The 234,806-nt window shown below is 49.2% G+C and overlaps 1 protein-coding gene across 1 annotated transcript; it reads left to right on the forward strand.

The window, feature by feature from the left end:
- Positions 1–63,133: 63,133 nt before the first annotated feature.
- HTRA2 (HtrA serine peptidase 2) lies at positions 63,134–199,925 on the forward strand. Its single transcript, XM_085642973.1, has 9 exons — positions 63,134–63,686; positions 126,518–126,722; positions 137,319–137,513; positions 138,307–138,339; positions 150,214–150,322; positions 188,734–188,800; positions 190,054–190,149; positions 195,098–198,305; positions 199,065–199,925. Exons 1-8 carry the CDS (start codon positions 63,202–63,204, stop codon positions 195,261–195,263), a joined length of 1,356 nt encoding a protein of 451 aa, XP_085499099.1. The 5' UTR covers positions 63,134–63,201; the 3' UTR covers positions 195,264–198,305; positions 199,065–199,925.
- Positions 199,926–234,806: the final 34,881 nt, after the last annotated feature.

Genomic DNA, 234,806 nt, shown 5'->3' on the forward strand with positions numbered 1-234,806 from the left:
CGACTTCCTTACTACCCTAGACCTCAAGGATGTCTATTTCCACATTCCCATTCACAGCTCTCACAGAAAATATCTCAGATTCGTAGTGGACGGTCAGCACTATCAATTCAAAGTACTCCCATTCGGAGTCACCACAGCACCAATAGTGTTTACCAAGTGCCTAGCGGTGGTGGCAGCAGCACATCTAAGAAGACAGCACATCCACGTCTTCCCATATCCAGACGACTGGCTCATAAGTCAGCTCATACAATCAGTGTGTACAACACACTCACGCCACTATTCAACAACTTCACGACCTGGGGTTCACAATAAACCACGCCAAGTCCCAGCTGCAACCGTCCCACACACAACAATACCTTGGTGCCACAATAGGCCCCTCAAGAGCGCTGGCCTATCCCAGTCCCACCAGGATAGCAAGCCTACAAGCTCTTCTCATCAAATTCCAACCGCAACACACTCTTCCAGCTCGAGTGTTCATGCAACTCATAAGGATGATGGCCTCTTGCATAGTTATAGTGCCTCACGCAAGACTCCAGATGCGTCCTCTCCAAGAGTGCTTAGCACGCCAATGGAACTAGGCTCAAGGTCAGCTAACAGATCTGGTGTTGGTAGACGGTCGTACCCATCGCTCTCTGCAGTGGTGGAACACCAAGAACCTTTCCAAAGGGCGACCGTTCCTACAGCCGATTCCTCAAATAGTTCTGACGACGGATGCATCGCTCTCCAGCTGGGGAGCTCACCTACTACATCACCATGCAGGGCAGGTGGACACCTCAACAAAAGTTACTCCACATCAACCACCTGGAGTTACTGGCCATATTCCTAGCCTTAAAAGCATTTCAAAAACACATATCAGGCAAAGCTGTCTTAGTCCGCACCGGCAGCATGAGAGCCATGTATTATATACAAAAACAAGGCGGGACACACTCTCTGCAGCTCTCTCAGCTCGCACAGAGCATATGGAGGTGGGCTATACCTCAGAACATCTTTCTCCTAGCCCAACATGTCCCAAGAGTCCAAAACACAATAGCCAATCTGTTGAGCCGTCAAACACAACAAATCCACAAGTGGGAACTTCATCCGCAAGTTCTTCAACTGTTGTTTCAGATGTGGGGGCATCCACAGATAGACCTCTTTGCCACCCAAGAAAACTCCAAATGCCCAAGCTTCGCCGCCAGCTATCCTCACCCATTGTCCAAAGGCAATGCGATATGGATGAACTGGTCAGGCAGATTTGCATACGCTTTTCTGCCTCTACCACTCATTCCACTAGTGGTGCGCAAACTACAGCAACACTCCTTAAAGCTCATTCTAGTTGCTCCAACTTGGGCCAGACAACCGTGGTACACCACACTGCTGGAACTCTCGGTAGTTCAGCACCAAAAATTACACCTCTCTCCACGCCTCTTAACAGAGAACCTTGGAAAGATCCAACACCCAGACCAGCTCAACCTAGCGATCTGGCTCCTGAAGTCCTAGAATTTGGGTACCTTAACCTTCCTCCTGTATGAACGTCATTAAAGAAGCTAGACGCCTACCACTAGAGCATGATATGCAGCCAAGTGGAAACTATTTGTAGTATACTGTCATAACAACACTGATCCCCTAGATGTGTCTATCCAACACATCATAGGGTACTTACTACACCTCCAAAGATGCAACTTAGCCACCACGTCTATCAGACTGCATCTTGCTGCCATAGCAGCAGATCTACAAAATAGACAACATCTCTCACTTTTCAGAGTACCTGCCATAATGGAGGGACTCAAAAGAATAATTCCCCCCAGAGTACCACCTTAGCCTGTGTGGAATTTAAACAACGTTCTCACAAGACTAATGGGGCCTCCATTTGAACCGCTACATAAATGTGAGCTACAATTCTTAACATGGAAAACTGGTTTCCTAGTAGCCATTACTTCTCTACGAAGAGTTAGTGAACTACAAGCACTAACCATTCAAGAACGCTTTCTGCAGATACATCTTAATAAAGTTGTTCTCCGCACTAATCCTAAATTCCTGCCTAAAGTCATTTCTCCCTTCCACACTCAATCGATCTGTGGAGCTGCCTGTATTCTTCTTGCAGCCACAAACAGTTGCAGAAAGAGCTCTTCACACCTTAGATGTCAAAAGAGCACTGCTGTACTACATAGAGAGAACACAACCTTTTCGTAAGACCAAACAACTATTCGTGTCTTTCTCACCACCACACAAGGGCAAACCCATATTAAAATCTTGGATAGCTAGGTGGATTGTCAAATGCATACAAATTTGCTATCACTAAGCAAAACGTACATTATCTGTTCCTCCTAAAGCCCACTCTACACGAAAGATAGGGGCTTCAATGGCATTTTTAGGGAACATTCCCTTAGACGATATCTGCAGAACAGCTACATGGTCTACACCGCACACATTCACAAAACACTATTGTGTCGATATGCAAACTAAACAACAAGCTAGTGTGGGCCAGGCTGTACTCAAAACACTATTTCAAACTACTGCAACAGATACTGGTGGTCGCCGCTAGGAGGGGATACTGCTGTACAATCTATGTATAGTGTGTAATCTGCAGCTCCTATGCCTCGAACGGAATATGCTACTTACCAGAATGCATCTGTTCTTGGCATGTAGAGCTGCTGATCTGCACACGTCGACCCGCCTCCCCGGCTACCTTTATCTGTTCCAGTATTATCTTACTTAGATACAGCATACATGGGCATCTTTCCTACACAGCTCCATCATTTACCTGCTGGCGAAAAACAATCTGAGGATTGAGCCGATGCCCATGCGCACTATGATCCAAAGGAGGAATCACATACCTCGTGACTTCCAAAGACTTTCCAAGACAAAAACAAGTGCAAACATTCGGGCCCAACACCAGATGGCGATCTATGCATAGTGTGTAGATCTGCAGCTCTACATGCCAAGAACAGATGCATACTGGTAAGTAGCATATTCCTTATTTCAATAGTTTCATCCTGTTGCTGAGCACATCTAATATAACCACGCAGAAAATCATTAAAACAGCACAAATGCATGTTGCAAACAATGAGAATAAAGTGAACATTTCTACCATAGTTCAAATGTCATCTAACAACCTAACACTGTGGGCTATGCAAGGAGTAGCATAACTTGCATCTAGAGTTACTTCGGGAGAACCCGCGCGCTGAATACCTGTTCGCAGCAAAAGGCTGTCGTTTTCAGAAGTTGGGGAAAAGAGAACTCAAGTCGCATCGGCTCCTCTTCTCCCGGACTTGGCTCGGTATCCGCATAGAGAGTGATGCAGCAGCATCTGTGGAGGTCGAGATCTTCTCTGGCAGTAACTTGACTCATAATCTGTGTCAAAGGACCTCTCCTGGCAAGTGGCAGCCCTTTTATAATGTATCTGATCAGAGATGGTAATGTCTGCGATAAGCTTTGTGAATCGAGATATTAGTCTCAGACGCATTCTTACAAACAAATATGGTAATGTTTCAGAGTGGTATTTCTCTGGAAAAAGCTTCCTTAGATCCAGTCATCGGCGTAGCGTTACTTCCAGGTGAGCCTCATCATTTGTGTGGGCTCTGGCCATGTGTCAGTGGATCTTTAACATATGTTCGAGCCATGTCTCCCCAGTATTCTGCAATCTAGGGTGTAATGCTAGGCGGTCGAGGGAGAAAATATCCAGTCATTCAGTACCACTGTTTAAGCTGCCTGTAGTGTTTACAAATATCCGTAAGTCCTATGTCCCTTTCATAAACCCCTTTCTAAAGATTTGTTAAGGAAATCCTGGGAGTTTTCTCATCCAACAATAGCGACCTTAATAGCTGACCTATCTAGAGGAACAGTCTGACATATGTAACAAAGCCTTGGAAGTGTCCACATTTTATACATGGCATCTCTGCAGAGCAGAGACAACAGGAGCTTCCACCAGTGTGTTAAATCTGCCCTGAATCATTCTACTGTCCCATGTATTTTGTGGTTGTGTTGTTCACTTTGATCTCTTGTAATGCACGTTCCAAAGTATTGGAAACCCTCCTTACTAATCTTTAATGGGCTTTGAACGGTGGATCCGGATATTCACAAAGTTAAAGTGAAGAGGATCGTTTTTACCACTTATCCTGAACGCCGAATATTCCCATACATGCAAAAGATGTCTGTTTCCATATTGTGGTGGTGGTACGGATCAAAAAGGCCTTTACATAGGTCCAGGTCATTGGGATTGTGACTGAATCGGTCTTTTCTTTTTTGAACACCTTGAGGGATGCCCATCTTGTGCCCGTGTGGTCACCTTGTCAGAATCTAAGGAGGAGTGAGAGTCTGCATGATCATGGTCCTGATCTGACCAAGACATCCCGGAAGGAGTGTCGTCTGAAGGGAGGAGGCCACTAGGACCCCCAACCCACATGGGAAAGGTCCACTTTGGTAGTTTATAGGAGATGGCACAATTTCTCGATTGACTCTGCAAAGGTTTTAGAGGGTTGGAAACCCTGGGCCCGAATTGGGGCCTCACCTGCACCCAGGTGGTGCGTCTGATACAAAGCACATTTAGAACCCTTAGGGTCTTTGGCAGAGGTGCCTTGCAATTTCTTCAGGGTCAACGCCATTGCATTATCCACAGACTTGAAAACTGCAAGGTCCATCAGTTCTGCCAACTAGAGGTCAATTGCCCCTAATTGCTCCTGCTGCCCACACACATGGTCATCTGCCATCCTTAAATAGAAAAATCTAACACTACGCCCCAACAAGTGATCAGAGTTAAGGATGAGTGAGCTGCTCCTTCCCCACCTCTTGCGGTTGAGCGGAATTACTTCGCACACCAGGATAAGTGATTGGCCATCACCAGTTGTTCCTGGGGGGCTTCAAGACCACACCTCACACAGGCAACGGCTCCATTTACTTGGTATGCCTCCCTAATACGGCCATGTCAGGGTTGCGCCCCCCCCCCCCCCTCATCAATATTACTGATTTCAGCCTTGCTTCACATGGCTTCTTCTTATCACGCCAACTGCCCCATCATGGCAGAACACAGTGAGGCTTCGGAAATCCCCTATGCCCCGGATGAGGAGTTCAGACTGGCGGACAGCTTTGTGAAAGCTTTGGACACTTCAGTAACTCAGTCAGTCAATAAAGCCTTTGCGGCAGCACTCTGTTTCACCCACCACCTTATGCTATATCCATGCCACCATTGGGCCCAGCCCCCATCATGACGCCAACAAGTCATGGTCCCATATAAGTCAGATGACTGGCCCCACACAGCAGCAATGACTCGCATGTCACATGCCCTACCTCATGACCACGCTTACGCTGCCGCTGAATCACCTACTAGAGTTCTACAATCCCTGCACGCCCCCAGATGATGACCCAGACAACTCCATTATGCCCGCCTCTGATGACACTGACACCCAACGTCGCAATTGACTTCACTGAGATTCTCTTGACCAGCCCGCTTCGTCAACCTCCTGCCCCCTTCTGGCCCAGGCATTTCCCTGAACTTTGACCGTGATACTATTGTCCACTGCCACTCTTCTGACTGGGCCCCCCCTCCCTGCAGTGGCTGATATGGTCCACAACTGTCTCAGGAAGAGCTATGACAGGGATGTCTGTAACCGACTCCGCTCAGAGTGCTCCACGCCAGACATCCCTGCAGTCTTCTCAGGCTCCAGTAAATTGCCTTACACAATCCTGGCGCTGTTCTCATGCTGGTAACCAGCATAAGAGAAGAGCCAGGATTGGAAGGAGGTGCCTGTCTCCGCGCTCTCAAGAGCACTGGAGGTCTGTGCTTTGTCTTAAGACAGCTGGGTTAGAGAATTTTAAAATGCGCATGTCTGGCTGGCCATCGTAAGACAGCCAGCTAAAAAGGCATACGCACTTTAAACTGAAGTGCACAGCTCTCTGTTGCCACTCAGCAGCAATGCCTCTGCCCTGACCTGACACTCGCTTCAGGACAGGAGGATGAGAATTAAAGTTGTAATAAATTAACTTTATTACCATTTTATTTTTTATCTTTTAGGGACATTTTGGGAAGTGGGGCGACGCTAATGGAGTAGCCGCTCCTAAAGGTAGCGGAGCTCCCTGAATTGGGCCACCTTTCTAAAACGCTCCATCAAAGACCCCAAGAAAAGGATTGACCGGTCCTGAAAGGCATGTAAGGTTATGATGTTAGACCTGACTGGCCCCCTGTTCAAAATCCATCAAATAGAAGTGCTCGTCAAATAGACAGTCCCACCAGTGAACCCTGACGTCCTGGCAGGATGGGGACAACGGGTGTTGTGCCTGCTGGGTGATGCTAATTGTGCACTGTTAGTGGACCCCTGACAGTCGGTGTTGATCCGCATCAACCCTAAACTGGCAGAGCTTGCTACATCAGAGGTGGGACCGATGGCCAACGGCATGCTATTTGGGGACAAATTTGTGAAAGGCCTAGGCAAGTTCATCCACACCTTTACAGCACTCGACAAAGGCCAGTCCTCCATACACATGGTTTTCCATCAGAGCCTTTTAGCCCAGGCTGTCCGTTATAAAAATCGACTGGCCTGCCGAGCCAACGCACAAAGCCCCCACTATGCCATTCCATCTACAGGCCTTGGCTATTCCTTCCAGCCCAGAGACACCTTTTACATCATCAGAGCGTGAGGAGGTCATTGCCGCTACAGGAGAGGCTGCTTCAGTACCTAGGGCACCTACAACGCTGGAATAAAATTCCCATGGTAAGGTTGATTCACCCTTCCTCAGTGGTATTGGGGAGCAGGATTCAGTATTTTCTTCCGAATTGATCTTCTCTAAAATGCGACCCATGGGTCCTGAAAACAGTCACCGTTTACAGGATCGAGTTCTATGGGGCACCTCTCCAACCCATCCATTTTTCCTAAGGCGAGCAGACCTTTATACAGGCAGATATAACTCAACAGCTGCAAAAGGATGCTATTTGCCCTTTCAACCCGATCCGTCATGCTTTTGTAGCAAAATCTTTGGAGTGACCAAAAAAGAAGGGGGTTTAAAAGAATTCAACTGATCCTTTACTGCCATTTCAAAATGGAGGTAATTCGCCTTCTAAGAGTTCTTCTCAGAGAAGAGGACTGGAAGGTGCGTCTCGACTTAAAAGATGTGTATCTCCATCCCGATTTTCCCCCTGTATCGGAAGTTCCTCCAGTTTGTCCAGGACGCCCATTGGTATAAGTTCAAGGTGCTCCCCTTCAGACTCTCTTCCGCTCCTTTGTGCTTTACCAAGGTTATGGGCCCAGAAGTCAAACATCTTTGTTCCAGGGGTGTTCGTCTGATTATCTATCTTGGCGTCATTCTCCTGATGGTCTAGGACATACCCTTGCTAATACAGCATTTGAACTGGGCAATCAAGCTGCTCCACGATCTTTGTTTGCTTGTGAACAAGAAAAAACCCATCCTTGTTCCCTCCCAACACATAGAATTTCCGAGGCTTCAGTTCGACTCCCAAACAGCCCAATTGTCTCTTCCTCTACAGAAACCGAAGACAGTTCAAAAAGAAATTCACTCCACCTATACAAAAACAAGGTATCCTTGTGAGTCCTGGCCAGAAAAGTGGGCCTTCTGGCTCCCTCCATTCAGGCAATCTTCTCACCGCTCCATTACGGAGCCCTTCAATGACTAAAAATACATCATCTTCAAAGGGGGATCACTTATTCAGAGTTAATGAATTTAACCCCAGAGACCAAAACGGAGTTACGATTGTGGTTTGACCACATGACTGCGTGGAACGGCAGAACCATATTTAGCTTCCGACTAGACGTTATAATAGAGTCCGTCGCCAGCTTGTGTTTGGGGAGGTGGGAGAGCAGATGTGGCGATACTTCCACCGGAGGTCAATGGTCTGTACAGGAAGAAAGCCTCCACATAAATTGATTGGAGCTATTAGTGGGATCCTTCACGATAACTGTTGCATTCTGCTGGGAATGGACATCTCAGCAGTCTGCTAGATAAACAAACAGCTGGGGTGTGGGGCGCGAGGATCCAAGTGCTGCCAGAGATTGAGAAAAAATGTTGGCACTACTGCCTCCAACACTTTATTTCAGTGATGGCAGGGTATCTTCCCAGCCAAAATAATGTTGTAGCGGACTGGAACTCAAGATACCTTCGAGAATCCAGCGAGTTGAAACTACAACAGTATTTCACTCTACAGGATTGCTGGGGTCCATGCCACACAGGTGTTTTTGCATCCTGTCTATTTTTTCTCATGAAGACCGGATCTGATGGCTCTCCCCACGGACGCCTGCCTCCAGGTTTGGAAAGGTCCCCTACATGATGCCTTTCCTCCATTCCTCATGATTCTGAGTGTCTGCCCACTCCTGCAACCTACAGGCAAAGTGGATTCTGGTCACCCCCTTATGGAAAGCGCAACCTTTGTTTCCAGTCCTATTAGAGATGTTGTGTGACTTCCCAGTCCAACTTCCTCGTGTTCCCGGTCCTCCTACTGGATCCAGCTACTTCTCACATGCCGTCTGTATCTCATGGCCTGGCACATTTTAGGAAATGTTGGTTCCTGCCAGGACTTTTGAGCCAATTTGTCTAACTCCAATCCAGCACCTGTTCAGAGTCCATCTACAAATGATGCACCTCTGCATGGTAGAGATGGTTGGATTGGTGCAATGAACTGAATTTGGTCTCCATCACTTGTGTCATTTTTTCTTAGCGGAAATGGCTTCCTCCGGATTAACATTTTTCTTTGAACAACTATTGGTTGGCAATCTCAGCAGGCCATTCTCTTGTAGAGGGGAAACTGATAGGCGAACAATTCTGGTGAGCAGGGTCATGAGAGGTATTTGTTTATCAAATCCTTCTCATTCAAAATGTTCTGTCCTTTGGGACATTAATATCATTTTACAATTTCTACAAAGATGGCTGGCCAATTCAGATCTATCCAGGAAACAACTTTCGACAAAACCGACAATCCTTTAATGTGCAGTCTCTTGCAGAAGAGTATTGGATGTTAAAGCCCGAGATTTGACAGGTAGAATTTTTTCTCCCGACGGGGTATCCTTTACATTGACCAGGAGAACAAAGACATCTCAAAACAGATTACATACCCTAGTTTTCCTGATCACCCAAAATTCTGCATACTGCAGTGTCTGAGGGGGGACAAACGTCGTACTAGGGAGTTGTGGCAGTCTAATGGGGCTCAGCTCTTAATTGCCCTTTGAAACCCTTTCATCTGGTGTGATCAGCGACAATGGCATGTTGGGTTAAATAGATTCAGTCTGAAGCTGGTACTGACCTCTCCAAATTCAGAGTCCAGTCAGTGAAGAGAGCCATGGCATCAAAATCATATGCCTCGGCTTGACACCTGCAAGACAAAATGAGAGCCGCGGACTAGCCTGCTGATTCGACTTTCAAAACCTTTTACTGGAAGCCAATATTAGATGTAGACTCAAGAGTCGTACTCCGCTTTGAAGAGGCATAATCCGAAGCTTCTTGCCCTGGCATAGAATAAAATAAATGCTAGCTAACGCATCAAGAATTTTCAGTTCTGTTAAGGATTTGGAGGCGAGGATTATCTCACACTAATTTGTTTCATGATGATGTCTCATAAACTTAAATGCACCCATATGATTTGTTATATCCCACCCTTATGCATTATTGTATTCTTAGAGTCCAACTGTATAGATTGGATTATATTTACACCCTTGCGTTTGGAAACGTTTTTTTTAATATAAATTAACCCTCACCCACCAAAATTTCCCTTGGTGGCATGCTTCATCATTGTGTTCTTCCCGTCCCGCTGCGGAACAGGGCGTGCTGCAACCAAAGGGAGATGTGGGAGCACTTTTTTCCAATACTATGTAGAGATGGTAGGTATAAGAGTGGGAGGGTCTTATCTAAAGTTAAAAATACCTGCTAAGGAACAAAATGTTTTATTCTGACCTGCTGGTATGGTTAACAAGCATTTGCAATGCAATAGGTCTTGCATTTACATGAGTTTAAGCTATTGGCATTGTAAATGACTGCCTTTTATTTATGTTTATAAAAACGAAAACAAAAATAAAAGGCATTGTCATTTGCAATGTCAATAGCTCAAACTCGCATAAATGTGAGACCTATTGCATTGCAAGTGCTTGTTGTAACTCAGGAGCAGCAACATTGTCGTGGTGTCACCAGGGGTTTAAGTGGAAGCTTTTTCAATATTATACACAAGCTGCTTATTTATCTTATGCAACTAACAACCATTGACAAAGCCAATAGTCCTGACTTTTCGGTATGATGTTACTTGTTGTAGCATATATCTGGATGCAGTGACAGAAACAGAAAAAATCTAGTTGGGTGGCACGCTATGTTCACCACAGATTTTTAGCGTACATGTTTTTAAGCCACGCCTTTAATTACATCGGCTACGCCCCTTTGAGAGACCCCCCTGCATTCATGTATAAGTTAGTCGTGCTGATAACTGTAAAATGCACGCAAGGCATATGTGCCAGTCGCACCCATGGAATGCTTACTTTTACTGTGGCTTCCACTGGGGGATTTGTTATGATTTTGGTCATGAAACTAACGCAGCTCCCTCTGGTCTCAGCAGCGGGCTTTGTCCTCCTGTTGCAGTCTATGCCTGAGGGAAGCCCCGCCCCTCGTGTCTGCCAAAGAAAAGGCTGTGGTGAAGCACTACAGGGGGTGGGGGGTGGTGCTAAATAGAGAAGCACCGTTTTATAGCTTTGACCTGAAATAAAACTCCAAAAGTGTTCCTGGAAGCACCCCTTGAGCTCAAAGGGAGCCCCCTCGGTCCCCAGACCAGCTGAGAAATCAGAAAAGAAAAGACCCCTCTCCCACCCCGCCTCTCCCCACTGCCACCCCTTTCACTCTATCAGAGAGAAGCCCCTCAAAGAAACCGCCATTTCATTTTATTCTGAAAGGATGGCATAATGGTAGAGAAGGCCTTTTGTCCGCGTCCTCTGCGTCTCTGCTTTGTGGGGGGGGGATTAGCATACTACAGGGGTCTGTGTGTGAGACTGGGCACACCAGAGACAGCAGACAACCCCCTCGAGTTACACATTTATTTTACAATCTCCAAGCTGGCTAGACATTAAAGTCCTGGCTTTGGAGGTCTCTGTTCATGGCAGGGTCTGAAAAGGGACCCCAATAACGAGAAAATACTGTGGCATCCTGTGGTGCTGAACATGGTTGCCAAGGTTCTTAGAATGTTATGATGCAAAGGTGCTTCACGGAATGTTAGGATTTAATGTAGGAGAAACTTCAGTTAGACTGGAGAGTTTGTTTGTAGCTTCTCATCTGTGGATGGGGTTCTATTTCTTGGAATAAACTTCTTCAATTACCTAGCCTGTGCTTCCTGGATTCCTACATTTGGCGACAGAGGATGGGATAAAGCACGGCTTTCTAAGAAGGAAGATTGAGGAGGACCCCAACACCGTCGAAATCATCATTTCCCAAGGAGGTGATTTCTTCCCTAAACAATACAGATAAGGTACTGTCTTTATCTTATTTTTTTTTTTAAAGAAGAGAAGCTCCGATAATCTCCTGCTTTTGCGAGGCAGTGGAGGTTCTACATGGATTGTGCTTGATTTGAACAACCATCTCCAATCGAAATTTAGTACGCTATTTTTTGTGAAAAATAGTGCATACGCGCGTTTGATGGCACTTGTCTGACAGACTCAGAGTGAAATACATCAAGCTTTGCTAATTGCCGTATGTGCGCTGACCGCCATCGCATTGATACTTCTACGTTGGTGTTGTGAGGTGCTGAATTTGAGCGATCTCGAGTTGGTGCTTCTACGAAAAGTTGGGCACTTGCATGTCGAACTTGAACCATTGTGGATCATCAGCATTTTTTTAATACATTCAACTTACATCGATGCTTACCGCGTGTCCGTTACCTAGCAGCGTGTCCCGGGCTGAACACAGCGAGTGTTATCGAGGTGCTTAAGGCATTCTTGCGTATCACATCCGTGATACGCACACGTCACTTGGGGGAGAAGTCTGTTTGCGTTCCACGTTCTCCGTGATACGCACACGTCAACTTTCTGCTTGCGTTTTACGTCTGCCGTGATACGCACACGTCAACTTAGATTCAAGGCTTCAAGGTGTTGCCAGGCAACGTTACCAAGCTTGTCTATGGCTCTCTCTCATCCGTGATACGCACACGTCATCGAGCAACGTAACCAAGCTTTCAAGCTTACCTCTGCGTATTTCTCACCCGTGATACGCACACGTCATCCTTGAAACGTCTCGTCCTCCCGTTTAAAGAGACACACGTTGAATTTATTAAGCACCTAAACGTTTTATTGATTTTTCAGATACGCACATGTCATCTTTGAAGCGTCTCGTCCTCCCGTTTAAAGAGACACACGTTGAATTTATTAAGCACCTAAGCGTTTTATTGATTTTTCAGCAACACACAAGTGTTATCCAGGGAGGCAAACAGCTGTTAATCAATTTCTTATTGTTCTCTTTGTACAACAGTCTGCATTTTCTATTGGTTACACTACAGTTATACTGGAATTTGTGAGTTATCTACTTTACTTTCTGTTATCACATTTAACTTAAGTTATTATAATTATTTATATCATATGACACTAATTTCAAGAATGTGTTCCAGTTCATCGTAACAACTTTATTGGGTTAGTACTTAATAATGACCTCTTTTGTGCTCACCATCAGACAATAAGATAGGGAATTGAACTTGTTTCGTTGTATTCTTTAAAAAAAAATAAGGGGCTAAAAATATGCAGAATGTAACGGCACCTCCGTTTTTTCTATCAACACCTGGTGATCCACCAATTAAATGGCAGAAAGTTTTCGAAAGATATGCCAAGGTGTGTGGATCTAATTTAAGTGCTGAGCGGAGGACGGCGTTGTTGTTACATTGCTTGGGGGCTGAAGGCCAAGAAGTCTTTGACCGTCTACCTGACTTTCATGATAGGAGTCTCAATGAATATGAGATATGTATAGCTAAGCTGGATCTGCATTACCTACCAAAAGTTAGTACTATCCTTGAAAGGTACCATTTTGGGCGTAGGTCTCAGTCAGTAGATGAAACTATTGAGAATTACATTACATCCCTTAGAAAACTGGCGTCATCATGCAAGTTTGGTCCAACCCTAGAAGAAAGAATTAGAGATCAATTCATGTTGGGTTGTAGGATTGAGCGGGTAAGGGAAGAGCTGTGGCAAAAAGATGAACCTACTCTGGATGAGGTGTTGGTTATTGCGAAAAGGATAGAGCATACTATTAAGTGTGTGGAAGTCATTAAGAAAGATTCTGAGAAGAAAGAAAAAGATTCAGTACAGATGGTCAAATATAATACAAAAGAAAGTGAGGGACAGAAAGTAATTAAAAGAAAAGATATGCTGCCTGATGACAATAGTAAATTTAATTCATCTCAAGCTAAATGTTTCCGTTGTGGCAAGACGGGACATCTGGCAAATGACAAACGATGTCCAGGATGGAAGGCAACCTGTAGCAAATGTAACAAGCATTTACAATGCAATGGTCTCGGCATTATTAAAGTTAGAGCTATTGGCATTGCTCATGACATTCTTTTTGTTTGTTTTTGCCTTTAAAACATTTAAAGAAACGGCATTGTTATTTACAATGTCAATAGCTTAGTCAATGCTGTTTATCCGTTGGTGATTGGCACCTCATGGACACTCTTCTTGGGGCTCTTGCCTACAATTGCCCTGCTTTGCTGCATGACAGTGCCAGTCCAGTCTTACCGAGACTTCCTGCAAATTCGCCACTGCTAGTCCAATGCTGCAAGACCACCACTCTTCAATGCCTTGACAAAATGGGGTATCTAGAATAACGACGCCACCACAGAAAACTATAACTATATACCGCTAAGGACAATCTTAAATATTCTGCTACACATCAGATAAACACAAAAGAAAAGCCAAATTATGTCTGCATTGCTTCCTTCACCACTTTCATGCTTGTCAATTTCCCGCATCCCACTACAGCGTGAACCTTCTACGGATCGTATTCCATTAAATGGTGTCATCACATACCAACACAGCAGGAAGCTGTGCATGAAGGCTCCATCATTTTGTGTATCGCCGCCCCTGCTAGAATCAAGCACGCAGTGTGTGTTTACTGTTCGCCCTTGCCAAACCTAAACGAGCCCTTACGCCGACAGTCTGGTGCGTTTCATTGAAATGCCCCTCAAGAAGCGTTGGCATGACCCACTCTCTCAGTACCTGCCTGGCAGCAGCGCCGTCTCTCGAGCACGTGCGCCATATGTTGCGGGGACCTAAGCCCGCGTCCGCTCCAGCAGCTAACAAAGCGCCGTGAACTCTTAAGCGGATGCCTGCTGCGCAGACTGATTACCAGCTTGCAGCCATCCAGAGTTTAAAGTCTGAATTCCCCGAGGCCTTCGAGTGTTAATAGTGAGGCACGGCTTGCGTTAAGAGAACAATCTTCTAATAACACGTGTAATCTGCGCTCTATGGTAACAGCCCGCAGTTCTTTTAGCAGCCGAGCCGAACGCGCTCGTGGCGATGTGAGAAATGTGGGGAGCTCTTTAAAATAGGTACCTGCTTCTGAAGGTCCTTTCAAAGCCTGCGGATAGAAATGTAGAGCACAGCTGGCTGCTTCTGATACTGTGGTCTGTTAGTCAAATGTTATGTCTGGGATTGTTGATCAATGAAGGGAGTGGCCTCAGATTTAAATGGCAGGAGCCGAGAGCAGGTGGAGAGGACAAGCACACCACTGCCTTTCTCCGAGGCGAAGCAGAAATGCCTCGGAGAAAGGCAGCGGTGGTTTCGAATTCGGGGGTGTGTTTTGCTTTTCTCTCCTCTTGCCATTGGCTGGAGGAGATAATTAGAAAAGTTGCAAAAAACACGCCCCCGAATCCGAAAAGGACGGGGCCTGTTCGGAGTGACGAACCTCTTCTCCAATGGCTGGCCAGCATTCAAGAGGCCAGCCAATGGAGAAGAGGGGAGTAGAGGGGCGGGTTCAAGCCCCTCTTCTCCAAGTCATTATCTCTCGCGAGCGAGACTGCGCAAGCGCAGCCTTCGCTAGCCGAGACCTAAAAAGAAGGGGCATTTCACTGTGGCGTGCAAAGCCGGAACATATAAAGGGAAGGTTAATGAAATATTTTGGGATGCAAATGATATGCATGAAGCATTAGAGGGAGTAGACTGTGGTCAAGTTCAAGTACAATCTATTTACAATGCAGAAAGCAGAAATTGCCCAACTGATGAAATTAGGGTAGAAGGGAGAAGCACGAATGTTCTTTTTGATTCGGGTGCAAAAATAACTATAGTTTCTAAGGAATTCTATTTAAATGAGGTGAAAGCGAAAGTAAAGGTTTCTCCACCAGACATTAGATCTTTTGCATATGGAGGTGAACCAATCAAGCTCTTTGGATTTTTCTGGGGTTTAATTGAGTATAAGCAAAGGCTTACTAATGCGAAGATATATATTTCACAGAAAGGGGACAGCATTCTGAGCTGGTTTCACCAGAGGGATCTTGGGGTAATTTTAGACCCCAATTCCACACCCCCCATTTTACTTAAACAGAATTTTAATTCTGGTACTATTGCAAGTGTAGACAGTGACTCCACTAAGATTTTCACAAAAATGTTAACAGAAAGATTTTCAAGGGTTTTGTGTGAAACTTTAGGGTGCTTAAGGAATTACGTTCATCACATTCGTTTGGTTGAGGATGCAAAACCAGTTTCCAGTAAGGTAAGGGGTATACCCATTGCTGTTAAGGAACAAGTACAGATGGAGTTAGAACGGTTGAAACAGGAAGGCATCGTTGAGGAGGTTGAGGCCACACAATGGCTTGCTCCCGTTGTAGCCGCAAAAAAGGCTGATGGTTCTCTTCGGCTCTGTGTGGACCTTCGAGAATTAAATAAGAACGTGGTGGTAGATCGGTATCCTCTTCCTAAGATTACGGACATGTTAATGCTGTTAAAGGGTGCTAAGGTGTTTAGTACAATCGATTTGTATAAAGCCAATATATCTTGCTTATTCCTTACGGAGACTTGGCTGAGTGATTGTTCAACACCTGATCTTGCTAACGCCATCCCTCCAGAATATAACATCTTTAGAAGGGATAGAACATCTGGTAGAGGGGGAGGAGTAGCTCTTGTGGTTAATAAAAACATCTCCTGTGTAACTTTTCCAGTGGAGAACATTCAGGGCTGTGAAGCCTTAGGCTTCACCCTTCAGCTTTCCTCCCTCCAGGCTTGTACCGGGATTCTCTTGTATAGAGCCCCTGGGCCGACTGGGTCGTTTTTTGATGCACTACAAGTTGCTCTCTCTGTCCCCTGTCTCAGATCTGAGCACTGCATGCTTCTTGGGGACCTCAATATCCATATGGATATTGTAGTGGACCCTGATGCAATGAAATTGAGTGATATTACTAATACCTTAGGTCTGTCCCCGTTTCTTCTTAAGCCAACGCATAATAAAGGCCATACTTTGGACCAGATTTTCTCTACTAAAACTATTGTGATAGAGGCCTTACAACCGGTACTCTGGTCTGACCATTTTTTGGTTTCTTTTTCGGTTCCCGTCGCAGCTTCCATCCGGGTGAGAGAATCCATACAGACTTCGCGCTCCTCGCGCCCTTTCCATCTTCTTTCGGCCGAGATGCTATCTGAGGCTCTTAATATCTTTCCTTGTCCTCTTTTGGGTACGTTGGAAGAAAATCTTTATCTCTTTCAGAGTTGGTTGACAGCAAGACTTCAGATTCTAGTTCCCGAAAAGAAGCAGAATAGTGGCGAACGCAGAATGTCTGCTCCGTGGTTCACCCCCCAGTTAAGGGAGCAGCGCCAAGGCTGTAAAAAGGCAGAGAGAGTCTGGCGACGGGCCTATGACCCGACTGAGAAAGCTAAATTTCGAGGATTGACTAAAGCCTATCATCAGTCAATTTGGAAGGAAAAAAAATCATACTTTGAGCGTCGAATTGATGAGGCTGAAAATGGTTGTAAGGAAATCTTTAAAGTTGTTTTGGATTTTATGTCCCCTGCTGTTTGCACTCCATCTCATATCCACTCTGAGGAATGGTTAAAACAGCTTGCAACTTTTTTTACGACTAAAATTACTACTATTCAAGCCTCTCTTCTCGACCCTGGCTCATATATGGCTGCAGGCTTCTCGTCTCCCCCTGTTTTTAGGGAGAGTCTAGGCCCTTCTCTCACACTTTTTCCTCATCTTTGTCTTGACACCTCCCTGGAGCTTCTGTCTGGTTTGAAGTCCGGTTCTCCACTTGACCCGTGCCCAGCTAAACATTTGGGGAGGGTAGCACCTGTTTTAAATGAGCTACTGAATCCTCTCCTGAATTCTTCATTGAGCTCAGGAGCGGTCCCACAAGCATGGAAACATGCCTTGATCCTGCCACTGATCAAGAAGCCTGCCCTGGACCCCCTCATCCATGCCAACTATAGACCTATCTCCCTTCTCCCTGCTTTGGCAAAGGTGGCCGAGAAATTTGTCCATCGTACGATTTCCAATTTTATTGAGGAACACGACCTGTTGCACGATACGCAATCTGGATTTCGTGCAAATTTCAGCACAGAGTCGGCCCTCTTAGAGGTCACGGATGCCATCAGGGAAGTTCTTGACTCGGGAGGAAGGGCTATGCTGATAATGTTAGATCTATCGGCGGCATTCGACACCGTTCCCCATGATCGCCTCCTTAAAAGACTCTGGGAGTGCGGCATTCAGGGAACGGTGTGGAGTTGGCTTAAATCTTTTCTAGCCGGCCGCCGACAAACGATCTGGGCGCCTCCTTTTTCCGCGGAAATGTCTCCGCTAGAGGTAGGGGTACCGCAGGGTTCCATTCTTAGCCCCACGCTATTTAATATCTTTATGGCCCCTCTGGCGGCAGTCGCGGAATCCTTTGGTGCCCAGGTCATATCTTACGCCGATGATACCCAGCTCCTGTTCACTTGTGGCAGGGGCGGTACTTTTGATGGCGTACAGATCAAGGATTGCTTGGGGGCGGTCTTCGAGTGGTTCAGGTGCAATGGGCTTAAGTGCAATCCCGACAAGTCGGAGCTGCTCTTTTTTGGTTGCACCTGTGAACCAGACTGGAAAGCCTGGTGGCCTCAAAATCTATTTCCTCCTAACAGCGTGTCACTTAAAGCAAAAAACCTAGGAGTAATTGTGGACAATGAGCTGTCTTTTGGGCCACACATCTCGTGTCTCTCAGGTAAATGCTTCGGCATTTTACGTATGCTGAGAAAGTTCCTTCCTCTTTTGTCTGTCCAACATAAGAAGACTATTGTTCAGGCCTTGGTTGGATCGCGTCTTGACTACGCAAACGCCCTTTTTTTGGGCCTTCCAAAATATCTGTTGACCCGTTTGCAAGTGGTCCAGAATTCGGCAGCCCGTGCTATTTACGGGCTCCCTAGAAGAGCCGGTGCTTCGGCTCTTTTGAGAGACTTACATTGGCTGCCGATCACTAAAAGAATTCGTTTTAAGTGCCTGACTTTTGCCTTTAAGGCTTTACATGGCCCTTGCCCCAAGTACATGAGGAAACGTCTGTCCCGATATGTACCAGGCAGGGCCCTGAGATCATCTCTGTTATTTAAAATGACAGTCCCGGCCATTAAGCGTGCTAGGATGGGTGGCAGATCTTTCCGCTACCTAGTCCCGAAGGAGTGGAATGAACTACCACTCTCTCTCAAACAGGCCCCGAGTCTCCTTGCTTTTAGGAAGGAGCTTAAAACGTGGCTCTTTTCTAATTAAGTACTTTCGGATAACCTGTGTCTTTCGCTCTATCTTTCTTTGGCAGTCGCTATGTGTTGTTTCTATCTGTTATCTTTCTTCAGCAAAGCGCCGGGATGCTCCTTGGAGTAGCCGTGCGCTATAGAAGAAATAAATTAACATAACATAACATAACATACCACCAGATTAGTTTGGATGAGGAGTCGAAGGATTTAACAGCTTTTGTTACTCCATTTGGTACGTTTCGTTTTGCGAGGTTACCTTTCGGTTTGGTATCAGCGGCCTCTGTTTTCCAGAGGGCGTTGGAAAGGGTATTGAAAGGGCTTTCTGGGGTAAGAATATATCAAGATGACATTCTAATCTTTGGTAATTGTAACACAGAACATGACAAACGATTGTTTGATGTTTTAAGCAAACTGGAAGTAGCAAATTTGACCATAAAAATGGAGAAATGCAAGTTCAGGAGGGAGTCTATTGATTATTTAGGGCATACTATCTCGGAAGGTGGTGTTTCACCCCAAAAAAATCTGGTCAGCACTATACAAGACATGCCTTCTCCTACCAACAAAGAAGAATTGATGAGTTTTTTGGGAATGGCAGAATATTATAGTAAATTCATTAAAGGGTTTGCTTCTCTGTGTAACTGTATGAGATCTCTGCTATGTAAAGGATGTGAATTTGTTTGGGATGGAAAGTGTGAAAAGGAGTTCAAAGTTATCAAGGAAAAATTAAGCTTGGCTCCTAGATTGTGTAGTTTTGACCCAGAGAAGAAAACTATTTTAACAACTGATGCGAGTTGGAAAGGTTTGGGTGCGGTTTTTCTACAAAGTGTCAATGGGTGTGACCAAGTGATACTCTTTCTTTCTAGAAGTTTGAGGGGACCTGAAACACGGTACTCAGTCATCGAAAGAGAAGCCCTGGCTGTGTATTGGTCCATAAAAAAAATTAAAAAATTTATTGTGGGGATCTGAATTTGAGGTCAGAACTGATCATAAACCACTGTGTGAAATTTTCAAGAAAGGGGGTATTGATGCTGTCTCTAGCAGAATCACGAAATGGGTTATTGCGCTACAAGATTATGACTTTAATATGAAATACTTACCTGGTGTAGAGAATAAGGTAGCTGATGCTTTATCCTGTCTAGTTATTCAGGATGATTGTAGCTCAGAAATGGATGATGAACAGGACCATGAAATGGTATGTGCTATTGAGGGAAATATAATTGGAAAAGAAAAATGGGTAGAAGCGTTAGAAGGTGACAGTGTCTTATTAAAAGTTCTGGAGTGTGTTAATAAAGGCTGGGAATCTAAAGAGAAAAAAGATGATAGTTTAGACAAATATTGGCATGTCCGAGACCAATTATCTGAACAGAACGGTTTACTTGTTAGAGGATTAAGACTCGTACCCCCCAGCTCTCTTAGAGAGGAACTTATTGGGTTAGCACACGTTACTCATCAAGGTGTATCCAAAACTAAACAGACATTGAGATTATCATACTGGTGGCCAGGCATGGATCTACAAGTAGAACGGAAAATTAGGGATTGTATGCAGTGTGCTATGAGTGAGCGAGTAGCAAAACCAAGAGTACAGCCAATGATTATAAGGGACCGCCCAGATGGTCCGTGGAAGGAGATTGGTTTGGATATTGTTGGGCCTATTCGCTCTTCAGGCACGGAGTGGTATTTCCTTGTCCTAGTAGATTTTTTTTCAAGGTGGCCAGAAATAGCATTAACGAGAGGAATTGAAACTAAACACATTATAACCTTTCTGGGGAAGCTTATTGCTAGAGAGGGGATACCTAATGTCATCCTTACTGACAATGGTGTGCAACTGGTTTCAAAGGAAATGGAGGATTTCTTATCAAGACAAGGTATTAAACACAAGAAGTCTTCACTATACCACCCGGAGACAAATGGTTTAGTGGAAAGGTTCAATCGTGTAATCAAGGAAACCATAGAAATGGCTAGAGCGGCAAATTTAGATTGGCGTACTGAGATTTTTAAGAAAGTGGAGGTCTACAGGTTGTCTCCTCATGCTATTACAAAGAAAACCCCTTTTGAATTATTTAGAGGCAGACGTGCAAACACCTTGGTTAGTCCTACATGGGTCAACAACATGCAGTCAGGTTGCGGTCACAAGAAGGACAATGAGGAATGGAGGTTAGCTGAATCTAAGAGAATTGAGGACAGGAAAGAATTGTATGGTAAGAGGAGGTGTGTGAAGAAAACGGTGGTGAAAGTAGGTGACTGGGTGTTGATAAAAAATCCTTGTAAAAGTAAGTCTTCGGATGCTTTTCTGAAACCTATTCAGGTTATTAAGATTTTCAATAATGCCATTAAGACCTCAGATCACCGCATTTGGAATTTGAATAGGGTGGTGGTGGTTCGAAAGGACTTTGTTCATCGTTCTGGAGTTACAGATCGCATCTCTAGTGGATTTCCTCAAACCCGGAAGTCTTCAAGGATTTCATCTCCTCCGACCTATTTGAAAGACTTTGTGAAATAGGCATGTGAAATCATTTGAAATTGTGTATAATGATTTTATGTATTTTATAGTAGTATCCTTTTTCTTGTATTTTTCTTAGGATAAGTTAATGTTGGTTGTTGTAAAGAAGGGAGATGTGTGGCATCCTGTGGTGCTGAACATGGTTGCCAAGGTTCTTAGAATGTTATGATGCAAAGGTGCTTCACGGAATGTTAGGATGTAATGTAGGAGAAACTTCAGTTAGACTGGAGAGTTTGTTTGTAGCTTCTCATCTGTGGATGGGGTTCTATTTCTTGGAATAAACTTCTTCAGTTACCTAGCCTGTGCTTCCTGGATTCCTACAAATACCTTCAAAACAATGGTATTAACGTGTACTTTCTGTAGGGGCTGCAGCCTTCGTTGCACTGAAAAATAAACGCATGCTATCTGACGAGGCGTCGAAGCGCTTTTCGGCTCGCAGCACGCTACTCCGGAACCCAAAGAGGATTTAGTGGTGAATTGGTGTATCAGTCATAGAGATCAAAGACTGCCGGCTCTGGTGGGCTTTTAGCCTTTCCATTACAGGTTACAACCACAGAGCTAGGGGGCACCCCTTGGCACTCTCAGTGATTTATGGTCGCAATAAAACATCCTTCTTGAACCGTACAGCATGGGACAGGTCTTCAGAGTGCAGGGGCAGTTTGCTCCCACCGGTCTTCTTGCACGCAGCCTTCCATCACACGGTATCTGTGACAGTTTGGGGAGCAAATAAAAGCAGATCTTATATTTTTAGATTGTTTTGTAGCTCAGATGTAAACTGTTACCATGTTTTACATAGAAACACAAACTACAAGATAAAATTTAAGGTTTCAGTGGTGCATGCACAAGGTTATTGTTTACATGTATGTAACATTTTGGGAAAGTTAAAACAGATAAGGGTGGCAGGCGATAAATGGTTCCTTGTTCAAGGTGCGAGTGGGTGGGTTTCGGCTGTGCAACAAGCTAAATGAATGCATAGTCGGTGTAGAGATTGCCACGCGAGCTTACAAGATACACCAGGGTGTGATCAGCCGTTTCAGGAGTAGGACGGATCACTAACTGGTGGGCTTCATTCCAATATTAAGACACTGCCGCTCCCCTTGTACTGCATCTACATCACCTGTTCAAAGACCCAAACTTCAAATTCAACAAGCGCGGTGTGCGCCCACTGCAAGGAATGTGAGGTATGCAGCTGGCACCCGGCCGCGCTGGTGCTCGCTCCCGAGCTCCCTAGGCCAGGGGAGAGAGAGGGCGGGACATGCACACGCCTTTGGCCAATTGCATGCTGTCTTTCTTAGAAAGACGCACGCAAAGGCCAATAGCGTGTGAGCAAAAAAAAGCACACTCACAAGAATGTGGTCTGAGTTGAAAGTCCTTACTAGAAGCCTCGCGGAGCAGCGCATGTGCGCTGGCTCAGGCAAGACCTAATAAGGGGGAAAAATTGAGTGGCATACGTCAATGTGTATGTATCTCACGGTCTACATGTTTCAAGCCTTTACCCCACGGCTTTTCGTCAGGACCACCAAGATTATGCCTATTACCACTCCTAATTGTGAAACACTTGAAATCTGGTCTCCTTAGTAGATCTCAAAACAGAAACGTATAATCCAATACCCATTCTGTAGTGTTTTCAGATCTTGAAAGATATGTAAAAAAAAGGTTATTCTGTCCAAGAATGGTGCTATTCTCTTTGTGGATAATCCAATAAACACATCACCGTAAGTGGAAAATCGTGATATATTTTTCTCTTACAGTATTGGCATTCTCATTCAGCTATGCTGAATTTGAAAGGGCTGTGTCTTTGATACCCAAAATTAGGTTTGTGCAAAAAGACAGGAGAGCACGCAACGTTTAAAACAAAACACACTCAGTCGTTTCGGAAACAGCAGGAATGTGACGTTGTGCAGTTTAGCATGGACAATAAAGAATTTAGAAAAAACTTGCAACCTTATGGCTCAAAAAAATGATCTGTGTCAGATTAAGTTATAACCGGTATAAATAGTTATTCAAGCCTGCACTGCTGGCTGTCATAGAGTTAACCACATTGTAACATGAAAAAGGCTCTGTGTATTGAAAATGTTAAACCTACATGTCTTATGCCATAATCTGGTCTAATGAGCTCAACACGGGAAGGGACGCTTGTAGTCAAACCCTGTAAAAATGGGAGCAGGAAAATTGGAAGAAAAGACCCTTGTTTGCACTCGAGGGTATCCCGGCCAAGCTGTACTTTCATCATCAAAGCTACTCCCTTTCAATGAAAAGTAGCATGCCCTCGAGTCCGACGTTCTCAGTGGAGTGCGGAAAACTATCTATTTTTGACAGGGGGATGGCACGTTGCACAGGCGTTCTCGTGTTGGGGAAAAAGCTACAACGTTAGTCTTCGTTTGGTTGCAACACGCCCGGTCTGCAGCGGGACGGGAAAACCCGATGATTAAGCATGCCACCAAGAGAAATCTTGGTGGGTTGAGGTTATTTAAAAAAAAAAGTTTGTTTAAAAACATAAGGGTGGAAAGATAATCCAATCAATACAGTAGGACTCTTTTTGTTTGATATAGGGGCCCGAGCCCTCTGTTCCCTGACATCTTTCTCCCCTCTCTTGATGTGTATTACAGATAGCGTATAGCTGTGGGAGCTTTAATTAACATTTGATTAACTAAAAAAATAAAGGGGGGGGGGGAGTTCCTTATGTGTTCCTTTTCTCTTCACTTGAAATTGTCAGATGAAGGACCCTCACACTGGCATTTACAAACATGACAGAAATCACTGGCCTCACTTTCTCAACTGAGGAGGTAGAAAGGATCCTAGCAACCATCTCCCCTTTCGAAGGCTTGAGCAATCAAGAACCAAATACGCATAAAACAGACTGGAATAAATTAAACACACTGGGGTGAACCCAGATTAAAAGTGCATTACATGGGGAACTGAAGACAGAATATCTGAGGGCTAATGCAGCCCCACAGGGACTCTGTGAAAAATGAACCATTCATTTTTCGACATGACAAAATATTTTAAAAAGATTGATCCTCAATTTCGTGGTATTGCACCAGAGATTGGCTTATTCTGATAATAAAGACAGCAACACGTCTCTCCCAAGAACTGAAAACTGAAATCCAAACCATTTGAGTACGCTTGAAAAGCTACCAGCCGGTCAGTTCCCTCAAAAAAGGACTGCAAGAACTGAACCAGACACTAAACGATTTTGACACATCATTCAAACACAGTAAATTCACCAAACTGAAAAAGACACAAGCAGATTCAGCCACAAACGGGTATACCCCTATATCTGAGAATATTACGTTCCATCAGGCTGAAAACCAGGGTACAACACAGATGGTGATAGATCTGTTACAGGTTTGAATAGCTCCAGGTCTAGCATGAACAGCGGGTCCAACCATGAAGTCAAAAGGAGTTTCAGAAGAACAAATTATAGAGGCCCCAGAAACTGGGGGCCACACCAAGGCCCCCATGTGTCTGATGCCTTTCTACTATGGACCCCTACAGCACAGGCCCCCCATTGTTGCAGGGATTCTGCTGATACACAGAACTATGCGAAGAACCCCAGGACCTCAGTGAATTGTGGTGTACCAGAAACTCACCTCAGAACCCAGAACCCAGTATCCGGCTAGCATAAGTGTCCCATTCGTTATCCGAGATTTAGCTCGGCGGTCCCAATGTGTAGACAACCCAGAACAAGCGACTCAGTACATACTCAGGAATGGTGGGAATCGGAAATACCTGTTCGTATATTATTCTCACATCAGTCCACAACAATAATCAACAGAGACACGTTGTAAATAAAAAGAGGTTTATTTTTATAGACCACGTGTCCTAAGATGCAGTACTTTGGCTAATACAAGCAGACAAATGATTAATATCAAAACCAGCAACATAGTTACAATACCATAGAATATAAAAGGGGTGATCATATTATAATGACAGTGGATACTACCACCTTCCCTTTACTAAGAAGCTAATATTATTATTATGCTAATAGAAGGTCTCTTAGGCTTGAATAGGGGACCCCATACCTCAAAGATCAGCTTAGTGAAATCACATCACAGGAGCATCAGGAGTCTTCTCGCAGGAAGGCTCGTCTTCGGTCTGAATAATAAACATGATGTCTGTGATACTAAAAGCACTAATTTTCAGGCATTTGCAGCTGCGCGTGTGTTATGGCTAAATAGTGGGCCGATCAACCTAGAGTGAAAAACATGCATTGTGTAATAACCCAGACTGTTTGTCACACCATGTACAGACCAAGGTCGCTGCGCAGAGCTTGGGATAGTAACAACAGATCGCGCTTGTGTGAAGCAAGTCTCGAGTCAACAGTTTGTTTTAAGAAATAACATGTAAACGCAGTGCCGTGTGCAAAAGCAAAAAGATGGCTTTCTAACATCTAACGTGGTTATGCTAACTTAACAATGCCTGTACGTATTCAGAGAGAACTCACTACACGCCCCCTTGATCGAAGCACTATTTAGTAGGCAAGAAAAGAGAGAACGCAGAGTTCAGTTTCGTCAGAGCAGAACAAGGCGTAACCAATCCAAAGGTTCAGAATGAGTTAAAGTCTGAAACGAAAAAAATTGAAAAGCAAAAGGGGAAACTGTGGTGTCCGGAAAAAAAATATAATCAATAAAAAAAAACTCAAAACAACCATCAGGGAGAGAGCAAAAAGAAAAATATAAATGCCTCGGCAGGGCGCTGTCCAGGAGCGACAGGCGCCAAGGACGATAGTGCAGTCAATCCATGAATGTATAGGCAGCATATGTGGCAACCGCTTCCAACAAAAAATCATTCGCAGGGCCAGCGAAAGTCTCAGCCATCCAATCCATCAACGAGAAGGAACACACGTGTTCGTCAAACAGCGGAGCTTCCAGCACGACCAGAGGGCATCCGGAAAGTTCCTCCAAATAGCTCATAGACAAGAAGTTGTAGGCAGCTGTAGAGATGTCCCAATTACCCAGGATCCCATGTGCCGCTCCGCAAGCCATTATCCGGACACCAGAACAGGTCAACTCGTGAGACACTAAGGGCCTCATTAGTCGATCGAAATCCGGCACCGGAGACACCAGGCTGGTCAAGCACAAATCCAAAGGCCATTCAAAGGGACAATCCAGGCAGTGAAGCACAGGCTGCACGCAGGTGAAGTAGCAATACCGGAAGGATAATCCATATGCCAGGCTTAAGGTCGCCAACGGCAGAGTTCCATAAAAGTCAAGCATCCTATCCCGAAGAAGATGCAGGCGGGACAGGTGCACGTGTTGCACAGAAGGAGCAGCCATTCCGTAGTATGAAAAGGAAAAGCAGCACACCCGCCACTAGTGCCAGAAGCAGCGGAACACCTCCAAAGATGCTCGAGAAAAGTGAATGAAAAAAGCCCGGAACCACACCAAAAATAGTTTGGAAAGAGGTCACGAGACCCGAGCCCACAAGTTTAAAAAAATGAGCCAGGCCGGTCGTGGACGAGGCATTGAAAATAGTTTGGATCAAAGAGCCGAAATGCAGGGGGAGGTCAGTATTCAGAAGCGCCTGTACCTCTGTGCGCGTATTAGCAACGTGAAGGTCGAATGTTTCACGAGAGGAAGTCAAAGACACCTCTTTTTGGGACAATAAGGCTCTTATTCTGCTCAACTTGTTGAACTCTGCTTTCAAGGTTGGAATCGAAGGCCAGATGGAAGCATCCAGCCGCCCATGCGGGGGTGGAAAGAGAACATTATTGCAGCAGACCACTTTCTGCGAGACAGTTACAATATACGGGATTCCCACTAACATCCCACAGCAAGCTTCACTATTCAAAATCAAATAACTACCGTTAGCAAGCAGTGTGAAAGAAGGCGTAATCACAGGCACTGGGACACCCCGTAGGACGCATGCTAAATTCGGTGCTTGTACATTGCATGCGCCGTGTAATTGAATGTGCCTACATACCAAGGAATGGTCAGGTGACGTGGTACATTCCTCGCCTTTCAAATAAACCTCAGTCCCGTCCCTAGTACATCTATACGTAAAGGGGAGGGACCAAACCTCATGTATGAAAGCGGTGCCCAGCGGTTCATATCTACCCAAAGCATAATGTTTCATACAAGAAGTGAACTTAAAAAGCGCAAAAGGGAGAGTTATCAATCCGTGGACTAACCACGTAGCTGAATTGATCTCCGCTACAGAAAAAGGCAATGGTTCTAATTTTTCAATATGTAACAATGAATATGTAGCATCCTTCATGGACATAAATCGCTGCTTGTCAGTAAGGTTAAAGGGAAGAAATAACGATGTAGTGTTAAGATAGTCCCAAGGGACTCTCCCCGCCTTTAACGTCTGCAATGTCCATGCAAACTGCATAACAGAACGCAACTGGTTTTGACCATGATATAACACAGACATATCATCATGCACAATATCAACCACAGAAGAAACAATATTATCTAATGTATAAATCCTAGAAGAGAGAGTGCTAATGCTATTATCGATAACAGCTAAAACCTTCTCCATGTTTGCTTGGTCAATAGCTCTCAACCTGGAAGCTGCCTCAATCTGCGACAACTTCCAGACTTCGTTGTAAATAGCATACGCCCACCTTTTTGTTCTGCCACCCACAGGACCCTTAACAAAATCATTCAAATCTATTTTGTCATGTAATTGTGATAAATGATCTTTGACAGATGCCAAAGTGGAATGTCGCAGCCAAGATTGACATAACTTTCCCACAGAGTATGTAGTTACAGTATGTGACGACTCAAACCGAGGGTCTACGCGTTCCTGAGTATACCCCGGTTTCAGTCCCAGAAAACGTCGTTGACAGATATCTGAACTGCTTTGCCAAATTAACCAACCCTCACTATTAACTTTCGAAATATTGAAAGATGTATTTGAAACTAAGGATTGCAAAGCAGCAAGGGACAGATCTGTGTGGTTATCCCAATTGGGATAAGCGCCCAGATCTGGCACAGAAGGTGACTTTAATTGTTTAGAAGTAGCCAATCCAAAACAGGTGGTTTGGAAGATGGATGAATTTAAAAATAAAATATGATTTGGTATAAGACAGGCACGATGTAAAGCCTCTGTACCCTGTACCTGCCACGGCTTGGAACCCCAAACCGACTTTAGATCAATAGTAGCCTTCCATACATCATAACCTTTGATTGACAACTCGTCCATAAAGGACTTAGAATAAAGTAGCTTCGTGTGTGTCAGTCTAACCTTTGCGGCAGACTCAGGCAGCACCTTAAAATAAAACGCTGCAGGGTTGGAAACACTGAAATCGGTAAAATATGAATACTTGTTAATTAGTGTTTGTGAACTTCCGAATTCGGGAGTAGGACAGTGTTCCCATTGGGTATAATTTACAAAATTTCTAAATGTATTAGCTTTATGCAGGAAATGATTGCCATAATGTTGAAAACAATACTGTTCCGCATAATTAGCCGCATTTTCGTATAAATCTTCAGCATCAAAAGCGGCATAATATTTCAAATCAGAAAACAGTGATTCAATGGCGTGTACATCCCAATCATCAGAACGTATGTTCTGCCTAACCACATCACCCATAGAAACACGAAATACATTAGGTACATTAATGACCTCTGTAGGCCCATGAATTTGGAATTTAACAGCATCCCATGCGATTCCATCCAAGACGGGCCAGGCAGTAATATTCACAAAAGTCTGGTCCCTCTTCATGATGTGGGACGAGGAGTGGGGGGCCAAAGTTCCATTGATAAGTCTAATTGTCGATCTCTCACTCAGATAGTGGCCATCCACAAGACGGAAAAAAACTATCACAAATCCAATGGACATAAATAAAAAAACACTGAAAAGCAACAGCCAAATGTATGTCCAAGGGGCAATCAAAAAATGTCTCTTAAACCAGCTGAAAAAAACTGCAATGTTCGATGGGGGGCTTGAGGGCAATGAGTTAGTGTCAAAGGAGAAACGGGACTGGCCAAGTGCTGTAGATTGTAAAATAGGTGAGGGACCACGTGTAGGATAAGCATACTCAGTCTCTTCGGGCAAACCACCAGCCGATGGTATCAACAAGGGATCAGTAACAGATTGCATCTCGATGGCAACCTCAGGCAAGGTGTTAGAAGCAAGAGTTAACATTGAATTTCTTTGCACCGTCTGGCATGAAACTGCTGGAGTCACACTAAGAAGTATCGGCCACTCGCTGAAGTTTGACATTGTCAATAGAGATGTACCTGTTTTCTTTGCGACCAGGTAGTGGAGGTAAAATGACTGTTCTTGTACCCTGCACTCCAAGCACTGGAACTGGTGCACGATAAGAGGGGCCGAACTCCTTCTTGTTCTCCACCTTCTCACGGACCAGATCTCCAACTCGGGGTAGCCAGCCGACTACCGGAACCTGAACTTCAACTTCAGATGCGGAGGGTATGTGTTCCTTCGATAGAGTGTCTCTGGCTTCTTGTAGAGTCTGTAAAACAGCACAGTGATCATCTACGTCAAAGGGTGCGGTCGACGCCGCCATGTCTAGACCATCAAGGTCCGGTACAAACATTCTGATTCCGAAGAGCATCATGTACGGGGTCCGCCCACCCAGAGACCTTCTAGGGAGATTATTAAGTGCACGTTGAACGTTATACAAATGGGCCAGCCAGTTCCGGCCTGTGCCTAAAACACGGGCTGTCAATGATTGCTTTAAGTCACGGTTCATTCGCTCCACCACACTATTACCCTCAGGTCGGTAGGGGGACGAAAATTTGACTAGGACCCCCAAATTTCTCATAGCCTCCTTGTAAGCCTTAGAGGCAAACGCAGGGCCCTGATCAGAATGGAAGGTACCACACGCAAAAGTTCCCACAAAGACACGCAAATCTCTGATGACAGTCCGCGAGTCAGCACTCCTTTGTGGCCATACCCACAGAAAACGTGTGCACGAATCCACTGCAACCAAGATGTACTTGTACGCAGTATCAGAAGAAAAAGGACCGCAGTGATCCAAATAAACACAACCAAATGGTTTATTGGATATGTACAACTGCGTTTGTGATGGGCGCGCAACAGTAGAAGGTTTAATCTGTTGGCAAATGTCACAATCAAGAACATAAGCGCGCGCTTGTTTATATAAACCAAACCACCAGTAACGTTGTTGTAGCAGAGATATAGTGGCTGACACTCCGGCGTGGGCTGACGCCAACCCCTCATGAGCAGCCAGAATCAGTGCGGGTCTGCAGTCCGCGTTGGGAATAATTCTGTCACCAACGTCGTTAATCCTCACTAATGGGACATTATCAGGACTTAAATGGTAAATGTAACGAGAAGGAAAACCCTTCGGGTAATCGCCTCCCTTTTCTGTAGCAGCAATAGCTGCCAAGATGTCATCATCAATCTTACTCTTTGATCTGGTAACTGCTGCCACTAAGTACGTAGCCACTGCTGTTTTCGCTGCCTCGTCAGCCAAGCTATTGCCGACAGCATGGACACCAAGTCGTTGGTGACCAAGAGTGTGAATAACACTCACGAGAGGGAGACGTTCTTTAAAGTCCGCCACTCGAACCCAAAGCGTTTTATGCTTAATTGTGCCACCTTTCGTGTCTCGATAATCATTCTGAGACCAGAAGTGTAAATTGTCATTGTAGGACTGGACACAGTAGAAAGAATCACTCACTATAAGTGTAGTGACCCGGGGATCAGCAAACTCCAGTGCAAGCACCAGAGCCCGAAGCTCCGCCAATTGCGCGGTACAATCACCCAATGACTGCGTATGCACTGCATCAGATTGGAATTCACCATTTACGAATGTACCTACGACAATTGCGCAAGCCGCTGAGTAGGCGTGCTTTGATCCAATTGCGGGCTGCGCAGACCCGTCAGTGTATATGACACAATGGTATTCTTCGAGCGGGCGCAAAGACAGAGGAGCCGGATGAACGAATTCATACTGCAAGAACTCTTGAGTCTGTAATGAGGCATCAAAGATGTAGGTGACGTCTGGCGACGTCAGTGTTGTGGCCCATTGTATCCACCGGGGATGCAAAGCTTTAGAATTTGGTACACTTGCCTTTGTCACCGCTTCTAAGGCGGGATAGGGTGTTACAACCAGAATCTGTTTCCCATGTGACAGTGCGCGTTCCTTAAGGATCGCCATCTGTACAGCAGTCAGAACTTTTTCGACCGCGGAAAAACGTAATTCAGCAGAGGTGTACAAGTGGGATTTGTACGCAATGGGGACTGTATCGCCCTCATTAAACGTCAAATACGTGAAACCCACGGCGCCTGGCACTATTCTTATTACCAGGTTGGTGCGGTTATCACGTGTCAGCAAATATTGTGAAGCAAGAAGGTCAGCCTGTAAAGACTGTAAAATTTTAGAATGTTCCAGCTGCCAGCTAGACTTCGAAAATGTGGGTTGTACCAAGGCGTAAAGCGGCTTGATACGCTGGGCATAATCAGGAATGTAGGTACGGCCGAAATTCAGAAAGCCCAGCAGAGATTGTAATTTCTTTAGTGTCGTTGGCGCACTCAAGCATGCGCACTTCTCCAGAAAGTGGGGTGCTAACCCCTTTCCTTCATTATTGAGCTCGTAGCCCAAAAACAACACTGTATATTCCGCGATGTGAGACTTCGCAAAATTGAATTTGTAGCCATAGTCAGCAAAACTCACTACAATATTGTCGACTCGAGACAGATGCGGCAACAGCTCGTCATCCGTGAGGTAGATATCGTCAACATAGGAGTATGCCTCGGGGTCTATTCTTTCTAAGAGAGAAACCACGCGAGCGGAAAAGACGCCAGGGCTATTTTTGTAGCCCATGGCTAATCTCGTAAACTGTTTTTGTTTACCGCCCGAAGTAAACGCTGTCCACTGGCTACTCAGTGTGGACAGGTTATGGCTAAAAAAGCCATTGGAAATGTCAAGTGTCGTTTTAAACCGTTTACGCACGAGACTGTCGACTAGAGCCGAGCTATGTGTATTTTGTACCGCGCAGGTCCGGCAATGGGAGTTTAGGTGCCGGTAATCCAAAACTAAACGGTACGAGCCGTCAGGCTTCGTCACAGTGAATAAAGGGTTATTCATAGGGGACACACATGTTTCAATTACACCCTGATATTCCAATTGTTCAAGGATCGCCGCGACGTGAGGTCTAGCTTCACGACGCATGGGATATTGGGGCTGTGGCTGGGGCATAGACCGCAATGGAATCTCATGGCAGGGGGACAACCGGTCCCAACCCACCTGAGTACGATACACCGCTGGCGCAAGTGCCAGCGCCCACTCACCAGCGTACATTTCAGCTTGGTCCTTAGGCACCGTGTGCGCAAAGGACGGGAGGATTTTCTCCTCCCCTCTAGGAGCTTCCAAAATGAAGGCCGGGGGCCAATCTGCCTCCGCTAGGAGGATATCATAGGTGGTGGTCAGATTATCCCAAAAAATCCCTTTTATAGTACGTTGTATGTCACCCTCTATTAATAAGACTATTTCAAAAAGTCTATCAGGGGGAGCCACTCTGGTGTCAGCTGTTTCAACAGTAACCAATACATCAGTTGCTGTCGCCGCCAGAAATGGACGCAGAGCTTGACGGACTATGGTAATTTCCGCCGCGCTGTCTAGTAGCGTCAGCGCCCATGTCCGGTTCTGAAGCTGTGTCCGCACTATCTGAGGCATATTTTGCCGTCAGAGCCGCCACTTTCTTCTTCTGAAACGGGGGTCTTTGTCGAGCAAACTCGTCCTGCTTGCCTTTACCCTCAGTCTGTCGGGGTTGGTCACGCTGTTGTGGAGCACCCCGACCTTTGCCACCGCCTCCGCCACCAGACTGTGTAGCCGATGTGTCCTGTGAAGAACGAGGAGAGCGTGGTTCAGAAACCTGAAATCTATCAGGAGACTTAATAGTAGCACGATCTCGCAGATCATAAGTGCGTTCACTACTTGACTGTACGGGAGAGGCAGGCCGAGAGCCCTGTTTCTGCTGCTGCTTGCCCTGTTGTTTAAACGGCCACTTTTGTTTTGGAAAAAAGGGTCGTTCATCCTTACCAGAAGTTCCTGCCTTACCCTGCTGCTTAGAATCGGGATTCTTGATCACAGGCTTAACTCCTAAAGAGCTACGACCCAAATCACGATATGCTTCTGCAATTATTTTAGCAAATTCCTGCGGCTTGTCCTCTTCAGCAACTTTCTTCAGTTCATTACGAACCTGAAAGTGCAACGCATCACCCTTAAGGTTTCCCATTATCATGGTAGCCACCAGGCCAAAATCTCCGAGGAGCCGCATCCCCAATTCTATCGCAGACTCCGCTCCATGGTCCTCTTGGACCTGTTTAATGATGGAGGGCAGCTGTAACATAGACGGAGTGCCGAAGCACTGCGCGTACGTCGCAGCAAAAATCTTACCCCAGGATACACAGTCATCTATATGGGGAACTAAGTCTTTAGGCAAACTAATGGTGAGGATCCTGTGTTTTTCCACAGGAGTTGTATGCGGATAAACCGCCTCTATTTGGTCAAATTTTTCAGCAAGCCAAAAAGGATAATCATCCCTTGTGAGGGGGCGCTTGCCCACAACAGAATTGACCATAACAGGACTAATGACCACCGCGTGACGATCACTAGGTTGTCCCGCACTAACAGGCGCCCCCGCCTGTACAGTGCGCGACACATACTGCACTAACGCCCTATATACTGTTATAAGGGCAGTGTGTAGTACACGCAATTCATCCACCGTCACCGTGAGGTAACGGGGATGAGGCGTAAATCCGGCTAGTACCGGCCAAGTGGCCCCCGCAATTGATAAAGGGCTCATTCTCGGCGGTATAACCACATGGGGGAGGGCGCCATTAAACCAAATCTGATGTTGCCAAGCAGATATTGGTATCTCCTGTGTCCGATAAGGCGCATAGGCGGCAGGCACGGCAGTGGCAGTGTAAGAATGAAATGTATTATCATTACCACTGACTGCCGGAATCGTCACCCAAGAGTAGAACAACTCAAAGGGGTGAGCCGCATCGGCTCCCACAACAAAGATGACGTCCATGCCCGCGTCCGGCACCCCATACTGCGTCAAGTGACGTTTCAGGGCCGCACGGCTATGCGCCGCAATATTAATTGCCATAAGGACAAGCTACACTTCAAGTATTCAGTAGCACAAGGGTTCAATAACCTTTTTAATAATCAAGCTTGAAGGAACCTATATCAATAGAACTAGGTAGGTTTAAAATCCGTCAGACTTGTTATCCGGAAACAAGAATGAGGGTGCTGTGGACTAAATGTAAGCACTACTAAGGCGTTTCAACTCATAGACCAAACGTTAGGTGCGCCATGTTGCAGGGATTCTGCTGATACACAGAACTATGCGAAGAACCCCAGGACCTCAGTGAATTGTGGTGTACCAGAAACTCACCTCAGAACCCAGAACCCAGTATCCGGCTAGCATAAGTGTCCCATTCGTTATCCGAGATTTAGCTCGGCGGTCCCAATGAAAAGACAACCCAGAACAAGCGACTCAGTACATACTCAGGAATGGTGGGAATCGGAAATACCTGTTCGTATATTATTCTCACATCAGTCCACAACAATAATCAACAGAGACACGTTGTAAATAAAAAGAGGTTTATTTTTATAGACCACGTGTCCTAAGATGCAGTACTTTGGCTAATACAAGCAGACAAATGATTAATATCAAAACCAGCAACATAGTTACAATACCATAGAATATAAAAGGGGTGATCATATTATAATGACAGTGGATACTACCACCTTCCCTTTACTAAGAAGCTAATATTATTATTATGCTAATAGAAGGTCTCTTAGGCTTGAATAGGGGACCCCATACCTCAAAGATCAGCTTAGTGAAATCACATCACAGGAGCATCAGGAGTCTTCTCGCAGGAAGGCTCGTCTTCGGTCTGAATAATAAACATGATGTCTGTGATACTAAAAGCACTAATTTTCAGGCATTTGCAGCTGCGCGTGTGTTATGGCTAAATAGTGGGCCGATCAACCTAGAGTGGAAAACATGCATTGTGTAATAACCCAGACTGTTTGTCACACCATGTACAGACCAAGGTCGCTGCGCAGAGCTTGGGATAGTAACAACAGATCGCGCTTGTGTGAAGCAAGTCTCGAGTCAACAGTTTGTTTTAAGAAATAACATGTAAACGCAGTGCCGTGTGCAAAAGCAAAAAGATGGCTTTCTAACATCTAACGTGGTTATGCTAACTTAACAATGCCTGTACGTATTCAGAGAGAACTCACTACACCATTACCTTCTAACTCCTGGGACACAGCTCCCACCCCCTGTGGAATACCCTTACAACCCATTTAGTCCTTTTTTAGGGACACACCAAGGACTCTGAAGGGAACCCAGGTGCGCTGGGCCTCAGTCCAAGAACAGAGCAGAGTATCAACCAGAAGCATGACTAATGCACACAGCGATCAACCAGGAACAAGCAGACGACCAGTCTAGTGGTAAACCTCACAAAATATACTCTCACACCCCCGCAGAAAGAGATTTTGGAAAAAGGACTCTGCTTTGTTCCAACGGAAAAACTAGACCAGTTCAGACTACACTGCAAGATCAACGAATTTATCAGAAAACGTAAAGCCTTTTTTTGTCAACAAATCGACAGAAATGGATCTCAAGGATGATACTGGATTGAGAGTGAAATCCACTATCTCCCCACCAAATACATCTATACCAGTGGAACTTTCAGCTTTGAAAAAGCTGTCATTAAAGACATTGATGAAATGGACCAGCTCAGCATAAAAGTATATCACAACACAACCAAAGAACAGAAACTGGCGATAAAGAACCCTGCAGACAACAAGAACCTGGTTATAAAACCAGCGGACAAAGGTGGAGCCATAGTGATGCAAACTACGATATTTCTAATGTAAATAGTCTGCATCACTTTAGAATGTATTAGTTCTTGACGCATTCCACATCTAAAATACACTTCTTCAGCACAACCCTTAGGCTGCCTCAATTTAAAAATAATTGCCTATTCTCTTGCATTCAACGTTTACATATGCCGATCTACCGATCAGTATAATTTCTGGTGCATTGGCTCGCTTGAAACGCTGTATCTTTAGATTTAGTCTATTTGCTCGTGTTTTCAGATGTATCTCCTCTCTGACATCCGTCTCTCTTTTTCCCTCCTATCACTTCATAGCATGTTGGGATATATGAGGTTACAATTTTTCTTCCCAATTACTCTACTGGTCTTAATTGACATGATCCATGCTTTCCCAGAGTTCGTGGTCTAGTGTTTGTCCACGTGCCTCACGTGCGGTCCTATTTCTAGTTCCGGGTTCATTTCCCTGCGGTAGAACGTCCTACCGAAGATAGACGGAGCGGCTGCCCGTCTTTGTGTCCGACTGACTAAGCAGTACTACATAAGTAAGTCCTCTGTAGCTCAACGCCCACCCCTAATTTGTAACTGATTGTTCTCAATTTTCCCTTAGTTGCAATTTTGTAACACCGACTTCGCTGTGTGTGAAACATAGACTTAGCGGTGGGGGAATCGCTAATTACCCAGGGTTTTGACTTCCCTCCTACCCATTATACCTTCCAATACCATGTGTCTCCTGCCTTCTCAAGCATTCTGGCTCCCAGAGACCCTAGAACACATCATTGTAATTCCTTATTAATATTCCCAGTAAGTGCCCTTCGACAAACTTGCTCGTGGTGAAAATATATGCACTTCTTTTTTCCAGGTTAAATAATCTGCACCTTTAATTTCCTTGTCAGGACTTGCCCCTCTTAGGCCTTGACTTATTCCATTACTGCGCCCGACCAGAAATAGATTCGCCACCTACGGATTTGCTAAGTGAGTTTTTCGCATTCCACAGGCATTCCCACTTGAGACCCTGCCCAGCTGCCCGAGCAAGACTCACCCACGCTCTCTTACTTGTGATCGCCTTGGTGCTACCGCCTCCACTCTTTAGGCACTTAGCACCCTCAGGCATTCGTCTCTCCCCATCGCCTTCTCTTGTGTGAGTCACGCTCTCTAAATATAATTTTAATATACTTTAAATAATTAGCATTTTCCTCCTCTGTCCTTCTGCATCATTTATTCTGCCTAGCTGCTATTTTATTTTCCGACTGAGGAAATGAGAATGTTGTCCTACATGGTTAGTTAACTTAAATTTTGGAAGCACTTCGTGAATTTAACCTTGCATTGGCTTTACCTTATAGATACAACATGCTCACAACTCTCTCCTGATGAAGATCTCAAAGTACTGAGATCGAAACGTCGTTGGCCTCTTTTACAACTAAACTCCTTTCTTTGCAAAAAGCTGTACCAAGTAGTTTTGTTTATGTTGTCAATGCGATGTATATTTTCAAATATTTCCTTCACTCGCCAAATCACATTCCTTTTCACTTTTTGTGAGCACTGGATCTATAACCAACTATGAAAATAATATTGTTAAATAACTGAACCGCCTTTCAATGTCCACTTGTGTCCCTTCCTGCATTTATCTAGTAAAGTGCCTTATGCCAGAGGCTAATTGATTAAAACTTTCTTTAGATAATAGATCATTTTTAGGACCTATTGGCCTTGTATGAACCATTGTCTTTTTGCATAATTATTTATCACCCTAGGTTCAAATATTGGGGTCCCCTTGTTTTGCAATATATACGACTACTTCTCAACACCAGAAATTACGAGCGCCTCAGCCAGAACCCTACAGAGTCCCTGAGAGTTCATATCACCAGTAGGACAGTAGAAGCACTTACCCACAATTGGATTTCACGGAAAGAAGTAGATTTTCTCATCAAGTCCCCTAAAATTCCATATTTGTATACAATTCCAAAAATACATAAGAATATAACAACCCCCCGGACGACCCATTGTATCAGGAATCGGCTCGATAACGGAACCACTGTCTAAATTTGCAAATGCTTTCCTAAGCCCGATTATTCAAAACATGGCTACTTACCTAAAAGATACAATAGATGTACTAAGACTCTTACAAGAAAAAAATCATTCAACCCAGACATGGAACTGCTAATGGGTTTGGACATTGAAAGTCTATACACAAACCTCCCATACAGTGAAACCGTAAACATCACTTATTCGAATTAGACTGAGAATACCAAACCCCACGCAATGTATTGATGGAATGCTGCAAGTGGGCATTGACTGAAAACTTTTTCCAGTTTGAGGACACTCTCTACCTCCAGAAGCACCGGACCAGCATGAGAAGCACCTTTGCTCCGAGTGTGGCAGGACTCTTTGTCCACCATGTGAATAAACATAAGATCCTCAACCCAACAAATCCATGACTGCCCCACCCAAAAATGTGGAAGCCGTACATTGATGATATTCTCATTATCTGGCAAGGTAATGAAGAAACAGCACAGCTTTTTCTGACCTGGCTCAACAGACAAAACAATATCCTCAAATTCACACATTCCCTGTCAAACAAGGAAATACTGTTCTTAGATCTGAACATTATCTCAGACAATGGCAAGTTAAAACAAGCATTGGCATAGCCAATAGGTCTCGCCTTTGGGACCTTATAAGTGTTTAGCCATGCAACAGTTGATGTTGCATAACTAAATACTTATAAGGTCCCAAAGGCGCGACCTATTGGATATGCCAATGCTTTTTTTAATGTTACACCTGAGATTGCAATCCATGTACGATGGATTTTACATTTATCCAATGTGCCTCCTGGGCAAAGTGAACAAGCAGGATGCAGAAGGCCAATAGGTCCAGAAGCCTCAGATTTGCTCTCTCCAAGATCCAGGCCTGAGGCTGAAGCATTTGAATTATAGTCTGAATGTTCTAGACTTGGTGCAAAGCCCAGAAGTGCACCAAACTCCTATAAACAAGTCTCTGCGAAGGAGTCATGCGTGACTTTGACTTGTTGATTGGGAAACCAAACGATGTTCGGAGGTTCACCATTGTCTGGAGGTATTCTATACCAACTGTGGTGAGCCTGCCTGTAACAGTCAGTCATCGAGGTAGGGCAAACATCGCATTCCTAACCTCGACCACGCTATGTGATCATCTGAGGGGCGCTGGTAAGGCTGAAGGGGAGCACAGCAAACTGATAATGCTCCTGGCCAACCTTGAGCTGCAGGAAAACAGCAGTGAGACTACAGGACAGGCACTTGAAAGTATGCACCCTGCAGGTCCAAGGCACCCATACAGTTGCCCAAATCCAGGGTAGCCAGAATTTGGAGCAAAGTTAGCATTCTGAATTTTTCCTTCCATAGGAAGGCACTCAGAGGGTGAAAATCCAAAATAGGACAGAGTTAGTATTTTTTCATCAACAAATTCTAGTCCACTGTGTGAGTTTAATATCTCCTCCGTTCTAGCACACTGCAGTAAGTGCAGCAAAACTTTTAAGGACTATGGCTTCTTAGCAAATGTACATGAAAACTGTGCTGTAAATGCACCATTTCACTTATTTTTTCCAGTAATTTCTTGTGGAAAAAATCCCCCACACCTCTTCACAAACCAGCATGAGGACAGCTCGCTGGTTATATCCCTGCAGCTGAGGTTCAGTATTGCAGACCTTAGTTCATCAGGGTGCTTTTATCCTTTTGGTTATTTGTACTCCACTACGCAAGATTGTTATCTGTTTTGTTCACAAGCAACATACAAAATTCCAAGCTAGAAATGACTGTGCCCCTCAATACGCTGGACTCTCCTGCTCCCAACCAAGCAATTTACTGGAGAGGCAGAGCGAGAGCACAAGGGTTTCATCAGATTTCATGCAGGCGGCCATCGGAATCTGTGGTATAAGTGAGTGGCAGCTTCGATAGAAAAACATTGGGCAGCACCACTTATATTAATCATTTTTTACAGACTAACAATTATTGGTTGGGAGATATGGAGGCAAGAGAATATGAGAGGTTGAGGTAAAAACAAACACTGGTGCGAGATGCTGACATGAAATTTGGGGATTTGGAAGCAAGAGGAAAACTAAGAGAAATAAGATTGCGACTTATCCAGATAGAGGTGAGAACATGAGAGGTAGAGAGGAGAGACAAACTGGAGACAGCATTTGAGAGGAAACTTAAGAAGATAGAGGTGAAAGAATAAGTTGTTGAGATGGTGATGAATGGAAAATAGGCAAGATGGAAACCGAATGAGAGTGGTGGGGGGGAAATGGAAAATGTTTCAGTCTGAACGAAACCTGGAGAGGAGTGGAAAAAATTAAGAAATTAAGGGGAGAACTGAAACCTGGACTTATGGAACTGGGAAAAAGAGAGGTATGGACAAAGCGGAAATTGAAACTTGGATATGTGTAGTTCAGAGGAAAGATTTAAGAGACACAAAATGTAGTCTAGTGCTGTTAGAAGTCAAAGAATGCAAAAAGCAGTGGGGAAAAGGAGACAAGAGTAAGCAAGTAAGTAAACATGCCTTAGCCCGTGTGAATTTCTCGGGATAGTTTTTGTTAGGGTTCCATCTGCCTTTAAAGGGAACCCTTAAACTGTTTGCACCCCATTATGACCTCCCATGAGAACTTGTGATGGTAATTTCACCATAGCCCACGTGTGTGCCTTGAGTGCCAGCTGGATAGCCAGCAGTTCCAAGTAGGTGATATGGAAGCCCCGTTGGTGGGACGGCATGCCTTCGATGGTGGTATGCCGAAGATGCGTCCCCCCCCCCCCCCCCCAGCCTTTAAGCAATGCGTCCGCAGTGATGGTCACCTGCGGAACTGGGTCAAGCAAGAGCGGGCGCTGCAACAGGTTGCTGCTATTTCACCCCTGCAGAGAGCGATGGGTGCTGATCCAAATCAATGCTAGAGCATCCCATTAACCCCCCACTTGTGACCATTATGCCGCCAGGCACTCTTGTGGCGGATGCATGGGGGACTAAGGCAATAAGAGCGGCCATCATGGCAAGAAGGTGCATCACTCCTCTGACCATCAAGTGGCGATGTGGCACAAAAACGAGGCAGTAGTATAGTTAGCTCAAGCAACTAGCTGCTGAATGTCACTGGTTTAGGTCCCAGGGTAGCAGCTCTCGTTCCGTGCCCTGGGGCTGGCTATACACTTCCTCCGCCCCCAGCTGCCCTGGAGGGTGATTCTTCGCCACTGTGCTTGCCTGATCATGTCACTTTGGGATTTGGAGGCTACTACTTCTACGGTATTTTTTCCAGTGCCCCCTGTTTGTGGTATCTGGGCGCTCAAAATGCATTTCATGTGAAAAAGCAAACACGCCCCTTTAACGAAGAGCTCACTTCACGGTAAGAAAACAATCCATTCCGGTATTGACACAGGAGCAGGTTAAACTTAAATAACCTGTTCACGTAATACAGCCGTCTGGTTACCAAAATTAGCCCTGGTACTGCGGCCGACTCCTTCCCAGCCTTTGCAACAAAGGGGCGGCTCGGGTTTTATGTACTCTCGGCTCGACTGTTACATAATAGGCTGTCTACTCGCGACCGTAGACCATGCTAATCCGGGCACTGCCGCGCGCACTTCGGTGTGGTGCTGTGCCCTCCAGGGGGCCATATACAATCCGGACCGTGTCAAGCAAGACTCAAAACCATGTACGAAGAATGCGCGAGACGGTCTCATTACACTGGTTTTACAAGTCAAGCTTCCATGCCGGTGCGTGGGAAACTGCAGCCAAGTAGAAGAAAGTGCCCTAAAACGAGCTAACGTTGTTATGTTTCGAGCCCAAAAATGAATTCTGGCCCTAGCGACAAGGAACTGGCATGCCAGCTAAGTAAACTGACGGGCAGTGAGCGCTCTTTTCTACTGCAATATCTGAACTAGCCTTCTGGTTTCACTCACGAAACAATTTACTAATTATTCTGGAATAATCGCAATACTGGCCACTGACTCCACGAAATGCTTTGGCAAGTCATAATCCAGATTTACAAAGGCGCTGTGATGGCATGCTCACACCAGAGCGTGCGCGGTGCAGGTGGAAATGAACAATAACAATAAAAGACATGATCTGCAGTCTCTCCACAGCACCCCGATGCCTCTCATGCCGCACGGCCATGATCGATGCTAAGTGGAGGTCAATGGCTCTTTAACCCATTTTCGGAAGCCCGGTGCCAGGTCAGAAGAAAAGGGAGCGCGGAGAGATGGGGGTGATGAAGCGAGGGGGGGGAGAGGGGACACCGAGCAGGACAAAGGGAAGAGGAAGGCTAAGAAAGCAAGCTGGGTCAAGGGGAAACTGAAAGTGACCCACTAGGAGTAAACATTTCCCAACCAAGGAACCTGACACAAAACAGATGGCCCCTGCGCGCCGCTGCTGACACAAAACAGATGGCCCCTGCGCGCCGCTGCTGGCTGCCGAGAGCAAAACACTCTGGGAGTTAACCTTTCAAAAGAAGCTGGGACATCCACACGCCTTTGGTCAATTGCGTACTGAAGCCAGACGCAAAGGCCAATAGCGTGTGAGCACAACAAGCACGCGCTATGAAGAAAGCTGAAGTGATTCCAAGAGGTCGATTTCCTATGCAGCGCATGCGCTCTGCCATAGGCTCGACCTAAACAACCACACACATTAAACCTACATCTAAGAACTGCCTTTTGGTTTTTGACAGTTTTCACCCTAGACACCTGAGGGAGAATCTCCAGTTTGGACAGTTCCTCAGACTTAAGACGGAATTGCTCTGAAATAGAAGACCACAGTAATCAAGCAATGGTCTGTTCTCAAAATTGCAGGAAGGCAACTACCCTTCGAAAATGATTTCCCGAGTGTTGGACTTGGCCCTTTTTGCAGGGTCATCCCTAAACTTTTTGCCTTCCTCCGGTATTTTTTCTGACCTGTTGTTGGCTGTTTTATGACTCTGGGCACCTTACCACTGCTGATCAGTGCTAAGGTGCATATGCTCTCCCTATGGTAAAATGTATACATTGATTGGTGTCCATATTTGGCTTATTTGGTTTACTATCAGCCCCTAGTAAAGTGCACCAGGAGTGCCAGGGCTTGTAAATACAAATGCTGCTGGTGGGCTTGCAGCACTGGTTGTGCCACCCACAGAAGCGGCCTAGTAAAATGTGTCTAAGGTCTGCCACTGCAGAACCTGCGTGCAGTCTGGTACTGTCTCACTGACTGCGCAAGTGCACCCACTTGCCAGTCCCTAAACCTTCCCTTAACTACATATTGGTCACCCCTCTGGTAGGCCCAAGGGCAGGGTGCATTGTAGGCATAAGGTAGGACATGCCCTGATGTGTGTGGCATGTCTTAATAGTGAATTACAGCCATTTTCGTTTTTCACTATTGAAGGCTACCTGCTCTCCATAGGCCAGAATGGGCTGCTGGAATTACTACACGCTGTAATCCCAGTGAACTCGGAGAGCATGGTAGAAAGTCAAGTTTAGTATGCCTGAACTCAGAATATTAAAATACTTCTTTTAGTAAAGTTTATTTTAATATCCTGTGTTTGTAAATACTACTTTTAGAAAGTTAGTATTTACTGACCTGGCCATTTCAGTCCGCCTCTGCGGTGTGTGTGTGTTCTGCCTAGTAACAGTAAAGGAGCAGGGCTGGGGAATTCCAGGAGACAGGCTGGCTGCCAGGTGGTGGGTAGAGAAATTACACCAGGATGGGTGGGAGGAGTACACCTTTGACTCTGAATAGACCTGTGCTCTGCCTCCACAATGCCGGCTCCGCCCCCTGTGGAGCGGCTGATGTCTCTGCCCTGCTGCTGAAAGGAAAGAGCAGAGTCACCACAACAAAGTGCTCCAGAACTGGACTCAGCCAGGCCCAGCCCCCTGGCGACAAAGAACAAAAGAATTGTGATATAAAAGAAGGAGCCCTGCTCCTAAGAAATCAGATCCTGTTTGCGCCAAGAAGAAACTCTGCCTGAAGAGAAGGACCTGGGAAAGCTGCATGGAGGACTACTGTCTCTGACCTGTGAGACTGGCCTGTGGTGGATGCCTTGCTGCAAGAAGGAGATGAAGACTAAAGGAAAAGACTTGTGCTTTGAACAATCTCCAAGGGCTTGCTTGTGAACTTGCCCCCTGAACTGCGCCCCAGGAACAGCCTTTCCCCAAGAAGAGGAGAAGCTGCTGGAGGCGATCCTGTGACGCTGACCCCTGAGGACCTGTGTGCCCCTCATCTGAGCACCGCGACATCTGCCACCATGGCTACTGCGAGTCTACTTGGTCCAAGCACCGCAAGCATCTGCCCCCCCGAGCCGTAGCTCGCACCGCAAAGAAGAGACTGGTTAGGCTCTGAGCGCTGAGCCTCTGCGACCCCCCTGGCCGTAGAAGCTCCTGTGAAGACCTGCGACGCACCGTGTGTCCCCTACGTGAAGCTGACAGCGCGACGCGCTGAAGAGATTGCCCCCGAGCTGCCCCTCCTGCTTCTGCCCGTGATCGTGTGGCCAAGACCGTCCTGAAGCACCCCACGAAGCACCACCGCCCACTATCACAGAGGGAGGACAACACGACGTGGGACGCTCCTGCAGGGACCCCTGAAGCTGCTGCGATCGTCCTGGTACAAGAATTAAGGTACTGTGTGAGAGCGTGCTGGACTGCGACCCGTCCGTGGCTTTGTTCGCACCGTACTGACTTTGGAGACCCGCTACGCTGTTCACACGTGAGGCGGGAGCTTTGGCATCCATCGTACCAGCTGGCCGAAGCGCTCCGGAAAAGTACGAGCCATATTGCATTGAAAGTATAGCACGTTGCTCACGTGGGAAGCGTGAGGTTTGGCAAGAGGCGTACCGGACGTGTACGACGCGTACCAACGAAGGTACGGTCCACGTCCCGAGTACGCGTGCTCACGCGAGAAGCGTGAGAAACGGCAAGTGACGTCCAAAACCTTGTACGAAGCGTACGCAAGGCGCTACGAAGCGCACAGAACCTCTGAAGAAGCTATTTTAAGTAGAATTGTGCCATTTTAAGAACTGTGGACTGCCTGAAAGCATTTAAAAGTAACTGGAACATTATTGAAGCAAGAGAACTGTATTTTGACAACCTGCCTAAAGAAATCTTTTATATAAAGAACTTTATTTTGATATAAATACAGCCTTGTGTCTTTGTGTGGTGGGGAGGTGATTATTGTGTGGGACATCTTGAATGCTTAACCTAATGCCCTCTGGAAACTAGCCTGACTGCTCGCGCCACGTTACCTAGAGGGTGAACAGGGGTTATTTTTAAAGAGGTAATCCTACGCCCTGACTTAGATGAAAAGGGTCCCTGCTTGTCGCAAGTGCATACCTGCGCCAACCAGAGACCCCGGATTCTAACACCAAGCAATGAAAAGGGCTAGAAACAACAATAGAGAAGGTCTCCTTGCATTAAAAGAAACCATACCCCGTGAGGATAGACCAATGTGTTTCACCACCTAGAGTGTAGTATCTAACAAAATAAGCAAAATAGTCAACAAACACTGGCACATTCTAAATAGTGGATCTTTGAATTTTCCCAAACCAATGTTTTCACATAAACGTGGGAGGAGCTTGAGACATGATAGTCCACATGAGACCACGCATTAGGGAAACCTCAGTCATAACCCAGAGATTCATCTCCCCCCACAGGCCACCACTCATGCGTGGACCGAAGTGTTTGTCACCTGACAAAGAAAAACAATCAATTGTCTTTCAACAACAACACAACTTGGGAACAAAGACAATTCACCAACTGTAACTCAAAAGGTGTTGTATACATGATCACTTGCCCTTGTCAACTCCACTACATTGGTATGACAAAACGATCTATCAAGACAAGAATCTGTGAATATTGCAGCAATTTGAGATGTGACCGGGCGACTACGAAAATGCCGGTACACTATGGAGAAAAACCATTAAGTATAAGAATTCCACTGGAAAGTCCTTGAACAAATACGTACGGACTCTCACCTGTACGAAACAGAACAACATTGGGTGTTCAGATTGCAAACCCATTCCAAGGGGCTGAATGACAATATACCCTGGAGTCATTTTATTTAATTTTCCCAATTTTCCCTGCTACCTTTAATAGATTCTTACCCCATATACAACCTATTTTTAAATTTTTCTGTTTGGTCCCCCAACCTAGAATTTCGATAGAAGTTATCCACCTGTTTGCCTATTTCTAACAATCAGAAGTTTTTTTTACCTCAAACATTACATAGGCGGTAAACTCACCACTCCCTTTCAACATTTTACTGCGAGTTGTGAGATTGTAAATGTTTCTGGATAATGACAGAACAATATAACAAATTAAATCTTTCCTAACTATTTATATAATAAATCACCTTTTATGCACTGTTAGACCTGGCATATCTTGGTGTGATTACCCCTGACTTTGCCTCTACCTCCTCTATTTTTGATGCTGTGATGGATTGCGTTTTACTCGCTTAGATGCTTTGGGCACTTTGCCACTGCTGATCAGTGTCAAAGTGCAAGTGCTCCCTGTATAAAGTGTAATGGTAATTGGTTGTCCATGATTGGTATGTTTGCCTTACTAGTAAAGACCCTAATAGAGTGCACTATGTGTGCCAGGGCTGGTAATGCAAATGCTACTTGTGGGCCTGCAGCCCCAATTGTGCCAACCACACAAGTAGCCCTAAAGAGAGAACTCAGGCCTGCCACTGCAGTGCCTGCGCGTAGTTTGTTAAACTGCCTTGTTGTCCTGACAAGTGCACCCACTTGCCAGGCCTTACCCTTCCCTTTTTATGCACATCAGACACCCTTATGGTAGGCCCAGGGTACCCACCCTGGGCAGGGTGCAGTATGTGAAAGGTAGGACATGTACTGAGGAGTGTACCATGTCCTGACAGTGAAATACTCTCCATTTCGTTTTTCACTGTTGCAAGGCAATCTTGCCCATAGGACAGAATGGGGAAGGCTGTGTAATATGTTTCCAGCCTATCTTCCCATAGGCTTAAGATGGAGGGGTGAAGTTTAGTGTGCCTGAACTCACATCTTTTTGTGAAGGTGGTTTTTGAATTGTGTGTTTAGAAACCGCGCTTTTAGAAGTGGCTGGTTTCTTTGTTCTAACAATTCTGTGTGTCTCTGCCTGGTTGTGGATTGACTGTCTGGATTTGAATGTGATAGGATCTGGGGAATGTCTTGACCCAGGAGATGGAGGTGAGACAGTAACAGGCCGACCTGCATCTGGAGTGTAGGGGGAGGACTAGCCCCTGGAGGTGAAGAGGCCTGGGCTGCTGCCATAAAACAATGGCTCCATCTCCTGCTGAGTGATTGAGGATCCAGACCCCACTATCAAAGGAAGAAGGTGTCACTGGCAGGGAGACACCCAGAACTGGTTTGGACGGGGGTCAGTGCCCCCCTGAACACAAAGACTTCAAAGACATTTAGGGGTATAACTATGAGAGCTGAACCTCCTGAACGTTGGACTGATGAAGACTGAAAAGGATTGAAACTACTTTGTGGTCAAGAGGAACCTCTGCCAAGGAAGAAATAGCTGAAGAGACTGAAGGAAAGGACTGACCTTTGCTGTGTCTTCTGTGTCCCCCTGCTTGAAAGGACTTTGCTGTGTCCTGAAGTAATGTGTCCCGAAGGGCCCAAGGAGGGCTGGCTCCCTGTTGTGGAAACTCAGGAACATTAAAGTTTCCAAGAGTGTCTCAGCGATGCTGTGTGCTTTTTGCAGCCTGAGACCTTCGTAAGAACTGCCCCGTGATCGTGTGCACCTGGAGTCCAAGTGAGTCTCAGCAACGCTGTGTGCGTGTGCTTCGTGCAGCCTGAGAACTTCATGAGGACTGTCCTGTGATCGTGTGCACCCATAGTCCAAGTGAGTCTCAGCAATGCTGTGTGCGTGTGCTTCGTGCAGCCTGAGACCTTTGTGAGGATTGCCCTGTGATCGTGTGCACCCGAGTCCAAGTGAGTCTCAGCGACGCTGAGTGCGTGTGCTTCTTGCAGCCGGAGACCTTCATGAGTATTGCCCTGTGACCGTGCACACCTGGAGCTCAAGTGAGTCTCAGCGACGCTGTGTGCGTGTGCCCTGTTGCAGCCTGAGACCTTCGTCGGAAATTGCCCTGTGACTGTGTGTCCCGGAGCAGTCTTGTTCTCTGCGTCGATCGACAGCGTGACCAGAAGCGTTGCGATAGTCATTGCCATCGGCCCGGACCGGCATCCCCAGAGGAGCTGTGAGAATTCACCGCCGCCAGCCCAGGCCTGCCTTAGCCAAGGAGAGACCTCGAACTATCACCATCGGGGGTCCGAGTTCCACTGCCCAAGATCAACAAAGTTGCATCGGAGGCCCAAGCCACGAGGAGAGGAGAGTGAGATCGTACCCCCAGGTAACGCTCAGCGAGCGTGCATGTGTCGCCGCCCGGGGCGGGGTGCAGGCTATGACAGAAACTCTCTCGGCCTTTCCCATCTTTGTGGCGCGAGCCTCCACTCAAGTTCGTATTGCGGCCCGTACTTGCTGAGGAGTGGCAGTACCGGGGCCGGAGTGTGGACCTGCACTTTGTTTTCCATCATGACCGCGAGCCAGTAAGAGTGGCATAACTAACTGCCTGATTGTTACATTACGAATTGCATTATTTTTGCATTATGAACTGCTGCCTGATTGTTGTAATAAGCGTTGCATTATTTTTGCATTGCGAACCGCCAGATTGTTGCATTACGCATTGCATTATTTTTACATTACGAACTGCCTGATTGTTGCATTACGAATTGCATTATTTTTGCATAACGAACTGCCTGATTGTTGCATTACGAACTGCATTATTTTTACATTACGAACTGCCTGATTTTTGCATTACGAATTGCATTATTTTTGCATAACGAACTGCCTGATTGTTGCATTACGAACTGCATTATTTTTACATTACGAACTGCCTGATTTTTGCATTACGAACTGCATAGCATTGCATTAGGACTGCATTGGATCATCGAGAACTGCTCATTAATACTGCAAGAACCTACACAGGCTTGCTGGCCTAATAACCGGCAAGGTGAAATATTACAAATGCACATATGTTGGATTTTTATTGTGTGGTCTCTTCGTATGTCTTGTTTTTATAACCATATAATTGTTTTTTTATGAAACTCGTGTGGAGTCAATTTGCGGTGTTATCACTGGGTTACTGAGAGCGTGGTTGCAAATACTTAACACATTTGCCTTAGAGATAAGCCTGGCTACTCGTGCCAAGCTACCGAGGGGGTGAACAGGGGCTATCTGAGAAGGTGTCCTTCCTTTCCCTGACTTAGAAGCAAGGGTCCCTATTTGGGCTAAGGTACCTACCTCAGCCAACTAGAGACCCCCAGTTCTAACATGCACCCTCTCTGAAAATATTTCAATGATATCTATTCGGAGTATGTCTATGGAGAGAGATATTTCAAAGAGAATCCTCGTTTCTCTTTTATTTTTTTTATTACATTTTTTAATGAACATTCCTATATTGGAAATTGTCACTCTTTTGCCTGCGATAAGTAAATAAGGTATGACCCGAGGATCCAGGAAGTAGTTCCCTTACCAGCTGCCATTTTGTAAAGTAGTGTTCTAGCTTTTTCCCAACACGAGGACGCCTATGCAGCGTCCTATCCCCCTGTCAAAAATAGACAGTTTCCCGCACTCCACTGAGAATGTCAGAGACGCAGGCAGGCTACTTTTCATTGAAAGGGAGTAGCTTTGATGATGCAAGTATGGCTTAGCCGAGATACCCTCGAGTGCAATTGTGGTTCTTTTCTTCCTATTTTCCTGCTAACATCAGCCTCTCTCCCATTTTTACAGGGTTTGACTACAAGCGTCCCTTCCCCCATTGAGCTCAGTAGACCTGATTATGGCATAAAACATGTAGGTTTAATATTTTCAATACACAGAGCCTTTTTCATTTAACAATGTGGTTATCTCAGAGCAGGCAGTGCAGGCCTGAATATTTATACCAGTGATCACGTAAACTGACACCAATCGTTTTTTTTAAGCCATAAGGTTGTGAGTTTTTTCGGAAATCTTTATCGACCACGCCGAACTGTACAACGGCATGGTCCTGCATTTTCCGAAACGACTTAGTGTGTTTTATGTTAAATGTTGTGTAGTGTCCTGTTTTGTCTTTTTGCACGAACCTAATTTTGGGTATCACAGACACTGCCCTTTCAAATTTAACAGAGCTGAATGAGAATGCCAATACTGCAAGAGAAACACATATATCACACTGTTCCACTTATGATGTGTTTATTGGGTTATCCACAAAGTGAATAGAAATATTCCTGGACAGAATAGCCTTTTTTCATATCTTTCAAGATCTAAAAAGAAAAGAAACACTACCGATTTGGCATTGTATTATACATTTCTGTTTTGATATCTATGAAGGAGACCAGATTTCGAGTCAATCACAATAAGGAGTGAAAATAGGGATCATCTTGGTGGCCCTGATGAAATGTTGTGGGGTAAAGGCTTGAAACATGTTAGACCGTGGGATACATATACATTATTAGCACATTGGAATGTTGGGAGCCCCATCGAAGACAATGGAGTGCTCCCTGCTTCTATGGGCCGGTAAAAGCCCGCAGAGGAACATTCCAATGTTTTACAAAGGCCTCTCGTAGCTCGAGGGGATTTAAATCCCCTCGAGCTTCAAGAAGCTTTTACGTTAGAACATTCTGCCCTCTAGTGGCAGAATGTTCTAATAGCCTGATAGCCCTTCGTAGCAGGGCTATACTGGCCATTTAAGTCCTGTCCTTTGTTAAAGTCCCTCGCCTTCGGCTCGGGCCTTTTAACGCGGGAGCCGGCCTTATGGCGGGCTAGAAGGCTATAACGTATGCCTCTCAATTTTTCTGTCTTTTTAACCATACCAGCAACAGGTCAGAATAAAACTTTTTGTTCCTACTTAGCCAGGTATTTTTAACTTCAGATAAAACCCTCCCACTCTTATATCTACGATCTCTACATAGTATTGAAAAAGTGTGCTCCTGCGTCTCTCTTTGGTTGCAGCATGCCCCGTTCCGCAGCGGGACGGAAGTACGCGGCGATGAAGCATGCCACGAAGGAAAATCTTGGTGGGTGAGGGTTATTTTAAAAAAACTTTCCGTTTCCAAACGTAAGGGTGGAAAGATAATCCACTCTATACAGTTGGACTCTTTTTGTAAAGGAGGCCGAGTCCTCTGTTCCCGGACCTCAATCTCTCTGACGTGTTATTGTATTCTTAGTCATGAGTTTTACTCTAGATGGCATGGGTGGTTCACTGACCGAATAAAGAGACCAAAAATATTGCGACACAGAAATATTGTCAAAAATATTGATCACAAAAATATTGTTGGCCTTTACATCTAACGGAGTACAAAAATATAAAAACAAAAATATTGTTTTACACTAATACAGAAAAAATATGTACAATCATTTTTTAAATATATATAGTTAAATATTTTAACATATGACATTAATATAATGTAAACTAAATGTTTCAGTGATATGGAAACATATATACAAATACAAATGTATTTAAACACACATATATGACTGTGTGTATATTTATGTACACATATATAATATACTATTTTAAAAAATATTAAATATGATGTATATTTTGATTTTCTGTTTATTAAATATACCTATGTACCAACTATATATATATTAATAAATATAACAAACTACAAAAACTGTACAATATTTCTAATTTAATTATACATTAGTTAATCTATCAAAATATGTAGGGAAAGCGTTGGGACTCAGGAGGGGTTAAAATGTACTATTCACACTTCACTGTGCACAACAGTAGGGAAAGCGTAAGACTCATAAGGGGTTTAATTTACTCTTCCCACAAACGGTGTACAACAGTAGAGAAAGTGTTGGGCACAGGAGGGGGTTCATTTACTATTTCCAATACACTGTGTGCAACCGTAGAGAAAGCGTTGGACTCAGGAGGGTTTGAGTTTACTATTCCCACTCCAGTAGAGTAGGTGCAAAAGTAATTAAAATACCACACTATACATAACAGCCAACAATTAAAAAGTAATCAAAAAAAGCACAGCATATAAAATAATAAAAACTTTTCCAAAAAATTGAATACATTTGTATATTTATAATTTCTTAAATAACCCCCCCCCCATTATTCTACAAACTAAACATACACCAAAAATATAACTTAACCAATATAAGTTCACAATTAACAAAATTATCAAATAATTAATAATTACGTAATTTATTTTTTTTGTTTGTAGAGTTTTACATAGCGCTAACTCAACCTGAGGGCATCAGAGCGCTTCACGGTGTATACCTTGTAACAAATATGTGGTTTACATAAAACATATTAGGGTAGACATACAGGCAAAAAGGTAGTACATAGACAATATATAAGAAGGTGCAGGATCAGCAGTAAAACCTTTCTGAGGACGACACAGTTTATGACTATATAATTTGTTTAAGAAGTACATATTAGCTGTACCTATTGGGGTAGGCATAAAAACATCATGGCAGTACGTATTGTATAGTAATTGCATTTATATAGCGCTTACTACCCCTGATGAGGCGTTGAATCGCTTTTTCTGCAATTAGCACGCTACTCCGGAACCCATAAAGGATTAGTGTTGAATTAGTATAGTGGAATATGAAAGTAATTTAAGTGGTGGATAGGTTAGTCTGTTATTTGGATTCCGAAGGATAGCGGAAGGATAGAAGAGGGGAAAAAAGGTTTGAATTTACATAGTGCTTGTTACCCCTGATGAGGTGCTGAAGCGCTTTTTTAGCAAGTTACTCCGGAAACCCATAAAGGATTAGTGGTGACTTAGTAGGCAAAATGTTTAGGCATTCCTGAGGTACAAACGGTATATGAAATTGTTTTAATAGCATATAGTATCAGTACTTATTTGGTTAGACATAACGACATATTGGCAGTACTTAAGCGGAATAAATTATTTCATTAACTTCTCACCCTGTAACCCTAAAAACAACAACCCGAACCAACATATTAAAAAAATGCCTTAATGACTAAATTTACATAATTATCAATTAAATAATTATTTTAAATTAGTAATTAAAATATATTTAGTTTCCAACCTGTATCCCTACAAACCCCATATCACGCACCTAAAACATAACTTAAAAAATAAATTAATTACATAATTTACTTAATTATCAATTAGGAAAATCAAAACTTACTTTTTTAATTAAAATTAAATTACCTCCTACCCTATACCTCTAGAAACCCCACAACCTGCACCTAAAACATAACTTAACAAGCATTGGCATAGCCAATAGGTCTCGCCTTTGGGACCTTATAAGTGTTTAGCCATGCAACAGTTGCATAACTAAATACTTATGAGGTCCCAAAAGCGAGATCTATTGGCTATGCCAAGCGGCCGCGAAAGTGATCGCGATCAAACATAAAGTGAAAGTAATCGCGGCAAAGCGTGGCGCGCGCGCCCATGCACTGTAGCTCTAGGCTGGCCTGGTAGCACTTTTTGGAGCCCTCTCAATAAGTCTCGCCAGACCAGCGCAACATAATTATCAATTAAATCATTACAAACTTCATTAATTAATAATTAAATTACTTACCAACCCATACAAACCCCACAACTCGCAGCTAAAACTGAACTAAAAAAATAAAATTACCCAATTTACATAATTATTAATTTAATATTCAATAATAATTAAAAAGTAATTATTAAATAATTCTATATAATTAAGTTACTTCCCAACCTATACCTCTACAAAACCCACAACCTGCTACGACACTAAAAATTACAACAAATAAATTTAATTAAAAAGCAACAAAAAAATGTACACAGTATATTACGAAATATTAACAATAATTATACTATTTAAAACATACAATTGAAATATACTAAAATACATAAAATTACAAATCTATATTATTAAAAACATATTTTATTTTTTTTATTTTTTTTATTAAAACGTCTGTTTATTGAAAGTTAACAACTTTGTCATGATTACATACTTCCGTTTCAAAGGATATACTATTACACAGGGTTTAAAGGCTGGCACACAGTTTCTAAGCTTGTTCCGGAGTCTTCCCTGGTCAGGTTATGATGGTTATATCATACAGTGGTCTTCAGGCGTGGGACATTTTTCTAAATGATATTAACAACATATATATTTTTGTAAATGGTATTACTTACCTTCTAAAATGTATATTCTTGTCTACGCTAATCCTGCATCATGATTAAGGCTCCCTGTTTTCAGTTTTTACGGGTTGTTACAGATAGACAGAAAACAATGTGTTTTCTGTCTGCATTTATCTTTAAAAGTTGATAAATACAGAAATATGTGCTGCCTTTTAGTGACTCTCCCTGCTGTCTTTTATGCATTATAGCCCAACAGCTGAGCAGATGGACAGCAAGGGAAATTGCAAAACAGAAGGAAATGTCTTTAAATACCAGCATGTGTCAATACACATTTGTGGTATAATGATGGTATTTACCAGTGGATGTATGGTTATGAAATATTTGGCAGCTTAAGTAGCTAAAAAAACAACAGACATCAAAGTATGAGTGTGCGTCTATCAGCTAGATATGGAAATGTAAAGTTTTACACCTTCATTTGTACGCAAAACACAAAATAAATATGGATAAATACAGATAAAATGGCCCAAAAATAAATATGGATAAATACAGACAGAAATGTTAAAAAAATAAAGAACATAAAACCGGGAGCCCTAATCATGATATTGGTCAATCATGATATTGGTCAATCACGATATTAAAAACTCTACTTTTGCATCTTGATATATTTTTCGATATTTTGTCCGAACACCGGCATGGGTGTTAAACGTGTTTCAGTGTCTTTCTCTGGATGCTGACCAGAAGCATGATTAGGCCACTACCGAAGTGTTTCCAGGTTTACTGTTCTTCAATGCCCAATTGGTTCCATGGATGACTCCACTTCTAAAGGCTCAACACGCAACGTTCTATTGTTCTTACGACCAGCTGCTCACGTGGTGGATTCCAGTTTTGACGAACAACAACATTTTGTGGTTATGATGAGTAAGTTATATCCAGTTGCGGACTGCTGACTCTCGAGATATGTTCAGCCGATAAGGCAAAGAAAGAGGGTATCAAGTGGAGACGACTTGTTTTATACGAACAGTGACGTGATGATTGGTGCATGATATGTGAGGCCATGATGAGATAGATGGCAAATGTAGTTTATGCAATGTTCATTTTGATTGTCTAGTATCAAAAATGCATTAACACACAGCAAAGAAAGAGAAGCATAATCCTTGCCTCAAAGTTCTTAATAGAATTGAAATTTTATAAAAAATGAGTGCCTGGGCCGATGCAAAATGGCTGATGCGACTAGTCAGGGGAAAGCCACTTGAGTGCACCCAATCAATCATTTGTAGAGCGTTACACATCACCGTGAAGGTCTTGAGGCGCTATAGCTGTTTGCTGTGGCGTGGGGATGATTAATTAAAAAACAATGTCTTATATCTCTTTTAAATTGCTGGAGTGAAGGTGCGGTTCTGAGGTGTAGGGAAGGTTGTTCTTAGCCTAGGCTGCCAGGGGCAAGAATGAGGGTCCTCTGCTGTTGGCTCGCCTGATCCGTGGGGTGTTTGCGATAGAGAGGGAGGCTGAAATGAGGTGTTTAGGTGGTTGGTCAAAGACTAGGTGTTTGTTTATGTATGCTGTCCTTCGTTGTGCAGGGCCTTGTAGGCCTGGGTCAGCAACATGAACTGGCATCTCTTCTGAATCGAGAGCCAGTGTAGTTTCTTGATAAGCGGTGTGGGTTCCTCTGGAGAGATCGAAAAGGAGTCTTTTTGTTGAGTTTTATACTGTCTGGAGTCTCTTCAGGAGGTGTGCAGTGATTCCTACGTAGAGTGTGTCTCTAGTGCAGTCAGCTGGTGACGAGGGTCTGTGTGACGATCCTTCTGGTGATGAGTGGGAGCAACCTGAAGATGTAGTGGAGCATGCGAAGGGTGTGGAAAAGCAGGCAGAGGAAACTGTGTTGACTTGTTTCTGTATGGATAGTGTGTTGTTGAGGATGACGCCGAGATTGTGGGTGTGGTCTGTTGGGTCGGGTGGAGGGTGTACCAGCTCCACGCGCTACCATGAGTTGTTCCATGGTGTAGTGTTATTTCCAAAGATGAGGACTTCCGTTTTTTCCGTGCTAAGTTTAAGACAGTTGTCCTTCGTACAGTCTGTGACGTTCCTCATGCATCTGTGGAAGTTCGTTTTAGTGGTGTAGGGATCTTTGGCCAGAGAGAGGATGAGTTATGGGTCATCGGCGTAGGAGATGATGTTGTGAGGAACAGCCTAGGGTGGGTGCGCCGAAGATAAAAGGATAAGGAGAGGAATAAAGATCCTTCTCCCCATCCCGCCTTAATGCCCCTCAGCTGTCGTCACTAATCCGATGATGGGTGGCAGACGTGACTCCCTCAGCAAGACAAATGGTGGCAAGTGGTGCTCCTACCAAAAGGCTTGAGACACTCAAAAACACGCTTATAAGAGTAGTAAAAATTAATAATGCTTTTAGTGCAGTACAAGAAGAAGCACTTGTCTGATGCTGCTGTGAGCAGCAAAGGAAGAGGACCAGTGGAAGACGAGGCAGCAACATTTACTGTTGTTAACATTGATTGTTGTATCACACTTATGACTGCTTAAAGCTCACTGTCATGGTTTACACTCTTCTCATTGGATGTGTACTTTTTGTATTTTAGCGCTCTGTGAGAAAGTAAAGGAAGTCGTGCCACAAAAGAGAACATTTTAGAAGCGTGCGTTAGAATATGTTTCATCATTCCTGCCAGATGGCTGTTCTTCACGCCTGGACTCTCCGGCGCCTGGTCCGGTCATCATCCTGCAGCCTCCAGGGTCCTGCGGCCCTCTCCCTGCATTCTCCAGGGTCCTGGCCCTCTCCCTGCAGCCTCCAGAGTCCTGCGGCCCTCAGCCTCCAGAGTCCTGCGGCCCTCAGCCTGCAGCCTCAGAGTCCTGCGGCCCTCTCCCTGCGGCCTCCAGGGTCCTGGCCCCTCTCCCTGCGGCCTCCAGGGTCATGGCCCCTCTCCCTGCGGCCTCCAGGGTCCTGGCCCCTCTCCCTGCGGCCTCCAGGGTCCTGGCCCCTCTCCCTGCGGCCTCCAGAGTCCTGTGGCCCTCACCCTGCGGCCTACAGAGTCCTGCGGCCCTCACCCTGTGGCCTACAGAGTCCTGCGGCCCTCACCCTGCAGTCTCCAGGGTCCTGGCCCTCTCCCTGCGGCCTCCAGGGTCCTGGCCCCTCTCCCTGCGGCCTCCAGGGACCTGGCCCCCTCTCCCTGCAGCCTCCAGGAACCTGGCCACTCTCCCTGCGGCCTCCAGGGAGCCCCTCTCCCTGCGGTCTCCAGGGTCCTGGCCCCTCTCCCTGCGGCCTCCAGGGTCCTGGCCCCTCTCCCTGCGGCCTCCAGGGTCCTGGCCCCCTCTCCCTGCGGCCTCCAGGGTCCTGGCCCCCTCTCCCTGCAGCCTCCAGGGTCCTGGCCCCTCTCCCTGCAGCCTCCAGGGTCCTGGCCCCTCTCCCTGCGGCCTCCAGGGTCCTGGCATCCTCTCCCTGCGGCCTCCAGGGTCCTGGCCCCTCTCCCTGCGGCCTCCAGGGTCCTGGCCCCTCTCCCTGCAGCCTCCAGGGTCATGGCCCCTCTCCCTGCGGCCTCCAGGGTCCTGGCCCCTCTCCCTGCGGTCTCCAGGGTCCTGGGCCCTCTCCCTGTGGTCTCCAGGGTCCTGGCCCCTCTCCCTGCGGCCTCCAGGGTCCTGGCCCCCTCTTCCTGCGGCCTCCAGGGTCCTGGCCCCCTCTCCCTGCGGCCTCCAGGGTCCTGACCCCTCTCCCTGCCCCCTCTCCCTGCGGCCTCCAGGGTCCTGGCCCCCTCTCCCTGCGGCCTCCAGGGTCCTGGCCCCCTCTCCCTGCCCCCTCTCCCTGCGGCCTCCAGGGACCTGGCCCCTCTCCCTGCGGCCTCCAGGGTCCTGGCCCCTCTCCCTGTGGCCTCCAGGGTCCTGGCCCCTCTCCCTGCAGCCTCCTCGCTCGTACTGCTCCTCTCCCGTAGCTGAGGCAGCTCTCCTCACCCTGCAGCCTCCCTCTCCTCACCCTGCAGCCTCCCCGCCGGCCCTGGTCCTCTCCTGTGGCTGAGGCGGCCCGGCCATCGCGGCGCCTCACCCTGCGGCCCCCAGGGCTCTGGCCCCCTCTCCCTGCGGCCTCCAGGGCTCTGGCCCCCTCTCCCTGCGGCCTCCAGGGTCCTGGCCCCCTCTCCCTGCGGCCTCCAGGGCTCTGGCCCCCTCTCCCTGCGGCCTCCAGGGTCCTGGCCCCCTCTCCCTGCGGCCACCAGGGTCCTGGCCCCCTCTCTCTGCGGCCTCCAGGGACCTGGCCCCACTCCTTGCGGCCTCCAGGGACCTGGCCCCTCTCTCTGCGGCCTCAAGGGAGCCCCTCTCCCTGTGGCCTCCAGGGTCTTGGCCCCCACTCCCTGCAGGCCCCAGGGCTCTGGCCCCCTCTCCCTGCGGCCTCCAGGGTCCTGGCCCCCTGTCCCTGCGGCCTCCAGGGCTCTGGCCCCCTCACCCTGCGGCCTCCAGGGTCCTGGCCCCCTCTCCCTGTGGCCTCCAGGGACCTGGCCCCTCTCCCTGCGGCCTCCAGGGTCCTGGCCCCTCTCCCTGCGGTCGCCAGGGTCCTGGGCCCTCTCCCTGCGGCCTCCAGGGTCCTGGGCCCTCTCCCTGCCGCCTCCAGGGTCCTGGCCCCTCTCCCTGCGGCCTCCAGGGTCCTGGCCCCTCTCCCTGCGGTCTCCAGGGTCCTGGCCCCTCTCCCTGCTGTCTCCAGGGTCCTGGGCTCTCTCCCTGCGGCCTCCAGGGTCCTGGGCCCTCTCCCTGCGGCCTCCAGGGTCCTGGCCCCTTCTCGCTGCGGCCTCCAGGGTCCTGGCCCCTTCTCCCTGCGGCCTCCAGGGTCCTGGCCCCCTCTCCCTGCGGCCTCCAGGGTCCTGGCCCCCTCTCCCTGCGGCCTCCAGGGTCCTGGCCCCCTCTCCCTGCGGCCTCCAGGGTCCTGGCCCCTCTCCCTGCGGCCTCCAGGGTCCTGGCCCCCTCTCCCTGCGGCCTCCAGGGCTCTGGCCCCCTCTCCCTGCGGCCTCCAGGGTCCTGGCCCCCTGTCCCTGCGGCCTCCAGGGCTCTGGCCCCCTCACCCTGCGGCCTCCAGGGTCCTGGCCCCCTCTCCCTGTGGCCTCCAGGGACCTGGCCCCTCTCCCTGTGGCCTCCAGGGAGCCCCTCTCCCTGCGGTCTCCAGGGTCCTGGCCCCTCTCCCTGCGGTCTCCAGGGTCCTGGGCCCTCTCCCTGCGGCCTCCAGGGTCCTGGGCCCTCTCCCTGCGGCCGCCACGGTCCTGGCCCCTCTCCCTGCGGCCTCCAGGGTCCTGGCCCCTCTCCCTGCGGTCTCCAGGGTCCTGGCCCCTCTCCCTGCGGTCTCCAGGGTCCTGGGCCCTCTCCCTGCGGCCTCCAGGTTCCTGGGCCCTCTCCCTGCGGCCTCCAGGGTCCTGGCCCCTTCTCCCTGCGGCCTCCAGGGTCCTGGCCCCTTCTCCCTGCGGCCTCCAGGGTCCTGGCCCCCTCTCCCTGCGGCCTCCAGGGTCCTGGCCCCCTCTCCCTGCGGCCTCCAGGGTCCTGGCCCCCTCTCCCTGCGGCCTCCAGGGTCCTGGCCCCCTCTCCCTGCGGCCTCCAGGGTCCTGGCCCCCTCTCCCTGCGGCCTCCAGGGTCCTGGCCCCTCTCCCTGCGGCCTCCAGGGTCCTGGCCCCCTCTCCCTGCAGCCTCCAGGGACCTGGCCCCCTCTCCCTGCGGCCTCCAGGAACCTGGCCCCTCTCCCTGCGGCCTCCAGGGAGCTCCTCTCCCTGCGGTCTCCAGGGTCCTGGGCCCTCTCCCTGCGGCCTCCAGGGTCATGGCCCTTTCCCTGCGACCTCCTCACTGGTCCTTCTCCTCTCCCGTAGCTGAGGCAGCTCTCCTCACCCTGCAGCCTGCCCCTCCTCACCCTGCAGCCTCACCCTGCAGCCTCCCCCGCCAACCCTGGACCTTGTCATTTCTAAAGCAGGCTTGCTGACCATCGCTACCCCTATTCATGTAGACTGGTCTGACCACCTCCTCATCCCATTCTCTCTTCAGCTATCACACTCTATAACTCTCGGCCAGCCTAAGAGGGCTACATCCTGGTTCCGTGACACTAAAAACATTGACCTCAGTACCCTCTGTGATTCTGCTTTGCTACCACTTCCAAGGCTAGACCCGGACCTAGATGTTAACGAACTCACCTCCCAATGCCTCACAGTCCTTGCAGTCGAAATCAATAATGTCGCTCCTCTCCAAAGCAAAAAGAAAAGGCCCACTCCCTCAGCACCTTGGTTCAACAAATCCCTCTATGAAGAAAGGAAGTACCTAAGAGTCCTTGAGAAACAATGGAGACAAGCGCCCTCCACCGAAAATCTGGCCACGCTTCGTTCAGCAAGATCCAAGTACCACAAGCACATCTTCCTTGGAAAAGCGTCGCACTTCAAATCCCTCCTTGACTCAGCCAAAAATAGACCCAAAAAACTATTCGACCTCATCAAGAACCCAAACAGCTCTCACCCAACCTCCAAATTGAAGGATTCCACAAAGAAAACAGCGGAATTCGCTATTTTCTTTGATGAAAAGGTGAAATCACTTGTAGATCAGGTCATTCATCCTACCACTACAGAGGAGCGCAAATCCTTAACCATTTGGCAAAACTTTGACCCCATCTCTGATGATGCCCTCCTTAAATGCATCCTCGATACAAAGCCCTCTAACCATTCTCTTGACCCCATCCCTAGTGCCATTGCCATTGACTTCTATACCCATTCTCTCTCCTATTGGACCACTCTGGTCAACCTCTCCCTCAGTCAAGGCTCCCTTCCTGTTTCCTTCAAAACTGGGCAGGTCACCCCTCTGCTTAAAAAACCCACCGCTGATGCAAACGACCCTAACAACTACCGTCCCATCACTAACCTACCCTTTCTTGCGAAAATCACAGAAAAATGTGTAGCGAAACAACTCTCTCGTCATATCAAGGACAATGATCTTCTTGACAACTTCCAGTCCGGCTTCATTCAAAACTGCAGCACTGAAACAGCCCTGCTGCTAGTGATTGATGACGCACTGCGGATACTCGATTCAGGGGAGTCTTGTCTTCTAATTCTTCTTGACCTTTCTGCAGCCTTTGACACTGTCAATCACAATACTCTCCTTAACACTCTGCAACAGAGAATGGGCATGGAGGGCACTGTGCTCAAATGGTTTGCCTCCTTCCTCTCTGATAGATCCCAAATGATCAAAATAGCGATCAGTCTTTCATCTCCTTTAGCGGTCGGTCAAGGTGTCCCTCAAGGCTCTATACTTGCACCCACACTGTTCAATCTCTATTTAGAACCGTTGGGAAATCTCCTGAGTAAATCCGGGATCCACTATCATCTATATGCGGACGACACTCAAATCTACCTCAAGGTGGCCTCCACTCACGATCTCTCCCTCCTAAGCTCTACTCTCGACTCCATTCAAAACTGGATGTTAACTCATCAACTGGTCCTGAATCCCTCCAAAACTGAATTCCTCCTCCTCTCCTCCTCACTCTTTCCTCCCCCAGTGCAATCATGGATGGATCAGATTAATCTACTGAACAATAAACCGATCATTGTCGAGAGCGCAAAATCCCTTTGCGTCATACTCGACAAAAAACTCAATCTACTCTCCCACATCGATTCCATTGCAAAGTCTGCTCGATACCAACTGCGCCTTCTTTGGGGGATTCGTCGCTTCTTCCCGGAGCACGACCTTAACACCCTGGTCCAATTGCTGGTTCTCTCCAGATTGGACTACTGCAATCTCTTCTTACTGGCCTCCCCAAATCCCACCTGTCCCCCCTGAAGTCTGTTCTCCATTCAGCAGCTCGCTTCATATATGAGGCCAAAAGAAGCGACCACATCACACCCATTTTATCCACCCTCCGTTGGCTTCCCATAGAGGCAAGATCTATCTACAAGACTGCCTGTATCACCCACAAAGCCTTGCACTCATCCTCCCCTCGCTACCTGGCGGATAAACTGAAACTCTCTGGTGGCTCCAGACCATCACGGAATGCAGAAAATGTATTGCTTGAACCTCCCACTTTCAAGAAGGAAAGATCGATGGCCCAATCCTTTTCAGGCAAAGTGGTGAGAATTTGGAACTCACTTCCGCCTCAGCTCCGGACCACCACCTCTTCCCAGGCCTTCAAAACTGACCTCAAATCTCTCTTCCTTCAAAGACACTTCCAAATTTAATTCACGCCCTATATTTTCTGAAGGAAGTCCTTCCATTATAGGAAATTCTGTTCTCCCTGCCTATAGAAGTGCCTTCTCAGTGTGTTTTGTGTTTTGAGTGTCTGCCATATATTGCAGTATTATACTTTTACTTGTATTTTGATCGCTTTTGTAACTTGCACACATGTCACTTTCTCCTTTTGTAACGTATCGTATGCTACCTCTTGTATTTTGTTTGCTTTTGATACATGCACTACGGCCACCACTGCCTCATGTAACGTAACTTCTGTTTTAGTGTTCTGAGTGTCGGCCATTTATTGCAATTTTTTTTCTTTTTACCTCTACGTGTACTTTGTATGCTCTTGTAACCTGCACACGGCACTTTTTCCGTTTGTAACGTATCGTTTGCTACCTCTTGTATTTTGTGTGCTCTTGATACTTGCACAATTGTCACTATTGCCTCATGTAACGTACTGTTTGATTTTGTAACATGCTCACTTGTATTTTTGCTCCATATGTATCATTACTGCTGCTATTGTGAAGCGCTCCGACACCTTCGGGTAAAGTCCGCGCTATATAAAAACGCATTAAATAAATGAAAAAATAAATAAATAAATAAATAAATAAACCCTGGTCCTCTCCTCGCGGCGCCTCACCCTGCGGTCCCTGGTCCTCTCCTGCGCCCCGCCCTCCTCACCCTGCGGCCTCCCCGTGCCCCGCGCGGCCGTCATCTTGCGACGGGGTCGTATCACCGCAGCTACCCCAGGAATGGGGGACAACGGTGAAAATACAAGGTTTTTGTGGAGATGATTAAAGAACAAACCACAGTTTTTTTTTTAAACATTCTATTTAGATGTACTGCTTTATCCTACTGTATGTAAAGACTAACGTTTGAAAATGTTCAGTAGTGTTCCGTTGCAGGTGTAACTTGTATAGAATGAGTTCTAAAAGGCCCGTCCGCCTCCTCCACGCCCCCGCTGGCGCCTGCACGCTCCCAGCGCCCTCGCCGGCGCCTGCCGGCTCCTGGCCCCGGTCCGCCTGCACCACTCCAAGATGGCGGCGCCGCTGCGGGTCCTCGGCCGGGCCTGTCCGTCTTCAGTGTCTCTCCCGGTGCCTGCTGTCAGTGCTGTGCGGATGGCGGTGTCCGTGCCTCGGGCGGCGCTCCGGTGCCGGCTGCTCCTGCGGGGGGCGAGGGGCTTTGGTAGCGGGGGGAGGGCTGTGGTGGGGTCGGGTGACAGCGGAGGAGCCGGTGACAGCGGAGGGGGTGGGGCCCGGACCGGGCTCTGGCCCTCCGTCCTGGGGGGCGCAGCGGGGCTGGGGCTCCTGCTGCTGGGGGGAGAGCGAAGGCCGGACCCGCGGACTGGAGCGGGCCTCCCGCGGTTCCTGCTCCCCGAGGTCAGCGCGGCCAAGCCCATCCCCGCCGAGACCCCCTCCCCCGGGCCCTCCAACGTCCCCGGGCCCCGGCACAAGTACAACTTCATCGCAGACGTGGTGGAAAGGTCTGCGCCGGCGGTGGTGTACATCGAGATCCTGGGCAGGTACGGGCATCCCTTCTGCCCCCTCCTTGCAGCCCTTCTGCCACTTCTTACATCCTTTCTGCCCCCTCCTTGCAGCCCTTCTGGTCCCCACTGCATCCCTTCTGGTCCCCACTGCATCCCTTCTGGTCCCCCACTGCATCCCTTCTGGTCCCCCACTGCATCCCTTCTGGTCCCCCACTGCATCCCTTCTGGTCCCCCACTGCATCCCTTCTGGTCCCTCCCTGCATCCCTTCTGGTCCCTCCCTGCATCCCTTCTGCTCCCTCCCTGCATTCCTTCTGCTCCCTCCCTGCATTCCTTCTGCTCCCTCCCTGCATTCCTTCTGCTCCCTCCCTGCATTCCTTCTGCCCCCTCCTTGCATCCCTTCTGCACCCTCCACGCACCCCTTCTGCCCTTTCCACGCATCCCTTCTGCCCCCTCCTTGCATGCTGTCTGCCCCCTCCTTGCATGCTGTCTGCCCCCTCCTTGCATGCTGTCTGCCCCCTCCTTGCATGCTGTCTGCCCCCTCCTTGCATGCTGTCTGCCCCCTCCTTGCATGCTGTCTGCCCCCTCCGTGCATGCTGTCTGCCCCCTCCGTGCATCCCCTCTGCCCCCTCCGTGCATCCCCTCTGCCCCCTCCGTGCATCCCCTCTGCCCCCTCCGTGCATCCCCTCTGCCCCCTCCGTGCATCCCCTCTGCCCCCTCCGTGCCCCCTCCGTGCATCCCCTCTGCCGCCTCCGTGCATCCTTTCTGCCCCCTCCGTGCATCCCTCCTCCTTGCATCCCTCCTCCTTGCATCCCTCCTCCTTGCATCCCTCCTCCTTGCATCCCTCCTCCTTGCATCCCTCCTCCTTGCATCCCTCCTCCTTGCATCCCTCCTCCTTGCATCCCTCCTCCTTGCATCCCTCCTCCTTGCATCCCTCCTCCTTGCATCCCTCCTCCCTGCAACCCTCCTCACCGCTCCTTTCTTCTCTTCTGCTCCCTCCTTGCTTCTCTTCTGCCCCCTCCTTGCTTCTCTTCTGCCCCCTCCTTGCATCTGTCTCCTTGCACCCCTTCTACAGTCTCCTTCATCCCTATTGCCGCCGCCTTGCATCCCTTCTGCCGCCGCCTTGCATCCCTCTTCTGCCGCCGCCTTGCATCCCTTCTGCTGCCGCCGCCTTGCATCCCTTCTGCTGCCGCCGCCTTGCATCCCTTCTGCTGCCGCCGCCTTGCATCCCGTCTGCCGCCGCCGCCTTGCATCCCGTCTGCCGCCTCCGCCTTGCATCCCGTCTGCCGCCTTGCATCCCGTCTGCCGCCTTGCATCCCGCCTGCCGCCTTGCATCCCGCCTGCCGCCTTGCATCCCGCCTGCCGCCTTGCATCCCGCCTGCCGCCTTGCATCCCGCCTGCCGCCTTGCATCCCGCCTGCCGCCTTGCATCCCGCCTGCCGCCTTGCATCCCGCCTGCCGCCTTGCATCCCGCCTGCCGCTGCCGCCTTGCATCCCGCCTGCCGCCGCCTCGCATCCCGCCTGCCGCCGCCGCCGCCTCGCATGCCGCCGCCGCCTCGCATCCCGCCTGCCGCCGCCGCCTCGCATCCCGCCTGCCGCCGCCGCCTCGCATCCCGCCTGCCGCCGCCTCGCATCCCGCCTGCCGCCTCCTTGCATCCCTTCTGCCGCCTCCTCGCATCCCTCCTCCCCGCATCCCTCCTCCCCGCTCCTTGCTTCTCTTCTGCCACCTCCTTGCATCTGTCTCCTTGCATCCCTATTGCCGCCGCCTTGCATCCTTATTGCCGCCGCCTTGCATCCTTATTGCCGCCGCCTTGCATCCCTATTGCCGCCGCCTTGCATCCCTTCTGCCGCCACCTCGCATCCCTTCTGCCGCCGCCTCGCATCCCGTCTGCCGCCGCCTCGCATCCCGTCTGCCGCCGCCTCGCATCCCGTCTGCCGCCTCCTCGCATCCCTTCTGCCGCCTCCTCGCATCCCTTCTGCCGCCTCCTCGCATCCCTTCTGCCGCCTCCTTGCATCCCTCCTCCCCGCTCCTTGCTTCTCTTCTGCCACCTCCTTGCATCTGTCTCCTTGCATCCCTATTGCCGCCGCCTTGCATCCCTATTGCCGCCGCCTCGCATCCCTTCTGCTGCCACCTCGCATCCCTTCTGCTGCCACCTCGCATCCCTTCTGCTGCCACCTCGCATCCCTATTGCCGCCACCTCGCATCCCTTCTGCCGCCGCCTCGCATCCCTTCTGCCGCCGCCTCGCATCCCTTCTGCCGCCCCCTTGCTTTCGGTCTCCTTGGATCTCTTCTGCCGTCTCCTTGCACTTCTTCTGCCCCCAACTTTGCAGCCCTTCTACCCCCACCTTTGCATCCCCACCTTTGCATCCCTTCTACCCCCGCCTTTGCATCCCTTCTACCCCCGCCTTTGCATCCCTTCTGCTCCCGCCTTTGCATCCCTTCTGCCCCCGCCTTTGCATCCCTTCTGCCGCCTCCTTGCTTGTTGTCTCCTTGCAGCCCTTCTGCCGTCACCTTGCAGCCCTTCTGCCGTCTCCTTGCACTTTTTCTGCCCCCACCTTTGCATCCCTTCTACCCCCACCTTTGCATCCCCACCTTTGCATCCCTTCTGCCCACGCCTTTGCATCTCTTCTGCCGACGCCTTTGCATCTCTTCTGCCGTCTCCTTTGGATCTCTTCTGCCGCATCCTTGCATCCCTTCTGCCACCTTCTTGCTTCCTGTCTCCTTACATCCCTTCTGCCGTCTCCTTACATCCCTTCTGCCGTCTTTTTGCATCCCTTCTGCTGCCTCTTTGCATCCCTTCTGCCGCCTCTTTGCATCCCTTCTGCCGCCTCTTTGCATCCCTTCTGCCGCCTCTTTGCATCCCTTCTGCCACCTCTTTGCATCCCTTCTGCCGCCTCTTTGCATCCCTTCTGCCGCCTCTTTGCATCCCTTCTGCCGCCTCTTTGCATCCCTTCTGCCGCCTCTTTGCATCCCTTCTGCCGCCTCTTTGCATCCCTTCTGCCGCCTCTTTGCATCCCTTCTGCCGCATCCTTGCATCCCTTCTGCCGTCTCCTTGCTTCCTGTCACCTCCTTGCTTCCTGTCTCCTTCTTGCTTCCTGTCTCCTTGCAGCCCTTCTGCCGTCTCCTTGCACTTCTTCTGCCCCCAACTTTGCAGCCCTTCTACCCCCACCTTTGCATCCCCACCTTTGCATCCCTTCTGCCCCCGCCTTTGCATCCCTTCTGCCCCCGCCTTTGCATCCCTTCTGCCACCGCCTTTGCATCCCTTCTGCCGCCTCCTTGCTTGTCTCCTTGCAGCCCTTCTGCCGTCTCCTTGCACTTTTTCTGCCCCCACCTTTGCATCCCTTCTACCCCCACCTTTGCATCCCCACCTTTGCATCCCTTCTGCCCCCGCCTTTGCATCTCTTCTGCCGTCTCCTTTGGATCTCTTCTGCCGCATCCTTGCATCCCTTCTGCCACCTTCTTGCTTCCTGTCTCCTTACATCCCTTCTGCCGTCTTTTTGCAGCCCTTCTGCCGCCTCTTTGCATCCCTTCTGCCGCCTCTTTGCATCCCTTCTGCCGCCTCTTTGCATCCCTTCGGCCACCTTCTTGCTTCCTGTCTCCTTGCACCCCTTCTGCCGTCTCCTTGCACTTCTGCTGTCCCCAACTTTGCAGCCCTTCTACCCCCACCTTTGCATCCCCACATTTGAATCCCTTCTGCCACCACCTTTGCATCCCTTCAACCCCCACCTCTGCATCCCCACCTTTGAATACCTTCAGCCCCCACCTTTGAATCCCTTCTGCCCCCTCCTCTGCACCCCTTCTGCCCCCTCCTCTGCATCCCTTCTGCCCCCTCCTCTGCATCCCTTCTGCCCCCTCCTCTGCATCCCTTCTGCCCCCTCCTCTGCATCCCTTCTGCCCCCTCCTCTGCATCCCTTCTGCCCCCTCCTCTGCATCCCTTCTGCCCCCTCCTCTGCATCCCTTCTGCCCCCTCCTCTGCATCCCTTCTGCCCCCTCCTCTGCACCCCTTCTGCCCCCTCCTCTGCACCCCTTCCGTTCCCTCTTCTGCACCCCTTCCGTTCCCTCTTCTGCACCCCTTCCGTTCCCTCTTCTGCACCCCTTCCCTCTTCTGCACCCCTTCTGCCCCCTTCTCTGCACCCCTCTGCTCCCTCCTCTGCACCCCTTCTGCACCCCGTCCGTTCCCTCTTCTGCACCGCGTCTGCTCCCTCTTCTGCACCTCGTCCGCTCCCTCTTCTGCACCTCGTCCGCTCCCTCTTCTGCACCCCGTCCGCTCCCTCTTCTGCACCCATTCCTCCCCCTCCTCTGCACCCCTTCCTCCCCCTCCTCTGCAGCCCTTCCGCCCCCTCCTCTGCTCCCTCCTCTGCACCCCATCTGCACCCCTTCTGCCCCCTCCTTTGCATCACTTCTGCCCTATCCCCTCGCATCCCTTCTGCCCTATCCCTCCAGGCACCGTTATTACTTCCTATCTGCCCCTCCTTGTGACTTTTCTTCCTCCCCTGCCTTGTACTCCTTCTTCCTTTCTCATTAATCAATTCTGCTCACTCCTTGCTTCTCATAAATCCCCTTGTATCCCATCTGCCCACTCTTTGTGGTTCTTCTCTGTGTACCCCCAGTTCCTCCCTCATTTATCCATGCTGTTGACTTTTTACCTTTTTTATAAGTCCCTTTAAATCCCTCATGCCCCCTCTATGTTCCCCTTCTGTACTCTCCATTTATTCCCTTCGGCCTCCTTTGTCCAGTCTCCTCAGCTCTGTGCTCACCAATCCCGTCCTACCACCTCTGTACTCCCCTCCTATGTCTGTCTCCTTCTAACCCGACAATTACACATTTACTCTACTTCATGCTTTACCTGAGATTAAGAAGGTACCAAACAATGTAACCAATCAGCATCACTCCCTTACCCCCCCCCCCCAAACAAGTCCAAATAGAGCCGGCACCATTACTGCCACTTTCTTTGCAGCAATAGCTGTGGTCTTAGCTGAATTCTGCCACATTAATTGTGCTGTATTGCAGTTGTCTCACCCTTCTAAATCCCCTTCAGAACATGACCTATAATCTTGTTTCTGTTCAGTTCCCCTTGTCTTTCCAATTCCCCATTAATTCTGTTTCTGTTCAGCTTCTACAAACAAGAACATAAAATGCTAGTTTACATAAAAAACATTTATCAAAATATCAATACAGGGATAAGAATAAGTTATCCAAAAAACCCCACAACATATAATTGCCTTCAGTTGACATTGATAAATAACCGTATCACATGTATCCTACTACTTGCTCAAAAGCCAGGGTGGAATAATTCTTGCCTCCTTGTCCTTAATAGAATTCAGCAGCAATAGCTTCCCTTGCAGAATGTGCAGCAAAAAAATCAAATCTATATCCACTTCTCCTATAAGCCATTGTTACTTGAACATGAAATAACTTGAAAAAGCAAGAGACAAGGCATTTGGCAAAACAGGAACAGTTGGTTTAATTAAACAGTGCGGACAGGAGATCAGTTACAGGCATGGGGTCTGTTTACAATTGATCTAAAATAGGTTTTTATACAATTCATTGAATGCCATAAAATAGTTCCGGTGATCCTTTTTTTGGTAAGAAATGTGAACCGCTGTCTTCGGAGTCATTAAATAATTAATGTATTCTATGTGGAATCTAGGTGGGCCTCTACCTTGCGTGGACACAATGCGGCCGGAGGGTAACGTGTCTAGATGTCCGGCATGGGGACTGCGTGATCAATGTGTGTTCTGTGCCCTGATTGGCTATGTGAACCTAACGAGAAAGCCATCAACAGCCAAGTCGCCACATTCATCTAAGAGCACAACATCCTCGACTCCTCCCATTCCGACTTCAGAAAAAAACACAGCACGGAAACCGCCCTCCTCGCCGCAACAAACGACATCCGCACCCTTCTGGACAAAGGAGAAACAGCAGCCCTCAACCTCGTCGACCCCTCAGCGGTGTTCGACACACTCTCACCGCACCCTAATACGCAGACTCCACGACGCAGGGATTCTAGACCAGGCCCTCGACTGGATCCGCTCCTTCCTCTCCGGCGGAACGCAGCGGGTCAGATTCCCCCCTTTCCTCTCGGGCCCTACACCAACCACCTGCGGAGTCCCCAGGGGTCATCCCTCAGCCCTACGCTCTTCAACGTCCACATGGCTCCGCTCGCCCCCATCGTCAGACCCTACGGACTCAATATTGTGTCATACGCAGACGACGCCCAACTCATCTCCCTATCCAACAAGCCGAACACTGCGAGACACCATGTTCGAGAAGGCATGGAAGCCGTCGCAAAATGGATGAAAAACAGCTGCCTTCAACTGAACACCAACAAAACAGAAGTACTCATCATGGGCCCACACCCTGACTTCTGGAACAACGCTTGGTGGCTCCCCGCCCTCGGAAGTCCACCCACCCCCATGGACCACGCACGCAACCTGGGAATCATCCTGGAGTCTGAGCTCAAAATGGACCGCCAGATCAACGCCGTTTCGTCCTCCTGCTTCCACGCCCTCTGCCTCCTACGCAAGACCTTCAAATGGATCCCCCTCGAACACAGAAAGAACGCCACTCACGACCTGGTCACCAGCAGACTCGACCACGGCAATGCACTTTATGCTGGGATAAACAAAAACCTCACACGCAAGCTACAGAACATCCAGAACGCCGCCACAAGACTGGTCCTCAACCTGCCAAGACACTGCCCCATCTCCCAGCACCTGCGCACACTCCTCTGGCTCCCCATTGAAGCTAGAGTCACCTCCAAAATATCACCCACGCTCACAAGGCCCTCCACGACACCGGACCAGCATACTTGAACAGCCAACTCAAATTCCACGAACCCCAAAGGACCCTCCGATCAGCCCAGCTCTCCTACGCCGTGGTCCCCCGCACCAGAAAGACCAGATCAGGCGGCCGCTCCTTCCTCGCGGCCAGAGCCAGGAATGCCCTCCCTCTACACCCCAGACAGACATCTCTCCCCATCTTCACAAGAAACCTCAAAACCTGGCTCTTCAACAGACCCCCTCCTTGATGGACTGGAACCTGCGAAATCCCCCTCCCCCAGCGCCTTGAGACCCTCACAGGTGAGTAGTAGCGCTTAACACATGCGTTATTGATTGATTGATTGAACTTTATGGTGTTTTGGGAATGCTCGTACTACTCTGGCCATCTGTGCTTTATTGGGGCAAATCTCCCTGGACCATTGTGTTGCTGCGCCTATCTTTGGGATTGATCTGGGGTTTCCTGTTCACGCGTTGTCTGCCTGCTACTATCCACCTGTCAATCAGTGACCTTGGGCATGTGTCTCAGTGCCTGCCTGAATGCGTATTTCTGATTCGAGGTTGACGTGGAGTTCATAACGGGCAAATTTATCAATAAAGATGCAACTTTGTTTTTAAACATGAATGTATTGTTGTTCACATTGATATCGACTTTCTCAATATTAACATTCCCCCCCCCCCCCCGTTGAATTTTCAACTACACTATCTAACCCATACTTCATGACAGTTACTTTATAGGGGGCCTGTTGTTCTTCCGTTTTGACAATTACTTGTTACTTGCTTTCTACCCAATTTGAAAACTACTTTTTACAGCCAAAAATCCCCAATTGCACAGAACCACATCAAAACTGGCAACAACGATGATCATAGACCGCAAAGCCAACAGAGGAGCCTGGAGAAGTTTGCAAACTACTACTGCTCAGGGGCACCTCCCTCCTCAAGCATGCCTCTTTGTAAACTGTGCAGTGCTTAGATGGCAGGAGTCTGTGTCCCATTATCCAGGTAATTCCCTGGGATAAACATGCAGCTGGACTCAAATCTTGGCACAGACCCCTCCCTCCATCTCGGTAATTGCGCTTAACACATACCGATACTGCATCACCATGAGGCGGATTGCTCTCAGTTCCTTCTTGTTTGAATTGAAGCTGAGCTCAGTACTGTTCATTTTAAGAATTTCCCACCTAGTTATCTGTAGCCAGTGGGCATTAGTTTTTACGTCTGCACGGTGAAGAAGGGTATGGACTCTCCCGCCAATACTTGTGTGTTTGAGAACAGTCTGATTTCTTCTGAAATGTCCTTGTACTGAGCCCAGCCAATGTAATCTACAGTTCTTTTTTTCATGTGCCTAATGTAGCAAGGTTTTCTTTTTCCTTAGCGGGTGGGGTACACATCCGATAGTTCTTCTCTGGGAAGGACCAGGGTCGAGGTGTGTATGGTGACCAAGGAATAGAGTCAGCGCTATCCTAGGACGAGCTGGGTGTAGGCAAATTCGCCGCACTGCCAGTATAATATCCATCAGTGTGGAGGTGCCCCATTGCATATCTTTAATGTGCAGCATTGTGGCGCAGTTTTCATTTGTGCCCAGTGGAAGCCTTCCTTTACCTCTGAATTACAAGGAATGCAGTAAGTTTCCATACAATTAGGGGTTGCACCTTCCCTTCTAGCCAAGTGTATCCGCCCACCTCGGTATCTCAGATTTCCGGACAAGGGGCGTCTATGCTTTTGTTCAACCCTCCCTTATGAGACCTATTTCCCTTCTTATCGAGCTGGACAGTCCTACACAGAAACTCCATGTCTGGGGTCTTTTTGTTGTTAAAGAAGACTCCCCCAGATATGCTAAGTGCCACCCTTGGACCACAAATGGAGGCAGGAGCGGAGCTATTTGTGCATTAGGTTGGGAGTTTCACTACCTCCAATAATCTCTTTTCTGGAAGTCTCGGGGCCAAACAGTATAGTACCGTATGGTGCCCTTCCTGCACATTCTGTCTAGGTCAGTTTGAATATCGTTTGACTTGGTGTAAAGGTATAGAGCCATTAGGTTGGTCTCGTATCGGGTCCGATTCACTACCACTCTGTGGGGGTCTACCTTGTTGGGTTGGATTTTGGCTCTTACTTACATAGCTGTAAATGGAGAAGGCATTTTGCTTTTTCAGGGGCCACCTCTTGGTGGCTCTCTGTTTGCGCCTACTAGGGTATTTGTGAACAGATTCAATCAATCAATCATGGCATTTATAGAGCGCACAACATATCCGCGAGGGTCTCAAGGCGCTGGGGGGGGAGGGGGTCTGCTACTGTTCGAAGAGCCAGGTCTTGAGAAGTCTTCTGAAGGTCAGAAGGTCTTCGGTCTGCCGCAGGCGGATGGGGAGGGTGTTCCATGCCTTGGCGGCGAGGTGGGAGAATGATCTGCTGCCGGCGTTCACTCTTCGGATGCGGTGGACGGTGGCAAGGGTGCGGTCTGCGGAGCGGAGCTGGCGGGTGGTGGTGTAGAGGCTGAGTCAGCTGTTGAGGTACGTCGGTCCGGTGTTGTGGAGTGCCTTGTGTGCGTGGGTGAGGAGTTTGAAGGTTATCCTCTTGTTGACAGGGAGCCACTGTAGGTCTCTCAGGTGGGGTGTGATGTGGCTGCGGCGAGGGATGTCGAGGATCAGGCATGCGGAGGCGTTCTGGATGCGTTGGAGCCGTTTCAGGAGTTTGGCCGGGGCTCCTGCATAGAGTGCGTTTCCGTTGTCCAGTCTACTGCTGACGAGGGCCTGGGTGACCGTCCTTCTTGTTTCGGTGGGGAGCTACTTGAAGATCCTGCGAAGCATGCGGAGGGTGTTGAAGCAGGAAGGGGAGACAGCGTTGACCTGCTTCGTCATGGAGAGAACTGTGCTCGTGGTGCGGTGGGTCTGTAGATGAGGGTTCCTCTGAGGATCGTGTTGGGATCGGTGTGGATCTGGAAGTGCAGGTGTTCGGCGGTTCTGAGGGTGTCGTCTGTGTTGGTTGAGACTCTGAGAGAGTTCCTGTGGGCGATGGCGATTCCTCCTCCTCCTACTCCAGTGGTGCGGTCCCTGCGGGTGATCTTATAGCCTTCTGGGATGGCTATGACAATGTCGGGTGCCGAGGAGGGGTTCAGCCAGGTCTCCGTCAGGAAGGCGACGTCTGGGGTGTTGGAGTCCAGTAGGTCCCAGAGTTCCATGGCATGTTTGCGTGCGGAGCCGGTGTTGAGAAGGATGCATCTGAGGTGGTTGGGTTCTTTGCTAGGTGGGTTGGCGGGACGGATGCTGGTGAAGCTGCAGTTCCGGCAGGAGAAGGGTCCTTGGGTGCGCTTCGGGGCGGCCAAGCAGCAGGTGCGTGATAGTCCGGCGTTGAGTGCGTGGAGGGTGCTGGAATTGTAGCGGAGACAGGCGTCGTGGCGTTTGCGGGGGCCAGGGGTCCTGGCGCTGGGCGCGGTCCAGGCGCGGACGGGCGCAGACAGGCTTGCCTTAGGCCGCGGCTGCCATATATGGGGCTGCCATATATGGGGAGGAGGAGGCGGGAGGTAGGGGCAGCGAATGGACAGTCAGGGGGGGCGGGGATGCAGCGGTGGGAAGGGGAGCGGTGGACGGCACAGAGGGAAAGGGCACAGATCACGAGGGTCACAACTGAGATAACTGGCACAGATCACGGGGGTCACAAAAGATAAAACGGGCACAGATCACGGGGTTACAACAGAGATATGGGTACAGATCACGGGGGTCATGACGGAGACAACGGGTACAGATCACAGAACTTACCTCAGCAGCGGCAGCTGGGGCAGGGACAGGACGCACAGGCGGTGCTGTGCGGAGGGGGAGCGACCTACCTAACAAGGTCAAGGGTCTCTAGCCTCACCGCGCAGCGGCCGCCATATATGGGGATGAGGGAGGGAGGGAGGAGCAGCTGGGAGGCGGGAGGTAGGGGCAGCGAATGTACAGTCAGGGGGGCGGGGACGCGGCGGCGTAAACGGGATCGGTGGACGGCACGGAGAGAAAGGGCACAGATCACGGGGGTCACAACGGAGATAACGGGCACAGATCACGGGGGTCACAAAAGGTAAAACGGGCACAGATCACAGGGGTCACAACAGAGATAACGGGCACAGATCACGGGGGTCACAAAAGGTAAAACGGGCACGGATCACAGGGGTCACAAAAGATAAAACGGGCACAGATCACGGGGTTCACAACGGAGATACGGGCACAGATCACGGGGTTCACAACGGAGATACGGGCACAAATCACGGGGTCACGACGGAGACAACGGGCACAGATCACAGAAGTGCAATAATACATAACTTGTTATTGAAAATTGTAGGTCTTGGTATGGATCGAAGGGTAGGTGCCTGTGGTCCTCCGGTGATTGGGTTTTCTCGTTGAAACAGTTCAATCAAAAAGTTTTTTGTTTTAAAAAAAAAAAAATTAAATTACATTTCCACAAAAGTTATACAATACAAAGCAAACGACATATCATTACAGTGGTGTGAAACAGCCATATACATAGCGGAAATGCGAAACATATGCACTTTGTCAAATTACCTACATAATGATATACGAGCTGCCCAGTGTTAGCAAGGAGACCACAACTAATGTGTTTCGACTTTTATGCCGGTGCTACTAGTCCAAACCAGCACTCCGGGAGGGCGCCTCTCCCACATGCAATCATTATCTACCCCGAACCCCAGTAAGGCCTTACAGTTACATAACTCAGTCAGGGGGATTTCCATGCACCATGACGACCTCGGCGCCCACGACTGGGATAGAATCAGTAGATTGCGCCCGGGACCAGTCCAGAAACGGCTCCCAAATATCACTGGGCCTCGATGCAGGCGGCATAAGCTCCCAGTACACCGCCAATTGGGATTGGCCATATGTGACTTCCCTCAGCCATTCTTTTATAGTGGGTTTCCTACGCTTCCCCCAACCAATAGCTATCTGTCTTTTAGCAAATAACGAAAGCAGTGCGTGTAGCTTACGCTTTTTAATGTGCGTGTGACAAATCCCAACAAGCCCATTACCGGAGATGGGGGCACCTGGATGTCCAGGATCTGATTAATGGTTTCGAAAACATTTGTCCAGTACACAGCTATGTCCGGACATTCCCAAGCCATGTGGAGGAACGAGGCCGCAGGCGCCCCGCAGCGCCAGCAGCAGTCAGTGTCCCTTAATCCCATCCTCTGTAAGCTAATGGGTGTCCTATAGTATCGGTGTAAAAACTTTAAATGAATTAGTCAGAGTTTGTAGTTGGGTGAGAACTCAGTCATTTGGGCGCAGCAGTAGGCCCATTCAATGTCCGACAAGGGTGTGGGTAGTTCGGCGTCCCATTTAGGGCGAGCTCCAGAGGTAGCCGCGGGGGCATCTGTCTGCATGCGTGTGCACAGCCGGGTGATCAATTTGCGTGGTGATGGCGTAGTCAGCAGATTCTCCAGGGCATTTAACATTGGTGGCTGGGATGGGAAGCTTGCGTGCAGTTCACGGTATGCCGCTCGAAGTTTGTGATGGAAAAATATTTCCCCGAAGGGTACCCTCTCACCTTCCACAGCTTTTGGGTAGTCCCTGAATACCCCCCCTGGGTATAGGTCTGCAAAGGTATGGAGTTTCATTGCGTGTGCAATTTTATTATTGATCTCGTCCCGCATGTTAGGCAGGAGTGGGTTCTGCGCAACTGGGATCGAGGGAGCGTACAGTATTGGTATGTTTGCTCTTCTACGCAGTCCCTCCCATGCCCATCTGAGCGTTTCGGTAGTATCCAACCCATCTATGGGGCGTTTGTATCTCTGATATACTGCCACACGCAACGGCACCGGTGCAGCCGCATCCTCTTCGACTGCAACATGCGGCTGAAAAGGTGTCTGGTGGACCCAATATTGTAATAATTGCGCTTGCATACAACTTCATATCTGGGGCACCAAGCCCACCCTGCCCAGTTGATAATGTCAACAAGTCCCACGACACCCTAGCCTGACTTCCCGCCCACACCAACGAGATCAACAACTACCGCAGCGTATGGAAGAATGACTGAGTGAGTATAAGTGGCAAGTTCATGAGTAGATATAAAAATTTAGGCAGGATAACCATTTTGGTCAGTGCAACCCTGCCAGCCAGCGACAATGGGAGCCCTCTCCACAACGCTACTTTGTCTTCCAACCAATTCACAGCCCTGCCAAAGTTTAGGTTCCAAAGCTCTTGCATATCTCGGCTAATCCAGATACCTAAATATTTCACTGTGTCATTCTCCCACTGCAACGGAAATTCCGAGGTGACCGCCTTGGTGTTGTCTGTGAGGGGAAAAATCACCGACTTATTCCAGTTAATAGATAATCCGGACAGGCCACCAAATTTGATAAACTCCCTCAGTACCACATCCAGGTTTCGTTCCGGGTTCGAGATGTACAGTGAGACGTCGTCTGCGTAAAGCGATATTAGCAGACTGCGAGCGCTAAAGCCGATCCCCTTATTAGTGTGATGTTGTCTAATCCGCGCAGCCAGAGGCTCCATCGCTATTGCGAATAATAATGGGGACAGCGGGCACCCCTGTCATGTGCCTCGTGTAATTGGAAGAGGGTCTGAAATAAGATCATTTACACGCACCCGGGCCGATGGTCTAGTGTACAACAGCTTTATCCACCGGAGGAACAGCGGGCCAAAGCCCATCCTTTCCAGGATTCTAAATAAGTAAGGCCATTCGAGCGTGTCGAACGCCTTAGTGGCATCCAAAAAAACCATCGCCGCCTGCACATCCGGATGGAGGTAGTGTATCACTGAAAATACCGTACGAAGGTTGTGGGAGGTGGATCTGCCGGGAATAAACCCCGATTGATCCGGCAAAGTAATCATGGGAAGCATAGGCTGCAGCCTATTAGCTATCAATTTAGCCAGTATTTTAACATCTACATTTATAAGTAATAATGGCCTGTATGAGTCCAGCTCATTATCGGGTTCGCCCGGCTTCAATAAAGTGATTATAATGGCTGCACGCATAGATGGAGGCAGTATCCCTGTCTCGTGTGCTTCCTCATAAACTGCCAGGAGTCTGGGAGCAAGTTCCTCCACATATGCTTTGTAGAATGCTGCGGTTAGCCCGTCCGAACCCGGTGCCTTGTCCAGGGGCAAGCTCGTAATAACACTAGTCACGTCTTCTATTGTAAATGGAAAGTGCATGTATTCCCTGTGTCGGTCATTAAACCACGTCAGGGCCACGGAATCTAGGAATTCCTGCATGCCCTCCGGGCATTCTACGAGCTTAGCTTTATATATATAACTGCGTATAGAGCGAGGAGAACGCCTCCAAGATGGCAGGGGAACATCTTATCTTGCTGCCATCTGCGTTGGTAAGTTCGGGAATAAAGGCCGTGGCCCGCCGGGTTCTAAGCAAGCCTGCGAGCGTGCGCCCTTGTCTGTCCCCCTCGCCATATCTGCATGCTTCAGCATATTTCCCTAAGAATTTTATTCCCCTGTGAGCTTCCTCTTCGTATTCTAACAGTTTACTTTTTAGATCCGCAAGCAGGGCAACGTCTCCCCCATTTTGTATGCGGGTCTCCAACTCTTATCTGGGACTCAATATTGCCCAAGGTGGTTCTTATAGCTTTTAAGACTCCCGCCTGTCTGGAGATACATTTTCCCCTGATAACCACTTTAAAAGCCTCCCATAGGACAGCTTCCGTGCCCACAGACCCAGCGTTCAACGCAAAATATTCAGCTATATCTGTGCGTATTTCTTTCTTAAATGACTCGTCCAGGAGCGCCCTTGGGGGAAGCCTCCAGGTGAATTCCCCTCATGTAGTATTGGGAAGGGATCGCGTCAGAAGGCAAGGGGAGTGGTCTGAGACTGTTCTCGACAGGTGCCTGACCCAGATTACCCAACTGGCCATATCTCTTGACAATAACCAATAGTCTAGTCGAGACCAAGCGCGGCGGTGCTCCGAGAAGCATGTACCCTCCCTAAGCAAAGGATTCCGTAATCGCCAAATGTCCACCATGTCACCATCCTCTAGCAGGGCATTTAGGACCATACTGGCCGCAGTGTGGTGCGTCCTACCCGCGCCTTGTCTATCCAGATCATCACGAAGTATGGCATTGAAATCCCCGCCCCAGAGTATTGTGGCGCAACCCGTGGCCCTGACTTTTGCTCAAACTTCCTGGAAGAACTCTGGCGAATCGACATTTGGTCCATACAGCACCACCAATGTGAGTATCGTACCTCCCAAGTATCCCATGAGTATAATGTATCGACCATCAGCGCCCTTGTAGACCTCACGCTCCCTCCAGTCTAACCCACGTTTGAAAAGAACTGCCACCCCTCTAGCGTAGTTAGAGTATACTGAGGCGTATGAGGACCCCCACCTTTTGTGTCTGAGTTTCGCAGATGTTGGGGTACTGAGATGAGTCTCCTGCAGTAGGCATGTGTCAATGTTGTTTCTTGCAAGATAGGCATGTACCGTGCGGGACTTCCTACCGTCATTAAGGCCACGTATGTTCCAGGTCAGACAATTAATGGTAGTCTCGTGCATTGTATGTCAGTCAAATATGTTTCATCAAGGCATCCCCTCGTAAAATGGAGTGTTTCGCAATTTCGTGCGTCAAACCCACCGTGACGAGGCCACACACCACCAATACAAATGAAAATAAACCCCACCCACCCACCCACCCACATCAGCTCCCCAACTAGGTTGAAGCAAACCCCCCCCTTGAAAAACATCCAATAGAAAACACACGGGAAACTTCCCATGGGGACGAGTGAGTGCCAAGCGGTAACCCCTACCTTCGAAGGGTGGCCAAGAGACTGCAAGGGGTGGACTTTGCATTGTGACTCAGCAGGAACATCCCAATAGCTCAAATATAATTATCTCATCCCACCTTCACTTGCGGTTACAATCAAAGACATCCCTCCTATAATCTGCAGTGCGACCAGAGTATGTGTGCGATGCTATAACCAAGTCACATTCAATCAAACCCAAAGATTATCCCTTCAATGAGCTCTAAACGGACTGTATAGAATAAAATTAGAAAACCAACAATGTTCAAGGCAATCCAGAGTCTACGTGTCGTTCCCCATCTCTCAAGCCAACAACAAACCCCCCCCCAGCAAGGACACAGCCTAGACAGGAGAGCCATGGGTGAGTTAGATCACGTATTTCAGTCATTGTTCAGTTAGCTGGTTTTCAGTAGCACCGCTGGGTCGAGGGCTGGATTTTTTCGAATTTCCTCCCACATGCTTGGCAAACTTCAGAGCAGACTTGGCGTTGGTAAAAAAGTGAACAGAGCCATCATGAGACACTTTCAGTTTGGCAGGGTAGAGTAGGGAATAGGGGATCTGTGATTTCATGAAAGCTGCTGTGCCGGCAAAAATTCCCGTCTGGCCGAAATCCGGGTAGAATGCCACTTGGTTCCCATGATATTGTATGGACCCTATTTCGCGAGCCTGGCGCAGTATAACAGCCCGATCCTGGTAATTTAAGATCCTTACCAACATGGGTCGCGGCGGCGCCCCCACTGGTGGCCAAGGCCCTAGAGTGCGGTGTGCCCTTTCCACCGCAAACTGAGGTGATAAGTGCGTAGCAAACAAGTCCCGCAAAAGGTCAGAGATGTACACTTCCATCTTCGTGATCGCTGTGGTCTCCGGAACCCCCGTGACGCCTATGTTTTCGCGCCGATCTGGCCTCCAAATCCTCGTTCTTTGCCCTGATCACCCCTAGAAGTCTGTCCATTTGCGACAACTGGTCTTTGGTCTCTACCTGAAAGTCATGGAAGTCGGACTGTTTATTTTCAAGAACATCCAACCGGTGCTCGTGTACTCCCACCTGGGTCGTCACAGATTCCATCTGGGACGTCAGGTTGTTCAGCTTCGCGTCTATAGTGCGCAGGCTAGAGCGCATTTCTAGCATGAGGGATCGCATGTCTTCACCGTGCTCTTCCTGCCGTCCCTCCGTTGCTTCCCCGGAAGCCGTTTCCGCATCTGATTCCAGTTGTCTAGTCGACTTGCGCTGCTCAAAGGTGAGCCTGGGCTGCTTGGCGTCCTGCTTGCCCATGGCGCTCGGCGGCTCAGGTGTCCTCAGGCAGCAGCAAGGTTATGGCTCCCCCCTCTGCACCACAGATTCCGCAATATATGCTTGGGCTGCTCTACCTTCTGTGAAGTTTGGCAGGAAGAAGGATCAAGCCAACTCGGTGGGCCCGTGACGTCCACGTTTGACCCCACCACACGCTCCAAAGAGATCTAGCGATAGAGTCCAGACAGGTAAGTACAAGGTGCCGCTATTTACCACCAAGATTGTGCAGGCGATAGCCAGTAGCCGGAGGAGCCGTGGATCCCTTCCGCGTGCATCAGTGGGAATCCTCCATGCCGCCCCCGATGAGGAGAGATCCAGCCTGCCATGACATGTATGCTCCCACGGCTGGACCGCCACCTCCTAAAGTGCCCGGCAGGCCGCAACTCAGGGGCAGTGACGCCTCGCACCGGAGCCCCCCACAGCAGCTCACCTTGTGGTTGTGGATCACCGCTCCCCTGCCTCAGCCAATTTGTCACCCTCGCGCCCGCTGCTCAAGACAACGTCTGTGCCGGTGAAATTGGCGGTAGTCCTCGGCAGCAGGTTTCCAGGCCGCCGACGTGCACCCGGGCCAGGAAGGCCACCCCTCTGTACGTCCGCGCTGCTTCCGCCCTCAGGCCCGAGCACAGACCCCGGCCTCAGGTGCTCGCGGCGTCCGCGTCTCAGCTCCACAGCGCACCACACGCGTGCCGCCTACCACTTCACGGGGCTAGTTTGTCTGCTCTGGAGCGTCGATCTTGCCAAATCCTCCACCGCTGCAGGCCTCAGGTGTTCCGACGTCAGAAGATCAGCTGGAACGTAAGTCCATTTCCATTTTATGCACGGATCACTGAACGGATTCTGTCTCGGCCGGCGGAGCTTGCTAAAGGAGCAGCCATTCCGCAGCCCGGCCAGCCACGCCCCCCAGTTCAATCAAAAAGTTCACGGTGCAGCTCGTATTTTTGATTTGCACACGTGAGATCCGCGTTGGGATGTTGATGTGGCACATGAAAAGGTAGTGCACTCGGTGGTTCGATTGTAGAACTGGTGGATAAGAGCTTGGTTCATTTGTTAATTCAGAAAAACATTGCATGTGCACCGTCGTTAATGATTTTTTTGGGGGTTACTGTAATTCCCTTTAGGGGTATGTTCTCCACACTCCAATTACGCCATTTTTAGTGGGGCACCGGAAGGTAGCCCCCAAACGAGGTATCTTTTGTGGTAGTTAATACTTAAAGATGGCTTATTCTTATTCAGGTGCGTTAATCTATTTTAAGAGACGTTGCGCCCCACCCCACTGCATTTTTCTTAGTAACTTACAGGATGTTTGGATTAATGCGAAATGTTTATGGATTGGTCTTGTGATCATAGGGATGGATTGTATAGTTTTCAGGTTTCGCCTGACCCAGCGCATGCGCTGGTCTGGCGAGACTTTTTGTGAGGGCTCAAAGTGCTACCACTGTAGCCTAGAGCTACAGTGCATGTGCGCGGGCGCGCGCGCCTCACTTTCGCGGCCGCACGGCCGCTTTGATGTGCTCCGTGAGCCAGTTTTTTTATTTTCCTGTTTATTAAGTCTGTGTAGTAATGGTGGCACCCGTGTGCCGCCATTACTACAGAGCAGTAATAAACAGAAACAAGCATTGGCATAGTCAATAGGTCTCGCTTTTGGGACCTTATAAGTATTTAGTTATGCAAATGTTGCATGGCTAAACTCTTATAATGTCCCAAAAGCGAGACCTATTGGCTATGCCAATGCTTGTTTATCTGGGGTTTCATGGATGCAACCAGATTTTAGATACCTTGTCTCTCCTGGTGTGTGTATGGGGGTGACATTTATGCGGGTTGCTTTCAACCTACACGTGTGCAGTACTGTGTGAGGCGAGGTTGTCGCTTTTAAGTGTTGTTGATGGTTCCAATGTGCCAGGAGGTCAATTGTGTGCTCCTCTCCATTCTCGACATGCGGAGTGCAGTGTGCACCTCCCCTGTGGTGCCAGATACCTCGACAATACCTTTCTCTAGAGTCTTCCTTTTGGGCTAACTTTGGGTTCTTTTTGTTAGTTTTTGGGCTCTTCCCTAGATACCGTGTGATCTGCTATCCCACTTATCATGAGATTGAGGGCTTTGGAAAGTTGCTCTGTTGCACCCACCTACCGCTGATCATGCTGTCTAGTGGTGTCCGAGGTCGGGGCTTACTGCTTTCTCCGGATGGTGTATGTAAGGCCTGGTGCGTTGGCTAATCGCTAGGTCTGATATGGAGGTAAGCGCATTCCGCGTCATACTCTCGCCTGAAGCTGTGATGGACTTTGCGGACTGCCTTCTCCCAGGCACACCCCTCCTCTCCCTCAGACCACATTTTTTCAGTGTTTTCATGTAAGCAGTTCCTGGCGTTTGGCTAGGTACTTCTAACTAGCAGGCATGCTCCTGTTGCTATTTTGGAGGGGTATGGCAATGCGACCAGACTTTGAACATTTGAAAAACCAGAAGGAAGAAAAAGAGAACACAGCAAGGATCATAAGATCCTGGGGAGCCCGGGACAAATCAAAGAACCCTTGCCAAACTTTGCCTAAGAATGATGATTGGACCGGGACTGCTATGCAGTTCTGGGACATCTGGCAAACCTCTGGAGCTGAACTAACGCTGTGAGGGCACTTCACAACTTATTGGTTCTTGTGCGTGTGCTGTGGAGTTTGAGATCTTCAGAACCCCAGGCTTATGGGAATCCTGGCTCCCGTCACTTGAAGACAGCTGTGTTTTAGAACTGAAAGAGGGCCTCCGTTTGACCAGAGGCTTCTGATTTTTGGGGGGTGCTGTTGTGGTTTTAAGCCACAAAGGAACATTTGATCCTGGGCCGGATGCCCCAGAATAGGGACCTTTCGATTTTGTGATTGGAACTGGTCCCCATTGAATTTAGAAGCAGGGACCTGGGTGCCTATTTCTTAATTACTTTGTCTGGGAGCCGCTCACCCCCTAGTCAGACTGTCTTCCCCCTAGGTTGTAGCTAGCCAGCCATCCCACCCTGGGGGATCAGCAGCCCAGTGCGGCTTGGCTCCCTTAATGGAAAACTTTAGTGAGGATACCCAATCAATTGAACACATATACAGCATCCCTGAGTAAAAGTTTGTATTACCAACATTGTCACGTTAGTCCTTCTTTTGCTTTTTTTTTTTTAACAAAAGATTTTATTGGTTTTCAAGGTACCATATGGGCAAGCGCAGCGAGCATCAAGCATGTAAGAAAACAATATACATTTTCAAGGCACCATTTATCGCCCCCAATTCAGTCTGCGAAACAGCAGACCCTAATCCCCCTCCCCTTCCCCAACCACGCACCATACATCATTATTACATTATCATGTAATAGTATTGCAATCTTGCCCCTTTTTATCTCTACACAACACCATTGTGTTATATCTGTGAATTGCTCACAACCAACCTGTCTATTGGATCACGGCCCATCTTGCCCAGATCTTTTTGTGTTTTTGCGGACATCCCCTGGCCGGAAATACTGCAACTTCAGCGGACAGGCACCTATCCATTGCTTTCTTCCAGGTGCCAATACTGGGTGGGTGTGTTGCCTTCCAGTGTTGTGCAATGTCGCGTTTCGCTAGTGTAAGCCCTAGGAACAATAAATGCCTTTTTATATTTGTCCCCCGATGTCTTCGGTACTGTGTAGGAGTATCAAACGGGGTTCTGCAGGAATGCTCCATGCCAGCACCCGCCCAAGCAGAATCTTATGCCCGACCAGAAGTGTCGCAGAGCCACATAGGTCCACACCGTGTGGAGAAACAACCCTTCCTCAGAATCACAACGTAGGCACATAGGGGACTGAACAGCCCCCATCTTGTAAAGAAGTAAACGTGTATAGTAGACCCTGTGGAGATATTTGAACTGGATCAGACGGTAGTGGGCAGAGACCGCAGAGTATCTGGGGCTAGCCAGTGCCCGGCCCAGTCATTGTCCGTCAGTATAGGCACATCCGCCTCCCACACCGCCCGGGTCCGGTATAAAGTGGTCTTGGAGTGTGTAGTCAACGTTTGATAAATTTGACGGATCTTGTGGGCTCCCAATTCCCCCATGAGCAGCCGGCCCTCCAGCGGGTGGAACTCCGGGAGATTTGTGATGTTCCGTATCAAAGGGGATATAGCGTGTCGAAGTTGCAAATATCTGTGAAATTGCGTTTTGTGGAGGTCGAAATCGGCCTGTAGTTGCTGAAAGGATTGAAGTATGGATCCCCGCATAATGTCCCCTAACACAGAAATCCCAATGTCATCACACCTGCGAAAACCCGCCAAAGCTGCGACTGGCCGGAGGTGTGTGCCGCGCCACAGAGGCGTAGCCTCGGTGAGCTTGCCACACCATTCCATCTGTCGGACCACTCGCCGCCAAATCTGAATGGCCATCCTACAGGCCGGAGGGAGTTCTGTCAGAGGCGAGGAACTATACAAAAAGTGAAGTAACGGGGTTTCGGCCATGAAGAGGCATTCCACAGCGTAAGCTGGGTCTGATTGCGAGCTGTACCACCAGTCATTTATCACCAGGAGATGCGAAGCCTGGTAATACGCCTGCACATCTGCCGCTGCTATCCCCCGCAGTAGGTAGATTGAATACAGGTCGAAAGTGCCACCCGGACCGCTCCACCTCCCCAGAGAAACCTATTGAGTAGAGCATTAATTTGACGAAACCAGGACGGGGTGATTGGAAAGGGATAGTTTTGCAGCCTATATAGCAGGCGAGGCAAAGATACCATTTTTAAAATTGCCGATCTGCCATACAACGAGAGAGGGAGTTGGGAATACACCGTTGTCTCATCCCGAACCGTAGGCAGTAACGGTGAAATGTTCCGCGACAAAGCCTCGAGGGGGCATCGTGTAATAACTACCCAGAGGTACCGGGAGACGGACTCCGCAACCACCAGCCGCGAGGCCCACGCCTGAGACCGCTGGTCCCCGCAAATCGGAAACAAAATGGATTTGGAAGGGTTAGCACAGACCCATGGATCCGACATGAAAAACAAGGCATCATCAGCGTAAAGCGCTATCCTATCTGAGCACTCCGGAGACCAGTACAAACCCCGTAAGCCAGAGTCCAGGCGGACCCACGCTGCCAGGGGCTCAATAGCCAGTGCGAATAGCAATGGGGAAAGCAGACAACCATGCCGTGTGCCCCTCCTAATGGGGAAGGGGGCTGAGCAATGGCTAGCCACTCGGACTGATGCAGTGAGATCCGTACAAAGCCATTGCACGTAGGCCCGGTATTGGGGGCCCAAGTTGACCGCCTCCAAAAGATTAAAAAGGTACGTCCAACTTAATGAATCGAACGCCTTGTCGATATGGCCAGCAGAACAGCTGTAGGACGTTCCAGACGGTGAGCCTCCACCACCGTGTTATGGACTCGTCTGATATTATGTCTGGTGGAGCGCTGTGACATGAAGCCCAGCTGGTCTGGGTGTACCAACTCCTGTATACAGGTATGGAGGCGGTCCGTCAGGATTTTCCCCAACAGTTTGGGCTCGAAATTTAGCATAGAAATGGGGCGATAGGATCCCGGGTTGTCCGGTGGGCGGCCTGGTTTTAGAAACACTACAACTTCTGCGTGTCTCAAATCCGGAGGGAGAATACGCTGCTCCGAGGCGTCGTGAATCACCTAAAGTAAATGAGGCCCCACAATCTCTAGATGAGGCTGCAGAAAATCACATGGGAACCCGTTCGGGCCCGGCGCACGGCCAGGGTGGACGCTGGAGAGAGCCGACCGCAGTTTCTCCAACGAAATAGTCTCCTCCAGTGCCTCGTGCTGTTCGTCCGATAAGTGGCGGGGAGGGATATCCACTAGAAAGGCATCTACGAGGGGTTCGGAAATAACCTCCCGTGCTTCATATAATGCTGCGTAAAAATCAGCAAAGGCCTGAACAACCTCCTCGGGGGGGATGTACATGTAACCCCTGCGGGGGACTGCAAAAGGGGTACCTGCGTCTGCGCCACCCTAGCCTGGCAGAGCCTATGGAGCATTTGGCTAGACTTATCACCCCATTGCTAAATCCTATGCTGGGTGGCCAGCCAGGCCTCCTTGGCACAGTATGTGTGGGCTTGATGGAGCATTTGTTGCACATGCAAAAGATTCCTACGGGCCGTAGGGTCTGAGCCGCCCACCATAAGGGATTGGAGTTCTTCCTGTCTGGCCTCCAAGTCGCATACCTGGGCCAAGCGGCGACGCTTTTCGCCGGTGCGGTAGCTTATGTCTGCACCCCGAATCGAGGGCTTAAACGCTTCCCACAAAACAACTGGGGACTGGCATTACCCAGCATTGTATTGGAAGTAATCGGTAATCGCCTGACTCAGCATCTCTCTGTATGCCTCGTCCCGGAGCAGCCAGGGGGAAATGCGCCACCTATAGGGGGCCCTGTTAGTGGACAGACGCAATCTAAGTTGGATCGGCGAATGGACCGACAGGCCTTGGGGCTGAATGGATGTATGTGCCACCCTGTGCATATAACTATGTGGAAGGAATAAGTAATCCAGTCGAAAAAGAGGGGTGAGCCGAAGACTCATATGAAAACCCAGCGTCTGTCGGGTGTAAGGCAAGCCACGTGTCCACCCATCCCAGAGTATGTGCAAGTATATTCAGTTTGGATGTAACAGGGGGTGTATCAAGTTGTCGGGCTCGCCACCTATCTAGTGGACCCATAGTATCATTCCAATCACCCCCAATACCACAAGGCCACCCGGGAGATCCCCTCACAGCTGCGTTAGTTTATCTATAAACGTCTGACCAAGAGGCGGAGGGGCGTACACGCTACCCAGTGTAATCTGTTCACCGGCCAAAGTACCCGAGACCAGTGTATCGACCCCCTGGGTCTAGCCAATGACTTGTGATTTGGAGAGGCACCCTACGATGGATGAGAATGGCAGTACCCCTTGCACCCCGTGTAAAGCCAGAATGATATAACGTGGAGTATCCGTATCGGGCGAGGCAAGGGGCCTTCGTGCCCAGGAGATGCGTTTCCTGGAACAATAATACGTCAGCTGCATACCACTTCGCCTGGTGAAGCACTGCCCCTCGTTTGATTTTACTAAGCAAGCCCTGCACATTCCCGGCGAGAATGTTGAGTTCCCCTGTAGGTATGTTACCTGTCGAGTGAGCCATCCCTAGGCAGCCAACAAAACAACAGCAACTGATGCGTGTAGGGTGTAGCAATGTGATGTGTGCATGGTGCGGAAACATTCAATAAAAAACAAACCAACTGATGCTGTTCCCCGTCCCCCCTCCACCCCTAACCCCCATGCTGCCTGCAACACGGAGTATCTGTCGCGGTGGAAACCCATCCCAGGCTCCCAACAGGATAATCCAAGCGGTCCCTCCAATGGATCCCCCCACCCAACTTAACCAACGTAACCCCAAATGTCCAGGGCGAGCCTCGTTCCAATCCCTCCAAGGCCTGCAATAAAGACCCCCCTTTTTAGAGCCCAATCAAGATAGTTTTTGACCACCGCCTCTAGACATTTCCCACCCCAAGGAGGAAACCTAAAGAAAACAAAATACTGTGTCCCGATGCAGTTCAGCTTCCGGAACCTGTCGGCTCCGGGGCGCACCAATTGGAGCAGGAACGGTTTCGCCGGGAAGTCGCAGCTTTGCCCTGCCATCCACTCCGATGCGAGCTCTGGGAAGAATCAGAGTCCACCGGAGGTGGCGAGTGAGGTTTCAGTATATGTCTCATCAGTCCACACAAAGACTTCCTCCGGGGTATTAAAGAAATATGTCTTTTCATTGAATATCACCTTCATGCGGGCCGGAAACAACAATGCATAGTTTAGATTCAGTTCCCGTAGTCGTCTCTTGGCAGCCACAAAAGACTGCCGCTGTTGCTGCACCAACTTAGTGTAATCGGGAAAGACCATGATGGAGTGGGAGTCAAAGACCATTTTATCCTCATGAAGGCGGGCATATCGAAGTACAGCGTCCCGGTCAGCGTAATTAAGGAGTCGGGCTATCACCGGTCTCGGACGTTCCCCAGGTGGCGGCTTCTAGCCAGAGCACGATGGACCCTCTCAACCATGAAACAGGAGGACATGTCTTCCGGGGGCAGCAGCACCCGCAGCCAGTCTGATATGAACTTGTCCATGGAGGTCCCCTCGCAGCCCTCCGGAAAACCCACCAGGCGCAGATTATTGCGGCGGGCCCGCCCCTCTGCATCTTTGACCCGTGCCGCTACGATTGCTTGGTCGTTTGTCCACCTTCTGCTGCAGTCCAGTGACGGAGTCCTCGACGGTTGAGACCCTGGTCTCCTCTTCTGTAATGCGGTCGACCGCCTTCCGCAGATCCTGGCAAAGGAAAGACACCTCTGTGCCCACGACCCCGATCTGGGCCTCGAGGGCCGTCCGTGATTGTGTGATTGCTTCCATCAATTTTGCCGCATCCGATGATAGGCCTTCAGCGGACTGCCCCCCCCTCCACCCCCCCAGGAGGGTTAGTAGTAGTGGTAAAGCGGTCCATAGTATGCTGCTTGGGGGCCGCCGCACCCTGCTTATCCCTGCCCATGGGCACCGGAAGGCGACCAGGTGGCTGATGCAGCAAGCAACAGTAGATGACAGCAGGTACAGACAAGGGCAGCCTGAGCCAGACTCCAGCACAGGACAGCACCACAGCCCAAGACACGCACTGTAGACTTTCGCGCTGGGACCCACCTGCACCAGCGGTCACTGTGTGGAGGACGTTTCGCAGAAGCAGCTTCTTTTGCTTTTAGTACATTTAATTTCAGGGATGTGGGTGAATGGGTGAAATTTACTGTAGGGGTTTATCTTACTGCACATTTGGACTCTGTTTGTGCCAAGGCATTACCTCCCTGCCAAGGCTGTGGCGCTGATCCCTTTTGGGCTGAGTTACCTGTTTATGGTTGCTGTTGCCACGCGTTAGTCAGACTCCCTAATCCCTGTTGCGGTGGCTGAATAGTTCCCTGCGTCTGAATGTGAGGTGCACTCGGGTTTCCCTGGGCTTGGTTACGTGGATGAGGGTTGTATGGCGGCTGGCCCTTCAATCTCTGCTTATAGTATGCTGTCTGCCAGGTGGCGCATCCTGTGGCAATAGTGACATTTCCTATGATCTGGTTGCTTCCAACCTCCCCGGCCTCTTCTCCTATGGCTAGGTTGAAACCATCTGCAGGCGTGTGGAATTTAATAAAATATCTACTTGTCCACTGGGCATATTGCTTCATAAATCTACTTGTCCTAAACAAAATCCACTTGTCCCTTTGGTGCCATGTAGTGCGGCGACAAATGATGGCAGCAAACTCATCGTATAAGAGCTCTGATCTAGCCTCTCTGATCATGCCTGGGCTCTGTCAAGACTTCAGGCTTGCAGAGAAGCTAGGATCCACGGGGGCGGAGATGTACCTCTACTCTCCTCTAAGGTCGAGCCAGACCGAGTATTGTTTATCACTAGTATCAACTACGACCTTCTGGGAGAGAAGAGACCAGAAATGGACCACGAGGGGATGACAGTTAGTGGGATAGGGTTGTGCACAGTAATGCTACACAATACTTTCCCCTCAGCACTGCATAAACAGAAAATAATAAAAAAAAAAAAAGAAAATTAACCAGCATTAATTAAATAGTATCAGAAAATGTATTTTAGCGCTCAGTAAATTATTGATTAAATATCTGATGCTTAGGTTATGCACCACCACATACTCACATATTTAGCTGATAGTTGTGACCGTGAAGATTCAGGCTAGCAGCAGTAATAATGTCTTTAATTCTCAAAAAAATAGAAGTCTATTCTGGTAATGTTGAAGTTTTGAGTATGAGCAACTCTCTGCGTGAAAAGTAAATCCATAGGCATCCGTCTGCCTGTTTAGGCAAAAATAGCTTTGAGGTTCTATCACCCTGCATCACTGACAGGCGTGTGGTAGAGAGAGTGTGACTCATTTAAAAGTCAATGCTTTGTTTAGGCTCATAATTTTATCACAAACAAAGAAGCAGCGGTAGGCATCCTTGATCTGCAGCATTACACTATGCTGTAATCATAGCAGAGGCACCCCCACGTAGTCGCCCCACACGAATCCCAATAAATTTAGACCACACCAAATTTGTGTTTTATGGAAGAATTGAGGCCGCAGTTTATTATGCATTTTCAACTTACAAGCAATCCTTTACACACCATTAACTTATCAGTCGAGTCTGTGTCTTTAACCCATAAGCTCTGCACTGTGCCTTACATTCAGTGCAGCTCCCTTTGCCCTGGTGACCTATCACCTGGGGATGCAACCCTTCCCTTTCACTCGCGCAAGCTTCTGGTTCCAGCCCGAGCGGGTAACCTTTTACTTCCGGTTGCCACACACTCCCTTGGGTAAGCGTCTGCTTCCAACCCAACCGGGTGACCTTTCACTTCCGGTGTCCACCGATTTCCTTCCGGATAAGCGTTCGTTCCCACCCGAGCAGGTGACTATTCACTTCTGGTGTGTCTAAACGTTTTGTTACCTGGGCAAGTCTACGTGCTTCCTGCCCGCCAGACCCTGGTTGACTGTTCCCCCACCCATCTCTGCGAAGGTGACCCGGTAACCGGTACCCAACTTCTTCCATGCCACAGGCTCTGCCCTTAGTTGTGTAATTAATTGTTTGCTTCCGGTTCACGTGAACAAAGGCCCTTGGGGAGCTTGCTAGTACCCCCTGGGTCCTGACTGTCCCGTTTGCTATCTGTACCCCTCTTCCCAACCAGGTTTATTCCTGTTGGATCGCTTTGTAAGTACCGCCATGCCTCGCTAGGAGCTATCGCTGCCAGTGAGGCCCCCCCCCCCCCGCCATACCTGCGTCCCTAATTCTTTAGAACTACCAACAGCCCCTTGCATTCAATGCTGCTAGCATATTCTGTAGCAGGACATCTGTTCCAGTATCCAATAGGTACATCCCATCTGCACTGTAATAGTGCGGCTGCCGCAAGTTAATCAGGGTGTGCCTCATGCCGCCTAAACCTGCCCCCATAGAAATTTGGCCATGAGGCTGTTTAGCCTCCTCCTTGACAACTCTATGCCCGTTTGGGAGCGTGCACCAGCCCATACCCTTCTGGGAATGATCTCGGACCATACAACTTCCGTGTTATCCATGCTCCTGGCTAAAGTGGTGAGATCCTTCTTTAACATGTGAAGTAGCTTACCCCGCCCTATCACTGGAAGGTAATTTCCCCATAGATGAATTACTAAAACGTCTGGGTCCTTTGTGTAGGTGCGGAACTCTTCAATGACGCTCCCCAATTCTCTCCAGTGCAACCCTGGCTTTCCAAACCATCGCACCCTTGCATATTGAAACGGGAACGCCGCATTCCACCTAATGTTGCGGGCTCTGTTAGCAGCCATGGACACATAAGAGTGCCCGATGACCCTCACGGTTTTGCACTCTGTGGAGTAGAGCAGAACCACAGAAAGGTTGAGTATGAGTCTTCAATCAGCCTTTTATTATACATGTAACTTGTTGTACATAAGTGTAATAATGACCCCTACAACAAAATACCCGCCACACCTGTCCCTTAATCATTTATCTGTTGAGTGTTTGGGCGAATGTAAACCCGAAACCTGTTGGATTGCCATCTTCCTATTAGTTTTATTGCGTTTGCTGACATCCCCTCCTGGAAGGCTGTGGTGGCTGCCCCAATGGGAAAGGAATGTGTAGTATATTGATGTACCCTGCCAGCAGCTTAACTGGGCAATACGGGCTGTGCCCCTCCATCTTATTCAGTGTAATGCACTGCCCCCTTCCCCCTTGATCCGTCTGCGAGCGTCTCACCCGTAAGTATACATTGTGTGTGCGCCTAAGCATATGTCCCTAACCAACAGGGCCCTGCTGCTTTTATCCCCTTTTGCTCTGGCTACTAGTTCGCTAATGCGAAAAGCCCCAAAAAAGGCCAGTGAAAAGGTTACCCGAAACAGCGTACTTTCGAATTCAGAGTGGCAAACCAAAGGGAGGTGGTCCATTAGAATGTTTAGTGTGTTAAAATCGATCGGGGACCTTGTGATCCTGTTTTTTTGCTTTCCCCTTTGGCCCAACCTTTCAAGGCTTTATTGAAAGTGGGATCCTCAAAACCCTTAGCTTTGAATGATACGCTATCGCTGATAGGTGCTCCAGAATCCATGACCTAGATTTACCGGCTCCCCTGGCCCACACCACAAACTGTTTGACCCGCATCACCAGTTGCTGAAAATTGTCTGCAAGCTCGGAAACATCAGCTGTAAAGTTCCGAAACGTGTCCACACAACGCCGATACCGCTGTCTTGTTCCCACCGCTAGATCCTCTTCAGCCATACGCTGTAGTTGACCTTCTAATGCATTAGTTTCCAGTATTCCTCTTTGAAGGGCGTCATTTCCTGCTGCGCCTCTGGCCATTCCGCCCGGAACCTTTCCCACTGCAAGCGAGAGAGAGTATCAGCCGCCTTGTTCTGAACCCCTTGCACATGCTTCGCTGTTATCTGGATATTATACTGGAGACACCTGCTCACCAGATGCCGTAATAAGCCTAATACTACGGGATATGACGCCGCCTGATTATCAATTGCATGGACAGCTGCCATATTGTCTGACCGGATGACCAATTTCTTGTTAGCCAAGGTATCCGACCAGAGTGACAATGCCATTAGAATGGGAAAGAGTTCTAATGCTGTGATATTGTTTGTGAGGCCACATTGTCGGCAAGCAGGTGGCCACTGTTTGGCACACCACGCGCAACCCAATATTGCCCCAAAACCCCCTTCCTAGAGACATCTGTGTAAAGTGCGACCTCTCATTTGCTGTCCATAGCGATGGCCATATTCTAACTCCATTGAAACCTTTTAGAAAAGACAACCACATCTGCAAGTCTTGTTTCAGCCCCCTATTCAACCTTACAAAGTGATGTTTCTGAGTAATGCCCGCTGTAGTCCCTGCCAGCCTTCTTGAAAAAATTCGCCCCACCTGAATGACCCTGGATGCAAAATTGAGCTTACCCATTAACTCTTGGATATCCTTTAATGTTGCCTTCTGTTTTGCCAATACCTTTTCAATAGCTGCTGCAAAGTCCTGTACCTTTTCCACTGGGAGGCGTGACACTCCTTCCATGGAATCCAATTCTATTCACCAAAAAGTTAGCTTAGTTGTGAGGCCTTCCGTTTTTTCTGCTGCCAATGGTACTCCCAAGCCCTGCGACGTGACCGTGAAGGCTGCCAATGCCTGGGCACACTCGGATGAGTTTGCCTTGCCTACAAACAAGAAGTCATCCAGATAATGGAGCTTGCCACCTACCGGCTGGACCTTGTTTGTTGCCCACACTAAAAAGGAACTAAATGCCTCAAAATATGCACATGAAACTGAACTTCCCATGGGCATGCATCTGTCGTAGTACAGCTTTCCTCTGAACTGGAACCCCAGCAAATGAAAGCTGTCAGGATGCACTGGTAACAGCCTGAAAGCTGATTCAACATGTGCTTTCGCCATGAGGGCTCCCGTTCCCGCCTCCCTGACTAACTCGATGGCTTCATAAAATGTAGCATAGGAGACCAAACACATATCCTGGCTCAGTTGCCTTTGGGATAAGAGAAGTGGTAGATCATTCGGTATTTACGTGCTTCCTTTTAGGAACAATACCTAGTGGCGAGATTATAACATTGTTTAGGGGGTGGTGTCCAATGGGCCTGCTATTCTTCCTAGCGGCTGCTCTTTTTTGTATCTTTTCTGCCACTGTTTCCGGCAGTTCCTCCGCGGAGCGAAGGTTTCTGGATGACCTGCCTGCTAACGGGCCACTGTAAGGTATTTTAAACCCTTCTTTGAAACCCCAAAAGTAGTTCCCTCTCCTCTTCCTTTGGGTAATGATTCAAAAGTGTTGCCAACAATTCAAAGTTTATTGGGGATAGGCCTTTTGTTACCAGGCCCAGACTATGGCTGACCCATGAAAGCGGCGCCTGGTGTAATTCTAGCGTGGGCTTTGCATGAAAAAAACGGGATGGTCTCCACTGCACCGTGAGCACCCATGCCGAAATTTGCATTGCACCCCCCAGGTGCAGTTGCCTGCATTGAACAGGCGTCAGGTATTCTACCTCGGTTTACGCTGCAGCAGCTGCTTGAATCCGTCTGCCCCCTTCGGTGCTCGAAATGCCTGCGGCTGCGCCTGGAGCGGCTGCTGGGGACTCCCCATGATCCATCCTTGGCCTGGAACTGATCCTGGGGTAGTTTGGGTGGTCACCATGCCACCCTGACCTTGCTCCCCTTGCCACCCTTATGTAATCTGCACCAAGCCAGCTGGGAACCCCACTGCCGTCAAGGGATGATGACCCCTGCCCCCGCTGAATTGTGAACTCGATTGCCCGTTGCTGCCCTATAGTAGCTGCCCCCAACCTGCATGGCGGAAATTGGAAAACCAATGCCTGACGGCTGGCTAGCCCCCCCCTGTGTGAACTGTGGAATGCCGCTGCCCGCGTCCCAAGCAGTGGGACATCAGCAGGGCAGCATGTTAGTGGCCGCCCGTCGGAGCCTTCCCCTTTGCTGCCTCGCGCGCGAGGCTACGCCCACTAAGGTAATACTCCCTTTAGTTGGAGCGGGAGGCGGGCCTTTGGGGGGCGGGGGGCGCGGCTTGCCCCCCCTACTTAGGAGGCCCCCTCGCCCAGTTCCTCCTCTGTTTCCTGCCGCTCCAGCCTGGACACGCGATTTCGCCGCCGCCAGGGTCGTCGTCGGGATCGTCGTCGTCGTCGCCAGTCATTACGGTATGTCCATGCTCTTGCCTCCCCCCCGGCCCCGTCCCTGGGTTAAGCCCGGGTAGTACAGGGGCCTTGTGGTCGGATACCACGGGGGGGGGCGGAGATGGTCGTGTGTGGTCGGAAGCGGCAGGGTGGCGGTCCGTTGCGGGACAGGGGCAGATGTAGCGACGCAGCAGGGTTAGGGGCGGGTTACGAACGCCTTAGGACGGTCGCCTATCCTGGCGTCGGGTTTGTCAGGAGCCCGTTGTTGTCGGCTAAAACTTGGTGGGAGCGTGAGCCGCTGTGTGGAGCAGCTAACGGCACCTATCTGCAGCCCGCCCCCCTGATCTCAGCAGACCCCACACACCGAAGGCATGCGCGAGGCCATGAAGAGCACATATCATCATGTCAGCGTGTGCAGGTTCACTTCGGGACGATCGATACTCTTCTCCGATATCTCTTGCCCGATACAGGTTAGAACATTATGAATAGTTACTCTCCTTTGCAAGCAAGAAAACAGGTCCAGGAGCACAATTTTCATGACTCTGCTTGCCAGCGGCAGGGCCCCCTTTGGGAATAGGAGTTGGCCTAACAGCTAGGGCGCTCAACTGCGAACCTGGGGAACTAGGTTTCGAGTCTTGGCAATGACTCCGAACAGCCTGTGATTCTCGGCAAATCACTTAACCTCCCCGCTCCTCTTCCTGATTGCCAGATGAAAGGGGGAGTGCTCGGAAGAAGTCGATCAGCATAGATAGTGCGTAAAAAGCATTCCGCCTCCATGTCGAGCAATTTTCCACCCCCATTTATCAAGGAGCAGTGAGGAGCCGGGCAGCGTCCGAATACCTCATCCTAGGCGGGGGGGGGAGGGGGGGGTGGAGACTGGAAACGCACGGAACAGACATCATTATTCCCGGTGAAAGTGAGCAGTTGATAGGGAAAAGCACCAAGGAACTTGCCCCCTTTGTTTAAAAGGTTTCGCTATGCGGGTGTTCGGAGCTCAAGTATTCCGTTAGCTTTGGAAAAAGCTCTCTATGGCGCACAGTGGGTTAGATGGCGTTCGAATGTCCTGTCCGACTGATGCCGGTCGCTCCTCCTGGTCTTGCGTCGGGTTTCGAGTACCGGTGGACGGAGCTCTGGGAGAGCTCAGGCTTTGCATGTATGAAGGCCCCGGGTCGGCTCTCGGCATCTCCAGATTTCTGCTTGCTTGGTTTGGTTGGGATGTGGACCCGTTTCATTTGTCGGGCGTAGTTATGGACTTTGCCCGATTACTGGTGGGCCCCTGGTGGTGCGGGGGAAATGGCGCGAATGGGTTGTGTACGTCTGCTGGCCCAAGTACCTGAGTATGTAATGTAGATACGGGCCATGTACAGAGCCCCGTGGCCGAGCCCACACCCGGTGTTTCTGGGCAAATCACTTAAACCCCCCGTGCCGCAATGCGTAATGTAAATACGATGCTATGTACAGCACCCCTGGATCTGCGTGACGAGATCCCGTGGGCGGTGTGGTCCGCTGGCTGCACCGCCGACCCGGTGCAGGGAACCAGGGTTCGAGCCTCGTTGCCCAGTCAGCTTGGAGCCTTTTCCTTCCGCAGCATCGGCTTCCGGTCTCCGGGTTTTTGTTTTCCACGAGAGAGCGAGAGAGAAGGACTGTCCCAGGACAGGGACAGAGAAGACCGCTCTCGGAACAGAGAGACTGCAAAGACACGATAAAAGCGTTTTGCGAAAGTTAGGCAAGCTATGGAAGAGCACCAAACAGGACCTTTTAGATGCTGGTCTAGTCTCAGAAATACGGCAGGAATCTTGAGAAGGTGTGAGGGTCTGTTACACCGCTGTAGCTCGCAGTTCAGAGTCTGAGGCCCACAGCAGCCCCAGAGAATGTCTCAATACAGCGCAGGTTACTTGGAGTTTGGAAATCGCTCCACTGTATTTGTTTCACAAAGTGGGCGTAATTAGTCATTTTATGACACGTTTTCAAATATCCATCGGTTTTGGACACAGTTCTGAAACGAAGGGGCATATTTACAAGCAACTTCTAATGAGTTCATAGTGTCGCGCTAATGACAAAAGGCCCTGCGAAATTTTATTGTCACAGTATAATTCGGGTAATTAAGCGTTAGGCGTGTTCGCTGCAAAATCAGAGTGCAGGGCCCAGGACACAACACGAGCTGCCAGAATTCAAGCAGCTGTTGTGTGCAGTTGGCAGCTGTTAGACCGCGTAATCCAACCGGAGCTCCTCTGCAGACCCTCTTGGTGGGCACGCATCCTCAAGTTTAAAAATCAAACTTCGACACAGGAGAATCCATCGCTGCGACAAGGCGCCGTGACGCGGTCCAACACAGGACTGGCGCGACGATGTCCAGCTGCCCATGTGCTTGAGCTGCAGCAATGCACTTCGCGGTCACTGTGCCCCAATAACTGTGTTTTGAGAGGACCAAGGCACTGGAAGCTAAGGCGAAGTGTCTAGGAGCACACAATTGGGTAACACCTGGGATTGGAACTCGCGCCCCTGGGTTCCAAATTAAGCTTTTCACCCACCGGGTCACACAGGCAATCTCGACCCACTTCTCCATTTTCAATACTTTTATCGCCCACACGTCCCGTGCAGGAGGGGCTTCTGCACAGTCGTTGCACCTCCCTGGCACTGAATAAATCGGCAGCGCCCAGCTTTGTCCTTCCCTGCACCCGGGGAGCGCTAACCTTCCCCGGGCCGCTCCCAGCTCTACAACAGCCCGCCAGGCGCACCCCGGGACCAGGAAGTCATTTTCAGTTGGCCACTGCATAGTCTGAAAGGTGGAATTCGGGGTCCTTCGTATACTCGGTGCTCCCTGCCTCCTAGAACAAAGTGTGCATCACTGTGTACTTTGTTTCAGTCATGGCACCGGATGCTGCATTTCTTTCCACGGCAATTCCAGGCCGCACATAAATGTCAAGATAACTCGTGTGATTCGTTATCTTCCTGGAGATAGGTCAAGAATTTGTATAGTGGCGGTTTTGACTTCGGTGTGGTTAGTGCAGAGGGTTAAAAATGCCCGCTGCAAAGAGCGTGTGCCAAGTAGATTCCAGAGTGCGTATGATGTAAATAGGTCAGCAGGTTACTGTTTCAAAGGAGGCATCCTTTTGTTACTTGCAATGTATGTCTTAAAGCCCTTAATGGTCAACAGTGAGCTACGAACGCTCATCCTAGAGCTGCATTCACACCACTAAGCATACATTATTACAATTTTGATTAGTGTTGCAAAGAGGGTTAATTTGGCCAGAGATCGACTACGCTTGTGCTTCTCCACACTAAGCAACCTTAAACTATCTGCCTGCCAGTAGGGATGACATGAGTCTCCTACGCATTGAGTCCTTTGGCTCAGGTAACCTTTCCTATACACTGATTCATATGCATATGATTGATTGGCTAGGCGGTATTTGTGTGAGATGCAAAGTTCTCGGACACCCTACACTGGTAGGAGTGGCGCTATATATAACTAATTAAATGCATCTGAGAGTGTGGTTATGGAAACTTGGTCAACTGTTGAAGGGGGCTAGTGAGGGAATCTGTGGTGGGGGCGGCATTGGGGGGGCGCCAACAACATTCTTGCACAGGGCACCACCATCGCCAAGGCATCGCTGTTTACCGCGAGAGTGCGTGAGTTCTACAACACTTTTAGTGGCGTGCTATGTTACATTAATCATAACCAGCATAGCGCAGGATACAAACCAAATTAATTCCGGCAACTAAGAATAATTTTTAGGGATACCCAATGAAACTTGTTTATCGGGCAGTAAATCACAGATTTCAAACTTTACCTACTGAAACTTATGCTTCCCTGCACAACTAGCTAGTGCTTGGCCCATTGCTATATGCTGGAGAGAACCAGGCCCGAAGTCTCAGCGCCTTACTTATTAGCATTGCAGTGATTCGGGGAGAATCACTTATTCTCCCCGTGCCCAATAAGAAAAGAGTGTGTCCCTGGTGTAGCGTCATTTGGTGCGCAGGTAAAGCGCACTAACACTGATACCTTTCTGGTCGTGCAGCACTACCATAAACTGACAATTTAACTTGCAGGCTGTTTCATTCCCGAAAGCAGCAAACTGGATGCCACCAGCACTATTCACACTATCGCCCCCAAGCTTTCCTTCCATACCTGGCTTCATGTTGACCATGCATGGCTTTGATATTTCTAACGTACCCTTTGCCAGCCACTCGCGATTTTAATAAGGAAGTAGGCCTGGCTGATGGTGATTAAAATAGTCACATGAGAAAATATTGGTTAAATGTTTGAATTCGGAATACTGATTTATTATTGTGTAGTTCCACGCTTAGGTCAAGTGATGCTGCTGCCTTTCATCTTTGGGCTTGCTATTCGGAAGCAGCTGGTGTAATTTTTGTCATCAACTCACACTCACAGTGGCAGCTTAGTCCATACAGACAAGTCAGCAGCCTGAGCTGTTTTGGGACAAGCTGAAGGCCGGGGTCTGGGTGTCTGATATAACACCTTGAAGGTAGTTATTAGTACTAGTTCCTCGCTTACGTGAAGAGATGTGGCTGCCTTTCCTATTTAGCCTTGCTAGTCGGAAACAGCTGGTGTAAGGTTTTCTGCAACCCAGTCATAGTGGCAGCTTAGTCTATACAGGACGTAAGTGCATGGTGTGCTGGGAAACTAAGGAGCGGGTCCATTTAGTAAGCACAAGGAGCACAGGGGGCGTTTCGCGCTCCAAAAGGACAGCTGAAACAACCAAGTTAGTTCAGTGCTAGGCTACATTCGGTAGGCCAATTCCAGGCGTAAAGCATTAAGCCAGACAGCCCGGGGAATTCGGCAGGCGTACGATTAGCTAGGAATTTGTTCAGACTGAGGGAGAGTATATCGACCACAATTAATTGTGGAACAAAAAAAAAACAAAAAAAAAAAAAAAAAAAAACTTTAAAAAGCAATGCTGTAGATTTACGGAGAAGGCTGTGGGGATAGGCTTCAGTGATAAGGCCATGACTTTTCTGGACGTGGCATTCTTCTTCGACTGTGTCGAACTGGGAAAGGAAGTAAGGCGGGCTTTAGACCTCTTTCTTCTACCTGCGTTGGCACGTCGTGTTAGGAGTGATTGTCAAAGGTTTTGCCTTCAGCCAGTCTAGGTTATCACCCATCCACTCCAAGCTAAAGTGTTCCTGGTGATATTGGGGCCGCATTTACACAGCTCAGTATTTGGCCCCTGGGGTTGTCAGTGTCGTGAATTACTAAATTTCACTGAACGGGAGGTGTGGCCGGGTTTTAGACTAGCAGAAGTTTGGGAGTGCAAGCCTCCACCTAGGGGTGGCTGGCTGAATTTGATGAACTACTTCAAACGTTTCACAGCACTGCACGTGGGAGAGTGTCAATGACCTGTGCATGCTTCAACCAGACACCCCAGAATGAGTGTTAACTACCTGAGCATACTTCAACCAGACACCCGTGAATGGCATGCCCTCGTCTGCATGGTAATAATTAAGAGAGCTGCTCTCCACAGACATTTGACAGGTTAATGGGCAAGGCTAGCGGAAAAGCCAGGTGTATTGTCATCATTTAAGGCGGACGTGACCCAGGTATTGGCAAAATAGTGACACTGCCAACTATGAAGATATGAACGAAATCATAACTGGGGCCCACAACAGATCATTTGATGAAATAAGAAGTTTCATCTTCAAGCCACGATGTCTGTGCATCGAATTACCTATAGCACAGCAACACCGGTATAACAAGGACCGTAGGCAAACTTATTAACCCCTTTCAGCAGCAGTAAAGTCCAAAAGCTAGCAAGAGTAGAATGCTGAAAACGAGGAGATTTTGCTGAGATATGGATCATTTGTAGTAAACAATGGGATAATAAGATGTGAAAGGAAGGGAATTGAGATACCCGCGATGTCAGCTTGTGTTTATATACATGGGTAAAGTGGTTAACTCACACGTACCTTCACCCTGCTTATTGTGCTGTAGCTCTTGGGAACACAATTTCAAGCCAGGAAGGCACCTAATATGGCCAATTGAGCCAGGGAGGAACGAAATCATAACTGGGGCTCACAACAAATTAATTTATAGCAATGAGTAGTTTCCTTTTCAAGCCATGATGTCGGTGCCACGACTTACCTACAACACTGCAACACCGGTGTAACACGGACTGTAGGCAAAGATATTAACTCCTTTCAGCAGCAATAGAGTCCAAGCTAGCTGCTATCCAACAAGCAAGGAATTGGATACGCTGTCCCAGTGGAGAGTAAGAAAAGAGTGGGAGAACAGCGGGACTAGTATAAGACTCCAGCGTCCAATTTAAGGTACCTTAATTTGCAAGTAGAGAGGCCAAAACCGGGAGATGTTGCTAAGATATGGGCCGGTTTGTAGTTAACAATAGACTAATACGATGTGAAAGGAAGCAAATTTAGGTAACAGTGATGTCAGCTTGTGTTTATATATGTAGGTGAAGTGGTTAACTCACACGTTACCTTCACCCTGCTTATGGTGCTGTAGCTGTTGGGAACATAGTTGGCCAATTAAAAAAAAAAAAAAAAAAAAAATCTTAAGGGGATGGCAGGTCCATAAGCGCCTATTTCACCAATGCCTTGCACCGATGCCATATTTCCAGCCCGAAAATCAGATTTAGGTGTTAACCTTCTCGCCCAGCCTTTCCTTGGAGCCAGGGAGGGGGGGAAACGTTCACAAATTTGGGTCCTCGAGCTGAGCGTTGTACCTTCGGCAGCTCAGTCAGCTATATCGGCTTTATCCGGAGTCATGAAAGAAGAATACGTCCATTTAGCAGTTACATAGAAATCTTCTGTCCTGCTAAAGATATCATGCAATCCCCCGCAGCAGCAGCTGCTTTTCAGGTACCATGACGCTATCTATACATCACCTTTGTAGACAAAGCGGAAATCAACACCGTAGTGCTAGGATATGAAGGGAAGCGATGGATTGACGAATTCAGCTATGGTTTAGTTCTGACTCCATATGTAGGTGCTAGATCTTCCCATAATTACGATAGGAAGATCTGCAGTGGCATCGCTTATAAGGCTAGTAACTCCAGTCACGCCTAAGCTGAGCGGCATTGGGGCCAAGAGTCATTCGTGGTTAGTCTGCCCTGGGCTTCTGAGTAATGTTGCAACTTAATGCCGTATATTTACGGTTTCAGAACAGGACCCATTATTTAGCCCGCTACAAGCTGGCTCGCAGGGGTGGGTAACTATAAACAGCGAAGGGAGGAAGGGGGGCTCTGGCAGCGACGGTAGCCTCCCCAGAGCTGTGGCGGAGTTACAGGGCGATCTGGATGCAGACAGGTACAGTAAGGGTACCTCTGCGACAGGCGGTACAGTAAGGGTACCCCTGTCCGGCACAGTAAGGGTGCCCGAGCCAAGGTCCAGGAGCCGAAGGGGGTTCTGGGAAGACCGCGACGGCGCCCCGTTAGTCCTTCGGGCGGTTGGGGGGCCTGACCAACCGGGGGTGTGCCACAACACGCTCCGCCCCTGTCAGAAGGGGCGGGAGTAGGAGACAGATCACGTGACCCAGTGGATGATCTGTAAATAATTATGTGCCACACTGCCGGGCATCGACCCACCGTGTGTGCTGGCTCACCAGGCGGGCGGAGCAGCAAGGGGCTGCCTGCCCTGGATCGCCCGTAAGATAACCCAATTTTATTATCATACTATGTTGTATGAAATAAACCTGCAGCAGTTCTTCACCCACAAATAAAGTGTCAGTGTAATCATTGGGTGACGTCTGTGTATGCGTGTTGACTGAAGCGGATGACGGTGTGGTCACTATGCCGCTGCCCACGTCCCAAGCAGTGGGACATCAGCAGGGCAGCATGTTAGTGGCCGCCCGTCGGAGCCTTCCCCTTTGCTGCCTCGCGCGCGAGGCTACGCCCACTAAGGTAATACTCCCTTTAGTTGGAGCGGGAGGCGGGCCTTTGGGGGGCGGGGGGCGCGGCTTGCCCCCCCTACTTAGGAGGCCCCCTCGCCCAGTTCCTCCTCTGTTTCCTGCCGCTCCAGCCTGGACACGCGATTTCCCACCCTTTCCACTTACCCCACGTGTCAGGCACAGCGCGTTATTTGGAATGTTTTTAATGTTTTCTTTTTGCGTTGCAGGCGGAGTTACAGGGCGATCTGGATGCAGACGGGTACAGTAAGGGTACCTCTGCGACAGGCGGTACAGTAAGGGTACCCCTGTCCGGCACAGTAAGGGTGCCCGAGCCAAGGTCCAGGAGCCGAAGGGGGTTCTGGGAAGACCGCGACGGCGCCCCGTTAGTCCTTCGGGCGGTTGGGGGGCCTGACCAACCGGGGGTGTGCCACAACACGCTCCGCCCCTGTCAGAAGGGGCGGGAGTAGGAGACAGATCACGTGACCCAGTGGATGATCTGTAAATAATTATGTGCCACACTGCCGGGCATCGACCCACCGTGTGTGCTGGCTCACCAGGCGGGCGGAGCAGCAAGGGGCTGCCTGCCCTGGATCGCCCGTAAGATAACCCAATTTTATTATCATACTATGTTGTATGAAATAAACCTGCAGCAGTTCTTCACCCACAAATAAAGTGTCAGTGTAATCATTGGGTGACGTCTGTGTATGCGTGTTGACTGAAGCGGATGACGGTGTGGTCACTAAGAGAAAGAGAGCCCTGTGCCAGACGCCCACCCTTAAATACCCGCCCCCTCCCTGCCCAATTCCTAAACCTAGATTTACGGCTGAGTTGGCCCCGCAGTAATATCTGCTGGTCCAGCTCCTTCCCCGTCTCCCTTCCCTTATCTGCACCCAATCGTGTACATTGGCACTCGGCTCTGCTCCCCGGGGGTGGCCTCCACTAAGACCCCCGGTCCAGCCACTATCCCCCTCCCCCTGGGGAGTGGGGGGCCGAACCAAGGGGCAGAGAACAGCTGCTCCGGGGTTTGTTAAAATGAACAAGGAGGGGCAGGAAGCCTCCGCATTCCGCGCATTTGTCTCAAATCAAGAAGGAATCTGGGTTTAAACCGCTCGGAGCGGCCCGCGCTCATGAGCTGGGGCTGGGCGCGATGAACCTCCGTGAAAGGGAGGCGTTTCACATGACTCCGGCAATCTGGCTCTGTGAGCTGAAGTGATCCAGACCAAGGTCACTCAGAAACACGTGTGTGGTTTTACAAAGGTTGCACAAGTCTTAGAAACGTCGTTCCTCCAAAGGCTTTCACAGTGAGGCCGGAAGTGAAAATGATGAAATCCAGGTCAGGGGGCGCGGCCCAAGGCGGATAACGAGTCAGCCAAGCACTGGAAATAGAGAAGCCCTTCTTTGATCTCAAGCCAGTCACAGGATGATAATATTTAGGTGTGGTTTTGTGGCAGCACATAAACAAGGTCACTGGATTACTTAAAAAGGGTGCATTGTGGGAGTTGTAGTTGGAAGTGTTCTTACCCAATTTAGGGCTCAGGAAGCTTGATGTCTAACAGGCTCATACCATAGTAGTGTTTGCAGATGTACATACTGGGGCTGAAGGTAGCGACACACAATAGCTTCAGGGTTAGAATGCCCTACTAACTTGCACGTTTGAGGGTTTTTAACAACTATTCTCTAATCTTGTCCCATACTGAGAAATGTTGGAAGTTTACCCCAGACGCAAACCTTCTTCCAGAGTTGGGAAAAAAGTGGTTTGAGGGAAAGTGAACTTGCAAACACTCAGATTTTCGCATGAGCAAATCTACACATGCACATTTGCTCAAAGGCAGTTCCCAAATATTTTCTAGGAATACTATTTCTTGTGTTACTTCTGTAAATTCTTGGGAATTCACAAAAGCTGTACAGCTGCACTTAATGCAAGGACATATACCATGTGCACTTATGAGACTTTCTTTAATAATTGGGTCCCTAATTTGGTCTAGCGTTGACCACGGCCTATTGCGTTTATTACAATTCTGTCTCTCTCCCTGGATCGGCTGGCTTCACTGTGACTGACAGCATTCTGCTCTTTCACAAGTAGCATATCGGCACACTAAGTCGTTTTGTTCAGTGCCAGTCCCTACTGTGGCAGTGTGTGCTTTTTGAGACCAAAAACTATTTTTGCATCTTCCCATGTTTATTATAATGGTGAGGGGCCGGCAGCTCCCACACCAATAAGGTTTTACAAAAACCATGTCAAAACAATTCACACATTGACAAAACTAAAAAGCTGACCGCAAATTTCAGACCTACTGGTTTTCCCAATGCTTATTTAGTTTTGTTTCCCATAATCTTATTGAACCCTGTTACACTGATTTCCATTATGAATATTCTTTGGAAACACTTGCATGCATCAACACATGTTACTAAATGATGCTGCAAAAGACATGGTACCTGAACTTTTACAGTATTTAAGCAAAATGTTTTTTTTCCTGCTTTCATTTTTTGTGAACATTTTATTTCAAAAGCAAAAAATCATCAATCTTGCTTTTAAACTTCTGCAAATATTTGCATCAAATCAGAGCATTCTGGGAGCACTATACATAGCCTCATATTGCTAAACTTTGAAAACATGTTTACACATTTTGATACTGGAACCACCGTCAGTAGTGGAGTCGGAGCTTACAACATTTACTCTGAGTGCTCATCCTAATAATAAAGGCTTTCAATTAATGAACCATAAATACAAGTTTGAACAGCATTAACACATGGACACAAATATTACCTTAACTGCTGCCCGTGCCCTTCCCTGATCCATAATGTGGTGCTGTAAACTAGCAGCCAACGGGTGCTGCAGGGGAACCGGCCTACTTGTCCCTAGGACAAAAACACGAGAACTTGTTGCCCTTGACCCCAGACAATATGTCCTGGGCATCGGGGCTATAGAAATTCCACATCCCTGCACCTGACGTTTTGCTGTGGAGCTGCCTCCAAGGCTGGTGCCATTTTCACACTTGTGGCCAATGTGGTCTCCTTGAGGGTGGTCTTTCAATTTGTGTTGGACCAATTCAGGAGTGCCTCTCTGGGCTTGCACCTGTTTGGGGATTGTCCTTACGGGTCACTGAGTGGGTGTGTGTGTGTGTGTCTGCCCATCTTCTACTCCGCTTTTCACCCCATGCAGTTGGTGGGGACATTTCCTTGCAGTGGTTTTCTGTCTCCTTTACATGCTGCTGTTTTAGGTCTCGCCTGAGCCAGCGCATGCGCTGCTCTGGCGAGACATTTAGTAAGCGGCTTCTCGAAGTGCTACCAAAGCGGCCACCAGCTTGCGCACAAGCGCGCCTGCCACGCTCCGCCTCTCCAATAACTGCTGCGTGCGCATCCCTTGCGTGCTTTGCACAGAGCGCGTCATCATGATCACTTTCGCATTCACCGTGATCGCGATGACTTTTGCTTTCACAGACGCGCGGCGTTACTTTTACGGCCGCGCGGCCAATGCTTGTTCCCCATTTCCCACGTGTCTCTGGGCACTTTCATTTCCCTCCTCTCCCAGTTTTGTTCTCTTGTCTCCTATACCGCTACTCCCTTCCCTGCAGTTTCTGCTCTTTCATGCTTCGCCCATTGCCATCCTCTTTTTCCCTCCCCTCTCGTCTCTGCTCCTATCGTTACTTCCCTGGTGTCCAGTCTTCTCTACTCTCCTCCCTTTCAATTTCCAGCGACCTCGTCTTCTACCCTTCTTATTTCTCCTACCTCTTTGAGTCCCCTTAGTATATGTTCACACACGCCTGCCATTTATAAACGTCGTACCATCTTTCTCTGCTCCCACTGTTTCCCTAAACTCGTACTTTATATTGTCTCCACAGCCTCCCTGTATCTGTTCCCCTCCCTTTCACTTCCCCTTACCTCCGTTCACCTATCTTGCCCTCCTCTGACACTCCCGTTTGCCTTCTCATATTGCTTCTTCCCCAAATGTCTTTGCTCCACGCTCTTAATTCATGTGTTTTTGTTTTCTCTCCCCCCTGTCTTGCTCCCAATCACTACCGTCTCTACTCTTCGTTGTGGCGAGGGCCCTTGCTCACAGGGGCCCATGCATTAGGACTGGCCCACTGACAAACACCAAGCGTGCTTTCTGCTTTCTACCGTACTCTGACCTAGAGCGAGCCAAGGCTCTTTATTTATCACGTCGGGCTGCGTGCTATGTCATCTGGACGTCATGTGGCCAGGTGGCTCACTACACCCGTCTTTTCTCCCACCTCTTTACCCCGCCTGTCTGTTCTCCTTGCACTCCTCTCTTCCATCTCGGCTTCCAGCCTGCTCTACCCTCCCCGATGACGGCTCCTCCTGTTCGCTCCATCCTGCCTGCGCTCATCTCCCTGCTGCCATTATTCCTCCATACTCTTGGCACCTCTCCTCTTCCTCCGCCTGTCTGCTTCTGCTTCCCGCTCTTCCTCCCTCTATTTCACTTCCTCGCGGGCTCCCCCCTTCCAGCTGGGAGCCCTTTGGTACAATTTGCTGTCTCCTCGGGAGACATATGCTGTTGTACTTCCACAGAGGGACAGCTTGTTGGAAGCTGCAGGGAGCTCTCAACATGGGAGGGAGGTGCGATTGCCTGCTTTCTTCTTTTTGGCTTCTTAATTTTACTTAGAATCTCCCGTTCCCTTGCCTCGGGGTTAGAACTTGAAAGGCACAGATGTAGAAAGGAAGCCGTGCAATTTTTGCACTTTGTCAAATATTTTCTCTCTTGTTTTCTGGAAGAAAAAAAAAGTCTGTTGACTTTCCAACATTAATTTTCAAATGAAATGTAGGCTAAAAGGCTCACAAGCAATTTAATGATGTAGAACTGAAGCTAGAGACGTGTCCCATGCCTGTTCATGTCTGCTAGTACCACCTCCGCACTGGTAGTCTTCCAGCTACAAAGACAACTTTACCAACTTCTTAACAACGCTGAAAGGCCACATTATTGGCAAATGCTACGCAGTACAAAACCGCATAAGATAACACAGTGTGTCACTGTGTAGGGGTGTCTAAATTAAGCATCCCCGTTAGGGTTCTTTCATTAGTCAATATAAATGTCTTCTAAACCACCTTCTTCTGCTCTTAATGAAACCTAAGCCCATCTCCTTATGCTAGTGCGTCTATTGGGACCAATACAAACTGCAATCGTCCTTCCCAACCCTCTCACTCATACGCCACAAAGATTAGATACTATTGTGAATTCCTGTAGTAACATTTTGGACATAGCACACCCTAGTCTGGTATTATTGCAATATTCATATAGTAATATAAGTGATGGGTCATGCTATGATACAGAAACACTGCTGCAGTTGCATCATAGTTGAATTTAGGTAACAATTCACACTCCCGACAAGGCAACGAAGCACATATGCAAACCGCACACTACCCCATGAGGGAGTTCACTTGGGAAAGTCTTGAAATTGTCTGTGTGGGAAGCATTTTGGTGTGATGGTGCTCGTATCTTGTGTTAGGTTGCTGTATCTACGGATGTAATCGGAGGAGGAGGTGTTGATACCGCTGGTCTTTGTAGATCCACCTGTAAACAAGACTTGTCCATAAACTGTGCTATTGCTTGAAATCATGAACTCCACTTCCGACGCCCTTCGAAACAACTGCAACAATTTTTGGGGAATCTATATGAGCATCCATACTCCCACTGGAATATGCAAGCGCAAGTCGAAGCCATCCCCACCCTAGTGCTCGAACGACCTTGATAACAACAAACAATCCATCTGCAAACAGGAAAGAAAATGGAGGAAAAACAGAACTGTAAGTCCCTCCGTGTAACATGCAGACGCCCCGTCACACCAGCCACTGCCGTTCTATACCAACAATATCGATGAAGGCTCCAACTGAAGCAGAACACCTGATAGGCCTGCCTATTCCTCACTCCACAGATAGATAAGATAGAAACGTTATTGTTTCAAGTTATTTAAAACCATCACAAGATAAAGAAGCATTGGCATAGCCAATAGGTCTCGCTTTTGGGACCCTATAAGTATTTAGTTATGCAGCACAATATCCTTGGTGCAACAACATCAACTGTTGCATGGCTAAAAACTTATACGGTCCCAAAAGGAAGACCTATTGGCTATGCCCATGCTTGTTTAATGATAGCTATGCGTGTGAGTATTGTATTTGACAGCGGAATGGGGCCCTTGGGCATGGTGAGTGCACCACATAGCACTAGTCGGCCTCGTTTTCACCTCTTCCATGTGCGCAGAGGTGCCATGGTGGTGGCAAAGGCTGAGCGCAGTGTTTCAAAAGGCATCGGGGATCCTGCTATTACGGCCATTGCCGCCACATGCCTTGCCCTCATTTCTTGTTCTGTCCCGGGGACCCGGCTGGCGTGTATGTAGTGTAATCACGACTCTCTAACTCCTCGCATATCCTATTGGCTATAAAGATTTTTTTCTGTCTTTTTAGCTGTCTCAACCAGGAGGCAGCGCATGCAGTGTGCCCACTGTTGAACAAGTTCACACATATCCAAGAATGTTCTCATGTATTCCAAGACCGCTTCAGTGAAGGTGTTCTGGTTGGTCAGGAGTGTCTTCGCTTGCATGCTTGTGATGTGGGGGTGTTTTGGTGCCAGGGGTCCCAAGGTGGCAGCTCCTGGGGAGGAGCAGCCCATTGTCCCGTCATCGGAAACCTGGATGGTCGTTTTAAGTTTGGTCTGCAAATCCTGTCCTAATAGATTACTTGGGATTGAAGGAGAATATAATAATTGTCCTCTCACGCGAGTCCCTCTTCCCTCTAGTTAGAGGGGTTTCGTGCAGGGGATCCTTGACACCGTTCCTGAGAACCTTTGAATGACGGTAGTGTCTTTCGATAAAGGGACCATCCCTTCCCTGAGTAGATCTTTCCACCCCTGTGTCTATTACAAAGTTGTATGGTGCATTGTTCATGACTATCATGACTACTGGTTCTTCCTTTGCTTGGCCCGTGGTTGACTATACTAGGCATGTGTAGTTATGTGCTGCTTCTGCCTCGAGCATCGGCTCCTGTCTTCCTCTTTTGGTTCTGTAGGCTAAACCTTCTGTTGCAAGCAGAGGCAATACATTTACGACCTTAAACACATTGCCCTCCTGGATCCGCTTCCTGTTCAGGACACCAACTTATCCATAGAATACAAAGGATATCTTTTATGTGTAGCACTGAATGAGTCTGTCTGAAGAATGCAGCTTATTTCGGAAGTCCTAACATTTACCAGCGACCACGGAAATTCTTCATACTGTAAGGTGAAGTTGATCAGTTTCCACTAATGGATGGAGACAGTCAAGGGAATGTCTCAGAATCTCAAAGAGTTAAATTAGAATTGTCGGACTCCATGACATTGCTAGGGGAACTGGAAGCCAAGGCTGTGCTTTCTAAACTGGAGTCACCACCAGCAAATCTGCCAGCTGCAATGTCACTCTCAATAATCATGAACCAAGGGAAAGCATATTACTGGTTTCTGCTCTAATCCTCCTGAAAGACATCGGGTGCCCGTGCTTCTGTGCCAGGCCTCCACCTAAAGAATGTAGGGAGATGTCTGTTCAGACAAGATGCAGGCAGGTCTGTCTCGCCTTAAACTCGCATCCTCATTACTGATCTGAACATTCAACGTCCAGCCGCCGGCATCTCTCGGGTATCCGTAATTCCAGTCTTTTTCCACAGTCGTCTGGGACATATTGCATTCTGTCAGCAACAATGGATTCTGGAAGCAGAATGCCAGAAATCTTTTGCAATCACTGTCAGCATCCGGGACCTCATGACACCCAGCTTGTTTATACACTGGAGATCTGCAAATTTGTCCATTCTCGAAAAGAGACAACTTTCCAGCTTCTGCAGCGACAGAGACTTGATTGCGGAGAAGGCAGCCATGAGTTCCAGAGAAGTGATGTGGAATTCTGGCTCTTCTCACGAAAAGCATTGCTCTCCTGTAGAAAGGGACCTGCATCAGGCGCCCCATCTGCTGGCATCTGATTTAGTGAATGCCTCCGGCTGTGACCAGACGGTGGTTCTCCCATTCCAAGCCTCCACGCTCTACAGCCACTGAAGCTTTTTACTTATGGCTTGCTTGGGTTAGGCAATCACATCTGAGTAGATTAGACCCATGCAAGGTGATGAATTTTTTATCTGTGAAGTGTTTTAGTAAAGCGTATCTTGAAATATCGCCTGGATTGAAAATGGTTTTAGTCCCAGGTTTCAAACCAAGAGACGCAGAGAATTCCTCTTAGGACGGCCTTCTGTTCCCTCTTGATGACTTTTAACTTTGTTGTTGCTAGTCAAAGACAGGTCTATCCGAGTCAGGTTGAGTTATGATTTTTCTTGATTGATTATGAATCCTAATTCTTGTTAGAGGCAGACTCCACCGTAAACGAGTTCTCAGTTCCTTATGGTCTTGTTACATGCGAATCATGCAGTCCACAAAGTGGTGCAGGGCTCGAAAAATCATAAAACTTTTACTAGAACTGCAGGTCTAGTAACTTGAATAATCTACTCTGCCTAACTGTAATGCACTTGACCTGTAAACTGGTCTTTAGTTGTGTGATCCTAGGCAAATATTTTGTCTTATGCAGCTGCCTTTTTCTACATTATCACTTAAGAGAGCCCCTTTCCAGTATGCAAGTTCAATATTTCTGATGTACAAAAAAAACTCTTTTTATTTCCTCGACTAAACTTTTACTCCTTGTATAATCAGTATCAAGCTCACATATAGGGTACACATGATCCCGGGCTTGCCTTTTCGTTAATAGCATTGTCATCTGGGCAGGAGCTGGTATGTTTCCCAGTTCATGTTTAAAAACTCACTTTTCATAAACCTATTATTAAACCATAATTTGGTAGTGCACTATCATTTACAAATGGCACATTTTCCATTGAAATGGCCATAAAACTTTCTCACTAACATAGTTTTACTGATAAAACTATATAGTGCATAAACAATATTTGGAAATCGGGTTTCAGCAAAAACATTTGATTTGCCATCATTAAATAAAGTGTTCTTATTTGTTTTGCTACTATAAAAATCTTTTTTTCACCACTGAATTAAAAAAAGTCTTCATACCTAGTAAAATATATTTGGAATGTTTGAACAGTTCACTTGTTAGCTATTTCAGTGTTGTGTTAGAAAAAAGCCTGAAATCTTCCAACCTTTCATTTCATATGCCTTGTGGAGCAAGATTGTAACAGTTCACTTTATAAAATCCTCTACCTTCAGTCCAGAAACAATGGTAAATGTAGGAAGGCAAACTGACTTTTGACCTCCGCCTCTGAAGGCAGAGCAAACGTGACACGATAACAGGATTTAAAGGCATCTTTATTGCTCGTACAAATTGTGCGCAAGCAGAAGACCTGTTGCCAGTGCTCCAGAACAGGCGAGCAGGCCCTAAAAATAGCTCGTCATGATTACATCTGGCTCCCCATTGCAAGTGGATTTTTTGAGTCCTGTGATGGACACGCCTTTGGTCCTAAGTAACTCCACCACTGCTTTTATTATCTTGGTGAAGCACCAAGGATCTGAGAACGATTGGTGAAACCTTGGATTTGATGGGAAAATGTAAATGGACAAATATCCATCTTTGAGGTCCATATGAATGTTCGAGTCTCTCCATTTCAGGCAGTCTTTCCAAAGATCCAGGCCTTCCATCTTGAAATGACCAGAAAGGTGTTGCTGTGGAGCATGGCTGGAGGGTATGTAGAACCTTCGCACGGTAGCTCCTTTACCTCTCTGTCTCTAATTGTTTGTTTTTGTCGGGGAGAAAAAACGGATCTTGGAGTGGCAGATTGTCCTGGAGTTCAAAAGTATTCCAAATGAACACACTTGTACAGGTTCCAGATATCCCAGATCCTAGGACCGAGTGCACCACTTGTGAACAAACTTAGTCTGCCCCTAACTTTATATGTGAAAAAGTGGTTGTGGTTACTTGTAAGTCCATATGCTGTATGGAAATTCCAAGTGTTTCTAACATCACTTCTGCCATATCTAGTGCTTCCACCTCTAGTCCTAGACTAGAAGAAGGTGTTTGCTTGTAGCTGGTTTAGCCAGCTCCGCCTTTTGTGCTCCTTCGATACTCTTTCAGAAGACTTGAACATATTCTCAGCCTCAACGAGTGCCCCTGGCCTTGCTCAGCCCTTCCAAAAAGACTACACTTAAATACCTTTCTCAGTGACCAGTGTGATTTATTTAGTGCAGTGGATGTACTGACAAATGTGCCCAAGTATTTAATGAGTGGTTCTCTAAGGAGAAGTCCTTCCACCACCGGACCTGCTTCAACAGGGGCATATTCAGCTAATTTAGGCTAGCTTGAGAGCTGTATGGAGCCGGTCTGTTCTTGTGATATGGCACGGTTTGCATTGCAGAGGCGGCATGTGGTCCATTGTGCCCAACCAGCCAGTGTGTATGGGTCAAATGCTGTGCCCTCATCTTTCACTTAGTAAAGAGCTGTCTGGTTTCGAAAGGCTTCTTGAGGACATATTGAACATTTCTTTAGGAATGCCTTCTGCCCATTACTTACCATCGGCTTTGTGGTTTGTAACTCATATTTACTTGGTTTCTGTCTTCTGGCTTTTGTGTTTTTTCGACTGTCTTGCCTGCCTTTGTCCCTCCTGTGAAGCATGGCCCTTTACCACCTCTTTGACTGGTCCTTGTATTCTTACACGAGGGTTCTCATTGTGGGAACTTCTTTCCTCCCTTTCTCGTGAGGCACTCCAGTAAATTTCATGCGTTTTCAGTTGTCTCCTGTGTGCGAACTCACAGCAGGATTTCTTTAAATTTGTACCTGCCTCCAGTCTTTCTGCTTGACTGATTTTACTTATCGTTGCCGCTACCATATGCCGGTGAGGAACAATGCTCCGTCTACAATCTTGTTTCTTGTGGTCCATGCTCTTTACTAATAGCATAACTTAAACAATCCATCCTCTTCCTCAATTGTGTGCCCATGTCATAGGCACAGGGAGGGAAGGGGGTGCAGAAACACCCCCCAAAAAAACATGCTGGAGTTCAGAAGTGAATGAGCAATAAGCAGGCCTTTAATCTGGCCACATTTGCTGTGCATTTAAAGATGGAGGTCGAATGTCAGGCTCTGTCTCCCAGGAAGCTTGGGGTTTACCTTCTCTGACTGCAAAGTGAAAGGATTCATGTGATCATATTGCTGGTTATGGGATTGTAAAAAGGCAGCAGGATGTTGTTTTTCTAGCTCATAACAGAACCTAAATGCCTGTAAATCAATTGTATAAATATTTCATAATCTATCAGAATTTGGAAGGCAGAAATGAAGCACATTTGTGGTAATTCTGAAGTATGGTAGAAACACATATTTCAATTTCATTTGATATTTGTAAAGCTCAAACGTTTGCCGAAAGGCGTCGAGGCGCTGCCTAAGACTGGAAGTATGACAAAGCTGCAAATTTAGGAGAAAAATAGTCAAATACAGGGGAAAAAACCCAGGACTTTAAACCCTTCCTAAAATTGAGAAGGGCGGTAGTCATGGTCAATTTCAGAGGTAGACGATTCCAGTTTAAGGCCGAACAATGGACCAGGCTCCTTCCTCCCTCAGGTGATGCCACTTCCACATATTGTTTTTGTGCTATATAGCTGTTTCAGTAAAACGGTAAGGCTGTGCAAATGTAATGGTCATTTCTATAGAAAATGTGTTTGCTGTAATAGCAGTGCGCTAACACACACTGCATATTTCACTCTGCGTCACTTAACTTCTCTCTACACCACGCCACTCCACTCTACGACACTCTATGGCATGAGACTCTATGCCACTTCACTTTACACCACCCTACTGCATTTCACTTTACGCCACTCTGTTCTACTTCACTCTACACCACTCTACTCCACTCTATGCCACGCCACTTTACAACACGCTCTCCACTCTACGACACACAACTCCACTCTACGACACGCACCTCCACTCTATGCCACTGCACTTTGTTTACAACATTGCTAAGCTAGACCTATTGGCTTTGACCATGCTCGTTAAACTTTCAGTAATGTGGCCCAACAGGTCAAGTAATTTATCTTGACAGGCTTTTCAAGACCTATCAATGCCTTTCTTCTGATCTTTGGTGAATTTTACCACGAGTCATCATGTTCAGGTCGACATCTGGGATCAGCACCTCATTCCCTTGCAGAGAGGGCCTTGGGCGTCCTACTCGGAGTCTGTTTCAGGCTTTCTTTAGGAAAAGCTTTGTGAAGGCCGGATTGGACATAGGTGCCAATGCCAGCATCCAAGGCCGCTCATCGGGAGAAAGGCTGAGCAAGTCAGACTGAGCCTTTCTCAAAAGCGGAGTCTGTTGACTACAGCCTTCTGCACTTTGAAGTCTCCTGTGTTTACCACCCCTGGTACGTGGGTGCCCGGACCTCCTGGAAATCTGACATCCTGGAAGTATCCAGGTCTGTCCCTGAATCCTTTCCAGCCCAGAAATTCTCTGATTGAGGCTCTGTGGAGCATTATTTATGGTTGCGAGGAAGTCCAATTTTAACTTGTCTGTGTCATCGAAATGTCCACCTTGTTCAGACTTGCGTTTCATATTCTGGAACCCTCCCTCCTGAAAGGTCACTTTGGGTGTCATTTCTGTCTTTTTGGGGCATATACCCCTTTAGTTGCCTAGTAAAGGGTTTGAAGGCTGAGGATAATGTATTAAGGATAACTTGCGCAACTGTGTTACCTTTGGCCTTGGTGAGGCCGTCCTCAAAATACATATCCACTGGAAACGGTCTATTAGGTGCCATGATCATTCACTTGATGTTGGTAATTTGTGATGTAACTAACAGACCCCCTTTAAGTATATGTGGGGTTCGCTCACTGTGGTAATATGCAGAAGTTACGCAGGTCATGCAATCTAAATAAGGTAGAGGGAAGGGGCAAGCTCCTACGGGGAGTACCTGTGTTTACAATAATGGCAACCCCACCTATCTCTGAGGACTGGAGCATCAGGGGAGGAAAGCCTCAAATAAATGTTTGAAATTTCCCCAAAACTTTGGAAAAATCCTGATTTCTCTTAATTGTTGCTGCTACTCGAGTGCTCGGGCACTAGAGTAGCTGGTTGACTGGTCTCTGCCAGTGAATGTACAACAGTGCCCATGGAATGGTATAAGAGGTCAGTTGGCGTGTCAGCTCCCCTGAGGTGCTTGGCGTATCGTCTGGTTTGGGGTCCGCCAAACGTAGGGGGACAGTGCAAGATCTGAGACGCCAACAGGAGAGGGGTGCCTATGTTAGCGTCAGAGATCGCTAACCACTTGAGGTTGGGCCACAACAACGGAAGTTGAAATGCAAATGAGTTAAACGGCAGCAATAGTCAAGATATACATCTGCAGAAAATAAACACAAATTGCTGTAGCATTTGAGTCTCAGTTACAGCAAATAGAGCAAGCACTTTTCATCCTTGCGTAGGCAGGTCAGATGGTGGCAGCACTAGCTGATATTTCAACAGTTGTGTAGGCCTCCTTCACACAATTTCACATCGTATGTTAATTACAATTGGCACATATGTGACCTTTGCTCTGGGCGCTCTACAGAAAGATCAGGGGTTGGATGAGCAGGTAGTCTGAAGTCCTTAATGTCCCAATGTTTATCTTCTGTGGCCCGTGATTTTGATCCTCAATCCACTATTCAACGACAGAAGCCCTTTGTGTCTGAAGCTCCCAAATCGACCACTTTTATCAGACTTAATTTAAGGATAACTAAAAAATGTACGTTGAATTAGGGAAGCATTTGGGCTCATCATTTCTTCTAAGTCCTGGTAATTTGCTTTTTGTACTGGTTTTCCGCATCAGTAATTTTGAATACATTTTCTTTTAAAACGTAAGCTGTGCATTGAAATTATTTTGCCATTTATCATATCTTTGTGGTTATGCAAATACTACCTTCCCACTTAAGTAGTAACAAGCCATCTTGAAATAGTCAAAGAGCCTTACAAAAGGAGTGCTGAAAACATACTGTGAATCTGCTGTGTGATCCAATATCTTCAATTATTCGCAGAGGTTCTATTGTGCATCCTTAATAGTTTGTACACATCAGTTTATAATTTCTGTATGATCCTCTCTGCTGATTCAATGAACGTGGGCCAGTTAATTCTTGAATTAAGTTTCACAAAGTGGAGAAAAGAGAGTACAAAAGTAGTATCCTGGATGTTTGAACGTATCCACAAATTCACTATTATGTAAATGTGTCTGCAAACCCTTGCACACTTAGCACTGGTGGGCAACTCCAGTATCACATCTCTAGTGACACCTGCTGCCAAATTCAAAATCGCAAATGGGGAATCGCTGCGCGCGGGAAAGGAGGAGCCAGCCCTTTTTCTTTGTATGTGGGACAACTAGAGTGGCCTTGATCTATTGTGTGCGATGACTCTCTCAGATGTACTGACTTTGTGACGTCATGGGGTGTAGTACTCTACGAGCAAACAGAGAATTGTGGAAGCAAAATCTGGAACGTATGGATGAAACCTAATTTGGGCACCGCTCACAATACTCTGCCAACCTAAGGTCATTCAACCCTTTGAAACATAATGAAATCATTCCTAGGTTTGAGTATAGAGTCTTGTGCAGTGATATGTCAGTGAGACTGCACTGCATACATTTTAAGTTTAGCCACTTAATACATAGTATGTAATTCGGACATGCACAACTTCTAGCTTAAAGTATACGTTAATCCTTTGTATCTCAATGACCTTGTATGTTTATTAAAGATATCTTAGCCGTCAGCTAATGGCCTCTCTGATGATAGAAGTTAATCCTCTGTACCCCAAAAAACCTTGTTGCCTGTGTATTAAACATGCCCTAGCAGATGGCTAATGGTGCCTCTGATACTATAAGCTTTTCCTCTGTATCCCAGTGAACCTCATTGCATGTGTATTAGAGCAGTATGGAGCCCTAGCAGATGACTAATGGTCCCTCTGATGATAGAAGTTAATCCTGTGTGTCTCAATGAACCTCTTTGCATGTGTATGGCTAATGGTGCCTCTGATGATATACGTTAATCCTCTGTATCCCAGTGAACCTCTTTGCATGTGTATGGCTAATGGCCCCTGTTGGAAGGCGGACCCCGAGGAGTCGGTGAGACCACCAAGGGGGGGCCCTCTCACTGCACGAAGTAGCCGAGCGCTGCCGAGAAGTCTCCTGAGAGATCCTTCTCCTATCCCGTACTAGCACAGTAACACCACCACACCGGACTCAAGGAGGTTGTCTCAAGACAAGCAATTCTTTATCATCAATAAAAAGGTTACGAGTTCAATATTTACACGAAGGGATCGAGGGATCCACCAAAAGTCTCAATGTCTCTTTGGAAGGGTAGGGGTAGCGGGTCAGTCTTTGGCAGGAGTGCGGTACGAGGGTACCTGGGGCCCAGTTCTTATCCTCAAGCTGGAGGACCTCCGATCTCGGAGGGGTCGAGCCGCGACGGCGTCAGCAGGGCTCTGGCGTACAGTTCGTGGAGAGCCGCGATTCAATCAGCAGGGCTCTCAAGATGGTTTCTGCTCAGCTCGAGCCGCGACGTCGTCAGCAGGGCTCCGAGGAAGGTTTCAGCGAGGTTGGGCCGCGACAGCGTCAGCAGGGCTCCGATGTTGTTCAGAAAGGGTTCACAAGAAGGAGCCGCGACGCAGTCAGCAGGGCTCGTGATGGTTCCGACAAGAGTTCTTCTCCGTAGGGTCAGCCGCGATTCAATCAGCAGGGCTCTCGACTCCGGGATACAACTGCCGAGCTGTGGTGGGGTCGCCCCAGATATAGGTCTGGAGCCCTTTGATGTCCGGACCTATGCGCCCGAGGGGGCGGAGTGGCCGGGTGGAGGGGGCCAGACGCCCAGCAGGAGAGGCGCCAGGCCCATGGGAGTTTGCAGGGTGATCACACCTCGAGAGGGGAGGACAGTTGGGGGTCCCATCGATACTGTCCTCCGCCGGGGCGATGAATGGTTCCTGCGGCACCCCCTGGTCAGTTCGTGGTGCCTCGATGTCGGGGCTTCGCTGGGGTCGAGGCTGGGTTGAGCGGGGTCGCGCCGGCTGGGGCACGGTGTGACGTGGATGCCAACAAGATGGCGGAGCCACGAGGAGTATGCGACCACGTGCAGCTCCGGGTGAAGGGCCTTGGTGCAGTCCAGACGGGTGGCCCGTGACGGCCGGGGCGGGGAACGGCCACAATCCAGGGGGTTAAGGACCACGCCACGAGGCCAGGTCCAACAGGCGTCCCCCCCAGCCGAAGGCATGGAGAGTCACCCATCTCCTTGGGGATTCTCCTCGTCAAGGCGGAAGAAGCGGGACAGGCCGTCGGCGTTGGCGTGGTCATTGCCGGGCCGGTGTTCGACGTCAAAGTCCATCCCTTGTAGCGAGATGGACCATCGCAGCAGCTTGGGGTTCTCGCCCCGCATTCGCATTAACCATTGCAAGGGCCGGTGGTCGGTCTGGACCCGGAAGTGGGCGCCAAAGAGGTAGGGCCGGAGCTTCTTGAGGGCCCACACCACAGCGAAGGCCTCGCGCTCAATAGTGCTCCAGCGTTGCTCCCGCGGCAGTAGTCGCCGGCTGATGAAGGCCACTGGTCTGTCGAGCCCCCTTTCGTCAGTTTGGGAGAGGACGGCCCCGATCCCATACTCGGAGGCGTCCGTCTGTACCACGAACTCCTTCTGGTAGTCCAGGGCTTGCAGCACCGGAGCAGTACACATGGCCGTTTTGAGGGTGTCGAAGGCTGTTTGGCAGCGGGGTGTCCAGTGTACCTTCTTGGGCTGTTTTTTGGACGTTAACTCTGTGAGGGGGCCAACAATGCTCCCATAGTCCCGGATAAACCGCCGGTAGTATCCGGTGAGGCCCAGGAAGGCCCGGACAGCGGTCTGGGTAGTGGGGGGTTCCCAGGTCTGGATGGCATCTATCTTCGCTTGGAGGGGGGCCACCTGCCCGCTCCCCACTTGATGGCCCAGGTAGGTCACGGATCCGTGGCCGATTTGGCATTTGCTGGCCTTGATTGTGAGCCCGGCCCGCTGGAGGGCGGCCAGGACGGCCTCCAGGTGGAGGAGGTGCTCGGCCCAGTGGTTGCTGTACACGGCAATGTCATCTAAGTAGGCCGCGCTGAAGGCCTCAAGCCCGGCCAAAACCTTGTTCACCAGTCTTTGGAAGGTGGCCGGGGCGTTCTTCATTCCGAAGGGCATCACCCGAAAGTGGTAATGCCCATCCGGAGTCGAAAAGGCGGATCTTTCTTGGGCGCCGGGGGTGAGCTGGATTTGCCAGTACCCGGCGGTGAGGTCCAGCGTGCTCAAGTAGCGAGCGGCCCCTAGGCGGTCGATCAGTTCGTCGGCCCGGGGTATCGGGTGTGCGTCCGTCTTGGTTACTACATTCAGGGCTCGGTAGTCCACGCAGAATCGCAACTCCGGGGGGTGACCGGGAGCTGCGGCCTTGGGCACCAGGACGACAGGGCTGGCCCACGGGCTGTCGGAAGGCTCGATGACCCCCAGGGCCAGCATCTTTGCTACTTCGGCCTGGATGCAGGCCCGCACTCGGTCAGGCACCCGGTAGGCTCTGTGTCGTATGGGGGGGTTCTCCCCGGTGTCGACGTCGTGGACGCACCAGTGGGTCACCCCCGGGGAGAGAGAGAAGAGGGCTGCGTAGTCCCGCAGTAATCGCTGGCAGTCGTTGCGCTGCTCCGGGGTCAGGGACGAGGCGAGTTGGACCCCTTCGATCGATCCATCGTGAATGTCGGATTGCAAGAGGTCGGGCAAGGGCTCGGAGTCGTCCTCGCCCCCCTCGTCGGTCGCCAGCAGCAGGCTCAGTTCGGTCCGGGCGAAGTGGGGTTTTAGCCTGTTCCCATGTAGGACCCGGAGGGGGTTCCGGGGTGACTCCAGATCGACCAGGTAGGTGACGGGACTTTTCTTCTCCACCACCTTGAAGGGCCCGGTCCATTTGTCCTGGAGGGCGCCGGGTTCGACCGGGGCCATGACCCATACTTTCTGACCTGGCTCGAATTCTACCGTAGAAGTGTTGCGATCGTACCACCGCTTCATGTCCTCCTGGCTGGCCTCGAGGTTGGCTTTGGCTATGGCTCGGAACTTGCGGGTCTGGTTTCGGAGGGTCAGGAGGTATCGGTAGACGTCAGGAGGGGCGCCTCGGGGCTTCATCTCCCAGCCCTCCTTGACCAGGCTGAGTGGTCCGCGGACCGGGTGTCCATACAATAGTTCAAACGGGCTGAACCCCAGGGACTTCTGCGGGACCTCCCGATAGGCAAACAGGAGGCAGGGCAGCAGGACATCCCATTTCCGCCTGAGGGGTTCTTCCAGGCCCTGGATCATCCCTTTCAATGTTCGGTTGAACCGCTCAACCAGTCCGTTCCCCTGAGGGTGATATGGGGTCGTGAACTTGTATGTGACCCCGCATTGTTGCCACAGGGACCGCATGTACCTGGAGATAAAGTTCGTGCCACGGTCGCTCACCACTTCGCTGGGGAATCCCACTCGGGAGAAGATCCCCATCAAGGCCCGGCCTACCACAGGGGCCGTTATAGTTCTGAGCGGGACCGCCTCCGGGTACCTGGTGGCGTGGTCCACGAGGACCAGGATGAAGCGGTGGCCCAGGGCGGTTTGGGGGTCCAGGGGTCCCACAATGTCGATTCCGACTCGTTCAAACGGGGTGCTGACGGCGGGAAAGGGCTGGAGGGGGGCCTTGACCCGACCCCCCGTCTTTCCGCTGGCTTGGCAGGTCTGGCAGGACCGGCAGTGGTTGTCCACATCTCTCCGCATCCGGGGCCAGTAGAAGTGGGTCACCAGACGACTGTACGTTTTGTCTTGCCCCAAGTGTCCGGCGAGGGGCACATCATGGGCCAGGTTGAGAAGGAACTCCCGGAAGCGGAGGGGGACCACCAACACGCGGCCGGCCCCGAGTTCTGCCACTTTCTGTTCACTGTACAACAGGCCCTCGGCCCAGTAGATCCAGTGGGTGCCGGTCTGGTCACCGTTGGCTTGCGCGGTCGCCTGCTGTCGGACCCCTTCGAGAGAGGGACAGGACTGTTGCTCTTGCTGGAACTGCTCTCGGGTGGGGCCCCCTTCATGTTGCCATTGCGTCAGTTCTGGTAGGGCGTTCGGAGAAGCCATCTCTTCGGGGGAGGATTCGCTGGGCCCGGGGTCGGTGTCCGCCTCCTCCTCGCTGCTGGCGGGAGGGGGTGTGAGCCCCTCGGGTCGGGCAGTCCCGGAGGTCGAGGATGAGCGGGGGGCCTGGGCGGTCATGGACCGGGTGATGGCGCAGGCCCAATCAGCCAGTCCCAACATTCGGAGGTGCTCTCGTCGTTCTACTTGAGCCCAGGGGGAACTCTCCAAGTCGTTCCCCAGGAGGCAGTCGACCGGGGCGTCGTCGCGCACTGTCACCTTCAGCAGGCCCGTCACCCCTCCCCACTCGAAGGGGACCAGGGCCATCTGGCATAGGCTTTCACTGTTGTCGGCCGTCCGCACAGGGCACAGCACATTCGGTAGAATCTGTTCAGGGGTCACCAGGTGGCAGCGGACAGCGGTGATACTGGCGCCGGTGTCGCGAAGGGCTTCGGCCCGTTGTCCGTTGACCGTGACCTGCTGCCGGTACTTCTGGGTGTTGGTTGGGATGGGGGTGCAGGGTACCATCTCTCGGCTACCCAGGCAGACCAGGGACATGGCTGCCGGCTCCCACTCAGTGTTTTCTCGGTCGAGGGCCTCTTCTTTCTCCTCTCCCCCCAAGGCGGCGGCTGTCAGCTGCCGGGGCGGGGGCCCGCCGGCCCCGTTTCTTCGGTTCAGGGGGCAGGCCGGGTCGCTGGCAAAGTGTCCGGTTTGTTGGCAGCCATAGCAGGTCACTGGTGGCCGTGGTCCGGGTCGGGCCGGGCCCACCCTTTGCGCTAGGCTCGGGGAGAGATGTGGCTGCGGTGGCCCTCGAGGGGGGCTCCTGGGGGCCCCAGCGGGAGGGTCTCGGTTCCTGTTCGGCCCTCCCCCCCCACCGCGCTGGCGTGGGGGTCCGTTGGGGTTCCTCTGGTACTCCCCCATTGAGCTCCGGGGGACCCGGGAGTTGACCCATCGATCGGCCTCGACGGCAAGTTTTCGCGGGTCGGTCATTTTGCTGTCGAGGAGGTGCTGTCTCAGTTCCACGAAGCAATTGTTGGAAAGATGTTCCCAGACGATGAGGTCGACCAGTTGCCCGTAGGTGGTTACTTTGCTGCCTTTGATCCACCCTTCTAGGGCCCGACTGAAAAAGTCCACATATTCCACCCATGTGGTACCCGGGATTTTCTTGCAGTCTCGGAACCGCTGGCGGTACATCTCCGCTGTTAGCCCGTAGCGGGTGAGCAGGGCCTCCTTCATGTGATCGTAGGAGGTCATCACCTCCTCCGGTAGCTGGAGCAGCGTGTCCCGCCCTTCACTCAGGAATCGCCCCCACAGGCCTGCGCCCCAGTCTTTTCGGGGCACTCGATGGGAGGTCATGGCCACCTCGTAGGCCTTGAACCATTGTTGGATATCGTCATTCTTGTAATACTCCTTGACGACCTCCTTCGGGATATGCACCTTGGCCTCGGGGGGCGGTAGAGTGTCTCTAGTACTGGGGGTGTTGGTCCCTCCGTTCTTGGCCTTGATCTCGAGCTCCTTGAGACTGCGCTCGTGCTCAAGAGTTAGTTTCTTTTCCTCCAACTCCCGGTGTCGTCTCTTCTCTTCTATTTCTTCTTGAAGGCGTAGCTGCTCGAGGGCCAGTTTCTTTTCTGCCAGCTGGAGTTTGCCGTCCAGTCGCAGTCGGGCGAGCTCTAGCTCGTGGCTCCGGACCTTTTCCCGCTCTCGTATTTCTTCCTCGGAGAAGCCGGTTTCTAGGCTCTTTCTTCCTCCGGTTGCCGGGGTCAGTGCGGTTGCTGTGGTCTCCGTCAGGGGCAAGGGCCCTTCTTCCTGGGAGGGGCCTGCCCCAGCCTCCAACCATGCCCTCAGAGCTTTCTGCATCTCTTCCTTGGTACCGAGGCTGGTGGTTGCAATGCCTTTGTCTCTGCAGAACTGTTTTAATTCTTTGTGCGTATATTCTTCCAGCCGTTCGGGCTGGAACTCCATTGTCGCGTTGTTTTCCTGGCTGCTCATGATGCTAATCGTTTGGATGGGTAGCTAGTGGGTACTGGCTGGTACGTACTGCGTTCGGCTCGGATCCCGTCGCTGGCCACCAAATGTTGGAAGGCGGACCCCGAGGAGTCGGTGAGACCACCAAGGGGGGGCCCTCTCACTGCACGAAGTAGCCGAGCGCTGCCGAGAAGTCTCCTGAGAGATCCTTCTCCTATCCCGTACTAGCACAGTAACACCACCACACCGGACTCAAGGAGGTTGTCTCAAGACAAGCAATTCTTTATCATCAATAAAAAGGTTACGAGTTCAATATTTACACGAAGGGATCGAGGGATCCACCAAAAGTCTCAATGTCTCTTTGGAAGGGTAGGGGTAGCGGGTCAGTCTTTGGCAGGAGTGCGGTACGAGGGTACCTGGGGCCCAGTTCTTATCCTCAAGCTGGAGGACCTCCGATCTCGGAGGGGTCGAGCCGCGACGGCGTCAGCAGGGCTCTGGCGTACAGTTCGTGGAGAGCCGCGATTCAATCAGCAGGGCTCTCAAGATGGTTTCTGCTCAGCTCGAGCCGCGACGTCGTCAGCAGGGCTCCGAGGAAGGTTTCAGCGAGGTTGGGCCGCGACAGCGTCAGCAGGGCTCCGATGTTCCAGGTGGTTCAGAAAGGGTTCACAAGAAGGAGCCGCGACGCAGTCAGCAGGGCTCGTGATGGTTCCGACAAGAGTTCTTCTCCGTAGGGTCAGCCGCGATTCAATCAGCAGGGCTCTCGACTCCGGGATACAACTGCCGAGCTGTGGTGGGGTCGCCCCAGATATAGGTCTGGAGCCCTTTGATGTCCGGACCTATGCGCCCGAGGGGGCGGAGTGGCCGGGTGGAGGGGGCCAGACGCCCAGCAGGAGAGGCGCCAGGCCCATGGGAGTTTGCAGGGTGATCACACCTCGAGAGGGGAGGACAGTTGGGGGTCCCATCGATACTGTCCTCCGCCGGGGCGATGAATGGTTCCTGCGGCACCCCCTGGCCAGTTCGTGGTGCCTCGATGTCGGGGCTTCGCTGGGGTCGAGGCTGGGTTGAGCGGGGTCGCGCCGGCTGGGGCACGGTGTGACGTGGATGCCAACAAGATGGCGGAGCCACGAGGAGTATGCGACCACGTGCAGCTCCGGGTGAAGGGCCTTGGTGCAGTCCAGACGGGTGGCCCGTGACGGCCGGGGCGGGGAACGGCCACAATCCAGGGGGTTAAGGACCACGCCACGAGGCCAGGTCCAACAGCCCCTCTGATGATATACGTTAATCCTCTGTATCCCAGTGAACCTCTTTGCATGTGTTTGGCTAATGGCGCCTCTGATGATATACGTTAATCCTCTGTATCTCAATGAACCTCTTTGCATGTGTATGGCTAATGGTGCCTCTGATGATATACGTTAATCCTGTGTATCTCAATGAACCTCTTTGCATGTGTATGGCTAATGGTGCCTCTGATGATATACGTTGATCCGCTGTATCTCAATGAACCTCCTTGCATGTGTATGGCTAATGGCCCCTCTGATGATATATGTTAATCCTCTGTATCCCAGTGAACCTCTTTGCATGTGTTTGGCTAATGGCCCCTCTGATGATATACGTTAATCCTCTGTATCCCAGTGAACCTCTTTGCATGTGTATGCTAATGGCGCCTCTGATGATATACGTTAACCCTCTGTATCTCAATGAACCTCTTTGCATGTGTATGCTAATGGCCCCTCTGATGATATACGTTAATCCTCTGTATCTCAATAAACCTCTTTGCATGTGTATGGCAAATGGCCCCTCTGATGATATACGTTAATCCTCTGTATCCCAGTGAACCTCTTTGCATGTGTTTGGCTAATGGCCCCTCTGATGATATACGTTAATCCTCTGTATCCCAGTGAACCTCTTTGCATGTGTTTGGCTAATGGCGCCTCTGATGATATACGTTAATCCTCTGTATCTCAATGAACCTCTTTGCATGTGTATGGCTAATGGCGCCTCTGATGATATACGTTAATCCTCTGTATCTCAATGAACCTCTTTGCATGTGTATGGCTAATGGTGCCTCTGATGATATACGTTAATCCTCTGTATCTCAATGAACCTCTTTGCATGTGTATGGCTAATGGGCCCTCTGATGATATACGTTAATCCTCTGTATCTCAATGAACCTCTTTGCATGTGTTTGGCTAATGGGCCCTCTGATGATATACGTTAATCCTCTGTATCTCAATGAACCTCTTTGCATTTGTATGGCTAATGGTCTCTCTGATGATATACATTAATCCTCTGTATCTCAATGAACCTCTTTGCATGTGTATGGCTAATGGTCCCTCTGATGATATACGTTACTCCTCTGTATCTCAATGAACCTCGTTGCACGTGTATTAAAGATGTCCGAGCCAACAGCTAATGGAGCCTCTGATAGCTGCGTGTGGCATCCAAGCGAGCAGGGAAAGTAATGATGGCGGTGAGAGTTGATGTGTGGCCTTTAACTCATTCAGTTGTCTCCACTTTGTGACAGGCACCCATTTTCTGGACGTGAAGTACCCCTCTCCAATGGTTCTGGATTTTTGGTCTCCAAGGATGGACTCATTGTGACCAACGCACATGTGGTGGCCAACAAAAGAAGAGTGCGTGTGAAGCTGGCCAATGGGGAGATGTACGATGCTGTTGTACGCGATGTGGACCAGGTGGCAGACATAGCTACCATTAAAATCAATGCCAAGGTAAGCAAGAGCTGGCGTTATTGACTCTGCGTTTACTCACCAAAGTTATATGTAAGAACATTATTGGTGCTCAACTGACCCTTTTGTTCCCCCCCCCCCCTCACGGCCCCACAAAAAAGGGACCCCTCTCTCCATGCAAAGTGTTGGTGGAAGGAGTTTAGTTTTATATATACGTAATGTATGAGATGGGTGTGAGAAGAAAACCAATTCAGAAACTAGGTTTATTCGTTTATTATTGGATTATTGCATTTTACAAAGCATAGTCTGCAATAGCACAGCAGGTGTTCCATTTTAGCTAACATAAAAAGTAGAATGCAGTCATATACAAGGAAAAAGCAACAAAAATGAACACTAACCCACAAACCCCTCTTCGTATTCAGGCGTGCTACTACCTCACCTGTTGGTAAGTTGCTTATACCATCTATATTAAGTACAGTGCGGATTATAGTGGTCTGTGGGTTGACCGTTCACACATTAAAGCAGTAGGACCCTCCGATCCTTGGGGATTCGCAGCCTCAATAGATAACGTTGGCAGCATGACGAGCGAATCGAGGGCGCAGCAGTGATGCCATTTTCATTAGTTGTCCAGCTCAGGGGCCACCTCCCTCAGGCTCCCCTGTTTCTTTTCCAATCAGATATTGCTGGTATAATCCCCAGAAGCCCTTGGGGCGACACTGTGGTGGATGTAGCTCACTATATCCGTCAGAGTGTGTATTACAATAAAGCATATCTGCATTCCATTCTATCCGCATTCCATTCTATCCGCATTCCATTCTATCCGCATTCCATACATTCCATTCCGTGATGAGTGGTATTGGACCCTTCGCCCAGCGCAGCCACTCTACACCTGGCAAGCAACAATCCCATCGCTACCAGCTTCCTGCGGTCTCCCGGTCATAGCCAAACCGTGCGCCCAGTGGGTTGGGCACCAAGAGCTGTCCTGTGATCTCGCTCAGTACCGAAAAGACCTTCTCCCAAAAAGCCAGAACACCAGGACACAGCCAGGCTACTTGAAAGAACCCAGCCTCTTGCTCCGCACACCTGTCGCAGTGTCTCGTTGCCCATACCGATGCAGTCTATTAGGAGTGTAGTACACCTTCTAAAATCTCCTGAGGCGGAAGCCGGGAGACGTCCACTTTTAAAAATTGTATTTTCACTTGTGTGTCACCCTTTAGTCCTGTATTTTAACTGGGCACTTACCCGGCTGTTAGCTCCTTCAGCGGGTCAGAGACGCGCCTGAACAGCGACTCCTTCGCTGCACCGACCCAACGCTAGAAAATACAACATCGGCGAGGAAGTGAGGCAACGCCCACATTGAGGCCACGCCCACCCGCCACAGTACTTAAGCGCTGGCATCAGCGCCAACTAACCAGAACTGCTAAAATCTCCTGAGGCGGAAGCCGGGAGACGTCCACTTTTAAAAATTGTATTTTCACTTGTGTGTCACCCTTTAGTCCTGTATTTTAACTGGGCACTTACCCGGCTGTTAGCTCCTTCAGCGGGTCAGAGACGCGCCTGAACAGCGACTCCTTCGCTGCACCGACCTAACGCTAGAAAATACAACATCGGCGAGGAAGTGAGGCAACGCCCACATTGAGGCCACGCCCACCCGCCACAGTACTTAAGCGCTGGCATCAGCGCCAACTAACCAGAACTGCTAAAATCTCCTGAGGCGGAAGCCGGGAGACGTCCACTTTTAAAAATTGTATTTTCACTTGTGTGTCACCCTTTAGTCCTGTATTTTAACTGGGCACTTACCCGGCTGTTAGCTCCTTCAGCGGGTCAGAGACGCGCCTGAACAGCGACTCCTTCGCTGCACCGACCTAACGCTAGAAAATACAACATCGGCGAGGAAGTGAGGCAACGCCCACATTGAGGCCACGCCCACCCGCCACAGTACTTAAGCGCTGGCATCAGCGCCAACTAACCAGAACTGCTAAAATCTCCTGAGGCGGAAGCCGGGAGACGTCCACTTTTAAAAATTGTATTTTCACTTGTGTGTCACCCTTTAGTCCTGTATTTTAACTGGGCACTTACCCGGCTGTTAGCTCCTTCAGCGGGTCAGAGACGCGCCTGAACAGCGACTCCTTCGCTGCACCGACCTAACGCTAGAAAATACAACATCGGCGAGGAAGTGAGGCAACGCCCACATTGAGGCCACGCCCCTTTTCCTACCCATTAAAATGTGCAACCACAGGACGCGCAGCGGACGAGCGCAGCGGACGAGCGCAGCGGGAGCGCCGTTTGCGCGCCGAAGGCGCGCCTAAGGCAAGCCCGTCTGCGCCCGTCCGCGCACGACCGGGCCTAGGGCCAGACTCCATGCCGGTCCCTCCAACTACAAAGTTGAGTTACTCCCGCAAGGAGCTACTCAGCCTCAGACCCCGAAAAACTAGCGCATGCCACGTCCTGCAAGATCCTAATACCCCCTACGTCAGCTGCACCATTTGCAAACCGACGAAGCTACACCTCCCTAAATCCCCGATCCCACCGCCGGTCATCAAAATGGCGACAATTAATTGCAGATCGCTTCCGAAGCATGCTCTGCATATAAATCACCTGATTGACGATCTAGACCTGGACATACTCTTCTTGACAGAAACGTGGATCACGGGGGATTCCAATTCCGATATGGTATTGGCTCTCCCCCCCGGCTTTCTCATCTTGTCCCAACCACGCCCTTTAGGAAGAGGAGGTGGAATTGCTATCATTTTCAGGGACCACCTAGCCGGCCGTATTAACACTATGACAACCCCGGACTCAGAGAGCTGTCTCTTCACCTTTCAGCTTACTCCGACCAGTTCCCTCTCAGGTCTTCTGGTGTACCGGCCTCCCGGCCACTTCGCCCCCTTCGCAGCTTCCCTTTTGGAAATTGTTTCCTCTTCAGCCCACCTCTCATCAAACTTTCTACTAACAGGCGACCTCAACATTCACTTTGACGACCCGTTGGACACAGGCGCCGCTGATCTTATCTGCGACCTGGCTTCCCATGGCCTTCTTCTTGCCAACTCAGGCCCAACACATGTCAAAGGACACCTCCTTGACCCAGTGTTTTCAAACATCCCCTCCCTCCAATTTACCAACTCCCAACCTCTCCCATGGACGGACCATTTTGTTATCACCTTCAACATTCCTGGGGCTATCAAGAATCCCCAGAAAGCCCCCACCTTCTCCAAGGACAGATCGTGGGCCAAACTCTCAACAGGGGACTGGGCTACAGCTCTGGACTCTTCTACCCCGAGCCTTTCGGCTGACCCGTCCGAGGCTGACACCCAAGTAAGAGGCTGGCTCTCCTCCTCCCTTGATAGCCTCATTCCCCTAAAAAATCGGGAGATCAAAAACAGGTCAATAGGTCATGCCCCGTGGTACACCCCGGAACTCCGTGACCTCCGCAAAGAATGTAAAAAAGCGGAAAGATTGTGGAGAAAAGACTGGCTACATAGTAATAAAGACATCTATAATATAGCAGTAAGACGCTATAAATCGGCCATCAAACTAGCCAAGTCGACCTTTTACGACAATAGAATTAAAAACGCGGCCAATTCCACTAAGGAATCCTTCCTGATAGTTAAGGAACTACTTAACATTCCCTCAGCTCCCGCAGCCTCTCCCCCCCCCGCCGGGCAGATGTAAGGACTTAGCCTCATTTTTTGACTCCAAAATCACGCGGATCTTGGAATCCCTCCCCCTAATCAGCCCCCCCACCCCGGTGGAGTTAGACGCCCACTCTACCAGCCCGAGGCTGTCCTCCTTTAGAGAAATCTCCCTCGATGAGGTCACTACCACGCTGGCTAAAATGAGAAGTGGATCCCCCCTGGACCCAGCACCCGTCAGATTCTTAAAAACTGTTTCTCCCAGCATCTCACCTACCATTAGGGATCTGATAAGCACATCTCGGGCCCAAGGCATAGTGCCCTCCTCCTGGAAGGGCGCAGTCGTCAAGGCCCTGCTGAAAAAATCCAACCTAAACCCGGACGATTTGGCCAACTATAGACCCATTTCGCTCCTTCCCTGTTTCAGCAAGGTGGTGGAGAAATTGGTCAATGTGCAACTCTCCCAATTCCTCGAGACGAATAAAATACTACGTCAGTCACAAACCAGATTTCGGCCAGGCCACGGCACAGACACCGCACTCCTCTCCGTCATCGAGGAGACTAGGTGTATCCTGGACTCAGGAGGATCAGTGGCAGTGATCCTCCTGGACCTCAGTGCCGCATTCGACACAGTGGACCACCGTGTCCTCCTCCACCGCCTGGCCAAGGCAGGAATTGTGGGAGCAGCACATGCCTGGATCCAATCCTTCCTCACGGGACGTTCATTTCAGGTGTGGGACGCTAACTCCCGATCAGACCCCCTCCCGCTCACGCGGGGTGTGCCCCAGGGGTCCTCGCTCAGTCCCACCCTGTTTAATGTCTACATGGCCCCGCTGGAGGATGTGGTTACCCGCTATGGGATAAAAATAGTCAACTATGCCGACGACACACAACTCGTCGTCTCCCTGTCCCAGTTGGACAAGAACCCTGAAATCCTACTCAACTGCCTGCAAGACATACATATCTGGATGTGCGAATCCTCACTGAAGCTGAACGGGGCAAAAACGGAAATCATGCTGCTGGGCAACAAATGGTCTTCTGTCCCTCCCTCAGCCTGGCCAGACTCCTTCGGTGACATCCCCACGCCCAAGACAGAAATTAAAACACTGGGCTTCTGGTTGGAGCAGGACCTTTCCATGAAGACCCAGGCAGTCAAGACCGCAGGGACATGCTTTGGTCTTCTCCGCTCAATTCGGAAGATCCTCCCCCTCCTGCCCCCCCTGTCCAGGAAACTTCTGGTGCAGGGGCTCATATTAGCACGCTTGGACTACGGCAACGCCGCATTCCTCGGGGCTCCTGAAACCACCCTGACCAAACTTCAGCGTGTACAAAATGCCGCGGCGAGACTCATTCTCAACCTTCCCCCCAGAGCCCACACCACACCGGCCCTCAAATCTCTTCACTGGCTTCCGGTCCGCCAGCGAGTGGAGTTTAAGGCCATGTGCATCACGCACAAACTCATCAATGGGGTGGGACCCGCCACCCTCAAAGATATGATTACACCCTATAAAGCCCACAGAAACCTCCGCTCGGACAGCGAACATCTGGCCACAGTCCCAAGATTCAAGAAGTCGCGCACTGGTGGACGCCGCTTCTCGGTTAAGGCCTCCTCCACGTGGAACGCACTTCCTCGTCTGCTGCGTCTGGAACCCAGCCACACACTTTTCCGCAAAAAACTCAAAACCCTCCTCTTCCCCAAATAGTTCCGGGTTTTCGCCCGTCCTGGATTTTACAGTACTATAGCGCGGGGATGCCTTCGGGTCACCAGGCGCTCTACAAATCTCAAAATAAATAAATAAATAAATATACTTAAAATGCATTAAACAATGTCTGCCATTCAGGGACACCCGCCTCGCAGCAGAATGACCAGCACTTATCGGGGTCAATCAGGCCGGGGATAGGGCATAGGGGCATTTATGTGACTGTGCCCTAAAAGAGCATGTCTGCCTGAAAGCTTTCGGCAGGGCCTGCTCTGGTTTTAGAAACCAGGGCATAGGGGCATTTATGTGACTGTGCCCTAAGAGAGCATGCCTGCCTGGAAGCTTTCGGCATGGCCTGCTCGGGGTTCAGAAACCAGGGCATAGGGGCATTTATGTGACTGTGCCCTAAGAGAGCATACCTGCCCCGAAGCTTTCGGCAGGGCCTGCTCGGGGTTCAGAAACCAGGGCATAGGGGCATTTATGTGACTGTCCCCTAAGAGAGCATGCCTGCCCCGAAGCTTTCGGCAGGGCCTGCTCGGGGTTCAGAAACCAGGGCATAGGGGCATTTATGTGACTGTGCCCTAAGAGAGCATGCCTGCCCCGAAGCTTTCGGCAGGGCCTGCTCGGGGTTCAGAAACCAGGGCACAGGGGCATTTATGTGACTGTGCCCTAAGAGAGCATGCCTTCCCGGAAGCTTTTGGCAGGGCCTGCTTGGGTTTTAGAAACCAGGGCATAGGGGCATTTATGTGACTGTGCCCTAAGAGAGCATGCCTGCCCCGAAGCTTTCGGCAGGGCCTGCTCGGGGTTCAGAAACCAGGGCATAGGGGCATTTATGTGACTGTGCCCTAAGAGAGCATGCCTGCCTGGAAGCTTTCAGCAGGACCTGCTCTGGTTTTAGAAACCAGGGCATAGGGGCATTTATGTGACTGTGCCCTAAGAGAGCATGCCTGCCTGGAAGCTTTCGGCAGGACCTGCTCGGGGTTCAGAAACCATGCCATAGGGGCATTTATGTGACTGTGCCTAAGAAAGCATGCCTGCCTGGAAGCTATCGGCAGGGCCTGCACGGGTTTCAGAAACCAGGGCATAGGGGCATTTATGTGACTGTGCCCTAAAAGAGCATGTCTGCCTGGAAGGTATCGGCAGGGGCTGCTTGGGTTTCAGAAACCAGGGCATAGGGGCATTTATGTGACTGTGCCCAAGACAACATGCCTGCCTGGAAGCTTTCGGCAGGGCCTCCTCGGGTTTCAGAAACTAGGTTATAGGGGTATTTATGTGACTGTACCCAGAAGAGCATGCCTGTTTGGAAGCTTTCAGCAGGACTTGCTCTGGTTGTAGAAACCAGTAGGGGTGGGCGGAATTTGCGTAATTGCGTTACGCAAATCTCCGCGAAACGGTAAAAAATCTCTGCGAACACGGAGAAATTCCGCGAACACGCGGAATTGCTTGTTCGCGATGCTTTTTTCCTGTTCGCAATTGCTGTTTGCGTGCTCGAGGAGAAATATCTCGCGAACATGCATTTTGAGAACGCGAACAAGCAAAAATTTCGCGAATTTGCGGAAAGCAGACTTTTGAGCAATTTCGCGTTCTCCGCGGAACGCGAAATTCCGCGAGCGGAACGGAATTTGCCGCCCAGGCCTAGAAACCAGGGCATAGGGTCATTTATGTGATTCTGCCGAAGAGAGCAAACATCATCGGGGGTAAAACATGTATGAGGGAGGGGAAATAAGAAGCAACATTCCGTCGGGTCCTGTGCGTCTGTCGCTGACATCACAAATACACGCCCTCCAGCCTTCCTAGCTCCTCCGCCCTGCAACACATAGGGAGCTAGGAACATAGCAGCGCTTCCTTAAATGTCACTTTGGACCCAATCCGGCCTTGCCATCGTCTCTGCATTCCAAAGACAAGCAGTGCGGCAGATGCTGATCTACCTGACACCTGGTCAGCGTCCAGGAAAAGCATTGGCAAAGTCAACCAGGCGTAGCTTAAGGACCTACTGCACTTTACAGAGTTTATGAAAGCGCTTCAGAGCAGCCAGATAGCAGAAGGGTGGTATAACAAGCATTTGCAATGCAATAGGTCTCGCATTTACGAGAGTTTGCGCTATTGACATTTAAAAACACCTCCGGACAATGCCGAAACCACTCGACCCCCACATGAGATGTGCAAAACAAGACGTTCTATTGATCTTCAGTGAAGTGATAATCACGAGAAAGAGGAACAAAGGGGTAATAGATCATGAACAGGCCTATTGGTACTAATAACAATCTTTTGTGGGCCTATGATCTTGATTTGCCAGCTGTATTTGGAGACGAAGATTGCTTTACTGAAGCTTCTCCTTGTTTTGCTCTGATATTTAATATGAATTACTACATTTTACATTTAGCAGAAAGTGCATTATCATCATTAACAATTTCTAATGTTTTATTGTGTCATCAACCTATTAGCCTATCCAATCTTAAATGGTGTATGTTTGTGTATATCTGCATTAACCCTCAGAGCTGAAGTTTTAAACTGTCATCATTATCATCAGCTAGAATCCGTCTTTGAGTTCATTTTTGAGGCAAGATTATTGTACAGGGAGAGCTTCTTTCCACAGGGCCCGACGTTGTTTATTTGGTTGAGTTCTGCTCTGTTCTACACAGAGGCCACTATTCTAAGTTGAAAGGAGCAGTATCTCTGGCAGGGACACCACTTTTCCCAGTTGTAACTGGTATGGTGTTTCTGCAGCCAGATACCCCAGGTGTAGAGACTTGGCTCATCTTTACCGGCTGGTAAAACCACATGCGGCTCAGGCTCCAAGCACAGTCCGAGCCTTGGCCCCCAGGCTCTGCCCTACCCTCTCCTAGGGCACAGGGGACCAAATAAATCTACAGCCTGCTAGACAGAGCCTCTCCTGCCCTCTGACGTTCCCACAACCAGGCCAACCCACTCCCCCTTACCTCCCGCTTTTAGAGGTGGTAAATACGGATACTAGGCCTATGCTGTAATAACAAGAAGCAGGTTTTTGGTATTTTTTTCTATAGGTTTTGTGTTCAAGAAGCTTTCTTTTTAACTGTTCCTATAAAATACCACTTGGAAGGAAATGTTGCTGATGGCTGTAAAACCAATAACTTTATTATTCCATCAACGTCCCATAGTAGCGACTTTATTAACGCATATGTTGCTCGGAAATGTGATTTACCATAATTAATGACACAATTTGTAATGGAGTGAAGAATGCCCTCGCATGAATAGAATGGGTTGGTAATACTTGCGGGAAGGTAGCGAATAAATATTATATAGTTAGCAACACGTACAACAATTAGTTCCTCAAACAATCTAAAAATAATTTGTCTTTTAAATGTCTCCCTTCATAAAGGAATATGAAGCTTTTCAAAGGAAAAACGAACTTAAATTGCACTACCAGCAGTATCCGTATTTGGGCTACTTTTGAGTTGGTTTTGGGCTAGAGAGCGTTCCAAAAATCTTACAAACGCTGCACGCCCCACTTCCAGCTTAGCAAAAACATGTAAGAGTTTGGATAATGGCGATGCGTGCGATACGTAGCGCAGTACCTAGTGATGTTTTCCCGTTCGTGTTTAGTTTTTTACGCGAGAACAAGCTGCTGAGCGTCGCCCGGGAGTTTACTAAGACTACAGGCGTGGTGAGTAAATGATTGACCATCTGAAGCAGAAATGTTCCTCAGTGAACGCAGAGCCTCCGTGGTGATTTAGTACAGCTAATTTAGTCGGTAGGGTAGAAATAGGGGTTATTTTGGATGATCGGCTACCTCTTTTTGAGGGGTGGGACTCTAGTATATGTCGGATTCAGTTTCAACATTTTGCGAGTCCGTCATTTCAGTGATAACGCTAAGATAGCAGTGTCTACATAACATCTCTTTATAATATGTCACCAAATTTGCTGTTTGTTTCTCAATATTAATAGTACTTTTTTAAGGATTCTATTTATTATTTTAAATGTGAAAGTCACAGGAAAAAAACACTGGGACGCTGCCAGCTCGGTCCATGTCATAACACTTTGATTGTTTGGCAGAAGGAATGGGACAAGTCCTAAAACAAGCTAGGGCTCTGATTTAGAATGATTATACTGCCCTGGGGCAGGTTAGCTGCCCGGAGTCCTCTTTCCGATCATCAGCGCCTGCAGCTAAAGTGCCTTACGCAGCCCGGTGGACATTGAATCGCGCCATGCGCGCACTGTGTTCACGCGGGGACAGGAGATGTGCATGTGTACGGAGTGCACATCTCCTGTCCGGGCGCACATGATTTGTCTCCCTTCGCGCCTCAAGGCGAAGCAACACATGCGCTGCGTTCGCTAGGCGAGACCTAAAAACATAATAAAAAGCGGACTGTGTTTACTCCGAGGGCTTCTGCTCTCGTTGGAAAGAAACCTCATCAGTCAGCAGTGCTACCAGTTTTGAACCGGAGAGAGATCTCTTACTGCTGCTTCTTATGGCTGCTCCTCTGGTGCGCTAACATTTGTTCTTCTACTTGGGGGGGAGAATGTGTTAATGTGTGTTAGTGTGTGTGGTAGTGTGTGCACGTGTGGTTGTGTTATATGCCACTCCACCCGCGAAGTTGGTGGACTTTTGGCTACTCTGTGTTATGCTTGTAAAGCGGTGTTCTGGCCAAATTCTGCCAACCAGCGTGTGGTGGATTTTTTTCTCACGCGTGGCTCGCCAACTGTGATTTGGCGTCCCCTAGCATGATTTTTGGTTGCTAGGAGCGCACCCGGTGAGATTTCTCCAACGCGGGAGGTCGCGACCGTTCACGGTCCGAAGGGTGCTGCTCAAGTAGAAAGTCTACTCCAGCGACAGCAGAATTCACGCGAGAAGCCGCACGCTCTGGCACGCCGCATGCTGCTGTCGGTATTGAGTTTTTCAGCGTGCATCGAGCTCTCGATGCTAAATCTCAGCACAACTACCCTATTTCTGCCCGGAAATTTTGGAATTCTGCAGGGTCTTGCTGAGTTTTTGGTGTAACTTTGCGAGTTCCACCGAGGCCTACCCCTGTGTCTTTTATTTGCTGATTTCCTAAAGCCGGCATTGATGCTCCTGTGAAGTAAGACTTGCCCATGGCTCAGTCATGGCAGCGACAGGTCCTTCTTTTCTTGTGCGCATTGACCTCTGCACTTGTCCCTGTTTGAGTTGGCACTTAGGGTGGTGGTTATGAATTCTTGAGCTACTTTCTATCAGAGCCTCTGGTTCATCATTTGCTTAACACTTGCTTTCCCTCTAAAGTCCCCATAACCTTCCCCTGCTGCGGCTCCGCCCATGGCATGTTTTAATGGGTCCCTTGCTTCCCACACAGCGCCCCCTTCCGACGCTGCCGCTGGGACGCTCCTCGGAGGTGCGGCAGGGTGAGTTTGTCGTCGCCATGGGCAGCCCCTTCGCGCTGCAGAACACCATCACCTCCGGGATCGTGAGCTCGACACGGCGCGGGAGCCAGGAGCTGGGGCTGTCCGGATGTGACTTCCAGTACATCCAGACGGATGCCGCCATCGATGTGAGTACAGCCTGCCAGTCCAGACTGGGCCTCGTTGCAGTTTCATGTCCTACTTGTTTTGGGTAAATGCCTTCAAAGATGAAAGCGTGTGAGCGCCTCGCCATCATTCATGCTGCAGCACGGTTTGTGTTTCTTTGTTTTCAGTAATTACACTCCACATACTGTGACCCCAGTTTTGTCAAGAACCTCTTCTCTTAAAGTAGTGATGTCATCCACACATATAGTGCTGTTTCCTTCGCAGCGAGTGCAGAGCCGTCCTCAGTCTGAGCTCTCTTCAGGTGCCCTGTGCTTGGTCTCCCCTCTCTGAACCTGCACTCACCCCCCCAGCTCGGGGTTATTCGCGCCCCCTGTCGCTGCTGCCGTTTCCTTCCCAGAAACCCAGCGCTGGTTGGTCTATCAGCCACACATACAAGTCATTTTCTACAGTTCTAAAGATGCAACATTTGTTGTATTCTAGACATGGGCGTTGTTGGCAGTGTGTCTGTTGTGGTAGGAAGAAATGTTTCGGGCCTTCTGTTGAGGGAGCAGTGGTTGAATGTAAGGGAATATAGGTTTATTCTGTACAGGATAGAGGATTTTAATTCCACATTAGGTGAGCCCTTCTGGAAGAGATGAACGCCGCTGTCTGTGGTTGGCACTTCTGAAGAGTTTGTGGCAGAGGGGAGTTGGAAGGGATGACCTGTGTCTACTTTAGACAAGTTTGGCGTCATCCTTGGTTTTCAAAAAAACTGTTCTCACTCGTATGGTTAAGAGCTATGGGGACTGTGATAACAGTGTCTGTCTTTCTTTGCAGTTTGGGAATTCGGGTGGACCCCTTGTCAATCTGGTAAGTATCACCACATTTCGGAAGTACTTTGGAGAGATGAGACCCGAGAGTTTCAGTGGCATTGGAGAGAGGGTCTGGCGGGATTCATAGTGTGCGGTCGGTGTTTTCATACATGGGACAGCATGTTTTATTTTAACAGCAGTAGTAATGTGTACTTCATCTCTGGCATGGCTTCATTAATCTATCAAGGTGAGACATGTTTTAAAGCCCTTTCAATCCACCTCTTGTTTGGGTACCTGTCTTATTTGCAACCCTCCATCATCTGCTCACCTATGCAAATCAGTCTTGACCCTGCTGCAATAGGAACAGTCCAGCCTGACGGCCAGACCAGGCCCGGCCCTCCTGGAACTGTAACACGCGCAACCAAAGAGCGGTTTCACCCTAGTTGGGGCTCTTCAGTCGGGTGCAGATCGGCTCCGGTGACAAAGGGAGCGCGAGACACACGTCTGGGCATACCTGTCGCACTTAGAACCCAGGACCGGTTTCACCCTAGTTTGGCTCTTCAGTCGGGTGTAGATCGGTTCCAGTGGCAAAGGGAGCACAGGACCCATGTCTGGGCATACCTGTCGCACTTAGAACCCAGGACCGGTTTCACCCTAGTCGGGGCTCTGCAGTCGGGTGTAGATCGGTTCCAGTGGCAAAGGGAGCACAGGACCCATGTATGGGCATACCTGTCGCACTTAGAATCTAGGACCAGTTTCACCCTAGTTGGGGCTCCTCAGTCGGGTGTAGATTGCTTCCAGTGGCAAAGGGAGCACAAGACCCATATCTGGGCATACCTGTCGCACTTAAAATCTAGGACCAGTTTCACCCTAGTTGGGGCTCTTCAGTCGGGTGTAGATTGCTTCCAGTGGCAAAGGGAGCACAAGACCCATATCTGGGCATACCTGTCGCACTTAAAACCCAGGGCCGGTTTCACCCTAGTTGGGGCTCTTCAGTCGGGTGTAGATTGGTTCCAGTGGCAAAGGGAGCACAGGACCCATGTCTGTGCATACCTGTCGCACTTAGAACCCAGGACCGGTTTCACCCTAGTTGGGGCTCTTCAGTCGGGTGTAGATTGGTGTAAGAGTCTTACCAAAGGATATTTCCGCAGGAGCGCCAGGGAGTCTCAGGAAACGGTCGTCAAGGCCTCAACCTTCCACCATCACCTAGTGCCTCTATCAAACCCTAGAGCACACAGATAACAGGGGAAAGAGGGGAAACAAAACAAGGAAAAAAGGGATAGCACTTCCTGGATCTTCAGACGCCACCTCACCGGCAGGTATTAGGATCTCGAGATTCTGAACAAATGATAAAGAAACAGTGAGGATCGTATCACTAGATTGTGGCACAAATGGTGGAGAGTTAAAACATGAATAAGTACCTATCTAATTAGTTTTGTACAGAAGAGAGATGCACAGGATTGGGTTTCTAGGCAGGATCAGCATTTCATAGGACTCTAATGATGGTCTCACAGGTATTAACTCAGTCAGGAAGCTTATCACCATCAAGAAACTTCTGCTCCTATAAAATATAATACCGATATGAGTACTGAGTTTATATCTAGATTCTACACATCCCCCATATACCCAGACGTTGTTACCATCACATCTTTTGGAGTTGTCCAGCGATGCATCGAGTGGTCATCCAGTTAAAAATAGGAAATCTGCACCAGGTCCCATAAACGACACAGTGTTCAATCCATGGGGGCTGCTTCATCCAGGAAACGGGACGGTAAGGTGAAAAGAACTAGGAGAGTTCACTGTAGGACAGCTGCTCTACTACTGCTCAGGAACGCACCAGGGTACAAGCACTGAGGGCGCCAAACCCGGCCGGCCAACGGGACAAAATCCGGAAGGCGGGCGGAGCAAGTGACCCCTAGCTTCAGCCTCTGAGACCGTATGCAGCAAGCTAGAAAATATGCCAAACAATGTACAAACGGGGGAAAAAGAATACCCGCGAAAACCCAGAGCTCTGGACCAGTAGCAAAAAGCAGCTACGAGTGACAAATCAGGAATACAACGGTCAGGGGGAACTCACAATTCCTCGGACAGACGAAAGGAAGCGGAAATCGGAAGTCCGTAATTCCACAACGGGGCAACACTAGAACGCGAAGCCCCGCTGTAACAGGAAGTCAGGCATTTATACTTGCCTGTCTGCCTCACGCACGCGCAATAGCGTGCCACCATCTTGACTCGGCTCTTGGTATTCTCGGCGTTCTCGGCAACCCTGACAATTGGTTCTAGTGGCAAAGGGAGCCCTAGTTGGGGCTCTTCAGTCGGGTGTAGATTGCTTCCAGTGGCAAAGGGAGCACAGGACCCATGTCTGGGCATACCTGTCGCACTTAGAATCCAGGACCGGTTTCACCCTAGTTGGGGCTCTTCAGTCGGGTGTAGATTGGTTCCAGTGGCAAAGGGAGCACAGGACCCATGTCTGGGCATACCTGTCGCACTTAGAATCCAGGACCGGTTTCACCCTAGTCGGGGCTCTTCAGTCGGGTGTAGATTGCTTCCAGTGGTAAAGGGAGCGCAGGACCCATGTCTGGGCATACCTGTCGCACTTAGAATCCAGGACCGGTTTCACCCTAGTTGGGGCTCTGCAGTCGGGTGTAGATTGCTTCCAGTGGCAAAGGGAGCACAGGACCCATGTCTGGGCACACCTGTCGCACTTAGAACCCAGGACCGGTTTCACCCTAGTTGGGGCTCTTCAGTCGGGTGTATATTGGTTCCAGTGGTAAAGGGAGCACAGGACCCATGTCTGGGCATACCTGTCGCACTTAGAATCCAGGACCGGTTTCACCCTAGTTGGGGCTCTGCAGTCGGGTGTAGATTGCTTCCAGTGGCAAAGGGAGCACAGGACCCATGTCTGGGCATACCTGTTGCACTTAGAACCCAGGACCGGTTTCACCCTAGTTGGGGCTCTGCAGTCGGGTGTAGATTGCTTCCAGTGGCAAAGGGAGCACAGGACCCATGTCTGGGCATACCTGTCGCACTTAGAACCCAGGACCGGTTTCACCCTAGTTGGGGCTCTTCAGTCGGGTGTAGATTGGTTCCAGTGACAAAGGGAGCACAGGACCCAGGAGCGGTTTCACCCCAGCTTTGCATTAATTTCTTCTGCCATCCCTGCAGCTTGACTCCCAGGGAAGAGAGTGCATATCTTCCCTTAGCCTTCCTAATGTGCTCCTCACCCCCCCTCTGTGCTCCGTGTTGTGCTTGCCGTCTTGCTAGTGTGCTTCTCCCTCTCCCACTCCTGTTGCACTCATGCCCATTTACTTTTCCTCACCCCAATCTGTATATTGCTCTCTCTTCGTTTTTTGCTTCCCTCCCTGTGCTATGTGTTGCTTCCCGTGCCCCTGTGTTGTTTCTCTCTCCTCTGTACTATGCTTTGTTTCCACCCCTTGGGCTCCAGGTTGTTGTCTTGCGCCCCTGTTTCTCCTTCTGCACTTGACTTCCAGAGAAGCTGAAGATAATTAGATCTGCTTCGCCGTAGAGGCAATGACGTACACTACTTTTGGCTCAGCTTCACCAGGAATCAAATCCTGCAGCCCGACTGCTGGCACCAAGAGCCCCTGGACCTGCAGTTACGGTCTGGGGTGTTACAGTGGAGGAGGTCAGGCCCTCCGCTTTCTTTCACTACGGTGCACGATTGCAACCTCTGCCGCATATACCCAGATGTGCTCCTGTTCTCCCGGAGGCGCTGCTGAGAGTGTGGCATGGGAGCAAAGCGGTCGCTTCTTCTTACTTCTTTCTGCTCCACAAACTTTACATTTGACTTCAAGGATTCCTGGTTTTAAATCATGTTTAGGTCTCACCAGGGAGACACTTTTACATGTATGTAGACAAAAGCCTGTTGTGGACGGCAGTGGTTTAAGTGGGATGACAAAGGGGGTGATGAGGGAAGTTGTCAAAAAGGAGTCTGGCTTAAGTAATTTAGGGAATGGCTTAAAACGTGTCCTGTGCTTTACATGCTGCCTGACCACTGGAGAGAGGCCAAGGGTTTGATGAGCGTGTCATCTGAACACTGTTATGGTCCGTTGACTCGCACTGGCTTCAGACTGCCCCATTGTGCACAGCCTCCCACAACCAGAACTCACCTGGACACCTAAATGCGACTTGTGTACCTTAGAAGCATTGGAAAACCCATCCTTTTAGAGCTGAGTCCTCGTGGCTTTGCCGATACATAGTTAAGTCTGTTCCTGTTGAAATGCAAAATGTACTAAAGCAAAGAGGGTTCACAAATGTTAACAAATTCAAAGTCTTTCTCTACATACAATATAGAATGTGTATTCAGTAACATATTGCTAAAACCATGGGCAAAGCCAGTAGGTCCCAAAGGTGTAGACGTATTGGCTTTGCCAATGCTTCTTGTCCCCTGCTTTCCATTATGTTTTTGTTCCTGAATAAGTGTGCATAAACAGGGTTACTTGTTACGTTTACTACAGCGTGTTAGTTTAGCTCCCTCGTATGTCTGCCAACTCGGAAAGTAAGATCTGTATTTAAGTTTGAGTTTGAAGTTGTATAGCTTGGCCATTAGACATTTAGAAGTGACCTGTGAACTAGAGGCTATTGTGGCTGTTTCTCTCCACCCCTGCTCAGCTCTGTCTCAGTTGTGGCTGTTCCTCTCCACCCCTGCTCGGCTCAACTCTGTCTCAGTTGTGGCTGTTTCTCTCCACCACAGGTGGGCTCAGCTCTGTCTCAGTTGTGGATGTTTCTCTCCACCCCTGCTCAGCTCTGTCTCAGTTGTGGCTGTTCCTCTCCACCCCTGCTCGGCTCAACTCTGTCTCAGTTGTGGCTGTTTCTCTCCACCACAGGTGGGCTCAGCTCTGTCTCAGTTGTGGATGTTCCTCTCCACCCCTGTTCAGCTCAGCTCTGTCTCAGTTGTGGCTGTTTCTCTCCACTCTTACCCTTCTCAGCTCTGTCTCAGTTGTGGCTGTTCCTCTCCACCCCTGCTCGGCTCAGCTCTGTCTTGGCTGTGGCTGTTCCTCTCCACCCCTGCTCGGCTCAGCTCTGTCTCAGTTGTGACTGTTCCTCTCTACCCCTGGCCGGCTGAGCTCGTCTCAGTTGTGACTGTTCCTCTCCACCCCAAATCAATGTCTGGGCGAACGCGCCGGCGGCGCGCCGGAGGCGCGCCGAAGGCGCGCCAAAGGCAAGCCCGTCTGCGCCCGTCCGCGCTAGACCGTCGCCGGGAGCCACAAACCCTGCCTCATTCAATGCCCAATTGAGTACTCACCTTACCAAGCGCATTACATACTCCAGTTTAGAGTTAAAAAACCTTAAAGATCACATACCCCCCACGCTCATTATTCACCAACCCAATTGTGTATCCAAAAATTCCCCGCTGCCATCGAAGGCCCTACTACTTGCCTACTTTGCGGTTTCCAGAGCATTCCTGCTCCTTCTACTATCGACCTGCCAATAACGAACATTGGGACCAGCTGGAACTGCTTTCTAGCTAATGTTCGCTCATTGCCCAAACACGCAACCAACATCTGGGACCTTATCTCGTCTACCCTCCCAGATATAGGATTTATCACTGAAACATGGCTAAAACCCTCCTCCAGCCCTGCTATCGCCATCGCAATACCGGATGGATACCATCTGCTCAAAGTTGACAGACCACGCAAAACAGGAGGTGGCATAGCCATCATATATAAAGATCCGATAAAAGCAACCATGCTTGATCAATATACCAGCAATAAAATTGAAATCCTAACCTTTAGATTGGACATCCATTCTCAGCTAAGCTGGAAAGGAGCACTAGTATATCGTCCTCCAGGTCCCATTTCTGACTCTATTCACCATCTCCTCAATACATATAGCTAACCTTTTAAAGACCGCAGACAACACTCCCAAAGTCCTTTTTCAAGTACTCAACTCCCTCGTCAATCCCAAAGCCTGTAATCCAGAAGATGAACCTACTCAGGCACTCTGTGATAACATTGCCAATCACTTCTCACAGAAAATAAATTATATATATAACAAAATAACTACCAATACCACAAACCACAATCACCACAGCACATTAATCTCCCCCCCTCCCCCCACACTTATCCTCCAAAAATTCCCTCTGCTCACAACCCAAGAAACTGAATTGCTCCTTAAATCTGCCAAGTCAGGCTCCCCCAAGGATCTCAAAAAGTCTAGCAGGGGAACTGGCTTCTCCCCTCTGTCATATCCTCAACAAATCCATCGTGGAAGGCAAGCTACCTGACGACTGGAAGGCAGCACAGGTCATGCCTATAAGAAAGAACACAAAACTTGGCCCGAATGTGATATCCAATTATCGCCCAATTTCATTACTCCCCTTACATAGTAAACTGCTAGAAAAACATATCAATACTCACTTGTCCGCATTCATTGAATCTTCCGGCTGTCTTGACCAAACACAATCGGGATTTCGGCCTCGACACAGCACAGAATCAGCCTTAGTCAATATTATTGATGACATTCGAATGCAGACTGTCACGGGTCGAGCAGTAATTCTCATACTGCTCGACCTGTCCGCTGCATTCGATACCATTTCACACCAGATTTTATTAGAAAGATTACAAATCATAGGAGTACAGGACGCGGCTCTGGATTGGCTAAGGAACTTCCTCAAAGGAAGAACCCAAACAGTCAACTTGGGACGCTTCAGTGCTAAGACCACCTCAGTCACAAAGGGAGTTCCTCAAGGCTCCTGCCTCAGTCCATCTCTCTTTAATGTGTATGTAGCCCCCCTAGCTACTCTCCTGAGAAACATCGGATTCACTCCACTTTCTTACGCTGACGACACTCAGCTTCTCCTTTCGTTTGATAAAGATTCTCCCAATACCAAAAATATCTTCTATGAAGGCATGCAAACAATAACATCATGGATGAGCAATAATTTCCTACAGCTCAATGCAGGAAAAACTGAAATAATGTTGTTCAAGGATGCAATTTCTAGCTGGGCACCGAGTTGGTGGCCCGAAGAACTAGGCCCCCCCCCCCTTCCCCTAAACCAGTGGTCAAAAACCTTGGAGTCTTAATTGACAACAAACTCAATTTAGAGGAGCACATTAATTCAACCAAACGTGCATGCTTCCATGCCCTTGGCCTACTCCGGAGAGTATTCCATTTTCTCCCCTCCTCCACTCGGAAAACTTTGGTACATGCCCTAGTACTAAGCCGCCTGGACTTCAGCAACGCCCTACTTATTGCCGCAAAGGAGTCCTCACTGAGCAGCCTACAGGTAGTTCAGAACACGGCAGCTCGTCTAATAACTAGTGCTCCCCACCGCACACCCTCTCTTCCTCTACTTCGTAAACTACACTGGTTACCAATACGTAGGAGGATCCAGTTCAAAATCTGCTGTCTGGTATTCAAAGGCCTTAACCATATGGGACCGACATATTTGGCAGACAAACTAGTTAGATACTCCCCATCACGTACCTTACGTTCCCAAGGAAAAGGTCTCCTTACCATGCCAAGGATTAAACAAACCAGATTGGGAGGCAAATCATTCTCCTACCTTGCCCCCCAACTTTGGAATCGGCTACCCCTGGATATCCGGCTCTGCAATAACTACTTGTCTTTTAGAAAAAAACTGAAAACAACTCTCTTCTAAACCCATTCAGCATTCTCCCTACTCGTCCACAGCGCGGAGATACCCCACCCGGGGTGATTCATGCGCTTTATAAATGACATAAATAAATAAATAAATTAGCTCAGCTCTGTCTCAGTTGTGGCTGTTCCTCTCCACCCCTGGCCGGCTTAGCTCTGTGTCGGTCGTGGCTGTTCCTCTCCACCCCTGCCCTTCTCTGCTCTGTCACAGTTGTGACTGTTCCTCTACACCCCAGGTGGGCTCAGTTGTGGCTGTTTCTCTCCACCCCTGCTCGGCTCAGCTCTGTCTCAGTTGTGAGTGTTCCTCTCCACCCCTGCTCGACTCAGCTCTGTCTCAGTTGTGGCTGTTCCTCTCCACCCTTGCTCGGCTCAGCTCTGTCTCAGTTGTGGCTGTTCCTCTCCACCCCTGCTCGGCTCAGCTCTGTCTCAGCTGTGGCTGTTCCTCTCCACCCCTGTTCAGCTCAGCTCTGTCTCAGTTGTGGCTGTTCCTCTCCACGCCTCCTCTGTCTCATTTGTGGCTGTTTCTCTCCACCCCAGGTCGGCTCAGCTCTGCCTCAGTTGTGACTGTTCCTCTCCACCCCTGTTCAGCTCAGCTCTGTCTCAGCTGTGACTGTTCTTCTCCACCCCTGTTCAGCTCCGCTCTCTCAGTTGTGACTATTCTTCTCCACCCCTGTTCAGCTCAGCTGTTTCTCAGTTGTGGTTGTTCCTCTCCACCCCAAGTCAGCTCGGTTTCATTTGTGACTGTTCCTCTCTACGTCTGACCAGCCCAGCTCTGTCTCAGTTGTGACTATTCCTCTCCGCCCGTGCTCGGCTCAGCTGTCTCAGTTGTGACTGTTCCTCTCCACCCCTGCTCGGCACAGCTCTGTCTCAGTTGTGGCTGTTTCTCTCCACCCCAGGACGGCTCTGCTGTGTCTCAGTTCTGACTGTTCCTCTCCACTCCTGCCCTTCTCTGCTCTGTCTTGACTGTTCCTCTCCACCGCTGCTAGGCTCAGCTCTGTCTCAGTTGTGGCTGTTCCTCTCCACCCCTGGTCGGCTCATCTCTGTCTCAGTTGTGGCTGTTTCTCTCCACCCCAGGTCGGCTCAGCTCTGCCTCAGGTGTGACTGTTCCTCTCCACCCCGTTCAGCTCAGCTCTGCCTCTTCCTCTCCACCCCTGTTCAGCTCAGCTCTGTCTCAGTTGTGGCTGTTCCTCTCCACCCCTGGCCAGCTCAACTCTGTCTCAATTGTGACTGTTCCTCTCCAACCGTGGCCGGCTGAGCTCTGTCTCAGTTGTGGCTGTTCCGATCTACCCCTGGCTGGCTCAGCTCTGTCTCAGTTGTTGATGTTTCTCTCCACCCCAGGTGGGCTCAGCTCTCTTCACCCCAGGTGGGCTCAGCTCTGTCGTGGCCGTTCCTCTCCACCCCTGGCCGGCTTAACTCTCTCGGTCGTGGCTGTTCCTCTCTACCCCTGCCCTTCTCTGCTCTGTCACAGTTGTGACTGTTCCTCTACACCCCTGCTTGGCTCAATTTTGTCTCAGTTGTGGCTGTTTCTCTCCACCCCAGGTGGGCTCAGTTCTGTCTCAGTTGTGGCTGTTTCTCTCCACCCCTGCTCGGCTCAGCTCTGTCTCAGTTGTGACTGTTCCTCTCCACCCCTGCTTGGCACGGCTCTGTCTCAGTTGTGGCTGTTTCTTTCCACCCCAGGACGGCTCGGCTCTGTCGTGACTGTTCCTCTCCACCCCTGCTCGGCTCAGCTGTGTCTCAGTTGTGACTGTTCCTCTCCACCCCTGGTCGGCTCAGCTCTGTCTCAGTTGTGGCTGTTTCTCTCCACCCCTGTTCAGCTGAGCTCTGCCTCAGTTGTGATTGTTCCTCTCCACCCCTCCTCTGTCTCATTTGTGACTGTTTCTCTCCACCCCTGCTGTTCTCTGCTCTGTCTCATTTGTGGCTGTTTCTCTCCACCCCAGGTCGGCTCAGCTCTGCCTCAGTTGTGACTGTTCCTCTCCACCCCTGTTCAGCTCCGCTCTCTCAGTTGTGACTATTCTTCTCCACCCCTGTTCAGCTCAGCTGTTTCTCAGTTGTGGTTGTTCCTCTCCACCCCAAGTCAGCTCGGTTTCATTTGTGACTGTTCCTCTCCACGTCTGACCAGCCCAGCTCTGTCTTAGTTGTGACTATTCCTCTCCGCCCGTGCTCGGCTCAGCTGTCTCAGTTGTGACTGTTCCTCTCCACCCCTGCTCGGCACAGCTCTGTCTCAGTTGTGGCTGTTTCTCTCCACCCCAGGACGGCTCTGCTGTGTCTCAGTTCTGACTGTTCCTCTCCACTCCTGCCCTTCTCTGCTCTGTCGTGACTGTTCCTCTCCACCGCTGCTAGGCTCAGCTCTGTCTCAGTTGTGGCTGTTCCTCTCCACCCCTGGTCGGCTCATCTCTGTCTCAGTTGTGGCTGTTTCTCTCCACCCCAGGTCGGCTCAGCTCTGCCTCAGGTGTGACTGTTCCTCTCCACCCCGTTCAGCTCAGCTCTGCCTCTTCCTCTCCACCCCTGTTCAGCTCAGCTCTGTCTCAGTTGTGGCTGTTCCTCTCCACCCCTGGCCAGCTCAACTCTGTCTCAATTGTGACTGTTCCTCTCCAACCGTGGCCGGCTGAGCTCTGTCTCAGTTGTGGCTGTTCCGATCTACCCCTGGCTGGCTCAGCTCTGTCTCAGTTGTTGATGTTTCTCTCCACCCCAGGTGGGCTCAGCTCTCTTCACCCCAGGTGGGCTCAGCTCTGTCGTGGCCGTTCCTCTCCACCCCTGGCCGGCTTAACTCTCTCGGTCGTGGCTGTTCCTCTCCACCCATGCCCTTCTCTGCTCTGTCACAGTTGTGACTGTTCCTCTACACCCCTGCTTGGCTCAATTTTGTCTCAGTTGTGGCTGTTTCTCTCCACCCCAGGTGGGCTCAGCTCTGTCTCAGTTGTGGCTGTTTCTCTCCACCCCTGCTCGGCTCAGCTCTGTCTCAGTTGTGACTGTTCCTCTCCACCCCTGCTTGGAACGGCTCTGTCTCAGTTGTGGCTGTTTCTTTCCACCCCAGGACGGCTCGGCTCTGTCGTGACTGTTCCTCTCCACCCCTGCTCGGCTCAGCTGTGTCTCAGTTGTGACTGTTCCTCTCCACCCCTGGTCGGCTCAGCTCTGTCTCAGTTGTGGCTGTTTCTCTCCACCCCTGTTCAGCTGAGCTCTGCCTCAGTTGTGATTGTTCCTCTCCACCCCTCCTCTGTCTCATTTGTGACTGTTTCTCTCCACCCCTGCTGTTCTCTGCTCTGTCTCATTTTTGTGACTGTTTCTCTCCACCCCAGGTCGGCTCAGCTCTGTCTCAGTTGTGATTGTTCCTCTCCACCCCTGTTCAGCTCAGCTCTGTCTCAGTTGTGATTGTTCCTCTCCACCCCTCCTCTGTCTCATTTGTGACTGTTTCTCTCCACCCCAGGTCGGCTCAGCTCTGTCTCAGTTGTGATTGTTCCTCTCCACCCCTCCTCTGTCTCATTTGTGACTGTTTCTCTCCACCCCAGGTCGGCTCAGCTCTGTCTCAGTTGTGATTGTTCCTCTCCACCCCTCCTCTGTCTCATTTGTGACTGTTTCTCTCCACCCCAGGTCGGCTCAGCTCTGTCTCAGTTGTGATTGTTCCTCTCCACCCCTCCTCTGTCTCATTTGTGACTGTTTCTCTCCACCCCAGGTCGGCTCAGCTCTGTCTCAGTTGTGATTGTTCCTCTCCACCCCTCCTCTGTCTCATTTGTGACTGTTTCTCTCCACCCCAGGTCGGCTCAGCTCTGTCTCAGTTGTGATTGTTCCTCTCCACCCCTGTTCAGCTCAGCTCTGTCTCAGTTGTGATTGTTCCTCTCCACCCCTCCTCTGTCTCATTTGTGACTGTTTCTCTCCACCCCAGGTCGGCTCAGCTCTGTCTCAGTTGTGATTGTTCCTCTCCACCCCTCCTCTGTCTCATTTGTGACTGTTTCTCTCCACCCCAGGTCGGCTCAGCTCTGTCTCAGTTGTGATTGTTCCTCTCCACCCCTCCTCTGTCTCATTTGTGACTGTTTCTCTCCACCCCAGGTCGGCTCAGCTCTGTCTCAGTTGTGATTGTTCCTCTCCACCCCTCCTCTGTCTCATTTGTGACTGTTTCTCTCCACCCCAGGTCGGCTCAGCTCTGTCTCAGTTGTGATTGTTCCTCTCCACCCCTCCTCTGTCTCATTTGTGACTGTTTCTCTCCACCCCAGGTCGGCTCAGCTCTGTCTCAGTTGTGGTTGTTCCTCTCCACCCCAGGTGGGCTCAGGTCTGGCTCAGGAGTTCGTGCTCATGCTGTGAAATGTCTTTCTTTGCATAGGACGGGGAAGTGATTGGTGTGAACACAATGAAGGTTACTACTGGGATCTCCTTCGCTATCCCTTCTGACAGACTCCGGGACTTCCTTCAGCGGGAAGAGCAGAGGAAAAGTAAGCTTTGTCCCCTCCTTTCTTCCATGCCCAGGTCCCCTCATTTCCCTTCGTACCTTATTCTGTTTGTTTCTGATTTTGCACCGTGGGTTTTATTGCAGACTTAGACCGTGCTAGGAGTGCATTTAACTCTGTGCGTTCATTGTATGTGGTCCGTCGGCCAGAGACTGCAAAGGAGCCTGTTGATGATTCCGCCACAGTAACTGGACAATTCTAAACTTTTCCTTGTGCAAATGTGCCTCATTTACTCATGCATTCAACATCAACACCAGGGAACTGCCTGGCCACAGTTAGCTGCACAAGTAGTTTTCTTCTGTCCAAATTATTAGCATCACATCACATATCCTCTGATGTTAGGTTGTTGGATGCACTATTTTAAGAGACGCTTTACTGTCGCCTAATGCTATCTGAGATGCGTGCGAGAGCTAAACGTGTAGAAAGAAAAGAAGATTCAAAAACATATTGCTGTCAGTTACCTTGCCTGTATTTTCTGTCCACTTACCCGCATTTAAAATCTTGAAGGGAACCGATTGTTCCTTACACTGCATTTTGCACATTGCTCCCGCTTTCTTTTAAATATTTGGCTTAAAATAATCGTTTTTAAAATAAAGGAACAAATATCTGCTGCTACTGACATTTTATTTGTCTTTAACTGTGCTTAGTTGGGCTCTGTTCTTTAGGCTGTTCTGCGCCGGTTGTCCCTCTTCAGTTTTGCTGAGGACACAGACCTAGCGCCATTTTTGTTAGCGCTCTAGTTTTTGTAGCCTGCATCTGCTATTTAAACTCTGCAGATGCGCGCACGCGCAGCTGGTGCGCCGTGGGTGCGCCAGAGGCGCGCCCGAGGCGCGCCTGTCTGCGCCCGTCCTCGCTCGGCCAGGCCCAGGGGCCAGACCCCTTAGTCTTTCGAAGCTCTACTCGACTGTAGAATTAATGGCACTTGACATAGGGAGTCACACCCTAGAAAGGCACATTTTAAAGAGATTACATCGGGAAAATCTTCTACGGGAAAACAAGGCGGACCTTTTGTTGGCCTCTACGCGCCCGGGCCACGACATTGTAGTCTCGAATAAATCACCGGGACTAAAAATAATACTCCTTAACACTCGTTCACTCCAGAAACATCATCTGGAAGTTTTTTCCCTCCTCCAGGAGAGTGATATAGATGTACTCGCCCTTACGGAGACCTGGCTACATGACTCCTCCATTCCCGATATAATTGCGGCACTGCCTGAGAACTTTGATGCTCTCTGGCATAATAGGACAGGGGATTTAAGAGGAGGAGGGGTGGCCCTCCTCTTCAAAAAACTCCTAACGGTAACTAAGGTGTTGGCCGAAAATATCGAGGGCGCAGACTTACTGGGAATTAAGGTTACTTTTAAAAACTCATGTGTTCTATTAATGGTAACCTACCGCCCCCCCACAGACTTCCCCTAAGTTTATTGACTTTTTTTTGGAAGTCGTTTCAGACTTATGCTCTAGGTATAAACTTTGTCTACTGGTAGGTGATTTCAATTTCCAGTGGGATAAGTCACAAAAAGTGCCCGCTGCCAGCCAGCTAGAAGTGGTATTACAATCCTTTAATCTTGTTCAATTAGTTGATAAACCTACCCATATTAAAGGCCATATTTTAGATCTCGTCTGGACCTCACAGCCACTGGCAGTTTTAACCAGTATTAGCCCCTGTGCCTGGTCGGACCATTCAATAGTTAGCTGTTGGGTTCCGACCGAGAGCCCATTCCTTCAGCATCTGCCGGTATGGAAGTGGATACGGGACTGGAAAAAAATAGAGACAGCGCAGTTTATGGCACTCCTCACCTGTTCCACTTCTAACACCACTGGCCGTAGCTTAGATCAAGTCTATGATCTCTTTAAGGCCACCCTTTGTAAAGCCTTTGACCAATTGGCGCCAGAGCGGAAGATCAAAGTAAGAGACAGAGTCCAGGGGGCGCCTTGGTTCAATGAAGCGCTTAGAGTGAGTAAGCAGAATCTTCGTCAGGCTGAGAAACGATGGCGAAAAAACTATGATCCTTTTCAACTTGTCTCATATAAAAAGCTATTTACCTCATATAAACAAGCGATCCTCGTAAGGAAGGCGGAGTTTTATGAGAATAGGATTTCAGAGGCTCTTAACAAACAGAAGGAAACGTTTAGAATCGTGAAAGAGCTGAGCCAAAAAACGACACGTATATCCCAAGACGCCCCCAGTGATTGCAACGCTTACCAATTGTTCTTTCTTCGTAAAGTTAAGGACATCCTCTTAGAGATCGAAGAGACTGATCTCGGTCGAAGCGCCCTGATGCCGGTTAGAGTTCAGTCACTCTCAGCTCCGCTGGGTGTTCAACTCACCCGTTTCCCTCGTCTTGATGCCCCAGCCTTAAAACATTTGGTAAACAGGGTAAAATCGGGTTCTCCGGCAGACCCTTGCTCCCCGGATATCTTTCGTATGGCTATCACGGGCATGGAGAAACAGACTCTGTCTCCTAAATTCCTCGCTGGAAACGGGTTATGTACCAGCTGACCTAAAAGAAGCCAGGGTTACACCTTTGTTGAAAAAGATGGGAGCGGATGTGACTGACCTGAAAAACTACAGGCTGATTTCTCAGCTCCCCTTTGTATCAAAGCTTTTGGAACAACATGTCCTCAAAACTCTCAACATTTTTAGAGGACCATAAGCTGCTCCAGGTCAGACAGGCGGGCTTTAGAGCACAGAGCTGGTGATGCTGTCTGTCCTGGATGAGCTGAGAATTGCTGCCGAAAGGAAAACTTCAAATGCCCTGATTTTACTTTGATCTATCAGCGGCATTCGATACAGTTAGCCACAAAATTTTACTGACCCGTCTTACGGATGCAGGTATTAAGGGACTAGCATACCAATGGCTGGAGTCCTTTCTGTCGGGGCGTACCCAGCGGGTCCAACTGGGCACACAGATATCAGACAAGGGCTCTCTGACCTGCGGAGTCCCTCAGGGTTCTGCTTTGTCCCCTCTCCTTTTCAATCTATACCTCCAACCACTGGTGGAGAGCCTGGCACACATGGATTGTCAAGTTTTTAACTACGCCGACGATACACAACTTTTGATACAACTTGATAACTCGAGACTAGCTCAGGAAAGAGTTCAGAATATATTACGGTTTACCGTAAAGTGGATGTCGGCCAACTCGCTTAAGATCAATCCCGACAAGACAGAGGTCCTGACTGTCCCCCCAAAAAACAGCCCGTGGTGTGAACTTTTTTGGCCACGGGAGCTGGGGTCTGCCCCCTCCCCAGTCCCTGTGGTGAAAAGTTTAGGTATTAAAATAGACTCTGATCTCACCATGGCTAGGCAAGTTACATCAGTTGTGGGGACATGCATTGGCCTCCTGAGGCAATTACGTAAACTTGTGCCCCTCCTGCCTACGACCTCATTGCAGATGATTGTGTGTGCTACCATTATTTCAAGGCTGGATTATGGCAACGCCTTGTACATTGGCCTGCCATTAAACTTGATCAGGAAATTGCAGGTGGTGCAGAATGATGCAGCCCGTCTGATTTTTGGCCTGCCCAGAAGGGCGCATGCCTCTGACCTCCTTACCAAACTGCACTGGCTGCCGATGAAGCAAAGAGCCATCTTCAAATGCCTCTGCATCACTCATAAAGCCCTATTCGGCCAGGCCCCTGCATACATTAAGGAGCGCTTTCAAATATATACCCCGAGACGTATTCTGCGGTCCTCGGAGGCGGGTCTTTTAGTCCCCCCTCGGTTTAAACTCACCTCCAAGGGGGGCAGGGCTTGTTCGACTCTTCTTCCACATCTCTGGAATAACCTGCCAGAACACCTGCGCAAGGAGCCCGTTCTTTTGAAATTCAGGAAACTTCTTAAAACTATCCTGTTTAGAGAGTCATTAGAATAACACCTCACTTTTTCTTATGTTATTGCACGGTACTAGGACGCTATCTTCCTCTCCAAAGCGCGAAGAGACCAGTTGGTGAATCTGCGCTATATAAAAGTCCTTTAACATAACATTGACATCATTTAATTAAGCTTTCCTCTTGAACTAGAGTCACTGCATGAGTGCCTCTGTTTTCTGACTCCTACTAATGATATTTCTGCAAGAGATGACCGGTCCTAGTCTTCACATTCATAGATTGGAATGCTGCAGGGCAACAAGAGATTCTGGGTAAAGATTTCCCCCTACGGTGCATTTGAAATGCATCCACCAGCATGGTACAACACGTTTGACCTGTTCCTCGCCCCTATCTGCTGCAATGTTCAAATAGTAACAATGAGAGCACATTTTCAGTCAATTCTCTGATGCAAGGCGCTTCCTGTGTGAGCTTTATCCTGTCTTGCCTGAATACTTAACCGAATTAGTGAAAGTCTCCAATATCGTACAGTACTCCTTCCGCCGTACAAGTGAAGCTTCAGTATACATCATTCAGTAATCTTCATTCTGTAAGCATATCCAGCCTTGGGCAGTGCTCCTTCTGCCAACTTGGGGGTAGCAATATTGGTGGAAACCACAAGTGAAAGGTTTGCCACATGACTTTGATTTTGATGGTGACTTGGGCCTCTATCACGATAGGGCAAGGGTTGCCTCGGAGTGCAGCTATCAGCATCCTCTGAGAGAATCCTCGGAGTGCGGGTGGGCTTCCGCCTCCTCGGAGGGCTGGCCAGCGTACGCCTCCTCGGAGTGCGGGTGGGCGTCCGCCTCCTCGGAGTGCGGGTGGGCGTCCGCCTCCTCGGAGTGCGGGCGGGCGTCCGCCTCCTCGGAGTGCGGGCGGGCGTCCGCCTCCTCGGAGTGCGGGCGGGCGTCCGCCTCCTCGGAGTGCGGGCGGGCGTCCGCCTCCTCGGAGTGCGGGCGGGCGTCCGCCTCCTCGGAGTGCGGGCGGGGCGTCCGCCTCCTCGGAGTGCGGGCGGGGCGTCCGCCTCCTCGGAGTGCGGGCGGGGCGTCCGCCTCCTCGGAGTGCGGGCGGGGCGTCCGCCTCCTCGGAGTGCGGGCGGGGCGTCCGCATCCTCGGAGTGCGGGCGGGGCGTCCGCCTCCTCGGAGGGCAGGTAGGGAAAGTTTATCATTTTGCAGATTACTCTAAAGCCTGCAATGGTGGTAATAACCCCGACAGACCAAAGCCATAAAGGGGAATGCTAGTTTGTCGAAGTGAGATATTCAATTTTACATTTTGATGTGAAATAAGTTCGAAATGAAGCACGATGGAATATGCATGTATATGATATATTGTGAACATAGCCAAAAGACAGCAGGACTCTGTACATATTCAAAGACAAGCAAAAAATCAACGAGTAATAGGAGTGGAAGCTGGATTTGTGGACGGTTAATGCATTCCCTTATTTAAAGAGATGAGTCTTAAACTCTTTCCTAAATTAGAGCAGGCTGTGGATGAGATTGCTGCAGTGTGTCGAGGGTCCCTAATGGGGGCCCTCTTGGGTCTTTGAGGCTATAGATAGGGCCTTGCGTCCATCCAGATGCACGAGTGTGAGGGCTTGAACGGACCCTTCTGCGGGAAACGCTTCGACTTGTAGCTGAGTGAGCTGCAACCCGGCCGCCCCGAAACGCACCCACGGACCCTTCTCCTGCCGCAGCTGCAGCTTCACCTGCGACAGAACCACCAAACCATCAAGGACCAGATCCAACCACCTCCGCTGCATAATCCTCAACACCCGCTCCGCACGGAGACACGCCATCTAGCTCTGGGACCTGCTCGACGCCACTGCCCCAGACGTAGCCTTCCTGACCGAGACGTGGTGGAACGACATCGCCATTGCCATCCCAGACAGCTACAAGATCTCCCACAGGGACCGCGCCAACGGCATCGGAGGAGGAATTGCCATCGTCCACAAGTCCACCCTCAAGGTCCCCACCCACGCAGACGACACCCTCAACGCCGCCGAACACCTGCGCTTGCGGATCCACACCGACCCCAACACCACCCTCAGAGGTACGCTCGTCTACAGACCCGCCTGGCCCAGTTCAGCGACTCCATCGCCGACCTCGCCAGCACCCACGCACTCGCCTCCACGGACTACATCCTCCTCGGGGACCTGAACTTCCACCTCGAGAACAACAACGACGTCAACTCCACCACGCTGATTGGCAACCTCGCCAGCCTCAGCCTCAGACAACTCGTCACTGCACCCACCCACGCCGCCGGCCACATGCTGGGTGCCGTCTTCTCCACAAGCACCCACGTCGCCTTCAACCACACCACCGAACCCCACTGGACCGACCACCGCTGCATTCACTTCACCTTCAAAAAACCAACCACGCATCCACCGCACCCAACAGCTGCCTCGCCGCGGCTGGAGGAAAGTCACCGAAGACCAGCTGCTCACCACCCTCTCCCAGAACCCACCCACTGACCCCACCAACCCAGATGCCGCAGCCCGCAACCTCAGACAGTGGATCGACGACTGTGCCAACACCCTCACCCCACTGAAGAAACCCCCCAACAGCCACGCCAGCAAGAGAGCCACCTGGTTCACTGACAAGCTCCTGGCCTCCAAGCGCGCATGCCGGAAACTGGAGAAGAAATGGCTCCACGAACGTACATTGGACAACCACGCAGCCCACAAGGTCGCCACCCGCAGACACCACCACCTCATCAGATCGGCCAAGAGGTCCTCCTTCAAAGACCGCCTGGATAACAACGCACACAACAGCAAAGAGCTCTTCCGCATCGTCAAAGAACTATCCAACCCCAGCGCCAACACCAACGACATCCCGCCCTCACAGGAACTGTGCGACTCACTGGCCATCTTTTTCCACCGCAAGATCGCTGACATCAACGACAGTTTCAACACCATGACCGACCCGACCACGCTAGACTCCACCCCTCCTCCGAACACCAACAACGACAACCGCCTTACCTCCTGGTCCAACGTCAGCGACGATGAGACACGCAAGGTCATAAACTCCATCCACTCAGGATCTCCGACAGACCCGTGCCCACACCACATATTCAACAAGGCAGACGCAGCCATCGCCCCCCAACTACGGAAGGTCATCAACATCTCCTTCGAAACAGCGACATTCCCGTAAAGCTGGAAGCACACCGAAATCAACGCCCTCCTCAAGAAGCCCAAGGCGGACCCCAAGGACCTCAAGAACTTCCGGCCCATCTCCCTACTCCCGTTCCCGGTGAAGGTCATCGAGAAAATCATCAACATGCAACTGACCCACCACCTCGAAGACAACAACATACTGGACCCGTCCCAATCCGGATTCAGACAAAACCACAGCACCGAGACTGCCCTCATCGCCGCTACAGACGACATCAGGCGCCAACTAGACCACGGCGAAACATCAGCCCTCATCCTCCTAGACCTCTCGGCCGCCTTCGACGCGGTCTGCCATCGCACTCTAAAAACACGCCTCCAAGAAGCCGGTATCCAAGAGAAGGCCCTCGACTGGACCACATCCTTCCTCTCCGGCAGATCCCAGAGCGTCCGCCTCCCACTCTTCAGATCCAAAGCCACCGACATCATCTGCGGCGTCCCCCAGGGCTCCTCCCTCAGTCCTACGCTATTCAACATCTACATGGCCCCCTCGCACAAGTGGCCCGCCACCACAACCTCAACATCATCTCCTACGCCGACGACACTCAGCTCATCCTCTCCCTCACCAAGGACCCGCGTACCGCCAAAACCAACATCCACGACGGAATGAATGGATGAGGAGCAGCCAGCTGAAACTGAACTCGGACAAGACCGAGGTCCTCATCCTCGGACCCAACCCCTCGGCCTGGGACGACTCCTGGTGGCCGAACACTCTCGGGACAGCACCGACACCCACCGACCACGCACGCAATCTAGGATTCATCCTATACTCCTCCCTCTCCATGTCCAAACAGGTCAACGCCGTCTCCTCCTCCTGCTTCAACACCCTCCGCACACTTCGCAGGATCTACAAGTGGATCCCGACCGAAACAAGAAGAACGGTGACACAGGCCCTCGTCAGCAGCAGGCTGGATTACGGCAACGCACTCTACGCCGGAATCCCAGCCAAACACCTACGACGACTACAGCGCATCCAAAATGCCTCCGCCCGACTGATCGTCAACTTCCCCCGCCGCAGCCACATTACTCCCACCTGACAAACCTACACTGGCTCCCCGTCGACAAGAGGATCACCTTCAAACTCCTCACCCACGCACACAAAGCACTCCACGACACCGGACCAACCTACCTGAACAGCAGACTCAGCTTCCACACCCCCACCCGCCAGCTCCGCTCCGCCAGCCTCGCACTCGCCGCCGTCCCCCGCATCCAACGAACAACCTCCGGCGGCAGATCCTTCTCCTACCTCGCCGCCAAGACCTGGAACACCCTACCCACCCAGCTACGGCAGACCGAAGACTTACTCGCCTTCAGAAGACTCCTCAAGACCTGGCTCTTTGAGCAGTAGCGCTACTTATCCCCCCCCCCTCTCAGCGCCTTGAGACCCTCACGGGTAAGTAGCGCGCCTTACAAATACCATGATGGATTGATTGATCTTTATTTTTTGGCAATGTGTTCTTTCATGGTGCATCTTGGCATTTGGTGAAAGTTTGGGTTCAAAGGCATCAAGGTTCATGCCATTGAGTCAAGTTTGTTGTAGGAGAGTAGGGTCTGCACTTATGTTGCCCCCACTTTTTTTCTGTAGTTAACACTGTTTTCTGGCTATAGTCTGGCTGGGACCCTGCTAATCAGAGCACCAGCCTCTCAGTTCTCTCTAAACACTTGGAGTGCATATTAGGTGCACTAGTGATTGGATACTGTGGTACCTTATGAGCCCCTAGTATATGGTACCTTAGGGACCAAGGGCATAGTTACTTCACAGGCCTATTAGGGGCTGAAGCATGTATTATGCCACCCCTGGGAAGCAGACTAAATCTGACATAACAGGCCTGCTACTTCAGCCTGGGTGAGGTAGTGTTAACACTCCTCGCTGAGATATCGGTTCCCTATATCTCACCATACACACACATATAAACCTATCAGTCACCTCTAAGGCAGGCCCTATCAATCCTGAGGACAGGGTGCTTGGTTTCCATGTGAGGGGGTGCCTCTGCCTGAGCAGGGCCCCCCTGCAGCTCTCAGAGTCCATTCTCTGTGGCTGTTTGTGGATGCGGTTAAACCATATACTCTTAAGTGCATTATAACCTCGCGGTAAATGCTAACTCTGGGATGGCTGCATCAAAACATGTTGTGTTTGGTGTCAAACGCTTTGGAATCATACCCCCACTCCAGTAACTGGTATGGGAGTATGATCCCACCCTTCTAGAGGGTTAGACATGCACTCACTGTGGAAACACGGTAGAATCCTGCGAGTGAAACAGGAGTGTGAAGGAGGGAGTCCTAGTCTGCGACGAAGGAGGGAAGAGCTAGAGTGTATCAGGAAGAGGAGGAAGGCTCTATGTGAGGAAGATAAGGAGGGGGGCGGGCTGGTAATGTGTGTGGTAAATAAAGGAAGCTAACTTGGGGTTCGTGAGAAAGAAGATGGGAAGTAGAACTGAGAGTGAAGCTCTGCATGATGTGGAGAAAAGCGTGAGGCGGTCCTGTCAGTGTCCCGTGTTTCCTCACATATCTCCAGTGACTGTCACTTATCCCTGTGTGTTCTGAATGGCCACATTGCCTGTCTCTAACCCTTCTTCCATCTTTGTGTCTGTCAAAAGATCCGGTGTCCACCACTCCTGCGCGTGGGCCTGTCATTTACTAACGTCTGTGTCTGCATCACTGTTCACTTACCGCAGTAGTAGTGTCTGCCGCTGCCCTAGTTTTTGCCTTGCTCTGCCTCCTGTTGGTCTTTCAGTGACCAGAGTGGCCATCTATCCAGCTCCAGGATTCCCTTCCAGGGATAGTGCGCTTTACATATACACATAACATCTCTGCCTGCAGTTACCCCCATGTCTCTCTCGGATTTGCATGTTGTTTAACGTATATAGAGGGTATGTCAGCCTCGGTTTTCAGTGTGTCTGAATCTGCTCGCCACCGTGTTACCTGCATTTGCTTCAGTATCTATGTGTGCCCTCTGAGTGCCTTCATTTCACGGTGTATATTTCTCTACCACCTGTTTGCCTGTCTGTTCATCCCTGTGTCTGCCCAATTCCCTCTCCCGTCCGCCTTCTGTCTGTCTATACTCAATGTACCTTAATTTGCCCAAGTACCTATTGCTTCCCCTATGTACTTGCACTTAGCACATTGTCTTTCTCTGCCATCCATGTACTCTGCCACCTCCTTTCCATGGCCTGTCCTTTAGTCCTTCGTTTTTCTGGGTCCCCATTTCCTTATCGTTTAGCCCATTGTGTGCCTCCGTTCTCCGTGTGCCATATTATTCCCCAGTGCCTTGCTCTGCCACTGTGAACCTGCATATATCCCAGTCTCCATCACTGCCATCCAAGTACCTGCTTTTGCCTCACTATTTCTCTGCCATCTGTCTGTATGTTCTTCATCTCTGCCCCCTGTTTCCCTATGGTTTACCCTCTGGGCGAAGTGCATTAAAAAGTATGGGAACTGTAATGCGGGGTGAGTGAGTGTGGGGGCGTGGTCAAAGGACTGACACAAAAAAGGGATGTTCGAGGCATATGAGCTGCAGATCACACACTTAGGATAGATCGCCATCTGGTGTTGGGCTCAGATGCTTGCAGGTTGTTGTTGTCTTCGGAAGAAGTCTTTGGTCACGAGATAGGTGACTCTTCCCTTGGACTACAGTGCGCATGGGCATCCACTCCATCCTCAGATTGTTTTTTTCCGCCATTGGGTTCGGATGTAACTTTTCCACTCCGATAGAAAACTTAAAAAAACAAGCTTTCGAAGCGAAAAACTTTTACAAAACTACATCGAGGCACCTTCACTCGACATCGAATTCATCGGACCGGTTCCGGACGTCGACGCGGGCGATTGGACCTATCCGCGCTCATGGAAAGGACGCAGTTTAAAAAATGCCCCCAGTGTGTAGCAAAATTCCCACACAGTGACTATCATAAGGTCTGCAACCTGTGCCTGTCGCCGGAACACGACGAGTCCAGCTGTCCAGCCTGCGCCGCATTTCGATCCAAAAAGACCATTCGGAATCGAAGAGCTTGACGCCATATCATGGCACACAGACCAACCCCGGAACCAGAAAACCTCTTCGATGAGGGTCCCGATGTCCCGAGGAACTTCAAATTATCTCAGAAGCAGACAACTCAGACGACCCCATTACTCCGGGGCAACGCGTGAGTACCACTGCCCCTACCCCAACCCCTCAAAAACCAAAGGCATTGGTCAAGACTTCGCCAGCTGGCCCCAGTCGAGACCGAAAACACCCTTCAGAAGCCCCGCCTTCGGGCTTGGCTCCGAAGAAACACAAGCCTTCCGGTAGCTCGGGCCCGAGCAAACCACACATCATTGTGCCACCGGCACCTTCGGCACCGAAGACACAAGACCTCTCGGCACCGAAACCGGCTCCGGCGCCTTCGGCACCGAAAACATCGAGGCCCATAGACAAACCGGCACCGAAAACTCCCAAGCTCAAAGACTCAACTTCGGCACCGAAACCTTCATCGGCACCGAAACCACCGGCAAAGGACTTTAATACACCTCCTAAAGCCAAACACTACCGATCACCCAAAACCTCGATCGGAACCGAAAAAATCGGCGCCAAAGTCTGTTCCTGAAGACCAAGAACTTTTCCACCCAGATCCAACACAAAAAAAGATCTATATTAATCCAAAAACTGGACATGTCACTGCTGTACCTTGTAGGAAACGGAAACTGGACACAACCCCTACCCCAGTTCCTATAAAGACGAAGGACTCGGCAACATCACCAATTCCTCCTTCCTCTCCTGTACCACCTCCTACCCCACCCCCTCTGCCTACACCACCATTACCTCTACCATCTCCATCACATACACCACCCCCACAGGATGATGATGATGACCTAGGGGGAGGGGGTGATCCGGGTGATCCTAATGATCTTAATGATCCATTCACAAATCCAGATACCGTACCATTGGACGACTGGGCATACCCTCTCCCAGATATGCCTGACCCTACACCATATCCCTTCAAACCATCACCTCCAGATGACCACCTGGGGTTTGGACAACTAGTACACAGAGCAGCAGTTTATCATGGCGTCACCATGCACTCCGATGCACCCGAGGAAGACTTCCTCTTAGACACTTTTGAACAGTCTCAGAGGTCGGTTCAAATTTTACCCATGATTAAAGGGGTCATAAAACACGCCACAGAAGTATTTAAAGACCCCGTACGGGCCAGGGTACTCAACCCAAGAATTGAGAAAAAATATAGACCTGCCCCAGAAGATCCTTGTTACATCAAAGGACAGCTCCCTCTGGATTCTTTGGTCGTTTCCAACGCAAGGAAACGCGCCGACTCCAAAACTACTGGAGATACATCGCCCCCGACAAAGAATCAAAACTATTAGAGTCCTCTGGCAAAAGTGTAGCAGCACAATCCGCTAATCATTGGCGTATCGCCAACACCCAAGCCCTATTAGCACGCTACGATAGGGCTCACTATGATCAGTTAGAAGACCTGATACAACACCTACCAGACCAATACAAGGCCCAGGCAAATGACCTTATACAAGAGGGAAAACTTATCTCAAACGCCTCAATTAAATGTGCACTTGACGCCGCAGACACTGCCTCTAGAGCAATCAATACAAGTGTACTCCTTAGACGCCATGCCTGGCAACGCATTTCAGGCTTTAAGCCAGAAGTACAAACTACTATACTTAGCCAACCATTTAATCAAGAACAACTGTTTGGACCAGCAGTAGACACTGCACTTGAGAAAATGAAAAAAGACACAGAGACTGCCAAATCCATGGGAGCATTGCAGTCTCCACAACCACGTGGCTCCTTTCGACGCTCCTTCTACAGGGGAGCCTCTAAGAATATGGGAGCAGACACCTCCTCTACGTTCAAAACCTCTACACAAACATCTCCTAGTAGAGGATATTTTAGAGGAGGATATAGAGGGAACAACAGCAAGGGACGAGGTCGAGGCAATACCAACACTCGTACCTCCCCGCCGCAAAACAGGGCGGCAGTTCTTAGAGCCCCTTCCACAAATAGTGCTGACAACTGACGCATCTCTCACAGGATGGGGAGCCCATCTCCTAACACACACCACTCAGGGCACATGGACCACTCAACAGAAAGTGCTCCATATCAATTACATGGGACTGCTAGCAGTGTTCCTAGCACTAAAATCATTGCAATTACATCTCCAGAACAAAACTGTCCTCGTCCGGACGGACAACATGACAGCCGTGTATTACATACAAAAACAAGGAGGCACACATTCTCTCCAACTGTCCCAACTCGCACAGAACATTTGGAGATGGGCCATTCCCCAGAACATCTACCTGCTTGCAGAACACCTTCCAAGGGTTCACAATCAGATTGCCGACCTGTTGAGTCGACAAACTCAACAGATCCACAAATGGGAATTACACCCACAAGTCCTACTCCCATTCTTCCAAAAATGGGGCCAACCAGACATAGACCTGTTCGCCACACACAAACGCAAAATGCCCAACCTTCGCCGCCAGGTTTCCCCACCCACAGTCGAAGGGCAATGCAATATGGATGAACTGGTCCGGCAGATTTGCGTACGCTTTTCCACCTCTCACACTCATTCCATTCGTGGTACGCAAACTCAGGCAACAGTCTCTCAAGCTGATACTAATAGCTCCCACATGGGCACGTCAATCCTGGTTCACAACACTGCTGGAACTCTCTCTAGTTCCACACCAAAAACTGCGCCTCTCCCCGTCCTTATTAACCCAGAACCGTGGAGAAATCAGACACCCAGATCCACATCAACTGAACCTAGCGATCTGGCTCCTGAAGTCCTAGAGTTTTGTTACCTCAACCTACGACCAGACTGCATGAATATTATAAAAGAGGCCAGACGGCCTACTACTAGAGCCTGCTACGCTGCAAAATGGAAAAGATTTGCCATTTACTGCACTAACAATGATATACGCCCACTGGATGCATCCATCCAGAACATCATTTGCTACTTACTACACTTGCAAAGATGTAATTTAGCGTACTCATCCATACGTCACCACCTAGCAGCATTAGCAGCCTATTTACAAAATCGACAACACTTGTCATTATTTAGAGTACCAGCGATCAAAGCCTTCATGGAAGGTCTTAAAATGATTATTCCTCCCAGATTACCACCCTCTCCAATGTGGAATCTAAATATTGTTCTCACAAGGCTCATGGGTCCCCCTATATGAACCTCTGCATAAATGCAAACTACAGTTCCTCACATGGAAAGTAGCTTTCCTTATTGCTATCACATCCCTTCGAAGGGTAAGTGAGATCCAGGCTTTAACCATACAAGAACCATTCCTACAGCTACACCGTAATAAAGTGGTTCTTAGAACAAATCCTAAATTCCTACCAAAGGTCATTTCTCCGTTCCATCTTAACCAATCAGTCGAGCTACCAGTGTTCTTCCCAAATCCAGACTCGGTAGCTGAAAGAGCTCTTCATACCTTAGACGTTAAAAGAGCCCTGCTTTATTACATTGATAGAACAAAATCTTTTCGCAAAACCAAACAATTGTTTGTAGCTTTCTCTCCACAACATAAAGGCAACCCCATTTCCAAATCCGGGATAGCCAGGTGGATAGTTAAATGTATCTAAATATGCTACCACAAGGCTAAACGCACTCTAACAGTTCCCCCTAGAGCGCATTCCACCCCCAAAATAGGGGGCTTCCATGGCATTCTTAGGAAACATTCCCTTAGAAGATATTTGTAAGGCAGCCACATGGTCTACAACACACACCTTCACTAAACACTACTGTGTTGACGTGCAAGCGAAACAACAAGCTTCTGTGGGTCAGGCTGTCCTTAAAACTTTATTCCAAACTGCTGCAACCGATACAGGTGACCACCGCTAGGGGAGACACTGCTGTATAGTCTATCCTAGTGTGTGATCTGCAGCTCATATGCCTCGAATGGAATATGCTACTTACCAGTATGCATCTGTTCTTGGCATGTAGAGCTGCAGAGCCACACACGCCCACCCACCTCCCCGGGACCTGTATCTGTTCCAGCATCGTCTTACTTAGATATTACACATGGACATCCTTTCTTTATTTTTACAAACTCCATCATTTCCCATCATGGCGAAAAACAATCTGAGGATGGAGTGGATGCCCATGTGCACTGTAGTCCAAGGGAGGAGTCCCCTATCTCGTGACCAAAGACTTCTTCCGAAGACAACAACAACCTGCAAGCATCCGAGCCCAACACCAGATGGCATCTATCCTAAGTGTGTGGCTCTGCAGCTCTACATGCCAAGAACAGATGCATACTGGTAAGTAGCATATTCCTTATTTACAAGCCCCTTGTGCCGCCAGTGTGCCACTTTTCATGATGCTCTGGCGGCGCTGAGTGCAGACCCATATCTACGAGGCCACGCAAAGCCAATTTGCATAGCTTTTCATGACTTTGTAGATATGGTTGTTGTAAGAAAACGCAGTACAAGTTGATGCATTGCCCTACACTGCGTCAGGGAGGCGTTTCATGGGCGTTTTCAGTGGGTGTTTCCACGCAACACCTATGAATTTTGACTCATTCCCAGATATGCAAGGGTCTGTAAATCTGTGAATGTGTCAAAACTGTACACTTCCCCAGGTCAGGCATAGCAAGGAGAAATCTGTTTATTTGTCCTCGTTTTTCCTCTTTCTATGTGCACGGCACACGTAGAAAGTGGAAAACTCCTCCATGGGTTGTTTTTGTGCAGGAAGGTGTGCCTTCCTGCACAAACACAATCCTGCCAACAACGCAGAAACCCTTGCACCATGGTGCAAAGATGCCTGCATTGGCATTAGGCACCATATTTTGCGCCGGCTGAAAGGACAGGAATGCACTGTATCTTGTAACTATGGTGCATTCCCGCCCTTTCGATTTGGCGTAGGGCAGCACAGCAAATACCCTTGCGCACTCAGCTACGCCAAATCATTGTAAATGAGGCCCTAAATATTCTGTAACTTTTTTCGGTCTTTCCCGTTCAGGTGCTACACATAAAAAAAAAATAACACCGTTTAAAGGAAAATGACATGCAAGTTGTCAATCAGTAGGAAATGCCATATCAGCCATTAGGAAACCTGTATTAGTTAATGCACTGCACCAGAGAGCCATATAATTGAATCCTGGTTGGTGCTGAGGAGAATAGTGACACGTGTATGTTTAGTGCTACGGGGTCCCAGTCTGTGATAGAAAGCACTGTGAGCATGGAAGTCATTATTTTAAACTTGCTTTACGCACAGTGTAAGATAGACTGCTACAAAATGCGCAAAAAGGTGTAAGATAAAAAAGTTCTTCGAAAAGACAGATTTTAGTAATACCCAGACTATTCATTTTTTAAAATTTTTTTTAAACAGACTTTATTAGGTCACAGAACAAAATGCAGTCAATCCCCATCCCCAATATTCCGCCCTCCAACCAAATCAGGACGTATTGCAGTGATCACCCCACCACATTAACTACGACTGTACAGCATTCACCCCAATAGTATCCGTGCTACAAGGTAATGCATCCACAAGAGTAATCCACAGTGAGTGTGCGATACAACCAAAATACCCCCCCGCCCCATCCCCCAGCAACCCCCCTAACGAACCCCCCCACCCTACCCACCCACCCAAGCATGTCGCCAGTATCTTATCAGAATTACATGTACATCAAAGCCTCATCCACCACACGTCGGGTCCGCCTCCCAGCAATCCCAACAGAGAGTACCTCAAGAGCAGAGGGGGAAGCCTGTTACAGGGCGCTCAAGGAACCGGGGTCCCATCATCCCCCACCGGATCTCCCCCATCCCCCACAGCCGAGCGTTCGAACAAGTCCAGGAGTGCCATCCATGCCCGGGCCCATTCGTGCGATCTTTCATTTTCACTGCGTCGAGCCAGACACAATCTATAAGTCCCCTCACTTCTCGCCCATTTCTCCATTTCCCTAGCCCACCGTAATAAATTAGGGCCTTGCCGCGCCTTCCAATGAGAAGTAATCTCCCGCTTGGCCAGGACCAGCCCTAGATCAATAAACCTACTGGTGACCTTAGTCTTTGCAGTATGCGGAAATCCATGTAGCAAGCAGACCCCTGGGCCTACCTCCAAGTCCCTCTCTGTCACCGTCAGGAGTAACGTCGCCACTTCCTCCCAAAACCCTGTCACCTGCGGGCAGTCCCAGAACATGTGAAGAAAAGTCGCCCCACCATGACCACATCGGGGGCAAGCATCTGGCCCACCAAAGTACTCAGCTATCTTGTGAGGGGTAAGGTATGCCCTATGAAAAACATAAAACTGTTACCCAGACTATTCATAAAGCAATTTTTTGTAACTGTCTTTTAAAAGCACACTCTTCACTGCTTAGCTCAGGGGTTCCCATCCGGGGGTACCTGCACACCCAGGTGGTGCGAGATGGCATTTCAGGGGGTGCGACAAAGAGGAAAAGTGTATTTATATTTACATCTTCAAATGTGATATTACGGTTGTTGGGGGTGCGAGCCTTAATCAAACATTTCCTAGGGGTGCGGGCATAGAAAGGGTGGAAACTACAGCTGGTAGCTCCCCTAAGACAGCTTTTAAAAATAATACATTTGTGTCATCATGAAGCTTTAAGTGATTGAAGCCAAAACCAGCTTCAGAGCACCCTTTACATTTGCAGATTAACCAGTAGTGCACATTTACATTTCTTTCAGGCAAGCTGGCAGTCTGGCAAGGCTTGTTTAGCTGTCTGCCCCACACTCGGTTTCACAGCACAGGAGACTCCCTGCCTTACACTTTAGCTGAAGCATTTCAACTATCGGAATTAACCTTCCTGGGAAGGTTGTCTTTTCACAAAGAGGAGGGGAACTGTTTTTCTTAAATTGAAAAAGTAAGGCATGTCATGCCCTTTGGATCAACTGCCCCTCGGATCGACCCCTCTTTGACCACTGGGGTTACCCCATTGTCTGTCTCTGTGTTCAATATAAAAAAAAGGGGGGGAGACAGAGGTGAGGTAGACTCGGCCTCCTGTCAGCATGTAGATCACTAAAACAAGCCTTTCATTAAGTTAAAGCCATTTGCTTTGCTATACAATACCATTAACAAAGCAAATAGCTTTAACTTAATCAAAGGCGAGACCTATTGCATTTTCAATGCTTGTTTTTCTCAAGCGGACTGAGAAAGATCCTCCTCGTCACATACACTACATGAGGTTTTTGCGCTCGAGAAAAGCAGGGTTGCATACACCTCCATGAAAGATTACTGCTAACGTTTCATGGTGGAAATACGGAGAAACACTTGTTTGGCCTTGACTGCGCGCACAAAGTCAGGCTGATTAATACGTAACAGAAGGATTTCAGCTAACTTTTCATGGTGGAACGTCCAGAAGACAGCGCCTACGTCGCGTTATCTGTAGTAACATCACGACTGGGATTCACACCTGCCCAGTGAATCAGCTTAAAGCCCGGCCCAAATCGTTTTTGTTGAGAGTAGCCAAAACAAGTAATAAAAGAACAAATGACGAAGCATGATTCGAGGCGGACTGCCTTGGGGGAGATAAACGAGTGTCATACTGCAGATTTGGCTTGTTTGTGTGATGAAGCCTGTCTGCCTGGTGAGGCATGCCTGGCTACTTTTTACAGTGCACTGGGGTGCTGCGACACACACAGTGTGAACCACTAAGAAGCTTTTAATTTTAGTGAAACTAAAAAAATAAAATTAAAAAAAGTGATTTTGGTGGGGTTCTGGGGGTAGGCAAGCAGTGTTGTGGGAAGGGTAAGAGGGTTGGTGTGCTTAAAGTGAAAGTAACTAATAAAAATTACTCTGAGGAACCACAAAACGAAGCGACCGGCGTGGAGCAGGAAGGGAGCGTCTTTAAAAGATAAAGCATGGCGTCTAAAATCGGGTGCCACGAAAACATGTGGACTCTGGTTTGCTGAAGCGGAGAGCAGAGAGCCTGTTGTGTTTGCAACAGCAGCTAGGAGAAATTGATTATGAAAATAATGCTCACAAACAGTAAATAAAACATACTGACTAACAACACAAGTAACAGGGGCAGTCCTCATGGGAGAGGTTACAACAGGAGAAAAGGAGGAACTAAGGAGGGACAAAGCACTGGACTGGACCACCTCCTCCCTCACCGGCAGAATCCAGAGTGTCCACCTCCCCCTATTCCACTCTAAAGACACCAAGATCATCTGCGGCGTACCCCAAGGATCGTTCCTCAGCCCGACAATCTTCAACATCTACATGGCACCACTCGCCAACATCGCCAGATAGCACGACCTCAACATAGTCTCATACGCTGACGACACCCAGCTGATCCTGTCCCTCACCAAGGCCCCCACCACCGCCAAATCCAACCTCCACGAAGGAATGAAGGCCATCGCCGAATGGATGACGATCAGCCGCCTGAAACTGAACTCAGACAAGACGGAGGTCCTCATTATCGGATCCACCCCCTCCGTCTGGGACGACTCATGGTGGCCGGCCATACTGGGAGCTGCACTGACGCCCACTAACCAAGCACGCAACCTGGGAGTCATCCTGGACTCTGCATTGTCAATGACCCAGCAAGTGAATGCCGTCTCTTCCTCCTGCTTCAACACCCTCCGCAAGATCTGCAGATGGATCCCCACCGGTACCAGAAGGACAGTCACCCAGGCCCTCGTCAGCAGCAGATTGGACTACGGCAACGCTCTCCACACAGGAACATCAGCCAAACTCCAGAAACGACTACAACTCATACAGAACGCCTCTGCACGCCTCATCCTCGACATGCCCCGCCACAGCCACATCACAGCCCACCTGAAAGACCTACACTGTCTCCCCGTCAACAAGAGTTGAGTTTGAGTTTGAAAGTATTTTTAGAGCGCACGTATACCAGCGGTTTCTTGGCGCTATGGCTGACGGGGACTGAGGTTAGAGGCAGGGAGGGAAGGGGGAGCGTTTATTCAAAGGACTTTGTAAATAAGTGTGTTTTAAGGCATTTCCGGAACTGTGAATAGAGGGTGATGGAGCGAAGTTCAAGGGGAAGGGAATTCCAGAGAGTGGGGGCAAGAATAGCAAATTTGGATCCTCCCCACTTCTTTCTCCGGAAGCGTGGGATGGTGAGGAGGGACTGGGAGGAGGAACGTAGAGCCCTGGTGGGGATATATGAGACAATCTCAGAGGAGATGAAGGCTGGCGCCAAACCCGATCGGGCCAGAAAAGTGATGGATGCGAGCTTGAATTGAATTCTTGCTCGCACGGGGAGCCAATGTAGTGAATTCAGAAGTGGGGTGGAATGATGAAATTTAGGAAGATTGAAAACCAGGCGAGCCGCCTGGTTTTGTATCTGTTGTAGGCGACGCAAACTGTATGCAGGGATGCCGGCATACAGGGCGTTCCCATAGTCCAGGCGGGACATCACCATGGCCAAGATAATGAGTTTGAGGGCAGAGAAAGTGAAGAAGCGGGACACCCTGCGTATAGTACGCAGTGAGAGGAAAGAGGAAGATACCACAGAGCTAACCTGGGAGTGAAGGGTGAGTTGAGAGTTAAGTTTTATGCCTAAAGTTTTAACTGAGGAAGAAGGAGCAGGAGAAGGACCAAGGGAGGGGGGCCAGAAAAGAGGGGACCAGGGGCTGGATGAACCGCCCGTCAACACCAACTCGGTTTTATCAGGGTTGAGTTTAAGGTGATTGTGGTTCATCCAGTCCCTGATATGAAGCATGACAGTTTGGAAATTAAGAACAGCAGAGGGAGAGGAAAGATTGAAGACCAGCTGGAGGTCATCCGCATAATTGAATACGGTGACCTCCATCTGTTGAAGAGAAAAAATCAAAGGGGCAATATACAAATTAAACAAAAGGGGAGAGAGAGAGGAACCTTGGGGGACCCCGCACTGAACTTTCCGGATGTCCGCTGTGAAATCACCCAGGCGGACAGCCTGGGTGCGGTTACTCAGGAAGGAGGATAACCAGACCAGGGCAGTCACCCCGATCCCCGCCGCCCCGATACGGGAGAGTAAGATGTTATAATCCACTGTATCAAAGGCGGCTGAGAGATCGAGGAGCACAAGGGCCAGGTGCTGATTAGTATCCATACCCTCCCTGAGGGTGTCTAGAACCGACATAACAACGGACTCCGTAGAGTGTGCGGGGCGGAAGCCAGCTTGGCGGGGGCAAGGGCTCCGTGCTTCTCCACAAAGGAACTCAGGGCGCAGGTGACGTGGCGCTCGAGCACTTTAGCCAGAAATGGCAAAAGGGAGATGGGGCGGAAATTGGCTGGGACAGAAGGATCTGCCCCCGTTTTTTTCAGAATGGGCACAATTACCGCGGATTTCAGGGAGCTAGGGACTATGCCTTGAGAAAGGGAGCTGTTTAGGAGGTGAAGGGGAGGGTCTGGGCAAGAAACAAAGATGTGACGGAGGATGTGGGCAGGACAGGGATCGTGCGGGGAGCCAGATTTGATCAAAGGCACCAAAGAGGTCAGACTTTCCTGAGTGATAGGAGGAAAGGTGGTCAGTGCGCCTTTGGGAGGAGGACATCGAGGATCATCAAAAGATGGGGAAGGAGGAGGGATGTTGGACTTGATGGTTGCAATTTTCTGGATGAAATAATCATTGAGAGAGAGGCAGAGCTCTTCAGACGGGACTGGTTTTAAAGTAGTTCTGTCCGAAAACGCCAGGTTATGAACGATGGTAAATATCTCCTTGGACTGGTTCTCTGCTGCTAAAATCTTGGAGGAGAAATAAGATGTTTTAGCCTCCAAGATACCTTTTTTGTACTGGCTCAGGATGTTGGTGTATTCCAGTTTCAGAGTGGGGCAATAGTTTCTCCTCCAAGCCCGCTCCGCGCGGCGGACTGTTAGTTTGGTGGTTTTAAGCTCTTTATTAAACCACCGATTAGCGTCTTTGTCGCGTTTGAGATGCGCTTGAGCGGGGCAACGGAGTCGCGGCTATAGGAGAGCCACTGATCTATGGCATCAACCTGGGAGGCAGTGGTAAGGCCCTGAAGAGAGGGAAGAGAGCGGGTAAGGAGAGAAGAGAGATTCTCAAGATTGACACGGCCCCATGATCGGACCCAGATGTTTTTGGGCCGGGGGGGCTTAGCTGGAGGGAGAATAGGAAGGAGAAAGGAGATCAGGTGGTGGTCAGACCAAGAACAGGGGGAAATAGAAAGTGATTCCACAGGGCAGTTCAGGGACCAGATCTGGTCAAGCCGATGACCTTTAATGTGGGTGGGGGAGTGAACATGAGATATAAAGTTGAGGGAGTGAAGGGTTTCGGAAAATTCCTTTGATGACGGACATTCGGCGGGATCAAAGGGCCAGAAATTAAAATCGCCAAGGAGCAAGATGGAGGAATTATTGACTGTAATGGTGGCCAAGACCTCCAAAAAAGTCAGGGAGAAACTGTAGGGGGGACTGGGGGGGACGGTAGGTGAGGAAGCAGGTTAGAGGGGGAGAGGTGGAAACTGTGCGAATCACCAGAAATTCGGTGGTGGCAATAATGGGTAAGGATAGAACTTGAAAAGGGAGATCGGTACGTGCGATGACCGCCACGCCGCCCCCGGCTCTGCCTGAAGAACGATCCGCCCTAAGGGCATAATAGGAGGCCGGTAAGGTGGATAGAAGGGCAGGGAGGGAGTCATCGCAGAACCAGGTCTCGGTTAAGAAAAGGAGATCAGGAGCATGAAGGTCCAACAGGACCGACAGTTCGTGCGCGTGGGCAATAGCAGACCGCGTATTAAGATAAAAGGCAGTGAGGTTTTTAGGGGTTGGCAAAGGAACTGACTCACAAATCGTGGGAGAAGTATCGATTGTGGGACGAGGGCGAAACAGGGGGGTGGGGGGAGTTATGCCAAGAGAAGAGATGCGGAGGATTGTTGTGGCCGAGATGGGCCAGGGGCCCTGGTAGCTACGAAGTAGGTCCGGGGTGTAGGTAATGAGTGGGGCAGGGTGAGGCGCCCCTAGTCCCGGCCAGTCGCGGACGGGCGCAGACGGGCTTAACTTAGGCGCAACTTCGGCGCGCATTCGTCGCGCCCGCTGCGCTCGCCCGCTGCGCGTTCTAAGAATGCACATTTAAGTAGTGGGCCTTTAGGGCGGGGAGGGGGCGTGGCCACAGAGTGGGCGTGGCTAGCGGCGATGAAGGCAGGTAGAGGGTGTCCCGTGACAGCGCTAGGTCCGCTGCACGTCGCCCTAAAGTGCCTGAGTGCGAAAGTTTGTTTTTAAAATACACAAGTTAAAAATGCAGATAATCACAACCGCGGAGGATCACCTTCAAGCTCCTCACCCACGCTCACAAAGCTCTCCACAACACCGGACCAGCGTACCTCAACAAACGACTCACCTTCTACACCCCGAACCGCCAGCTTCGCTCCGCTGACCTAGTCACCGTCCCCCGCATCCATCTAGCGACCGCCGGCGGCAGATCGTTCTCTCACCTCACCGCAAAAACATGGAACACCCTCCCCATCTGCCTACGACATACCCAGGACCTGCTGGCCTTCAGGAGACTCCTCAAGACCTGGCTGTTCGAGCAGTAGCAGCACCCCCGCCCCCCCCCGCGCCTTGAGATCCTCACAGGTGAGTTGTGCGCTCTACAAATGTACTGATTGATTGATTGACTACAAACCCTATTAACAAATCAAAAGCCACCATTTACAAAGGACAGTAACAGGAGCCAATTGAAAGTTTTTGGCCTGGTCCCTGTGGACTCCTGTCCTTGGTCCCTCTGCATTCCCTGATCTTAGATTGCATTCCCTTTGTGCTGCTCTTCTCCTGGTTCTATACCGTGCTATGGTCTTATACCTTTCTACTCCCTATGGGCTGCCATAGTCCTTCTTGGAGATTGGTTCTCTTGGTGAGCATCTTGTTTCACCTATCATTTTCAGATAGTCTAGTCCCTTTCTATCCTTGAGCCATCATTTCTTATTGGGGAACTTTGGTGAGGTCCCCCTCTTCAGAGGATGTTATTGCTTGGGTATTTGATTCTAAGATAAGAAATCTGCGGCTAGATGTCTCTATCAGATGGACAAGTTACTTACCTTCGGTAATGCCCTACCTGGTAGAGACCGGATTTGGCTGCAGATTATGTGCTGGTTGGCAGGGACCCTGTGCACTTTCAGTTGTAACTACATAATTTTCCAGGCAAAAAGTGAGGGGCTAACCATGTCAAAAGAGGTACTTTCTCAATCTACCCCTCCCTCCCCCCAAACAAAAGAGGAGAGACTAGAGCAACTTCATCTTCTAAGTGGAAGAACCTGTAAGAGCCATCTGCATTGTCATGGGCAGACTCGAGTCTGTGTTCCACTATAAAGTCATTCCCTGTAGGGATATGGACCTGCTGTCTATCTGAACTAGGAGGTGAGTGCCAAACAGGTGTGGCCTCAGCTTCTTCAGGACCCAGACCACAGCAAAGGCCTCCCTCTCAATGGCACTCAAACACTGCTTTCTGGTGAGTAGTCTCCTGCTTATGAAAGCAACAGGTTTGGGCTAGGACTGAAGCTCCCCATGCTCAGAGTCATCGGTCTGCACAATGAACTGCTTGGAGTAATCTGGAGCTTTCAGGACTGGAGCAGAGCACATTGCATCCTTCAGAGTGTCAAAAGCCTTTTGACAGCTCACTGTCCAGTTCAATTTCTTGGGCATCTTCTTAGAGAGGAGTTCTGTGAAGGGGGCCACCATGGACCCTTAATCCTTCACGAACCTCCTGTAATACTCAGTCAAGCCAAGGAAGGCCCTGACTTGGGCCTGGGTTGTTGAAGCCTTCCAGTCCAGAATTGTCTGGATCTTGGGTTGGAAAGGCTGAACTTGGCCTCCACCTACGAGAGGGCCCAAATACTCAACCTTTCCCTGCCCTATCTGGCACTTGCTCGCTGTGATAGTGAGGCCTGCACTTTTCAGAGCCTCACGGACCTTTCTAAGGTGGATCAGGTGATCCTTCCAGGTGGAGCTATAGGCAACGCAAGCATCCAGATAAACTGCACTGAAGGATTCCAACCCAGCAGGGACTTTATTCTCCAACCTCTGGAAGGATGGAAGGGGCATTCTTTAATCCAAAGGATATCATGGTAAACTGGAAGTGCCCACTCGGAGTGGAGAATGCAGATTTTTCTTTTGCTCCAGGGGTTAGACCTATCTGCCAATACTACTCAACAATGTGGCTGCCCCCAACCTATCAATCAGCTCATCTGCTCTAGGAATTGAATGTGCTTCAGTTTTTGTCACTGCATTGAGGCCCCGTAGTCCACACAGAACCTAATTTCTTTCTTTCCACCCTTGGAGTGAGGTTTGGGGACTAACACGACTGGGCTGGCCCAGGGGCTCTTTGGGTGTTCAATGACTCCCAATTCCAACATCTTGCTTACTTCAGCTTGGATGCTTTCTCTGACAGGATCAGACTGCCTGCAAAGTTTTTTTTACAGGTTTTCACCAGTGTCCACTCCATAGGTACACCAGCTAATCTGGCCAGGGGTCAAAAGAGAAGAGCTCAGCATACTGATTTAGGACTTACCTGCAATCAGCCTGCTGTTGGTCAGTGAGGGTCTGAAAAGACCATGTCACCAACATACCCATCTTATGGGTTGCTGACGAGGAGATCAAAGAGAGTCTCACTCTCTGCTTCCTGACCCTCATCTGTAACCATGAGTATGGTCACATCAGCTCTGTCATAGAAGGGCTGCAGGCATTTGCCACGTACAACCCTTTTGGGATATTTGCAACTAACAACCTCCCCTATTCTTTCGGTGGCAGGGTAGGGTCCACTCGACTTGTCCTGGAGGGCCCTAGGGGCCACAGGCTCCAATACCCACACCTTCTTCCCTGGTTGGAACTCCACCGCAGCAGTCTTTTAGTCATACCATCGATTCTGGAGCTCCTGGCTGGCCTCAAGGTTTGGGATGCTTTTTCCATATATTCAGCCATCCTGGAGCAAACGCCAAGCACATAATCCACTGTGTCTTGTTTTGTCTCTCTAAGAGGTTTTCTCGTCCTTTACTCACAAGACTCCGTGGACCCCTAACAGGATGTCCAAACAGAAGTTCAAGGTTCACCCATTATGGCGTAGCAGCGGAACAGGGGGTGTGTATGCCGCTTCTAGCAGTGGAGAGAGGTTTCTTTCTAGAGAAGCACTGTGCAGGATTAGGCTTTAAGACGTGCAACGCTCTCTTTGGCAGAGCGGGATGGGACGTGTGGTCGCCGCTTCTAACAGTAGAGAGAGGAGTCTTTGTGCTGAGGTAACCACTGCCTGGGCGTTCTCTCGCGGAATCGGGCCGGCGGACAGGATGTCAACTGATGATGATCTTTTGCATCAGAACTTGAGCTCAGGACTAGACGTGGAGAGGTCAACTGAGCTTGACGAGCCCGCCCACAGGTCTTAGCGTCATTTGTAAATACTTCTTCACGAGGATTACATGGGTGAAGGCACCCTCTTGGGGCTGTCTTGCAGTATCCAGAGGGTAACCTTGTTAATTATGTTTAAAGTTTACAAGGATACAAGTGAGATTTCAGATGCATGCTGGATCCTGTCGGTTCCTTCACTTGGAATGGTACTCACCCCGTGTTTTCCAGGTGATGCACTAGTTTAGCGGTGCTTGGGGCACACAGATCAAGATTGTTAATAAATTGTGATTGAACACATATTTGTGAGCACACACTGGTGTGATGTTGAACACCTACAGCGCATGATAATTGCGACTTGCCTAACTGGTCTCTGACCAGGACCTGGGTCGCCTATTCGAGGAGTGCTGAAGCGCGTTGAATAAATCACTGGCGCAGAGGCGGGAGCAATGAAAACGTGAAGAGCAACTGCTGAGTGGTCGAATTTCAATTTGGGCTGTACGTCGGGGATAAATCAGCCGGAGCGTCTCGCTGCAAGATGAGAAACGGGGGAAGGCGAAGACAGTTGCAGGGATACCACCCTGATCGATATGGTAAGGTTCAGGACGATGCCTGTTTCCAGGGTCAAAGAATCAGAGGCTGGAATTAATCAAAAATTCAAGGAGCGCGAGGATGCCACAGTCGTGTGCAGTCCACGGTCAATGCCCCTCCTCGAATAGGCGACCCAGGTCCTGAAGATGATCCTAATTAAATAGGATCGAAACGCCGTCGACCCCTGCCCACCAGCTCAAACGCCTTAGGCGCACCCTGACTTTTGGTTCTTTAACACAACGAAAATGACCTATTGTATATTTGAATTAATTTATGTGTGAACCTTTTTAATCGCGTATATATATTGTATGTTCTGTAGTAGGGGATCTCTGTGTATAGTCATAATCTATGAATAATCCCCGCCCATGTGCGGGGACCCCGGAGCAATCAAAAATATCTCTTAAGCTGTCCCGCATTTGCAAACCTGCAAAGACACTTAAGAGACAGACAAAATAATACAGCCTAATCACAACAAGGCTGCACTGGCCAGCACTTCCTCTGAAGTGAACACAACAGCCAAAATAAAGTTGAAATGTCATTTTTATTCACATTTGACATGTTCCTTTATTATCACACACTCCCTTCACCAAAATCCCTTTAAACAATAGAGAGGAAGGGGTGGACAGACAAGCCCTATAGGCTGTCATTATGTATCTGCTAAAGGGATACCGTGCCTTTAAGAAACTCTCCAGAGACCCCCGGTATCCCAGGATGCACAGCCAACACAAGTTACTTTCAGTTCTTTTTTCCGGCTCCTGCTAGCAGGACCCTGGAGCTTGAGCTCTACCCTTTTGGGTGGTTTACTTGATTAAAATTGGATTTTTTGGATAAATAGTGTTTTCATTCGACGTCTAGAGCCTTTGTCTACTACTGCCTGCAATCTGGAGCAATTTTGGCCCACTCTTAGCATGGCTTTGTTCGATAACTGCCCTGAGTGTGGGAGGAAAAAGGCTAAGACGGACCCACATGATGTGTGTATCCTCTGCTTGTCGCCCTCACATGTCCCAGCTACATGTGCCATCTGCAAAACCTTTTCTAAGAGGACCCTGAGGGACAGGGAAAAGATTCGCCTTCAGGGACAGGAGCAGCAGAGGACCGGTGGGACTTCGGGGCATGGAGGGTCTCATTCCCCCTCCTCCGCCCATGCTTCAGCCCCTGGAGGGACCTCCGGGCAAAGCAGGGAGCAGAAACGGCACCTACCGGCTGGTAGGTCGCGTTCGACGTCGAAGGCGACGACGGCGAGAGAGAAGGCACCGGTATGTTCGCCGTCGATCCAGGGCTCTGGATCGCGGCAGCCTCGGCGTTTGACGTCGAGGGAGGGGCCGGCGAGACCCGGGACCGGGTCGCCGTCGCAGGTGTCACGGTTGACGTCAACAACACATAGACGTCGTACCGAGCCCCATGGACTTCACTCGCCACCTTCGCCGTCGACCCACGGCTCGACGCTGACGGAGTCGACGCCGAGATCCCGGCGCCCGCCGTCCAGGCGGAGACGATCGCCGTCGAGGCACAGGTCGCCGTCGAGGCACAGGTCGCCGTCGAGGCACAGGTCGCCGTCGAGGCACAGGTCGCCGTCGAGGCACAGGTCGCCGTCGAGGCACAGGTCGCCGTCAAGGCACAGGTCGCCGTCAAGGCACAGGTCGCCGTCGAGGCACAGGTCGTCGACGTCGAGACACCAGCGTTCGACGTCGAGACACCAGCGTTCGACGTCGACACACCAGCGGTCGACGTCGAAACATCAGAAGTCGACGTCGAGGCAGAAGTCGACGTCGAGGCAGAAGTCGACACCGCGGCGACGGAGGTCGAGGCGTGGTTCGACGTCGAGGAGGCGTGGTTCGACGTCGAGGAGGCATGGTTCGACGTCGAGGAGGCATGGTTCGACGTCGAGAGGACGCTCGACTGCGAGACGGCGTTCGACGTCGAGGGCTAAGAGACGCCGGACGAGGTCGACGTACAGTTCGACGTCACAGACATCGGGGAACACGTCCTCAGTGATTACGATCTCCAGTCGGGGATCGGGGAGACGCGGACGTTCCCCGTCGGTGGCTTCCACGCGGGACAGGCCCGCCAAGAAGAGGAGAGTGGCCGCGAGCCCGGACAGTTCTGGTGGGGGCTCGCCTGCTAGGAGTGATGGGGCTTCGGAACATCTGTCCCCGCTGCGTACCCAGCAGCCGCCTCTGCCTCCTGTGCCCGACCTTCCACCGGCGCCTCCACCGGTGCCTGCCCTTCCTCCTCCTCCTCCTCCTCCTCCTCTCCCTCCGCCCCCTCCTCCGCTGCCTCTGCCCGTGCCTCAGCTGCCTACATCGCCTCCGCAGCCACCGCCTCCGCCCCCGAGGGTTCCTCACAGGCAGAGATCTCGCTCTCGCCCTCGCAGGCGATCACGGAGTAGGCGCAGATCGTCCACTCGCTCTGGACATGGACGACGGAGGTATCGGTCTCGTTCCAGAGGCTCGAGGGGCACGTACTCTTCTGGGGCTGGCCGGTTTTCGCCCTCGCTGTCGGAGACGCCTCCTACCCGCGTCTCGCCGGTGGATGACATTGCCACGTTCCAGGAGGTGCTGATGAGAGGGGCTGCGAAGTTGGGGATATCAGTCACTACCCCTATTCCCACTACTTCTGTGATCTTTGAGACTTTGCATAAGGCTCATCTGTCGCGCCCCCTCCTCCTGTTGGTTCCGGGGTTGGAGGAACCTGCAATGGAGGTGTTCTTGACGCCGGCCGTGGTGAAACATGCGCCCTCGAGACTGCTAAAAAAGTACAGGGCTCCTGACTCGGACCCGGCGTTCCTCAGAGTGGATCCTCCACCGGATTCTGTTATCGTGGCGGCGGCTCGTAAGCAACACTCTACGACGCCTTCATCCACGGCTCCTCCGGATGAGGAGAGTCGCAAAATGGACTCCTTGGGGAGGAGGATGTGCTCCACGTCGGCCACTACGATGAAGGCCGCTAGCGCCTCCGCTCTGTTGGGGCGCTATGACAGGTCTCTTTGGGACTCCCTGCAACAGTTCGCTGCCTCCCTGCCTAGAGACAAGAGGGAGGACTTTCAGGAGGTGCTGAACGAGGGCATGATGGTCTCTAATCAGATCATCAGTGCGGCGGGGGATGTGTCGCTGCTGGCGGCCCATGGGTACTGCCACGGCATACACATGAGGAGGCATTCCTGGCTGCGGCTGACCCCGCTCAAGCCTGAAGCGCAGCAGAAGATCGCCAATTTACCATTCTCTGGCACAACGCTGTTCGGGTCACATGCGGATGACGAGATGGCCCGCATGAAGGCTGAGGCGGAAACTCTTAAGGCGGTGGGGCTGGAGAGGCCCAAGGAGCAGAGGAGGTCCTTCCGATCCTCGGGCAGGCGCTACGCCAAGCAGAGAGGCCAAGGGCGTCAGTCGGGCCACTAACAACAGCCCCAGCAACAGCAGCAGTACCCGAGGCAGTCCTTTCAGAAGCGCCAGAGGGGCAGAGGCCAGCATCAGTCCTCGGCGGGGAACAAAGGCCCGGCCGGGTCGAAGCCCTGAAAAGTTACTTCCCCCTCATCCGTTACCCGCTCCGGTGGGGGGAAGTATTCAACACTACCTGGCAGAGTGGAGGACAATAACGCAGGACAAGTGGGTGCTGAATATTGTTTGCAATGGGTACTGTCTTCGTTTCACCAGCCCGCCCCCACAGATTCCACCAGTGCGCTCCTCCTACATGGTAAGGGGGCTCCAGTGGGAGGCAGACGTTCTGTTAAAAAAGAGGGCGATAGAAGCGGTTCCTTTGCAGCAAAAAGGAAGAGGTCTCTACTCACGGTTCTTTCTCGTAAGAAAAAAGGACAAGAACGAGTTCAGGCCTATTCTAGATCTGCGTCAAGCCAACAAGTGGATCCGCAGAGAAAAGTTCCGTATGTTGTCCCTGCATCAGATTTACCCTCAGTTGCATCGAGGAGACTGGCTGTGCGCCATAGATCTGCAGGACGCTTACTTTCATGTGCCGATCGCACCAAAGCATCGCAAGTTCCTGAGGTTTCTGGTAGGCAACAACCATTACCAGTATTCAGTACTCCCGTTTGGCCTGAAGTCTGCACCACGGACGTTCTCCAAGTGCATGGCGGTGGTCGCGGCACACCTGCGGAAGACCAAGGTGTTTGTGTATCCTTACCTGGACGATTGGTTGATCAAAGCGTCCACTTACCAGGAAGCCCAGTGCCATTTCAACAGGACAGCTGCCTTGCTGCATCGCCTGGGCCTGCACATCAACATGTCGAAGTCAGTGCCGATCCCTGTGCAGGGTCTCCAGTACTTGGGGGCCTCAGTCAATACCTTGACCGCAAGCGTGTGTCCTTCGGAGGAGAGACGCTTATCGATCCGTGGGAAGGCGCGGCATCTCATCTCAGCCCGCTCTCCTACGGTGAGGACGGTGTCTTCCTTACTGGGGTCGATGGCTTCTTGCATCTTTCTCACCCCCAATGCACGTCTGCATATGAGGCCCCTACAGGAATGTCTGGAGGATCAATGGGACCAGAGGCGGGGGCGTTGGGAGGACAAGATCCAGCTGTCTCAACACGCTCGGCAGTCTCTGACATGGTGGTGTGCCCCAGAGAATGTCTGCAAGGGGACTCCTTTTCACAAGGATATTCCGGTCCAGACCATAGTGACCGATGCGTCTCTCCAGGGCTGGGGAGCACATTCGGGCCCTCTTCAGATTCAGGGGATATGGTCGCAGATGGAGACGACTTACCATATCAACTTTTTGGAACTCAGAGCGGTACACTTGGCCTTGAAGGCGTTCCATCCCTCCTTCAGGACGAACTCCCTGCTGGTTCAGACGGACAATACTACGACCATGTATTACCTCAACAAGCAGGGGGGCTCACGTTCACGCACCCTGTCTCGGGAGGCACAGGCGATCTGGAACTGGCTGGTGGCCAGGAACCTGACGATCACGGCGACCCATCTGCCGGGAGTGCAGAATGCCCAAGCAGACGAGCTCAGCAGGCTCGTTCAAGAGAACCACGAGTGGGTGCTAAACGACGACGTGCTAAGAGACGTCTTCGCAGAGTGGGGCACTCCGGATATAGATCTGTTCGCTACGGCAGAAAACAGCAAATGCCGCGACTTCGCGTCCAGGTACTACCAACCAGGGACGCTGGGGAATGCCCTATGGATCAGCTGGTCCAACAGCTTTCTCTACGCCTTTCCACCCATTCCCCTGATCCCGGCGGTGCTGATCAAGCTGTCGCAATCCAGAGCCAGAATGATCCTGATTGCTCCGGAGTGGCCGGGGCAATGGTGGTTCACCGACCTTCTTCACCGGTCTGTTCGGCCACACCGACGCCTGCCGTGTCGGCCGGATCTTCTCACGAAGTTCGGAGGACAGATGGTTCACCCCAATCTCTCGTCCTTGAGTTTGGCAGCATGGCTCCTGAGCTAGTACAGTATGGACACTTGAACCTGCCTCAGGACTGTATGGAGATCTTGAAAGAGGCTAAGAGACCGTCTACGAGGACTTCCTACGCCTATAAGTGGAAGAGATTCTGCTTATGGTGCAAGGCAAAGGACTTTGACCCTACATCCTGTAAAGAAGATGTTATATCTGCTGCAGTTAGCTCAGTCTGGGCTTAATTTTCAGTCTATTAAGGTTCATCTCGCAGCTCTGACTGCGTATAGGAAGGGCCCTTCTCAAACCTCATTTTTTCAAATCCCTGTGATTAAGGATTTTTGGGAGTTTTTGCATAAGGTGTTTCCCCCTGTTAGAAGACCTTCTCCACCATGGGAATTGAATGTGGTGTTATCTAGATTGATGAGGGAGCCTTTTGAGCCTATCCATAAGGCTTTGTTTCAGCATTTGTCTTGGAAGGCTGCCTTCCTTGTGGCCATTACATCGGCCAGGAGGGTGAGTGAGATTCAGGCTCTGTGTTGTCAAGAGCCGTATACTGTTTTCCATGCTTCTAAAGTAGTGATGCGTACCCATCCTAAATTTTTGCCTAAGGTGATATCAGATTTCCATGTGAATCAGATGATAACTTTGCCTACGTTTTTTCAGCATCCTTCCTCTCCGGCGGAGAGGTCTCTGCATTCACTTGATGTACGTAGGGTGTTGAAATTCTACCTGGATAAGACAAAAGATATCCGCAGGTCGGATCAACTGTTTGTTAATTATGGTTCGGTAAGAACTGGTTTAGCTACCTCAAAGCAGTCCATTTCCAGATGGATTGTTTCCTGTATCCAGCTTTGTTACCAAAAAGCTAATAAAACATTGGGGGGTAAGCCTACGGCACATTCGACTAGAGGCAAGGCGGCTACTACCGCTTTGCTTAGGAATGTTCCGATTGCGGACATTTGTAAGGCTGCCACCTGGAAGTCAGTCCATACGTTTACAAAGCATTACTGCCTGGATTCTGATGCTAGGGCAGATGCGCAGGTTGGACAGGCTTCGCTGAGGAATTTGTTTGCACAGTGATTTGTTGGTGGTTGGTCTTACTCCACCACTTCTTGTTGGTTGGGATGGGCTTGCCATTCTATTCATAGATTATGACTATACACAGAGATCCCCTACTACAGAAGGAGTAGTTTCTTACCTGTAACTCCAGTTCTGTAGTAGGGGTATCTCTGTTATAGTCATAAGCGACCCTCCCTCCTCCCCGGTGGAGTAACCTGACAGTATCAGGCCTGTTGTTATACACCTTCAAAAAGAACTGAAAGTAACTTGTGTTGGCTGTGCATCCTGGGATACCGGGGGTCTCTGGAGAGTTTCTTAAAGGCACGGTATCCCTTTAGCAGACACATAATGACAGCCTATAGGGCTTGTCTGTCCACCCCTTCCTCTCTATTGTTTAAAGGGATTTTGGTGAAGGGAGTGTGTGATAATAAAGGAACATGTCAAATGTGAATAAAAATGACATTTCAACTTTATTTTGGCTGTTGTGTTCACTTCAGAGGAAGTGCTGGCCAGTGCAGCCTTGTTGTGATTAGGCTGTATTATTTTGTCTGTCTCTTAAGTGTCTTTGCAGGTTTGCAAATGCGGGACAGCTTAAGAGATATTTTTGATTGCTCCGGGGTCCCCGCACATGGGCGGGGATTATTCATAGATTATGACTATAACAGAGATACCCCTACTACAGAACTGGAGTTACAGGTAAGAAACTACTCCTTCTCTTGCGCCGTATGCTGTGGTGTTTTCACGTTGTCACTTGCGCCGTCACTTCATTGTCACGAGCACATTGTACACTTTTCTTTAGGGTTGCCTTGGTATTTATGCCCAACAGTGATGTAACAACTGTTTTGTTTATTTTCTGATCTTCTTAAAATATATGACGCCTACGGGCGCATTGATTGAATTATTTGAAGCCTCTTGTCTTGTGTTCGTTTATCGTAATGTCTTGCACATACAAATTTAAACAGTCTCAATAAATCCTGCTGAGATATTGTTGCATTTATACTGTACTTACCCAGATCTCAGTTTGGTTTATGGGTTATACTCCTGTGTTTTTTTCTATCGTTGTTGGAACAGTAGCATTGTACGTCTGTACCCTGGAAGCATGGCTACGAACAAGAGGCCCTCTCCATGAGAAATGTCATGTTTGAAGTTCATTGAATCCTTTTTAGGTCTCGGCTCGAAGGCTGCGCTTGCGCAGTCTCGGTCCGAGATTTAATGACTTGGAGAAGAGGGGCTTGAACCCGCCCCTCTTCTCCCCTGTTCTCCATTGGCTGGCCTCTTGAATGCTGGCCAGCCATTGGAGAAGAGGTCCGTCACTCCGATCAGGCCCCGTCCTTTTCGGATTCGGGGGCGTGTTTTTTTCAACAAATCTAATTATCTCCTCCAGCCAATGGCAAGAGGAGAACACGCCCCCGAAACCGAAATCGCCGCTGCGTTTCTCCGAGGCATTTCTGCTTCGCCTCGGAGAAAGGCGGTGGCGTGCAAGGTCAAAGCAGTGTTTGCAGTTTGAAGAAACCTTCATCCCGACCCTTGCTCGTCTGACTCCCATCGGCGAGCTGTCTGAACACAAGGCCAGTTCTGCTTCCTTCTTCCTCACAGTTACCAGATTGTTCCAGTCCTGGGATTACTATTAACAAATTGACGCGTTCTGGGCCGCCGCCTTTTAATGTCATTGAATCACTAGGGCTTGTTACACCGAAAGCCGAAAAGTTATTCCCCGGGGATATAGAGATATCTTCTAACTCCAGCCATAAAATAAATGTGGCTGTCACCGGAAGAAGGCCCACGAGAAGGCATCTGGAGGAAGTTTTCTGGTGAATTAATGGTTCAGAGTTATTTGCCATTGCACGGGGCTGTTAGGGTTGGCAGCGGTAAAGACGACCCAGAAGTCCTCTGTAATACTTTCCTGAGGTGTGAAGTGAAGCAGTTCTCTAACGCAGTCACTAGCCGATGTTCAAATATGCGGTGATCCGATCTTGAAATCCAGGACAGTCCACAACCATAGAAGTAGGACTCTCATTTTGCCTGGACCAAGAGGCGCACCACGTGACATCTCTCGCGAACATAGACAACACAGATGCAGAGGCATGAAGTGTAATTAAATCAAACGTGTTAACTCTCAGCAGTATCTGTGTTATATGAATAAATTGCTTCGTGTTTAGGGCTGCTGACTAAGCTTGCATCTGAGCGCATGGAAGCGTTTCTCCCTCTGTGTTTAGTTGACTGCTCTGAAAAGCTGGGACATGGATTACATTTATTTGAATTTGGTGGGACAATTGCTGAACAACTGGCACGGCCCGACAAAACCTGATCAGCCGATGCGAACAGCTTGCGAGAAAGCTACGGTGCAGATTGCAGTAACTTCCCTATTGGTTGATAGCTTTGGGGTATTTCCTCGTCTGAGTTTCGCAGATGGTGGGTGTGTTTACGCACCTTCCCTGTCACTGATTGGGGCACATACTTTCCCCTCCTCAGGTGCCAGTTAGTCCCTGGTTAGTCCCTGGTTTACACAAATTTCCCTACCAAGGGAGATTTCAATGCCGTGGACACGTCCTCCCTCCGGGGGGCGGGGGCTGGCCGTTTGGTGTAAAACGCCTCTCTTTCTCTAGGGACTGTCGGAGTAACGCACTACACCCGTTTGTGCTCCGTCCGTTCTGGGTGCACACACACCCCCCTCCCCAGGGTCTGACACTGTTGCGGTAACACACCTTCCTCTCACCCGGACTCTGCAAGCGCTGGGGTTTACTCACCTTCCCGTCAGGTGGAGTCTGTCATCGTTGGAGGTTTCATCTCACCGCTAGGGCCTGGCCGTGCTATGCTTACACACCGCCCCCCCTGCTATGGTCTGTCAGTACTGGGGTTAAACACTGCATCCAGGGGGGTCTATAAGCAGAGTCACACAACACCTAGCTCTGTCGCTAATAGGCGACTTGTGACGCACCCAGGCACCTATTATGAAGAAATGACATCAGAACTCAACTGTAATAACAGATAGGGGCCTTGCCTTATGTACAAGGCAGTGGCTTAGCGCTGCCTTGTACATAAGGTACCCTTTCACGCTATGGTTAGCGTGAAAGGGGTGTGCAGTTGGTGGTGTGCTGTACAGATGCATATAACATAACACATAGATCCAGGCGCGCAACACCCATTGGGCTCACCGGCCTTCAGCCCCCCCCCCATGTGGGGGGGGGTGGGGGGGCTGAAGGCCGGTGAGCGTCCCTCTAATTGCAGCCGGACCAGGGTACTTCACAGGTCTTTAAAAGACCGTTTGCTCGTTAATGAGGCTTTTGTTGTGTTTCCACCCCTTTTTACAGCCACTCTGCCTATGGCTGGAAGACGTTGGCCCCGTCCGGAAATCTTTTTCACCCCCCCCCCCCCCCCCCCCCCCCCAAATTTGGCTCTAGTTGCCCGCCTGCATAGATCTTATGTGGGCTCCACTTTGCATCCGTCGGTGTTCGCTGTCAGAGATTAATAACAAGCATTTACAATGCAATGGTCTCGGCATTGTTAAAGTTAGAGCTATTGGTATTGCTCGTGACATTGCCGTTTCTTTAAATGTTTTAAAAACATAAACAAAAATAATGTCATGAGCAATGCCAATAGCTCTAACTTTACCAATGCCGAGACCATTGTTGTTATTTCTTACTCTTGTATGGCTTATTTAAGCCAAAGCCATCATGAATGTGATACAGCAACAAACATATTTCCGAAGTGAACCTTGTGGCATCTGTTCCCAGATTGACCATTGAATTCTCTTTGTAGTATGAGATTAAGGGATGAAGTCATAGCGTCGTGTGGTGGCAGCTCGCTTTCCAGCATTACGAAAGCAACACATATATGACACTGATAGCAATCCAAGGTATATGCTCATGAGCAGGAAGGCTTTCCACCGTTGTAGTATGACATATGGGGCGAGCATATAGGGGTAAACGACTAAAAAGTACTCAAACAAACACTGAGACCCAACACTCCCTCCCCTCCAGCCGCACCTCCAACCTTCCCCACACTTTCCCCCCCTCAGTTAAATTACAAAGTAATCAGGCCAAGGTGATAAAAGTAGCCACTTCTAAAAGAATTTCGTGCGATAGGAGCGGAGCCAACATGGGAAAAGAGTTCTAATACAGGGTAGACTTAAACAGACCAGGGACTCAAATATCAGGGCACCGAGAGCCTATTGGGAGGGTCGCGTCTAGGGGGACCTTCAATCAGTGGATTCATCTGCACTCTCCGTCTCATCTCCCCGAAAATCTCGCCCGAGCCCCCGCTTGTTCCAAGGGGCGCCTGCCCTGGTGTGCTTCGCAAAGCCTTACCCTCCCATGGTGCCCAACGTATTACCTCTGTTGGCCAACTTTCAATCCAGGGACCCTCAGCTGTCTTCTACATCCCAGTAATCTTACGCTTGGCCAGTACCAAGACCAGGACAGTGAAGCGGTTAGCGTCTGTATTTGGCAGGAGGAGGGTAGATACCTAGGAGGGTAAACCGGGGCGGAGGGGTTAAAGTGCAGTCAGTAGCTGCGGCCAGGAGACCTACCACTCCAGACCAGTAATGGGTTAAATGGGGACATCCCTAGAGCATATGAAGGCTATCTCCTGAAGCAATGCGGGCCATCAGGCGAGGTCGGGGGAGAATATACCAAGCTCCAAAGGCCTGAGATGTGCTCGGTGAAAGACCTAGTATGGATTAGTTTAAAGCGAGCATTGCAGGAGATCTTAGACGCCATGCCATACGGCTCATAATCTAGACACAAAGTATGTTCGTCGTTTGGCACTACAAAAAACCCTATTGGCTCTTACAGTGACTTTTTAGTTTTGTGACCTTCGATTCTCTGCATCTGTTACCATCAGCAGAGATACTCCTAAAAGTGATAGGCATGCAGGGGCCTTCCCGCAGCAGTGCATCAGAATGGACACCCCCTGGAGAGTATCCCATGACAGACAGTATGGGCGTGAGAGCAGTGCCAAAGTCTTAGATGTAAGTGCTGTCTGCAGTGTCTCAGTGAGCAGGGAACAGGCGGACTGTGTGCTTGGCTGCCTTCATCCCGCTTCGCAGTCCATGTATAATGCGTCTCTTTTCTCCCACCTCAGGCTCCTGGTTCGGTCCATCTGAGAAGCGGCGCTACATTGGAGTGATGATGCTGACACTCAGTCCCAGGTCAGTAGCTCTTCCTGAAAGGTAACGTTGTCCTGTTACATCTTGTTTTGGATAGCATTGGGCTAGGGCAGTGATTGGGGTGCGTCAGCAGGTAGCGTCAGGTCTCCCTGGGGATGTCAATCGCATGTAACGATGTTCATGCCATGCTTTCTACATCCCATCCCTCTGCTGGCATCGGTAATGTCTGAGGCTTTTCAGTCCTGTCATGGTGTGGCGGTGAACCCTCCTCTTCACCGCTCCACCTCATGGACTGACATCCCTGCAGCCTCCTATCATCAGCTGTCTCTCTGCTGCACTCGTGCACTCCTTCTCACCCAGCCTCTGCTGGCATCTGTATGATTTGTGAGAGCCCGAGGGCGATGGGTGGGATGCTTGAATTAATGTCAGCCAATGGGAATGACTTTTTCCTGCATTCCAGTCCATTGTTTATTTGTGTGCCCCCTCGGCCGCTGCAGAAACAGATCAGCAGCATGTAAACCAGCCTTGGCCCTGCTCCAATAGGAATACCGATGTGTGGAGTGCTTGAATGCTTCTCAGCTATTGGTAGTTATTTAGGGCTGCATTCCACTCCATTGTTTTTTTTCTTTTTTCCTTTGCTCATTATGTCACTATAGACAGAGACCAGTCATATGCAAATCAACCTTGGTATTGCTCCACTTCAGACTGTGGTCGGTTATGTTCTGAGGAGACCCAGCGGTTCGTCCTGGACTGTCCTTATTGGAGCAAGACTGACGGTTTACATATGGCTGGTACCTATATGAGGTGGCACGGTGGGCAGAAACAAAATGGACTGGAATGCAGCTTTAAGTAACTAACTACCAGTGGCTGAGATTCATTCAAGCATTCCACTCTATACTTGTTTGTTTTTCTCACCTTTTTGATGCATACGCACCTTATGAATAGTGGACCGAGCATTTGAGAGACTTTAGATTAGGGTTCTCTCACCTCCCCCGCTGCACCACCCCCAGACTAACCCCACCAAACTAATCCCCCACCCCCACTCCACCCTATGTTCATGTGGAGCAGCAATCAGACATAAGAACAAGATCTGCTGCTGCACCAAACTCCGCCTCCGTCCTCTTGTCTCAGTGATCTCTGGATTCAGGGACAGTTTATGACCTGACCATATGTAGGTTTCACAGGTCAGTGCTCTAAGACATGAGACCTCGGGTAGAGTGCTGCTGTGGCTTGATTTTGCCTTTTGTTCTTCTTCCTCCATTTTGTTACTTATGCCATTGTCTTCATTTTTGCAGTATTTTGGGTGAACTTCGTCTTCGTGACCCGTTGTTCCCAGATGTGACCCATGGAGTTCTCATCCACAAGGTCATCCTTGGCTCACCCGCCCATCAGTAAGTCTTGAGTGCACAGCTTTCTTCTTGCATGCTGCTTTGTGTTGGAGGTGTCAAGGAAGGTTTGTTTGAATGTCACTAGGGACACCGAGAAGTATCCTCAAGCTCCGCTGAACTGATTAGAGACTAGCAAGATCAACGATGATGTGATGAGGCAGACGAAAAGTGGATAATGCTGGTCTTATTCAACCTACATCATATTGATGCACCCAAAACAGAGCAAAGGCCCCTGTGATCATTTAACATCCATGACAGAAGTCTTCGACTATCAGTCATGTTTACAGTGACGTTTCCTACAAATTAAGACTTGTTTGGTGTGCTGTACTGTTTTACTACATGGACATGGCTCGAGCTATATCACAGTAACTTAAAATGTCGCAATTATTGGCCTGGAGGTCTCCATGGGGAGTTCTGGCCTTTCAGTGCATAATGTGTACGTTCGATGGCGGATATGTCAAAAGGGTGGAATCTAGCAAATGGATTCACCAATAGGAACTCGATGAACACGTTGGCCTGCTCATACCGTAGGATCCCAACACGCCTACTATTTTGAGTTGAGCCCTTTTCTGTCATAACAGGGACTGGTCTTCATTTTGCCCTATCCGTTCTGTTGGAGGGCTCGCCTCATTCCCTTTCATCTGCTGTGGCCAAATGTGAGGGTACTGATTTTAGTGTTGATGTTCCCTCTCCATGTCCAAAGGATCAATCATTCAGTCGTTGTATAGAGTGCTGCTCGTCACCTGTGAGGGTACTGATCTTAGTGCTGTTTGAGGCTCCTCTCCATGTCCAAAGGATCAATCATTCAGTCGTTGTATAGAGGGCTGCTCGTCACCTGTGAGGGTACTGATCTTAGTGCTGTTTGAGGCTCCTCTCCATGTCCAAAGGATCAATCATTCAGTCGTTGCATAGAGGGCTGCTCGTCACCTGTGAGGGTACTGATTTTAGTGTTGATGTTTGAGGTTCCTCTCTATGTCCAAAGGATCAATCATTCAGTTGTTGTATAGAGCGCTGTGATAGTATAGAGCGATTGTATTGTGATTGTATAGAGCGCTGTGAGGGTATCCCCTCACCTTCATCCTCAAAAAACAAACATCCCCTTCCACCTATACGTGGACGACACCCAGATCTATCTCGAAACCTCCTCTATGGAAGACATTCATAGACTAAACCACTCTCTAAGGGAAGTCCAGCACTGGCTAACACTCAACCACTTGAAACTGAACCAGGACAAGACCGAAATCCTGCTCCTTTCCAATAAGGAGCACAACCCCAAACTCATAGAATGGATAAAAGCAATAGATGCCCTCAACTGCAACCTCACCCTGACCAACTCGGGTAAATCACTGTGAATCACTCTGGATCCAAAATTGAAAATGCCAAAACACATTAAGAACTCCGCTAAGTGCGCATTCCTCAACCTTAAACTGCTAAATAAACTAAAACCATTCATCCCTCCCAGCGATCTCAAACAAGCCCCTGGTGCTTTCCAGACTGGACTGTGGGAACGCAACCCCCACAGGAGCAGCAAAATCCCACTGAGCCCCTCTGAGAGCAACTCTACATGCAGCCGCCAGAACGGTCACCGGAGTGAAGAAATTTGAACACATTTCACCGGCACTCAGAGATTTAAAATGGCTCCCAATTGAAATGCATACCAACTTCAGAACGGCCTGCCTCACGCACAAAGCCCTGCACACTGGGAAGCCCGCCTACCTGGCCGCCAAGCTCAAGAAAGCCGGCCAGACAAGGACCCTCCAGAGCTCAAACACCTTACTCCTCATCCCCCCGAAAACGCACAAACAAAAAGCCTCTTCTCGATCCTTCTCTGGAAATGCTCCAAGAATCTGGAACTCCATCCCAGTCCATATCAGGACTAACCCCTCCTTTGTAAAATTCAAAAGGCAGCTCAAAGACCTCTTCCTCAATCGCTCTCTGCCAAATGGATAGCTGCCGCTTGAATGAAGACTCTTGCCCACCACACCATCCAGTCACCCTAAGTTTAAGAACTCTACCTCACCCACCTACTAACTTAGTCCTGCCTCACCCCTGTGTATATCACCCCTTTATTTTGTAACTTTTTGGATATTAAAGCTGCGTTCTGTTCTGAGACTCTCGACTCGCAGCAAATCAATATGTATACTATTGTTACGTTTTGTATTGGTTTTCCCATCACCTTTGTTGTAAAGCACTCCGATACCCTCGGTTCTGGCTAGCGCTATATAAAACTCCTAAATAATAATAATTCTATCCAGGCGCTGGCTCAGTGGTTCAGCCCAAGAGTCAGGTCCCCTTCGCATTCACATCGCCTGTTGCCTAATCCGCTTTTTGCTTTTTGCTCCGTTTTTGCATATTTCCACTCTTCTTGGGATTCTTTCTTGTCAAACATCAGTTTACTTTGGGTTGGGTTCTCCATTTTGTCTCCAGGTTTGAGCAAGATCTTGCCCTACAAAATCACTGAACATGCAGTGTATTCCTCTGCGCGCAATCTCAACTTTGCTTGACCTTATTATGGATTTAGAAAGCAGGCCAAATACGAGATGTTGCCTGATTTGGTAGACTCTGTCACAACCTTATAAGTTGCAACTATGTAAGTTTTACCCTTCTTCTACATGCATTCATTTTCATCCACCTCGTTGCAGTCACATTTTTGGGAGGGTGAGGATAAAGAGTGGACATAAAGCGGCAGTTCTCAATGAAGGTTGGGCAGGAAGTACTAGGGCTTTGTAAATGCTGGCTGGGGTTGGTAAAGGCTGACAGGGCTTGGTTAAGTGTGGGCAGAGAGTAACAGGACTTTCTAAATATTGAAACAAGAACCGCTAGGTCTTGGTAAAGACTGGACAGGACCTAGTAAATGCTGGACAAGATATGGCAGAATTTGGAAAGGCTGGGCAGGCAGGGACTGTGCTTGGCAAAGGCTGGGCAGAAGGGAACAAGTCTTGGTAAAAGCTGGGCAAGAAGAGAAGGGTTAGGGCATGACTTGGTAAAAGCTTGGCAAGAAGAGAAGGGTTAGGGCAGGACTTGGTAAAAGATGGGCAAAAAGAGAAGAGTTACAGCTAGACTTAGTAAAGGCTGCACAAGAAGTTGTGTGATTTGCTAAAGGCTGAGCAGGAATGGACAATGTTTGTTAAACGTTTGGTAGGAAGGCTGGTGTTTGGCAAAGGCTGGGGAGATGGGTGCAATGTTTGATGAAGGCTGGGCAAGTAGGGGAAGCATGTGGTAAATGCTCCGAAGTGCTTGCAAAAGAGGTGGCACACAGAGCAGTGTCTCCTAAAGGCTGGAAAGGCATAATGTGTGCTGGAATCTGGAAAGGAAGGGGCCTTGCTTTGTAAACCAAAGGCAAAGGATGGTGGTTGAATGGTCTATTTTGGAGAGAAACGATACTGCTGTATTGTACATTGTGGCAGTCGGCATATACTTGGTTAGTAGCACTGTATTTTCAGAAGAAGGGTATGTGGTTTAGTGGTAAGTTATTTATGGCTCGTGTTGCATAGCAAAGTGATGCTTTACTGGCTAAGTGTGTATCATTTTCACTTTTCCTCAGAATCACATGAGGTTTGTTGGGAGGGATTGGTGTTGGTGAGTGTACACACTTAACGTGTATGAGATCTGGTGGCAAGATGTGGTGGCTGTAAGCATGGGGAATCGAGGTGAGTTCCTGAAATAAAGCAACAGACACCTGCAAACAGGATCAAAAACAGTAACCACTGGTAGAGTTAAATGTTTTTTGTTTTTTTTGTATGAGGATTTGTATATCACTGTGATGCCGTATTTGCTGGTTGGTGCCAGGGAGTGTCCGGTAGGGAAGAGAGGCTTTTGAACCTGATAAAGTTACTCCAAGGGAGAAGGCTTTTCAGAAGAAGGCTGTAATCGTATCCTTTGTTTGAGTTCTTCGAACTGTTTGAGAAAGTCTTGATGGCAAGATCTACGACTGAGATGTACGTTTCTGTAGGTATTCTGGGCACAAGTGTCTCTATGCTTCATCTTTAATGTTCACAGTCTCCAACTTGGATCTCTTTAGTTTAGGCAGATTCCTCTGGTCTCTTTTTGTGACATATCCTTACATCCCAAAGCAAATAACGAAGTTGAGCATCATCAGCTGAAATGTTTTCTTCTTTTCGGTTTGGGTTGAGCACAGTCAAGATTAGGGAGACGGCAGTTCTAGTGTTACTTCAATCTTTGTTGTGCTGGCGCTGCTTGGGCTGACTCTCCAGCTCACACATTCTAGTAAGGTTCACAGGAATCGCCCTTCATCTTTCCTGTGTATACCCTGTTGGTGAGTCCAGCAGAATAACAAAAGAGAGACGGTTGAAGATATTCTCGGGGAAGATGGAAATGAGGAGTCTACCGCTGTCTGCATCTGAGGAGCCGATTGAAATGCCGAGCCCACCAGAAGGTGTTGGGTATTCACCTTCTCATGATGGAACCGGCTTGAATGATGCTACCTGTTGAGAGCGAGCCAGTGGCAGCCAATGAGAAAAAACTGTTGTGGGGGTGAGAGCATCGATTTGATCTATGTTAAATTGCTCTGAGTGATCCGAGCGAGCCATTGGTGTAAGCCCGAGGGGTGTAATCCATCAGGGTTTGCCAAGCGGGACCTGCTGTCCTTGCGGTTGTATGTGTTCCTTCCTAATTTCCTACTAAATGGCTCTATTGCTTCTTTTCCAAGCGCAGTACCAAGACTAGAGATTTCCAGCCACTGACCGAGAGTTAACTGCTTCTGTGAGCAGTGCCTTTCCTCACTGGCTTTCGATGAAGTGTTGCCTGCTTTTGTTTTGGAACCTGTACGTGTCTTACTTTACAGTGTGTGATGTGCCCTGATTGTCAAGGTGAATCTGGCATAACTGAGATAAGCATGGAGTGTTTTCAAATTTACTGCCTAGCTGCTGTATGAATATTCCTTCAGGTGGCTCATGCAAACATTGTGACTTTACCTGGTTCTTCTGTTCAGGGCTGGTGTGAAAGCTGGCGACATTGTACTGGGGATCAATGGGCAGACGGTGAAATCAGCAGAGGACATCTACGATGCTGTACGGACTCAGCAAAGCCTCACCATGACCGTGAAGCGCGGCCACGACACACTGATGGTGAACGTCACCCCAGAATATGCTGAATAGGAGTGATGCAAGCCCGTGCTTGGCGCCCATGCCAGCACTGCATCAGTGTTTTCCGCGTCAGCCAGCGCCTGGGTCTGGCCCATCATCGTCCTGGGCAAGAGAACACAACCAGTTGATAGGGCTCAACTGTGCTTCGGTATCTTCAAAGGGGGTGCTAGGTTTCGACTGAGAATGTATCATTCTGTCAAAGAAAGAACCAATGAGTAATCTAAAAGTTGTGCACATGAAGGAATGGAAATAAGATTTACCTAGCCTGCACCTGTTGATGGAACTATACAAAAATATTGATTTTCTGTAAACGGGAAAGAGACCAAGACCATGCATTATGATTTGAAGAGTGTCCAGTTACGGTTAAAGTGATCGTAAGCTGTTAGTTTTCAGAAACTTGAAGAGAGCAATAGTGAATACGTTGAGCCCAGCAATGCCCTGTGATTTCAACTGTATGCATTTACGGAACGAATGGCTTTGAAGCACTTCTCTTGAAGGAGGAGAACAGTGTGGTTATCTGGAGCCATGAGCTATGGGTCCGGTGAGGAGGCTGGAGGTTCATGGACTGCTGGGTGACCACTTGTTCAAGGCTGCATCACTGTTCTGGGATAATGGAGGGCTGCCCAGAAAGGGCAGAGTTTTTACTTTACAGCACGTTTTTAAGGTCTGGTTGCAGCATTCAGTCTAGCAGCCATTAATTTATGTGTCGACCTGCGGTGCCAGAATTTGTCAATGACCACTTCCATCACTCAATAACATATGCATATACTTTCACTTCCACCAGGGGGTGGTTTCTGCTAGAGGCGAGGGTAAGGCTTGTCTACCTTCTTCGAACCCTGTGTAAATAGTGGTGTTCTTGATTTGTGATGTGGGACAGAGGAAGAGAAGAAGCTTAGAACCAGGGGCTGCAGGAAGCAAACCAATGCTTCTTCCTTGTTCCTGCCTTAATCAGAGCTGCAGCTGTCCAAGCGTCAGGTGCTTTGAAGGCATCACTAGTTCTTCCAGCCTCAAGATGTAAGTAGGTGCTTCATCCAAGATGGCCTTTGCTTCCCATCATGCACCTGAACCACAACATAGTGCTGGTGTTTCATCCAAGATGGCCTTTGCTTCCCATCATGCACCTGAACCACAACATAGTGCTGGTGCTTTATCCAAGATGGCCTTCGGTTCCCATCATGCACTTGGACTACAACATAGTGCTGCAGAGTCCACTGGTGTCTGTATGAAAGTGATTGAGTTACAACAAAGGAATGGCTGCCATGGAAAGAGATGAGGTGAACAGGTTGCAATGGGAGGCTGGAGATGAAAGGGTGACTGTTTGCAGCGGAAGAGGATGAGAGGAAGTGGAGACACCCACAGGTCCAGTTTCATGGCACTCTTAATAATGCATTTTTATCACTTTAATATTCTGAGTAGTTTTTCCCTGGCGAGCCTGCCCCACTCAAGTGCTCACAATTGTTCTCTACAATAAGAATAGTTTATTTGACTAATATAACTGAGTCTTTAGGAAATCGTACTAAATCATTAAAATGTTCTTACATACACAGCGTGTGAAATATTGTGAAGTCTGAGGGATGTCTACATCTTTTTTTATGGTAGATTCAGGCTCAGCACCTCCAGAACACCCTTAAAGTTAAAACAAGAGCAGCCCTAAAACAACAAACAAGATTCCTTTTATTTAGATCAATTCTGTGTAAGCCAACAAAAAACTACTTCTGCAATATAGTCTTAGATTTGAATGTGTGAGGCTTTTATTTCAGATGACGCTAACAAAAATTGTCAGATTTAAACTTGAGGACGTATGCCCCCTCTGTTTTGCTCCTCACATGAATGTTTACTCAGATCTTTTGTGTCACACAGGTTGTACAAGCTTGAAACGACTGAGGTACTTTAAGTGCACGTGGCCTTCCAAGCCCCTTTCGTCGAAGCAGATTGTGTTTGCTTTCGGTCAAGGGCCATGAGTTACCAAACCAAACCAGTTGGCTATCCATGTGGATCAGGTAGTCTTGTTGTTCGAAAGCCATTGGTGCCGAGCTTTCTGCTGCATCGTCCACTGTTAAGTGGCTGTGAGCGAACAACAGTGTTGAGCAGATGGCTCAAAAAGCCTCATACAGTGTAACAGATGTTTGTGATCCATTTGACTCCTCTGGTGGGCCCAACAGCAGCACTTTCCTTCACCTGCTACCATTCTCAAAAATATCGGAAGCACCTGGTCTGGCCTGCCCTTTCCCAGACGGAACTGTATATTTGTGCGTACATGTTTAGCACCAATACTGGCTGTATGGCCTCTTCTATAAGTCACTTGAGTCTGGGAGGTCACTGGCCTCACCACTTTGCTTTTTGCACCTGTTGGGCTCACTCATTTCCACTGTTTCCTTGTGGCATCACCAAAATGTTTAACGCACTTTATTCACAGCTTCTGGAAAGTGCAAGACCATGGAGGTATAGCAAGAAATTAGCAACAGACCAAAACTCTGTCACAGCCTACAGACCAGGCGTATAGGGAATTTAGACAATTTTTGTTGCAAGTTATTGCCCTCTTCTGGAGTTTGCTAAAATCAATCTATTTTATATAAACATTTGCAGGCTGCAAACATTTTTGGTCTGTATGGGACAATGGGGTAACCCGGTTATGTGCAGAACCTGGGGATTAATACATTATGGGAACAGTGGTTCTGCCACCTATTGGCTTCAAAAAAGCATGCAACCTTTCATTTATTTTTATCCTTCTGTTAAGATGAGACTAACATTTAATGAAAAATATATACATATCCTGATTTTGTCCAAACCAGAAATAAAAAGAAAAGAGAAACTCCTATAATCCTATATCAGAAATATATTTCAGTGAATTGGTATATGTCATGTGCAATGATTTCTTCATGTGAACATCTTAGACACATATAGAAAAATATGTACACACACAGAAAAAAAACATACAATTCACTTAGATTTGTTGACGTGAGGTGAACACAAAACAATATATTTACATATCACAACAAGTTATATACATAACACAAACATTTACTATGAAAACATATTTAGACGTAGTGTGAGGTGCCAAACAAATATATGTATCAACCCAACAGGTAATTTATCCTGTTATTTACAATTGGTTTGGGTGATCATGTTACACTCCGTTTGAAGCGTTGACGTTTCAACCCCTGGTTGTATGCGTGATATTTAAATTGTCTGTGTGGGGTCTTCTTCAGGACTAAACTGAAAATCTGTGTGTGACCTTAAAGAAGGTTTCACCATGAATTCATAGGACGGCACTGCAGCTCGTACTCTATTGGATGGTGGACCTGATCGTGACGTACCTCTTCTAGGTCAGCCGTGCCTTTACTCGTATATGGGGATGGGGGCTGAAATTAATTTACAACTTGTACTCATTTAGGCTGTTGATCAGATCATGACGTATATCTCCCAGTCAATCGGAAAATAACTCGCATGTGATTCCAGGGTTCCATGTAGAGCGCTGAAAAGTCCACAGCGTATTTAAAGGAGATTAATTAGCCTTGGATATTGTTCTTGAAAGTGTGATTGGAGGCGGAAGGCCCCTCCAGGTTTCCCTGTAAGGGAAGAGCGATTTATCTCTGGAACCTCGACCACGGGACGCCGGAGGAATACAGGCTCACTGTGCAAGTTATTTTCTGATTGACTGGGAGATATACGTCATGATCTGATCAATAGCCTAAATGGGTACAAGTTGTAAATTAATTTCAGCTACCATCCCCATATACGAGTAAAGGCACAGTTGACCTAGAGAAGATACGTTTTGATCAGGTCCACCATCCAATAGAGTACGAGCTGCAGTGCCGTCCTATGAATTCATGGTGGAACCTTCTTTAAGGCCGCACACAGATTTACAGTTTAGTCCTGAAGAAGACTCCACACAGACGAATTAAATATGCACATACAACCAGGGGTCGAAACGTCGACGCTTTAGACAGAGTGTAAAATGATCACCCAAACCAAGAGTAAATAACAGGATAACTTACCTGTTGGGTTGATACATATATTTGTTTGGCACCTCACACTACGTCTAAATATGTTTTCATAGTAAATGTTTGTGTTATGTATATAACTTGTTGTGATATGTAAATATATTGTTTTGTGTTCACCTCACGTCAACAAATCTAAGTGAATTGTATGTTTTTTTTCTGTGTGTGTGTACATATTTGTCTATATGTGTCTAAGATGTTCACATGAAGAAATCATTGCACATGACATATACCAATTCACTGAAATATATTTTTGATATAGGATTATATGAGCTTCTGTTTTCTTTTTATTTCTGGTTTGGACAGAATCAGGATATGTATATATTTTTCATTAAATGCTAGTCTCGTCTTAACAGAGGGATACAAATAAATTAAAGGTTGCATGCTTTTTTGAAGCTAATAGGTAGCAAACAGTTTTTGGACACAAATGTGCATGGTTTTGCATCAAAATAATGTGAAAAGTGTTTCAGATTTAACAATGAAGTGCGTGAAATGTTTTGTTTGACAGAGGACTATTTTACAGGATTGGTTAGTGGGAGCCCCAAAGTAATATACCAAACAATACACATTTTTACTGAGCTTCTGAATGTAGATTTGTTAATGAGCTACAATGTTATTCCTAAATATAGCATTTTTTTTAAATTTTCATTAAAAGTGTCATTTTGTAATTGAATGTTTATAATTGTGTTGGTTTGTTGTGGCCATTGATTGCGTCCACAATCTTTCTGCTCTACTCGCTGAGTGCACCAGATTAGCAGCGATGAGTTATCTACATCCATTTATGGTACACTTAAATGTGGTGCCTGAATTTTACAACTGAATGGCTTGGAAGTGTCTTTGACGAGACGCGTTAGTGCTGTTGTTGCCTGGTCTTGGTTGCGGTTGGTAGAGTGCACCGACTTCCTTGGTGGCATGGAAAGTCAATGTTCACACGCTGAAATATGAGGGTTGTGACACTCGCTGTAACGACCTTCCTTGCTTCTAACCTACTCAAAATGAGTGTTAGAGTTTTTAAAAAAATGTTTGAACAAAAAATAATAAATTTTTCGTATAAAAACATATGCTACATGTTGTTACAAAATAGGAAAGTATAACAAGCGTGCGCTTTAGTTTTAAGTGTTGTGTGCAAAATAAGCACAAAAAATGTATTCTGTTGAGTTAAACTTACGCAACTCTTTGAGAAAGTTGGAATGAGCAGTGATATTTAGTTAAATAATGCTTCGCATGAGACCTAGAAATAACCCATAACAGCTCATTTTTATGTTTTCTTCCGAAATATCTAGACTTTTCAACCTGAAACGGGAAGATGGTAAACTCGAAAGATAAGTAGCCAGACCAGGGTCGAGTTGGAACCTTATATAGGCCCAGGCACCGGAAAAAGAGACCCCCATTCATTGATCGTGACTTTTCACAGAATGTTGCTTAGGGTGTTCATTTTGGGGCTGGGCAGGGGGGGTTGTATGATAGCAGCACTCTTAATGTTCATAGGACTAGTAACATTCACCTAGACCAGAAACACAATTTCCCACTGCAGCTCCGAACACTGAAAACCTACTTGCAGGCTTAATGTTTTCCACAAAGTGGAAAGATACTTTTTCATAACCAGTCATGTCTCAGACTCTAAGGATTTCACAAATCCCAAATCTAGTGGAAAGCCAAGAGGAAAAGAAGATGCTGGAATCTCTGGAATCCAATCTCGGATGTCACACTTGAATTCAAGAACCAGTTGTTGATGAATGTCATTAATAGGGCAAGTTGGAGTTAATGCCCTTTCCTTACACCAATTGTCAGAAAGTAATCTCTTGGCTCATTTACTGCTCAGTGGACTTGCATTTGAATTATTTTATGATGGATGACTTCTCCTGCGTAAAGTCCAGACGGGTTTGTAACTCAAGATCTGAAAGAGACTATTAATTATGGATTCCTTACCTTAGAATTACCCCCAGGCGTCAGACTGGATCTGGAGAATTTTTCTTCACCAGTACTCCTGCGAGTCGGTAGGTGGCGTCGGTCGACTCCGCGTTGGATGTTAGCGTTGTGATCGACAGAATGATATCGCGGTATCTAATTAGAAGCCGCCGCTGCGCGCTGAGGTCAGTTCTTTCTTTTTTCATGTCAGCCAGCTAGCTCAGCTCTCCCTCGTGAGAGCGGTACCCTTAGTCTTTTTTGACTAGAGTTTTTTCGTTAAAACTGTTTGTTGACCTCTTTTTTCAAGACTTTTGACTCCTGGTGCAAGGTATGTCACAACGAAGGACCGGCTTTAAACCTTGTGACTCCCGTCACAAATTGATGTCGGTCACGGACCCACATCTCGTGTGCCTCTGGTGCCTGGATCACAACCATGACCCGAAGTCGTGCTCCGACTGCCGGGCCATGAACCAAAAGTGTTTGCTGGAGCTTTCCTCAAAAGCTTCTCGAGACCCGGCAGTCAGCTCCGCACCACTCGAGGTCCTGGTCAAGAGGGAGGTCGCAGGACCGGTCGTGGAGTCCCCACCATCACTCCTCTTGGAAGTCTTCGTCTTCGGGTAAGTAGAAACACAAGAAGAAGGCGAAGAAGCACCGTTGCTCTTCGCCTTCTCCCTGTCCGTCGGCCGACTCGATGCAGGATGCGGAATATAGTCATCCGGCTCTGCCCATGGGGCCTCCGAGCTTCCCTCCCTTCCCGGGAGCCAAGGCGACCCCAGCCAAACTACGTAGCATTGTTGAAGCCCTCCACTCCATCTTTGGGCAGCCTGACTCGGCTGGGGGTTCTAGGACTTTGATCCTGACAGCTTCAGCTCCGGCACTGCAGGGCCCCCAGGAATCCAGTCCTGGATCCGGATCCGTGCCGGCCGACCTTATGACAGCTCCTCTGGCGCCAAATCCATTGGCGACACCTCTACCCCTCTGACGCCGGTTGTGTCCCCAGCCGGCGTCGACCCTGTCCTCGACATGGACACGGAGCCGGACCGACGATGGTACCGGTGCCGACTTGTACTTTTGTACCTCTGTTCTATCCTGGCGTTCCTTATCGCCCTGAGTGACAGCCAGAGGCTGAGGAGGACTAGGAGGGGTCTATTGACCCTCTAGCAGAGCAGCTGGAAGAACTGGACTGGAGAGAGGAACTGAGTGAGGCCAGTGGTCTGGATACATCCCCAGACCTTGGTATGCTTTCTCCCCTTACCGTAGCTACGGAGGAGAGAGCCTCCTATGCTGTGGTGTTGCATAGGACAGCTGAGGCCTTGGGCCTTGAGCGACCTACAGTGACAGTCCAGACTAACCTCCTGACTGAGGTTCTTCAGCCGGCAGCAGCCTCTTCAGAACCCCTGCTGCTGTTCAATGAGGCCATCACAGACATCCTTCTGGGCACTTGATCCAAGCCTAGCACAGGACTCCTGTGTAAAGGATGATTGTCCGATGCCACCTCACGGCCCGGGTGACCCCATTTTCCTCTCCCAACACCCTACTCCTGAGAGTTGAGTGGTCCAATGCTCAACATCCAAAGTCACGTTCCCTACTGCTCCCCCAGATAGGGAATCCAAGAAGCTGGATCATCTTGGGAAGATGTTTTCTTCCACCAGCTTAGGACTGCGGTTAGTGAACATCGCATGTCTTTCAGCTGTTACACCCACTCTGTGTGGGACTCCGTTGCGCAGATGCTGCCACAGTGCCCGGAGGAGCCCGGGCCTTACTCTCCAGTGCGGTTGCAGAAGGGAGGGATGCAGCAAAGTGTACCATTCGCACCACCGACTCGCTAGGCAGGACGATTTCAACGTCGGTAGCCCTGAGACGCTACTCCTGGCTGAGGTCCACTGGCTTCTCAGGCGATGTCCAATCGACTCTTTTGGACATGCCTTTTGATGGCCGTCACCCTTTTGGTGACAAGGTGGACAATGCGCTCAAGTGCTTTGAGGACTCTAGTGCTACGGCCAGATCCTTGGGCCTCTCCACCAACTCTTGCCCTGCGCAATATGCTTTTCACCCCTTTTGTGGCTACGGAAGGGGTGCCCCACCACGTTCTGCCCAGAGCCACAGGCCCGCGCAGGCTGTCCAGCCTCTGCAGGGCTGGGAATGTGGGACCCACCGTCGTGGGTCTGGGGGCCAGCGGGCGGGCCAGTCCACCAGTGCTCCTTCTGCAGCAGCCTCCAAACCTTCTTAGTTCAACCCTTCAGTGGGCAGCAGGATGTGCCATCACCTCCCCCACTGGCACAACATCACGTCAGACAGGTGGGTTTTGCAGATAGTCCGAAGGGACTACTTCCTTCCCTTCAAGACTACTACTCCCTCCATGCCACCTGCATTCCGTCGCATTGTTGTAAATGAAACAGCGATATGATTAAGCATTTACTGAAGACATGTGCTCTTCATGTCTGAGTTACGTTTTCTGCTTTATATTGACTAATGTTCAGACTCCATTTTGCTTAGCCGTCCGCCATCTTGTATGGCCACGAAGCCACGTGTTCTGCACGAGAAGAGTCTTACCTCTTCATTGGTCACTCCCGAGATCTGCCTAGCAACAGTCTATAAATAACCCCTTTGTGCGTTTGGTGCATGTCCAGACTTGACCACATCTGTCACTAATTAGGCTTTGCTCGAATGTGTTTTCGTGGGTCGCAAGAACTGTTAACTCCACCCATGTATTGATCATGTACTGAACATGTCCATATAAGGCCATAAACCTTGCTTCATGTTGTATCCGCCTACTTATGAGCCCCCCTATTGTGTATAAAAGGGGACCATGTGCACAAGTTCTTTGTGCTACTCTGTGCAATACTGTAGAGTGTTGCGGAGATTGTAGGACCACCTTTGAAGGTTAATAAACTTTGTCTTTGTATTTGCAGTTTCCGTGCCAACTTCCTTTTAACACTTCGTATACAGAAGGGCGAACCCTCTGTACTTGCGGGCCTAGCTGGGGCCTGTACCCATCAATTGGCGCCCGTCACGTGGGGCTCATCGGCGACTCGGATACTCGAAGGACTGGTCGTGACGAAGGAGTGGAACCTTGCCGGGGATGTGATCACTGCCAGCGGCGTGTTTAGTCCTGGCATCCCGAGGCTTTCTTCCTTCCCTTCCGAGCTGACCATCTGGGTGGCGCCGGTCCTCGACTGAGACCCCTTCTGTCGGTTTTGTCGTGTAATAGCCGTTTGGGCGGATTTGGAACTTGGCAGTTGGAATCTGGACGCTCTTGATTGGTAAGAACCGTTGTACGATACTTGCTGCGAGCTTTTGAAGCCTGGGTTGGCAAGGCTATTTGATTTGTGATGACCGGTCATATTTTGAAATAAGTAATGTGAAATATATGCGTTGCAACACATATAGGCAGGTAATGTGGAGATATTTCTCCGGGGTGGTTTGAATTTGAACGGCGCAACGTTTAAGTGCCATTTTTGGATAATATTGCATATTTTGCACTATTCTTGAACATGCCTGCTTTGAGCGCACTCCGTAAGTGGTGCTGCTGTTTTGGAAACCGGTTAAGTCTTGAGGAATCTGAACCAGCTCCCCCAGAGGGGACTCCTAATAGGGACATGTACGTGAAGCACGGTCTTTCCCCTATAATGTACAGCACATTGTGGAGGAAATATACCAAGAAGGATCCTGAGTTGCGATGGCCTTTGTATGGATCGTTTGATATGCGTAAGATTGAGTATGTGGAGCAGTGTATATGTAAGCGGCGTGCGAGACAAGACATGTTTGAATGTATACGATTGTGGGTGAAAGAAGTGCGTGAGCGCGAGAAACGTGAAAAAGCGCTGAGTGACAAAGAACAACAGAAAAAGGACCATGTGAAAGCACAGGAAGCGAAGCAGCGTGAGGAAAAAGAACTGGTGGAAAAACAGGAGAAAGAGCACAGGTTGCAAATATCGGGTCAATATGCTGTTCGGCAGCCTCTTTATCCTGTCCTTACTAATCTTGAAGATGATTTTTCTCTATTAGATCGTTCTCCGCCACCTTATGTTGGCCCGTCCGCTCCTGGAGTTAAGGATTCTGGATTGCTCAAGGAGAAGGTAGACACGCGGTCCATGTTATCAACTGATCGCATGGGTGAGCTTCGGAAAGTTTCTTTTCGTGCGCTTAAAGATAAACTATCTCTCGCTGAATTATTGACGTCTTTGGAAGGGTGGCAGGATAGGGAAAAGTTATACTTTGCTGAAGTTTTTTCTGATGAAGTGGTTACTGCTTTTCGGAAATATTCCGATGTTTTTGCGCCTGCTGATATAGTTTTAGATTCTAAAGCATTACGTAACGGTGTCCTTTCTTCCTCTAAGGTGCCTGATACGGTTCGACGACTGTTTGCGTTACGGGACGAGATGTTTGAACTCAAAGAGAAAGCGCGCCAAAAGAAAGAGGAGGAGTAGCGATCGATTTCAAATGCAGGCGGAAAGCAGTCGTCTATCGTTCATTCAGATAAGATTGAACTAGTGCATGCTAAACCGATGCGAGAGGCAGCGCCTCTGTACGTTCCTCCTAAGGGAGCGGGAACTAGTTCGGATATGTCTTCCCCCGATGCTAGAGGATATTTTGTGTATAATTGGGTTTATACTCCTTGGCATAGGGCTGATGTTATGGCATTGAAGAAAGCACTACCCGATCCCCGAAAGAATCCTGCCGCCTTTTATGAGGAAGTTGAGGGGGCTTTAAATTCTTGTACTATGACCTTAGCAGACATAGATTTGTTCTTTGGGCTTATTTTACCACCGGATATGTGGAGATCCGTACGGAAAGTAGATGATCAAGCTGTCTTTAAGGCGAAATGGTCTGACATAGAAGATGAGGATAGAGAAAGAAAACCCGCCCAAAAGCCGCCTCAGCTTATTTTAGATCTCCCAGCTGCTATTTTGACTAAGTTGAAAACGATTATCCCCCCTAAGAAGATTGATTGGAATATGTTAGCCTCATGTAAACAGAAGGTTGATGAATCCGTTTCTGATTTCTTTACGCGATTTGAGGAAACATTTAATGATTTTAGCGGTCAGTCACTTATGGATGATACGGGTCGACATCTTTTTGTTGATAAATGCGTGTCGAATTTATTGCCAGGAGTAGCAGCTCGATTAAAAGCGAGTGAAAGCTCTTGGACAACATCGTCTCCGGCATCCCTCCTGACGATGGCTCAGTATTATGAGCGTCAGGAACAAGAAGCGAAGGGTAGCGAAGAGAAAAAGTCGAAAGATTTAAAAACAAAGGTGATGTTAGCGCAAGTGTATGGTCCGCCTCGCCGGGGTGCTGAGAGAGGTGGAAGAGGATTTTATGGTCCCCCTTTTGGCCGCCCAGATGTGACTAAGGATCAATGTGTGTACTGCAAACAGTTGGGTCATTGGGCCAGGGATTGTCCGGTATTACATGCACAGCGCCAGGGGCGTGGCCAGGGGCCGATGAGAGGTAGAGGAGGTTCTTCGGGCCCTAGAGGACATCCAAATGATCGCGCTTGATTTGATTCTAATATACGGCCACGTGATGAGCCTAATGTGTTTGATCGACGAAACCAGTATCAAATGTCCAATTATGAACGCCCTGGGTATCCCGATTCACAACATGCATAGGATTGCGTAGGATGGGGGGAGGAATCAGTTGAAGTGCCAGTAGATCAGAGGTGTCCTTATGTTACGGCACATGTTTTGGGTACTACTGATAGGTTTCTGGTTGATACAGGAGCTACTCGTATCGCTTTGTCCAAACAATTGGTTCCGAGGGCTCCCCTGTCTGGCTTAACGGTTACATCAATAGGGTTCGATGGTACACCTTCACTTAGCCCATTATCAAAACCCCTTGCATTTCATGTTAATAAGTTTTCTACACCCTGTCCGTTTTTGCTTTCCCCGAACACGCCTGATAACATTGTGGGTCTGGATATGCTCAAACATTTCAGAGCCACAATCCGTTGCTCCCCTGAGGGAGTGCGTGTGATTCTAAACGATAACCATCCAAGGACAGGAAGGATGTGTGTGGTTGCAGAGGATACCGCATTGGCTTCTCTACCCCGCACTCTGTGGGCCACTTCGGATACTGACGTGGGACAGATGGTTATCCCCCCGGTACACATTAGGGTAAAGGAGGGAGCTGTGTTACCACGCCTACCTCAATATCGTATTTCGCAGGAGGGGGAGGAGTACTCACGCAGATAGTACAGGATCTTCTTAAGGTGGGGGTAGTGGAGGAAGTTCCATATAATGTCTGCAATAGTCCTATCCTTCCGATTTTGAAAAAAGACACTGATACTAGGATTTATCGTTTTATTATTGATTTGAGGGAGGTGAATAAGATCGTGATACCTCAATACCCAGTGGTTTCTGACATCACGACATTGCTTACTTTGGTCCCGCCAACGGCAACCACGTTCTCTGTTATTGATTTGAAAAATGCTTTCTTTTCGATTCCTATTAATCCTGATAGCCGATACCTTTTCGGCTTCACTTTGAATAATCGTTCCTATCGATTTTGTAGAGTTCCTCAAGGCTACACAGAAAGTCCTAGCATTTACAGTCAAGCATTGAAAAGACAGTTGGATTCCTTTGTTTTACCTGAAGGGGTGGCCCTCATACAATATGTCGATGACATCTTGTTGGCGGCCGATACTCCTGAGCAATGTGAGAAGTGCACGTTATCTTTGCTCTCCTTTTTGGCATTGCACAATCACAAAGTATCGAAGAAAAAATTACAATTCTGTAGACCAAAGGTAACCTACCTAGGTCACCTTTTGTCTAAGGAGGGGCGTGCACTCACATTAGATCGCATTCAAGCAATTTTGGACACGCCGGTACCTTCCACACAGAAGGACGTGCGTGCATTTTTGGGGCTCACTTCTTTTTGTAGGCAATGGGTATTGGGTTTTTCACACACAGTTAAACCACTGTTGGCACTTTTGACGAAAGACACTCCAACTCCCCTTCCCTGGTCAGACGAGTGCGGAAATGCTTTTCAACAATTACGACAAGCCCTTTGTTCAGCACCAGTGTTAGGCACCCCTGATTATACGAAGCCCTTTACATTGTACGTACATGAAAGAGATGGATGTGCGTTATCAGTTTTAGTACAGATGCACGGCAACAAGCAGCGCCCTTGTGCATATTTCTCGGCAGTACTTGATCCTGTCGCCCGAGCGCTGCCTGGTTGTTTTCGCTCGGTTGCGGCGACAGCTGTATCAATACGCCAAAGCGAAGGAATTGTGTTATCCCATAAGCTATTGGTGTTGGTCCCCCATGCTGTTGATGCTCTGCTGAATCAGACAAAGACGCAGCACTTAACTAGTGCTCGTCTAACAGGATATGAGCTGACGTTGTTGGCTCCTCATATTACATTGAAGAGATGCGCAACACTAAACCCAGCCACATTGTTGCCATTTCCGGAGACTCAGCCTGAGGCACAAGAAACACATGATTGCATCCTTGTAACTGAGGAACAGACAAAGGGTCGTATTGATCTCCAGGATACGCCCTTTACAGATGTAGATGGAGAACTGTAGGTGGATGGGTCGTGCCTGAAGCTACCAGATGGTACGACTTCAGCGGCGTATGCAATCACCACGTTACGAACAGTAGTGGAGACAGCATGCATACCGCAGAAATCAGCTCAAGCAGCGGAACTGATAGCATTAACACGAGCATGTGAGCTTAGTGTAGGATTGCGTGTGAATGTCTATACAGATAGCCGCTATGCCTTCGGGGTAGCACACGACTTTGGCTTGCTCTGGAAGGAGAGAGGGTTTCGAACGTCACATGGAGCGCAGATAATGAACGGAGAATTAGTTCACAACCTCTTGACTGCATTAACATATCCAAAGAAGATTGCCATAGTTAAATGCAATGCACATAAAAAGGTGATAGATAAAGTGGGAGAAGGGAATGCTCTGGCAGATCGAGTAGCACGAGATACTGCGATGCAGCCTGACTCCACTGCAATGTATGTTGTGAAGTCGCAGGCAGAAAGATGGCATGATGCTAGGAGACAAGTGTTAGAGATACAGAGGACAGCTTCCGATAAAGAACGGGAGCAATGGTCTACTGACGGAGAATTGGACGATGAAGGTTGTTGGAGAAATAAGCAGATGGATAAATGGAAGTTACCCATAGCTTTTGTACAACCTATGGTTTAGATGGCACATGGGCTAGCTCATGTTGGAGCTTCCGCAATTGTAAAATTGCTCACACAAGTTTGGGAGCATCCAGAGATTGCTAGCACGGCAAAGAGAGTGGTGCAGACTTGTATGATTTGCCTTAAGTACAATCCAGGAAAAGGGACACGAACTCCAGCAGGAGGATTTGCAACACCCACTGCACCTTTTGAAGTTTTGCAAATGGATTATATTCAGCTTGAACGCTGTAATAATCTGAAGTATGTCCTAGTAGTGGTTTGCGCCTTCAGCAAATGGATTGAGGCATACCTACGAAAGACAATACTGCAATTACTACAGCCAAGGTGTTATTGAAGGAATTCTTCCCTCGATATGGTGTTTGTAGATTGTTGTGGAGTGATAACGGACCTCATTTTATAGCAGACATTATCAAGTATGTCCTGAAAGGATTGGGAATTCCACAAAAATTCCACGCAGTGTTTCACCCTCAGTCTGCGGGATTGGTTGAGAAGTATAACGGCACTCCGAAGCTTAAGATAGCGAAAATACAAGCTTCCACTTCTCTGACTTGGCCGGATGCTTTGCCTTTGGCATTATTGTCAATCAGATCAGTACCGCATTCTCGAACCGGTCTCACGCCATATGTGATCGTGTTTGGACGTCCGATGAACATTTGGGGCCCACCGAAACCAAAGTCAGTGTATGATGTACCTTGTGTAATGATGAGTGATTATCTGGCACAGTTAACCGATAAGTTGGTCTCTATTCATCAACAGATTCGAGAAGCGCTCCCCGACCGGTCCACAGGTGAAGGCCACGATCTCCGGCCCGGAGATTTTGTCTTGGTGAAATCGTTTGAAAGGACGAGCAGCCTAGAGCCGAGGTGGTGTGGTCCTGAGCAGGTTTTGCTTGCAACGAGAACGGCTGTCCGGGTCTCCAACCGCAAAAATTGGATCCACTCTATACATTGTCGTAGAGTGCCACCCGGATTGGTGGAGCCTGCTGTATTGACCGACCATCGAGAAATCCTGACTGCGAAGAAAGGCCGTGCTGTGGACCCGGACGACACTGAGGAGCTCTTCCCGGACCAAGCGACCCCTGGAGTAAGAAGATATCACCTCAGACCGAGGAAGTGAATTTCTGAGTATCAAAATACGTTGTCAGAGCAGCCCCTGGGTTAGTGAAACGGAGAGCCACTGAGGCAAGCGGGGGGGATCAGCCCTGCATTAGTGTAGTGACACCCGTCTTGGCCCGATGGTGAAGAAACCAACCGCTGCCTAGGGGGAAGAGTTCTGACAACCTTTTTAGTTTCAGGAAGATATTGACATTTGTTTGAAAATGGAGAAGAAGAAAAGTTTTTGTGCGATAGGTTTCATTGTTGCTATGGCAATTGCTGCCATAACCACGTGGTTTGTTGAGGATGTGATTCCTGCCCGTGAGTTGCTTGTTGTGTCTACTCCAATGCCTGAGGAGCACTACTTCTACACCCTTCCATACCAAGAATTGAAGCATCGCCAGTCCTATCTGAATAATACTTTCATCCAGATGCTGCATACCCACGTTGCTACAAATGCTACGAACTGTTGGATATGTGGTATGATGCCAGCCCATCAGAAGAAAGGGGGAACACCATTTATACCTCTCCCTTTCTCACATAACGGCTCTTGTAGAGCATGGTACACTTTGCTTTTTGCCACACGAAAACCTACAGTGGGACGGTTACTTTTCAAACTTAATAAAGAGTGTCATCAGGATAAAGAAGGCTATCCACAAGCCAATGGGACAATATGGGAGTGGGAAGAATATCGACCAGACAATGAATTAATTCCCTACATCTTTACGAATACTAGAGACACTCATGGAAACGAGATTTGTAATTTCAGTGGCACAAGCCCAAGCGGACATGTGTATCCAAAGCGTTGGCCATATTCCTTTTGGTGTCAGTGATTGCATTGTTGTACTAAATATAGATGGACTAAATAACAGTACCTTTCTGGCCTCCCACAATACCTATTTTGTGTGTGGTAATAAAGGTTATTATCGTTTGCCCGCCGGATGGTCCGGGGTATGCTATGTGGCATTTTTATTACCCCCTTGTATTCTTAGCACCTGCGTCTTATCATAAAGATCTGAAGTTATTAAACAACGTAACCGTAAATAGGTATAAACGCACTCTATCTGTTGATGACGTTGACCAGACGGATACCAGTTTGCAACAGTATATTGATTTTAATCTAGGACTATTTTTCTTTGTTGGAGCTGCCCTGTATAGTAGGAAGGTTCGATGACTGACTAGGGTTGTAGAGGCTGTGACGAATCAAACTGCTGCTGCTCTCGGGAACATTACGGAAGAATTGCAGATCACTAGAATTGTTACATTACAGAACCGTATGGTATTAGATGTTATGTTAGCAGACAGGGGTGGAGCATGTAGAATTATAGGAAGTAGTTGTTGTGTGTTCATCCCTGATCACACACCATCAGTTTATCAAGCTATTAATAAATTGCATAAAATTGCTGCTGACATTTATACAGAAAATGGCACTTGGACCTTTTCTGGATGGTTTTAGACCTTAATTACTGCATGGGGATGGAAAGTTCTTGCTGGTCTATGCATTATTGTAGCACTTTTTTTGATTCACATGTTGTATGTGTATTCAATGTGGTCCTATGATATGTTCTCTATGTGTTTCATTCTGTATCCCCAATAAGAAAGCTGTTGCCGATGCCACCTATCGAAAGAGTATAAACAAAGAAATAACTGAGATGATGAGAATAGATATAAATGATGATTATCTTGATTATCCTAGCAAGCCGAATGTCTTCAGCAAATGCTGAAAGGGTCGTCTGTTGTAAATGAAACAGCGATATGATTAAGCATTTACTGAAGACATGTGCTCTTCATGTCTGAGTTACGTTTTCTGCTTTATATTGACTAATGTTCAGACTCCATTTTGCTTAGCCGTCCGCCATCTTGTATGGCCACGAAGCCACGTGTTCTGCACGAGAAGAGTCTTACCTCTTCATTGGTCACTCCCGAGATCTGCCTAGCAACAGTCTATAAATAACCCCTTTGTGCGTTTGGTGCATGTCCAGACTTGACCACATCTGTCACTAATTAGGCTTTGCTCGAATGTGTTTTCGTGGGTCGCAAGAACTGTTAACTCCACCCATGTATTGATCATGTACTGAACATGTCCATATAAGGCCATAAACCTTGCTTCATGTTGTATCGCCTACTTATGAGCCCCCCCTATTGTGTATATAAGGGGACCATGTGCACAAGTTCTTTGTGCTACTCTGTGCAATACTGTAGAGTGTTGCGGAGATTGTAGGACCACCTTTGAAGGTTAATAAACTTTTTCTTTGTATTTGCAGTTTCTGTGCCAACTTCCTTCTAACACTTCGTATACAGAAGGGCGAACCCTCTGTACTTGCGGGCCTAGCTGGGGCCTGTACTCATCAGCATGTCTGAGGATCACCTGACCCTTCTCCGTCAGGAAGTTGCGACTCTCTTGGCCAAGGGAGCCATCAAGTGAGACCCTGTGCCAGAAGTAGGTTGTGACTGCTATTCCCACTGCTTTCTGGTGCCCAAGAAGGGCAAAAGCCTGTGTCCTATCTTGGACCTCAGGGACGTCAACCGCTTCCTCCAGAAGGAGAAGTTCAAAATGTTGACATTTGCTAAGATCCTGTCTGCCCTGGAGACTGAATGGTAGCATTGGACTTGCAGGACGCTTATTTCCACATCCTCGTCCTTCCGGCCCACAGGCGTTACCTATGGTTCACGGTAGGCCACGAGCATTTTCATTTTACCGTGCTCCCCTTTGGCCTTACCAGCGCCCCTCGGGTGTTCACGACAACGATGGCGGTGGTCGCAGCTCATCTGCGCAGACCAGGGGTTCCAGTTTTTCCCTATCCCGACGACTGGTTGTTGAAGGCGAGCTCACCCCAGGCTGTCCTCACCCACCTCCAGACTATGTTGGACCTCCTGCATTCGCTGGGGTTCACAGTCGCCATGCCGTAGTCGCACCTGCGCCCTTCTCAGAAGCTCCTTTTTATCGGGCGGTTCTGGACACACCGCAATTTTCGGGCCTATCCTCCCAAACTGCGAGTCTGGGATATTCGGGCTTGGAGAATGACCTTCACAACGCGGTCGTTACACCGTGGTATGTTTACATCGCGGGCATTACAACACAAGTCGTTACGACTTGTGGTGGATGGCGCTCTAAGCGAAGGAATAGTATGATTTACTATTCCAACACCTTTCCTACTGTAACGTGGGCTGGAGTTGGAATAGTAAATGATACTATTCCTAAATCCAGCGCCCTCCAGCACAAGTCGTTGTAACAACTTGCGTTGTAACTAACGCGATGTAAAACACCGCGATGTGAATGTATGCGTTGCAACGTCATACATTCTTCGGGCTATGATACCGATGTTCCAGCCTCTATCCTGGATTTCAGTGCGGATAACCCAGAGGCTGCTGGGCATCCTGACCTGCATCCTGCTGGTGGATCATGCCAGGTGATATATACGGGCTCTGCAGTGGGACCTGAAGTTCCAGTGGGCGCAGCTTCAGGGGAATCTGTCCGATGTCGTCCAGATCTCAGCGGGGACTGCACATCAGTTGCAGTGGTGGCTCACAATCTAGGATTGGGTCAAAGGCAGATCCCTCTCCCTTCCCCAACCAGAATTCACAGTGGTGACAGATGCGTCCCTCTTGGGATGGGGTGGCCACATGGGAGAGGCGGAGATCAGAGGCCTCTGGTCTCCAGCAGAGTCCTGGCTCCACATCAGCCTTCTGGAGCTCTGGGCAATTCATCTACCACCGAAGGCAATCCTTCCTTCTGTCAAAGGAAGAGTGGTGCAGGTGTTCACAGACCACACTTCCGCCATGTGGTATTGCAACAGACAGGGCAGAGTGGGGTCCTGGGCCCTCTGTCAGGAGACCCTTCTTCTCTGGAAGTGGCTGGAACATCAGGGCATGTCCCTGGTGGGTCAACACCTGGCAGGTTCTCTGAATGCTAGGGCAGACAAACTCAGCCGCTGGTGCATGATGGATCACGAATGGCGTCTTCACTCTGAGGTGGTGCAAGGTCTCTTTCAGCAGTGGGGAGAGCCTTGGTTAGATCTATTCGCCACTGAAGAGAACATGCAATGTCAGCAGTTCTGCACGTTGGGATTCCCAAGGCGGCACTCGCTCAGCAACGCTTTTCGATGCGAGTGGTGTTGCGGTCTTCTATACGTCTTTCTGCCTATACCCCTTCTGCCCAGAGTGCTGAAGAAGATCAAGCGCGATCAGGCCCAAGAAATTCTTGTGTCTCTGGACTGGGCACAAAGACTCTGGTATCCTGAGCTCTTCAATATGGCCATCAATCCTCCCATCGGACTGACCCTTCGGGAGGATCTTCTGTCGCAGCAGCAGGGGCCGGTCCTCCACCCGAACCTGTCCATCTTCCACCTCCGTGCGTGGAGATTGAGCGGCGACAGTTAACAGCTTTCTACCTTCCTCCTGAAGTCTGTTATGTTATCTGGGCAGCCAGGCGTCCCTCTACTAAAACAGTATACACCTGTATATGGAACAGAATTGTGGCATGCTGCGCAGCAAAGGCTGTGGATCCCCTTTCTGCCCCCTTTTCTGAGGTTCTCCTCTTCCTGCTTTCTTTGGCCCAGCAGGGCTCTGCTCTGGGCACCCTCAAGGGCTATCTTTCGGTCATTACCGCCTTTCTTCACCTTCCTGATCAGCCTTCTCTTTTCAAGTCCCCTATTGTAAATAGTTTCCTTAAGGGCATTACTCACCTGTTTCCTCCTATTTCTTTTATAATGCCCCAGTGGGACTTGAACCTTGTTTTGACTTACCTTATGTGCCCTTCCTTCGAGCCGCTACATAATTGTCCTCTCAGACTCTTGACCTTAAAGTCTGTTTTGTGGTTGCCATCACCTCTGCTCGCAGGGTGAGTGAGCTTCAGGCTCTTTCTCCAAAGCCTCCTTTCCTTGCTGTTCATCTGGACAAGGTTGTCCTTCGAACTCGACCTTCTTTTCTTCCCAAAGTGGTTACCTCTTTCCATATAGGACAGACCATCACTTAGCCCACCTTCTTTCCGCTCCGGCATCCTTCTAAAGAGGAAGAGAGGCTCCACCGTCTGGATCCAAAACATACGCTTTCATTTAACCTGGATCGCACAAAACAATTCCGGGTGGATGATCAGCTCTTTGTTTGCTATGTGGGCGCCAAGAAAGGTCGGGCCATGCAAAATCAAACCATCTCTTGATGGGTCATTCTTTGCATTAAAATGTGTTATTCCTTGGTGAAAATGGAACCCCCGGGCGCCCATTCCACCAGAGCGACGGCAGCTTCGACTGTTTTGGGACGTGGAGTCCCCCTTCATGACATCTGCCAGGCAGCCACGTGTGCTTCATTGCATGCGTTCACTAAATATTACTGCCTGGATAGCCAAGCCCGGAGTGACAGCTTCTTTGGCCGTTCTCCAGGACTTCCTGGTGTGAACTTGGTTCGCAGACCCACCTCCGGGGCTGGTATTGCTGGTGTATCTATTCTAAGGAAAGGAATCCATAACTAATCGTTAATTTCAGATGAACAAGTTACTTACCTTCGGTAACAATATCTATGTAAGAAACTTATATTAGTTATGGATTCCTTACCGCCCCACCCATCCTTCCTGTTCTGCGAACTGATTTCTAGAGTAAGGGACTCCCTTGCAGGGCCCTAGTTTTATGCACTAGTGGTCAGTGTCTTGCATGGTTGTGTGCTTCTGGCGTGGAATGCCGTGTAAAGAACTGACGTCACCGCGCAGGGATGGCATCTAAGTAGATACTGCAACGTCATTCGGGTGATCATTGTAGGAAGGTGGATATCTGACTATGGTTACCCCCAAGTTTTTGCCTAGTGTCTAGCTGGTTTTTCGACTTAGTTGGCCTGAGATCCTGCCATTCAGGGTCTCAGGCTGTCTGCTCTCTATTTAAAATGGACTCCATGTACCCTAGGTACATACCCAATTGGTAAGGATCACCTTATTGGACCCTGTACAGTGTATCCAGGGCATACGTGTACCCTAGGCCTCCCAGGGGCTGCAGCATGTATTATGCCACCCCTGGTCTGGCCTTCCAATCAGACACAACTGGCTGATCACTCAGCTGGGGCAAGGTCGTGTATTCACCCCTTGCTTAGGTGTAGTATTCCTATACCTATCTTATATATAGACACATGTGTACCTATCAGCCCCTCCTATGGCAGGCCTTAACAATCCTGGAGGCAGAGTGCTTGGTAACATGTGAGATAGTGCTCTAGCATGAGCTGAGCCTGTCTGCAGCTTTCGGAACCATGTCCTTATAGCTGTTCTATGATATAGCCTACCATATACTCTTAAAGTGCCTTATAATCTTAAACCGTTATGGTAACTATGGTTTGGCTTTATCAAAACATGTCGTGTAAGGTGTCTAACACTTTGGAATAATACCGCCATACCATTTCTGGTGATGGGGATATTATTCCTCCCTTCTAGAGGGAGAGACATGTTAAAATCCTACTTTGCTGTTAACTCTGACCTAAGCCTCAGCATCACAAAATGGATGCTGCTGCCACAAACACGAGTCTGACCTCCTGCTGCTGGGAGCCCTCCCAGCCAGGGAGGCCTGGACAATAGGTTTCCTGCTTGGGGAGGTCCTAGCACCTCCCCAGACAGACTTTAGTGTATTGGGGCAGGGAGGGCTGAAAGGAATGAGACATGCCTGGGGCACACAAGGTGCTCCATGCATAGTCCAGTTCAAACCGGTGCTGGGGCACTCCAGCCCCAACTCTGGCACGAAACTGGACAAAGGAAAGGGGGTGTAGCCACTCCCCTTCCTGGTCCGACCCATAGGAGGGACCTTGCAGGTAGCCCAGCCCACTAGCCCAGTATATCAGTAGCTAGTTGGGCCCTGCTAGATTGGATTATCCTGAACCTGTAACTTGAACAGAAACTCTGGACCTTCGACATTCGACGAAAGAAGAAGACTGAAGAATCTCCCTTGTGGCCAAGGAGTGACCACCCTGTGCGAACAGGCACCATCAAGAGACTTACCCTTTGCTGAAGTTCTACGAGGGACCGACTGCAGAGCCTAACCAGAGCCTTGACTTCCAGACTTCTCCGACCCTGATCCACATCCACAGCCGAGCTGAGATCCGTGGAGGCGACGAGAGACGTGGGACCGGCTACCTGGGGAAAGTGGCGAGTATCTTCCAGCGCAGCTTCTGAGGCACCCTCAAAGTTGTGCACCGGGGATTGAGAAGCCCCAACCCCAAGCACCACCTGCACCGAAGATCAGCCCCCCACACTCCACGAGTCCTGCGTGGGGCCCTTCTGCATTTTCCTGCTTGCCGCGTCTGTCCGGTTGCTTGCCCGTTGGCTAGCAACCTTTGCGACGACACACCTTTGATTTTCCACTGCTGGTTTGGCTCCTCCAGACTGGCCCCTGCTCCTCTGCAAAAGAGAAGCACCCCAGACCTTCCTGGTCTGCACCAGAAGCAAGTCCTGCATTCTTCGTGGGTTCCGCTTGCCAAGGCTTGGTGAGTCCTAGTTCGACTTCGACGCCGCCGACAGCAAGAGCCTTCATGGGACAGCTCGCCTCCTGGTCGTCCTCGACGTATCCTGGTACCCGTGGCTGCTGCGACAAGCTTCACCTCTTCACCTGCAATCTCCCGACATCGCCTGGTTCCACGTGGTCACTGGCTAGTGACCCAGACTCTGTCCCTTCTGCTTGCAGGTATCCTTCCTTCTTGATCCCGGCCTTGGGATCCACCGGACACTCTTCACTGACTGCCTGTCAGCATCTTTCTTTAAGGCATCCATAGGAGTCGACGACGAAACCCGACGCAAGTTCACACCTATGCACCTGCAGCCCGTGGGCTAGGTAACTTGGGTACTCCGGTGCTCATCAGGGTATTGACTATCCTAGTGCCTAGTTCTCAAGTCTCGACTTCCTAGCTACTACAGAAGTGTCCTAAAACTGCTTAATTCTAAACTGTACTATTTCTATCGATTATACACATTACGCGTGAGTGTTTCCACTCTGCGCCTGAATCCCGTGGGCCTCCCACTTCCTAACCTTAGGTAGTATAGTGTAGCCCCAGCGATTCCCTAGGCCTATTCTATTTCCGTGACAGTGGTCTTCATACCACTTCTTTAGTATATGGTTTGCGTGGCCCCTAGGGCCTAACTGTATTACTTACCTGTGTGACTTAATGTATGCTTAAATAAGACTGTGTTGTACTTACCTCGAATCTCATAAAGAGTGCTGAGGGTTTGACTAGAATAAATACACTTTATTTTATATATATATATCTGTTGTGGTGTCCTTTCATTTGGTATTCAAGGGATTATATATGGTATAACAGCTGGCTTCACATGCCATTCAGAGTTTAGCCTAAGACTGCTCTTGTCCATGCTACCACTAGGATAGCTGGTCTATAAGGTTGACTTTACAACCAATCACCATAAGGGTTGTTTGGACTGATATAAGGTGTACACTAGAACTAGTGACATCATACATCAGGCCAACTTCTCACAATCATGACGCCAACAACAAACGCGGAGTCGACTGACGGCAAGTACGGATGCTCAGGGGTACTGCTGAAGAAAAATTCTCTGTATCCAGTCTGACACCTGGGGGTAATTTCAAGGTAAGGTAACTTGTTCGAAACGTTTAAACTCATCAATTGAGGGAAGCTGTGGAGGATCTGGCCTAAGTTCTCCCTCTGAGGTGTGAGAAATGAATCTTCCTCCACGAAGCCAGTACATTTGGGATTCTCTTGAGTAAAAGCGGAGACTGTAAAACTCATTACGCTATGCAACGGAACGGCTACTTTTAAACTGATTACGCGTTTGGGGTGTTATTGAAATTGGTGGAATAAATACAGAAGTGACCTTTCCTCAGGAAGGGCACCGACCTGCCAACCAAGAAGCATGCTGTAGGAACTTTTAGTTGGATGGTACATAATCCTCGAGTGTGTTCACTAATCACCAAAAGGCCTCGGCTCGTCAGATAAAAAGCTTACACTGCCTGTTGCCAGATTAGCCTGTTCCGCAGATCCAATCCCTGCTATCCCACAGCAACTTCCAAGTCGCTGCCGAAGCCCTTGTACTTGCTCACATAGATGTGGATCATGCTGTCCTAACTGGCATCCCTGCCCCTTCCCACCCTCCCCCCCCCCCCCCACCATGGTCGCCCTCTGGCCACGCTTCTTCCTGTTGTAGACTGTCTGGTTGGATCTAAACAAGCAGTGGTAATGCCAATGGATCTGGCTTATAATGAAAGTTCCATTTGTGTCATTGATGGGTTTAGGCCCTCAAATCTTCATACGTGCACTCTGCCACTCATCTTTGCACTCGCGTATTCATTTAACTTCCGACCACACATTCTTGCATTCACCCTCTGACACAACCACACTAAAACACACACAGACTCAACAATATGTGCAAGATAAATTAAAAGAATACAAAAGAAAATGTACTGCTTGTAAACAGCGGGTATATGCTTGTAGTAAAAACACTAAACATAGCAGCGGGTGTCTGTCTTGCAGAGGTATTGTACATAGTCTATCATTGCTTCAAAGTTAAAGCATAGCCGCCAGATTTAGAAACAACATGTTGGCCATCTTGGAATGGTAAAACAATGATCTGCTGTGGACAACAGCATTTGACAAAGGCAAGCAAGCCCCCCATTGGCACTTCCTGGAGATTTGTTATATCCTCTTAAAAGAAATTTAAAATAAAAAGCGAAGAAATGAAAGGAAGATTAAAAAAGAACAAAATTGAAAACTAAAGGACTGGCCATTCAACTCTGACATAGGAGCACACACTTTTTCAGGTGGATTTGCATGTGAACATCAGAAAATGCTACTGACCGATGTGAAGTGAACCATTACCCCATTGAGGACGTGGTCATGGATTGAAGCAGAGTGTAAAAGACCAATGGCAGAAGAGAGCTTATCCCAAGGCCCTCTGTATGTATGCAGATATATGCTTACATATATGCATGTATGTATCATTATTTTTATTTTTTGTTACAAGATCATGAAAGAGCACTAATCCTGTTAGGCCTTCCAAAGAGATTCTAACAAGATTATTACAGTGGGAATTTTCAAATACTAGGGTTTGTCAGAGGAAGTTACAACAGCAACTTCCTTCCAGGAAAAGGTCATCTGTGGCATTTCAACAAACAAAATACCCGTCTGCAAGCTTTAATACTCAGCAATAACAATCCACCCTCAGATACCTGTCAGTAGGCTTTAATATATAGTAATAACAGCCCACCCTCAGATACCTGTCTGCAGGCTTTAATATATAGTAATAACAACCCACCCTCAGATGCCTGTCTGCAGGCTTCAATATATAGCAATAACAACCCACCCTCAAATACCTGTCTGAAGGCTTCAATATATAGCAATAACAGCCCACCCTCAAATACCTGTCTGCAGGCTTCAATATATAGTAATAACAACCCACCCTCAAATACCTGTCTGCAGGCTTCAATATATAGCAATAAAAGCCCACCCTCAAATACCTGTCTGCAGGCTTTAATATATAGTAATAACAGCCCACCCTCCAATACCTGTCTGCAGGCTTCACTATATAGTAATAACAACCCACCCTCAGATACCTGTCTGCAGGCTTCAATATATAGTAATAACAACCCACCCTCAAATACCCACCCTCAAATCCCTGTCTGCAGGCTTCAATATATAGCAATAACAGCCCACCCTCAAATACCTGTCTGCAGGCTTCAATATATAGCAATAACAGCCCACCCTCAAATACCTGTCTGCAGGCTTCAATATATAGTAATAACAACCCACCCTCAGATGCCTGTCTGCAGGCTTCAATATATAGTAATAACAACCCACCCTCAAATACCTGTCTGCAGGCTTCAATATATAGCAATAACAGCCCACCCTCAAATACCTGTCTGCAGGCTTCAATATATAGTAATAACAGCCCACCCTCAAATACCTGTCTGCAGGCTTCAATATATAGTAATAACAACCCACCCTCAAATACCTGTCTGCAGGCTTCAATGTATAGTAATAACAACCCAACCTCAAATACCTGTCTGCAGGCTTCAATATATAGCAATAACAGCCCACCCTCAAATACCTGTCTGCAGGCATCAATATATAGTAATAACAGACCACCCTCAGATACCTGTCTGCAGGCTTCAATATATAGTAATACCAACCCACCCTCAAATACCTGTCTGCAGGCTTCAATATATAGTAATAACAACCCACCCTCAAATACCCACCCTCAAATGCCTGTCTGCAGGCATCAATATATAGCAATAACAGCCCACCCTCAAATACCTGTCTGCAGGCTTCAATATATAGTAATAACAACCCACCCTCAAATACCTGTCTGCAGGCTTCAATATATAGTAATAACAGCCCACCCTCAGATACCTGTCTGCAGGCTTCAATATATAATAATAACAACCCACCCTCAAATACCTGTCTGCAGGCTTCACTATATAGTAATAACAACCCACCCTCAAATACCTGTCTGAAGGCTTCAATATATAGTAATAACAACCCATCCTCAAATACCTGTCTGCAGGCTTCAATATATAGTAATAACAACCCACCCTCAAATACCCACCCTCAAATACCTGTCTGGAGGCTTCAATATATAGTAATACCATCCCACCCTCAAATACCTGTCTGCAGGCTTCAATATATAGTAATAACAGCCCACCCTCAAATACCCACCTTCAAATACCTGTCTGCAGGCTTCAATATATAGTAATACCAACCCACCCACAAATACCTGTCTGCAGGCTTCAATATATAGTAATAACAACCCACCCTCAAATACCCACCCTCAAATACCTGTCTGCAGGCTTCAATATATAGTAATAACAACCCACCCTCAAATACCTGTCTGCAGGCTTCAATATATAGTAATAACAACCCACCCGCAAATACCCACCCTCAAATACCTGTCTGCAGGCTTCAATATATAGTAATAACAACCCACCCTCAAATACCTGTCTGCAGGCTTCAATATATAGTAATAACAGCCCACCCTCAAATACCTGACTGCAGGCATCAATATATAGTAATAACAGCCCACCCTCAAATACCTGTCTGCAGGCTTCAATATATAGTAATAACAACCCGCCCTCAAATACCCACCCTCAAATACCTGTCTGCAGGCTTCAATATATAGTAATAACAACCCACCCTCAAATACCCACCCTCAAATACCTGTCTGCAGGCTTCAATATATAGTAATAACAGCCCACCCTCAAATACCTGACTGCAGGCTTCAATATATAGTAATAACAGCCCACCCTCAAATACCTGACTGCAGGCATCAATATATAGTAATAAAAGCCCACCCTCAAATACCTGTCTGCAGGCTTCAATATATAGTAATAACAACCCGCCCTCAAATACCCACCCTCAAATACCTGTCTGCAGGCATCAATATATAGTAATAACAACCCACCCTCAAATACCTGTCTGCAGGCTTCAATATATAGTAATAACAACCCACCCTCAAATACCTGTCTGCAGGCTTCAATATATAGTAATAACAACCCACCCTCAAATACCCACCCTCAAATACCTGTCTGCAGGCTTCAAAATATAGTAATAACAACCCACCCTCAAATACCTGTGTGCAGGCTTCAATATATAGTAATAACAACCCACCCTCAAATACCCACCCTCAAATACCTGTCTGCAGGCTTCAATATATAGTAATAACAACCCACCCTCATATACCTGTCTGCAGGGTTCAATATATAGTAATAACAACCCACCCTCAAATACCCACCCTCAGATGCCTGTCTGCAGGCTTCAATATATAGCAATAACAGCCCACCCTCAAATACCTGTCTGCAGGCTTCAATATATAGCAATAACAGCCCACCCTCAAATACCTGTCTGCAGGCTTCAATATATAGTAATAACAACCCACCCTCAGATGCCTGTCTGCAGGCTTCAATATATAGTAATAACAACCCACCCTCAAATACCTGTCTGCAGGCTTCAATATATAGCAATAACAGCCCACCCTCAAATACCTGTCTGCAGGCTTCAATATATAGTAATAACAGCCCACCCTCAAATACCTGTCTGCAGGCTTCAATATATAGTAATAACAACCCACCCTCAAATACCTGTCTGCAGGCTTCAATGTATAGTAATAACAACCCAACCTCAAATACCTGTCTGCAGGCTTCAATATATAGCAATAACAGCCCACCCTCAAATACCTGTCTGCAGGCATCAATATATAGTAATAACAGACCACCCTCAGATACCTGTCTGCAGGCTTCAATATATAGTAATACCAACCCACCCTCAAATACCTGTCTGCAGGCTTCAATATATAGTAATAACAACCCACCCTCAAATACCCACCCTCAAATGCCTGTCTGCAGGCATCAATATATAGCAATAACAGCCCACCCTCAAATACCTGTCTGCAGGCTTCAATATATAGTAATAACAACCCACCCTCAAATACCTGTCTGCAGGCTTCAATATATAGTAATAACAGCCCACCCTCAGATACCTGTCTGCAGGCTTCAATATATAATAATAACAACCCACCCTCAAATACCTGTCTGCAGGCTTCACTATATAGTAATAACAACCCACCCTCAAATACCTGTCTGAAGGCTTCAATATATAGTAATAACAACCCATCCTCAAATACCTGTCTGCAGGCTTCAATATATAGTAATAACAACCCACCCTCAAATACCCACCCTCAAATACCTGTCTGGAGGCTTCAATATATAGTAATACCATCCCACCCTCAAATACCTGTCTGCAGGCTTCAATATATAGTAATAACAGCCCACCCTCAAATACCCACCTTCAAATACCTGTCTGCAGGCTTCAATATATAGTAATACCAACCCACCCACAAATACCTGTCTGCAGGCTTCAATATATAGTAATAACAACCCACCCTCAAATACCCACCCTCAAATACCTGTCTGCAGGCTTCAATATATAGTAATAACAACCCACCCTCAAATACCTGTCTGCAGGCTTCAATATATAGTAATAACAACCCACCCGCAAATACCCACCCTCAAATACCTGTCTGCAGGCTTCAATATATAGTAATAACAACCCACCCTCAAATACCTGTCTGCAGGCTTCAATATATAGTAATAACAGCCCACCCTCAAATACCTGACTGCAGGCATCAATATATAGTAATAACAGCCCACCCTCAAATACCTGTCTGCAGGCTTCAATATATAGTAATAACAACCCGCCCTCAAATACCCACCCTCAAATACCTGTCTGCAGGCTTCAATATATAGTAATAACAACCCACCCTCAAATACCCACCCTCAAATACCTGTCTGCAGGCTTCAATATATAGTAATAACAGCCCACCCTCAAATACCTGACTGCAGGCTTCAATATATAGTAATAACAGCCCACCCTCAAATACCTGACTGCAGGCATCAATATATAGTAATAACAGCCCACCCTCAAATACCTGTCTGCAGGCTTCAATATATAGTAATAACAACCCGCCCTCAAATACCCACCCTCAAATACCTGTCTGCAGGCATCAATATATAGTAATAACAACCCACCCTCAAATACCTGTCTGCAGGCTTCAATATATAGTAATAACAACCCACCCTCAAATACCTGTCTGCAGGCTTCAATATATAGTAATAACAACCCACCCTCAAATACCCACCCTCAAATACCTGTCTGCAGGCTTCAAAATATAGTAATAACAACCCACCCTCAAATACCTGTGTGCAGGCTTCAATATATAGTAATAACAACCCACCCTCAAATACCCACCCTCAAATACCTGTCTGCAGGCTTCAATATATAGTAATAACAACCCACCCTCATATACCTGTCTGCAGGGTTTAATATATAGTAATAACAACCCACCCTCAAATACCTGTCTGCAGGCTTCAATATATAGTAATAACAACCCACCCTCAAATACCTACCCTCAGATACCTGGCTGCAGGCTTCAATATATAGTAATAACAACCCACCCTCAAATACCTGTCTGCAGGCTTCACTATATAGTAATAACAACCCACCCTCAAATACCTGTCTGAAGGCTTCAATATATAGTAATAACAACCCATCCTCAAATACCTGTCTGCAGGCTTCACTATATAGTAATAACAACCCACCCTCAAATACCTGTCTGAAGGCTTCAATATATAGTAATAACAACCCATCCTCAAATACCTGTCTGCAGGCTTCAATATATAGTAATAACAACCCACCCTCAAATACCTGTCTGCAGGCTTCACTATATAGTAATAACAACCCACCCTCAAATACCTGTCTGAAGGCTTCAATATATAGTAATAACAACCCACCCTCAAATACCCACCCTCAAATACCTGTCTGGAGGCTTCAATATATAGTAATACCATCCCACCCTCAAATACCTGTCTGCAGGCTTCAATATATAGTAATAACAGCCCACCCTCAAATACCCACCTTCAAATACCTGTCTGCAGGCTTCAATATATAGTAATACCAACCCACCCTCAAATACCTGTCTGCAGGCTTCAATATATAGTAATAACAACCCACCCTCAAATACCCACCCTCAAATACCTGTCTACAGGCTTCAATATATAGTAATAACAACCCACCCTCAAATACCTGTCTGCAGGCTTCAATATATGGTAATAACAACCCACCCGCAAATACCCACCCTCAAATACCTGTCTGCAGGCTTCAATATATAGTAATAACAACCCACCCTCAAATACCTGTCTGCAGGCTTCAATATATAGTAATAACAGCCCACCCTCAAATACCTGACTGCAGGCATCAATATATAGTAATAACAGCCCACCCTCAAATACCTGTCTGCAGGCTTCAATATATAGTAATAACAACCCGCCCTCAAATACCCACCCTCAAATACCTGTCTGCAGGCTTCAATGTATAGTAGTAACAACCCATCCTCAAATACCTGTCTGCAGGCTTCAATGTATAGTAATAACAACCTACCCTCAAATACCTGTCTGCAGGCTTCAATATATAGTAATAACAACCCACCCTCAAATACCCACCCTCAAATACCTGTCTGTAGGCTTCAATACATAGTAATAACAACCCACCCTCAAATACCTGTCTGCAGGCTTCAATATATAGTAATAACAACCCACCCTCAAATACCTGTCTGCAGGCTTCAATATATAGTAATAACAACCCACCCTCAAATACCTGTCTGCAGGCTTCAATATATAGTAATAACAACCCACCCTCAAATACCTGTCTGAAGGCTTCAATATATAGTAATCACAACCCACCCTCAAATACCCACCCTCAAATACCTGTCTGCAGGCTTCAATATATAGTAATAACAACCCACCTTCAAATACCCACCCTCAAATACCTGTCTGCAGGCTTCAATATATAGTAATAACAACCCACCCTCAAATACCCACCCTCAAATACCTGTCTGTAGGCTTCAATATATAGTAATAACAGCCCACCCTCAAATACCTGTCTGCAGGCTTCAATATATAGTAATAACAACCCACCCTCAAATACCTGTCTGCAGGCTTCAATATATAGTAATAACAACCCACCCTCAAATACCCACCCTCAAATACCTGTCTGTAGGCTTCAATATATAGTAATAACAGCCCACCCTCAAATACCTGTCTGCAGGCTTCAATATATAGTAATAACAACCCACCCTCAAATACCTGTCTGCAGGCTTCAATATATAGTAATAACAACCCACCCTCAAATACCCACCCTCAAATACCTGTCTGCAGGCTTCAATATATAGTAATAACAACCCACCCTCAAATACCTGTCTGCAGGCTTCAATATATAGTAATAACAACCCACCCTCAAATACCCACCCTCAAATACCTGACTGCAGGCATCAATATATAGTAATAACAGCCCACCCTCAAATACCTGTCTGCAGGCTTCAATATATAGTAATAACAACCCACCCTCAAATACCCACCCTCAAATACCTGTCTGCAGGCTTCAATATATAGTAATAACAACCCACCCTCAAATACCTGTCTGCAGGCTTCAATATATAGTAATAACAACCCACCCTCAAATACCTGTCTGCAGGCTTCAATATATAGTAATAACAACCCACCCTCAAATACCTGTCTGCAGGCTTCAATATATAGCAATAAAAGCCCACCCTCAAATACCTGTCTGCAGGCTTCATTATGTAGTAGTAACAACCCACCCTCAAATACCCACCCTCAGATACCTGTCTGCAGGCTTCAATATCTAGTAATAACAACCCACCCTCAAATACCTGTCTGCAGGCTTCAATATATAGTAATAACAGCCCACCCTCAAATACCCACCCTCAAATACCTGACTGCAGGCATCAATATATAGTAATAACAACCCACCATCAGATGTCTATCTGCAGGTTTAATATCAAATGTCGCTTTAATTTACATAGTCGGAGAGCAGAGGTAGAGGATATATTGAGACCAGTATTGGGTGAGACTGAGTAGTGTATTGAAGAGTGAATTTCTTTTTAATGTATTTATTTTCTTTCTTCTGCAGTAGGAGTTAAGTAATAAGTATATAGATACATAACTAAATAGAATGAGCATATATGTTTCCCTGTACTAATCCACCACGAATCCTTTTTGGTTCTGGAGTAGCGTGCTACTCGCCGTAAAGCACTTGTACGCCTTAGTCAGGAGTAGTAAGCGTTCTAGAATTACAGTTCTTAGCTGAGCCACACACATGCCTCAAACTGGCATCACCATCTCTTATGTCGCCCTCACTCCATCTGTCTTAAGCCTCCTATGAACACTGGATGGGCTCCCAGCCCTATTGAGCTGATGCCAAAGAGTGTGGTGCGAATGCAGGGTGGGGGGTACTGTGTGCCCATTGTGCTCAGAATTGTTTACCATGATGTCATATTGAGCTCCCGCCACACGGCTTGCTGTTTTTCAGTGAGTATGGCCTGTATCGTATCGGCACTGCGACACCAATGCCAGCGCCTCCCAGGTGCTGGTCTTGGTTCTACAGGCCTTCATATGTTTGTTGTCTCTTTGAGTATTGTGGACCTGATTGCTGTATGTTTCACAGTTCATCTGTCGCGATTTCTGCTTTCAGTGACCCAAATTGCTTTTCTCTGTGCATTATCGGTGTTATAGTTCTTATTGAAGTGAAAAAGTTTCTCACACTGTGCATCACTGCTACTCATAAAACGTTTTTTTTCCCTGTTGGGAGCTCATCAGAGGAGTGGGGCAGAACCATTGTGTGAGCAATTAAACACCGTGTGCAGTATCTGTTCAAAAAGAGTCTACGTTTTATGGGATCTTCACCCCGGGCGCTTACCTACCACCTATAGGAGACAGACATATGGCGTCACAAAAGTGTGTGGTGGCATCACTCCAACAAACCAGCATGGAGGTCCTTCATGTGTTCACCTCGGTTGTGTGCGTCTTCTCTTTCGGGTCACCCACTGCGCTAAGTGCCTGGTACCTCAGTATTTCACAGCTCACCTGGTGCCCCTCATCTGCATGTTCATGGGACCCTACAAGTTATGTCCCAATATATTAGGGCCACTGTAGCTACTCGTGTGGGCAGGTTTTTGGATTCAGCTTCAACCTCCCCATTGCCACCCGATTCACCTCAACCTCCGTGCAAGGAAGTCACCAAATCCCCCATAAAGCGGCAACACACATGCCCTGGTCACAAGCAGGATGGACCATGGAAACACCCTGTAAACCAGGATCAACAAAAAGCTCCCCCGAAGGCTGCAGACCATTCTGAACTCGACATCCAGAATCACCCTCATCCTCCCACGCCACACTCTCAGCACACCCACCTGAAGGGGCTCCGCTGGTTCCCCATTTACTAGCGCGATTCAAACTCCTCACCCATGCTTTCAAGGCCCCACATAACATTGGCCCAGCATACCTCAACAAACACATCCGCTTTCACAAACCTTCCAGGCACCTCTGCTCATCCAGAATACAGAAAGACAAATCTGGTAAGCCAAGCCTTCTCCTACACCGCTCCTAAAGCATGGAACAACCCACCACTGCACACAAGACCCTCGTACTCACTTCTGGAATTCCACAAAAAGCTGAAGACCTGGCTTTTCGAGTAGGCCCTCTAGGCCCTAGGTTTGGCTAGACTCAGAACTACTCATTGCCAGGATACCCTTCCTGGGTGAAAGTGCACTCGACACATCTGTGTTAGGTAACATAATTCAACTTTCTAGGTAACCAAACCCGTTTTTGTCACTAGGATGGTAGGGTAGGAGGGTGGGACTGCAGTTTTTGTTTAAGGTGCGAACGCTTCCAGGCCAGGCCTTTGTCTGTCCCACGTTGGTGCTTTAGAAAGGCTGGTTGGAGCCAGGTGCAGAGAAGAACAAGTTACTTACCTTCGGTAATGCCTTATCTGGTCGAGACTCTTTCTTGCTGCAGATTCCTAACCTTAGAATATTCCACAAGCGTCAGACTGGATCTGGAATTTCTTTCATGACCAGTACCCCTGTGTGACGGTCGGTGGTGATATTTGGCTCCATGTGGCGTGGTTGGCATCGTCCGCGCCAGAAGTGACATGCGCGGTGTCTATATAAGGCACCACCCCAGCAGCTGACAACCGTTTCTTTTCGCGACATTTAACGCCAGGAGTGCAGAGCGACGAAGAACACTGACCACCAGGTTGGAAAACTAGGGCCCTGAAAGAGGAAAACCTTGTCCCTAGAAATCCGTTCGCAGAGAGGAGACAATGAGTGGGTCGGCATGGAATTTGCAGCTAGATAGTCTCTACCAGATAGAGTGTTACCAAAGGTAAGTAACTTGTATAGAGACTTCTAGCCGCAGATTCCATACGTTAGTATAGATACCCAAGCAATACCTCCCTGAAGATGGGTCTGCAAAACTATTTTGTAGGAGGCTGACTCTCTATATTGTGCACGAAAACGAAGTACACTGTTCAGAGTCCAGTGGATCCCTTACTGGTACACAAAAGTAGATACTACTAATGCTGTATTTGGGGTAGTGTGGGCGAACGGTTAGGCTTATCAGAGGGAAGTTGAAGAAAAGTAGAATCTGCTTTCATGGTCACCCCCACTTTTTGCTGGTGTCATGTTTTTCTGACTAGTCTGACTGGGATCCTGCTAATCAGGACCCCCGTCTCTGTGCTTCTCCCCTATATTAGACATGGTGAGTACTTGGGTACACCCCAGATTGGCTACTGGTGTACCCTTGTAAGTCCCTAGTATATGGTACTAAGGTACCTAGGGTACAAGTACACCAGGGGTCTCCAATGGGCTGAAGCATGCATTATGCCACCCATGGGAAACCACTCAAATTGTGACTACAGGCCTGTCATTGCAGTCTGTGTAACTGGTGCTAGTACCACTTATGCCAGATATGAGTTTCCTTATATCTGAGATCACTGCACTTAAAACCTATAAGTCATCCCTAAGGGACGCCTTTCAATCCTGAAGACAGGGTGCTCGGTTATAAGTGTGAGGATGCCCCTCCATGAGCAAGACACCTCTACAATCCACCAAGTCCATTCTCCCTGGTTGTAAGTGCATTAGTCATTACAATACATAGAGTGGCCATATGTCAATACGTGATGGCTAACTCTAAACTGGCTGTAACGAACCCTGTCCTGTTTGGTATCAAACATGTTGGAAGTATGATTTCATGCACTGTAAAACTCCTCTGGGAGGCCCTGTGTGCTCCCGGTACCAGCCTGCTGGACCCAGACAGCAAACTATGGCTGCTGCCGACCAGAAACACGATCCTGCCCTCCTGCTACTGAGCCAAGCTCGAGCAGGGAAAGGCAGGACAATAGGTTTCCTGTCACAGGGAGGTGTGACCACCTCCCAGACATAATTTAGTGTATTGGGACAGGGTGAGGGCGCTTGCCAGAGCAACTAGACTGCTTTGAAGTGCCCTCCTTGCATACTCCAGTTGGAAGCAGTTCAGGGAGCCGTTGGCTCCCGCTCTGGTGCGAAACTGGACAAAGGACATGGGAGTATCCTCCCCACTGTCCAGCCCCTCCTGTGGGAGGGACCCCTGAATCGTCCCAAACCTTTCCTTAGGGTACTTAAGGGCTTACCTGTGGGTAGTTCCTTAGATTCGTCGTGGGACAAGATTCAGATCCGAAACCACTTCATCTTCAACCGTCTGGGCACTTTGGACTTCGTTGGACTTCGCTTTAGGAACCGAGGCTGCATTTGGGAAGACTCCTGCTGCTCCTGGTCTTGTTGTCATGGCAGTCTTCTGCATCGTCTGTGCCTGTGCTCCATACAGGTTCTTCTACAGGTCTGTCGACATCCAAGATACCTGAAGGAGTCTCCCTTGAAGCGAAGGAGTCACTTCCCTGCATCTGCAGGCACCACAACAAAGCTGACCAGTCTGCTCTTCCTGAACTCCTACGGACTCTGAAAGGTTCAGCAACACAGGTGGTGGTTCTGCAACTCCCCTGAGTCCTGCACTGTCATCATAGCAAGTTTGAAGCCAGTATCCATTGTCTGAACCGCTGGAGCAGTACCCCTGTGCACTGCGTCGACTTGCCGTTGCCAAGGCTTCTTGACTCTCTTCACCAGAGCTCTTCGGGCTCCAAGAAGCTCCAGCCTCAAGCATCTCTTGAAACCAAGATCTTTCCCTGCACAGCATCCTCTGCACTGTGGACCTTCATCCTTTGGTGAGCTGCTCAAGGTCCTCTTGCAACTCCTGTGCCCTTTGGCCCGTGGGTCCTCTTGAGGGTCTTCTTTGGGCTCCCCTGCTTGCTTGGGGCCTGCTCTGACTTACTTGTTCGTGGTGAGTCGGTTGGACCTTGCTGGTCCTGACTAGGGCTGGGCAGAATTGGCGTAAGGCCGCTACGTGGAATTATGGAAAAAATGTGTGGAAAATGAGTACACGTCCTGAGGGTCCGTGTGCCCGGGACAGGAGTCCCTCGTGCCCGGGCAGGCTCCCCGATCTCCCCGGCCTGGCTGGGTTGAGAAGCAGGGACCGGGTTTCGGTCAGGGTCTGGGGTGTGGGAGTCCCTGTCCTGCGGCCTGCCAAGTGTCCATCTGCCTGGGACAGGGTCCCTGGTGCAGAGCCCCGGTGCCCTACAAGGGCAGGCGGGAGCCCTACCGCTTTGGCTTGGCTCGGGCAGGCAGATGGGCATCCTTTCGGTCCCGGCCATCTGGTCGCACCTTTCCCCTCGGCCATCTGGTCGCACGCAATGCTTTCCAATGGGGCAACCAGATGGCTGGGCTGCTCTGGAAGTCCCGATGGGGGCTTATTTGCCTCCCGGATCCCAGCCAGGGCTCCAGGAGGTCGGGCACGATCGCGCCCAGGGTCCCCTGAGTCTCGCGGTGCACATGGGTTCCCAGAAAGAGGGGTAGCTTTCCTCTGGATTAATAGGGGCAGTATATGCCGGAACACCCCTCCCGGGCTGGCGGTTCTCTGCCGGGGACCAGATAGGCTATGCCCAGACAACGCAAAAACCAAAAGAAATGATGGACGGAGTGTTGAACATTGCAAGCACTCACCCCCAGTCAACTGATCTGGGTTTAATCCATCACCGTTCTTCAGCCCACTCTGCCACCCCAGTTCAGACATGGCCATATGCAAATCAGTCTGACCCTGTGCCTCATGGGAACAGTCCAGCCCGAACTGCCAAGCCATGTCTTCCCTGGACCGGAAACAAGCTTCCTAGGACCGGTTTCTGGCATTTCAGCCGTCTTCAGCCAGGCTTGCTTGAATCCAGTGGCAAAGTGAGCAAGGGACTCACGTCTGAGCATACCCTGCCAACTTATGGCAAACAAAGCAAAAACCAATGGAAATGATGGACGGAGTGTTGAACATTGCAAGCACTTACCCCCAGTCAACTGATCTGGGTTTAATCCATGCCCAGACAACACCTCCCCTCCATCCAGGGGCTCCCTCCTCCAGCCCATGGTGTGGCAAAGTGCCGGGGACGGGCTCCATGGGTCCCGGGCAGTCCTCCCCCAGGCGTCCGGGCCCGAGAACTCCGGCGGTCCTCCCCATGCCTGAGGTCCAGCCGGGGTCCCCGAACCCCCGGGAAGTGGAGCCCCCGAGCCCTGCATGGGCAGGCGGGAGCCCTACTGCAAAGGCTCAGAGCGGGCAGATGGGAGTCCTTTCGGTCCCGGTCATCTGGTCGTACGTAATGCTTTCCAATGGGGTGACCAGATGGCTGGGCTGCCCTGGAAGTCCCGATGGGGGCTCATTTGCCTCCCGGATCCCAGCAAGGGCTCCAGGAGGTCGGGCACGTTCGCGTCCAGGGTCCCCTGAGTCTCGCAGTGCACATGGGTTCCCAGAAAGAGGGGTAGCCTTCTTCCAGATTACTAGGAACAGGGTACTCCGGAACCCCTCTCGGCCTAGCGGGCCTCAGCCGGCAGCTGGACGGGACAGGATGCCGCCCCAGTCCTGGGTCCATCCCTCGGCCTGCTGCGTGGCAGGCTGCCCTGGATGGGTCCGACGGGCCCGGGGAGCCTCCCCCTGCTCAGCTGGGTCCAGGGGCCCCGGGGAGGGCAGCCTCCCCACCCCAGGCTCTGTCCTCGGTCCTGCTGCGTGGCAGGGTGCCCAAATGAGGTCCCAAGGGCATGGAGAGGCTTCCTCTTTGCCTCTGGGCCCGGGAGCCCCGGCTGGGTCCAGAGGCCCCGGTTTGGGTGTTCCAGCCCTGGGCCCCATCCCCCGGCCTGCTGCCCCGCCAAAGTCCCGGAACGGGGTTCCATCGTGCCCGGGGAGCCTCCACTTACTCGGCTGGGTTCAGGGGCCTCCCCACCCCGGGCTCCGTCCTCGGTCCCGCCGTGTGGCAGGGTGCCCGGGACGGGGTCCGGCTGGCCCGGGGAGGCTTCCCCTGCACCTCCGGGCCTAGGAGCCCCGGCTGGGCCCAGGGGCCCCGCCGGGCCCCGGGTCAGGTTCTCTGGCCCTGAGCCCCGTCCCCCAGCCTGCCGGCCCACCAAAGGTCTGGGACTGGGTTCTGTCCTCCCACTGCTCGGCTGGGTTCAGCAGCTCCCAGGCGCCCCGGGGAGGGCGGCCTCCCCTCTCTGGGCTCCGCCCTCGGTCCTGCCGCGTGGCAGGGTGCCCGGGACGGGGTCCGGCAGGCCCGGGGAGGCTTCCCCTGCGCCTTGGTGCCTGGAAGCCCCGGCTGGGTCCAGGTGCTCAGCTGGGCCCCGGGTCGGGTGCTCCGGCCCTGGGCCCCATTCCCCGGCCTGCCGCTCTGCCAAAGGTCTGAGATGGGGTTCCGTTGTGCCTGGGGAGCCTCCCCTTGCTTGGCCCCGGAGAGAGCGGCCTCCTCACCCCGGGCTCCGTCCTCGGTCCTGCTGCGTGGCAGGGTGCCCAGGACGGGGTCCGGTGGGCCTGGGGAGTCTTCCCCTGCACCTCTGGGCCTGGGTGCCCGGCAGGGTCCAGGTGCCCTGCCGGGCCCTGTGTCAGGTGCTCCAGACCTGGGCCCTGTCCCCTGTCCTGCTGCGCCACCATGGGCCCAGG

Source organism: Triturus cristatus, chromosome 2_2, assembly GCF_964204655.1.
Source record: "Triturus cristatus chromosome 2_2, aTriCri1.1, whole genome shotgun sequence".
NCBI lineage: Eukaryota > Metazoa > Chordata > Amphibia > Caudata > Salamandridae > Triturus > Triturus cristatus.

Excerpts from the sequence above, each read along its gene's own strand:
- HTRA2 (XM_085642973.1), top strand. The coding sequence starts at position 63,202 with ATGGCGGCGCCGCTGCGGGTCCTCGGCCGGGCCTGTCCGTCTTCAGTG. Across the intron at positions 150,323-188,733 it reads GCGGGAAGAGCAGAGGAAAA|GCTCCTGGTTCGGTCCATCT; the intron begins GTAAGCTTTGTC and ends CTCCCACCTCAG. Across the intron at positions 188,801-190,053 it reads ATGCTGACACTCAGTCCCAG|TATTTTGGGTGAACTTCGTC; the intron begins GTCAGTAGCTCT and ends TCATTTTTGCAG.